This window comes from Xenopus tropicalis, chromosome 1 (genome assembly GCF_000004195.4).
Source record: "Xenopus tropicalis strain Nigerian chromosome 1, UCB_Xtro_10.0, whole genome shotgun sequence".
In the NCBI taxonomy this organism is placed as follows: Eukaryota; Metazoa; Chordata; class Amphibia; order Anura; family Pipidae; genus Xenopus; species Xenopus tropicalis.
Genome location: NC_030677.2, coordinates 87,398,565 through 87,686,922, shown reverse-complemented (window position 1 = coordinate 87,686,922; position 288,358 = coordinate 87,398,565). Strand labels below are relative to the sequence as shown.

At 40.1% G+C, this 288,358-nt stretch overlaps 3 protein-coding genes and 1 long non-coding RNA gene across 8 annotated transcripts; 3 read left to right on the top strand and 1 right to left on the bottom strand.

Moving 5' to 3' along the window:
• The first annotated feature begins 2,133 nt into the window (after positions 1 to 2,133).
• On the top strand, positions 2,134 to 3,573 carry LOC116408311. The gene is made up of 2 exons (XR_004220863.1): positions 2,134 to 2,677; positions 3,456 to 3,573. It is a non-coding gene; the product is annotated as an uncharacterized LOC116408311 (long non-coding RNA).
• A 61,914-nt stretch (positions 3,574 to 65,487) lies between these two features.
• Positions 65,488 to 204,545, top strand: aff1 (AF4/FMR2 family member 1). 3 transcript variants are annotated; one of them, XM_002941497.5, is made up of 21 exons: positions 65,491 to 65,890; positions 89,276 to 89,396; positions 91,532 to 92,326; positions 147,910 to 147,951; positions 149,594 to 149,689; positions 149,966 to 150,002; positions 154,352 to 154,403; positions 166,798 to 166,852; positions 166,944 to 166,981; positions 168,275 to 168,428; positions 170,305 to 171,198; positions 174,119 to 174,213; positions 174,807 to 175,032; positions 177,546 to 177,640; positions 177,756 to 177,819; positions 180,287 to 180,423; positions 181,631 to 181,702; positions 182,080 to 182,173; positions 182,883 to 182,926; positions 191,206 to 191,429; positions 201,986 to 204,545. In XM_002941497.5, the coding sequence occupies exons 1-21, from the start codon at positions 65,865 to 65,867 to the stop codon at positions 202,105 to 202,107; spliced, it is 3,483 nt and encodes a 1,160-aa protein (XP_002941543.3). In that variant the 5' UTR covers positions 65,491 to 65,864; the 3' UTR covers positions 202,108 to 204,545. The 3 variants fall into 3 exon arrangements, with proteins under 3 accessions (XP_017952966.2, XP_002941543.3, XP_031759382.1); XM_031903522.1 differs by lacking the exon at positions 65,491 to 65,890 and adding an exon at positions 69,275 to 69,376; XM_018097477.2 differs by lacking the exon at positions 191,206 to 191,429 and having other exon boundaries at positions 65,488 to 65,890; positions 201,986 to 202,105.
• Positions 204,546 to 229,787: 25,242 nt separating this feature from the next.
• Positions 229,788 to 274,978, bottom strand: klhl8 (kelch like family member 8). 3 transcript variants are annotated; one of them, XM_018093771.2, is made up of 10 exons: positions 273,362 to 273,503; positions 272,609 to 272,889; positions 265,631 to 266,179; positions 258,897 to 259,083; positions 256,424 to 256,567; positions 250,452 to 250,563; positions 237,219 to 237,387; positions 236,232 to 236,391; positions 234,517 to 234,718; positions 229,788 to 231,422 (listed from the first exon to the last, which is right to left on the bottom strand). In XM_018093771.2, exons 2-10 carry the CDS (start codon positions 272,810 to 272,812, stop codon positions 231,299 to 231,301), a joined length of 1,851 nt encoding a protein of 616 aa, XP_017949260.1. In that variant the 5' UTR covers positions 272,813 to 272,889; positions 273,362 to 273,503; the 3' UTR covers positions 229,788 to 231,298.
• On the top strand, positions 269,396 to 271,188 carry LOC116411465. Its single transcript, XM_031903515.1, has one exon. It carries the CDS (start codon positions 269,564 to 269,566, stop codon positions 270,893 to 270,895), a length of 1,332 nt encoding a protein of 443 aa, XP_031759375.1. The 5' UTR covers positions 269,396 to 269,563; the 3' UTR covers positions 270,896 to 271,188.
• Positions 274,979 to 288,358: the final 13,380 nt, after the last annotated feature.

Here is a 288,358-nt window from a genome sequence, read left to right as displayed (position 1 = left end):
GGATCAACTTGTACTAAGAGCTATCTCTCATAACCCTGTATTCCCTCACTTGCTAAGAATCCATCCAGCCCCTTCTTAAAGTTATATAATGTATCAGCCAGCACAACTGATTCAGGGAGGGAATTCCACAACTTCTCAGCTCTCACAGTAAAAAATCCTTTCCGAATATTTAAACGGAACCTCCATTCTTCTAAACGGAGTGGGTCCCCTCGTAGAAGGACCTACTGATAAATAAAACATTAGAGAGGTTATTATATGATCCCCTTATATATTTATACATAATTATCATGTCACCTCTTAATCACCTCTTCTCCAGTGTAAACAGACCAAACTTGGCCAGTCTTTCTTCATAACTGAGACTTTCCATATCCTTTTTTTTTTTTTCCAATTAACTTTTTATTAGTTTTCAGATTTTAGGGTACAGAAAGAAGAAGGGGAAGGAGGTTAGGATAAAGGTAAGTAATTACAAGTAACATGACAAGGCATTATTGTTTTACATTCTCTTGATAGTATTGTTGTTCTAACTTGGTTTATAGACAATTTTCAATAGTTGACAGTATATTACTCAGATTTAAACAAGATGTTCTTTATGTAATACATTGTAATTCTTTTATAATATTTACATCGTTGGATTTGCAACTTATATAGGGAGATACTTTATATTCTCTGGTTAGATTCTATGTATTCAGACCACAATCTCCAATTTTGAAAGTGTTTAAGTATATTTCCACGTTTGTATGCTATAGATTCTTCCATATTTTTGGAATCTTCTAATAGGTGAATCCATTCAGCTGTTGTCGGTGGTTCCGTATCTTTCAATTTTCTTGGAATGATTGCTTTGGCTATTGTGATAATGTACTTAATAATATTTTGAATATAAACCCAATATTGTTCTAATTTTTTACATTTGTACCATAGATGTTCGTAGGTCCCTATTTCAGAGTTGCATCTCCAACATATATCAGTTATATCAAGCATTTTTTTTAGTTTAACTGGGGTCATATACCACCTTGAGAGTAGTTTATAGTTGAATTCTTGTATCTTCGTTGATGTGAATATTCTGGAGTTGTTTTGACATATTTTTTCCCAGTTTTCTGGAGTTAAATTAATATTAAGATCTTTCTCCCATTTTTCAGCAAATGGTGGTTTAATGTTTTGCTATCAGTTTTTTATAGAAAAATGATAAAGATCTTGGGATATTTGTATTCTTACTAATCAGATTCTCAAACCAGGTGAGGTTTTCTTTCTAACTTTGTTATTTGAAGTGTATTAATAAATTATTTTATTTGTTCGTATAGATAATTTGAGAGGTTAGCTTTTCCTTCTGGTAAAAAACTTAATTTTTCTATTGCTAACATTTGTTTTTTTTCTAGAAAGTTATTTATTCTAATGACTTGTTTTTTATTTTCTGTCCATAATTTGAGTAACTCATTTTCTATGCCTATCTTAAACTCTAAGTTGTTTAATAGTGGAATTAGTAAAGAGGGATATGGGGCTAGTTTGTATTTTTTGTTTAGTTTAAACCATTGTTTGATAGTAGGATATACCGTTATATTGGCTTTATTAATTTTTGTGTTTTGTAATTTCTCTACCCAAATCAATGTAGAGAGTGATTTAATATTCTCTCCTTTTTCTGAATTGCAGCTTGGGCTGGGGTAGTTCTCATTTTGCCATAACATAATTCTTGATAAGTGAATTGCATTATAGTATGTAAATAAGCACGGGAGTCCCAATCCCCCTGTTTCTTTTGGTCTTGTAAGCGTTTCGTAGGCTATTCTAGGTTTAGAGTTCTTCCATATAAATTTTGAAAGTTTTGTTTTGATTTTAGTAAAAAATATACCTGGGATATCTATCGGTATACATTGTAGAATATAAAGGATTTTAGGGAGAATTAACATTTTTACTATGTTAATTCGACCTATCCATGATATACAGATGTTTGAACATTTTTGCGTATCTTTATCTATCATTTCAAATACTGGTAGATAATTCTTGGAGTATAGAAGTTTTTCATTTTGAGTTAAATATATAAATATATATAAGTATTTGATTACATCTTTGGCCCATTTAAAGGAAAACATTTTTTTGAGATTTTGAACTTTATATTGGCGTATGGTAATATTTAAAATTTCAGATTTATTATAGTTAATCTTAAAATTAGATAATTGGCTAAATGTATTTATAAGATCCATTAAATTGGGTAGAGTAATATACGGTAGTGTTATATAGAACAAAAGATCATCAGCGAACGCTGAAACTTTATGTTCCATGTTAGAGATATTAATTCCTTTAATATTCTTATTTTGTCTAATTGCTATCAACAATGTTTCAATCGTTAAGACAAACAAAAGGGGTGACAATGGACATCCTTGTCTGGTACCATTTTTGATTAAGAATTTGTCCGATAATGAGTCGTTAATTCTTATTTTGGCATTTGGATTTTGATATAGTGACATTATTTTCTCAATTAAAATATTACCAAACCCCATTGTATATAGTACATTCTCCATAAATAACCAATCAATCCTATCAAATGCTTTTTCAGCATCCATTGATATAATTAGGGCTTCCTTGTTTCTGTTTTTCATGACCTTTATTATATTAAGTGTTCTGACTGTATTATTTTTTCCTTCTCTTCCAGGTATGAATCCGGATTGATCAGGATGTATTAAGGTTGGTAAGTGTATTTTTATTCTATTTGCTATAAGTTTAGCAAAAATTTTTTGGTCTATATTGATAAGTGAAATTGGTCTATAACTAGAACATTCATGCGGATCTTTCCCTGGTTTAGGGATTAAAGTTATGTGGGCTTCCTGCGATTGTTCTGGTAATGGAGTACCTCTCTTTTGTGTATTGTACATTTCAAGTAAAATAGGGTTGAGAGTATTTTCAAATATTTTATAATAGCTGGCTGAGAACCCATCTGGGCCTGGACTTTTTCCTATCGGTAATTCCTTGATTACTTTAGAAAGTTCTTCTTTGGTAAAGGGTAAATCAAGGTTTTTAGATGTAACATTATCTAGTTTTGGTATTTTAAGTTGTGCTAAAAAGTTTTTATTTTAACTTCCGTTTTATCTTTTGTTCTTTCGCTTAATTGTTGTTTATTTAAATTGTATAGATTAGTATAGTATGTTTGGAAACATTTCGCTATGTCTGAGGTTTTATTTACCAATTGTTGTTTTTTATTTTTTATTTTTAATATATACGACTTAGCAAATTGTGTTTTTAACATATTTGCTAAATATTTACCACATTTGTTGCTATATTCGTATATATTACGTTTGAATCTCAGAAAGGCTTTGTTTGAGTCTAAGTCTAATATATTTTTCAATGCTTTCCTTTTCTCAATTAGTTTTTGGTATGTTTCTTCTACTTGTGTGATTTTATGTTGTGTTTCTAATACGTTCATTTCATCTAACAATTGGTTTATTTCTTTTCTCCTTTCTTTTTTGCAGCGTGCCCCCATTGAAATCAAATATCCTCTCATTGTGCATTTATGTGCTTCCCATCTTATATGCTGTGACGTGTCTTGTTCTGAGTTTTCAATAAAAAATAATTTTAATTTTTCCAATACTTTCTCTCTCTGTGTTTCTTTGTAGATAAGATTTTCGTTCAATCTCCAATTATAGTTTTTGTTTACAATTGTTGGTAACTTGAATATCATGGTTACTGGGGAGTGATCTGATTGAAACGAATTTTCAATGCTGGATTTATGTACTATTTCTAATCATTTATGTTCTATAAATATATAATCAATCCTTGCATAATTCTTATGTACACATGAATAGTGAGTGTAATCTTTTTCCTGAGGATGAAGGATTCTCCATATATCAGAAAGCAAATTTGTATGTAATATTTGATTTACTCCTCTAATTAAGGAAAATGGTAAGTATGATTTTTTTGACGAAGTGTCAATTATGGGGTTTAGTGGGATGTTAAAATCTCCTCCCACGATTACTATACCTTCTTTAAAAGAACTTAATTTGTTTAATATTTCTTTCAGAGTTTTTAATTGATTTTTGTTAGGTAAATAAATATTACACAAAGTTACTTTCTGATCATATAATACACCTTTAATCATTAAACATCTTCCGTCTTTTCTCGTGTATATATCAGATACTGAGAAGGGAGTATTTTTGTGGATAGCAGTTAATACACCATTTGTCTTTTTTTCTGTATTATTACCCAAAAATATTTTATCATAGTATCTATGATGGATTTTAAAAGTGGTATTGTCTAATTGGGTTTCTTGCATAAATATTATCTTTGCTCCTAAATTACTGCAATGATTGAACATCTGTGATCTTTTAATAGGCTCATTTAATCCATTAACATTAATGGATATAAGTTTTATTTTACCCATTATCTATATCTGAGTAACGTTTTGGTCTCTTTAAGTTATGTCTCTTCAGGTTATTTTCTGTTACATTTGTCATGTTTACCTTGCATGTTAGGGGAGAGTAGTAGGAAAAAACTATGTAAAAAAGATAATTAGCATTTGCTAAAACTGCAATTAACCATATATTTGTAGTTGGTAAAAGTATATATTTATAGGCAGTCAATTTTCTATAAGATAGATACATTGTACTATCTTAATAGTGGGGGGGTTGTGGAAGATACACCTGTAACTTGTTTGTATATATTTCAACAGCAAATGACCATTTTTCTACCCTGAGATATTTTATAAGAGCATTATAAAACAAGATGAAAATATATATCCATCTCTTTATTTTGCCCTGATGGATAATATTAAGAGATGTTAACAAAAACTTAGTATTAATGGTACTATTGTCGTCACTAACAAAAATAAAACTTTGTGATTATCAAACACTTGTTTAAGTAACTTGTTAGGTATTAATCTCATACCATAATTTACCTTATAATGGGTAAAGGTATAACCTTAGATAGCAATAAATGCAGGTATGTGTTAAATCAACATAAAGAGATAGAAAAAAGAAAAAGGAAAATATTCACATCAGTGAAATCAGTATTACTTATAAGCACATTTCTTCAGGTTTCACTTCTGTTAGGTAAAAAGGATATCTCTTTTTCTCTCATTCTTGGAGAGTGTGGAGATCTTCTCATATGTTTCATGGGAGTGCTCCAGAAGTCAGATGTTTTAGGCATATTGAGTTCAAAGTTAGTATTTATATCCCATCCAGGCAATGGAATTCTTTCTAAGTCCAATTTTTTACAAAAGTCATCTGTATCTTTAGGTGTTTTCAGCATAAAGAATTGACCATTGTGCCTCACTGATAAGCTGAAAGGGAATCCCCATCTGAATTGTATTCCTTTCTCTCTCAATAAGTCAGTGAGAGGTTTAAGTAATCTTCTTTTATTTAGTGTTCTCCATGATAAGTCCTGGAACAATATTATTTTGCTTTCTTCAAAGGTAATATTTTTGATTTCTCTTGATTTAAATAGAATTTCTTCTTTTAGTGTGTAGTCATGTAATGCACAGAGTACATCCCTTGGTGCGTCTGGTGGTGCATTTTTAGTTTTGGCCACTCTATGGAATCTGTCCATTTTTATCTCAGCCATTTGTTCTCTGCCAAGTATGCCATTAAAGATTTGTAGTAAAGCCCCTTTGAGCTCCCCTTGAGATGTCCCTTCAGGGATTCCCCTTATTCTTAAGTTTATTCTTCTACTTCTATTTTCAAAATCCTCCATCTGTCTTTCTAGCTCATTAATCTGATCTGCTTGACCAGTAATCGTTTTGTGGAGGTATGTGTTATGTTTGAGTAGTTTGTCATGGTTTTTTTCAATGGCATCTGTTCTGGCTGCAACGTTTATAATATCTTTTTTGAGATCTCTCATCTCATCTCTAAATGCTGTGGTAATCTCCTGCAACATGTTTTTAATCTCCGTTTTGGATGGCAGGCATTTGAGGTAAGTTCTAATGTCTTCCTCGCCTTCACTATCTGATTCAGACAGCTCGTGCTGGCTTTCAGTGTCTTTGTCTAGTACACGCTTCCTAGCCGGCGCCATCTTGGATTTGTTTTTTTTCTCTGCTGTGTAAGTGAGTATCTCACTATCAGCGTATTTTTCCTTAGCGATTCTATTTGCTTTAAGCTTGGGAGTCTGTGTAGGAGCCTTACCCTGTTTTCTCATTATGATTGCAGGGCTGCGCTTCTCTCCGGGTAGATCTGGCCACGGAGCTCTAACAGTCTGCGTCCATTCAGGCAGACGTCAAGCCACGCCCCCCGAGACTTTCCATATCCTTTACCAGCTTAGTTGCCCTTCTCTGGACCCTCTCTAACACAATTATGTCCTGTTTGAGCACTGGAGACCAGAACTGAACAGCATATTCTAGACGGGGCCTTACCAGCGCTCTGTAAAGGGGAAGAATAACCCCCTCCTCCTGTGAATCTATACCCCTTTTAATACAGCTCAAAACCTTGTTTGCCCTTGCAGCTGCTGCCTGGCATTGCTTGCTACAGCCAAAGTTTATTATCTACAAGGACTCCAAGGTCCTTCTCCATTATGGATTTGCCTAGTGCAGTCCCATTAAGGGTATAAGTGGCTTGCATATTTTTACATCCCAGGTGCATGACCTAACAATTATCCACATTAAATCTCATCTGCCACTTAGCCGCCCAGATTGCCAGTTGGTCAAGATCCTGTTGCAAGGATGCCACATCCTGGATAGAATTGACTGGTCTGCAGAATTTTGTGTCATCTGCAAACACTGATACATTACTTATAATACCCTCCCCCAAGTCATATATGAACAAATTAAACAAAAGTGGACCCAGTACAGAACCCTGAGGGACCCCACTGAGAACCTTATTCCAAGTAGAGAATGTACCATTAACAACCACCCTCTGTACCTGATCCTGTAGCTAGTTTTCTATCCATGTGCAAATGACTTCACTAAGACCAATAGACCTTAGTTTAGAAAGCAGTCGTTTGTGGGGAACGGTATCAAATGCTTTGGCAAAATCCAAATAGATTAAATCTACTGCATCCCCACTGTCCAGCTTCTTACTTACCTCATCATAAAAAGCAATTAATTGGTCTGACATGACCTGTCCTTCATAAAGCCATACTGATTACTGCTCATAATGGCATTCTCCAGTACATAATTTTGTATGTGATCCCTTAACAAGCTTTCAAATAACTTGCCCACCACGGATGTCAAACTTACAGGCCTATAATTGCCAGGCTGAGATCTTACTCCCTTTTTAAATATAGGAATGACATTCCCCTTCTTCCAATCCCTAGGTACCATACCTGATGAAAGTGAGTCTGAAAATATCAGAAACAAGGGCCACTGTAATTTTGATCCTAGCTCTCTCAGTACCCGAGGGTGTATTCCATCTGGCCCCAGTGCCTTGTTTACATTTATCTTGTGTAACCCTTTAAGCACCATATCCTGTGACAGGAAACAACCAATGTATTAGAAGAAGTTGCTATAAGCTAGTGTGCTTTAGGGGAGCTGAAAAGATAGATAAAAGGAAGAGCTGTATGGAAATGTGACTATTATAAGCAAATAAATGAGATTCATAAATACATAAAAAAAATACATAAAAAACACACAAAAAATCAACAAAGTCAATAAAATAAAATAATGTAGTTGTCAATGTTATTAAAAATCAAAGAATGCCTTGTCTAAAATTGTACAACACCATAATGAGGTAAAGCTACTGACGCATGGGTCACTCGGGAGGAAATTCAAAAGAGACTTGAGCATGTAAAGGTAAACAAAGGTCCAGGACCGGATGGGATTCATCCCAGGGTATTAAATGAGCTGAGCGCTGTGATTGCCAAGCCTCTTCACTTAATTTTTCAGGATTCGTTGAGGTCTGGCATGGTGCCGAGAGATTGGCGGATTGCTAATGTGGTGCCGTTATTTAAAAAGGGATCCCGTTCTCAGCCTGAAAACTATAGGCCTGTTAGTCTGACATCAGTAGTAGGAAAAATTTTGGATGGGGTAATGAGGGATAGGGTACTTGAATACATTGCAGTTCACAATACTATTAGTTTGTGCCAGCATGGTTTTATGCGTAACAGATCTTGCCAGACTAATTTAGTCGCCTTTTATGAGGAGGTGAGTAGGAACCTCAATGCTGGAATGGCAGTTGATGTCATCTACTTGGACTTTGCTAAAGCGTTTGATACAGTACCTCACAGAAGGTTAATGATCAAATTAAGGAATATTGGCCTAGAACATAATATTTGTAATTGGATAGAGAACTGGCTGAAGGATAGATTACAAAGAGTGGTGGTAAATGGAACATTTTCTAATTGGACCAGTGTGGTTAGTGGAGTACCGCAGGGGTCAGTCCTTGGTCCTTTGCTTTTTAACTTGTTTATTAATGACCTGGAGGTGGGCATAGACAGTACTGTTTCTATTTTTGCTGATGACACAAAATTATGCAAAACTATAAGTTCCATGCAGGATGTTGCCGCTTTGCAGAGCGATTTGACAAAATTGGAAAACTGGGCAGCAAACTGGAAAATGAGGTTCAATGTTGATAAGTGCAAAGTTATGCATTTTGGTAGAAATAATATAAACGCGAACTATCTACTGAATGGTAGTGTGTTGGGGGTTTCCTTAATGGAGAAGGATCTAGGGGTTTTTGTTGATAACAAGTTGTCTAATTCCAGGCAGTGTCATTCTGTGGCTACTAAAGCAAATAAAGTGCTGTCTTGTATAAAAAAGGGCATTGACTCAAGGGATGAAAACATAATTTTGCCTCTTTATAGGTCCCTGGTAAGGCCTCACCTTGAGTATGCAGTGCAGTTTGGGCTCCAGTCCTTAAGAAGGATATTAACTAAACTGATTAAGGGGATGGAAGATTTAAACTATGAGGTTAGACTGTCGAGGTTGGGGTTGTTTTCTCTGGAAAAGAGGCGCTTGCAAGGGGACATGATTACTCTGTACAAGTACATTAGAGGGGATTATAGGCAGATGGGGGATGTTCTTTTTTCCCATAAAAACAATCAACGCACCAGAGGTCACCCATTTAGATTAGAGGAACGGAGCTTCCATTTGAAGCAGCGTAGTTGGTTTTTCGCGGTGAGGGCAGTGAGGTTGTGGAATGCCCTTCCTAGAGATGTGGTAATGGCAGATTCTGTTAATGCCTTTAAGAGGGGCCTGGATGAGTTCTTGAACAATCAGAATATCTAAGGCTATTGTGATACTAATATCTACAGTTAGTGTTGGTGGTTGTATGTGTGGTTTGTGTATGTGGGTGTATGGATTGGTGGGTGTGGGTTGTGTGTGCTGGGTTTAAATGGATGGGTTGAACTTGATGGACTCTGGTCTTTTTTCAACCCTATGTAACTATGTAACTATGTAAAGCTGGTATTGAAAGGCAGCCAAATCTAAATCAACGTTGAGACCTCCGGGCTGAAGTGTGTTTAAATATCCAAAAGGTTTCACGTTGCCTCAATTTCACAAATCGGTCACCACCCCTAATTTTAGAAGAAATGTGCTCGAGGCCGATAAAAACCATACCTTTAGGATCACTATGATGTGCTGCCTTGAAGTGTTGTGGAACACCATGATTGGTTTTGCCCGCCTTAATGTTACGGATGTGTTCATTAATTCTAGTGCCCACAGACCTAATGGTTCTCCCCACATATAATTTATTACAAGGGCAAATTAACAGATAAACTACAAAGATAGTACGACAATTGATGAACTCTCTAGTGGTAGGGATACCATCCATGTTTCGTTTCTTGGGTGCAACAAAGGGACAAGAACCGCATCTTTTCTTACTGCATTTATATGTGCCCTTAAGGCCAAATGAATGCGAATTCTTATTGTGATCATCCCGACCCCATACTTTTGAAGGTGCTAAGATGTTATTGAGAGTTTTGGAGTTTTTAAAATTCACCTGTGGCTTAATTCTACAGGTTTCTCCTAATATGGGATCAGCTAATAATACATACATACATACAATGTCTCTGAATAATGTTACGGATACTGTAAGCTGCAGTATTATATTTTGTATAAATATTAAATTTTTGAACAGAGGAATGTCTGTGTGGAAGTTTCTTGCATAACAATTGTTCCCTATCCGTATTGCCTGCTATCCGTTCAGCCACTTTTAACCAAGTACTTTGATACCCCTTTTCTAAAAATCTACTCTTTAAAACAGCACATTCATGTAAAAAATCATCAGGTCTAGATCAATTCCTTCTAGCCCTCAAATATTGGCCCTTTGGAATGTTTTTAATACATTGGATATGATGATTACTCGATGCGTGTAGAAGGCCATTGCGATACGTAATTTTCCGAAACAATTTAGTTTCAATCTTATTCGCAACGAAAAGGGTTAGATCAAGTTAGTCAATGGTAATGTCACTGACTTCTGCAGTAAATTTCAAATTAAAAACGTTTGTGTTAATATGAATAATAAAAGCATCTATGAGTTCTATAGGGCCATCCCAAATAAAAAGCAAATCGTCGATATATCTAGTGTACATAATGATATGTTCTCTAAAAATAGGTGAGTTCCAAATAAAGGCATCCTCCCACACTGCCATATAAAGATTTGCATAAGCAGCAGCAAACTTGCTGCCCATGGCAGTGCCCTGTTTCTGTAAATAAAAAACCTTTTCAAAGATAAAATAGTTGTGAGTAAGAATAAAAGTGATACTATCCAGAAGGAAGGTTTGAAGGGCTGGTGTTAGGTCACTATCTGATTCTAGCTTCTGCATCAACTCCCTTTCTATGTGGAATATTGATATAAAGGGAAGAGATATCACATGTTATCCACCTGTAAGTGTCTTTCCATGCAATATTCTTGATCTTGTTCAACAAATCTAGTGTATCCCTTAAATAAGACTTCTGTTTGGCTACCACGTCTTGCAAAAAATGGTCAACAAATTCAGCACACAGAGTTGTAGTTGCAATACACCCTCCTTGATCTTTCCACATAGCGAAAGCCCATCTTGTGTGTTAGAGTCCTATGTACACCATGCTCTAAAGCCTATCTAGCTGGTCTGGTCTGTATTCACAGCCAAATAGGTGTTACATTTGGTGCCCAATGTAGGTCTCAAGATCTTAAAAGGGCTACACTGTTGTGCACTGTATCTTTACATTCTGCTGACAGGTTTGCCGGACTCAATAGGAAAAAGGCACCTGCTGCACTGATCTTGAAGTTTACCTCGGGTGTTCCTCATTGGCTACCTGCACTGAAACTCATCTTAACCGTTCTGTGTGCTGGATTTTGGTGCGAGAATCAGTTTGGCGCACTTTTACTAAACTCCCGCGTAAAGTTAAACGCTGATGCAAGATTTCCAAAAGTGGTGTCTGGACATACGTCACCGGTCACCATTTTGTGCCTAACGCAGGAAGGAGACGGATGCAAACTGCTGATGCTCCTGTACTGGTACACGATCCTAGTGCTAATTCCAACAACTACATTGGAGGATCAAAAGCCAAAAAGACCTGCTCACCCCAAATTCTATTGACTGGCTTCATGGCTGCGGAGGATAGCTACTAGCGCAAACTCAGCTTATTAGACCAGCAGCAAAACACCACTTACCATGGCGGATGGAAGGTGGGATTTCTGAAAATCACCTAAAAATGTTGCAATTTGTCGCATTTATCTCACACAATTTTTTATATACACACATCACCCTAAATATGAATGCCAAAGCTCTGCTGAACAGTTTGATAGCCAATATGCATAGATATGCCAAAGTATGTGGTTATGTATGGACCCCAAATAAAAGGAGTGCATATTAATTTTTTTCACCTGCCAACTCAGCTTCTGCAAACAGAGCCCCCGACTGCATTTTATATGCAGTAAGACCTCCTAACTGTACAGAGACCCCCAGAAAACCATATATTGTTGAAAAGTACTTATTCTGACAAATCTGAAACATGTAAAGATGTCTTTCTACACCAAACTACCAAACGGCAAAGCTACACTAGAAAAAATGCAACAAACAACAAGGCAAGTGTAAAACTGCAATAAAATTTTAAAGAATGAAATACAATTAGGAAAATCAATGAAATAATAAAATTATGGGCTAAGCTGTGGGCTAAGCTGTGAAAATTGGGACAGTTGGGAGGTATGTAGTTAGCCAATAAAGGTATCACCTTTATACCACTTTTGTTATTTTTTATTTCAAAAGTGTTGCCCTGTAAAATAATACTTGCTCAGGAGAGTGCAGAAAGTGATACTGTTGGTAAGGAATGGAGAAGAGTATTGCTTATAGGGTTGCCACCTGTCCAATTTTTCTTTGACTCCTTGCCCAGGTTTTCAAATTAGGGAAACCAGGCAGGACAATTTTAGATTGACAATGGCAATCAGGCAGTTGCCGATCACCACATCATAGCCCGCTCCCAACGTCATTGGCCATGCCCCTGATATCACCCATCACACCCCCATGATGTCACCGTCAATTCCCCCCACCCGGGTTTTCCTCCAGCGGAAGATGCCAGCCCTAATTGCTTATCGAAAACAAATGTTGTGGATTAAATTTTTTATTGTTTATGAGAGAATATGTCATGCAGACATTTATAGTGGATGAAATCTGCTTGTGCATGGGATTTTTTTTCATATACACTTAGCAGATCATGTACAGGAATTCAAAAATCGTATTTGTATTTGTATTAATTTAGCCAATGTGTACTGGAATGCAGGAAAATCTATGCTTCAAAGTTTTCCACACTGCCAACATAAGTAATACTTTAACCCTTTAAGTGCTACCCCATGTAGAATCTACATTCTGTGTATAGAAAATACCGAAGTGCCACAGAATGTAGATTCTACGTTGTGCTGCTATTCCGGGTTTTGGAACAGAGGAGCGGCTTTCAAATCCGCTCCTTCGCTCCCCACTCATTCCCTAGGCAATGAGCAGAGGAGGGGAACTAGTGACCCCTGGAGCGAGATCGCCCAGGGGCCCCATAGGAAACAACAGACACATTGTTACTACGTGCCTGCGTTTCCTGGTCTCCTGTCTCCCCCCCTGCACCGCCTACTCACCCGATCCAGACATGAAGAGGATCCTCCGGTTCCTGTGTCCCTCCTGCCTCCTCCAGGATGATCTGCCTTACACAATTTTGTTTTCATTGCATCGTTTTTTTTTTTGCCTGGAAAAGGGGTTTTATTGCCATTGCAGAGAGCGTATTCGCTAACCGTACTGCGCAATACCTTTTGTAGGTTATTTCGGTGCTTTTATTACATTGTCTGTGATTTTGGTGCATTTGTATTCATTTTATTGCATTTTTAGTCTTTTTTTTTTAATTTTCAGTTATGCATAGGTGTTGTTCACTTGATTTTAATTTGCCCAAGCCAAAATACTCAAACTGTGATTCTGACTGCAAAAAAACCCAAAAACATTGATTTTAGTGTTTTTTGGTTTTTTTTTTTAGCAATTTTATTGCATTTCGCATTGTTCTTTGTTACTTGTCTTGCCCATGGAAACTTTGTCTGCTATATATCGATTTGGGTGCCTCTGTACACCACATAGTTTGGTAAATCTATGTATATTGGGCATCAAACTGTTCAGTAGATCCCTGACATTCATATTTGTTATGTTGATACATTACAAAATGTGGGTTACTGTCAGAACTAGCCGGACGCGTCACTGGAAGAACTCGTAGAGGAAGGACCTCTCCTACACCTCCCACTAAGGAACACAGCCACTGAGGATGAAACAGGACTTGAACCAAGTGGAGGAGTGGCAGGAGTGCCGAACCGGAACGTCAGAACAAAATCAGCAGGCAAAAGCGAGGTCGGACAGGCGGGAAGTCGGTACAGGCAGCAGGTTTCAGGATCGAGAGTCAGGCCGGGTCAGAGAATCAAAATAGGCAATCACGAGAAACAAGCTTGGCGTCTTTCACAAGGAAACGATCACTTCACAATGCTAGTAGGCCTTTGGCGTCCTTTTGAGCGAAATGCGCATGCGCCGGCGTCGGGACGCACGCTGGCGTCAAGATGCACGCCGGTGTTAATGCGCGTGCGGGCGTCAAGACGCACGCCGGCGTTAATACGTGCGCGAGCGACGGAGCGTGCGCGGCCGTCAGAACGTGCGCCTACCTTAGGCGAACGAACAGGTACCTGACAGTTACATAATGCAAGCTTTGTGACAATTTTTTAGACATTTCAAAAAACCGTTATGTTTAGTATAGCTTTGTAGTTTGGTAGTTTGCAGTAGAGATGTATTTAGCAAAGATGTATTTACCCATTTTTGTTTCGTCAGAATGTGTACTTTCAGAAAATATGTTTTTCTAGGGTCTCCATACTTTTAGGGGGTCTTATTGCACATAATACACATACCCAGAGCTTATATTGCAACGTTCCGAGTGTCAAATGTGAAAATTCATATGCACTATTTTCATCTGGGTGCCTTTATACGCCACATATTTTGGTAAATCTATGCATATAGGACATCAAACTGCTCAGTAGGCCTGTGATGTTCATATTTAGAATGTTTTATGTTGGTACGTTACGAAATGTAGGATTCAGAATATGATAAAATCCAAGCTTTGAGACAATTTTCAGAAATTACTTAAAAGTTGCTACATTAAGCTTAACTTTGCTGTTTGGTGCTTTGCTATACAAAGACATATTTACCCATTTTACATTCGGCAGAATATTAATTTTCTGAAAATATGAGGTTTTCTGGGGCCACAAATATTTCTACTATCAAAAAAAACACTGCCTGATTTATTTGTCATGAAATATGTATGCACTAACTTCCTTTTGAGGTCTCTGATTGCCAGATACTTTGGTAATCCTATGCACAATAGGCATCAAACTGTTCAGTGGACCCTTGGCTTTCATATTTAGGATGTTTTTTCTTGGTAACTAATGTTATGTGGGAGAAAAGGTGCTTGAAAGTGGAAGGTTTGATAAGATTTTCAGGTATTTCATCAAAACCGCCATTTTTGGGAAAGCACTGCAACTCAGTAGTTGGGAGTAGAAAGACATGGGTACAATTTTTGATTTGTCCTAATGTGTACTTTCTAAAAATATATAGTTTTGGGGGCTCAATGTATTTTTTTTGTGTTTTGTGTAAAATTTTCAGAAGCTAAAGTACAATTTGTATGTACTAACTTATTTTTGGGGCCTCTAAATCCCAGATACTTTGGTAATCCTATGCACAATGGGCATCAAACTGTTCAGTGGGGCCTTGGCTTTCATATTTAGGATGTTTTATCTTGGTACCTAGTGTTATGTCGGAGATATGATGCTTGAAGGTGGAAGCTTTGAGGCAATTTTTTAAGAATTTTTATGGAAACTGCCAAATTCAGAAAAGCATTGCTGTTTGGTACTTAGAAGTTGAAAGACATGGTTACCCATTTTGGATTCAGTAGAATGTGTACTCTTCAAAAATATATGGTTTCCTGGTATAAACCTAATGTTCCAGGATTTTTGGCTTTGGAATCTAAAGTATGCCGTATTCTGCTGTAATGCTTTGAAAATTTGGTAATTTACTGTTTTTTCTAAAGAAATCAGAAATCTCCATAAAACTATACATATCAGGTATTGGCATGTTTGGGAGACATAAGGCTTTCTGAATCAGTTGAATTTGTGTCAATAAAATAAAATATGTTTCTGGTATGAATCCCTATATCAAGAAAAATATCAAATTTGTTTAGTATTTTGAGCTCTAAATCTTGTTCCACAAGTGGAAATACACAGATTTGGAAAGGTTCAGGTTCTCCTACCTAAACTTAACTCCACCCCTTCCCCCAGTAAATGCCCCTAAAATGAGTGAGCACAGAATGATTACAAAACATCTGGTACTGAGGGGAACCAAAATGTGAAATTCTGCTGGCACTTAAAGGACATGTCAACCTCCCAACCAAAAATGCTAACAGAGAAAAGCCTCATAGCACTGTTTAAATACCTGCCACTCCAGTCCCTCAAAAGCAAACACTGAAGCTGCAGCGACCCCTTGGAGTTTCTCTCACTGCAGAGCTGTGTAACTTCCTCTCCCCCCTCCCTTCAGAATCTCCTTGTCCGCCTGGCGTGGTGCGCATGCGCAGTTCCAAGCCGTTTTAATGAGCATGCTCACTTGAGATGAATCTCTTCTCTACACAGCAGACGATTGAACTCTTTAACCTTGCCCACAGTCAATCCTCCAATGAGCCAATCTCATAGGCATTTGCTATACTAACTCTGCCTTTGTAAACAAGAGCTCTCTGCTCCCTATCTTGGAACATGTTCTTCTGACTGCAGGCAGGAAAGTTTAACCTTTTCACCGCTGAATCTGATCTGCAGGTATTTTATAAGTGAGTCTTGCAAGCTTAAACAGTGTTTGCTGAAATACTTAAGCAATGTACACTTCATTCCTGTTTAATTTTATTGTTGTTTAATGCCCTAACAGTTTCATTTTAAGGAAAAAGCTGTCTCTACAGCTTTGTTTAAAAAAGCAGAAGCTTGAAAAAAAAAAATCCTTAAAGAGGTCAGGTGCGCGCTCTCAATGACGTCACCGGCAAAATGCCCAAAGAAAAGAATGCGGTGGTGCAGGCTGTAGGAGGAGATTGAGGAAGCAGCACTTATGCGGTTTAAGTGGGAGTAAGGTGCCTTATCCATTAGAAGTGAAATTAAAATTAGGGTTGACATCTCCTTTAAAGGGTTAAAGGATCTTTAGTATCAGTGAGCCCTCTAAACAGGTGTAGACATTTTCTAAAAGAAGTTTGGGTGTACAAACTTGGAATTGCAGTATTCTCTCTGTGAGTTCAGTATATATTTTCTGAGAATACACATTGTTCCAGGGTCTTATTAATTGGAAATATCTGTTTGTTCAAGTTCTTGGTAACAATTTCCGAGTTTCTGGAATATGACATCATAATTATATTAGCACTTGCTGCAAATGAATACTTTTCTGCTTTGGATGCTCACTGCACATTATCACATTTCCAAAACCTACAGTAGCTAGAAATGTCAGTGCTATTAACTTTGATCGACTTCAGGGCAATTAAGTCTGCAAAGTAGCTTTCACAGACAAAATTATATTCATGTTTGTTAGTGGCCTCTTTGGTGAAATGCTTGGGAATAATTATATTTTTTTATCCTGAGAACTGCTTCCATTTCTGTTCTCTCTAAGAGTTATGTCTTCTCTGTTCATTCAATTGCTGCTGACAATATCAGCCAAACACATAACAACATAAATGTGTGTGAAAAGTATGCTGAGGGAAAGAATTGTCCCAATTTTAAGATCTTTTCCATAGTAATTATTTGAAATGGCATATATGAATCAATGTTCTTTTTCAAAACTGTCTGGAGACTTGCATGCACACAGTAGCTTTTTTTTCTAGATAAAACTTTCCAAAAAGACAATTGAAGTCCAGAGATTCTACGGAAAAGTTGCAAAACTCTATTTAAAGAGTCTATAAGAAAACGGGACTGATGTCTATCAGGAGGAGGATAGGACAGAATATAAAGCAGCTGAGAACTTTTATCCTTACTAAATAATATAGAGATAAAACCACTGCGATTGGTAGGATATGAGGATGACCTCATAGCACAGAGCAGTGAACACTTGTCCAGTATTTATTTGCCCCATGTATGAGTTATTCTAGAATTTTAAAGCCTCACCAAACAACAGTCTAGTTAAAGTTTTGCCTTGAGAATTATTTTGTCTTCATAGTATATTTGTCTAATAATTAACTATACTACAATTACTTACATGGTATGTAGATATTGGATGGCATGGTTATATCAGGGCAACTTGGCCTAGTGAAAGGAAATAAGGACCAAAGAGGAAACGTGACACAGGAGGACAGGCCAAAAGTCCAAAGATGTGGTGTCCAGGGGGTTACCGGGCCTTTGGGATATTTTTATTTTGAATTTGGAGGCAGAGTACTGCGTTGCTGATTTCACATTGCAGCATCAGGACAATGATCTCATCATGATTGTGCTTATTTCAGAGAATGATGTGACCTCCTCTACAGGGGACTCCAGGACCCTATTGCCAGGAATTTTTTCATGAAACTCCAGCACCAGGTGGGGGGCGTGAACTCCAGTGCTAATGACCCAGGCTCTAGTTCCTCAGCCTTTCCAAGTTAGAAGTCAGAGTGAATCTTTGCTATTTCATATTCTTGCTGGTCATCCATGATGATGGGAGCAGAAGGTATTCTTACGGAGGAAACCTGATTTGTTGCCACCGGCTTCATAAGGGACACCTGAAAAGTATTTGGGATGTGCATCTAAAGAGACAGGCAGCAACAGGGCAGAGGATTTCAATGATGGAGAAAGGATGAAAAAATTTGGGGCCCAGCTTAGTAGGCAGGAGTTTCTTGTAGATAACCAAACTTGGCCTCCTACAGAGTATTGCAGAGACCTACACTTTCTATCCTCAAGTTTTTTGTGATATGGAAGATGATTATGTTGGGTTGAAAAACTCAACATACCGTTCTTCAACTTCAGCTTATTTTTCCGCTTTTTCTTATTATTATTCTTAGCGCCCCCCATTTTATAAATGCTACTCCTCCTACAGTTTTAGGGGTACAGCACCCAAACTCTCCACACTTCTTTGTCCTATAGCGGAGCAGGTTGCTTGTGCTTTTCTAATTGATCCCACCTCCTGTCTTTTTGTGGCGTGGCTCTGAACACCCCAATTTTCCCATTGACTTTGACATGGAAGCCAATCAGATTTCACCTATAGACTTCAAATATTAATACTAAGGTTCCTAAATTTTGCAAAGCTAGTCACCAGGTAACTGCAGTTCATAGTTAGAAAAAGTGGGTGGAGCCACCAACAGCCAATCAGATTTCACCTATTGAATTTTATTGGCTTAATGCTAGGTTTCCCAAACTTTGCACTGGGTGACTACGTACTCAAAGTAAGAAAAAGTGGGCGGGGCTGCCAAAAGCCAATCACATTTCTTTGATTATTTCATTGTTTTCAGTGGTGAAATTTTAACTGCTGCCATTCTCACATGGTTAATATCAGGGTCCCCAAACTTTGCACAGTATGTCACTTGTACTCCAAGTTTATGCCTGAGTCCCCAAAATTTGCAGAGTTGGGGGACTGCAATTAAAAAATAGGAAAAGTGGGTTGGGCCCCTAACAGCCAATCAGATTCCATCCATTGAATTTCATTGCCTTAAATATAAAATGCTGTCATTCTCACACTATTTATGCCAGGGTGCCCAAACTTTTGTCACTGATTGACCCAAGTTTGGAAAAAGTGGGCACACCCACCAACCACAATTCACCTATTGACTTTTATTGCTTATTTTATTACTTGCTGCCATTCTTTAACTATTAATCCTAGGGTCCCTAAACTTTGCATGTAGTCACTGGGTAATTGCAGTTGCAGGTTAGAAAAAGTAGGCAGAGCCAGCAACAGCCACTCAGATGTCACTCATTGACTTTCAAAGGTAAATTTAAATTGCTGCCATTCAGACACTATTAAAACCACGGACCCTAAACTTTGCACAGTGTGATAAAGGTTACATAAGTGTGATCCAAGGTTAGAAAAACTGGGTGGAGCCAACAACAGACTGATTTTATTCAGTGACTTCACATTTTTCAAACCAACATGAAGTTTGTTCTCAAACTTCCCTTTCTAGTTCTAAGTTACTCTTTGCTAAAGCCCAAATAGCAGTCACTAACTTTAATATGACTCTACAGGAAAGTCTCCCTTTCAATGTGTATACGGTCAGTGCCACTGGTCCTTTTCTTAGGATTTCCTCCTTTCCAATGTCTACCAGTGACACTCATGTGACTCAATATAACTCTTTCATGTGTCGATTTTTTGTAACTTTTACTTCTTTCTTTAGAGAAGCCTCAATCTAATCCATATTTAAGAGGCAGGATTAATTGATAATAAACAAGGAAATGGAAAGGGAACATGGTTTTATCCATTCTTGTAAATGGCTTTTTTTTGCCAATGCTGAGATAATAATCAATAGCTGTTTACTGTCTTTAGTTTGTCTGGAGGGTAGTCGCATGGTGAGTCCCAAGACAGCCCATTCAGAGGTGATGGGAGTGAAATTATAACACCAGGGTCCCCAAACTCTCCACAGTTGGTCACTAGAGGACTGTAGTTTTAGGTTTTAAAAAGTGGGTGGCGCCACCAACAGCCAATCAGATTTCACCTATTGAATTTTATTGGTTTGATGCTAGAGTTCCCAAACTTTGCACAGTCAGTCACTGGGTGACTACATATTCAAGGTTAGAAAAGGTGGGCCGAGTTGCCAAAAGCCAATGACATTTCTTTCATTGTTTTCAGTAGGGAAATTTTAACTGCTGCCATTCTCACATGTTTAATGTCAGGGTTCCCAAACTTTGCACAGTTTGTCACTGGGTGACTACATCCCAAGTTTATAAAAGTGGGTGGTACCAACAACAGCCAATTAGATTTCACCTATAGACTTTCTTTGGTTGAAATGTAAACTGCTACCATTCTTAAAATATTAATACTAAGATTTATTTAATTGATGTTAATGAGGAAATTTAACTTGCTGCCATTCTCCCAGTTTTAACACCAGGATCCCCAAACATAGTTGGTCACTATGGGATTGCATTTTTAGGTTAGAAAAAGTGGGCAGAGCCACCAACCGCCAATCAGATGTCACTCATTGACTTTCAGTGGGAAAATTTTAATTGCTGGCATTCAGACACTATTAAAACCAGGGTCCCCAACCTTTGCACAGTAGTTTTTACTATATAACTATGGTCCAAGGTTAGGAAAACTGGGTGGAGCCAACAACAGCCAATCAGATTTCATTCTGTGAAGTTTGTTCTCAAACTTCCCTATCTAGTTTATTTCCTGTTATTTATATAGTGCTGATATTTCTGCAGTGCTTTACACAGATTATACATCATTCACATCAGTCACTGCTGCCAGAGAAGCTTACAATCTAAGGTTCCTAAAAAACATGAAACTTAAATTGAAAATTTTGCTGATATTGAATATGAATATTCTTGTCATCCAACACAGTTTCTGCAAACAAGACCCCCTACTTGCATATTATGTGTTGTAATACCCCCTAACTGTACAGAAACCCCTGAGAACTATATATTTTTGGAAAGTACACATTCTAAAAAAACTTAACATGGGTAAACCAATCTGCAAAGCTTTCCTAAAGTTAGCATTTTTTTTGACATTTCTGAAAATCACCTAAAAATGTATTAATTTGACAATTTGAATACCAAAGGTCTACTGAACAGTTTGATGCCAAATATGCATAGATGTACCTAAGCATGTGTTTATGTGCTGACCCCAAATGAAAGTAGTGCATGTTAATTTTCTCACCTGCCAACTTACATTGCATAGTATGTGCCGTAAGACCTAACTGGACAGAGACCCCCAAAACACCATGGGCCTGATTCACTAAAGTGCGATAAAAATTATCGCATGTTTTTTTGCGTTAAAAAAAGACGCGAAAATTAGCGCGCGATTCACCATAGTATTATCGCGTGCGATAATTCGCCATTTTCCCATGCGGTATTTCTCGCGCTAGTTTTACCGCATGCATTAATTTCAGCGCTGAAAAGAATACGATCACATGATTCACTATAACTTAGGCGCGCTAAGTATCGCATTCGGCGAAAAATTATAGAAAAGTACAGTAAATTAGTTTTTGGCAATAAAATATGGACTTACCTGTATAGTGTTATTTATTCAAGTATGTGTCTTTTTACTCAATTTCACTAAAGTCTTGGCATGTATGGAATTTCGCTACTAATATACAATACTATAGTGGTAAAAATTTAGTCGCCAAAATATACAGTACAATAGTGGTAAATATTTAGTCGCGATATTATACATTACTATATAGTGGTAAATATTTAGTTGCGATATTATACAGTACTATATAGCGGTAAATATTTAGTTGCGATATTATACAGTACTATATAGCGGTAAATATTTAGTCGCACAAAATACATTACTAGGTATATATTGGCGATTTGTCGCGACTTGTGGCCATTTTGTGGCAATTTTTGAATCTCGTGACATGTGCGACTTGCGGCCATTTTGTGTCATTGAGCCTGCTGTCACCACACTGAGAGCATCATGCCTGGGGTTTCAGAGCTGCTAATGGAGGAGAGGCGTTATATTATTGAGTTTCTCCTGCGCTCAGGTTATGACAGGCTGCTGCTGGGGCCAATAGGGGTCCATGAGCGGAAGAGGGCTATCCTGCGCAACCTAATAGCTGGGTTGCGCAGGGGCTTTCGGCTCCAAATGGACCTCCGCCTGCTCCAGCGGATTTGGTCAGACCTGAAGCGCAGGAACTTTCAGGAGATCGCTGAAATTGCTGAAGGTAATTATTCTACTTTAATATGGTTTTACACAATACATTTCTTAAAAGATTTAGCAAGTAATTTCTCTCTCTCTCTATATATATATATATGTGTATATATGCATGTTTTTTATAAAATACACAATAAAGTTGACAATAAAGAGGGAATTTTAAATATGTTGTGGCATTTTGAAAAACAAATACATATACACATATATATATATATACAGCCAGAATGCTCGGGACCAAGGGTATTCCGGATAAGGGGTCTTTCCGTTATTTGGATCTCCATCCCTTAAGTCTAATAAAAAATCAATAAAACATGAATTAAACCCAATACGATGGTTTTGCCTCCAATAATGATTATTTACATCTTAGTTGGGATTAATTGCAAGGTGCTGTTTAATTACTACAGAGAAAAAGGAAATGTGTTTTTAAATTATGAATTACTTGATTTAAATGGAGTCTATGGGAGACGGGCTTTCCGTAGTTTGGGGTTTTATGGATAACGGGTTTCTGGATAAGGGATCCCATACCTGTGTATATATATATATATACACACACACACATTTTCAAATACATATGCATAATAATGAGTTTAAAGCAGGGTGGAAGCAGCAGGGAGCGGCCCATAGTATGAGTCATTTGGGGGAAGGGCCACAAATGTTTTAGGGGGCCCTGGCTAACAATGTCTGTGTGTCCTTTGGATTGATGTGGTTTCACAGGGGGAGGGGCCAGTGGGGGCGTGGGAGGAGGGGGGGCCAAAAAAATGTTGTTGTGAGGGGCCCCGTTATTTAGGATGGTGGCCCTCTGTGTATGAATGTATATATATATATGTATAATAAATTGAAATAACATCTTGCAATACTGTCTTACAGAACTCAATATTGACATCGCGCCTCTCCTCCCTCCGGAGGCACAACCCCAGGCAGACCAGGCTCCAGGACCTGCCCCAGGACCTGCCCAAGGACCTGCCCAAGGACCTGCCCCAGGACCTGCCCAAGGACCTGCCCAAGGACCTGCCCCAGGACCTGCCCAAGGACCTGCCCCAGGACCTTCACAGGGCCCCAAGGCCCCAGGACATTTACAGGCCCCGAGGGCGAGGAGGCCCCCGAGGCCGAAGAGGCCATGGAGGCCGTGAAGGCCCCGGACACCCCACCTTTACTCCTCCCCCAGTTTGCCCCCAGTTTCCCCGGCCCTTGAGTTCCCCCCCAGACCCCCGGATCACAGCCACCAGGTTCTCCTGCCGACGAAGGCCCATCACGTCGGTCCATGCAGGAGGACCTGGACAATATGAAGGCCGAGCTGGCCCAGCTCCGGGGGGAAGTGGCCGAACTGAGGAGGGACTTTGTGGAACTCAAGGGCAGCAAGCCCTAAGTTGTTTTTCCTTCCCCATTTTTTATTTTTATTTTAATCTTTTATTGTTATAGTAAAATTTAAGATTTTTCTACTTTTGAACTGAATAATGTCTCATTATTTATCCTTCCTTGATATGGTATTCAATACTTTCATGTAGTTTCCCCTACACTCTTACATTTATCAGTAACAGCATCAATATGCTATATGGGTTAAATGTTTGCAAATATTCTGCCAACAATTTTGTCTTTAGCCCATTTTGCTGAATAGTAAAACTTGCGTTAATTAGTACGTAGCGTATGTTCTGGCGAGTGTGATAACTGCCAATCAAATGTTTTGTTGCCAGAATAATTGCAATATTATATTTGTCCCCGTTTAATAAAGTGCCCATAACATATTTGCCGTTTATTCTGTGTCTAAAATCTCCCACTTAATTTAAGCCACTTTAGCAAACGGACCCCTAAGTATTTGGCTAAATATTCTTAAATGCCCCTCCACCCCATTTTATTATCTCTAGCACTTCTTTTTTTTTCTTACTTAGATTTTTATAGTTTTTTGGGGGGGTTTTTTGCAAATAAACTTTTATACAGCAACTCTCTAGCACTCTGTGCTCTCCCAGGGCAAAATGTCGCCATTTTTATGCTGCCGATTGTCGCGTGCGTAATGTCGCGACAATTAGCGCATGCGATAAATAGCGTGCATGCGGAAAATACCGCGCACGCTATTTATCGCGACAAGAATATCATGAATCGTGCGAAAAGTCGCGAAAATTAAGACGCGATAAAAATTTTACCGCACGTTTTATCGCACTTTAGTGAATCAGGCCCCATATATTTTATGAAAGTGCAAATTCTGACAAATCAAACATCTTTCTACTCCAAACTACCAAACAAAATTTTAATTACATTTCTGAAAATCACCTAAAAATGTTGCATTTTGCCACATTTATCTCACACAATTGTTTACATATGTAACCCCTATTTGGCTGTATTTACAGACCAGACCAGCTAGATAGGCTTCAGAGCATGGGGTACATAGGACTCTAACAATCAATCAAGATGGGCTTTCGCTATATGAAAATATCCCAAGGGTGAAGTGCAACTACAATTCACTTAGGCTGTGTGCAAAATAATTGAAAGCATGGATGCCAGAAGGTTCTTTTGCTGTAAAACAGAAATTAACTTTTTATTTGTCCAAGACAAATGATCCATAGGGTTATACAATACTCACTTACTTTATACTCACTTTATTTAGCAACCCCATTTATACCAGAGTGCATCACTGTGTTAGTGGTGTCTGATGTCACTCCACAAGTAGTGACATTAAACATTACTACCCTCTCCCAATCATCCTTGTGTAGTGTGTATGTTGGAATGCATGTTTTGTGATTCAAGAGCATAAAGAACATGCCCCCTCATTTTCCTATGCAAGGGCATAACTAGATGTTACTGGGCCCCTCATCAAATTCAATTTAGACCCCCAAAATATTGCTAAATTTACAAATCCTACAAAGATATACTGAAATTGCTCATTAATTAGGGCCTTATTGGGACCTCAACCCTCCTGCCCCCCTGCTACTGCAGGGTCTGCTTCCTCTGTAGTTACACCTGTGCTCCTATGTCAGGATGACTTGTAACTTCTTGTTGTTAGGGGACCCAGCGGCACGCTAAAAATTTAAGCTGATACACGGAAGTGATGTCATGTGCTGTCGTGCACTTCCAGTACTTACATCATACACATATGCCCCGCTGGAGTCGAGACCTATATGTAATTCTTTTCACTATTATGTTGAAAACAAAGTGTGAATAAGAAAGTGAGAATAGGGATGTGTTAGGGACACTGGGAATGAAGAATGAAAAAACGGCAAACAAACTCCCTAAATTATTACAGAGCCTGCTTCAGAAAAAGCTTAAAACTATATTTAGCTTACATATTTCCTCCCTACCAAACACGCTTTTAGAGATTACTGTCCCTTTTATTCAGCTACTGTTATTAACTGTTACAACAAAAATATACTCTAAAGGTGTTTGTTTTAAAACCTATAATCATATTTGTAACTATATTTAACTAGAACATGTAATTTTTGCAATAATTTAAGGCCTAGACAGTGGTCAGAACATCACTTTATAGATTTTTATGTCTATGAATGTAATTCTGTTTATAAACAAGTCAAATGTTGATATAAAGCCAGATTTATGGTAATTATATGTCTCCTGTAAATGTTACTCCTGCATGCACTAAATGAATAAAAATAACTTGGGTGGTATAATTAAAAAATGAGGCTGTTTTATAACTGTCTGGTTGCAACAAAAACAAAATGAATACCTAATGGATGTGATTATTTGTAGAAAGGGTTAAGTCAATGTTACTTGCTGTAAATATGTGTAAATTTGTATACCATAGATCACTGACAACTCTCTAATACATGCATAAGTACACATAAAATACTCAAAATACTTCTAACACAACAAAAAAGAAAAAGAATACATGCTTTTAACTAGTTTAACAAAAGCAAAAATAGTAGAAATAAATGTAAAGATTTGGGGAAATGGTTTGTTATCAGAAATCTGTTGTTTTCATAGAAATCTGAAACCTACACCTTTTATAACTTGTCTGAGTATTCAATTGAGTCTGGTGCTCTGATTTCATCATGCACCTGTTAAGTTGAAGCCACCTGCCCTCTGTTTTAAAGGCCCAAATCTGATTCAACAGGAGTTTTCCTACCCTGTAATAATACAGAGTATTTAGAATTAGAAAACAACAATCAACAAAAAGAGAAAAGTACCCATAGAATAATTTTTATGGCATTCTTTTTGACTGTCTCAAATAAGATTTTCTAATAAACAGGATGACTTGCAAACATTTTTGTAAGTGTGATATAGACCACTATATAACCGTGGTCCAAGGTTAGAAAAAGTGGGCAAAGCCAAAAACACTTCAGATTTCATTTAGTGACTTCACGTTTTTCAACCCAACATGAAGTTTGTTCTCAAACTTCCCTTTCTAGTTTATTGTTGCCACCTTCCTTGTTTCCTTTTTTTATCTTCATCTCTTCTTCCCTTCTTAAACTTAACCACACCCTCTTTTCAGTCTTTGTTACAGCTACAAAGCTTATTTTCCCTTCTCCACCTCTACCACAGGACACCAGGTGGTTTAAAAAAGAAATCTCTGCTCCACAGTGACACAGCCCAGGGATGCAAATTGTTTAAAAAGATGTAACATATACATTGCTTATTAAAACGATACATGTTTTTAAAGTGGACCTGTCACCCAGACATAAAAAGCTGTATAATAAAAGTCCTTTTCAAATTAAACAAGAAACCCCAAATCATTTTTTTATTAACACATCCATACCCATTATAAAGGCATTTAAAAATCCCAGCTGTCAATCATATATTGCCTGCCCCGCCTCTATGCCTTAGGCATAGAGGTGGGGCAGAGAGTTACTTTCACTTTCAATTAAGAACTTCTTAGATGTTGCTGCACTGCTCACATTCCCCCTCCCTCCTCACCATCTAATTGTGTAACCAGTGCATGGGTATGGGCATCAGGTCCCCCCATACTGGCACAGAAACAAGATTTTGGCAGGATGCAATGCCTGCTTTGATAACAGTGTTCACAAAATGGCTCCTGTCTGCTTACTGCAATTGTGAATTCCAAGGCTGAAGTTTATTTTGCTTGACAAACACAATTGAAAACAATTTGGAATTATTTCTTAAGGTGACAGGTCCCCTTTAAAACATAGAACATGGTCAGTGCTGTGAAGTTGTGGAATTCCCTCCCCGAATCAGTTGTACTGGCTGATACATTATATAACTTTAAGAAGGGGCTGGATGGATTCTTAGCAAGTGAGGGAATACAGGGTTATGGGAGATAGCTCTTAGTACAAGTTGATCCAGGGACCGGTCCGATTGCCATCTTGGAGTCAGGAAGGATTTTTTTCCCCTCTGCGGCAAATTAGAGAGGCTTCAGATGGGGTTTTTTGCCTTCCTCTGGATTAACTAGTAGTTAGGCAGGTTAGATATAGGCATTATGGTTGAACGTGATGGACGTATGTCTTAGGATAATGTTGAGCATATATTGCCCCATTAAAAACACAAATATTTGTGGTGTGTGTTGTTTTAAGAAACATTTTATAATACTCAGGGCCGGAACTAGGGGAAGGCAGAAGAGGCACCTGCCTAGGGCGCAACAGGCAGGTACTTTTTCAGTCTACCCCTAATTCGGGCTATCTTGCCTCCATCACTGTTTGTCGCAGCAAGCTCCCCCCACGTGACATCCGCATGCATGTGTGCCCTCATTATAGATGTGCGCATGTTGGGGGGGGGGGTGAGGCAGCAGGCCAGGTTGCCTAGGGCAGCCAGCTTGGCCTGCCTTGGATAATAATTCCTTCACAAACCATGGCTTCCCAAAACGTATAATTGGAAGCATGCCCAGTTTCCAAGTCTAAGGGGCACATTTACTAACCCACGAACGGACCGAACGCGTCCGAATCCGTATTTTTCGTAATGATCGTTAATTTTGCGACTTTATCGTAATTTTGCGAATTTTTCGTAATTTGCACGACTTTTCGTATTTTTTACGACTTTTTCGTATTTTTTTACGACTTTTTCGTATTTTTTTACGAATTTTCGTTACTATCACAAATTTTTCGGAAACATTTCACGATAAATTCGCAAAACATGCGAACAGTACGGAATTCCTAAACGTTTCGGTTACGATTTTTTGGCCTACAGTCGGATGTAAACCCATCAATAGCCGAAATTTTCGTGTTGAAGGCGAAAATAATCCAAAAAGTAAATAACCATTGTCAGCCTGTCCTTTTACTACTTTCAAGGCGAAATTAAACCAAATAGGGATTTTCAATCATACATAGCTTTCAAGGGGAAATTAAACCAAATAGGGATTTTCAATCATACATAGCTTTCAAGGGGAAATTAAACCAAATAGGGATTTTCAATCATACATGGCTTTCAAGGGGAAATTAAACCAAATAGGCATTTTCAATCATACATGGCTTTCAAATGGAAGTTGAGTAGTTTGTGTGTGATTTGTGTTTACAGAAAAATACAGACATTTACAGGCTGCCATTACCTTTTCAGATAAACAAACAGGAAAGAGTTAAAGACTGCACAGCTTGCTCGTTAAAGGCTGCCAAAGATATAAAACCCCTCTAACTCACTTCAGTTTGGCTAACCATGGAACATGATGCAGTCGTGCCAGCACTGCTGGCAGCTTTAGAATTTTTACAAGGGGCAGAGGCGCCAGAGGCGCATCAGCAGGAGCCCCCAGTTAATTTGCCACTTGCTAGGATCAGACAGCCTCGTCGGTTTTGGAGAGGTGTCCCTTCCCTTAACGAGCTGTCTGATGATGAGGTGGTGCGGATGTACCGCCTGAGCCGTGCCGCCATTTTGCAGGTATTTAATTTGGTTAGGCAGGACCTAGATCCTGTGACGGCACAGTCTCAGGCCCTGCCCGAGATAAGCAAACTGCTTGCAGTTTTGCATTTCCTGGGCAGTGGCAGTTCCCAGCAGGTCTCCGCACGCCTTGTCGGTATGAGCAAGCCCACCTTCAGCAGGATACTGAGGCAAGTGCTGAGGGCACTTCTACCACACTCGCAAAGGCTCATTTCCTTTCCCTCAACTGAGGCAGAGTGGACAAGGGTAAAGCAAGACTTTTACCTCTTTGGCCATTTTCCAAATTGCCTGGGAGCCATTGATTGCACTCATGTTCCGCTCACACCACCTCGGGCCCACCAGGAGCGCTACTTTAACAGAAAGCGCTCCCATTCCATCAATGTACAGGTGGTGTGTGATTCCCACCTGCGGATCATGAGTGTGAGATCTGGTTTTTCTGGAAGTGTCCACGATGCCCATATCCTGCGTCAGTCAGCCCTCTATGAGCACTTCACTCAAGGAGAAATGCCGCAGGGCTGGCTGGTGGGTAAGTACTTTTTTACAATTTTTTTACCTCAACTTCCACAACTCTTATTAATTAATTGGTCATGGCGACACACACCCATTAGTCCTCTGTGCATACAACTGGCCTAAGGTAATGTGCAGTAGAATTTCACTATCTAATCATGTCAGTTCTTGCTAGTACCAAAATGTATCTCCAAATTAACACCACTTTACTTGCCCTTGTTTTACTAAGCATCTTGGGAATGGTAGTTTTAGAAAGCATTTCTTTGAACCTGTGTGTTTCTGATGGACTAATTAACTCCTCACACCTGAGCAGGTGTAATAGGTGGGATTTGCTAAATGGGAGGCAGCCTTGGAATCTGTCACATGCATGTGTATGTAACTTTTCAATCAAGGGGTGGATGTGCTTCCACTCATATTTTTTCCTTTGTTCTAGGAGACGCCGGATATGGTGTTCTGCCTTGGCTGATGACCCCTGTTCGTTTTCCCTGCACACCTGCCCAACGTAGGTACAACCGTGCCCATCGGAAGACACGCAATGTGATTGAGCGCCTGTTTGGGGTTGCTCAAGTCGCGCTTCCGATGCATCTCAGTCACTGGGGGAGCTCTTCTTTACTCCCCCATTAAGGTTTCAGAGATCATTGTTGTCTGCGCCATGTTGCACAATGTTGCAATGGATCATGGCCTAGGCGCAGACATCAATGATGCTCTGGAACCTGAGATTGAGGGGTATGTTGGCAGGCGCATGGATAACCAACCACAGGGGAGAAGAGTGCGTGATCAGCTGATTGCCTCACACTTTAGTTGTAAGTTGAGCATATCATTCACTTGATAATATATCTCATTAAATGTGTTTAACTTGCCCTTGCAACTGTGTTAACCAGAAGAAAATGAAAGATGCCAACAAAAATGTGTATGTTTAGTTACTGGTTTGTTTTTGTAGGAAATGCTGGCACTGTCTGAACATAAGTGACTTTGGCCAGTGCAGAAACAACTGTGATTGATTGGTGTTAGGCCTTGATATAGAGCAGGGATCCCCAACCTTTTATACCTGTGAGCCACATTCAAATGGAAAAAGTATTGGGGAGCAACACAAGCATGGAAAAAGTTCATGGGGGTGCAAATAAGAGCTATAATTGGCTATTTGGTAGCCTCTATGTGGACTGGCAGCCTACAGAAGGCTCTGTTTGGCTTTACACTGGGTTTTATTCAACCAAAACTTGCCTTCAAGCCAGAAATTCAAAAATGGCAACCTACTTTGAGGCCCCTGGGAGCAACATCCAAGGGGTTGGGGAGCAACATGTTCACAAACCACTGGTTGGGGATCACTGATATAGAGGGATCTCATTACAGTGTTGGGGTAGAGCACAAGTTTATGGCACACACATTCTGAATGGCCATTATCATGCTTATGGTGAGTTTGTTCACATTATCAGTGCAATGTCTTTTTAAATGTAATCAAATCTTTTCCTTTCTTAATTATAAAGAGCCTGCTGATTGTGATGTGCTGGTGTGCCCCTAGCAGTATAGGCCTTCCCGGGACACCAACTGGTGTAAGTAAACACGCTTACAAACAAAAATCAGTCATGTTAAAATAGTCAACCATTTAAAGGACAAGTCAACCCCAGTCAATTAAAGTGTGTTTTCCATTAGGGCTAAATGAAGTTTGGGGTTCACTTGTCCTTTAAATTATTAGCATTACTAAGTAATTCTACTTTCAGGTTTGTGGGATCTACTGTGTTGTGTGGCTACCCCCACTGCACCAAAGTGCTTTTGAATGTTGCTGGTGAAAAGCTAAAACCTCATTTCTGTTGCTTGGACCTGTCACTGCTGTTACCAACCATCTGGGAGACGGACCTGCTATGGAGAAGTGCCAGGCATTCTGCCCTTTGCTGCTAAGTGCCACTTTCAGGTGACTACCACTTACTCTGCTTTAAGAAACAATAATATTACTGCTTGTTACCGAAAAATATGTTCACTTTCAGGCAAAAAAAAACCCAAAATGCATTCTGAATGATAAGACCAACTAGACATCCTGCCAGGATCCATGGGACTGCCCCAGATGCTGCCCTAATCCCTATCAAGTTGACCACCTCTTGTGCTTCCCTAATCCCTATCAAGTTGACCACCTCTTATGCTTGGATTAAGCGCTGTTGTAAAGGGACCCACAAATACTGGGTAAGGGACTGTTTCAACAGAAATTAAATGCTGTTGAAGTTTAAAACAAAGCAATTTTTTTTGGGTTAATTGAATCATTGTTATTTTAGGAAATTTACCTCGCTTATTCACAGTGGGAGAAGACTGCACGCTGCTGAGACTCAGAAGGATGCGACTCTTGGCTAGCTGTGTGAAATCCCATTGCCTGTGTTCCCTCCAATCAATGACCCCTTACTGAATAGAGCAATAACTTCACATTTACACCTTCCTGCCTTTTACAACTAAATTGATCTAGAAAATTATGCAAAATAAAGTAAAGGCCACTTTGAATGTCTTTTTAATGACAAAGTCATAATAAATATGAAATCAATACTTTAAACATCCAGCAAAGTGTATAAATGTTTTTTTTTTTAAACAAAACAAAAACATTTTAAACAAAACATGTGAACATTTCCACAAGAAATATAAATAGCTACTATAGGCCTAGGAGGCATTAGAAACCCAGCAATGCTTGACCCCTAAAGGACAAAGGCTAAGAAAAAGGAAAAGTGCAAAGCACTTATTGCATTACACTTGTTGCACCCCTACAGCCAGGCAATAAAAACATTAACAAAAATACAAGACATGATAAATAATATTTAACATGTATCACTTGTAAACATATCCGTTTCTTTGGAAAAGCAGTCAGATACATGAGGTAAGTGCTGGCCTCTTGTCTTAGGCCCTTGCATAGTAGTACATTCAATTACCCTTGTAGGCATTAGTGACTTGCATTTTGGAAAGCAAAGGGAAAGGAGGACCTGTAAAGCTGCCCTCCATAAACAATATATCACAAGGAGGAGGAGAAAATATACCCAGCTGGCTGAATGCCTAGGGCTGGTCTCTTGACTTTGGCTTTTGACAGCCACGCAGCATTAGTGCATAGTAGTACAACATTCAATTACCCTTGTAGGCATTAGTGACTTGCATTTTGGAAAGCAAAGGGAAAGGAGGACTTGTAAAGCTGCCCTCCATAAACAATATATCACAAGGAGGAGGAGAAAATATACCCAGCTGGCTGAATGCCTAGGGCTGGTCTCTTGACTTTGGCTTTTGACAGCCACGCAGCATTAGTGCATAGTAGTACAACATTCAATTACCCTTGCAGGCATTAGTGACTTGCATTTTGGAAAGCAAAGGGAAAGGAGGACTTGTAAAGCTGGCTTCTGGGAACACTATACCAGCAGGAGACAGCATATAAACCATACTATCAATAAACTGCATAATAATGACATACACAACCTGAAACCCATATAGTTGTTTCCACTGCACATTAGACTGCACAGCAGAGAATAAGGAGCTTAAAGAGATACCCCTTTTTAGTCAGTCATACAACATAGGAGAAGGAGGCACGTTTCTTTGGTATGTCGGTACAACACAATTTTTTTTTTTTTTTTAACGGATGTTAGAATTGCATCATGTGTGTTTAAGTAGCCCAATTCACAGGCATGACCACATTTGTATTTGGGGAAATGGCCCATATTTATGTTAGAGCAAATGCACTTTGATGTTATAAGTGCTTCCCAGATGGTATTGGGGAGGGCACCACAAGATATTATTATGGTGCCCCTCAGTGAGGAAAATTCGGCTTTGTTTGAGGAAGATTGAGAACAATAGGACTACTTGTTTGGTGCTTAGTCCTGTCAGCTCATGTAGCGGATAGTGTGAGTCCTGAAGAGATGCATAAAAAAGTTCATGGCCAGAGAGCAATTTGGTGTAGAGGTCTGGCTCCAAAAGGCTGCAAGGCGAAAGTAGGGACTCAGATCGGAGAACTACTTGCGCTTTTTGCTAGGCCCACAGGCAGGGTCAGACCCTCTTCTGCGGCCTCTCCCACGCCCCCTTGCCCTAGGCTCAGGACTTGGAGGTGGTGGTTGAGGTTCAAAAGAGGGCCCAGGCAGCGACCCTTCAGCAGACCCAGCAGAGGCAGGCGCATGCAGTACATGCCCCAAAAGTGCCAGCAGAGCATTCCGGGACAGCTGTTAGCTTCTTAGCCGCTCCTCGTGCTGTGCTGCCCGCTCTTGGCGGTGGGTCTGTAGCTCAACCCTCAACGCAGCCACTTCTCGCCTCAAGGCGGCCTGCTTGGCGGTCACGCGAGCCAACAGCCGCCTTTGGGAAAGAAAGTGGCTGCGTTGGTTGCCAAGAGCAGGCCCGAGGGCGGCTACCACAACCTGGGACACCCGTCGATTCCTCACTGAACCTTCCACAGATCGACGTTGCAGTCCTTGTCCTCGTTCCTGGCCACTCCCCCCGGCAGCAGCAACATTTGCAGCAGCATCTAGGATAAGAGTATAAACAAATAAGTAAATCATGTATTTGAATTGAAAGAACTGTTTATTCAGAGAAGAGCATTTTCAAGAACATGGTGCAGATTGATACAAATGTGAGTTTAGAACTTAATATGGAAAAAAAACACCCATATTCTGTTTATTCTAAACAAATTGTAAAAAAAAAAAAGTTAGTTAGCAATAACTCACCCTTATGCTTAGAAAATGACCATAGGAATGAATAGAACATTACTGAGTTTTTATGAATGAAGTTGTAGCCTCACATTTTGAAACATTTGCCCCTTAAAGGGGTCCAATTATGTCCAGTTATTATCTGATTAAAAAGTCACCTTTATTGGTGAAATTTATGTGGATCCAAAAAAACGGCTACTGCAATAACCGCAATAATTACAAACCATTATCCTACATGTACTCCAAAAAAGCATGGTTATCAAATATTATTTTTAAACTGCATTCAGGATTGAGAAGAATGGGCGTGCCTTACTATCTACTATGTCATCTGAAGACCCACAGCTGCCCCCCCATGCTGAGTTAGAGAAGTCAGACTGGCATGTCTGTAAAAGGGGTGGCTCACCTTTAAGTGAAATTTTACCATGTTACAGAATGGACAATTATCACCAATATTTCAATTGGTCATATTTATTTGTTCAACTTCATTTTCCTGCTTTTACAAACTCTTTGCAGTTTTTAAATGTGGGTCACTGACCCTACCAGTAAAAATTACCTTTTATTAATAATGACATTTAAAAGGTAATCATTTTCACAGTGACGATTTTCTATACATACTATAAACACAAACATAAGAAGTTATTTCTTATGACAGTTCCCTTTTAAAGGGCACCTGGCACCCCCCCACCCCCCACCACCGGGTCAGGTTAATAGAGCCACACTCCAGGTAGAGGAAAAGAAAGCACTAGGTCAGCTGCACAATCTGCCGTCACAAGCATGTGTAATGAGTGAGTTTTGCCTCACAACTGCCTGCTCATTATGCGCGTGTGTGTGCCACAATTGGCTGCTCATTATGAGCATGTGTGCGAGCTTTTGGAGGCTGATTTACATTCACCGCACTTACGTCAGCTGCATAGTAATTGAGTGAGGAGTTAGCTTACTATGCACATGTGTGGCCAGCAGCAAGGCCACCCGCACCAGGAGGGTAGGCCAGTGTTGGCGGGGGGATTTTTGGGTTCAAAATTTTTTGGGGACACAACCACAGTGTGGGCTCTATTAGCACTATTGACCAACACCTTCAGTGGTGGAACAATATAGGGGTGATAAACGCCTTTAATATAGAAGAATCACAAACTGGGGGCAACACAAGCCAAGGCCCTGGCCTTGTCAGAACCATAACACCCCATTACCACCTGTGCTAATGCAACTCTTCACTTAATCAGCTATGTCTATGAAGCCCTCACAGCTGCCACTGCTAGCCCTGGCACTAAGCACTCAGCTTTTCGTAATATTTTGCCAACACCAGAGGGTGCAAGTGCAAGAGAGGTTACTTACGCCTGGGGGGTGACAAAGGTGGCGGGGACAAGGACTGGTGGGAAGGTCCAGCTTGGTGTTCTACAAAATATAAATAGTGCATAGACATAAGAATACATTGCAGAAAATGCTAAATTGCCAGTTTTGTAAAACAACAAGGCAAAGAATATTTACCCGGCGTCCCAGGGTCCCGTTCATCTGTTCCACTGACATCCTGGGGCTGCTCCTCTGCCTCTGGCGGTGTCTGCTGCCGGGTCTCTTGCCTCTCCTGCCCTGTGGGCCTTTGGTGCTGCGCTTGACCTACAAGTTCACAGAAAGCAAAATAAAAAAAAGAATGCTCAACAAGTTTTGAACCCAAACTACAAAGCCACACAAACATTCTGGATTTAGCAGAGATTCAAAAACAAGACAAAAACCAAAAAAAACCTACAGATAAATCACTTGTCATCATTAAAATTAGGCCTAACAGCTGCAGTTCATGGAATCTATTTGAGGGGCATGTGGGGGAACTGGGGTACTATTAAGACTTTCATGTGGAACCCAAGCTGCAAATTAACAAATATTTGGCAGTTTTTTTTGCCAAAACCAGTCAGTTCTAAAACCATGCAAAAACTAGGCTAAAGCCACTTTGAAAGTAGCACAAAAATAGCCCAATATGCACAATGAAAAAAATACAAAAACGCATATTATATATATATATATATTAGATAGATCTATGGAAAGATAGATCGATCTATGGATAGATAGATAGATCTATGGATGCATAGATCGATCTATCTATCTATCCATAGATCGATCTATCTAGAATAGAATATATCTTTATTGTCATTGTCACATAGTAAACAACGAGATTTAAACTATCCATAAACTATCCATAGATCGATCTATCTATCCATAGATCTATCTATCTATCTATCTATCTATCTATCGATAGACAGATATAGATCTATCTATGGATAGACAGATAGATCTATCTATGGATAGATAGATAGATCTATCTATGGATAGATAGATCTATAGATAGATCGATCTATGGATAGATCTATATATGGGAAAGCATGTCTTTTTAAAGCGTATAATCAGTAGCAATATCCTGCGCCACCCCTCTCCAAGTAACTCGGATGGCTGATAATTCCCTGCCCTCTGTGCCCATTCCAGCTAGGAAGTCACTACACAAATATATTCACAATGTTGCATTAACCCCAGACATGATATACATATGGGTGCGTTGAACTACAACTCTCAGCAGCCCCAAGATATCCTGAGTTATAGCCTAAAGATCTACCCTCACATCCCAGTAGAAAGTAACAGTACAATCACATACCCTATAGAGCAGGGTGTAGAACAGACAAGTTGAGACTGAAAGATACAAACTACATTACCCAGCATGCAGCGTGACAGGCACACTATGGTGGAAAAAAATGTGAATAGTTTCCAAACTACAAACCCGGCAAAGCTCCAAAAACTAGACCAAAACTACCAGCTTTGTACTTTGGAAAACCCCAAGGACTTTAAATTAGTAGGCCAGTTTGGAGGACAAACTGCCAACCCTGAACATAATATTACAGCTCTGTATTACAGTTGCGCTCAAAGACTCTAGCAATGTTGAAGGGTCAGTGACCCCCCCATTTAAAAGCTGCATAGTTAGAAGGCGGCAAATTTTTTTTTGTTAGTTTGTGAATTATTTGGTTTATTCTAACTGCGCAGCTATGGTTTACCTGGAAGTTAATTGTTATTACCGTATATACTCGAGTATAAGCCGAGTTTTTCAGCACAAAAAATGTGCCCCAAAAGTAAGCCTCGACTTATACGCGAGTACATAGTAAGTCTGCAGCATGTGTCCCAAGTCGCTCTCCTTGCTCGCACCCCCCCCCCCCCCGGGACGGACGAGTGGTGTGTACTCGTCCGCGTGGACGCGCTTCTTTTAGGGTATATACGGTAACTCGTCACCGGCGCGGCATGCGACGTGTGTACGTTCGTCCAGGGGTGACGCGCTGGATCGGCGTGCTGTGGTGGTGCATGGGGTGGGGAATGGCGCACCAATGGGAATGCATGCAGTACAAGGATGCCCCTCTGCCCCAAACAAGGTAAGCGCTGTTTCAGCACGGCGTGCTGTGGTAGCACACAGGGGGGACTGGCATGCCAAAGGGATTGCAGGTAGGACAAGGATGCACCCTCTGCCCCAAACAAGGTAAGCGCTTTACCTCCCACCTATTTATGCTTTGCACCAGCTCTGGAAGCATGAAAGTATTTATTCTGTATTCATTTGGATGCTGCCAGTGATACACCTTCTCTCTATGCAGCCAGTTCCCAGGCTTCCCCCCCCAGCCTAAGCCTGCTGAAGCTTCTTACACTTACCCTGGAGCCCCTCACCATGTATAAGTGAAACCTAGGAACATTGTACAGTATACCCCACTGACTACTTTCCCAGCCTGTGCCTTACAGCAGTTTGCCCTAATTGAGTAGCCTACTGCCTCCACAATTTATTTATTGGGGGGGGGGGCGCCAAAGGGAATTTACACATCACAATTTCAATATGTATGTAAAATTAAATGAGATATTAACCTGTACAACCTTGCATATGGTTATCTTATGTTGGATGCGCCTCATTTTCCAGCCTTGTGTTTATTAATATGGTAGTCATGTAAGCACTTGTTAGTGTCCTTTTATTAAATAATTTGATTATTGAAACTTAGCAGTAGCTGCTGCATTTCGCACCCTAGGCTTATACTTGAGTCAATAAGTTTTTCCAGTTTTCTTAGGTAAAATTAGGTACCTCGGCTTATACTCGGATCGGCTTATACTCGAGTATATACGGTATGTTATAGAATGGCTAATTCTAAGCAACTTTTCAATTGGTCCTCATTATTTAATGTAGTTTTTGAATAATGATGACCAATTGAAAAGTTGCTTAGAATTAGCCATTCTATAACATAATAAAAGTTAGCTTCAAGGTAAACCACCCCTTTAAATAGGGGCCTTCAGCGTGAAATAAGTGCTTTAAAATTAAAAAAAAACAAACTTACGTCTCCTATCTGAGTCCATATATTCGCCACGCAGCCCTCCGAAGACCTCTACACCAGCTCTATCCAGAAGGCGGCGTTCGTAGGGCTTGAACAAGACGTTAGTAGCAGCCCCTAAACCCGCCTTCTGGGCCCGTGCTCTCTCGGCCACAAACCTCTTCTTTATGCACCTCTTTAGGTCGCTGAAGCGTTTATACACCGTGTTGTGATCACGGTGTATTCCGCTTACAGCGCTCACACAATCCGCTACCTGCTGCCATCGGTCTCTACTTCTGGCAGCAGTGAGCTGACAGGATTGCGCACCAAAAAGACTGTCCCATTGTCTCACGACTTCCTCCACCATCGCCGAATTTTCCTCACTGGAGAATCTGGGGGCTTTAGAGCTGGGCCCCGCCTCCTCCTCCTCCTCCACCACCAGCACTGGCTGGCTCCTCCTCCTTTCTACAGGGGGTTGCTGCTGCCCCTCCACAGCTACCCCCCTGCCCTGGCCAGCCCTAACTAACCCCCCCGCCCTCTACCTGCCCCCACCGCCCCCCCCTGCCCCCCTCTACCTGCCCCCACCACCCCCCCTGCCCCCCCCCTCTACCTGCCCCCACCACCCCCCCGCCCCCCCCTCTACCTGCCCCCACCCCCCCTGCCCCCACTCTACCTGCCCCCACCACCCCCCCTGCCCCCCTCTACCTGCCCCCCCTGCACAGCTACCCCCCTGCCCTGGCCAGCCCTAACTAACCCCCCCGCCCTCTACCTGCCGCCACCGCCCCCCTCTACCTGCCCCCACCGCCCACCTCACCTCCCCCACCAACTGGCTCCCCAACTGGCTCCCCACCAGAACCCATCCACTCCTCCCAGTCCCCTAAGTCCCACTCCCTCTCCCTACCCCTGCTGTGGGTCATGGCGGCAGCAGCAGCAACAAATGATCAGCAGCAAAAAAAATCAATCTGCAGAAGCAGCAGCACTATGCCTCCTCTCCCTTTGCTTTCCAATAATGCAGTGAAGCAAAAAAAAGGGCGCCAATGCCTTTAAAATGGCCACTGGAGCACTTCCTGTTAACCCAAAAGAGAAATTGGCACCAAATGCTTGTAAAATGGTAGCTGGAGAACTTCCTGTTTCATTTTAAACAAAACTGCCATTTAAATTTGCCAGAACGCGAATTTTTCATGCAGCAATTACTAAAATATCGTGACTTTCGTACCGTCAATACAAAATTAGCGTGACTTTCGGACGGCTGTTTCCGCCGTGTACGATCGTCCGATACGAATATTTCATGACTTTCGGACCATCAATACGAAATTAGCGTGACTTTCGGAGGGGTGTTTCCGCCGTGTACGATCGTCCGATACGAATATTTCGTGACTTTCGGACCGTCAATACGAAATTAGCGTGACTTTCGGAGGCTGTTTCCGCCGTGTACGATCGTCCGAATATTTCGTGATTTTCGGATCGTCTATACGATATTATCGTGACCAATACGATTTTTTCGTAAGCATTTTCGTGATATTTGCGATCTTCCGAAATTTTCGTTTCCAATCCGATTTTTTTCCATTCGTGATTCGGATTCGTGGGTTAGTAAATGTGCCCCTAAATATAGAATTACATGCTAGAGCAAGTATAAAGTATCTCTTTCTTTTTGTGCTGCATTTCCTAACCATTTGTACTGTAATACATCAGAGCAGCTAAGCTGTACTATACAGGCTTTGGCATGCAAGGACAGTCAAATTAAAGGGAAACAACATATTTATAATAATAATTATCAATTTAAACAAATAATAAATATAGTTTTCAAAGCATGTCAATATTAGTGCTTTACTTTATCAATAGTTATAATTATTAAACTTATTATTTATTTGTTTACTAATAAACATAACAAGCTACACCTAGGGGCACATTTACAAAAACACGAACGCTCGAGCATTCATGCGAATGCTCCGAGTGTATTTTCGCCGATTTTTCCGGCGTCCAAACGACTTTTCGTACGGCGCAGGACTTTTTCGTACACCGCACAACTTTTTCGGACGTTTTTCACTGTTTACAATTGTTCGGTACGAAAATTTCGTGACTTTCGGATCGCCAATACGATATTATCGTGACTAATACGATTTTTTCGTAAGCATTTTCGTTTCCCATACGATTTTTTCCCATTCGTGATTCGGATTCGTGGATTAGTAAATGTGCCCCCTAGGGTTTGTATATAAAAAAGTTTTCTCCGTTCACTGCTGTTTTGTTTTGATGTGTTTTTATGAATTAGGCTGTAGTTTATTACGATGCCCAGTTTAGTGCAAGAAATAACAAAACATATTTCATAACTGAAAAAGGGCATACAGTATTTTCAGCACTGAACGTATGTTTAAAAAGGGTCACAAAATCAATAAATAAGGAGAGCACTCATTAAGCAGTGTGACTGCTGTATAAAAAAAATTATTGTAGACTGCTAGACACTAACTTAGATTAGTGCCTCATAGGCTACAATAAAATTTTAACACAGCTGGTTTACATTGTTAGTATGTCTCTAAGGGGTAGATTTATCACAATGTGAGTTTAGAGCTTAATACACAAAACTCACCCATGTTCTAGTCATTCCTATAGGATTTTTAGAAGCATAATTATCAATGGGTGAAAGTTAGAACTCACCATTTGATAAGTATGCTTCTAAAAATCCCATAGAAATAAATAGAATGAGAATGAGTTTTTTTTCATATTATCGTTTATTGCAGTTTATATTTGATCATTACAATCATACATCATAATATGAAATCTTTTCAGATACAACAACTATTCTACATTGTTCATTTATCACAGTGTCTCAGTTTCTGGAGTGTTGTATAGATTACTCTTATTAAACTCTTATTAATTTTCAACATTAACTTGCTAGTAATTTTAACAAAAGTCAGGGATTTTACATCTACTTATAATATCAAGTTTATCTTTAACAGCCGTTCTGTCACCTCTATTGTAGTATTATGTGATATCTATTTTGTATCTTGTTTCGTTTCTATAAATTGCATCCAGAAAAACCATGTTGCTGTAAATTTTTCATAATTGTTGTTGATGGAGAATGTAATTTCCTCCATCAAGTACATATCATTTACTGCTTTATACCATTCTGTCCTATTTGGGATTTTAATATTTCTCCAGTGTATCAGTATTAAGGACTTGGCTGCCATTAGTAACTGAATTAGGATTTTGGTTTTAAGTTTATCAGATGTTTCAATTCGATGGTATAAAAGAATCGTTGAGGGAATTTTAGGCAATTGTATGCCTGTAATGCTGTTAACACTGCTGACCAAAACTCATTTAGAGCGGGATATAGGAGCCAGAGGTGAGAAAAGGTACCCTTGTCTATACCACACCGCCAGCATGTATCAGTTTGGACGAGACCCATTTGTTTTAGTTTAGCTGGAGTCCTATAACATCTGGAAAGTAGCTTATATGAGCATTTCTGGTATTTATTACTAATTGAACATTTAGCAGCAGTTTTAAAAATATTCTTCCAGTCTTGTTCGGGAATGGATATTTTTAATTATTTTTCTCAATATGAAGTGTAGGATGGATTTGCTATGTATGTTGTAATGCAGCATCATTTTATATAGGAAGGAGATCACATGGGGGAGTCTAGAATGAGCTGTCAATTTTTTAAGGTTTAAGGTAAGTAAATAGAGAACTGGCTGAGGGATAGATTACAAAGAGTTGTGGTAAATGCAATATTTTCTAATTGGGCCAGTGTTGTCAGTGGAGTACGGCAGGGGTCAGTCCTTGGTCTTTTGCTTTTTAACTTGTTTATTAATGACCTGGAGGTGGTCATAGAAAGTACTGGTTTTATTTTAGCTGATGATACTAAATTGTGCAAAACTATAAGTTCCATGCAGGATGCTGCCGCTTTGCAGAGCAATTTGATAAAATTGGAAAACTGGGCAGCAAACTGGAAAATGAGGTTCAATGTGGACAAGTGCAAAGTTATGCACTTTGGTAGAAATAATATAAATGCGCATTATCTACTAAATGGTAGTGTGTTGGGGTTATCCTTAATTGAGAAGGATCTGGGGATTTTTGTAGATAACAAGTTGCCCAATTCAGGCAGTGTCATTCTTTGGCTACTAAAGCTAATACAGTGCTGTATAAAAAAGGGCATTGACTCAAGGGATGAAAACATAATTTTGTCTCTTTATAGGTTTCTGGTAAGGCCTAACCAGAATGCAGTGCAATTTTGGGCTCCAGTCCTTAAAAAGGATATTAATAAGCTGGAGAGAGTGCAGAGACATGCAAATAAACAGGTAAAGAGGATGGAAAATTTAAACTATGAGGTTAGAATGCCGAGGTTGGGGTTGTTTTCTCTGGAAAAGATACGCTTGGGAGGGGACATGATTACTTTGTACAAGTACATTAAAGGGGGATTATATGAGGGATAGGGGGAGGGGTATGAGGCTAATTTTAATTTCTTGTTTAAGTTGAACCAGGTGAACCAGGTGGACAAGGTGTTACCTAAAAAAAGGATGGGGGTCTTGGTTTCTCATCTCTGTATTTCCTCTTACCCAAACTTTTGAGTGTGCCATCTACCCAGGCATCTTTAAGCTTTCTCTATTGGAGTGGGAAGTCCAATTTCAATTATATGTGCTAAGATACAGGTTTGGTAGTATGTCTCAAAATCTGGATATTCCGGACCCCCTGTTGCCTTATTTTATACATTTATACATGTGTGAGCTAGCATGTTTTGACTGGAGGGCTTGAGCTAGCATTTTTCCAGTTTTGTTTTCGTTTTTATAGTATTTGAGTCTGATTTTAGCAGCTGTAAATTTAATCTCTGAGCTAGTATAGGATTGTAACTGAAGGGTTAACATATGTATGCACAATTCTAAGAAGGTCTGTGTATGTGCTACTTCAGTTGTTATGATTACCTTGACCATCCTGTCTCTGTCCAAGTTAGTATCTCAGCAAATGTTCAAGGCTAATAAACCAAAATAAGCTTCAGCAGCTACTCTAAATGAATTCCTGTTTTCTGCTAATAACTGCAATGCATATGTGCCCACCCCATGTTACGTAAGCATAATGGAATATCTTTATCTACATGTATATAATCTGTGGCAAAACCATCAATAAACTGGATTTGTTAGGAGATTCACTACTTGTCTGTTTCTCTGTGCAAGTTCCCAGATCCGTATCACGTGACAGTGTACCAACAAGAGAGCCCGGGGTCCTAATAACAACCCTAACAGTAACTGCAATTTAAGCTCTGTGACTTGTTTTAGATGTTCTGGAGATGGGTCAGGTTTGTGTAAAGATTCTAAATCATGGATTTCATGTAGAAGTCTATTAATTTGCTCAATTTTTGTCTTTTCACTCTGGAGCCATGTTTAATCAATATACCTCTAGCTAGGCATTTTAATGCCTGCCATTTTGCTAATGGGGAAGATGGATCAGTCTTAATTGTTTCGTTGTAGGTTGACAGTGCTGAGCACAGTTCTGTTTTACATTGTATGTCATCTAATAATGTTTTGTTTAACTTCCATCTCCATTCTCATTAGGGATGCACCGAATCCCGGATTCAGTTTGGAATTCGGGCCGAATACCACGTTTTTTGCAAGGATTCGGTTTCGGGCGAATCTGTGCTCTAGGCCAAACCGAATCCAAATCCTATTGGAACATGTGACCGCCTTATCGAGTCTTGTATGTCATCTAACAATGTTTCGTTTTTATCGTCCATCTCCATTCTGATTAGGGATGCACCAAATCCCGGATTCGGTTCTGAATTCAGGCCGAATACCGCGTTTTTTGCAAGGATTCGGTTTCGAACGAATCCGTGCTCTGCGCCAAACCGAATCCGAATCCTATTGGAACACGTGACCACCTTATCGAGTCTTTGCGCGCTTTTAGACATTGCACAAAATGGCTGCTTCAGGTGAGCATGCGAGGGGGAACAGGGGTCAAAGATGCCGCTAAGCAGTTAAGAGGATGGCTGCGCTGAGGAGGGCTGACATAGGAGACACAGTTTTAAGACACACAGGCTGGGAGACACAGTTTTAAGACACGCAGGCTGGGAGACACAGTTTTAAGACACACAGGCTGGGAGACACAGTTTTAAGACACGCAGGCTGGGAGACACAGTTTTAAGGCGTGCTGGCCTGGGAGACACAGTTTTAAGACATGCAGGCTGGGAGACACAGTTTTAAGACATGCAGGCTGGGAGATACAGTTTTAAGGCTCGCTGGCCTGGGAGACACAGTTTTAAGACATGCAGGCTGGGAGACACAGTTTTAAGACATGCAGGCTGGGAGATACAGTTTTAAGGCTCGCTGGCCTGGGAGACACAGTTTTAAGACATGCAAGCTGGGAGACACAGTTTTAAGGCGCGCTGGCCTGGGAGACACAGTTTTAAGACATGCAGGCTGGGAGACACAGTTTTAAGGCGCGCTGGCCTGGGAGACACAGTTTTAAGACATGCAGGCTGGGAGACACAGTTTTAAGGCACGCTGGCCTGGGAGACACAGTTTTAAGACACGCAGGCTGGGAGACACAGTTTTAAGACACGCAGGCTGGGAGACACAGTTTTAAGACATGCAGGCTGGGAGACAAAGTTTTAAGGCACGCAGGCTGGGAGACACAGTTGGAAGGCCTGCAGGCTGGGAGGCACAGTTGGAAGGGCAGGCTCGGAGACACAGTTGAAAGGGCAGGCTGGTAGCATGTTCAATGGCAGAGAGAGGCACCTACCTTGGAGTACGGATGGGAGGGAGGACGGGAGGGCGGCACCCAAGCCAGCAATAAATGTGTAAGCCACAGTGAGGCTGCCAGGCTATTCAGGCAACGTGTTTTGCACCAGGAGCCCAAATTAAGGGAGAATATGGTGCTGCCTGTACTGGCTTTTTGCCCTTCTAAGTGATTTTGTAAAGGCAGATTCTATTAATGCCTATAAGAGGGGCCTGGATGAGTTCTTGAACAAGCATAGTATCCAAGGCTAGTGTGATACTAAAATCTACAGTTAGTACTGATGTTGGTATATATGATTTATGTATGTGAGTGTATAGGATAGGTCAGTACAGCTATTACTAATTAGCTAATTAGATGGCAATAATGGCAAAAAAGTGGCAGGTGGCATGTGGTGATTCAATGCGTGTCCAAATGATAGCTGCAATCACATTAGCATATATTTATCATTGTGTTTGCATGTATATATTACAGACAGAAACAAATACTACACAGTCGTGTCGCTGTTGTTCCTGTGCTGATTACCACTAGTGCTGTGCTGATAGTTACCAAGTTTGGCCCTGTGTAGATCCTTATTAGCAGTGGCACATCATCATCATCATTTTCAACATCCAGCCAAAACGCCTTACTCAAAGTTGGTAAGGGAAAAAAATGTTCTTCTAAGTCTAACTTTGTCATATCATCAGTCATACTACTACTAGTAATTGTAATATTTTATTTTACAGTCAGAAACAATACTCCTGAGTCCTGACGGATTTGTTCTTGTGCTGATTACCACTAGTGCTGTGCTGATAGTTACCAAGTTTGGCCCTGTGTAGATCCTCATTAGCAGTGGCACATCATCATCATCATTTCATTGCCATCAACATCCAGCCAAAACGCCTTACTCAAGGTAGTTAAGGGAAAAAAATGTTCTTCTAAGTCTTCTAAGTTCTTCTAAATCTTCTAATGCTCTTCTATGTCTAAAGTCTAACTTTGTCAAATCATCAATCATACTACTACTACTAGTAGTAGTAGACTAGTCAAGAATCATGAGAAGCCATTGCTGCTGACTCTGAGCAGGAAAAGTAGTATGAACTCACAGTACCATTCTTTATTTTCTGTGGCAGCCCTGTTAAGTAATATATTTTACTGTTTTTTTGGTGCAAAGTGTGATGGAGGAGGCAGTGTGGTGGTCTGGTCAGTGACACTGACAGTCTGAGACTGAGATTTTTTAATTTGTCACCTGCAGGTTATAACAGCAAGTGCAGATAATGGAAAAAATCTCAAAAATCAGTCCAGTCTGGAAACATTTCACAATTAAAGAGGGTGATTCAACGAAAGCAAAATGTAGTATTTGCTCTATAGAATCATCTCGAGGTGGCAAGGAGGCAAAACAGTATACCACATCACCACTGTTAAAACATCTACGTGTGAGGCATTCAGTAGAGTATAAAAAAATGTTTTGCTCCAGGTACTACTACTCCAGGTACTACTTCTACCATTATCACCTCTACAATGACCGGCAGCAGATCTGCAGAGGTTTCCAGTACGGTAACTTCAAGTCCACCAGAAAACAGTGAGAAGTCCACTTGTGTGAATTGTGGCTGAATTGGCAACTTAAAGCAAGCAAAAATTAATGAGTTTACATAAGCTAGACATCGGTGGGCCTCCAATAACCTTCATGCAGTTAAAATTCACAATGCTATTGGTAAGATGATGGCAGTAGATTTGCAGCCTTACTCAATTGTTGAGGATGCTGGATTAACTGAACTGGTGAATCTCCTAGAACCAAAGTACAAAATTCCATCCCGTCGTTTTTTTTTCTGACAGCACATTGGATTGATGTTGAATTCAGTCGCAGAAGTGCAGTTTTGCAGTGTAAAGCTATATACCAGTATACCAGGCACACTGGCAAGCACATTGCAGATTCTGTACTACAATGAATGATACAATGAAAACATGGGACATTCCCACAAAAAATGCCATATTATTGTTCGTGATAATGCAGCTAACATGGTTAAAGCCATGTCTGAAGCTTGGCTTCCTAGCATTGGCTGTTTTGCTCACACGCTCCAACTCTGTATCCATGACAGTCTTTTTTCACAGCGCAGTGTAAATGATATGATAGCAGTATGCAGAAAAACAGTTGGTCATTTTAAACACTCATCAAGTCCAGTTGCAGTCAGAGTTAGGCCTTCCAAATCATAACCTTATTCAAGATGTTTTTACTAGATGGAATTCTTCTTACCTGATGCTGCAGAAAATGATGGAACAGAAACGTGCAGTTAACTTGTATATTTCAGAGACAGACAACATGCAGCATATCCATGCACAACAATGGGCTCTCATGGAAAGAGTTATGGGCATTCTACAGCCATTTGAGGAACTGACAAGAGCAAATGTCAAGTTTATGACATAGACTACTCCTATATGACTGTGCAAAAGTGACTGCTGCATGTTGTCTGTCTCTTTCTCATGTGTGTCACTAACTTTAAGTTAGTTAGTTATCATTAGTTCAAGTTGCCAACTTGCCACTACCAGGAGGAATTCCTCATATTCAGTTTCAAGCTATGCAAAAATGCAGTTCAATTAACCCTTTGCCTTTTGACAGTTTTACTGCTTTTAATGTATAATTGATGTTGATGTGCACACAATGCCAAAGCTTTTGTTGTACTAAGTGACTACTACTAGTATAGTATTACTAGTATTTCATTATGCTTGATGACTTTATTAGAACAGTCTTCAACAGTCTAATCTTCAACAGTCTAGTCTTCAACAGTCTTCAACTGTCTTCAACTCAGTATGGCATGTACAGTCTGTGTGAATTCTGGACTTATTCAATTCAATATGTCTTCTACAACTCCTCAATCAATAAAAAGGCAGCAGTAACACATCAAACATCTCTCTTTTTAATTTTTTTTATAAAGTATAGCATAATAAAAAATTTTAAATCAATTTCAGTTACAGTTAGTCACATACATTCTTATTTTTTGGGCAACTAAAAAGTGTTTACCATATATTTCAATAATTAAACAAGCTGTAGGCAAAGGCTTGCTATCTGTAATACCCTAGCCCTGGATTCAGTTCGGGATTCGGCAGAATCCTTTAAGGTGTATTCGGGGGTTCAGCCGAACCCAAAAAAGTGGATTTGGTGCATCCCTAATTCTGATTTAGGTTTATTTGGTATTTTAAGAGTCATTAGTATGGACTCATGATCAGACCATATTATATCATTAATTTCAGTGGACATCAGCCATCCCAGGTGGTATTGTGAGATAAACAAGTAATCAATTTGTGTGTATGTATTTCTAGCATAGAAATAAAAAGTATAATTTTTTTCTATTGGGCGCATATAGCTCCATGAGTCCGTTAATTGAACTTGGCACAATATTTTATTAGACAAAAGATACATCTTCACCAATATTAAAGTTAAAAAATACTTGCTTTATTACAACACATTTAAAAATAGTTTAAAGCCCATACCTATTGCCTAACACATTTCATGCTTACCCAGCACTTAGTCATAGTCTCCAAAGAACTCAAAATCATTTGCACATATATATACATGATAAAAACACCCCCAACAGTTAAAACAAATCCGTGAAAGACACATCACTCACTCTCCAAATTCAAAAGGTTAACTCTAGCCAGCACAAATTGAATCATTGACTAGATAATGGAATATACATAGCACAGGGTTAATCATAAAAAGCACCAAACAGCAGTAAAAAGCATCTGCTTCACACAAAACAAGTTACATCAAAAGTAAAATTCATCCCCAAAGGTATACGTGTATGAAACACTTGTATGTATGTATGTATAACTTTATTTATAAAGTGCCACAAGGGTAAGCAGCGCTGTACAATCTTACAAAATACAAAATTACACACAAGCGTTATAATAAATAAATACAATAAATATACAGTATATAAATGCAAAGGAAAAAGTGCCATGTGGTATGTGGAGACACAGTAGGAAGAATCCCTGCCCCGTAAAGCTTACAATCTCCCTCATGTAGCAATGTAAGCATATCACCTCCCCTCTTTCCTATTTTTATTCGTTCTATTGCCTGTATAGAAAAAAACTTTATATCACTATTGCTGCATTCTGCAAAATGTCTAGTGACATTACTCTTATATGCATATTTAGTGTTACTAATTTGATTAATGTGTTCTCTAATCCTGTCTTTTAGATTTCTCATTGTACAGCTTACATATTGTTTCTTACATTTTTGACACGTTACTAAATATATAACAGCTGAACTATTGAAATTTATGAAGCTCTGTATCTTATAGCTTTTCTCCGTGATTGATGATCAGAATTCATTAGAGACCTCTAGATGTTCACAGATAACACAGCAATGGCTCCCGCACTTAAAACAACCTTTTAGATCTAGAAAGTATTTGTACTCAACAGTCTTATTTGACAGCAAACTAGGGGATAACAAATCCCTTTAAGTGTACACTCGCTGTGTTACCAATTTCCTGTCCCAAGGTCTCAAAGTAATACCGGTCAGCAAATAGTATTGGCAAAAATCTTTGAACTACCTGCACAATTTTTTTTTATTTTTTACTGTATCTTGTAATAAAAGATATTTTATTGTCCCATCGTTTCTCTTGTCCTTTAGTTTTTGAATAAAGCAATGATTCTCTCTGAGTATTTGCTGCTCTTACATTATTTATATCTGTTTCTCTATAGCCATGCTCTCTAAAGCGGTTCTTCATGTCTTCTGCTAAATGTATAAACTCCATATCAGTCGAGCAGTTTCTTCTAAGCCGAAGAAACTGTCCCACTGGTATGCTGCCTATAAGGTTCCTTGGATGACAAGAATGGGCATGTAGAAGTGTATTGCCACTGCATGGTTTCCGATATATTGTGGTAGTTATCCTCATATTAGTAGTCACCAATTTTTAATCTGTAAACTGTAGATTCCAATTATTATTATTCATTGTTCTGACAGAGTCTTGGAACAAATTTGTTCCAGCCTGCCAGATCCAAAGCAGATCATTAATGTATTGAATATATATAATAATATTAGTTTTTATATCTGCAGAGAGGTGGGACTCCTCCCACCAACCCATGTAAAGGTTGGTGAAGGAGGGAGCAAATGTTGCCCCCCATAGTGGTCCCACATGTCTGCAGATAGAACTCAGAATCAAAAACAAAATAAAAGATAACTAATGGCCGCTAGAATAAAGGAATATTGACTTTCTTTCTCTAGATCAGGGCTGTCGAACTGGCAGCCCGCAGGCCGCATGCAGCCCGCAACCCCCCTCTGTGTGGCCCCCCCACCTGTCTGGCTGCTTTGATGGCTTACCTTTGAGTAAGCTTTAAATTGTATCACTACTGAGATTAACTGGCCCCCTGCATGTTTCTCACTAGAGATGTAGCGAACCTCACAAAAAAAGTTTGCGAACCCGTTTGCAAACTTCCGCCAAAAAGTGCGAACGTTCGCGAACTTTGCGAACCCCATAGACTTCAATGGGAAGGCAAACTTTAAAACCTAGAAAAGCCATTTCTGGCCAGAAAACTGATTTTAAAGTTGTTTAAAGGGTGCCACGACCTGGACAGTGGCATGCCGGAGGGGGATCAAGGGCAAAAATTTATGTGAAAAATACGTTGTTGACACAGCGTTGCATTTTGTGCTGTAAAGGGCACAAATCACACTACATTTCTAAACTTGTGTAATAAACTGCTTTAAAACGTCCAGCGTCTACATGCCAATCAAGTCGTGTAAAGGTTACAGCCGGTTCACACGCAAAAACAAAACGCCGCATTTACTGCAACGAAAAAAAAAACACAAAAAGCTTTAATGATACCGTCAAGTGAGTGAATAATAGTTTTTACTAGTTGCTTGTCACCTCCAGGACGTTCGTCCTGTCAGTGGGAATATTTCTGTAGTGGTGTGTTTAGCAGTCACCGTGCTAGTGCGCACGTGCACGGTCAGGCAGAGGTAATTCAATGTACAGTGAAGTGAACCAAAAAACACTGATTCTGCAGTGTGGGCCCAGTTTTGGCCTACTTTATTGATCACCTGCGGTGACCATAAAAGATATGATTTTGCCGCTGTTGCGGAACCCTGAAAAATCAGGAATGTGTACATTCCTGAAAAATTATGTTTTTTTTGTTGCAGCCACTGAAGCACAGAGGCCAGAAAAAATATGTTAGATAAATGTTGAAAATCTTTGTTTTTTTGTTGTTGCAGCCACTGAAGCACATTTTGCTAGGCAAACCCTTTCCAAAAACTAATATACTGTACCAAGCACTGATCAACCATGTTTCAACAGCGACTCGAATTTCGATAGCTGCACATTGGAAAACTCCAACGCCAGCCTGACTGTCCCTTCTCAGCCTGTCAGTTATAGCTTCTAATGCTAATGGCCTAATGCTGCACAAATATGGCCGCCCCCTCATAGAAGGACATGGGGGATCAGATAGGGAATGTAAAAGCTTGGACAAATATATGTTAGATAAATGTTGAAAATCTTTGTTTTTTTTGTTGTCGCAGCCACTGAAGCACAGAGGACAGAAAAAAATATGTTAGATAAATGTTGAAAATCTTTGTTTTTTTGTTGTCGCAGCCACTGAAGCAAGGAGGACAGAAAAAATATGTTAGATAAATGTTGAAAATCTTTGTTTTTTTGTTGTCGCAGCCACTGAAGCACAGAGGACAGAAAAAATATGTTAGATAAATGTTGAAAATCTTTGTTTTTTTGTTGTCGCAGCCACTGAAGCACAGAGGACAGAAAAAAATATGTTAGATAAATGTTGAAAATCTTTGTTTTTTTGTTGTCGCAGCCACTGAAGCAAGGAGGACAGAAAAAATATGTTAGATAAATGTTGAAAATCTTTGTTTTTTTGTTGTCGCAGCCACTGAAGCACAGAGGACAGAAAAAATATGTTAGATAAATGTTGAAAATCTTTGTTTTTTTGTTGTCGCAGCCACTGAAGCACAGAGGACAGAAAAAAATATGTTAGATAAATGTTGAAAATCTTTGTTTTTTTGTTGTCGCAGCCACTGAAGCACAGAGGACAGAAAAAATATGTTAGATAAATGTTGAAAATCTTTGGGGGTTTTTTGTCGCAGCCACTGAAGCACAGAGGACAGAAAAAATATGTTAGATAAATGTTGAAAATCTTTGTTTTTTTGTTGTCGCAGCCACTGAAGCACAGAGGACAGAAAAAATATGTTAGATAAATGTTGAAAATCTTTGTTTTTTTGTTGTCGCAGCCACTGAAGCACAGAGGACAGAAAAAATATGTTAGATAAATGTTGAAAATCTTTGTTTTTTGTTGTCGCAGCCACTGAAGCACATTTTCCAAAAACTAATATAGTGTACCAAGCACTGATCAACCATGTTTTAACAGCAACTCGAATTTCGATAGCTGCACATTGGAAAACTCCAACCCCCCCTACCTTAGCTGAGGTCAAATGAAGACGAGTAGAATTTAACAAGGTTTTTGAAGTTGGCATTGCCAGACTAGCTAATAGAACCCCCACTTTCTCAAAATTTGGACGCCCTGGGAACTGTACGCTAATGAAGGCTGAAACCCTATTGTAGCGTTGAAATATAACTACCTAAAATGTGTCTTACCAACTACCTTTTTTCATCTTATCTTGAACTGAGACATCATGGAATGCACCACCGTGAAAACCTATATACACCTTTACCATGCTGCACTGTTATTACATACATGTTTGCATTTATTACTGTCATTGTACAATTACCATTGTCGAAATCTAATAAAAAATATAAGTTACAAAAAAAAGAAAATATTTGTTTTTTTGTTGTCGCAGCCACTGAAGCACAGAGGCCAGAAAACTCAGGATTTACCTGTCCAAAAAGTTTGGCTTAAAATGAAACCAGTAGGATTTGCACCCTAGTTTGTACAGTGGTGGAGGAGGACGCTAAAGGACAGCTATGTGTGGAGTCATGCGGCGTGCAGAGAAGGACAGCTGCATGGGGAGTCAGAACAAACTTCCGGCGTGCAGTAACCCTCCGAGATCCATGCCTCATTCATTTTAATAAAGGTCAGGTAATCCACACTTTTGTTCTCTTCTCAGTTACAATCCCTCCTGCTGCACTGAAGGTCCTTTCTGAGAGGACACTTGAGGCGGGGCAAGACAAGAGGTTTATGGCAAATTGTGACAGCTCTGGCCACAGATCAAGCCTGCGCACCCAGTAGTCCAGGGGTTCATCACTCCTCAGAGTGTCGATATCTGCAGTTAATGCCAGGTAGTCCGCTACCTGCCGGTCGAGGCGTTCTCTGAGGGTGGATCCAGAAGGGTTCTGGCGCTGCCTTGGACTGGCCAAAGTGCATTGTCCTTGCAGGTGTGCTCGTGGGAGGATTACCGGCACCTCTGCCCCTGGAATGTTGAGTGACATCACCCTTAAAAGCATTGTACAACATGTTTTGCAGGCTGGTTTGGAAATGCAGCATCCTTTCGGACTTGTGGTACGTTGGTAACATTTCTGGCACTTTATGCTTGTAACGAGGGTCTAGTAGCGTTGCGACCCAGTACAGGTCCTTCTCCTTAAGCCTCTTGATACGGGGGTCCTTCAACAGGCATGACAGCATAAAAGACCCCATTCTGACAAGGTTGGATGCAGAGGTATCCATCTCCCCTTCCTCGTTATCAAGGACTACGTCATCCACCACGGTCTCCTCCCCCCAGCCACGTACAAGACCAGGGGTCCCCAAATGGTGACCACAAGCCCCCTGGGAAGCCTGCTCCTGTTGGTCTTCCTCCTCCACAAAGCCACCTTCCTCCTCTGACTCCACTTCTGACACCTCTCCCTGCGTTGCAACAGGTGCCTGGGCTTGTTCTGGTGATTCCGCCCAGAAATCATGCTCTTCCTGCTCCTGGTCACGCTGGTCTACGGCCTCATCTGTCACTCGTCGCACGGCACGCTCCAGGAAGAAAACAAAGGGTATTAGGTCACTGATGGTGCCTTCGGTGCGACTAACCATATTCGTGACCTCGTCAAAAGGGCGCATGAGCCTGCAGGTGTCGCGCATAAGCACCCAGTAACGGGGGAAAAAAATCCCCAGCTCTGCAGATCCAGTCCTACCACCCAGTTCAAATAGGTATTCGTTGACAGCTCTTTGTTGTTGCAGCAGACGTTCAAACATCATTAGCGTGGAATTCCAGCGAGTCTGGCTGTCGGAAATTAAACGCCTGACTGGCAACTTGTGCCACTGCTGAATGTCAGCAAGGCGTGCCATGGCTGTGTAGGAACGTCTGAAATGGCCAGACACGGTCCTGGACTGCCTGAGAATGTCCTGCAATCCTGGGTACTTCGAGACAAACCGTTGGACTATCAAATTTAGAACATGTGCCATGCAGGGCACATGTGTTAAATTGCCCAGTGCTGCCAACGGATTGCTTCCGTTGTCACACACCACTTTTCCGATTTTCAGTTGGTGTGGGGTAAGCCACCGATCGGCCTGTGAGTGCAGAGATGACAGGAGTGCAGATCCGGTATGGTTTCTGCTTTCCAGGCACGTCATCCCCAAGACAGCATGACAACGGCATACCTGGCACGTCAAATAGCCTATGGGGAGCTAGGGGTGCACAGGTGTGGAGGAGGACACAGCAGCAGAGGAGGAAGAAGCCGAGGAAGAAGCCGAGTTAGCGAGCGAAGGAGGAGTAGAGGTGGTGGCAGACCCGCATGCAACCCGTGGCGGTGACACCAACTCCACTGTTGTTGAACCACGCATTCCCTGCTTCCCAGCCATCACCAGGTTCACCCAGTGGGCAGTGTAGGTGACATACCTGCCCTGACCATGCTTGGAGGACCATGTGTCAGTAGTCATATGGACCTTTGCCCCAACACTAAATGACAGAGATTCGGTGACTTGGCTCTGCACATGCTGGTACAGGTGTGGTATTCCCTTCTGGGGAAAAAAATTGCGGCTGGGTACCTTCCACTGCGGTGTCCCAATTGCTACAAATTTGTGGAAGGCCTCAGAGTCCACCAGCTGGTATGGTAAAAGCTGGCAGGCTAAGAGCGCAGACAAGCCAGCTGTCAGACGCCGGGCAAGGGTGTGACTCAGAGGCATTGGTTTCTTACGCTCAAACATGGCCCTCACAGAAACTTGGCTGGGGGCAGATGAGCAGGAACTGGTGGTCAAGGTGGAAGGCGGAGTGGAGGGTGGTTGAGACGGGTCAAGGACAGCAGAGGTAGAGCAGTAAGATGCTGGACCAGAAGGAGGGTGGCTTTGAGTTTGGCTGCTGCCTTTGAGGTGTTGCTCCCATAGTGCTTTGTGTTTGGCGTTCATGTGCCTTCGCATAGCAGTTGTACCTAAGTGGGTGTTGGGCTTCCCAAGACTCAGTTTCTCACTGCACTCATTGCAAATTACAGCGCTTTTGTCAGAGGCACACACATTAAAAAAATGCCACACAGCTGAGCCGTTTGATGCAGGCTTTCTAGCGGTAACAGTAGAAGTTGGCGGGTGTGTTGGCTGGCTGACCACAGGTGCCAATTCATGTTGTTGCCCTACTGTTCCCTGCGAGCTGTCCCTGCTTCTTCTAAGTCTTATTCTCCTCCTGCTTCTCTGACTCTCCGTCTCTCCATCTGAACTATCCTCCTCTTGCTCTCTTCTTCTGGGCACCCACAAAACATCAATCTCCTCATCATCATTCTCCTGAGATGCATCAATTTCTTCTGACAGCTCACAGAAGGCAGCAGCAGCGGGGACCTCATCACACCTTATGTCCATCTCTGTTGTGTTGCCTGCCTTAATTATGATATCTGGTGTAACGTTCTCATCTCCTTCATCTTCTTCTGGCAATAATGGTTGCGCATCACTCAGTTCAACAAACTCATGTGAAAACAACTCCTCTGACTCATCCAGTGAAGAAGGGGCGGCGGTGGTGGAGGAAGTGGTACGTGGAGTGCCCATAGCAGAGGAAGATGAGGATGTTGTGGCAAATTTAGAAACGGTAGAGGATGGGGTGTGCTGTGTAAGCCAGTCAACTACCTCTTCAGCATTTTTGGAGTTCAGGGTAAGTGCCTTCGGAACACTGGTCGATTTCCTAGGGCCACAGGATATCATAGCAGCACGGCCCCTAGTGCCTCTGCGTGGCAGCCTGCCTTTGTCTGGCATTTTTTTTATTTTTACAAAACAACAACTTGGGTGATGTTTCTGGACACGGAATTATTATTGTTATTTAGACAGAATGTGAAAAAGCTCACACAGCTAGGTGGCACTTGGTTGAAAAAGACACTGGCAACAAGGCCTGCAATGGCAACATATACAGTAGTGGATATAGTATTGCTGGTGGAAAAACGTCACTCAGGTGATGTTTCTGGACACGGAATTATTATTGTTATTTTTAGACAGAATGTGAAAAAGCTCACACAGCTAGGTGGCACTTGGTTGAAAAAGACACTGGCAACAAGGCCTGCAATGGCAACATATACAGTAGTGGATATAGTATTGCTGGTGGAAAAACGTCACTCAGGTGATGTTTCTGGACACGGAATTATTATTGTTATTTTTAGACAGAATGTCTAAATAAATATCTAAATATCTATATCTAATATATATATATATATAATATATATATGTCTAATATCTAATATCTTAATATCTAAATAATAAGATAAATAAAAAATAATAATAATAATAAAACAAAAATGATCTCTGGTTGGTGCTGGTGGTGAACTACTAGGAGCAGCACACCAGTCCCCAACACAGCTAGACTAATAGCACTGGGCACTATAAATTACAGTAGCAAAGTAAAAAAACACAAATAAAAAAAATGATGTTTATGTGTGGTTGGTGCTTAGTGCACTACTATGAGCAGCACGCCTGTCTCCAACACACACAGACAGAGCTGCAGTACACAATGAAAAGAAGACTAGAGTAACAGTAATCAGAAAATAAAAGCAGTCCTTACAAGGACTATTGGGTTACAGCAGATGATCAGCACAGGACAGCTGCCCACAGCAGCTACATACAGAGCAGTAGAAAGTAGATTACTAGTCAGCAAAGCTACCTAAACTGTCCCTCAAATCCCTGCACAGCTCTCTCCCTATGTGCTAATACAGAGCAGTAGAAAGTAGATTACTAGTCAGCAAAGCTACCTAAACTGTCCCTCAAATCCCTGCACAGCTCTCTCCCTATGTGCTAATACAGAGCAGTAGAAAGTAGATTACTAGTCAGCAAAGCTACCTAAACTGTCCCTCAAATCCCTGCACAGCTCTCTCCTATGCTAATACAGAGCAGTAGAAAGTAGATTACTAGTCAGCAAAGCTACCTAAACTGTCCCTCAAATCCCTGCACAGCTCTCTCCCTATGTGCTAATACAGAGCAGTAGAAAGTAGATTACTAGTCAGCAAAGCTACCTAAACTGTCTCTCAAATCCCTGCACAGCTCTTTCCTATGCTAATACAGAGCAGTAGAAAGTAGATTACTAGTCAGCAAAACTACCTAAACTGTCCCTCAAATCCCTGCACAGCTCTCTCCTATGCTAACTCTTCAAGCACACACAGGCAGAATGTAAAATGGATGCTGGGCTTCGGTTTATATATGGAAGGGAGTGGTCCAGGGGCTGAGGGTGGTCCAGGAGGGAGAGCTGCCTGATTGGCTGCCATGTATCTGCTGGCTCTGGGGTGAGAGGTCAAAATTTGGCGCCAGCTAAGGCAAACCCAAATTGCGAACATACGCGAAAAGTTCACGAACTTGCGAACACCCGATGTTCGCACAAATTAGTTTGCCGGCGAATAGTTCGCTACATCCCTACTTGTATTATCTTGATGTGTGTAAAGTCTTCAAGGTGGGGTGTTTAAAACCACTTCACTAGTTTGCATTATAGTTACCAGTCTGGTTTGTCATGTGCATTTCTAGTTACAGCAAATGTTTTACTTTGTTTATGTTTATGGTCTGTCTGTCCAAACAACCAACCAGCTAGGCCTAACTATGATGCACCTTACCTCTATGTTGCTCTATTTCAGGCATGAAACTGAGGTGGAAATACTGAGACAAAGATGACAAACATCTCACTAGTGATTTGGCTCAGATAGTGCCGCACACTTTGGTGTAGTATATCTGTTTAATTCCCTGAAGTCAGTATTGGTTATGTTCACACCTATCCATGAATTGAGGGGCTAATCCCAGCTATGCTGATTAATAAAATATGCCGCAGAGATTCTCACCCTACCCCACAATAATAAAGTATTTTCCCTGTGTGGTCTCTTTCATATGGTAACCGTGGTAAGCAAAATGTATTGGGTGTTGCAAACACCAAAGTGTAAAGGCCATGGGTTACTGCAGAGGCCTGAGATGGGATCCAGCCCAGACATGGGTGGAGTAGTGTCAAGTGGGTAAGTGGTGTGTACAGCGCACAGACAATTCAGCAAAGTAAGCTGGAAACAAAACCTCTAAAAGTGTGTGGGATTTTCTAACTGGCAGAAGGATTCAAATTATGAGTATGAACAACTGTGAGTGTTTTTATAATTAGGTTACATATTACCTCACAGTACCCTAAAACTTAAGCCTGTGTGAGTGTTATATAATTTGGGTCTCAGTAATCCTTTCACTTTCAGCACAAATACATATTATACATTAATGGGTATCCCTGAATGTTATACCTTTTTTTGTATTTAGAGGGCTCTTTCCTTGTAAAGTCCTTCGCCCTCTAGGTAGGGATTTGTAAGAAATCGTGTATCTTGGGTGCCATTATTTGTGATATATATATATATATATATATATATATATATATATATATATATATATATATATATATATATAGAAAATCATCATCTGTGGCCAGCACACCCTTCAATGTTTCATCAAAAAAATTTCATTTTAAATATATTGTTGGTCCTTATTAGGACCTTTCTCAAGGATCCTTGAAACGTTGGTTTTAACAATATATTTAAAATAAAAAAATTTTGATGAAACATTGAAGGGTGTGCTGGCCACAGATGATTATTTTCTATACAGACATAATTTTGGCTAGCACCCCGCAGAACATTGAGCCTTGGAGTGCGGACACCATTTGGATTGATATATATATATATATATGTGTGTGTTTGTGGCTATATAGTTTTATGAAGATTTCTCACTTGTATAGGTCAAAAACTCCCAGCAGTACACTACCAAATTTCCAAAGCACTGCTTCAGAAAGCTGCATACTTTAGATTTCAAGGCCAAAAAATCCACTAACAGAAGGTTTATCCCAGAAAATTACACATTTCTGGAAAGAACAGATTCTGGGGAATCAAAATTTGTGAAATTTTTAAAAAAAATAATTTCAAAGCTTCCAGTCTATAGTATCTGATCTCCTATAGGTCATAAAACACCCTAAATTTGAACGCCAGGGGTCCACTGAACAGTTTGATACCCAATATGTATAGGTTTACCTAAGTATGTGGCATGTAGGGGCCCCAATGTGAACATACCCCCATATAATCTGTCATTTCTGTCATTTCAGCTCCTGCAAAATCAACACATTTACATCATTATATGTGGAATAAAGCTAGTATAAAGTATGCTCACCCCAGAAATCCATATATTTTTGGAAAGTACACATTCTCCCTAATCTAAAATGTACCCATGCCTTAGTTCTGGTGCTTGTAAAAATCTCCCCCTTTCTACACAGCCTGCTTATTTTGATCCCTAATTAATTGATTAATTAGTCAATCAGGCTCTGGCTTTCCCCAATCAGCTGCATATAAATTCAGACGCAGCCATGGGGATGGCACAAGGTGTCAGGGGCAGGCACTGATGCTAACATTTGATGCTAATTTTTCACAAGTGCTAGGAAAATGCCAGATAAACAAGGCAGTTGGACAAGGCATTGACAAGGCTCCGAATTATCTCCAATCAAAACCAAACAACATGGAATCACAAGAAAACAACTTTGCTTGTTCCTGGTAGTTTGTTACTTCCTACCTCAAAAATGTTTTATCCTGAATTCCTCCTCTTTCTTTCATTTATCCTGAATTCCTCCTCGCTTTTGTGTTTCTTAAAACATCTCCAGCCACTTCCTTCATCAAGTCAGAAAGGTATAGAAATCACTGCCTCTTTACTCTCCTCTCCTTCCCTCTCAATACATGAAGTCGTTAAAGTGCTTTGCTCCATAGTTCCAGTTAACTCTTTCTCCTCACATAAATCAAGAACATACAACATGTACCCCTTTAAAGTACAGAAACCTTATCCCTATACCCAAAGTCACTGTTTCAATATCCTGTGCCCTCTGGAATTCCCGCTCCGTCTGCAACAAACGTACCTCCATCCATGACCTTTTCATCGCTAAATCCCTTAACTTACTTGCAATAACTGAGACCTGGCTTTCCTCTACTGACATGGCCTCACCTGCTGCTCTCTCTACACCTTACACACTGCCAGACCTGAAAACAATGGCAGGGGGTGGGGTAGGACTCCTTCTCTCCCCCCGCTGTCCATTTAAAGTTCTTCCACCTCCTCCTTCTCTTTAATTTTCCTCATTTGAGGTCACTCTTTTTGCCTTTTCTCCCCTGGTTCACTTCGCATTGCGGTCATATACCGAAATCCTGGACCAACCTCACAATTCTTTTCTGCTTGGCTTTATTATTTCCTTTCCTCTGATTCCAATCCATTGTACTAGGTGAGTTTACTGTTAACAATCATAATGCCCCTGCTGCCTCTAAACTCCTTTCACTCGCATACTCCTTTGGGTTATCTCTGTGCTCTGATTCCCCCTTTCACTCCAATGGAAAATTACAAAATTTTGTTCTATCTCCAACTTCACTAACTTCCCTTTCCCCCTCTTTGATCACAATATGCTCACATTTCAACTGTCGCTAACTCCCTCTGCAGTCCCCCAAACATGCATATAATGAGACCTGCAACCCCTAAGCACGTCACATCTCTCTTTTTCCTTTGACTCTCTTCACTCTAACATCCTAAATGTCTCTTGTCCCAAACAGGCTACCTCTGTACTACAGCACACTCACCACGGCCCTTAATGAGCTTGCTCCTGCCAAGACAAAACACATGAGGCCCAAACCACTGCAACCCTGGCACACTGCTCATACCAAATCCCTCCTAAGACGTACACTTGAGCGCCGCTGATGCAAATCCAGGTCAAAATCAGATTTCCTGCAGCTACAAATCTGCTCTGCTCTCCTATAATACCACCCCCCCCAAGCTAAACAAACTTACTTCACTGCACTCATTAACTCCCTCTCTAAGAAACCTGCACAACTCTTCTCTACCTTTAACTCTCTGCTGTCCCCTTCTCCTCCCCCTCTGTGTGCTTCAGTCACTGCTATATTTATTTCAGAGCACTTTAAAAATAAAATTGACACCATCAGAAGTGACATACCGCAACTTAATCCCCATAACCATTCACCTCCCTCCCTACATGCTACCCAGTCTCTTTTTGGCTCCTTCTCCTCAGTGACTGAAGAGGCTTCCTCTCACCTTACTACCTGCCCACCTGATCCCATTCCTTCCAAACCTCTATGTAATGCCAACCAGTCTTATCAAAGCCTTAACTCATCTATTCAATCTCTTGCTCTCTACTGGAATCTTTCCCTCCCAACTGAAACATTCACTTGTAACCCCTAGTCTGAAAAAACCCTCTCTAGATCCCTCCAATCTTAGCAGCCTTGTACCTATTTATCTGCTTCCATTCATCTCTAAACTACTTGAGCACCTAGTTTACAACCGACTGACGCTATTCCTCGATATTTTAGTGTCTCTTACAATGGAGCATCATCTTCTCCCTTTCCTCTTTCCGTTGGGGTTCCTCAAGGCTCTGTCCTGGGCCCCTTACTATTTTCTCTTTTCGCTTTCAGTACCATCTCTATGCTGAAGATACTCAGATCTATCTTTCCTCTCCTAATCTCAACCCAGAACTTCTAACTCATGTCTCTTCCTGCCTGTCTGCTATCGCTACTTGGATGTCCCAACGTAACCTTAAATTAAACCTCTCTAAGAATGAACTGGTTTTCTTTCACCCAACACCCTCATTGTTCCTGAGGTATCACAGTTAACAATTCTACCATCACCCCATCTTCCCAGGCCCGGTTGGGGTTATCCTCGATGCTGCCCTGTCCTTCACTCCTCATATTCAGTCACTTATCAAATCATTTCACTTTCACATAAGAAATATTTCCAAAATACGATCATTTATCACCCAAGATCCTGCGAAAATACCCTGTTTATCCTCCTCAATCCTGGGATCATCCCTCAAATCAAATAATATTTTGAGTGTCCTAAAGTCATGTCTATCAAAATTGGAAAAGCTTACACCCTGTTTATTGCTACAATGTTGAAATTTAAGTAGAAGCTTTCATGAAAAGAGATGAAGGTACTTCACAATATCAAGTTGTTTGACATGTTTAGTAGGTACAAAGGACAATCCTTTCCTGAATGGGATTCAAAATTAGAGTAGATAAATTAATAGTCTGCATCTCATCTTTTATACTTGGGGAGCCCTCCTTGTCTTGGGGTCTAAAAAAGTTGATTCTAAATTTGACAAAGTATTAGTGGCACATCCCGCAAAATTAAATAAAAAAGGTGCCTGTTCAAGTGCTCTTTGTGTAGCGTGACATTCACTGTGAGAAAAAGTGTTTAATTTCCGCTTTTTGCTGTCAAAATTTTTACCAAAAAATTGAGAGGAAGAGTGGGTGGAATCAGACCCACTAGTCTCCCCTTCCAAATAAGTAGTGTCACCAGTGATATGTGATGTCCCAGACCTATGTGTACCATCTTTCTTGTGTCCTTTGTGCACTAGTTTGGACCTAAATATTTTTTTCTTCCACAGATAAACACGTTTTAATTCATAATCAAAGCTATCTATTCCTGCCCGTCAGATGGCGTCTTGTTGGTGCCTAGTGCTACATGATGGCTTATATTGATGTGCCTAAGATTCTCACAGAATCGCATGTGGGACCCAATGGCGAAGGCTAAGGATGGATATGACCTGTATTGACTTCTAAAGCAGGAGCAATAAGAATAAATAATAATAATCTCTCCAATTTATGATTTAAAACACGCGTTCCATTTATTTCCGGTGAGATGTGTACTGAGATTTAAGCTATTTGACTTTACAATCTAACTTCATGTGATTGGACTGAAGTAACGCATGTGGCATAGGAGCAGCCACACAATATTTTTCCACACACACTGTTCCTCTGTTCTTTGGGACTTTTGGAATATTCATCATTATCTGCAAGCATTTTAGACGGACAGGCACATCATCAGTGTCCAATATACTAATTAAGAGAATTTATGACCGAATCTTAATACAATCTGGCCAGGATATTTGATGTTCTCATTTATGGCACGTTGGTGCTATTGTGCTAGACTAATTTAACACATACAACAGCTATATATATGTGTTATAATTCTGGGGCATATATAAATATATATATAGGTCATATTGCATCATTTATTAGAATGTGATTTACATATGGAGGAGCTCCTCCTATTCTTGCTGTCTTGATTTTATGAGGTTTGTGTATTTTAAATATTTCTAATGTTGGTAGTGGGATAATAAATCTTTTTTTTTGTTGCTTTTATTATTTTTGTTGTCTTAATGATCAAAGCAGGAGTTAAGTCATATTTACGTGTAGCCCACTTTTACAGATTCTGTGCTGCTACCTGCTGATTTCTTGTTACTTGGCGCTACAGGAGTCCTGAGCCCCCGCTTACTATGGGGGTTAACAGGGATTTCTCCCTTAAAGGCGTGCCTCCACCCAGGGATGATCTTGTGGAACTACAATCCACACCTTGGGAACCAAATAGGATACTGTACCCCTCAATGGGATCCACTTACTCCTGGCTGATTTGCCCCACCCTGGGGTAATGCCTTACCAGCTTGTAGGTGATCCTCTGGATATGAAGGATATTCAGACACAGTGGTATATGTAAAACAGATGCAGTGGTTTATTTGAGCAGAACCTCTCAAGGAGTGGCATACAATTCATTCACAGCAGGGCATATCTCCTTACTTCTCATTGAGAACCTTTTCCTGTTGGGTAACTTACTGTACTCCCGCCAAGTGCTCCCATCTAGGTGATCTCTCGCCAGGAAACACTCTCTCACTAGAGTTCTCCCCGGTACTCACGCTAGGCAGCCTCACCACAGGGACCCACCCACTCATGCCTAAGCACCCTCAGATCCGGACTCCTTGACTAGCGGTGACTTGATCCACCTACCTAGCCACTTTTTGCCCTGCACTCCAGCAGATGTAATGCTGGGGGGTCTTAACCCCACTACCACTCCTGGAGGGGCAATATCCTCCCATTCTACCTTGGTCTTCCTACATGGCACTCCTAGTGTGTCCTATCACATTTACTACTATCTATTAACTGTGCCAGGGGTGCACCTTCACTGGAGCAGTCCCTGGACTAAAATGTCTGACCTGCAGCACATGGCTGCATTCCTTTATATAGCCTGCACACCACCTTGTGGCTGCAACCCGAACTGCAGGTTCTCCCTGATAACTATTTAACACCCAGTCATCCCAGTGTCCGAGTAACTAGCACCACCCTGTGGCCTGTCCTAGGGGTGTCTGTCCTAAGGGCCCACTTTTGGTAAACCCCTACATACGATTTACAACATTTTCCCTTTTTGACATCAGTGGCCCTTTAACTCTACATTCCTAGGGCATAACTGCCACTCCCTTCACAATGGTGTGTGCCCAACAGGAATCCCTGTTTGGAAAAAGTACTGTTATACTGCATTCCTAGCACCTAATGAAATCTCAAGTTGATGTCAAATGTTCTGCACTTTGTGGGCAATGCAATAACAAGTGCAAAATTTGCCAGTGGAAGAACACATAGCGACCAGTATGTGGGTAATACTGAAGGAAGAATTGCAGAAGCATACAGTTGGAAGGCGTGATATTTTAAACTTTGAACAATTTTTTAACATTAGTTTGCCTTTGGAAAGAAAGGCTCAACTAACCATACGCCATTAAAAAACCTTGTGGAAGAGCACAAATAGCGTGACAGATGAGTCTGTTTAAACAACTAAGAACATAAATAATAAATGTCCCTTTACAGCATGCAAACATCTCAGCTCCTTGTTTTGATAGTTCGTCATCATTCCCATGGAAACTTAATTCTCTAACCAACTCTTTCAGTAGAGACAAGTCACAATTATGTACAGCTTATAATTACATGAAAAAATTGAAAGAACTATTGCGAAGCTCTTTAAGAGCTACCATCAAACTCGAGCTGACCCTTGCAAAGCTTAATGTAAGCTGCAATTGGCTAAGCAGACACACCAGACAGCAGCTGTAAACCAATCAACGGTCGCCTTTCCCGACACCTCTTTAGAAGGCTATGTATAGTACTAGGAGGGCGGCATAAGGGGAGACTGGTTGTATTATTGCGCTGGCTATAACTATTTATGTTCGGCTTGCGTGTGGTGGTAAACAGTGGGTTGGCGGCTAAAGCCGTATAATTGTAGTGGTTAATGAATTCTCCTTCGGTGCCAAAACCATTTTACCAGCACATGGGAGGTGACTTTGCCAGTTCAGCCCCACCTACAACACGGCTGTGTTCCTGCCCAGCTGACGTGGGGGCGTGTCGCAGAACGCTAGGTGGGCGGGAGTGGTGTTCGAGCGCTGCTGCAGGGAGCCTGGTGTAAGTGCAAAGGGCAGAGCTGCTGCGAGAGTACAGTGGGGAATAGGAAGGCAGCATAATGTGACTTCTAAACAGCTGAGAGGTCCGAAGGGGGCACGCGGGTATCGCAGACGGCTAACCTCATGGACTCTAGAAGCCTTGCATGACAAAACTTCGCTATGGCTGCCCAGTCTGCCCAGTCAAGGTAAGCCAGTGCCAGTGCGTTACTGTTGCGTCTAATAGCAAAAGTTATTTCCCAATGCATTAATTGATTGGGTTGTGCCTTTTACTACCCACAAATGTTTGCTTTATAGTGCAGATAATCCTTAACTGTAGTACCCCTCCTAAATCCGCCTGGCCGTAACTAGTGATAGTTGTAGTTCAATGTCTGGCGAGCCACGGGGTCCTGTTTTTCTAGGCTAATTATAAATGCTGTCAACACAATTCATGGGTGAAATTTGCATAGAAGAAGAATCATATAGTGGATTGTCACATACCCACTTGGCATTCATCAATACTGGACAAGTAGATGGGGTAACCCACAAAATGGTCATTACTAAATGCTGCTTTTCAGGGCCCCAGAAAAGAATGGAGCAAAATACTGTCCTATAGGTAACCTGGGGTGGTGGACGTTGAGGGGTAGAGAATTGGATGTTTGAGAAGGGACAGGGAGGGGGAGATATGACTTTGTTGAGTGTTTGGAGTGGGAGGGAGGTAGTGCGTTGGTATTTTGGGTCGGGGTTAATTTATAAAAGTGCCATTGACACATTTGGGGCTGGTGGGTGCACTGAGAATGATGAGTTTACCAAACAAAGTAACTGTAAATGCTGCGAACTTATAATTCATTTAACAGAACCTGCTGCACTTCCTAGCTGGTAATTACAGGACACAGTCAGTGGTGGCTGGCTCTGTGTGCAACAGGGGGAGGAGGAGGGGAAAGCTGGAGACAGCTACACGCTGCTTATTAACCCTCTCTGTATAACATTGCACTTGTTTCTATATTTAACTGAAGGATGGCCCAAAAATTTGATGGTATTTGTCTAAACCAGACTATTTGTATATATATATTTTAAGATCTTTTAGATTTTTTTTGTGTTAATATGGTGAACCTGAGTTGGGGGTTACAGAAATAACAAAGATCAGTTATTTCCAGAATGGTTATTGCTTTGGTCCAGTAATGCCAAACTTTTTCCATATACTGATTATTTAAAAAAACCACATGTTCACCAACTGGTTTCTATTAAAATGATGTCATATGTTCGCCCCTTTTGGAAGACAGAACTATAAAAATTGTATGGAGGACCACATCCAGCTCAGAGACCTCAATTTTCTTTTTGCTACTTTTGTAACTAATTTAGGATTGTCTCTAACCAATTCTTTGTGGTATCACAAAGATATCAAGTAGTACTTTAATATGTTTAGGAAACAAAGTATTTGATAAGAATTGATATGTATTTATGTATATACCTTTGTTTTATGGCTCTACTTGTATATACATGGCAAATAGAATTAATGAGTGAAGAAACAATGCAATAAATAAAATGTACTGTTACAATGACAGACACAGATGAAAGGAAATCCCAGCACTGTAGAGCTTACAATATAAATTAATGATGTACTGTTATGTATTTGTTAATGGACTGATATATGCATGGAAATTGAAGTTTTAATTTTTGTAACAAACAAAATATGTAAAATGCAGAATTGTTGCAGTTATTTTAGTGTAGAACTTTGGGGTCATTATAGATATACACAGTGGACTCAAAAAGGCTGTCCTTATGTACAATTTATATTTTAAACCTTCAAAACCAGTTTTTAACTGAAAAACATACATTAAAGTTATACTTTTTAATTAATAACATTTATTTCAATATAAGCAGCAGTGAATGTGTAATGCTGTGAAGTTGACCTGCTCACTTTTTTATATTTAAGGTACATAGAATTCCAGGAACAATGATGTAAATTCTCTTTGTGCATGCACACCGTTAAGGTGAAAGCTGCTGTGGCAGTTGGAGAGCTGAGAGCCATCACTGTGGTCCTGACTCATCTGTCAGGCTGTGGTGAGTGACCAGTTTGCTGACCCAGCGATCACCACTGTGCAGCCTTTTATAGAGCTAGAAATGTCCTGCTTTTTCTAATGATATCTTTGGTGACCTCCCAGCCCCCTTTCCAGTGCTTTAGAAACTTTTAATGAGCTGTTGAGTTTGCCAGAAAAGCCACTCATATTATATATCACTTCTGTATGTCATAGGATTCAGGCCCAACAGACACTCATTTGCAGGCAAAAGTCGTCTCAAATAAGAGCACAGCTAAACAGATAATTGCTAAAATGTACAAGGCACATTTTGAATTATTTGAATTTTCTGCACTTTACAGTTCTCATCAAAGGACAAAAGTGCGAAAGGAAAATTCCTGATTTTTTTAGTTTTATGTGTGTTCTATAGCTTCAACATTTAGCAACAAAATGGGCATTTTTTTATTCATTATCTTCTATGTTAATTGCCAGAGAGTGAATTTTTATGTTTATTAGCTAAATTTTGGCCAGAAACATTGAATGCTACAATTAAAGGTAAGTCAGTTTAGAGTAGGAAACTCACTTTCAGGTCAATATGGAGCAATTTTGGACATATTTTGCAAGCGGCAGAGAGCAACTTCTGCAGTACAGATATGGAATCCGTTATCCGGAAACCTGTTATCCAGAAAGCTCCGAATTATGGAAAGCCCGTTTCCCATAGACTCCATTTGAATCAAATAATTCAGATTTTTAAAATTGATATTGTTTTCTCTGTAAAAATAAAACAGTACCATGTACTTGATCCCAACCAAGATATAGTTAATCATTATTAGAGGCAAAGCAATTCTGTTGGGTTTAATTCATGTTTTATTGATTTTTTTATTAGACTTGAGGTATGGAGATCCAAATTACGGAAAGAACCCTTATCTGAAATACCTTTGGTCCCGAGCATTCTGGATAATGGGTCCTATACCTGTGTAGAAAAAATGGTGTTCAATAAAAAATTAATCTTTTAAGATTTTTGATGCCTAAAAATAAACTGATGCATTTTTCTCTTTTCTACTTGTGCGGTAACAACATGGGGAACAAATCTCCCAAAAATGTCCCGTGATTAAGCTAGATCGCCACGAGTTATATGTTTTACTTGCAGCAATCCTAATGTTATGCAGTGGCAAGGCATTATCTGGAAAGTTTAAAAAGTTTCTTTTTATAAAATCATAATTATTGAAGGTTTTGCTCAGTCCTTGGTTATAATGCATGTGAAGAATAGAGTACAAAGATCTTTTTAAGTGTAAACAAAAATGTAAGTAGTATAGGCACTTCAGAAAGGGTTTTGTGTACAGGAGGGTAACACATGACCCCAATGCCACTGGATCACACTAATCCCTGTGTAATGTGAAGATTTTATGAAGTTTGACTTGTAAATATCACATTAAAGACTGATCATTTTATACCATCTATATAATGGCACATGAAGCGAGCTATGTTGCATGCTAGCTCACGTCTATGTTGCAGACATTGGCCTGAGAGAGAATGTTTTTCAGTGCCTAATGTTATGTATGTTTTCCCAGTGTCTGCATGGATTTCTTCGGCTTCTTCAGTTTCCTTGCACAATCAAAAAACATAAAGGCAGGTTAATTGGCCACTGACCCTACTATGTGAGAACGTGACCTTAAGGTGATTATACATGCTGAAATTTTGTAGGACAATTTGGTTTATTGTCAGGCCGAACAAACAGAACATTACAAAGGTGGCCATACATTGTTAATTTTTGGATAAGTTAAGTATAAATGCTTAAAATCGAATGCAAATCTGGTCAGTGTCAGTAGAGGGGCCACCAGCCATAATGAACACATAATTATAAATGCTTCATGCCAAATTGTGGCACAAAATTAATTGTATATTATATATTTTACAGTGTATAAAAAAAAACTGTTAAGTTTTTCTTTCCACATAAATTCTGTGTTTAAAAGCTCTGGTGCACCTGTTGGTAAAAGTGTTCACAACCAGGACCTGAATTTGTGTGAAGGCCACAAAAGCCCATCCCAGGACGTTAAGTTGTTAGGGGCAAATTGTAAAAAAAGAAAAAAAAATCACAGTCAAAGAATTGTGTTCTGTATCAGCCCTCTGCACATTACACAACCTCACCATGTAGAATTTTATTCACCTCTAACAGTGATTGGCTGTGGAGTGGGTAACTTCTTGACCAGATGATTAGCTGGTTATCAATGGATAACATAGCGGGATTGGTGAGGGCATAGTGCAAAGCAGTTGGGATTAGGGGAGCAATAAAGGTAGATTAGCTTCTAATTGCCTCAATAAAGTTGTTTAATAAAGCCAAATGAATAAAAAGTGTACAGGTAAGGGATCCCTTATTTGGAAACCCATTATCCAGAAAGCTCCGAATTAAGGATAGCCCGTCTCCCATAGACTCCATTTTAATCAAATAATTCAGAATTTTAACCCTTTAAGTGCCAGCCGAATTCGTCATTTCGGTTCCCCCCAGTGCCAGACGTTTTTTAAGCATTTTGTACTCATTCGCTTTAACAATGTTTTTTGGTAGGAAAACCTCCATGAAACTAGGGAAATTATATATCGTTTTTTTCGTCACTAATTGGGCTTCGACATACATACCAAATTTTATAACTTTTCTGGAGATATGATGTGTATTTTGGGTGAATTATGTAAAAAAAAAAAAAAATTATGAAAAATTTCTGTATATTTTGAGTTTTTTTTCCATAGAAAAGTTAATTTTACACACTTTTTTTTGTTGTTTGTAAAAGCCCTGATACTCCCAAGTCCAACGATACCAAATATGTGGTGGTACCCCACAGTTCCTGTCCAGAAGTAACCCCCAAACTAAAGAAATACTTTGTACAATATCACACCAGAACAAAGCGGAAAAGCACTTGTAACAGTTGATGCAGCATAACTTATATGTAAATCTAAAATATCCCCTCATGTTTGGTATCTTTAGAAACTACAGACCTTCAGGTTTCTAGGTGCAATGTAGTTTTCACTCAAAAGCCAAATACCTTTTGTCAGTGCATTGTGAAATTTGGAAGTTTTTTTGACATTTTTTTTTTTCTAAAACGTAAACTTGGACGCATGATCAAATGTGGATTTGACAAAAAAAAATCTCATAAAAATTTTCTAACAAAGGCAAATTTGAAAGACAAACTTCTACTGAATAAAATGATGCCCCATATGTATGGGTGCACATAAAGACATGGGCACCAAACACTCCAAAGCAGGGGCAATGCACAAGGGCAATTACAGCTAAAAATGTGGGTGCTGTGCTCTATGTGCACTACCTGCAGTTTTTCAGTGTTAACCCCCCCTACCTGTAAAATAACCCCCGCAAACTATATATTTCCAAAAAGTGCACACCTTCAGCTATTCAGAGACACCACTCTTCTCTTTCTACATGGAAAATTGTGGCCGCAGTCCCTTGCAGAAGTCAGCGCTTTGGTCAGAAATCAAGGAAAAACCAGATACAAACCTAGATTTCTCCCCAAAATCTCCATGGCAACTACCAAAAACTTACTAACCATTAATCTGCAAGTTCCCCTGAATAAAACAATACCCCATATGTATGGGTGCACATAAAGACGTGGCCACCAAATGCCCCAAAACAGGGGCAATGCATAAGGGCAATTTCAGTTGAAATTTTGGGGGCTGCGCTCTATGTGCACTACCTGCAGTTTTTCAGTGTTAACCTCCCCTACCTGTGAAATAACCCCCACAATCTATATATTTACGAAAAGTGCACACCTTCAGCTATTCAGAGACACCACTCTTCTCTTTCTACATGGAAAATTGTGGCCGCAGTCCCTTGCAGAAGTCAGCGCTTTGGTCAGAAATCAAGGAAAAACCAGATACAAACCTAGATTTTGGTCAGAAATCAAGGAAAAACCAGATACAAACCTAGATTTCTCCCCAAAATCTCCATGGCAACTACCAAAAACTTACTAAACCTCAATTTGCAAGTTCCCCTGAATAAAACGATACCCCATATGTATGGGTGCACATAAAGACGTGGCCACCAAATGCCCCCAAACAGGGGCAATGCATAAGGGGGGTCTGTGCTCTATGTGCTCTACCTGCAGTTATTTAGTCTAAACACCCCCCTACCTGTGAAATAACCCCCGCAAACTATATATTTATGAAAAGTGCACAGCTTCAGCTATTCAAAGACACTACTCTTCTCTTTCTACATGGAAAATTGTGGCCGCAGTCCCTTGCAGAAGTCAGCGCTTTGGTCAGAAATCAAGGAAAAACCAGATACAAACCTAGATTTCTCCCCAAAATCTCCATGGCAACTACCAAAAACTTACTAACCATAAATCTGCAAGTTCCCCTGAATAAAACGATACCCCATATGTATGGGTGCACATAAGTACATGGCCGCCAAACCTGAAAATGCATAATATTGGGGCTGCACTCTATGCACCCCTTTTTTTTTGCCTGCACCCGAATGAATGGAATACGCTCGGGTGCAGGCACATGTAGCCGATATACGCATGAAAACGCGTGGGAATGCAAAGTCTCGCGTTTTCATGCGTATATCGGCTACATGTGCCTGCACCCGAGCGTATTCCATTCATTCGGGTGCAGGAACAAGTAGCAGGCGTAGGGCTGAATTTTCGGCAAGCGTTTTTCCACTTGCTGAAAAAATCAGCCCTACGCCATGTGTGGCATCAGCCTAACCCTTGGCAATAGAAACTACCAGAACAATCTTAGCACCTCTGGACCTTTCTAGAACAACTGAAATCAAATGAAGTTAAAATGGAATAAAACCACTAAAAGCAATCAAAGAACAATAATTGCAATGAAATCGGTGGTCAGAGCCCTGGATCCACCAATGTCACTGCAAAAGCAACCTTTTTGGGGCACTAAATACACAATAAAGAACAATGCAAAGATAAAACACCATAAAATCAGTAAATTCAAATAAAAACCACTCAAACCAACAGAAGAACAATTATTGCAATAAAATCGGTGGTCAGAGCCCTGGATCCACCGATGTCACTGCAAATTCAGCACCCAATAGCAATACAAAAGTTACAGTGCAATAGAATAATTCAGAAACAGAAATCAATTATGAAAATGCAAAAAAAACACTAAAATGCAACCAAATAAATCAGATAATTATAGAGCAAGATCAGAAATAAAGTTTTAGTAAAAAAAAAGACTGCCAAAGAAAGCAAAGAAAGAAAGAAAAGAAAAGAAAGAAAGAAAAAAAAAAAAAGTGTAAGTGTGTGTGTAAGTGTCTGTGTGTGCTTGGGAAAGTTGTAAATAAGTGTGTATGTGTGTAAAAGTGTAATAATGACAGATAGAAGAAGAAATGGAAAAAAAAAAAAATTTTAGACAGTTGAGATAGAAATAAGCAAAATAAACAGTGGTTAGAGAGTTGTAGTTCAGCTTACACAATGCAGGCAGGCGATCAGGGCGACCAATCCAGCAGGAAGGCAGCAGGGGGGCTCCAGCAGTCTCACGTGGCAGCAGGAGTGAAGAGGCGACGGCGGGGGCGGCGACAATTAAAGGGACAGCAGTGGACACATCATCAATGCGTGTCCACTGCTGTCATTGGCTGAGGGACCGGATCGGCGGTGCTGGGGGACCGGATCGGTGAGTATGTGTTCATTTGCTCGTTGCCTAGGGGGTTGTGCAGGCTTTACAAGCGCTGCGCTGCTTTAAAAGCGAGCGCAGCGCTTGTAAACCCGTTAGTGCTGTAGGACGTAGATTCTACGTTCTATGGCACTTTGGTCCCTTGGTACCTAGGACGTAGAATCTACGTCCTATGGCACTAAAAAGGTTAAAACTGTTTTTCTTTTTCTCTACAACAGTGCTGTCCAACTGGCGGCCCGCGGGCCGCATGCGGCCCGCGACCCCCCTCTGTGTGGCCCCCCACCTGTCTGGCTGCTTTGATGGCTTACTCTTGTGTAAGCTTTAAATGGTATCAGTACTGTGATTAACTGCCCCCCTGCATGGTTCTCACCTCAGATTCAGGCTGTAATCCCTCTGTATTGTTTAAATATGTAATCCCCTGTGTTGTTCACACCTTTTAATCCTTGCATTGTTTTCCCCCTGCAGTGTTCCCACCTCAGGCTCAGGCTGTAATCACCCCCATTGTTCAACTGTTCACACCTCAGGAGCAGTAGAAACCCACAAATAATCCCTGCACACTACAAAAAGAACATATACTGAGGTGGTACTGCAATTAAAAAGTTTTTTAATATATAGTTATTGTGCAGACTGTAGGAGCAGTGCCAGCATTGTGTCACTGTAGGCTGCCTGTGTGTGCCATACACACAGGCATCATAGGGCAAGCAGAGTATGGCACACACAGGCAGGGTAGGGAAGGCAGAGTATGGCACACACAGGAAGAGTAGGGCAGGCAGAGTATGGCACACACAGGCAGGGTAGGGAAGGCAGAGTATGGCACACACAGGCAGAGTAGGGCAGGCAGAGTATGGCACACACAGGCCAAGTTTGGCACAAACCAGCCAAGAATGGCACACACAGGCTGAGTAGGGCAGGCAGAGTATGGCACACACAGGCCAAGTATGGCACACACAGTGAAAGTAGGGCAGGCAGAGTATGGCACACACAGGCAGGGTAGGGCAGGCAGAGTATGGCACACACAGGCAGGGTAGGGCAGGCAGAGTATGGCAGGTTTTTGCTGTACTACAACCATTAAAATGGGTATGGTCATGTGATAACATGGGTTTGGTTTCAAGTGGGTGCGGTTTCAAAAAGGGGAGTGGTCAAAACTGGCTTCCATTATCGGCCCTCCACCACGTAGGTCGGAAATATTCCGGCCCTCGGTACAACAGAAGTTGGACAGCACTGCTCTACAATAATAAAACAGTACATTGTACTTGATCCCAACTAAGATATAATTAATCCTTATTGGATGCAAAACAACCCTATTGGGTTTAATTAATGTTTTATTGATTTTTTTTTTTAGTAGACATAAGGTATGGAGATCCAAATTACGGAAAGACCCCTTATCCGGAATACCCTTGGTCCCGAGCATTCTGGATGCTCCTATACCTGTACCAGATTAACTTTCACCAGATTAATGCTACACGGTTCCACTTTCACATAAAGTTACAAACTTCATCTATCACCATATTTAATCACATAAGTCATGATTGCTAGGAGTGGCTCAGATACTGTAATCTATATAACTTAAAGGAACAGTAACACCAAAAAATGAAAGAGATTTAAAGTAATAAAAATATAATGCACTGTTGCCCTGCACTGGTAAAACTGGTGTGTTTGCTACAGTAACACTACTATAATTTATATAATAAGCTGCTGTGTAGCCACGGGGGCAGCCATTCAAGCTGGAAAAAAGGAGAAAAGGCACAGGTTACATAGCAGATAACAGATAAGTTCTGTAGAATACAATAGTGTTTTATCTGTTATCTGCTATGTGCCTGTGCCTTTTCTCCTTTGAATTGCTGCCTCCATGGCTTCTTAGCAGCTTATTTATATAAATTAGGGCTCTGGTACACGGGGAGATTAGTCGCCCGCGGCAAAACTCCCTGCTCGCGGGCGACTAATCTCCCCGAGTTGCCTTCCCTCTGCCATCCCACCGGCGAACATGTAAGTCGCCGGCGGGATGGCAGACGCGGCAGCGCGATTTCGCGCAAATCGCCGAAAAAGACTCGCGAGTCTTTTTCGGCGATTTCCCGAAATCGCGCCGCCGCGTCTGCCATCCCGCCGGCGACTTACATGTTCGCCGGTGGGATGGCAGAGGGAAGGCAACTCGGGGAGATTAGTCGCCCGCGAGCAGGGAGTTTTGCCGCGGGCGACTAATCTCCCCGTGTACCAGAGCCCTTATAGTAGACTTTCTGAAGTAAACACACAACTTTTACCAGTGCAGGGCAGCAGCACATTATATTTTAGTTACTTTTATACACTTTCATTTTTTGGTGTTACTGTTCCTTTAAGCCCTAAATGGTTACCCACCATTTTAACCATTGAGCTTTACAGTGTACCTGACACTAGAAATATCAATGTTGCAGTTGTATGTAAGTTCAGTAACAATTATATTTATGACAGTGCTTTTTTATAACTTTCAAAAACAAAGTGGCCATCAGATTGTTTTTTACTAAATATAGTAGTTTAGGCCTGCAATTTATTTTTGCAGCAATTCCACAAAATTTTTGTGAGAGGGCTATTGGAAAAACTGAAACTATATTTGTAGCTAGTGAGTTTTTTTTTTTGCAATTTTAGATGCATGCAAAGTAAATAAGGCTAAATAAGTAAATAAGGCCTTAGCAGGCCAGCTCAAGTAATTCATTAAAAAGGCTCTTTCAATTGTAATAATTTATAAATAATACCAGGAAGAATAAATTCTTAGGCCCTATCTTTCATCCAAAGCCCCATGTTTTTTGTAATTTGCACCTCGTCCTGATAGAAGTTGCCACTTGTGCCCTGAGAAAGGAGCAAAAAGTTAAAGGAGAAGGAAAGCTGAAAACTAAGTAAGCTTGATGTAGCTTAGAAACTAGTATCTAGTAGAATTAAGTCTAAAACAACTGGACTTTTCAGAGTTGTCTTGCAAACAGTTCACCACTCATTGAGTGGCTTCTTCAGTTTAAATAAGTGGTAGGGAATTCCCTGGCATTTAAACCCTTGAGGATAGTACAGTCACAGACATCCAACAATCACAATGGTTCAGTTGAACATATTTAGTTAAATGTTGGCTGAAACTCACAGGTGTAAGAAAATATGATCTAGTCACAATAGTACTATGATTCTCATTGAGGCAGGTGTTTCAGAGTACATGACTGGAAGAGTGAATTGTTGTAAAACCGCCGGGCTAAGGTAAGCTGCTGACATGCAGTGTCGCAGGCAGCCTTCTCTGTTCATTACTATACTGGTGTATGCTGTGCAGTGTAGTGAAGAATGGCCCAAAATAGGAGGGCTAACTCCTCAGGACAAGACAGGGCAGTCAATATACATCTCAAAGAAAAGGGACACTCTTTTGAGGACAATAACATGCATATTTTGGACCGAGAAGACATATGGTTTGAAAGAGGCCAGACTAGAAAAAACATTCGTGAACAGAGGAGGGGACCTGTGACACCACTTGTCAGCAACTTACAATGCCGATTTGACGTCCTTACCCCGGCGGTTTCACAACCATTCACATTTCCTTTGAAAGATTGACACCAAGGAACCTGGGAATCCCTTACCCCTACCACTCATTTGAACTGAAGAAGCCACTCGGATTGGTGTGGTGAAATGTTTTCAAGAAAATCTTCATAGACATAATGTTTAGAAACTGTAGCACAATAAAACTGCAAGATGCAAGTGCTTCAACCCTTTATAACTTTTATTTAACTTTTACATGGAAAACGATGGTGTGAAAAAGTAAATTGTATTTCCAAGCTATGTTTCCCCTTACTTTATATAGGTATTGAATCTGCTTTCTGAAATGCTTGGGACCTGGGTTTTTCCAGGTATGGGGTCCTTAATTGTATCATAGTTGGGATCAAGTAATAAATGTTTTATTAACACAGACAATTTTAATTATTTTATTAAAATGGGAGATGGCCTTTCTGTAGTTCAGAGCTTACTGGATTACATGTTTCCGCATATTTGATCCAATACCCGTGTATCAATATATAATATATAAATATAGCTCCTATATTTTAAAATGGCCGTACCTTCTTGTGATCCTAGCAATAAGATTGGTGTATGATTTACTGGTCACCTGTTTAAAAGCAAACATCTTATTGGTGGCTATGAGTTACTGCTCCTGGGCAAACTTAGTGCGTTTTATTACATATGGGGGCAGGTCTCGCAAAATGAGACAAAGACCTGGCTAAAACTGAACTAATTACTCAAAGGTGTATTCCATTAGGCCCTGGAACATTCAAATACCATATCCTTTGTCAACCACTGATGTTAAGCTGAGAAGTGCTGCTGAAAGTCATGACTACTCTATTGTATTAAAGAATAAATGATTAAGCACACCATGGCAGTCTATCCTCATATTTAAATCACCCCCCCCCCCCGAAGTAGTTTAGCTGCACGTCTCTGCACTCTCTCCAGCTCATTTATATCCTTCTTAAGGACTGGAGCCTAAAACTGCACTGCATATTCAAGGTGAGGCCTAACCAGAGATTTTTAAGAAGGCAAATTTAAAGGAGAATGAAAGCCTAACTAAAAAAGTAGGGCAGAAATGTTGTACATTATCTTTTGGGCTTTTGTACCAGCCTAAGGCAACCACAGCCCTTTAGAAGGGAAGATCTGTGCCTCCACAGATTCCCAGTAACTACCCATCTTCTTTTCTGTTGATTCCCTGCACATGCTCTGTGCTGCTTTGACGTACTGAGCTTAATATATTGCATGGATAGAATATAAATGTAACAGCTGATTAGTAATTCATTCAGATTCCCATTAAATAACAGATCTGAAACCAGGGCAACTGCATCAGAACTGAATAATTAACCCTGAAGCTTATATGACAGACATATCTCATTTTCTGCTTGATAATTTGCAACAACCCCTAAGCTTAGCTTCTCAACAGTTGCTCAGAGCACACTAAGCATGTGCACTGTCCCAGACAGTTCTAACAGAATCCAAGATATGAAGCTACTGTGACAACTATGAAGACCTATCATTACTACTATAGAGATGCTGAAACTTTAAGCCACTCCAGTCTATTTATTATATAAAATGTAATTTCTAGCCATATTCATTTTTAGGATTTAGTTCTCCTTTAATTGCTGTAACAGTCATGGAATGATACTGCCTGGAATTAGACATATTGTTAGCTACAAAAATCTTAGAAAAATGTTTGGGATTAGTCTTTGCCTGTGAAGCAATAAGTTTCCAATTTTCTAATTTTGAGTTAACATCTGCAAATAGCACACGTGCACTATAAAGTTTGAATGCGAGCTTAAACAGGCAGCACTGATTTTAGTTTGTAGCTTGAAAATGAAAAATTTTAAATAATAAAGATGAATTACAAAAAGTTTTTTTGTGACGGGCTGTTCCAATTCGACTAAACACAATTATAAACTTGAATACCACTCTAAGTAAGCAAAAAATGTAAAATTTATTTCAGTCAATTAAAAAGCAACAATAATCCCTTGCCTAACGTGTTTCATGCTTACCCAGAACTTAATCAAAGGCTCCTATTGTCTGAAGGTGAACACCCCCTTTAAAGTAGATCCTCAACTTCAAAGTTGTCAGGACTGCTGACTTCTGGTTTAGAGAAGAAGTGCCCAATCACTTTTTTTTAGAAATCGTAGCAGAACTATGCAGTAGATTTTGTAAGTGTATTTGTGGGTGAAGCTATTGAAAAATGTAAGGTGGCGTAAGATGTACCTATTATAAAAGTAATTTAAATGCAAATTCTGTAATAAAAAATGTTGTTGTTACTGTTCCTTTAACCCCTGAGGACATGTAATATATCCATATATTCTGAATGGGAAAAACACAGAAATAACAGATTTTAGCCATATATTAGTGCATTTTAGAAAAAATAACCAGGAAAAACCTAGTATTGCTATACATTGCTCTTACAATTATCAAGGTTATTGATTATTTTTTATAACATTTTTCTTAATTTAATAGATGTTAAGACTTTTCTTAATTGATAGGATTTTGTATTAGGGCCATGACCCATGGGAAGATCAGTCGCGGTAGCTGCGGTTAAATCGCAGCTACTGCAGGTGACATATATTCCCGAAATGACTTCCCACTGCCAGTAAAAATGCCGGTGGGAAGGCATATATTGCACTTTGTTTTCTAAAGTGGCCCAAAGATTCCTCCTGCAGTAGATTTAACCACGGGCGACTAATCTCCCATGTGTCATGACCCTTATGCATAGCATAAGCAATAGCATATTAACATGTCCTTATCACTTGTTACTGCTGTGTCTTGCAGTAAAAGATTACAGACTTTTGGAAAGTGCAACATACAAAATAAAATATCTGTATTTATATACACTATTGAGATGAAAGCTTCTTTTTTCTAAACAGCTGAATAACTTATATTTCAAGTTTAGTTGCCTCAATATATCTTGCATTCCAACGTCTCGCTAAGCATTACCTCATGGGACCTTCTGTTGGTTTCATACTCATATTGAGGGTTTTATTGTATGTTTTTGGTATCTTCTTGGTATTGGTGCTTCAGACGCTGCCAGTTTTGAAATGGGATGCCAGGGGCCCACCAGAAAACCTTAGACCACAGACCCACTCTCCAGGCTATCTTTCCTTTCTTGCTCACTCACTTCCTTTAATCTATGGATCACTTATTTTTACATACTATCATCAATCCTTTTCTCGATTTCTATTTCTTCTCATATAGAAATGGGTAATGACCATGGTATAGGCCCACCTGGGCCCAACAGGAATTTTATTTTTTCCCTGGTGGGCCAGTCCGACACTGTACGCTGCATTTGATTACGGGTATGGGACCTGTTATCCAGAATGCTTGGGACCTGGGGTTTTTCAGATAAGGGATCTTTCCATAATTTGGATCACCATACTATAATTCTATCATTTTAACTTTAAATAGACTCCGTACAATTTTTTTTGCCCCCGATAAGGATTAATTATATCTTAGTTGGGATCAGGTACAAGGTTATGTTTTATTACAGAGAAAAAGGGAATCATATTTAAAAATTTGAATTATTTGATGATAATTGAGTCTATTGCCAACCCCCCCCCCTTAGGAATGTGTTATCTGAGCTACCAACAGCTAAGCTGCAGCAGGAGGCTATGAAGACCAAGCTAAAATAACAGCTGTTTACTATTTTAGCTTGATCTAACTTCTCTTCCAGGCAGCAGGGGACAGATCTGGGCTCAGATTACAGCAGAGATAGGAGGGAGAAGAGAGCAGAGAGGAGCGAACTGAGCCATGCCCTGAAGGAATTTTCTGAGAGCAGGAATTCTGATGCAGACGATATTCTTTTAAATTAAATCATCCTACCTGTTATAATTGAATTTAAAAATCTGAGCTGTCAATCACATATTGCCTGCCCTGCCTCTATGCCTTAGGCAGGGGAGGCAATATGTGATTGACAGGTCAGATTTTTAATTACAATTCCTTTAACTTTCTGTTCAGCACTTCCTAGATACCACCTAGATGGCAAATGCATAAACATTTGGGTGGAAAAAAAAATACAAGGTGTAAGTAAAGTTTATTTTGCTCAATTAACATGATAGAAAATAATTTGGAATTATATTTAGGGTGACTGGTCCCCTTTAAAGGGGATATATACCATGAATTTTTTCAAAAAAATAATGTAAAATAGAAGGAAGTGCTTTTATTTGGGTTCAAATATGTCCATAACTGCTTGTAAACTGTGTTCTACCCAGACCTTATGCCTGCTTCCGGTTTAGACTCTTCAGTATATGGCTCAGGGCCGGCCCTCATAGACTTCAATGACACAACCTCACCTACTTAAAGTGAAGTGAATATTCATAGAGTGGGCGGGGCTTAGCGATGTCACAGGCAGTTCCTGCTCTACTCACACCTCTCCTCCCCCCCCTGGCATCAGCACAAGCAGAGACACAAGCACAAGGAGGGAGGGGTTTTCCCTGCTACTGCTGAGTAAAGCCTGTCAGTCAGTGCTGTGACCACTTCCTGTGGGAGACTGAAGCGACACTCCCATGTTTCATTTGGCTCTGGCCTCAGACTGGAGAGCTTGTGTATGCAGCTCTCATATAATGGCAGTTTTAGGTGGTAAAATGCTTTCAAAACATCTTTCTTTCTGCATCATTTCACATTTTGAGGGAGGATGAATATTATAACTGAATATGAACTTTATATAAAATGTCTTCTTTAAGTTTGTTTAAGCCAGAGTTCCAATACCCACCCGATAGCTGCACTGTTGGCTCAGCTCATTCTAGTTAGAGGCTAATGCAGGACATGGTACATAAAGGTTTACTCAGAATTAATGTGAACAAGGCACCAGGGCTAGATGGAATACACCCTCAGGTACTGAGAGAGCTAATTTCAATTTTAGCCAGGTTTGGCCAGGTTTCTGATATTTTCTCATCTGGTATGATACCTATGGATTGGAGGAAAGCCGATGTCATTCTTATATTTAAAAGGGATTAACATCTCAGCCTGGAAATTATAGGTCAGTAAGTTGGACATCCGTGGTGGGCAAGTTATTTAAAGGATGGTTAAGGAATCATATTAAAATTATGTTCTGGAGAATGGCATTATGAGCAGTAATTAGCATGACTTTATAAAGGACAGGTCATGTCAGACAAATTTGATTGTTTTTTATGATGTAATAACAAACTGGACAGTGGGGTTGCAGTAAATTTGATCTATTTTGATTTTGTCAAAGTGTTTGATACAGTACCCCACAAACAGCTGTTTTTTAAAATAATGTCTGTTGGTCTTAGCTTAAGTCGTTTACACGTGGATAGAAATCTTGGTACAGGATTGGGTACAGAAAGTGTTGGTTAATGGTACATTTTCTACTTGGGAGTAAGGTTCTCAGTGGGGTCCCTGAGGGTTCTGTACTGGGTCCACTTTAACTTGTTCATTAATGGCTTAGAGGAGGGTATTATAAGTAATGTATCATTGTTTGCATATAAAGCAAAACTCTGCAGCCCAGTCAATTCTATCCAGGATTTGGCATTCTTGCACCAGGATCTTGACAAACTAGCAATCTGGGCACCTAAGTGGCAGATGAGATTTAATGTTAATGAATGTAAGGTCATGTACCTTGGGATGTAAAATTATTCAAGCCACTTATACCCTTAATGGGACTGCACTAGGCAAATCTATCATGGAGAAGACCTTGGAGTCCTTGTAGATAATTAACTTGGCTGTAGCAAGCAATGCCAGGCAGCAGCTTCAATGGTAAATAAGGTTTTGAGCTGTATTAAAAGATGCATAGATTTGCAGAAGGAGGGGATTATTCATCCACATTACAGAGCGCTGGTAAGGCCCCATCTAGAATATTCCATGCAGTTTTGGTCTCCAGTGCTCAAACGGATATTGTTGAGTTAGAGAGGGGCCAGAGAAGGGCAACCAAGCTATTAAAGTGAAAATCTCAGTTATGAAGAAAGACTGTCCAAGTTGGGGTTGTTTACACTGTAGAAGGGGCACTTAGGGAGTGATTTGATAACTATGTATAAATATATAAGGGGATCATATAATCTCTCGAATACTTTATTTACCAGTAGGTAGTTCCAGCAGATACAATGGCATCCATTCCAATTAGAAGGAGGTTCTGTTTAAATATTTGGAAAGGGCTTCTTACTGTGAGAGCTGTGCAGTTGTGAATTCACTATATATATATATATATATATATATATATATATATATATATATATATATATAATAAAGCAGAGAGGAACGGCACTCACAGGCAATTTTTCACACTGGAATCATCAAAAGGCATCATAATCAGTGAGGTTCTTTATTAGTCCAAAAGTTTATCCAGAGACTGGTCCAGTTGCCATCTTGGAGCCTGGAAGGCCTTCCTCTGGATCGACTAGCAGTTAGACAGGTTATATATAGGCAAGAAAAGTTTAGCTTGATGAACCTGTGTCTTTTTTTTTTTTAAACTTAAGTTACTTTTACTTTTTTGTTGTTGTTGTTGAATTTGTTGCCACATTGTTTACTGAGGTGCTTACATATGATAATTTTGAATGTAAGCTACCTTGGTAATGATATCTGGATTTTTTCACACTCTGGGGAAAATTTTCTTCAACATCTGTTGCTTACATTGGGGAATTGCTAAATTAAGACCTTTCCTCGAGGGAGGGCAATCATATTGTTGTAAATACTTTGGCTTGGTTCCCATTAAATTGTCTCAAGCTTCTTGTGTGAACTGAGGAATTGTAAGCACAAGAAAAAAATCTAAATAGTATGGAAATTCATGTCTGCACTCTCAAGGAAATACCATTTTCCTGACTAATATCACTGTAACAAGTACATGACTAATCACAACCCTTGATATAGGAGAAATCATTTCAACTTTATATAGTATATAAATGCTCTGAATACATTTGCAGCTATTTACAAATCATAGCAGATGCTATGATTCACCTGTTTATTGTCTGCTTAAAATGATCATACTTAGTTTTACTCATTTAGACTTGTCTGTGATGTTCATGTAGGTAGAACATTTGCAAATAAGATACATGCCATAAAATATCTTCTTGTTTGCTGTATAAGCTGTTTGGATGTGAACACTTGAACATTAAGTCTAAAGGTCCCCATACACGGGCCGATTCTAGCTGCCGATATTGGTCCCTTAGACCGATTCGGTAGTTAATCGGCCCGTGTATGGGCACTACCGACGGGCCTGCCCGACCGATATCTGGCCTAAAATTGGCAAGATATTGATCAGGCAGGTTAAAAAATCTAGTCGGATCGGGGACCGCATCGGCTCCTTGATGCGGTCCTCGGACCGACTTTGCCTATAACCGTCGTTATAATTTGATCGTTTGGCCACAGGGATTAGCCTGGATTCTCCCGATATCACCCATCCGTAGGTGGGGGATATCGGGAGAAGATCCGCTCGCTTGGCGACATTGCCAAGCGAGCGGATCTGAAGGTGTATGGGCACATTAATGGACTTAAGCATTAGATATAAGGATTCAAATAACATAAATGCAGTAATGGAAACAAAAGCTTGCAAATAGACTGCACAGGGCCCTTAGCAGCCCATACAAATTTTATTTTAAATTTAATAATCTTCTTTTTTTTTTTAAGTACAGGTATAGGACCCATTATCCAGAATGCTGGGGACCAAGGGTATTCCAGACAAGAGGTCTTTTGGATTCTCCATACCTTAAGTCTACTAAAAAATTAATACAACATTAATTAAATCCAATAGGATTGTTTTGAATCCAATAAGGATTATTTAAATCTTAGTTGGGATCAATTACAAGGCACTGTTTTATTTTTACAGGGAAAAAGGAAATAAGTTTTAAACTTCTGAATTATTTCATTAAAATTGAATATATGGGAGATGGGCTTTCTGGCTAACGGCTTTCTGGATAAGGTATCCCATACGTGTACTAGTAGAAAGGCTCTGATTATGGCAACCCCTTAAACTGATTTCTATCAAGAAATTAATCCAGGTGGCTAAAGAAGAAGAAACTATGGGCTTGGTTAATGGGATAATGTCATGGTTTTTATGGTGTACTTTTTATTTCTAAATTACACTGTCTACATAGAAAATAATTTACTCTACCATTTAAAATGTTATTCTTGAACCAACAAATTGGTGTGTAGGCAGCCATCTAAGTGCATTGTGAGTCTGAGCTTTCAGAAAGAGCCAGTTTCTACCACGCCCATGTAACTGGAGGAGACACAAGCCAGACTTGGATTTCTTACTGTTGAGTGCTATTTTGATATCTACTGGGAGTTGTTATCCTGCTACCTTCCCATTGTTCTGCTGATCATCTGCTTGTGGGGGTGGGAGGGAGGGGGGTGAGATCATTGCAACTTGCAGCTAAGCTGTTAAGTGTGAGTGAAGTTTATCAGAGAAAAGGTCACATGGCTGGGGTACCCTGGGAAATGAAGAATATGACTAGCCCCATGTAAAATGTCAAAATTAAATATAAAAAAATCTGTTTGCACTTTTGAAAAACGGATTTCAATGCAGGATTCTTCTGAGAAGCTCTATTGACTGATGCATTTTTTAAAAAAACTTGTCTTCCCATGCCAGTATTCCTTTAATCCTCTTAAGTTATCTGAGCTGGAGGTATCTGATTTAAAAATATTACATTGTACTCATAGTTGGCCAGTTATTGATAAAAGATAAGTTAGATGTACTTGCCTAGGCCCCCAACAGCAGTCTCAGCAGCTCATGAAAAGAAGTCTGGCATTTCACAGGCAAGTTGCGTATAGTGCATTCTTCATTGTTTTCACCCAATTTGTTCTTTGGTTACTTAGTGATCCGTAAAATAGTCTGTTTTTTTTTTGACAAGTTTTTTTTTGAAATACCAAATTTCTGATTGTGCTTAATTAGTTTTTTCATCTAGGCTTTTGTTTAAATAGTAGTTACATTTGAGCACCTTGTCAAGCAACATTGTGTCCTTGTTCTCTGATATCCCAACAGCTGAGAAAACATTAAGCAGTTGGGAAAAGAAAAATGCTAGCATACAGAACCATAGACTAGCTTGTGAGAAATAGAGCAGAAATTGCAAATAAAGAAAACTGTTTTTCAGTGATAAAGGTGAACTATTGATGAGTAAACATTCTAAAAAGAAATAATTTATGCTTATCAGGCCACACACTAGCCAAGTTCTGACCAAACGGAGTAATTATAGGGACTCCCCCTAACAAGCATTTTGGACAATCAAACTCTCATGTGTTTACATGATTCAAAATGATACAGCAGGTAGGCAGACAAATCCCCTAAGCATTTGTGTCATCATCCAGCCAATTTTATGTAGTAATTTAATTAATTATTTTAGGGCCAGTCAGTTTCATAAGTGCAGTTTTGTCATCCAGCTATGTCTGACAGTTTCTGTTAAAATGGTCAAAACGCTGGTCTTTCTGTGGCCATCTGTAAGATGCCACATGCAGAATATGTACACATTTATAGTGGATCTGTAGTCTGTAGACAAATGTTTGGGTACATAAAATTTCAAACACACTAGTAACCACATATACTGAATTAGGAAATTAATCTGGAAAGTACAGTAGATTTAACAGCTTGCTTTTTAGCATAAAACAATGTTGTATAAATAGTTGCAAACATCTAAATAAAATATATGTTTGTTTCTTGGCAAACCAGGTTGCACCTCTCCATTGTTTCTTTACATTTTAAACCTAAGCTTGACAGATCACCACTCCCTTTAACCCCCTTGGGTCTTTGTCATATGAAGCTTTATTCCCTGCACACAAAGATCTGCATCTCTGGTTCAGTCCTACAGTGAAAAGGGAATCTTTTAATATGACTTATTTAGGAAATCAAAGAAAATGCAGTATTCCTGTTTAAAATCTGACCCTTTCATAACTAAAAACTGTGCCTAGCACACAACAGACAAATTGTGAGGAGCTTAAATAAAAAAATGTTTCAGAAGCTGCACAGTTTGAGCTTGCCATTAAATACAAATCTAAAGCAAAAATGAACTTAAAAGAGCTTGTGTAGTACACAGTATCTGTCAGATATTTTAGTTAGGAAATATCTATCCAATGCTTTAAACAGGGGAAAATTTAAATTGTAAATAAAGTCAGTTTCCTTTCTGATTCTTACAAGCACAATTAAAACACATCAGCAGATTGTTGAAAAGCCTTTGTATAATGAAGTGCTTTTATCTAAACTGGCTATAGATTGGAAGAAGGGAGGGGCTTATTTATTTATTAATAGGGTTTATTAATGGCCTGCTGATATGTTTTGGGTGTGCTTATAGGAATGAGAAAGTAAAATGTGGCTTTAGTTATTTTTATTAACACATATTTATTAAGAACCAGCATATTTTGCAGCACTGTACAATGGATGTGTGCATGTAACATATAGATTACATAGAAAAACACAGTAACCGATACCAGAGATGAAGAGCGTCCTGGCCAAAAAAACTTGACATTTAAAATTTTGCCTTGTTTAGTACGATAAGTACTAAACAGAACAGTTGGCAGAAATTATGTTGCATATATATATATATATATATATATATATATATATATATATCCAGTCCATAGAAAGCACTCACAGCATGAACATCTCCAAAGCAAGTCCTTTATTCAGGCACAATATTCTGTTTCGATCCCCATGGGATGGTCATCAGGATAGTGAAAAGAAGTGAGGTGCATACTTAAATACAAGCATTACCCAATCAGTGCACACCATCAATTATATGTTAATCTAGTGTGTAACGTTTATAATCCCAATTATACAACAGTATCAGTGAATATTTTTTTTAAAAAAATCCCCAACCTCAACATAGGGAGTCCTAACTAAAATGATAAATATGGGTAAAAATAGCACAGATATAGTTATAATAAATAAATAAACCCATAAATAATAATAATTAATTTAGGTACTCATCTTTAGGAGAGCCAGACATAAAGTATAACTCTCAAGGTATATGGGGACACGAAGACCAACCCACCACATAAAGCAATACTCAAAGTGTATAATATACAATTAAAAAATGCCTATGCCAATAAATCAGAGAAAAACATGTTGATCTAAAAAAGTGGATCATATAAATAGTGATATTACACTGACAAAATGTTATAGGTGTGAATATTAAACATGATATAAACGTTAAAAACAAAATTAAAACATTTTAACAAAATGGTTGACATGGTTAATAACCGAATAGTGACAGTCCATCTTCCACTAGTAAGATCAATATCCACCTATATTGGCTCATAGAAAGCAAGAAAGCGAGGGGCGATGGTATCTAGTTGAGCCTCTCTCTGCTGCAATAGCTTGGATCTATCTATGAATTTGATCAATCAATATTGCTCTCAGTATGGACAATGAATGTTCATGTTTTACAAAATGTCTAGCCAATGGGGGGGGGGGGGGGGGTTAAAGGAAATGTAACACAAAATTTTTTTTAAGTAAAAAAGCTGTTCTACCCTGCACCAATAACTACCCTATCCAGCATCCACTATTCGACGATCGATTGATCAAGCCTAGCCTGACTCCTTCCTATACAGAAAGATCGTTGCATAGTGGTTGCTGTGCCTTCCTTCAATTGAAAGGAAGCCAAGTTTTAGCATGTATTTTCTATTAAAGCATTTAAAATACTAAGTGGGTTGTAGGATAGGGCAGTTATTGGTGCAGGGTAGAATAGCTTTTTTACTTAATTTTGTGTTACTTTTCCTTTAAATCAAAGAGGCAGACCTCCCAAAAAACCGACACAGTGATATTTAACTTGAGTCAACATGTACTAACACCGGGGGAAGTTTCTCTCCTTTCATGGGGACTGTCTTTTGTACCAGTGACCAGTAATGATCCCTTCAACCTAGAGGTTTATTTTGTACAACATAAACATTCATTGCCCATGCTGAGAGCAATATTGATTGATCATATTCCCCCCCACCCCTATCACGTGGGGGGGGGGGGGGATAGATCCAAGCTATTGCTGCAGAGAGAGGCTCAGTGGATCCGGAGACTAGATACCATTACCACTCATGGGTTGAATGAGATGTTTTCGCTTTCTTGCTTTCTATGAGCCAATATAGATGGATATTGATCTCACTAGTGAAAAATGGACTGTCACTATTCTGTTATTAACCATGTCAACCATTTTGTTACTCTTTGTGAGTTAACATAGATGGATACTGCATATACTAGTAGAATATGAACTATTATATTGTTTTAGTCAATTAAATTGTGCCTTATTATGAAGTAAGTTCTACTTCTTGTACAACAGAACATAGCCAAGTACTGGTCTTATGTAAGCATTTTACAAAATTTAGCGCATGTATATTGAAATTGCCTAATAGGGAGGACCATTGTACAATCTCTTATGCTATTGAAGTTTCATGTGTAAGTAAAAATAGAAGCAAATTTTAGGCTATATTGCTTATTTTGCTTGTTAAGGAGAAAACTAGCTTAATCAGCAATCAACACAATTTTTAAAATTTTTTGAATTGCAGCTTGTACAATGAAGAAAGGAATCTGCTTCGAATCAGAGAACGAGAAAGACGTAATCAAGAAGCTCATCAGGAGAGGGAAACTTTCAGTAACTGTGCTCCCCTGTTTCCCGAACCCTACAAGGTAAATGGACACCAGTAATGCTGATACAACAAAAATATAATGACTAAGGATGGTGTGGATTTAAAAGCCATCCTTAAAAAACTTAAAGTACTTCATGCATAAAATTAACCCTTTAAGTGCCAGCAGAATTTCAAATTTCGGTTCCCCTCAGTGCCAGATGTTTTGTGCTCTCTCGTTTTACTGAAGGGAATGTAAGTTTAGGTATGCAAACTATATATAGTTTTTTTTCAGGAGAACATGAACTTTCCATGGGTTTTTGTGTGATGAGTGTTTATGTATTTCCACTTCTGGAATAAGATTTAGAGCTCAAAATACAAAAAAAGAAAATTTTTTTCATGATATAGGGATTTCTACCAGAAACAAAAATTCGAATACGCTATCCGCAATGGCAATAAAACTTTTTTCAGGCAAAAAAAAAAAACTCAGACTGTAGGAGCAGCACCATCATTGTGTTACTATATGTACTGCCTGCCCTGTACTGACTGTGTGTAGGGCACACACAAGCAGCATAGGGCAGGCAGAATATGGCACACAGGCAGCATAGTATGGCACACACAGGCAGGGTAGGGCAGACATAGTATGGCTTACGTGGGCAGGGCGATTATGGCACACACAGGAAGGGTGGGACAGGCAGAGTATGGCACACACAGGTAGCATAGGGCAGGCAGAATATGGCACATGCAGGCAGTACTGCCCTATGCTGCCTGTGTGTGCCATACTCTGCCTGCCCCATGCTGCCTGTGTGCGCCATTTGGGTTTTTGCTGCACTACCACAATAAATGTGGGTATGGTCTTAAAAGCTGGTTTAAAGTGGGTGTGGTTTTAAAGGGGGCGTGGTCACAATTGGCTTCCATTATCTGCCCTCCACCACGAAGGCCAGAATACGGTCCCTTGCTACCACCGAGGTTGGACAGCACTACCCTACATGAAAATGGTAAGTGTGGGGCCCTTCCTAGGCTGCTGCTGATGGTTTTATGGGTTAGGGAGTGTTTTTAACAAATTATTTCTCTTTACTTTCTTGATTTATGTTAATAAAAATGTTTTTTCTTTTTAAATGTGGTATTTGATGATAAGATATGAGACAGGGATTTAGTTCATATAAACTGTGTTAAGTTGTTTGGGATGTATCACATAGCTCAAAATACATGGCTTTGGTTCAGTACCCACTATTTATATAGCAGCAACATATTTCACAGCGCTTTACAGAGAATATATATCATTCTCATTATTCTCTTCCTCAGTGGTACTTACAGTATAAGGGACATTCACACAAACTATGGGTAGTTTAATGAGGAATCAATTAATTTCCCTGTATGTTTTTGGCATGTGGGCTAAAACTGAAGTAACTGGAGGAAACTCATTCAGACATGGGGAGCATATACAAAGCAGGAGCCAGCAACTGCAAGACAGAAGTGCTACACACTTATCCACTGTACTGTCCCTATAAGTAAAGGGAAAGTCAAGTTAAAAAATAAATCCCTATTTCAGGTGCTCCACTGAAAAAGAAACCCATTTTCAATATAGATTTATGAAAAAAATCTGTACAATTTTTATAAAGAAAAACATTTTTTTTCCTAAGGTTTGCCTTAGTAAGAATCAAACACATAAAATAACTGGCATGCTGCTTTTCTGGGGTCCAGAACACATAACTTGGTCACGCCGGGCCCCCTGCAAAAAAAAAAGTTATGGGGGGGGTGTGGGACTGTGGTACAGCAGACCCCTTACTCTGGGCCCCCCTGTCACCCTGGTCCCCCTCATCCCCCCCTCTCCCCATATGCTGTATAGATAGTTATGCCACTAGTCCTTGGAGCAACACTTATGGATAGAAGCAGTGCAGCTGGCAGCCATCCAATAATTTGTGCACTTAGCAGAAAGAGAAAGGGCAGAGGAGGGGGGGGATTGCAGGCTAAGATTGAATTTTATTTTTTTTTTTACAAAAATCATTTGGAGTTTTTAATGTATAGGGAAGATATGTTTCTTTTTCATTGGAGGACCTGAAAATGGGCATTAATTTTTTGATAGTTATTATTTTTTGATAGTTTGGTAAAACTTCCTTTCTATGGTTCTTGGACCATTGTTTCAGTGGCTGTTTATTTACCTTATTATTTTATTGATTTGTGTCGTTTTCTCTTTAGACAAGCAAAGGAGATGAGTTGTCAAGTCGAATTCAAAGCATGCTGGGTAATTACGAGGAAATAGAGGAGCTGATTGTTGCAAAGACCAATACACAAATATTTGATAGTTCCAAAAGTGCTGTACTGGTTTCCTCACTGCGGAAGCCTGAGCGACAGAGAGTGGGGCCTTCTATTCCCTCAACTGATGTATCTTCTGGACATCATCAAAGGCCTCAAACAGACAATGATATCTCTTCTTGGCAGCTAACTAAAAGCCACAATCCAGTTCGAAGTCACTCACAGGACCTCATACCTTGTGAGCAGCAGAGCAGAACCAAGCCAATGGATAAGAATGGTAAGAGACTTGAAGAATGTGGTTGTGCTGAACAGTCACCCTCTCCTTCCTCGATTTCTGCCCTTTCTCCTCTTCTTTCCTCCCTGTCTTCTCCAGTCGAGCCCTTGTCCCCCTTACATTCCACCCAGAAAACTGATTCCAAGCTACGGACTGGCCAGGCTCATGATAAAACAAACCGTCATGCTTCTCCAGTCCAGAATGACACTGGCAACAGGGATGGTTCTGCATCTGTTACAAATCTTATGACTGCCACTCAAACCTTTCCACCATCCTTGTCTTCAAAAACTAGTGCAATGCCTCAAAAGCCTACAGCTTATGTGCGGCCAATGGATGGACAAGATCAGGTCCCTAGTGAGTCTCCATATATAAAACCTCTGCAAGAGGACTATCATGAAGAGTCTTATGAAAGCCTTACAGATGAGAAATTATCAAAGTTGGAAAATCCTCCTGAATCTTTTGATGTAAGTTCTGCCAAATAGGTATTTAAGTTAATTTAAGCTTGTTCTGAATTACATTTGATATTTCTATAAGTTTGAAACACTGCAATCTGAGAATAATGTTATTTTATAAACTGGCATGTAAGAGAAACTATGGCGACTATGGAAATAGTCTTCAGCTTTGTCAGGGAGAATGCTTGGCTGCAGGTGGTATAGGTATAAGCGGTTCAATTATAAGGGATAATTTAGTCTATTTGTGGGTAATGCAAAGCAGATAACAAATAAGCTGAGTAGGTTCCCATAGAATTCTGCAAAGCTTATCTGTTATCTGCTATGTAACTTGTGCCTTTTCTCCTTTTTTCCAGTTTGAATGGCTGCCCCCATAGCTACACAGCAGCTATGTTATATTATATATATATATATATATATATATATATATATATATAACTATATATATATATATATATATATAACTATAGTAGTGTTTCTAAAGCAAACACATAACTTTAAAAGTGGCCATTCATGTTACAATAACAATATTTCCTGTGACCATTGGTTAAGAGCTAAATCATCAGATATGCAGGTAAAAAAAATAGAATTCTACCCCTATTTGGTGATTCAGCATTAACCTACTGGCGATATTCAGACGCCTTCAAAGACGTCCGGTCAAAATTTTCCAACCTGGCTGATCGTCGAGACGACCAAGGCTTTTGCCAATATCAGTCACCTTGTCAACCTTCCATACACGCGCCAAATAGCGTATGAAACCTTACAATAATATTGGTGCGAGTATGGGCACCTTTACCAATGCAAGGCAACATTACATTTTATTTTAATTACTTTAAAACATTTAGATTTTTTTTGGTGTTACTGCTCCTTTAGGTGACCAATAAAGAATTTTGCCAAACTGAAAAAAAATATATCCGTAATATCAAAAACCATCAAAAACATTGCCCTTTTACATCTTTTCCCTTGGTCCACCATTTCGGATGAAGGGCAGTGAGCCCTCTCCGAGATCACATGACCAGAAAAAATGCAGCTCTAACTGTAGAAGAAGTGTGGAATCAAAAGAACTCGATGTGGAATCAAAAGAACTGTCAATTAGTTGGCAGATGTGGTCTGGCATGTATGTGTGCTTTGGTTTCTTTGCGTGCACCATGAATGGTATGATCCCAGGATTAATTATAATAATAATCCCTTAATTTTTAAAACTTTTCTATATAGGATTACCTAATGGCGCATACTACTAAAAAAGCATATTTTTATGAAAATGTATTTTGATGAAAACTGGCATTTACATATGAATTGCTTTATTCAGTAAATTTTTATAGAGACATTCATTGTTCGGGGGTATAGTTTTTCTTTAATGTTTAGGGCTTGTGCCTTTTCCCCCTACCAATGCTCCAGTTCTATGGAGAAAGAAGCACATAGGAAAATCATCTTACCTTTGCCTGCACCCAGTGGCATTGAATACGCTCGGGTGCAGGCACATGTAGACGATATCCGCCAAAAAACGTGAGACTTTGCATTTTTGGCCGGTATCAGCTACATGTGCCTGCACCTTAAGATCTGTTTCTACATGTGTAAATTGCAGGAGGGTGACTGGCAGCTGATTTAAGTCTGCTGGTGAGCAGCACAAAACCCAAAATGCAAAAGTGCTGTGTATTGGTGGATGTAAAGCAGTGCTGTCCAACTTCTGTGGTGCTGAGGGCCGGATTTTCTCTAGCATACATAGTGGAGGGCCGCGAATGGAAGCCAGATTTGACCACTCCCCTTTTTAAACCGCACCCACTTCAAACCACACCCATGTTATCACAATGGTGGTAGCACAGCAAAAACCCAAATGCTTGGTCCTCACTGCGGGGATATCAACCATCATTCATATGTGAAAGAATTAGATTATGACACACCCTTAAGACACACCCTTAAATCCATATGCCTCCTCCCCTGTGGATTTCCAACTGCTAACAAACTCCAAGAACAAACCCCTGCCAAGTTCACCTCCCACAGGCAGCATAGGGCAGGCAGAGTATGGCACACACAGGCAGGATAGGGCAGGCAGAGTATGGCACACAGGCAGTACTCTGCCTGCCCTATGCTGCCTGTGTGTGCCATACTTTGCCTGTCCTATGCTGTCTGTATGTGCCATACTCTGCCTGCCCACCCTTCCTGTGTGTGCCATACTCTACCTGCCTTACCATGCCTGTGTGCGTGCCATTCTCTGCCTGCCCTACCCTGCCTGTGTGTGCGCCATGCTCTGCCTGCCCTACCCTACCCTGCCTGTGTGTGCCATGCTCTATCTGCCCTATGTTCCTATGTGTACCATGCTCTGCCTGCCCTACCCTGCCTGTGTGTGCAATACTCTACCTGCCCTATGTTGCTTGTGTGTGCCATACTCTGCCTGCCCTACCCTGCCTGTGTGTGCCATACTCTACTTGCTCTATGCTGCCTGTGTGTGCCTACTCTCCCTGCCCAATGCTGCCTATGTGCCATACTCTGCATGCCCTTTGCTGCCTGCATGAGCCATGCTCTGTCTGCCATACACACAGGCAGCATAGGTCAGCAGTGCATACAGTGACACAATTCTGACACTGCTCCTACAGTCTGAGGTGTGAACAGGTGAACAATGTGGGTGATTATAGCCTGAGGTGTGAACAATGCAGAGATTAAAACATGTGAACAGTACAGGGGATTACATGTTTAAACAATACAGGGGGATTACAGACTGAATCTGAGGTGTGAACCATGCAAGGGGGCCAGTTAATCTCAGTACTGATACCATTTCAAGTTTACACAAAGGTAAGCCATCAAAGCAGCCAGACAGTTGGGGGGCCACACGAGCCGCCAGTTGTACAGCACTGATGTAAAGGATATAAACAATAAGATGCTTTACTGTTATATGTACAAATGCAGCTTGATTCCTTTACTTACCCTTTGCACATGTTTGCTGTTGCGGTGTGTGGCCTCATTACATGCCACAGCAAATTAGCTTTCACTCTGCTCTGTCACTCACATTTCTGTGTCAGTGACGCAGACCAGGGAGACAGAGATTCTGGAGGGTTGGGGATGGGAGGCTGCTTAAATAATTAGCCATAACTTTGTAATGGTTCAAAATTTTTAAAAGCTATAAATTGTCAATATTTTTTGTCTAGACTTTATATTTTGAATATTATAAAAACATTTTTAATGATAGTTCCCTTTTATCCAGACCACCCCCCCTCCCCCAAACAGAGAAATGCTTAAAATGTTTAACAGCTGGCACTGGGTTCAAATGAAATGTAACGTGATGTCACTTAAAGGGTTAATCATTAATGTAAACATGCTTAAAGAGCTCTTCTGAGCACTATATTTAATTTAATATTTAATAATGATTTAATAAATCATTGATGCAGATTTGTGCAGCAGGAGTCCATTAGCATTAGAAGCTTTAACTGACAGGTTGAGAAGGGACAGTCAGGTTTAGGGACTTCAAGTGAGAATTATTTACAAAAGCAGCCCTATCAGAGAAAAATGATCAACATGACCAATATGTAACTTTTAATGCATATGAATATTTTGAAGAGTAATTTTTTAGTGTCAGTATCACTTTAATGTAAGAAAAAATGAAATATGAGAGCAGCCTCTGGCTGTTTTTATGTGGATGTTAATAAACATAACTTAAATAGACACAAAAGTGGGGGGCGTGGCTATGTAAGGCTCAGAGCAAGACATGTCTGGCTAGAGCATCGCATAACCCAATCCTGAATCTCCTACTCAGGTCCGAACCAGGTGGCTAATTAGTTCTTCTACTTTAGGAACCACTGGCACAGTGCCTATATGACATATCAGAACCGGCGTAAGCACAGTCCCCTCAAACTTCCCTGAAGCAACAACGCAAGAGTGGACGAGACACAATTTTGAGTAAGTCAGCAGCCTTGGCTGACGCACTACCCCCACCTGTTATGACTGATGCTCAGAACCCCAAAACAGGGCAGAGTCCAACATGCTTCTCAATGCCATACGTGACTCGCAAACGGCACTATCCTCCCAAAAAGACAATCTTTGATGGAGATACAAACAAAATGGAGCTCTTTTGGGCAAATATGGGGGAAACATCAGGACCAGGTATCGGAGTCGGGATGCTGAAGACTCTCTACATCAACCAGTAATTGTGGAGTTACAATGGCAAGTCAAAGTGCTTACTCAAAGGGCAAAAGACTCAGAGAGTCGAATGCAAACAAATAATGTGCGCATCATGGAGCTCCCAGAAGGGGCTAAGGGAAAAGCTTTGGCAGATTTCATAGAAAACTTATTGAAGGAGCTACTCACTCTCACTCTCTGCAGCATATTCAATAGAAAGAGCTCACAGAATTCCCACTCGGGAGCTACACCTAGACCATTTATATTGCAACTCTTAAACTACAGAGACAGAGACACCTTCCTACTTGCAGTAGTTAAACATTGAAGAATTTTACAGCAGAAGTGCAAAGGCATTGATGCACTTTAAAATGCAGTATGCTCTACCCAAGCAGGCTCTGAGTGATAGATTGTCAAAGGACCCTCTTTTTAACAGACCCAGGGGAAGCAGGGCAGTGGCTTGACAACCATTAAATCTGTGACCATAATATCTGCAACTGAAATACTTGAATTGCACCAAAATAATGGTGACTTCTCTCAACTCGACCTGGGTAAGACACACTTGTGGACCCAGCCTTACTAACTGCTGAGGTTATATACTTAGATAGTTATGGGGTGCCTCCTTTAAATAGTTTAAGGTTCAGGGACTAGGGTGTGCTTTAGTCTTCCAGTTTATTAAAAACACAAACTGGACATTCTTCTAATGCAGGAAACTCATTTAGCTGGGCAAAAGATACTGGCACTCAAGCAGGCGTGGCTTGGGAAAACCTTTCAAGCCACACATTCTACATATTCTTGAGGGGTTGCAAGTTTGGTGCCTAAAAATCCCAGCTTTCAAGTTTCAAAGGTCAAACAAGACCCGAGCGGGAGATATATAATTGTTCAAGCCCTGGTTAATGGCCTTTCGTTAATAATAGCTTTTATTTACGTGCCTCCTGCTGCTGACACTTATTTACTACCCCAACTCACTACACAACTAGCTGATCTAACTCCCTCTCCGACTATATTGTTGGGAGACTTTAATGCGGTTCTAAATCCCGCCCTGGCCCAGTGGGCCTCCCCGCCTAAATTCTACAAACAGCATCTTACATTTATATCAGCACCCTTAACCAACTTGCTCAATGAAATAGCCCACTGGGGTAAAGTACCGGACACTATGTCCTAAGCCTATATCTCCATAATACTTAAGAAAGGGAAAGATGCACAATTATGTTTTTCCTATCGGCTGATTTATTAATTGTGATGCAAAAATACTGGCCAAGGTGTTGGCTAATAGGTTTAAACCATAGATTAAAAACTTGATACACCCAGATCAGACTGGGTTTATCTCGGGTAGGACAACCAATGTAAATATAAGGAGGCTCTATACCCATCTACAAATACAACATGATAATGCAGGTATCCGGGTTATAGCGGCATTAGATGCCAGGAAAGCCTTCAACACAGTAGAATGGCCTTTTCTTTTGCATACATTGAAGAGATTTGGGTTTGGACCCCAGTATCTCCGCTGGGTACAGGCTTTATATCACTCCCCCATAGCACAAATTTGGGCCAATAATATGCTTTTCCCTGCCTTTTGCTTTAACGGGGCACTAGGCAGGGATGCCTGCAATCCCTATTTCTATTCTGCCTAGCCATAGAGCCACTAGCGGAAATACTCTGTGGAACAACGAACATAGTGGGCTTCACAATAGATAACCTGCATAAAAAGATATGACGATATGCTAATATACCTTGAAAACCCCGGTATGGCTTTCAATAACTTACTAAATGTAAACAACCGCAATTGGCTACACTCTGGCCTTCAGGTAAACTGGCATAAATCAACCCTGTTCACATTAGGTTCTGATGCAAAGGACAATACCTATCCTGATTCACCCATAAAGTAGATTCCTTTCTATACCTTGGTATTTGGATCACACAGGATGTCATCCATTATAAGACCATCAATATAGATCCTATATTTGCTGATATGAAAATTAAATTCTCACAGTGGGCTATGCTTCCTTTATCATGATATGGCAGAATTAACCTTTTTAAAAATGAAGTACATTCCTAAATTTTTTTATGTATTCCGGAATACCCCTATATGGATCACTAGGTCCTTTTTTACAAAGGTAAACTCAGTAATAAATGTATTCATATAGTCCAATAAAGTACCTAGGATTATGCATTTCTCCATTGCACAAATAACAATTACCCCACTGCCCTAGAGGCTGTATTACAACTTCAGGAGGTCCCTAAACCGCTTTTGACCATTTATCAAATGCTTATGATCCCTGGGGAGAAGCAGGTGCTATATTGTTATCGGAAGGGGGTTTTAAGACACTTGTTACCTTATCCATATATATATATATACCATCTACCATATACCATCTACCATATCATCCAGAGATAAACTAATGCAGGTCAAATGTCTTCACTGCTCCTACCTGACCCCTGATCGACTCCACCAGCCAAATCCAACCAAAGAAAACAGCTGTACCCAAGGCTGTGGACATCCAGGTACATGGTTCCATGTTGTTTGCACATGCACCAAACTTAACTATTGGACACAAATTTTTACCTTTGTTTGTGCTTGTACTCCCAATACTGCCAGATCCAGTGGTGGCACTACTGGAACTTACTAGTGATGTTGTAACTTCTGTGGAAAGCAGATTCTTACTGCCATTATTAATGTACTATGCTAAAAAACAAATTATCATTAAATGGAACACACCCACCATACCTAAAATGAAAGAATGGATGGAACTAGTAAATAAGGCCTTGCCACACTACAAAGCCACCTATCTCACTCTGAAACTAATAGTCCCCATGTTTTCTAAAATGCACTTGGTATGTGTTTTTTTTATTGTAAAGATTACGCTTTGCTCCTCTCCCCTTCTACATCTTTCTATTTTCTCAGCTACATTCCTTCCCCTTAGTACTCTTCTACCTCCCTCTTTCTTTCTCTCTTCTTTCTTATATTTACACTAATTTTTATGTTTATTTTTTGTTTTATAAAATCAATAAAAAGATTATTAAAAATAGACTCAACAGTAAACAGTACAGTTTCACTGGCTGTTCTCCAAGAATTATAAAAGTTGGCATAGTTCTGGTCTGCGCTGGGAATATCTTTGCAAGAAAGGCCTGCTTCCTTTACAGAGCAGTAGAAAAAAATTACCTTTTATTTCAATTCTTTATGGGAATATTTCTTTCACTGACATCCTTTATTGGCTTTTTTGTTTTAGAAGTAAATTATAAGCCTAAGGGCAATGACAGATGAGGAGCTTAGTCACCTGCAATAAATCTTCTCTACCATGGGCTACTAATCAGCTGAAAATATTTTCCTGCTGGCAAAACACGTCGCTTCTGGTTTGTGCCCGAAGTTTTCTCACACACAACTTTACAAAGCTAAAGCAACATCTATGTTTTCCCACTGGCGATTTACATTATCACTTGTGGGACATTAACACTTGCAGTTCAGATTGATTCAGTCATTTGGACCAAGGACCAAATGATGGAATCATGTTGACGGGATATAGGCCATTGGGACAGGGTTTTTAAAATTGTCTGATCTGCATCTGCCCGTTTTTTGGCCCATCTAAGGCCCCCAGAGACAGGCTGATTAAATTGCTGACTTGCCAGCTTTTATTGGCAGTGTATGGCCACCTTAAGAGAAAGATTAGCCATCCACACCCAGTAACATAAAAAAATTGTATTAAAATTGTTTGTTTATATCGACCGTACTAATCCTTTCTAATGCAAACACAAAACTTTTACCTGTGTAATGCAACAGTACATAATTTAATTGCCTTGATACAATTTCATTTTTTTGGTGTTACTGTCATGATTTGTATGGTGTACTTTTTATTTCTATATTATACTGTTTACATAGCAAATAATTCACTCTACCATTTAAAATTTTATTCTTGAACCAACAAATGTATTTTTTTTAGTTGTAATATTGGTGTTTAGGAAGCCATCTCAGTGCATTCTTTCACAAAGAGTCAGTGCTACACATTATAACTGCTTTCAGATAAGTGTTTGTTTTTCCTACACCCATGTAATTTGGAGGAGTCCCAAGCTGGACTTGGATTTCTTACTGCTGAGGGCTATTTTGATATCTACTGGGAGCTGCTATTTTGCTACCTTCCATTGTTCTGCTGATCGCCTGCTGGGCGTGAGTGTGAGTGAAGTTAATCAGAGCACAAGTCATATGGCTGTGCACCCTGGGAAATAAAGAATATGGCTAGCCCAATGCGAAATGTCAAAATTAAATATAAAAAAAGCTTCTGCTAGAGCACAACAATTAACTTGTGCATTTTGAAAAAGAAAACATGAGAATCACAATGAGACTCTACATCTCTGAACGTAAATAGGTTAGGGATGCACACCATAAGCTTTTAGCATGTAACAGGTGCATTTTGGATTTTTTACTCTTTTTTATTTTGCTTTTGTTTTTTCTTTTGCAGCAGCTTTGTTTGAATTTTCAAAGACAAGAAGGGTACAGTCTGAAAAGAGGAATGGTTATTCAAAATTTAGAACAATAATAAAAATCTGGGTTGTGACCTCAACAACTGTTTTTAGTTTGTAAAGCTGAGAATAGAAATTCACAATTGTGAGTGCTACTTTGCAGGAAAATATAAGCTAAACTTATTTGTAGGCTAATGGCAATACAAAAAGTAACAAGTATTTTTCTAAGCAATACTAGCTGAGCAATAATGTCCCCTATGGCAATATTGGTGTGTAGGAAGCCATCTTAATGCATTGTGCCCGACTAAATACAGCTGCCTATTCAAATGTCTCCAACATAGGTACATGAGCTGCAACTTTTTTGTTTTGCACCTAATTCTAAAGTTGCTGTCTTTGTGCTAAAAATATACACATACCTCATGCTGTAAATTATATAAGGAAGAAAGTGTGACTTAACTTTTTAAATAAAAAAATAAATAAATAAAAAACTAAGCAAAATTTACGAATTGTAAGAAATGTATGTGCCTAAACATGTTTAAATATTTAATATGTTGCATTCGTTTATATATTCTAAACAGGCAGATTAATATTTTAGGGTAAAGTTCCAGCAACAAGTGAAATAATTCCTGGCAGACCTTTTACTTTTTTCGTTTTATTATAATGGCAGTTTGACATGCATATATGTGGATCTAATGCACCTCAAAAATATAACTATTATCATGATGCAGAGGCAGTACACAGCAACTGTCGGACCAGATTATATATTCTAGGTCATTTAGCCATATTATTCCGCTTAGTGGAAAGTGGCGAGACCATAACAGACACAGCCATCAGATTCACAAGTCTCCACTGACATCCCTGGGTGCTAAGTGTGCTGTTCTCATGGCTTCCTGGGCTGGGTTGCTGTTAAACCAATAAATTATTGTGACACAGGAGGAGGCTGTAAAGGGGCCATGGAAGGCACAGGCAACCGTGTAGAACAGATTGTACAAACTCAAAAGTACACAGTGCAAATCTATGACCTAAAACTTTCCGTCCTTTTGCCTGTGTGTGCTTCTGAACCTGCTATATACAGTGGCTTGCACTTTTCCACATTTTGTCACATTCCAGCCACAAACATGAATCAATTTTATTGGAATTCCACGTGAAAGACCAATACAAAGTGGTGTACACGTGAGAAGTGGAACGAAAATCATACATGATTCCAAACATTTTTTTACAAATAAATAACTGCAAATTGCGTAATTATTCAGCCCCCTGAGTCAATACTTTGTAGAACCACCTTTTGCTGCAATTACAGCTGCCAGTCTTTTAGAGTATGTCTCTACCAGCTTTGCACATCTAGAGACTGAAATCCTTGCCCATTCTTCTTTGCAAAACAGCTCCAGCTCCAGCTCCAAAACAGCTGGACAGCGTTTGTGAACAGCAGTTTTCAGATCTTGCCACAGATTCTCGATTGGATTTAGATATGGACTTTGACTGGGCCATTCTAACACATGGATATGTTTTGTTTTAAACCATTCCATTGTTGCCCTGGCTTTATGTTTAGGGTCGTTGTCCTGCTGGAAGGTGAACCTCCGCCCCAGTCTCAAGTCTTTTGCAGACTCCAAGAGGTTTTCTTCCAAGATTGCCCTGTATTTGGCTCCATCCATCTTCCCATCAACTCTGACCAGCTTTCCTGTCCCTGCTGAAGAGAAGCACCCCCAGAGCATGATGCTGCCACCACCATATTTGACAGTGGGGATGGTGTGTTCAGAGACATAGCGTTTTGCATTTTGGCCAAAAAGTTCCATTTTGGTCTCATCTGACCAGAGCACCTTCTTCCACATGTTTGCTGTGTCCCCCACATGGCTTGTGGCAAACTGCAAACGGGACTTCTTATGGTTTTCTGTTAACAATGGCTTGACACTTCCATAAAGGCCAACTTTGTGCAGTGCACGACTAATAGTTGTCCTATGGACAGATTCCCCCACCTGAGCTGTAGATCTCTGCAGCTCGTCCAAAGTCACCATGGGCCTCTTGGCTGCATTTCTGATCAGCGCTCTCTTTGTTCGGCCTGTTAGTTTAGGTGGACGGCCTTGTCTTGGTAGGTTTACAGTTGTGCCATACTCCCTCCATTTCTGAATGATCGCTTGAACAGTGCTCCGTGGGATGTTCAAGGCTTTGGAAAACTTTTTGTAGCCTAAGCCTGCTTTAAATTTCTCAATAACTTTATCCCTGACCTGTCTGGTGTGTTCTTTGGACTTCATGGTGTTGTTGCTCCCAATATTCTCTTAGACAACCTCTGAGGCCGTCACAGAGCAGCTGTATTTGTACTGACATTAGATTACACATAGGTGCACTCTATTTAGTCATTAGCACTCATCAGGCAATGTCTATGGGCAACTGACTGCACTTAGACCAAAGGGGGCTGAATAATTACGCACACCTCACTTTGCAGTTATTTATTTGTAAAAAATGTTTGGAATCATGTATGATTTTCATTCCACTTCTCACGTGTACACCACTTTGTATTGGAATTCCAATAAAATTGATTCATGTTTGTGGCTGTAATGTGACAAAATGTGGAAAAGTTCAAGGGGGCCGAATACTTTTGCAAGCCACTGTATATATGTATATGTAGCTGCAGAATCAGTTTAAAGGAGAAGGAAAGGCTAATAAAGAGTTAATCTCAAGCTGCAGGCACCTCATAGATACTTTCATTACACACATCAATTCAAATGTATTTAATCTCAGTTTTACTGTGGAGATTAATCCCACGTTTATAAATTTTTTAGATCTTACCCTCTTTAGAGACGGTACCACGATTCAAACGATATTATATCGTAAACCAACAGACCGTAATGGGCTTTTGCATGCATCTAGTAGTCACCATGTCCAAGTTATTAAAAATATCCCAAAAGGTCAGTTTTTAAGGGCCAAAAGAAACTGCTCTAGGTTAGTTGATTTTACACGAGAATGCACCACCTTAGAGAACAGGTTTATAGAGAGAGGCTACAAGAGGTCTTGGCTAGAAGAGGCCAGAGTTTCAGCAACCAATACTGATAGGAATCAACTTATGAACAATAATAAAAAATCTTCCAGCCACACCCCGTATGAATATAACTTTTATACCAAATATAATTCGGCAGCATATAGTATTAGGAACATCATTCAACGACATTGGAATATTATTTTAGCGGACCCCATCCTTAGGGGGTCTTGTGGTCCAAGGCCACAGGTCCACTTTAAAAAGTCTCAAACTCTGAATAATATACTAGCACCCTCAAGGGTCTGGGGCCGACATGAGCATAAAAAACATCTTAATCCATTCGGTCTCAGTGGTACATACAGATGCGGCAAAAAACGTTGTGGAACATGCTCATTTGTTGCACCAAAAAACTTAATATAGAGGGCATACCAAAAACTAAAGACTTTATTAATTGCCGCTCTATATATGTTGTATATTTATTAGTCTGTCCCTGTAACAAGTTTTATGTTGGTAGGACTATTAGATCGGTAGGGACCAGAATTTCTGAACATGTACGGAACATCAGGGCTGGAAAAACTAATCATGGGGTCCCTAGACATTTTAAGCATGTGCATAATAGTGACCCAAAAGGTCTGATATTCGTTGGCCTTGAACAAATAACATCTAGTATTAGAGGGGGCGACCGTTTTATTAAACTTAGACAAAGAGAAACCTTCTGGATCTTTAAACTTAACACGTTGCATCCATTGGGTCTTAATGTAGATATAGATTTGGCTGCTTTCTGATTTTAGGCTTCCCTTATTAGTCTAGTTAAGGACTTAGTTTCACTGTTGGTTTTTTAAGGTAGATAGATTATGATTAGTCTTATATTGACCCATTTTAATTGATATGAGGATAAATCGAGCAATGTATATGGCATGATATTTTCTCTTTTTGTATTTTTACAATAAGTGATATTTTTTTTTATATTGCTGAGATGGTCTCGGGTCGCCGACACCATAGGTTATTATTATAAATATTTGACTAACAAATCTTGATATACACGTATTCTGTAAAGAGAGGCATATTGACACTTATTGTCCTCTTATATCTATGTGTATGCTTTATTTTATTATATCTTGCTGTTGGCGGGTAAAGATAGGCATTTATTGTCCTCTTATATATGTATGTGTTATTTTATTTTATTATTTCGCTGATTTTAATCAATCCCCACTGTGTGAAATTACTATGTATGTTTCCGTAAAGTTTAAAAAAAAAAAAAAAATAGTGGGAAGGGTATAAATAGACAGGGGGATTGATGGTGGGCTCATTTACTCCTCAGGAAGCGTGCCGTGAGCACGCGAAACGCGTTGGGCTTTTTGTTGTGTCTGATATACTGCTTCACACTGTAAGTAGCCTGCATTGTGCAGGGGCTTTATTTTATTTATTAAACGTTTTTATACTATTTTCGATTCCTCTTCATTCCATATACTCTGAGGACTAAGGATGCACTGCAATCAATAGCCGAATTGACTTCTCTACATGCTCTTATTTTATTCAAATCTGGTGAGCATTTACTTTGGACACATTGTGTGGGTGTGATACACTGCATTGGGCTGATGTATAAGCACTATTGATTGTCCGATTCACTTAATATATTTGCACATTTTGCACCAAATTAGAACGCTAAAAATCTTTTAGCGTTTTAGTCACAAAGAAAGTTTTGTACGTATTGCACTAGTTTTGCTTTTGTTTTTCTCTAATTCCATGCGCTTCCATCAACACGATTACACATACCTTCAGTTGTCTCAATAGTGCCCTTTAGTCTCCCCATATTTCACCTGTTCAGAAGATCTGAAGCCAAACACGGAGAAAAAACGCTGAGCTGGGTAAAGAGGATTCCCATAATGCATCGCTCCTGCACTAAGACTACGACCAGATCCAATAGTCGCATATATGCAAACAGCAGGAGCATTGGAGGTTGCCATGGCGACGCAGCTGACCGCAGAGAGAGCAGCGAATAGCGGCGGAGGTGACATGCAGACCCGGCAGGCGGCAGATGTGTGGAGCGAGTAGCAATGAGCGGGGGGGTTGTGGCCTGAGGTGACATGCAGGCGGGGGTTGATAAACTCTGAGGGAATGAGTAGCGCCTGGGGGGGGGGTTGGCGGCGGTGGTGACATACAGACCGGAGTAGCGGGGGGGGGGGATAGGTGGCGGAGGTGACATGGAGAGTGGGGATTGCTAAACTCTGGGGGAGTGAGTAGCGGTGAGTGGGGGGGGGGCGGAGGTGGCTGGCTTGTGCTTTTCAGCAATTGCCCATACAGACATGCTGGACAAGATGGTGGCGCCATTCACTGAAACAAGTATGTAGGTTCTAGTATGTGTATCTCTGTAAATCTTTCATTAGGCAAGCCAGAAATATAGCGCTTTTACACAGCAATAGTAGTACTATTTAATAGTGTGCTTAATGATGATTTTGACTTTCCTTGTCCTTTAATAGGCATATACCTTTACAGTTCTCATCCTATTTTTTTTTTTTTTTGCTCATACTTCAGATTAAATGTATGTATTTCAATACTGACACATCTTTTCTAACTGGCAAGATTGTAAAACATTCAGAATAGATTAGTCACCACCGCTAGAGGAGATTAATCACAGGGTGACTAACCTCCTCATGTGTCATCAGTCTTAAAGAGATTAAGATTACTTACCTTTTACCCTTGTCCGGTGCTCCTATTCAGGAAAAACTGCACTGCACTGACTGACGATATTTCTGCAGAAGATTCTCATAGCCATCTTCTTCGGAGTCTTCCACCTTCTTTTTCATTCTGGTTTGGGCAGGCACATATGGATCTTTTATAACATGGCAATATGTAGTAAATTGTCATTGTAGTTGTACATGTAAAACTTGGTACACATGGTATCTGCTCTTTATTTTTTGATGAACATGGTATTTATTTTTTTTATTTTTATTTTTTAATGAACAGTATATCCACTTTTCAACATTAGTTCAATGAATAAGGCAGCATACTTTCTGCCTTTCTGTTTTATGTTATTTCTTGCACTAAACAGGGAAAAATTTGAAACTGAAAGTAAAGTTATATTCTACTTCCAGTGCAAGAATATTCAAAACAAATCAGCAGTAACCTGTGAAGCCTTTGTTCAAAGATAATGTAACTCAGGGCATGTTGTTACTCTCTCTTCCACGCCAGTGACAAATTGTCTGAAAAATACATTTGTGTTGGTGATGAAAGTCTTCACTGCATCAAACCAGTCGAATCATATTTGTGTGAAACTATTTTCATCTGCATTTTTCTGCCATTACACAATTTATATGGTTTGGACACAACAATTCTGATCATCTCCACTGAGAAAGGAATTTTTGGGGAATTTGTTACCTGCACAGGAAGGCGATTTTACATAGATGACAAAGTACCCCGTGTTGCTTTATCATTATGCTCCTCATCACATTGGAGTTGGGGGTAAAGTTTACAGAAACTTAGCAGTTGACTGGTATTTTTTTTTTATTGTGCTCTTAAAAACATGAAGTAGAATGTGACTATCCTCATTTTTAAATTTTGCCCTATTAAAGGCAAAAATATAATATAATCATACATGTGCCCTTATTCTGTTCCATGAGAAAATTTTATTTTATGGTTCAGCACGTGAAAACTTATATATGTGCAAGATTCAATTTGAGGAGCAAAAACTTTTTTCCTTATTCAGGTCCAGTTTTTTTTTTCATGTGATAAAAGTCAGATAAGGTTTTCTCATTTAATTGCAGCTGGCTCTGTGGAAATGTCTGGAATTGAATTAGGAGATAAGCTTTTCTCATACTATTGAATTTGACCCATATTTCCTTATTAAAACAATACACAAAAAGCATGTTCAGTACAGTGCCTATTTATTGAGCTGATGTTGAAAAATTAGGGTTTATTACCCCTCTATGCTGACCTTCAAAATGGGTTTCCAGCAGAATTAATGAGAGATAATAAGCCTTCTCCCCAAATCTCATTCTAATGTACATTTTTAGACAGCCATTAAAGGAGAACTAAACCCTAAAAATGAATATGGCTAGACATGCATATACTGAACTCATTGAACAAGCCCTTTCAGCATCTCTGTAGTTGTAATGATTCAGTACTCTAAAGTTGTCACAGGGGGTCAACATACTGAAATCTGTTAGAAATGTCCTGGACAGCGCACATGCTCAGTCTGCTCTGAGTAGTTTTTAAAATGCTGAGCTTTTTGCAAACTTTTTGCAAACTATCAAGCAGAAAATTGGCCTGTCATAGGGACTGCCTAGCTTTAGACAGTGCTACATATTAGAACTGTTACCTGAAAGCAGTTCTAATGTGTATCACTGGCTCTTTCTGAAAGCTCACTCATCCACAATGCACTGAGATGGCTTCCTACACACCAATATTACAACTAAAAAAAAAATACACTTGTTCGTTCATGTAAACAGTGTAATTTAGAAATAAAAAGTAAACCATAAAAATCCTGACAGAATCCCTTTGATATTTCTCCAAGATTCACCTCATTATACAGCTGCATGCTTATTTTTCCTGTTTCACTTATCCCCACACTTACAGAGGGCTATTCTACTTGTTATAACTAGAGGCTCACATTAAGGGCAATGGCATATGATCAGATTTGTCAATTGCCCAACATAAAACATATTACTTGTGGCGATCTGGCTTAATCATGGGAAAATGTGAAGGAAGGAAACTTCCTGTGATTAAAGGACATGGAAAAGCAAAGTCACTTGGGGGTGCCAAAATGTTAGGCACCCCCAAGTGACTTAAATCGCCTACCTCTTACCCCGGGCTGTTACCCCTGTTCGGAGAGAACAGCACCAGCGCGGGGTAGCTGCAGCGCTTCCTGCTTCCATGCGCGCTCATGCGCAGTAGAGCGAAAAAGCCAAACTTTAACAGAGAAGTTGGCTTTTCACTCTACTGCGCATGCGCCTATCGTATAGTCGCAGCTAAACGAAGGAGGTAGCGCATCGCTACAGGTACCCCGGCTGGTGCTGTTTTCTCCTAACAGGGGTACAAGGTAAGCAATTCAAATAACTTGGGGGTGCCTAACATTTTGGCACCCGCAAGTGACTTAGCCTTTCCTTGTCCTTTACGCCACATTTCTGCAAGTAATATAATTGTCTTGTGGCTATGGCAAGGCATTTTCGGGAGATTTGTTGACTGCAGTTGTGCAGATTTAACTGTGGACTACAAATCTTACCCTGTGCCCATTGCCCTAAAGAAGGGTCTGCTGATGTCTTAGTATAGGAAAATTATGCTGGAAAGTGTTGTACAGGTATGGGACCCGTTATCCAGGGTCCTTGGGACCTGGGGTTTTCCAGATAAGGGGTCTGTCTGTAATTTGGATTTCCTAACTTAAGTTGGCTAAAAAAATATTTAAACAGAAATTAAACCCACTAGGATTGTTTTGCCTCCAATAAGGATTAATTATATCTTAGTTGGGATTAAGTACAAGGTACTATTTTATTATTACAGAGAAAATAGGAAACCCAATTTAAAAATGGGAATTATTTAAATTAAAATGGAGTCTATGGGAGATGGTTTTTCTTTAATTCAGAACTTTCTGGATAATGGGTTTCCAGATAACCTGTACCGTACGATACCTGTACCGCACAAGTATTTCTACATTCATCTGCATAAAATACATTTTCTGTACATGCATAAAGCATAAATGCTTTTAGGGCTATTGTGCCCTTAAACACCTGTAACACTTTCCATAGCAATGTTTGGGAAACAAATGTGTTTATAAGGGGTTTGCATGCTTCCCTTTTTAAAAATGTTGCTGTAATTAGAGGGCTTTGGTTATTTGTAGCTTTTCCTCCTTTTTGACCTTTGCTGTATTTTGCCACCACCTGTTGGCACTGTTCCTGAAACTGTGTGTATGTGTTAACAACATTCATATAATACTCGCACATGGAATTTGAACAGTTTATTTATTACAGAATTTAGGAGAATGACATTTTATATTCAATTAATATATAATCAGACACACAAAATGTGTATCTGACTGGAAATTTTTAGCTGATAAAGTAACAGGTGTTTGCTTTTGTGCAAGTAAAGGGGGAAAAAAGCTCACAACAGTCCACAGTTACTAAGGCAGTCCCATGGGTGCTTAGGCTTTCATCACCTCAATCCCCACCTTCACAGAATGACAATACTTTTAATATAATCCAAAGGCTTCTAAGCTGACCTAGGGGCATTTTTGAAAACTAGGAGTATTTGTGCATATCAGTTTCTCACCATGTCTTCTTCGTGCTAGTCAACGAGCTACCAGAGGGACAGATGTTGCCAATTTCAAATATACAGAAGGGAAGGCAAATATTGCTAAGCAACCATTTACTTGAGAGAGCATTTTTAGGAGCGCAGCCAAGGGAGTTATGCCTGGGAGCTCAACGAGACTTCTCATGGCCCTGCCTGTGCAAGGGAACAGATTAAAAGTTCTTTCCTGCCGAAGCCACTGTGGAGCCGAAATCAAAAAGCAGTTCACACTGATTAGGACTGACAAGTGGGTTTATGTAGAGACGGAAAAAGCTTTCTGCCATGTAGGAGAGATGTAAGACATGTTGACAGAGGTAAGCACTGCTAGCTGGGAAATCGCAGTTAAGCCTGTCAGCATCTGCTAGAAGGTGCACGGTTAAGGTGTTTAATTGCTACAGGAAATTCTTTATTTAAAAAACAATTATGTTAAGAGTGCTCTTGGTCAAACATATGTTAATGATCTCTTGACAAGAGTGTGAGGCATGTTTATAAACAAGATAACTTGCGTTGGGAAATCTTAAGTGGGATTTTGCCCCTCCTACTTGTAGACGAAGATTAATGAATTAGGTGTGCCTTTCTTAATGGGTAGGGATTGAAAAATGTTGACTACACTTTCTCTAGAGGGCCTTTTGTTGGGTAGCAATGTGTATCAAGGGTATACATTCATATTTGTGTCAGAAAAAAAGCTTGTGTGTATATATATATATAAAATTTATTTATAATATGTTAATATATTATATAGAAGCTATGACTAACCTGACCAATATATCCTTATAATTCAAAAGAGCCATGAATATCCTGTAAATTATATTCTTATAAATGGTTATCAGTTATAATCTGTGCTCAGTGATGTAATTACTGTCACATGAGTCACTGAATGAGTAATAAAAAGTAATAAACACCTTGGAGTTACATGACCTGTTTAAAAGCACTTGGCCTTCTAGTCTTGTGCTTTTACATATTTACATAGCTTTGCAAAAAGACCACAGGCCATCAAGTTCAACTCTTCCAAGTGAACCCAGCATGCACAAACCTATACTGACCTATCTATACACTCACATCAATAAACCATATATACAAGCATCAATACTAACTGTAGATTTTAGTATCACAATAGCTTTCGATACTATGCTTATTCAAAAAATCATCCCAACAGAATCTGCCATCACAACATCATTAGGAAGGGCATTCCACAACCTCACTGCCCTCAGTGTAAAAAAACACCTACGCCGCTTCCGTTCCTCTAATCTAAAAGGGTGTTCTCTGGTGCGCTAATCATTTTTATGGGAAAAAGACCCCTTTCTGTCTATAATCCCCTCTAATGTAATTATGTCCCCTCTTAAGCACCCCAACCTTGACAATCTAACCTCATAGTTTAAATCTTCTATCCTCTTTACCAGTTTAATTGCATTTCTTTGCACTCTCTCCAGTTCATTAATATCCTTAAGGACTGGAGGCCAAAACTGCACTGCATACTCAAGGTGAGGCCTTACTAGAGATTTTTAAAGAGGCCAAATTTTGTTTTCATCCCTTGAGTCAATGCCCTTTTTATGCAAGTTGGCACAATATTTGCTTTAGTAGCCACTGAATGATATTGATTGAAATTAGACAACTTGTTATCTACAAAAATCCCCAGATCCTTCTCAGTTAATGATCTCCACCAAAACACTACCATTAAGTGTATAACTTGCATTTATATTATTTCTATCAAAATGCATAACTTTGCACTTTTCAACATTAAACCTCATTTTCCATTTTGCTGCTCGGATTTCCAATTTTGTGTCTCTGCAAAGTCTCCTGCATGGAATTTAAAGATCACCAAAAATAGAAACCAAAAATAGAAACAGTACTTTCTATGCCCACCTCCAGGTCATTAATAAACAAGTAAAAAAGCAAAGTACCAAGGACACTTAACAGTACTCCACTAACAACACTGGCACAATTAGGAAATGTTCAATTTACCACCACTCTTTGTAATCTATCCTTCAGCCAGTTCTTATCCAAGTACAAATATTATGTTCCAGGCTAATATTCCTCAATTTTATTATTAACTTTCTGTGATGTACTGTATCAAATGCTTTAGCAAAGTCCAAGTAGATGACATCCACTGCCATTTCAAGTATCCCTTAGTACCCCTTTCCAAAAGCTTTACTACCACTGATGTCTGACTAACAGGCCTATAGTTTTCAGGCTGAGAACAGGATACCTTTTTGAATAACAGAACCGCATTAGCAATTCATAAGTCCCTCTGCACCATGCCTGGCTTCAGTGAATCCTGAAAAATGAAGTGAAGCGGTTTGGCAGTCACAGATCTAAGCTCATTTAATACCCTGGGATGAATACCATCTGGTCCTAGACTTTTGTTTACCTTTACATGTTCAAGACTCTCTTGAATTTTTTCCCCGAGTGACCCATATATCAGTAGTTATAGTATTAAAACTGGGTCTATTAAAATGGAAGCCTTGATTAGATGGCTCCTCAGTTAAATAAAGAAAAATAAGAGTTCAGAATTTCTTCTTTTTCCCCGTTTCCCCGTACCCCTTTCCACCTCTGTTTTAGCTTGCCTGATTGCTTTTTTGGTTGCTTTATTCTTACCAACCTCAACACTTTCATCCAACCTTAAAGGTTTGACTTTACCATGTCTTTCCTGCTTACAAGGGGAAACTGACCTGTATACTTGGTAAGCAACATTCCATTTTCTTTCTGTGTTTAATCCTGTGAAATGCCAGGATACTCTTATAATGCCAAAGTCTGCATGTTCTAAAATTTAGTGTTTTAGTTAATCCTTTATAGAGCTGTCTCTGCAACATTATCTCAAAAATAGACCATGTTATGATCACTATTCCCTAAATGCTCACCCACACAAATGTTAGAGATGAGTTCAGTATTATTAGATATCACCAGGTCCAAAAAGAGAATCATTCCTAGTAAGTTCTTGAACTGCCTGAAATAAAAAGTTATTTAGCATATTTACAAACTTGCTAGCTTTTTCTGACTTGGCCACCCCACCTCAACATCTGGATAATAACAACTTGACCTAGTTGTGAGGCCTCTTCCATTTGCAATAGCAGCTGGACCTCATCCTCCTCACTTATACTGGGATGGTTTATAGCATATACCAATGATAATTGGAAAACCAACACACTGTTCTCCGACTTCATCTTATTCTTCTGATTCTTAATCTTTTTTTTATTCTTAGTGCCCCCCACTTTCTTTTTTTTTTTAATTGAAGTTTTTTTATTGATTTTTAAATAAACAAAATCAGCGATACAGAATGTTAGTATATTGTCATACAACATTGTATGTTCATAGTGCATGTTAAATCGACTGGATTTGTTGCATGTTTTTGCCAACGTCAGTTTTTTTGTATAAACAGTTATTATTTTTGCTTCAACCCTGTAAGTGCCAGCAAAATTTCACATTTCGGTTCCACCCAGTGCCAGATGTTTGTAAACATTCTGTGCTCTCTTATTTTAGGGGCATTTACTGGAGGGGGGGGGGGTTAGTTTAGGTAGGAGAACCTGAGCTTTCCAAATCTGGCTGAGTTTCTACTTCTGGAACAAGATTTAGAGCTTGAAATACAAAAAAAAGAAAAATTGATACTTTTCATGATATAGGGATTTATACCAGAAACATAATTTATTTTATGGACAAAAATTCAACTGATTTGAAAAACCTCATGTCCCCCGAATGTACCAGTGCCTGATATGTATAGTTTTATGGAGATTTCTGACTTCCATAGATCAAAAACTCCTAGCAGTAAATTACCAAATGCAGGATACTGCATACTTTAGATTCCAAAGCCAAAAATTCTGGAACATTAGGTTTACCCCAGGAAACAATATATTTTTGAAATGTACACATTCTGCCGAATCTGAAATGGGTAACAATGTCTTTCATTTCCTAAATAGCAAACAGCAATGCTTTCCTGAATGTAGCAGTTAATATCTCCCAGCCAAGGGTCCACTGAACAGTTTGATGCCCATTGTGCATAGGATCACCAAAGTATCTGGCATTTAGAGACCATAAAAGTTAGTGCATACAAATTACCCTGGAGATTTCTTTAGCTACTGAAAATTCAACACATTTACTGCATTTTTATGGGATAAAAATACAAAAAAAATAAATTGACGCCCCCAAAACCATAAATTTTTGGAAAGTACCCATTCGGGTAAATTCAAAATGGACAACCATGTCTTTCTACTCCAAACTACAGAGTTGCAATGCTTTCCCAAAATTTGCGGGTGTGAGGAAATACCTGAAAATGGCATCAAACCTTCCACTTTCAAGCACTTTATCTTCCACATAACATTAGGTACCAAGAAAACATATCCTAAATATGAAAGCCAAGGGTCCACTGAACAGTTTGATGCCCATTATGCATCGGATCACCAATGTTTCTGGCATTTAGAGAAAGGAAGTTAGCGCATACAAAGTGCATATGCTGCAATATAAACTACTGGCATGTCTATTATGTGCCCTAACCCCTTAACAGTACAGAGACCCTAGAAAACCATGCATTTTCGGAAAGTACACATTCTGACAAAACAAAAATAGGTAAATACATCTTAACACTCTACATAAAACACTCTAAATATGCATAGATTTACCAAACTATGTGGTGTACAGAGGCACCCAAATCGATATATAGCAGACAAAATGTCCATGGGCAAAGACAAGTTACAAAGAACAATGCGAAATAGCTAATATAAAAAAAAAATCACTAAAATCAATGTTTGGGGTTTTTTTTGCCTAATGAAATCTGTAGTCAGAATTACAGTTTGAGTACAAAAAGTATTGTGCAGTGCGGTTAGAGAATACGCTATCTGCAGTGACAATAAAAAAATTTTTAGGCAAAAAAAACCGATGCAAAAAAAACAAAAAAATCCACAAAAGTGTGTGTTGTACACTTTCCAAAATGCAAGCAGGCTGGAGATCCACAGGAGAGACCCAGGATCTGGAGGAACTGTCTTCTGTGAGTGGGCGGTGCAGGAGGGGAGGGGAGGGGAGAGAGCAGGAAACGTATTAACAACATGCCTGTTGTTTCCTATAGGGCCCCTGGGCGATCGCGCCCTAGGGGCCACTTGTTCCCTGCCACTGCTCATTGCCTAGGGGCTGGGGAGTGGAGAGCATAGGAGGGACTTAGAAGTACTGCAGAATGTAGAATTTAAGTTCTGTGGCACTTGGGTACTTTTATCCACTTTTATCCACAGAAATAGAAAAGAGAGGAATAGGTTGAGGTTCTCCGGTGCTTAGGTCAATAATATAGCTAATAATTACCGCCTCCTTTGGTGCTTTAGATTAGATATCTCAGGGTGTGCCATCGGTCCTGGTCTGCTGGCTCTCCAGATACTGGGCCCATGGATACCACTCCAGTTCCCCCTCGTAACTGCTGTCCTCAAGTCTATCTCTGATTGATTCCATGGCTCTGATCCAGTTTATTAGCCACCCCACAGAGCAATGACTTAAAGAGCAGCAACCACCAGAGCAAAATATAAAAAGAAAAAAAGTACCACATTTATGGGAACTATTTAAACAAAAAAGTGTTATCTACAAATAATTCCAACTTTTTGAGCACCAGCTGTTCTCTTCCTCAGGGACAAACCAACCCTGGAGTTCGATGACCTGTGAAAAAGTCCTCTAACTATGGATAAAGGGGGTACATAATTACGGATATTATATGTGTGTGCATGGGAAAAATAGTGGTGGTCATTTATAAACACTAGGAAAATTTGCACCTGGGCAGTAACCAATGACAACCAATTAGAAGTTTCCTTTCATTGTTCTACCTGCAGCTGGCTGGAAGTTAGAACATTTAAGGGACTGCATTACAAGCATTAATCAACATGAAGGACAGATCATATCAAACAGTGTTAATTGCTTTTTACAATAAAAAAGTACTAACTTGCACAGTGGGGTTGCAGAGCAGATCTATTTGGATTTTGTCAAAGTTTTTAGAACTAAGGCCTGTTGGTCTTGGAAATATTGTAACATAGTAAGTTAGGTTGAAAAAAGATGTATGTCCATCATGTTCAACCATAATGCCTATATATAACCTGCCTAACTTCTAGTTGATCCAGAGGAAGGCAAAAAACCCCATATGAAGCCTCTCTAATTTGCCACAGATGTTAAAAAAATTCCTTCCTGAATCCAAGATGGCAATCGGACCAGTCCCTGGATCAACTTGTACTAAGAGCTATCTCCCATAACCCTGTATTCCCTCCCTTGCTAAAAAGTCATCCAGCGCCTTCTTAAAGCTGTATACTGTATCGGCCAGTACAATTGATTTGAGGAGGGAATTCCACAACTTCACAGCTCTCACAGTAAAAAATCCTTTCTGAATATTTAGTGGGTGCCCTCCTGGACGTTGGAAGGACCTACATGAAAATAAAGCATTAGAGAGGTTATTATATGATCCCCTTATATATTTATACATAGTTATCATGTCACCTCTTAAGCGCCTCTTCTCCAGTGTAAACAGACCCAACTTGGCCAGTCTTTTTTCATAACTGAGACTTTCCATACCCTTTACCAGCTTAGTTGCCTTTCTCTGGACCCTCTATAATTTAATTATGTCCAGTTTGAGCACTGGAGACCAAAACTGAACAGCATATTCTAGATGGGGCCTTACCAGAGCTCTGTAAAGGGGAAGAATAACCCCCTCCTCCCTTGAATCCATACCCCTTTTAATACAGCTCAAATCCTTGTTTGCCCTTGCAGCTGCTGCCTGGCATTGCTTGCTACAGCCAAGTTTATTATCTACAAGGACTCCAAGGTCCTTCTCCATTATGGATTTGCCTAGTGCAGTCCCATTAAGGGTATAAGTGGCTTTCATATTTTTATGTCCCAGGTACTTGACCTTACATTTATCCACATTAAATCTCATTTGCCACGTAGCTACCCAGATTGCCAGTTGGTCAGGATCCTGCTGCAAGGATGCCACATCCTGGATAGAATTGACTGGTCTGCAGAGTTTTGTGTTATCTGCAAACACTGATACATTGCTTATAAAACCCTCCCCTAAGTCATTGTCTGCATGTAAATAGGAAACTGGCTAAGGGATCATGTACATAGGGTGCTTGTCAGTGGCACCCTACTTGGTGTACAGTTCTTAGGGGGGTAACACAGGGTTTCTGTGTCAGGTTTTGCATATTACACAAAGGAACAGGTGTGAATGATGGCAGTCATAGGCCTTTAAGTTTTTTATAGTTGCATAGTTACATATCTGTGGCATATCTGGGCAGCTAAGTGGCAGAAGAGATTAAAAGTTTATAAAATGTAAGGTTTTGCATCTAGAATGTAAAAATATGCAAGTCACTTTTAAACTTAATCTGACTACATTAGACATCCATGATGGAGAAGGACCTGGGTTACTTGTGGGTTATAAACTTTGCTGTAGCAAACAATGCCATCAGAAGCTGCAAGAACAAAACAAGGGTTCGAGTTGTATTAAAATGGGTATGGATTAGTGGGAGGAGAGGTTAATTCTTCCCATTTACAAAGCCCCCTGTCTTGATTATGTAGTGCAGTTTTGGCATCCAGTGCTCAGGATAATATTGAATTAGAAAGTCCAAAGAAGGGCAACTATGCTGTAGTATGGAAAGTATGATTTTTGGGGAAAGGCTTACATGTTTGGAATTGTTTTAAATAGAGAAGAGTTCTTTAAGGGGGTATGTGCTATGTATAAATATATAAAAGATGACAAGCAATTAACTCTCTGATACTTTATTTACCAGTAGGACCTTCCAGCAGACACAAGGTCATCCATCGAGAATGGATGAAAGAATGGCACATTATAAAAAAAGTGTTTTTTCTACCGTGAAAGCAATGATGTGGTATTTTTTCCGTGTATTGCTTGTACTGGCAGATACATTAGATAGCTCCAAGAATGGGTTGGATTAGTTGACTTATACATATATATAAAATACAGGGTTACTAAAAAATTGCTTTTGGTGCAACATTGCACTAGGAACCATTCAGATTGCCATCTTGGAGTCAGGAATAGTGATGAGTAAAATTTTTCGCCAGATATGGATTTGCTGCGAAATTCCGCATTTTGTCTTGGTGATTTGTTTGCAAAACTGCTGCAAAAATTTGAAGCAACAAAACTTCAGCAAGTAAGGAAAAAGTTGCGTAAAAAAAAATGCATGCACAGAAAAAAAAAAGTCGTGGTATCTGAATTTTGCAGAATTTTCACCATTTTGATAAATTTTCAGCTGCAGTTTCGTGAAATTTTCTACAAAGCAAAACGTGACAGATTTATTCATCAAACGTCTAGAAGGATTTTTACCCTTTTGAGACAAATTGGAAAGGATTCAATTGTAATTTTCAATAGCCTTTAGGTTAAGTAGCATTTAGGAGAGTTTTATTCAGATCAAAATATTAATTTCAATTATATATGACAGTCATCCAACATAACCGTTTTAATTTAGCTAGATCAGGTAAGGAGTTGCTTAAACCTTGTAGAGGGTCTTATCATCTATGATCATAGCATGTTATCTTGCTGGGAGGCCCTAATACATCAAAGCTAATATCTAAGAAAAGCTACCAGTTATGGGCACCACCTTCACCTTGTTTTGCAATTTTGTAATGTTGTTGCTTGCCCTGATTTTTGCCCTGCAGGAAATTTTGGCGACTATCTAGTAATTTTTTAAGTAAGAATTGTATATTTGGCCCTGATTTAAAGGATAATTCACCATTTTTCAGTTACACTGCTTTCAAAAAGTACATTAGAAACCTCTCTTTTATTTGCGTTCAATTTCATTTCACAAATTCCAGGAGAATTACTGTAATAGGATCATTGACACACGTTGATACAGTCCTTAACATCAGTCCTGGTTTGCATTCTTCCAAAGCTTTGTTAAAGTTAAATGTCACCTTTGCAGAATAGTTCTAGTTAAATATGATCTCATGAATGAATTATTTGTATAGCGTTTATGGCACAAAGTAGTGGGGTAGATGTACATCAGGTACATTATTTAATGCAGTGCATTGCCTAAAATGGTGGAGGAGGACTGTCAGAGAAATTCTGTCAGTAGAGGTTTTATAGGTATGCTATCTCATGTAGAATATAACTTCTAGTTGGGTGAAGTAGCATGATGGAAAAAACGTACATAGCATGGAACCTGCCAATGTTCTTTGTATTTGTGACTAAAGGAAAAAAAAAAAGATACTTTGCTGGTAATTGGGCCAAATACTGGAAAAAAACTTGTTTTTTTATGTAAATATGTATATTCTCATATACACATGTACATGAATATTCCTGGTTATAAGGATCCTTTAATAAAAATATAGTTCAATGAAAAATATACATTTGTTAACAAAAACTATTGACACATATCTACAGCCATAACAAATATGCAAAATACACTAACTTAAACTTAATCCGTGCTATTAACCTAGGGATTCATCATAGTTGATGTGTCAAGTTCTGATTGGTCAATAACCATAAAGTTGATTTTAGGGAGTTGCCCATGGATTCCAATGCAGTTGAGGACAAAAGGGATTGAATTTCCAACTACCCTTGGTCAAAGGGAAGGAGATTTAGTAACTGTGTGCTAAATAGAATGTTTGAAGCTTGCATCTGTCGTATCCTGATTTTATCTAATATGTAAACTACATGGCATCCTTAAAGGAGAAAGAAAGGTAAAAACTAAGTAAGCTTTATCAGAAAGGTCTATGTAAATACAGCCATAAGCACTCACAGAAATGCTGCACTGACTTCTCTGTCAAAAGATTTCTCTATGTCTGTAATTCCTGTGCCAGAGACATGCAGCTTTCAGCTTTCTCCTCTCTCCCGCTCCCCCCTCCCTCAAGAATGCTAAGAACTCACTCCCCCCCCCCTTAGGAATGTGGATCTGAGCCAATCAGCAGGAAGCAGGAGTGAGGCATTATGGGAACTTTCTTTACACAGCTCAGCGTTTTTTCTTCCTGTTTGGCTTTTGATCTTCTGAAGAGGTGGGGAGACTTAAGGGCACTATTGAGAGAACTGAAGGTATGCCTGCAGCTTGAGATTAACTCTTTACTAGCCTTTCCTTATCCTTTAAATACACAAGTCACAATGTATATAAAAAATACTAATCGCCCCGTGTGTCTTCGCCCTAAAGAGTGTTTAGAAAAGTGTTGTTTAGAATGGTAGAGATCTGATGAAGGAGAGTTTGTTTAGGACTTGAAATATTGTGTTGTTCCTTAGTAAACACTGATATTAGTCTGTAATATATTTGCAGCTTACAAAGGTGCTTGTGCACAGCATTCATGATACTGAAGAACCACAGAAGCAGGGCAGAAATGATTGGTTGGATTTGAGAAAATACTGTTTAAAGAGGAAAATAGTAGACACCACTTTATTTTATCGACTTTCCCTTTCTGTATCTGGAAGCGTTTTTTTCAATTGTTCATCTGTAACCTCTTTCATGTGTCTAGACAGGTAATGCCTTAAAGGACAAGGAAAGGCAAGTCACTTGGGACTGCCAAAATGTTAGGCACCCCCAAGTGACTTTAATCGCTTACTTTGTACCCCAGACTGGTGCCCCTGTTAGGAGAAAACAGCACCAGCCCAGGGTACCTGTAGCGGAGCACTTCCTCCTTCTGCCTTTGTTTTACAATGACTAAACGACTAGCGCATGCGCAGTAGAGTGAAAAGCCAACTTCTCTGTTAAATTTCGGCTTTTCACCCTACTGCGCGTGCGCTAGCAAAGCAGGAAGGAGGAAGTGCTGCAGGTACCCCGGGCTGGTGCTGTTCTCTCCGAACAGGGGCACCAGCCCGGGGTAAAAGGTAGGCGATTAAAGTCACTTGGTCACCAAGTGACTTTGCCTTTCCTTCTCCTTTAAGAAATCCAGTAGGTTAGTATTTTCTATGACCTCAAACTGAAGTAGTCAAAAGCATCGTGGTCTTTTTTTTTTTCTTAAAATAGTAACATGTCCCTAGTGTAAGAGAGGGTATGGGGATGTATGGTGGGATTGTTGGGGTTATTAGCCCAAAGTGTCTTTATTGTAAAACAGGTGATATGCATCTCTCTTGATTATTACTCATTGTTTTGTGGAATTAGGAAGACTGATTTGTTAGGGCTCCTACACACAGGCGTTTCACTCTGCATTCCACCACAAGGCATTCAGGCGCTTACATGCACCGGTGAGTACAGGCTCATTCAGAAGATTGGATTGTATTTTGTCCTGCGCTTCCATGTGGTATGCATTCCACCACGAGAAGGGAGAGGTGATGGGGGTCAATGCAGGACAGTTAAGGGCTGTGGCACACGGTCAAATCTCCCTTGTTGCGGGCGACTAATCTCCCTGAAATGCCATTCCACCTGTGAAAATGTAAATCGCCGGTGGGATGGCATACGCGGCGCTGTGATTTTCTGAAATCGCAGAAGTTACCTTGAGAGGAAACTTTGGTGATTTCGGCACCGCGTATGCCATCCCACCGGCGATTTAAATTCTAGCAGGTGGGGTGGCAATCTGGGGAGATTAGTTGCCCGCGACACAGCCCTAAGGGGGCATTTGTTCCTGGGTGGGGCTTATTTCTCCTTTATATAGTTAAGTTTGGGGCTGAAAGATGAACAGTGTCCAATCTTGCTACACTAGTGTTTAACAGCGTGGTAGTTAGTTTGAAAAGGGCCAAATCCTGCATTAAGTATGTAGCACAAATGTCATGACCCAAGCAGTTCACTATCCACACACATGCACACCCTGCTCCTGAACAAAGAAAGCAGTCCGAGATTTCATAACAGAGTTTTCCAGAATAAAGTAAATCTTAGGCTAATGCCAGACGAGGCGTAGGGCGGATATTTTCGTCAAGTGGAAAAAAGCTTGCCGAAAATTCCGCCCTACACCTACATGTGTCAGCACCTGAATGAATGGAATACAGGCACATGTAGCCGAAGCGCATAAAAACGAGAGAATTTCAAACTCTCGCTTTTTTATGTGTATTTCCGCTACATGTGCCTGCACCCGAGCGTATTCTATTCATTCGGGTGCAGGCACAAGTAGGAGGCGTAGGGTGGAATTTTCAGCTAGCGTTTCTCTGATTGCCGAAAATATCTGCCCTACGCCTCGTCTGGCATTAGCCTTAAATACTACATAAATAATAAGATTCATGTAATGGCTGCATCCAGTAAATTTGTTTAAAGTTGTTTTCTCCTCTTTGGATGTAATTGCATTAATTCTGAAATGTAGTTTCTTTTTAATGAGGAAAATAGGAGGGAGGTAAAGACATAATGTATCCTCCATTCTGCTTTGTTTGCTGTGAACTTAGCATCTAAATCTACTTCTTTAATTGTTTCCATGCTATTACAAAATGGTTTGTGTACTGAAGCATACTAAAGCATTCCCTTTTATTATATGTTGCTTGCCATCAGTGTTCCAAATACCAGTGATGGGATGGCTCCTAAAATAATGCAGTTTGCTATAGTTATCAATTGCACAACATTGATTGCACAAAATCGATTTGCTATATGTATCGATTGCACAACATGTTTGTGATTGATGTTCATCTTGTGAATTTAATCAATTGCCATAGTACATAGTACACAACAAAATGTGCTGAATGGTGCCTACCTACTGCTTTACTATTAACAGTGTTAACTTCTTGCACATTTATCAATATTTACAAATGATGCCAGGCTGTTGCAGAACACTGACAAGCAAGTGACTTGTGTCCTACAATTAGCAGGACTACACAGCAGCAGCAATTTTTTCTTGTGGCATATGTACCCAGACTTTACTGATGTGGTTTCTACTTTTAGCAAAGCTCATGCATTAGGATTATGGACAATCATTATATTTATATAAACAGTAATTTCTGAAGAAATTGTTTAAATGTACTCATCACTAACTTAAATGAATACTATAATGAATGATTTCTTAATCAATAAATAATTTACTTTATAGTAAGTACACTATTGAAACTTCTTAACAAATTGCATATACATATAAATACATACCATAAATACCTTTTCCATATTTTTTCCTTGAGCAACCAATTTGTGATGTTCTGTGTCTCTTACTGATCACCTGACAGGAGATAATGTATGTACTAACTTAAACAGGAAAAGTGTGTGAGTAGAAGCGCAATTGCAAAGCCATTTATTGGCTGATGTCCCCTAGCAAAAATGTGTCGGTTTGTGAGTAAGCACAGTGCCTCATACCAGATTGTCCAACTGAAGGCCCACAGGCCAAATGAGGCCCTCCAAAGAATTATTATGGCCCCCAGTCTGCTCAAGGGCTCCATAGACTTCTCTGTATAACGACATTGTTTAAATTCAATCTGGCCCTCCAGAGAGAGCCAGAGATATAGTTACATATAGTTACATAGGGTTGAAAAAAGACCAGTGTCCATCAAGTTCAACCCATCCAAGTAAACCCAGCACACCTAACCCACACCTACCAATCTATACACTCGCATACATAAACTATAAATACAACCACTAGTACTAACTGTAGATATTAGTATCACAATAGCCTTGGATATTCTGATTGATCAAGAACTCATCCAGGCCCCTCTTAAAGGCATTAACAGAATCTGCCATTACCACATCACTAGGAAGAGATATCTTAATCTGAAAGGGTTTTATATACTGTTAATGTTTAAAGGAACAGTAACACCAAAAAATGAAAGTGTATAAAAATAATATATTATGTACTATTGCCCTGCACTGGTAAAAGTTGTGTGTTTGCTTCATAAACACTACTACAGTTTATATAAATACCCTGCTGTGTAGCCATGGGGGCAGCCATTTAAATTGAAAAAAGGAGAAAAGGCACAGGTTACTAAGCAGATAACAGATAAGTAGCATAGATTCCCATTGTATTCTACACAGTTTATTTGTTATCTTCTTATGTAACCTGTGCCTTTTCTCCTTTTTTCAATTTAAATGGCTGCCCCCATGGCTACACAACAGCTATTTCTATTAACTACAGTAGTCTTTCTGAAGCAAACACACAACTTTTACCAGTGCAGGGCAACAGTACATTATATTTTAATTATTTTAAAACGTTTTTATTTTTTAGTGTTACTGTTCCTTTAATAAAGGGGACTCCCTAGCACACCCTTTGTTTAACATGAGTTCAGTTAAGGACTTGTAATACTCTTTGTCTATTGTCTTAATCATGGGATTTCTTTTTTTTAGTATTGAGCTAAATAGGGAAATTCAAATCACTCCATGTTTGGTCCTTTCAAGTTAGATAATTAAAAAGTGTACAACCCTCTCATCTTCTCCCCTTGTTGTGTCCCTTAGTACAGGTATAGGATCCCTTTTCCCTTTTCCAGAACCTTGTACTTGATCCCATCTAAGATATAATTAATCCTTAGATCCATTAGATACAAAACAATTCTGTTGGGTTTAAATTATGTTTAAATGGTACCTTAGTAGACTTAAGGTATGGAGATCCAAATTACGGAAAGATACCTTATCTGGAAAACCCCAGGCCCCGAGCATTCTGGATAACAGGTCTATAGCAGTATTTAAAATGGCAGTTTTCTGCCACTGAAAAGTATTTTTTATGAAAATGGTTTATTTAGATGAAGCAAGGTTCTACATATTTGTTGTTTTATGCAATATATTTATACAAACCTAAATTGGTGGTGATATAGTTTCCTTTAAGTAGAACCTATAGGGCCTGCATTTGTATAACGAATAACATATCAGTTGTGTGGAATACAAGGGTTCTAGTACTAAGTATGGGTTTTAATACTAAGCACAAGCTGTTATTCATAGCTCTGAAAGAGATTGAATACTTTCTTATATAAAACAAGACGGTTACTGAAAAATGTTTTGTATGCAGTTGCTGGGAAAACAGATATATTATCTTTGAATGTATAGACAATATTTTCACTTTATGGTGTTAATGGCCCTGTAACAGTTCAGTAAACAAGGCAAGTAACATATGAACAGTTTTAGCAATGTTTGATTATAGTGTGTTTGCTTTTAAAAATGGAGTATATTGAAATTAAAATGAAAAATTTAGTATAGATATGCTTGATTTATTGTCGCCATTTTTTTGTTAATATAATTTTCAGGTTTTTTTTTTTTTTTTTTAGTAATTATCACGTTTAAAGTAAAATTCAATTTGGAATTTAAAATTTGGAAGTTTAAAATTAAAAATCTTTTGTGGCCGATTTACTAATCCACGAACGGATCGAAAGCGTCTGAATGCGTTTTTTCGTAATGACCGGTATTTTGCGATTTTTTTTGTCGCCGTCGCGGCTTTTTCATAAATTGACGCGACTTTTTCATAGCCGTTACGACTTGCGCGAATTGTCGCGACTTTTTCGTAGCCGTCGCGAAAAAATCGGAAAGGTTTGCCCGCTGTTTACTAGCGCTCAATACGAAAAAGTTGCGACAATTCGCGCAAGCCGTAACGGCTACGACAAAGTCTCGACAATTTGCGCAAGTCGTAACGGCTACGGAAAAGTCGAGACAATTCACGATAAAGTCGCAACGGCGAGGAAAAAAACGCAAAAAATACGAAAAAGTCGCAAAATGTTTGTTTCCAATTCGATTTTTTCCCATTCGGGATTCGGATTCATGGATTAGTAAATCAGCCCCTATGTATTGAATTGAGCATTACCTGTGTTAGGCAGGGCTGTATTTATATATAGGCACCCAAGGGCCTGTGCTTTAGGGGCCCCAGCCCTCAGGTGCTTATATATTTAGTAAAATAGTTTTTTTAAAAATACAGCTGAAGTGGCATCACAACGTGCCATGTGTCATGTCACTTCTGAAACCAGGGGGCACGATTACACCTGGTGCCTAGAGTGGCACTGGTGAACAAAATACAAGTAAAATTGCAAGAACACTAAGAGGCGCTTTCATTCAGAAAGCACTTCTTCCCAGGGTCTGTCTGCACTTTACACTTAACTTAAAAATTTAAAAGTTTACACATACATGAAAAAATGTTGTGAGGTGTAGATCACAACATCAGCTAGCGCAGACCAGCCCTTTCTATACCGCCTGCTATAGGGAGGGGAGAACAGAGCAGCGTAATTAGTGTGTGCCAGACCCCCCTGCTAACAGGGATTTAAGAGATGTTGTCATCAGAACAAAATTGTTTACACTTGCCTAAAAGCAATGTGTAATATTGTGTTGAGTTATGTTGTTTTTCTTGAAATAATGTATATTTCTGCAAGGAACATTATTGTTACTTTTTTGTGCTTGTATGGGAGAATCTGTGTCCTAATATTCATGGGACTATGGAAGGGATTTTAAATATTGTAACTGAGGATCAAGGAAAAGTGGAATTGCCCCAGTGTGCTAGCCTAGGTTTAGCTAGGGCAAAATAAACCAATAACTTAGATTCTTTAAAAATATAAAATATTTGAAATCTTTGGCTTAGGCTGAACCTAAGTCTAACATGCCACACAGTGTTTTGAGCTAATAGTAAGCATATATTTTACTTACCCATGTTTCTTTGCAGTCACCCAGAGTGCTTACCATCAATTCACATTTCCAACATATTCACACAGCTAGCCCAGTACCGCATTGACAGGTTTATTTGTGTCAATGTGTTCTTGTGTATCTACCCTGCATGAAAAAAATACTTACTGGCACTTAAGTATTAATCCCATGATTCTTTTTAGAAATGTTTCTCTTGTGTCTTAATGCTGCTTTCTTTATTAGTACAACAACAGTGTAAAAACAACATATGTGTCATAGCTTAATGGTAAGAACCCACAGAGCGGTTAAGTTGCCCACGATAGATCTCTGCTGTCCTGGGCGAATAACCACTCTGAAATGGCTTTCCACCGGCAACAATAGGAGTGGGCGGTAGAAAACTCTTCACATCCTACAGAAATTTTGCATGACTTTGGAATACAGAAGCGATGCAAAGGGCTTTCCACCAGTGACTCCTATTGTTGCAGGTGGAAAGCCACCAGGATACCGGGAAAACTACTGGTGGGCCCAGGTGTCAGTGGGCCCTCCTGCTCTTAACCATTTGGCCTGCTTCATGGTCATTTGCTATTGCAAAGAGGAAAAATAGATGGAAGGATTGATGCCAGCATGTAACTAGAAAGGGAAGTTTGAGAACAAACTTCATGTTGGGTTGAAAAGCGTGAAGTCACTGAATGAAACCTGATCTGTTGTTGGCATCCGCCCACTTTTTCTAACCTTGGACCATAGTTATATAGTAAAACCACTGAGAAAAGCTTGGGGACCCTGGTTTTAATACAGGTATCGGACCCCTTATCCGGAAACCCGTTATCCAGAAAGCTCCGAATTACGGAAAGCCCGTCTCCCATAGACTCCATTTTAATCAAATAATTCAGAATTTTAAAACTGATTTCCTTTTTCTATGTAGAAATAAAACAGAACCTTTTAATTGATCCCAACTAAGATATAATTAATCCTTATTGGATGCAAAACAATCCTATTGGGTTTAATTAATGTTTTATTGATTTTTTAGTAGACTTAAGGTACTGAGATCCAAATTACGGAAAGACCCCTTATCCGGAATACCCTTGGTCCCGAGCATTCTGGATAATGGGTCCCATACCTGTAGTGTCTGAATGGCAGCAATTTAAATTTCCCCACTGAAAGTCAACCAAATGTTCAAAGTTTGAGGACTAAGACATAAAAATTGTGAGACTGACAGCATTTTACACTTCACCATTGAAAGTAAATAGGTGAAATGTGACTGGCTGTTGGTGCCTCCACCCACTTTTTTTTAACTTTGAACGGCAAATAACCAGTGAGTAACTCTGGAAAGTTTAACAACTCTGGAATTAATACTTAAATAATGGCATGAGTTAAATATAAACCAATGAAATTTAATGGGTGGAAATGGGTTGGCTGTTGGTGGCTCCGCCCACTTTTTCCAACTCTGAATCGCAGTTACCTGGTGACTAGCTCTGCAAAGTTGGGGTATCTTAGTATTAATATTTAAAGAATGGCAGCAGTTTAAATTTAAACATATGAAGTCTATAGGTGAAATCTGATTGGCTGTTGTTGGCCCTGCCCACTTTTCCAAACTTGGAACATAGTCACCCAGTGACTGACTGTGCAAAGTTTGGGGACCCTGACATTAAACATGTGAGCATGGCAACAGTTAAAATTTCCCCACTGGAAACAATGAAAGAAATGTGATTGGCTTTTGGTGGCCCTGCCCACTTTTTCTAACATTGAGTATATAGTCACCCAGTGACTGACTGTGCAAAGTTTGGGAACCCTGGCACCTAACCAATAAAATTCAATAGGTGAAATCTGATTGGCTGTTGGTGGCTCTGCCCACTTTTTTAAAACTAAAGCTGCAGTCCCCTAGTGACCAATTGTGAAAAGTTTGGGGCCCGGGTGTTAATTCTGTGAGAATGGCAGCATGTTGAATTTTCCCATTAAAAGTCAATAGGTAAAATCTGATTGGCTGTTGGTGGCTCCACCCACTTAAAAAAAATACAAAAAAACCTTAAATGCGCAGTCACCCAGTGACTGACTATGCAAAGTTTGGGAACCCTGGCAACAAACCAATAAAAATCAATAGGTGAAATCTGATTGGCTGTTGGTGGCCCTGCCCACTTTTCAAAAGTAAAACTGCAGTCCCCTAGTGACCAACTGTGAAAAGTTTGGGGACCCTGGTGTTAATACTGTGAGAATGGCAGCAGGTTGAATTTCCCCATTGAAAGTCAATAGGTAAACTCTGATTGGCTGTTGGTGGCTCCGCCCATCTTTTCTTACCTTGAACCACCTGGTGCCTAACTCTGCAAAGTTTGGGGTCCCGGTGTTATTACTGTGAGAATGGCAGCAGGTTGGATTTCTGCCAAGTCAATAGGTAAAATCTGATTGGCTGTTCACAGCTCCGCCCACTTTTGGGCATCTAACAATCATCATATTTTTATTCAGGCTGACCCCCTGACTATGTGATTCAAGTTTGGGGAGTGTAGCCTCAAAGCTGTAAGATTGGCAGCAGTTTCAATTTCCCCATAAAAGCCAATGGGTGAAATTTGATTGGTCGGCCCCTCCCACTTTGCATTTTTTAAAAAGAAAACCTTGAATGCGTAGTCACCCAGTGACCGACTGTGCAAAGTTTTGGAACTCTGGCATCAAACCAATAAAAACCAATAAGTGAAATTAGATTGGCTGTCGGTGGCTCCGCCCACTTTGCTTTTTTTTTTTAAAAACAAAACCTTGAATGCGTAGTCACCCAGTGACTGACTGACTGCAAAGTTTTGGAACTCTGGCATCAAACCAATAAAAACCAATTAGTGAAATTTGATTGGCGGCTCCGCCCATTTTTCAAAAGTAAAACTGCAGTCCCCTAGTGACTAAGTGTAAAAAGTTTGGGGACCCCGGTGTTATTACTGTGAGAATGGCAGCAGGTTGAATTTCCGCTAAATCAATAGGTAAAATCTGATTGGCTGTTCATAGCTCCGCCCACTTTTGGGCATCCAGCAATCATCATATTTTCATTCAGGCTGACCCCATGACTGTATGATTCAAGTTTGGGGAGTGTAGCCTCAAAGCTGTAAGATTGGCAGCAGTTTCAATTTCCCCATTAAAGTCAATGGGTGAAATTTGATTGGCTGTTGTTGTCCCCTCCCACTTTGGGGTGTCGCTGTTTCATTCAGGGTGACCCCATTATTATGGTATCCAAGTTTGGGGGCTGTAGCTTCAAAGCTGTAAGCATGGCAGCAGTTTGAAAATCTTCCCTGTCAAAGTCAATGGAAAAATTGGGGGGTTCAGAGGGGCGCCACAAAAAGACGGGGGGCCGGATCGCTTAGAAAAGCACAAGCAACCTGCTCCGCTATAGGGTGAAGAAGTGTATGGAGTTTGGGTGTTGTACCCCTAAAACTGTAGGAGGAGTAGTGTTTAGAAAATGGGGGGCGCTAAGAAGAAGAAGAAGCGGAAGAATAAGCCAAAGTCGAAGAACAGTATGTTGGGGTTTTCAGCCCAACATAATTAAAAATAATAGGAGAATAAAGATTTTGAGTGAGGAAAGGAGGAACAATATTTTGGAGAGTGGGCCCATGGTCTAAGGTTTTCTGGTAGGCCCTTGGGGTTACAGTCTGACACTGATCCTTATCCTTAGGGCAAGGGCAGACGAAGCGTATATGTGCTTCTTTCAGCCCTGCGCTTTTCTGCGTGGCTGAGAGAATCGGATCCGCTTCTGTACGCCACTCTGTGTGCGTGCACTAAAACCTATGGCAACAGCGTATGGAAGCGGATTGAGTCAGAAAAGCGCAGGGCTGAGAGAAGAGGATATATGCTTCATTTGCTCTCGCCCTTAACTTGTGAAAAAGTGCTGTAATAGAAAAGCGTACATTTGTGATTACCTTTTTCTTTTAACCAATGCAAAAGTTTGCTCTCTGTGTAACTTTGTAATGTTTAAGTGAACAACTTAAACTTAAAAAATACTGGAAAAATTCTTTACCCACATGAGAAGGTCTTGATTTTAATCTGAGTGGAAATGTAAACAAAACCTTGGTATGGTAGATGCAGCACTAGAAAGGTCTTTTTGCACTTTGCCCAGAATAAATATCAGCAGTTTGGAACACAGCAAACCAACTGCTTGTTTTTTCATGCTCTGTTTAACACCTTGAAGGAAGGCTAGTATATGCAGTTACTTTGGCGCATTTATCCAGTCCTCTTATGAGTTAAAATGTATAATTTTTCCTATTTTTGCAGTCCAGAGAAACAATTTATCTTACAACCTGTTTCCTTCTGCAGTTTCCTGGGTGCTCTAAAATACCAATATATCAGGCTGGGAAGGAGATAGGCTACACTTATTGAAGTGTATTAAATATAGAGCTGCTTTGTGTATTTATACATCACTGTGATATTAGCACTGATATATTTTCTCACTTCAGGTTAGGATATCATATGGTATATTGATTTAAGTTGTCTTCAGTTTATCCTTCTAAATAGCTAATTGTACGCAGTGCATTGAATTTTATAGATACCAAAAACCCATGTATTGTAAACCTTACAATGTAAAGCATTCTTCAAACAGGCTGTTAATATGCCTGCACCTGGAGCCACTACACTGGCCTAGGTGCAGGCACATGGAGTGGATTTCAGGGCAGAAATGCACACTCATGCATTTCAGTACCGAAATCCCCTCCTTTAGACCTGCACCCAGGCCAGGCTTAGGGTTGTTTGCATTTACACCTGTCAGTACTTATCTTCCCTAATGTGGCATATTTATCATATAAATGTAGAACCCACTACAATTCACCGGTGATAATCTCTGGATTTTTATTTAAAGCAGACCTGTCACCTTAAGAAATAATTCTAAATTGTTTTCTATTGTGTTTGTCAAGCAAAATAAACTTTACTTACACTATATAAATTATTTAAATCTTATTTTCTTTAGCCTTGGAATTTACAATTGCAGCAAGCAGGCAGGCACCATTTTCTGGTGTTTTGTTATCAAAGCAGGCATTGCATCCTGCTAAAATCTTGCTTCTGTGCCAGTATGGGGGGACCTGATGCCCATATCCATGCACTGGTTAAAAAATTACATGGTGAGGAGGGAGGGGCACAACATCTAAGAAGTTCTGAATACAAAGTGAAAGTATATGATTTTGACAGCTGGGATTTTTAAATGCTTTTATAATGGGTATGGATGTGGTAATAAAAAAATGATTTTGGGTTATATGTTTAATTTGAAAAGGGCTTTTATTATACAGCTTTTCATGTCTGGGTGACAGGTCCACTTTAATGGGATTTTTAGGGACATATTTATTGAAAGTGAAAGTTCGCACTTTGGTACATATGTCCCTAAAAAACTCATACAAATAAATGGAGAGCTGTGAAACTCCACACTGATAAATATGCTCCAACATGCCTAAATCTTGCTACACTTAATAAAAAAAAATTATCCAATTAACTTATCTCTCTGTTGTCTGCCCTTTGAGGCTGAAACAAAATATTTTTTTTGTTTACATGTATTGTAGTGGTTATGTGCTCAGTGTCCTGATCTGCTCAGCTCCTTTTTCTGCTCCTGACTGTTGTACAGTAGGAGGGGCTAAGATAGACTAGAACATAGCCTAGTAGTAGTTACAGGCAATTATCACTGATGTTTACAAGAATCCCACTGGGCACATTTCATGTTGAAAACACTGACTTGCAAAAATCCCTTTCCCTCTAATCCCTCTAGTTTGTTGTTTCATTGTACATTATATTTTATAGCTTTTATCATCATTGTACAGAGGTTTAAATAAGTGGACCAATTTTATCTTATATTATCTTTATTTTATTTATAAAATGTTAATTTCATAAAATGTCAAGATTATTAATGTGTGCATTATTGCCCGATATACCATCAGGCCAACCTTTAACATATTCCCAAGATGATTCATTATTGCTTACAACAGTGCTGTCCAATGGGGGACCATTGGGCCACATCTGGCCTGCGGCCCCCCTCTGTGTGGTGCCTATGAATAAGTGTGCAGACACACAAAACGCATTAGGCCTTGACCATCGATAAAATGTTTGTATTTTTTATCCACTTCATTGGAGTCCGACGAGTGCATGCTATTTTGTTTTTGGTTTGAAAACCTTTTAACATATTCCCAAGATGATTCATTATTGCTTACAACAGTGCTGTCCAACTGGTGACCATTGGGCCACATGCGGCCCTCGGCCCCCCTCTGTGTGCCCCCCCACCTGTCTGGCTGCTGTGACTGCTTACCTTTGTCTAAGATTTAAATGGTATCAGTACTGAGATTAACTGGCCCCCTGCATTGTTCACACCTCAGATTTAGGATATAAACCCCTGTATTGTTTAAACATGTAATCCCCTGTACTGTTAGTCGCTGCATTATTCATCCCCGCATTATTCTCACCTCAGGCTCAGACTGTAAGCCCCCACTTTGTTCACCTGTTCACACCTCAGACTGAAGGAGCAGTGCCAACTTTGTGTCACTGTATGTACTGTCTGCCCTATGCACACACAAGCAGCATAGGGCAGGCAGAGTATGGCACACACAGCCAAGGTAGGGCAGGCAGAGTATGGCGTACACAGGCAGCATAGGGCAGGTAAAGTATGTCACACACAGGCAGAGTATGGCACACAGGCACGGTAGGGAAGGCAGAGTATGGCACACACATGCAGGGTAGGAAAGGCATATTATGGCACACACAGGCAGGGTAGGGCAGACAGAGTATGGCACGCACAGACGGCAAAGGGCAGGCAGAGTATGGCACACACAGGCGGCATAGGGCAGACATAGTATGGCATAGAAATGTGTGTAATTTGTGCAGGGGTTGCTGTGCATATGAATTTAAGGGTATGTCTTAATATGACAAAATATAATTCTTCAACATATGAATGAAGGGTGAGCACCAACCATTTGGACTTTTGCTGTGCTACCACAATTAGTGTGGGTATGGTCTTAAAAGCTCTTGTGATAACATGGGTGTGGTTTGAAGTGGGTGTAGTTTAAAAAAGGGGAGCGGTTAAAACTGGCTTCCATTATCGGTCCTCCACCATGTAGGCCAGAAGAATTCCATCCCTCAGTACCACAGATGTTGAACAGCACTGGCTTGCAATATCAGCATGTAGATACTGTAGCTTAAGATAAAGAGCAAGTACATGAAATCTCTCTGTATTTTGGAGACAATTTGCCACAGATCGCCAGGCTTCGCAGTCTAAAAAACACTGATTTTTTTCCACTGGAACTTATGTAAAATAACTGTAATTTTACAATGTTTTTCCAGTGAATTCCATTTTACATAGCATAATAAATAGGCTTCTTCCTGTGTTGTTGGTATAACCCTGATTTCTTGGGTCAGTACAACACTTGTAGCATGGGGGTAATTGGCTTCTCTCATGTAAATCAGTATGTGATACTTAATCACTCCATGTGGTTTTCATGAAATCTGAGCAAGTAGATAAATAAGAAACTGCATTTGTTCAAATAAATTTAATTTAATGTCTGTAAGCAAACTGCTGGACTCCTAAGTGATCTATAGCAATTTTGCTTTGTGTGAAAAAGACCCCAAGCAGGAGCCATAACTTTTGGTGGCCAGCAAATGCAGTCCCTGATCCGACTGAAAAATCAAACCTGCCCTGCGAGATCATAGCAATGTCAGGCCAGATGTCAGTTGGTGACACCTGTCATTGGTGCCCATACATAGTTAGATAAGCTGCCAAAACGGTCCAAAGGACCGATATCGGCAGCTGAAGTCGGCCTGTGAATGGCCACCTTTTGTTAAAGTTTATGGAATATAGCACTTTGAAACATGGATTATCATGCCAGTAAAAATCTTTATTGCGGGAGACTGACGTTTCAGCCCCACCAGGGCCTTTCTCAAAGTGATTAAACAACCTCAAACACACGCCTAATAAACCCTAGGTGGTGGGAAAGGAACCGTGGGAGCACAGAGATGACGTCGTAAGTGAACAGCGAAACACTGTGCAGAAACATGACATATAAAATATGAAAGTAAAAATGAATGCAAAACATAGGTCACAAATAAAAGTAGATATTTAGACACATACTCCTTTTTGACCGTATTCAAATATGTAGGATTAAAGGGCATGTCAACCCCAAAAATAATGTTCTGCATAATGAAAGAAAACATAATTCTAAGCAACTTTCCAATATGAAATAATTAAAAATTTGTAGCGCTTTAAACGTTATTTGTAAATGTAATTGCTATTGAAAGCAGCATTTGCCGAACTCCTGGTTGTTACATTTTAAACAATGTTTCAAAGGTCTTGCTTCTCCAGCAATACAGGTCTGTCAGCCTGCTGCCTTGTGTTACAATGTTTCAACAGTCTGAGCCACCAGGGCAGAGAATAGAAAAGGACAGGCAAACACTGCTTCTAATAGCAATTATAAATACAAATAACTCAAAAACCATGACAAACTTGTAATAAATGTATATTGCAAAGCTGCTTAGAATTCTGGTTTCTTTTATTAGGCAAAAAATTATATTTTGAGTTGCCTTGTCCTTTAACCAGACAGGCTGAGCAATCTAATAATCAGTACAATATAACAAATGCACGGAAACAAATTTACCACGAAAGTGAAAAGAAACAGTGTGTCAAAGTATAGCACAAATGATACAGATGCTAAGATGAGTTTAAACACCCATAGATCAACAAGTATAGAAGGAGGAGAAGTAGTGTAAGCGGAAAGGAGCTCACCTAAAGCAAGATCTTCAAAGAATACACCCAATTTAGAAGTATATATATATAGTGTTCTAACACAGTTTAATTAGACAATTTATAAAAGAGATCAAAGTTAAAGACAAAAATCTTTACCTAAAACAAGTGTTGATCTGGGTTAATATACCCCAGGTCCCTCGCCAAATATTTCAAATGCTAGTACACATGCAGTGGAGATCACATAAATATACACACACTCACCGGTGCCGAAAATTGGTTTGGGTGCTTTGAGCCCCGAACCCGTAGCCCAAGGGAGCAAAGTCAAATCGCTGAAGAAAGCGGCTTGCAAAGCACCATGGTCAGCCAGAAAATGGATAAAACTCGAACTTTATTTACATTTAAAAACCCAGAACGCCTGACGCTTTTCGTGCGTACCCGCGCTTAATCATAGTCATGCATTCTGCGACGGTAACATGCTATATAAAGCCTATCAATTAATGACATCACTTTTTTTTCCCTCTCTTTATGTGTATAAAAATGAAACAGAAAGAAATATAGACTAACATGACATATACAATTCTCTGGCAGCATCACTTTGAGGGAACATAACAATTAATATCAAATATAGAATTTAAACCATGTGGTTGGCGCGTGCACAATGTAAATATCCATTTTACTTCCCTCTGCAAAAGTTTAGTCCACAGATTCCCACCTCGTTCATCTGGAAACACCCTGTCAATGACCTGAATCTGCAGCAAAGCAACATTACTATTGCAACAGTCAATAAAGTGCCTAGAAACTGGACTATTACTTTTTTTTGCAACAATATGTGCAATATGTTCCCGCATCCTATGTTTAAGTGGACGAATAGGACAGCCCACATACTGAAGGGAACAATTCATACAAGTCAACAAATATACCACATGGTGTGTTGCAATTAGCGTAAAAGCGCATATCAAAAGAACACGTGGTCACAGCCTTAATGTCAAGCCATGTAGCTTTAGCTTTCGCTGATTTCAAAACTGTTGGATATAAATAATTGCCCAAAGTGGGGGCTCTACGTGAAACAAATTTACAACCATCCGCTACCACGGGGGCTAACTGGGGGTCATTGAGGAGAACTGGTAACAAATTTTGATCTTTTTGATTTTATAAAATTGCCTACTATATGTAGTCACAAAGATGGGAACATCTTTTCACCCTCCATCACAAAGGGTCCCCCCCCCGAACTCCACCGGCCATTTCCCCGGATCTTTTATGCAACAGAAGCCGCCTATCCATATTAAGCGTTCTCTCAAAGGCTGGTAAAAGGTGTTTCATAGTTTAACCACGGCTTAGAAAACAATCCCTTAACTGACAGGATTGCTTAACGAAACTGGCCTCAGTACTGCAATTCCTCCTTAATCAACAAAACTGTCCTATGGGAATGCCTTTGAACAAATGTCCTGGATGACAAGAGTCAGCCCTCAAAAGGGAGTTCCCCGCACAAGGCTTCCTATAGACATCAGTTTTAATAGACCCGCCGTGACACCTTAATTCAAGGTCCAAAAACGTGATCCGAGTTTTACCATACTCGCTTGTAAATTTTAAGTTTAAATCATTCATATTCAAAAATTCCACAAATTGTGAAAAAGCATATTCAGTGCCCCTCCATACAAAAAGGAGGTCATCCACAAACCTCCTATATAACACCACATGCTGTAATAAAGGTGCCTCACCACCAAAGATGCGGGATTCCTCCCACCAACCCATGTACAGGTTGGCATAGGTGGGCGCAAATTTAGCACCCATCGAGGTCCCGCATCTCTGGAGGTAAAAGACACCCCCAAATTTGAAAAAATTGTGCGTCAATAAATATAAAACAGCATCCAAAATAAAATCCTTAAGAACGCTATCATATGAACTATATTTATCCAAGTGATGAGAGAGCCTGCAAACCTTTTTCATGGGGGATGCAGGATTAAAGAGATGTGCCCCAAGAAAAACCATCCTGCCACTCAAAATCCCCTAAAATCTGCAAAATATGTTTTGTGTCATGAACATAGGAAGTTAAACGCAACACTAGAGACTGCAACAAAATGTCTATAAATTAAGATAGACTTTCATTTAGGGACATAATCCCCAACACTATAGGCCACCTAAAGCAAGACACTCAGGCTGAATCATAGAGGATCACATACCAGGGATGTCAGGCATTATATCAAACACTATATCTCTTAGCCACCATAGTCTAAGACCATGAGTTCACACATATTGAGCAGAACAAACGACTGCCATAAAACGTGTCCAAAATCAGAGTTAGTAAGCACGATAAGACCGAGTGCTGGATACTAGGTAACATCAATCACAGCCCAATAGGGAGGACATAGACAGTGACCTGTCCTAGGGTGCGCTCATGCCACATACAGTTAATTGTTTATTTAAGTATGTTCGTGCATCATGCTTCTTATAGGCATATTAAAAGAGATAGACTTGTCCGATTACGCCCTAAAGAAAAGGTAAATAAAAAATAATAAACTGAAGGCTTTTTACAATAAAGTTAATGTAGCGCTGGGTACTGAGTCCCCTAAAATCCATACACGCATATTCAAAGAGATAGACTCGTCCGATCATGCGCTAAAGAAAGAAGAATAAAATAAATTGGAGACTTTTTACGCTAAAGTCCACTTAAATCCCCACAGGCATATTCAAAGAGATAGTTGCACACTCAAAAAAGAGGTAACATAAAATAAAAACTAAAGGCTTTGATGGGGTATGCAATGATATGTGTACGACCTGAGGTTTTAATATAGTTAGCCCTTCAAGGCATTAGGTGCTCATGCTCAGAGTATAAGTACCTTTATAAAGCATATAAAGGGAAAAGTGCACAGAGAACACAAGGAAATGTGTGTAAGATACAAGAAATATCAATTTTTCTCGGTTGTCCCTAGGCAGCACAGGCACCAGTGGGTTAATGCACCCTTCCCTTTAGGAGGCAGGATAGCAAAAGAAAAAACGGAGATAGACTAGGTACTGTCCCCCTGTTCCTCCTCCCTTATCCCTGCATTAACCCCGCCTCTAACAGTTTTTTGCTATCCTGCTTCCTGGAGGCAGGAAGCCTGGGAGCTCTGCTCCCTTAACTTTCACTTTATTCTATTTTATTTTATTTTATTTTACTTATCGTAGCTTACTTACTGGGTTTATTTGTACAGCTAATTTGCTTTTCGTTTATATTTTAGTCTTCTTGGAACCTTTTTTCCTCACAGGAACAGGACAGACCGCTGTCATTACAGCAAACTTCTACACTGCCGAAGTGGGGCACACAAAGGAGCACATACGACATGCTCTTGCGCTGTCAGGCTCAAAAAAGGGGACTGGAAGGGCATGCTGCAGCGCTGCTCCCAGCCCCTTACACGGGGGGAAAAAAGCCGGTCACATTGGTATGCAGTAGCGCTGCCTAAACCTCCCGCACCGATCGGCTCAAAAAGGCAAGCCTGAGCGCTGCCATAAGTCGCCCGTGCTATAAGCACACAAACCGCTTAGGACGGGGACAACGCTCCCCCAGCACCTATTCTTTTTTCAAAAGTTGGCGCCATTCATTGCGCGCGCAGCCGCCCCGGCCGGAAGCCGGTAGTCAGTGCGGCGCGCACTTCCGCTCTCCATTTTCTCTGCAAAGAAGCAGGCACGAAACGGGAGCCATTACAAGCCCCCTGGACAGTGCGGGAAACCATATTAAAGGCTCTACAAGCCCTCAGCCCTAGCAGGTACGGTGGGCACAGCTCCCCTCCTTCTTTTCCTGTACACTTTATTGAGTTTTTTATTACTGCTTACAAAAAGTTGGCTCTCTGAGCACTAAGTGGCATAACATGGCTTCTGAGGTGGGCAACTCCCCTAGGCCAGATACAGCAGACCTATCACGGCCTACCGACCTACCCCAGGGAACAGGCAAGCGGCAAAACAAGCGCGATAGGCCCAAGGAGCAAAACCAAGACAGTAAAAAGGTCAGACTTTCCCCACAACGGGCAGAAAGTCCAGCAGAGATACCGGATTGGTTTAAACCTTTCCAAAACACATTATTAGGTATCTCATCTTCTCTAGAGAAGATTTCCACAATGCAGCAACCACAGCAGGGTAACCCACCAGACAAGTCGGGTACTCGGGGCCCAACAACCAGTACCGTAGCCAATCCAGCCCATCCAGAGTCAGAGACATATACCTCGGATGAGGAGCACCTAGCCTTCAGTGACTCTGACGGCGCAGATCCAGTCACACATTCAGCCGACTCATCCCATAGATCACAGTCAGAGGCTGTCAATAGTTTACTTTCAGACATGTTCCAGACATTGGGCATACAGGAAGAAGTAAAAGAACAAAAGACATTAGACAAGCTTTTTGGGTCAACTCACAAACACCAAAAACATTTCCCTGTACATGAAACAGTGCAAGAACTCATTAAAAAAGAATGGAAAACTCCAGACCGCCGGCTGTCCAAGGATAAGAGATTTGACACCCTATATCCTTTTGACCAGTCACACAAAGACTTGTGGGACAATATACCAAAGGTGGATGCTCCAGTGGCTAGACTAGCTAAGCGCACCACCATCCCGCTGGAAGATGGAACTTCCTTCAGGGACCCCATGGACAGAAAAGCTGAAAATTTGCTCAAGAATATTTTTTCCTCAGTCAATACAACTTTTAAACCTACGGTAGCCGCAGCTTGTGTATCACGCACGGCAGTCTTGTGGCTTGAAGAAGCTCTCACCGCAGTCACAGATGACTCATTTGACATGCATAGTCAGCTTTCAAAAATCCTTAACGCAGTGCATTTTCTCTGCGATTCCTCCATGGACACATTACAACTCCTAGCCAAGACCTCAGCCATGTCAATTGCAGCCAGACGGGCCCTCTGGATGAAAACCTGGAGCGCCGACCCGGCCTCAAAGAAAAATCTAATCGCCCTTCCCTTTACGGGCACCTCACTATTCGGCCCCGAGCTGGACTCAATCATTAACAAAATCACAGGCGGAAAGAGCAATTTCCTTCCACAGGATAGGAAAACACGACCGGGGAGCTCACAACCCAAACGATCCTTTCGTCCCTCCAACTATAACAGACGCCCTCCCCAAACCTCAAGGCCACAGAACACATATTCAGGGCCCACAAAAACCTACCGACCAAACAGAAAGCCAACCTGGAATACACAGAGGCGTCCCTTCAAGGGTACCTCTGACAAACCTCAGGAGGCATGAACAACAGGCCGCCTCCAAGAGCCTGGAGGCGGTAGGGGGCCGTCTCCTTCTCTTCAAGGAGGTATGGCTATCAACAACAACAGACAGGTGGGTTCATCAAATCGTTTCTTCGGGCTACAAACTACAATTCCATCATCACCCACCCTGCAAATTCCTAAATTCAAACACTCCCCCTACGCCTCAAAAAAGGCTGGCTCTCAAGCAAGCCATAGACGCTATGTTGACTTCCAAAGCAATCATACCTGTCCCAACACCAGAAACAAAAACGGGCTTCTACTCGAACCTCTTCCTGGTCCCAAAAAAGGATGGGTCCTTCAGGCCAGTACTCGACCTGAAGGCTTTAAACAAGTTCCTCTTCGTGCCGTCATTCAAGATGGAGTCACTTCGATCCGTCATAGCCAATGTACAGCAAGGGGACTTCTTCACGTCAATCGACCTTCGGGACGCCTACCTTCACGTTCCCATACACCAGGACTATCAAAGGTTCCTTCGATTTGCATTCGCCGGAAGGCATTTTCAATTTCAAGCACTCCCCTTCGGGCTGGCAACGGCCCCCCGGGTCTTCACAAAAGTAATGGCGGCCCTGGTAGCCTACATGTGACAAGAAGGACTTTACATTCTTCCCTATTTGGACGACCTGCTACTACGGGCCCCATCTCGCTCCCAAGCACTTGCCGGGACCAACAAATGTGTGCACATATTAGAAGCACACGGGTGGAAAATACACCACGGAAAGAGCACTCTGCGCCCTACGCAGTCCATTACTTTTCTAGGGGTGCAGTTCGACGCCACCCTACACAAGGTTTTCCTCACACCAGAAAAGCAGAGAACACTAACGGCAGCCGTACAACAGGCGATATCATCCCCGACAATCACCGCAAGAACATGCATGCGCCTTTTGGGACTCATGACCGCTACCATAGAGGTAGTTCCATTCGCCCAATTTCATATGCGACCGCTACAACTGGACTTTCTCAGACAATGGTCAAGACTCAAACACGACCTCAGAAAAGCTATATTCCTCACCAGGTCCACAAAACTCTCCCTACAATGGTGGCTCCAGCCCGACAACCTCCTGGCCGGCAGGACCTGCTCCTTCACCAACTGGGCCGTAATCACAACAGACGCCAGTTTACTCGGTTGGGGCGGCGTATTCGGTCACAGAACCATACAAGGAAGATGGTCCCCACAGGAGGCGAAGCTTCACATCAATCTGCTAGAACTCAGAGCAGTGTACCTATCCGTCACCCACTGGGCGCACCTCCTCCAAGAACGCCCAGTCAAGATCCAATCAGACAATGCCACCACAGTGGCGTACATAAACCACCAAGGGGGCACAAGAAGCCGCAACTCCTGGAAGGAAGTGTATCGACTACTCCAGTGGGCAGAGGACAGCCACTGCCGTCTGATGGCAGTATACTATCCAGGCCATCTCAATTGGGAAGCAGACTTCCTCAGCCGAAACTTCATAGACCCAGGGGAATGGTCCCTGCACAAGACCGTATTCCATCAGATCACGCGGCGTTGGGGGACACCACAAGTAGACCTGATGGCCTCTCGTTTCAATCATCAAGTCCCTCATTACTGCACCAGATACCGAGACCCTCAGGCTTTCGCAATCGACGCAATGACCACCCCCTGGAATTTCAGCTTGGTGTACATGTTCCCACCCATCCCCATGATTCATCCGGTACTCCGCAGACTGCTACAGTTTCAGACGACAGCCATAGTACTTACCCCGTTCTGGCCACGAAGGCCATGGTTCTCAGACCTTCAAACATTAGCAATAGCACCACCATGGAAGCTACCTCTGAGACCGGACCTCCTACTCCAGGGCGAGTTTCGCCACCCTGGGCTGGAAAACCTAGCACTCACGGCATGGCTATTGAGAGCGCCATCTGGTCTCGAAAGGGCTTCTCCACCAGAGTAACGTCCACACTCATGAAGGCCCGTAAACCAATAACCGTAGCCTCCTACCACCGGATTTGGAATACATTCCTCACTAAATGCTCAACCGCCCAACGCAATTCTCCCAATTGCCACATTCCCACCTTGCTGGACTTCCTTCAAGAGGGCCTGGACAAGGGCCTGGGGGTAAACTCCTTAAAGGTTCAGGTATCTGCCCTCTCACTACTTTTCCAACGTCAACTAGCACTGCACCCAGATGTCAGGACGTTCCTCCAGGCTGCAACACGCATCAAGCCCCCATACAAGGATCCTCTCCCCCCTTGGGACCTGAACCTAGTCCTTTGGGCTCTGCAGAACCCTCCGTTTGAACCATTAGCCACAATCGACATGAAGCTCCTTACCTGGAAGGTAGCCTTCTTAGTGGCAATCTCTTCAGCCAGAAGAGTATCAGAATTGGGGGCCTTATCCCATAAACCACCATACTGCATCTTCCATGAAGACAAGGTGGTACTCCGGACTCTTCCTACATTCCTACCTAAAGTTACCTCGGCTTTCCACCTCAATCAAGAGATCGTCCTCCCGTCGCTCTGCCCCAAACCGGCTTCGCCACGAGAACGACTCCTTCACAACCTGGATGTGGTGAGAGCGCTAAAATTCTACATCCATAGAACAAAAGAGATTCGCAAGTCAGATGCACTTTTTATCTTGTATGGCCCCCAACGCAAGGGCGCTAAAGCCTCCAAAGCTTCCATCGCCCGATGGATCAAAAGTCTAATCACCACTATCTATCGCAACAAGGGGCTACCGATACCATTCAAAACATCTGCACACACCACCAGAGCCCTCAGCACCACATGGTCGTCAATACACACTTTCACAAAGTTCTACAAGTTTAACATTTTTTCTTCTGCGGAAGCCACTTTCGGCCGCAAAGTTCTTCAGTCAACAGTGATGTAATTACCTCTCACTCTCAGTTGCCATGTTAGGGCACCTACAGTTATTTTTTCTGTTATTCTTACTAAGTTACTAGGTATTTCTCTTCCTGACCTTACAATTCCCACCCTCTCTCTCTGCTTTGGGACAAACCCACTGGTGCCTGTGCTGCCTAGGGACAACCGAGAAAAGGGGATTTGTTATACTCACCGATAAAGCCTTTTCTCGGAGTCCCGTCACGGCAGCACAGGCACCAGTGGGTTAATGCACTCTTCCCTTTAGGAGGCAGGATAGCAAAAGAAAAAACGGAGATAGACTAGGTACTGTCCCCCTGTTCCTCCTCCCTTATCCCTGCATTAACCCCGCCTCTAACAGTTCCGGTTAGCACAGCTGATTCTAGAGATAGAGGGGTGGGACTCCCTGTGCTGCCATGACGGGACTCCGAGAAAAGGCTTTATCGGTGAGTATAACAAATCCCCTTATATTAAACAATTAATGATATTAAATATAATTGATAGAATGTGTTTATCATCATAGAGTCCATAGATGTATTTAATGAAGTAGCAAGTATCGTCCTGTCATGATCTGTATTGAGAAATTAGTATAGTCCAGGTTCGTATATTAATTATATTCACCACAAAAGGAGTCCAAGTCTATTCAGACATATGAGATAAGTTCATTCAAGCCTCTAGGGCTAATTGTGTTAAGTTTATTTATCCATCTTAATACCAACTGTAGTAGTAATTTCTCCCGATTGTCACCCTTGGGGGGAGGAGGAACATGGTCAATACCATATTTTTCAAACTGACCAGTGTGTGTTTTTGGGTAACAAAATGTACTGCTACTGGGGTGGTACCTTTTCTTGTGGCAAGAGAAATCCTGATGGCAGATCTATGGTTGGCCATTCTGTCTCTAAAGTGATGATGGTCTTTCCAACGTAGATCAATCCACATAGGCACTTAATGATTTAGATCACAAATTGTGATAAGCACAACAATCTATATGTAATGTTGATAGATAGTAATGTGTGATACTGGACCCTGTCATCATATATCGGCAGGTGGTACAATCCGTACATTTATAACATCCAAGTTTCTGGCTTGCAAGCCAACAGGAAGAGTTGGTTTGTTGATAGCATTATGTAGGATCGGATTTCACTAGAATGTCTGCCATGTCTTTATGCAATACATGGGGTATTCCAGAAGATAGGTGGGAGAGCCTTGTTCTTTTGCAGTATGGTCCAATGGTTCCATACCGCCCTTATATATATTTCCGGAGTCTGAAGAGAAGATGGTCAGGAAGGTAAGTTGTTTAGATGCCGATGAATTGAAAATATAATTTGGGTGTAGGGAATGCTTCTCAATAGGTGTGGTGGGTGGCAGGACGTTCTATGTAAAAGTGTGTTCCTATCTGTCATTTTACGATGTGTAGTGGTCTCAGTGGTGTAATTCAGCAAAGTCAGAGTAAGGTCCAAAAAGGCCAAGTGTGTTGTACTGATTTGTGCTGAAAATTTGATTGTAGTGGGTAAGGAGTTCAAGTTATCTACCATAGACTGGAACTGTTTGTTGGAACCCCTCCATAAGATGAGCAAATCGTCAGTAAAACACCAAAGATTGTAAATATTGTCCTTAAAAGGAATGAGTATATATGTTTATTCATACTTAGCCATAAATAGATAAATATATATACTTGTACTAAGAGCTTTCTCCCATAACCCTGTATTCCCTCACTTGCTAAAAAGCCATCCAACCCCTTCTTGAAGCTAATGTATGAGCCAGGGTGGGAATTCCACAACTTGCATATCTTTACATCCCCTGGTTTCATCGATGGGATAATATGACACACTCACAGCATACATACACAGCAGTTGGGTTTGCTTTTTGTTTTGGAAAGATGCTAGCTGCAATAGCTTGATTTTGTTTGAGAGTCCTGCATATTCCTGTCCCCCAAAATACCATCCTGTACTTGTTTTCTTAAAGCCAAATATATTCAGAGAGCACTGGCACTAAAGCTGTGTTTGTAGTTAAAAAATGCATACCATGTTATATAATCTTTTCTTAAATAAGCAGCTTATTTTGTAAAGTCAGCTACCTGAGCACACTTGTAAATATTGCACATATATTTGTATATTTTATTAGAAATTTTATATGATACATAAAAGAAAATATTAGAAATGGCTTAGTAGATTTGTATAAAATTGAATTGGGCTACATGCACACTATTTACTAAATTAGTGCTGAGTTGCTGGTAGATTTGAGAAAGTTGTAAAAGATAGTTTGGTGTAAGGGGCAGCTATGGTAAATATTCCATTGGAAGGAATGATTTGTAAATGTCTAGCTTAGTATAAGCCAATCTTTAGCTCTAACCTCAATAGAAATTGTTACAACAATAGAAACATTGCTAAAATTACAAAATTATTAATTTAGCATATCTTGTTAGAGGTGGTTAACATGTTTTGATCACTGTTAGTACATGCAAGCAAAAAGTTCTTTGACTGAAATCTAACCATGGAAATATGTTGGGCTATTAAATGTTGTGGCAGTTTAAATCTGTGATTCAACTTTTATTATGTTATAGAATGCCCTAGCAACTTTGCAATTTGTCTTTCTTTATAGTTTTTGAATTATTTGCCACTTCTTCTACCTCTTTCTAGCTTTCAGATGGCAGGGGGAGGGTCATTAACACCAACAGCCAAAAATCTAATGCTCTGTGAGCCTACAATTTTAATGTTATTGTTACTTTTTTATTTCTTGTATTCCTAATCTTTTACCTCATATATATTCCTTTGCCTGCTTGCTAGGGAAAATAAGACCCCAACAACCATTTTAACTGGAAAGGAGAATGTTATTAAATAGCTTATGCTATTGTCACAATTTATCTCAAGAACCCAGTATATTGAATCAGTTAATTACAGTTTACTGTACTGGTCAGTGCACCTTACATAAAATGACATAAAGTTACCTGTAAGTAGAACAAAATATGTAATGCTTACTTTGTAAAGTTTAAGCTATATTGAGCTATAATAAAAAAAAATCACACTATCCTTAGATGTTGATGTATTTTGTTTTTAAATCATTATTGTTTTCAAGCCCTGTCTGTAGATAGGTACTTGTCCCAGTTGATGTCTGTGTAAAAAAATATTTCAACAGCTGGTATTAGACTTATTTAACTATTTCCACTCAGTAAGACATAACATAATTCTTTCTGTCCCATGACAATATTGGTTATTACACACAGCAGTGTCTTAACACTGATGAATAGTAGTTTTTGTATGGGCCTTAGTACCAAATAATCTGCATAGCTTTTGCTTATTAACTTTTTCAGACTTTGGCTTTAAAGAAAGAGTATACACCTTTGCCTAAATGAACACAATAAATAAATTAATTAAATAAATCCACATGTTCCAATATTTTGCCATTTTAAAGTAATATTCTGAAAGTTATACTATATTCACTGAACCTAAATATCAGACATCCTAATCTACCTTTGTACAAATAAACAACTCACTTCTCTAAGCAGCAGTCTTTGAACAGCTCATTATCATGGACTTTTCAGTTTACTGGCAATTAGTTTTATGTGCTCCTTTGAAGTTCTTTGGGATCAGAAAGTACTAAAGTGATACTGGCTTCATATTCTTTTTTTAACCTAAGTCATAGATATTTCTTAATTAAAACAATAGACACAGGGAAATTTTTGGCCCCTGGGCCCCCCGAGGCTGCTCCTCCAATGCCACCCACTCTTGGCCCCCTTCGCTTAACTTTACAGTGCCGGGGTGGGGGGGAGCATGCATCGCTAGTGTAGAGAGCATAATTGTGCTTTCTGCAGTAGCAGAGCCGAATTTCCATTTTAAAAAACAGAAATTCGTCTCTTGAAGTTACCTGGAGCGGCTTTTTGCTGCTCATGTTATTATTGAGCTCATGTTGAACAAAGGTTTATATCACCCCTTTAATAAACAACACAGATCTGGCAGTGTTGGCATAGTAGTGATATTACTGGACAAACTGTTTGTAAATATCAGGGTTACCTATAACAAACAAAAAAAACAGCAAATGATTAGGTTCCAAACTTATTGTATTTGCTTTGCACCATGCTGTATGCAGCTTTTGTATATGAAGAAGCTATTAACCTGGATTTTTAAATTGCAATGCAACAGTGATCTCCTGTAACCACATTGTCATGAATAACAAAATGATGGATTACCGTATAAAAGTGTCCATGCATTGGTTAGTCCCCCAGAGTGTCTGACAGCTAAACAGATACTGTACAGGTGGCCATATATGTGCATGGCCACTTGTTCCAATTGTTTGGCCCAACAGCCTGAAAGTTTATTAATCCAGGAAGTGAATAGTAGTTGTGACTTCTCTTCACCTTCTCATCTGTTTAAGAACCATCTGTCAAACAGGACATGTGCAGCTGCATCTGTTGAAACTGACTCTTGGACCTGGCATATATGAAAAATTGACTAACTAGATCTGCCCATGTTTGACCAGCTTTAGTTTTATTGAGCAGCATGAGAAAAACTGTTGTACAATGTTAAAAACAATTTTAATAAGTTTAGAACTGAGTAGTATTTCAAGTTGTGAAATTTAGGAATATGCCATTAATCTATTCTGTATACAGTTTCCCAGAAATGGTTGTATTTATAATATTTTTGTATTTGTTTCTTTCAGACCCTCTCCAATGAAGCTCAGTGTGTTGAAGAGATACTTAAGGTAACTATAATTGAAGTCTTTCTCTTTTCAATCATCACATAGCAGTTTTCCACTATTTATGCTACATATTTGGGGACAAATAAAATGACCAACTTTACCGAAGACCCTCTAGTTGTTTATAAAATTCTCCATGATGTATTTATAAAGGTACTAAGTAATCTGATTATGACCACTGTTTATGTTCTCTAATGCTTTTTTAGACATTCTAAATTAAATTTATATTTCTACACGTCGCTCATGTTGTGTGAACATTCAAATTTATACGTGCCCGTACCATGACAAAAATTAAGAGATTCCGAATTTTAGAAGAAGAAACATTTGACTATGTATGACTTTTCTTTCTGTGCTAAAAACAGCAACCTATAAACCAGGAACTGAAAATTAGTGTGTTTTTATATGTTACAGTAGCTGTTTTTTGTGCCAGCTCTTTGTTTTATCAAAATTCAGATCTAGAAACATATGTTTGCCATACATCCCTTAATTTTACACAGTATACAGGTCTTTGCAAATCCAATAAAAGTAAGTGGAAAATATAAAATTATAATGCAATGCAAAAAATGTATGGTTTTATTATTTTGTCCTTTAATTGACTGTAGATATAATGGACACTTCATGTTCAGGTGCATGTGTGCTGCAACCGCACACATACACCAAAAATATAATTATTTGCAGCCTATTTTATTGTTTATACTGTTAAAAAGATCATCCTTATAAAATTGGACAAACATTTCACATGCTTAAAGTGGACCTGTCACCCAGACATGAAAATCTGTATAATAAAAATCCTGTTCAAATTAAACGTGAAACCCAAATTCATTTTTATATTAACACATCCAAACCCATTATAAAGGCATTTAAAAATCACAGCTGTCAATCATATATTGCTTGCCCCGCCTCTATGCCTTAGGCATAGAGGCGGGGCAGACAATAACTTTAGCTTTCCATTCAGCACTTCCTAGATGTCACTGCACATCTAATGTTTCCCCTCCCTCCTCCTCATCTGATTGTGTAGCCAGTGCATGGGCATGGGCATCAGGTCCCCCTTTCTGGCACAGAAACAAGATTTTGGCATGATACAAAGCTTGCCTTCATAACAGTGTCCACAAAATGGTGCCTGCCTGCTTGCTTTGATTGAGTAATTCCAAGACAGAAGGAAACAAGATTTATATTATTTATATAGAGTAAGTAAAGTTTATTTTGCTCAACTAACAATATAGAAAATAATTTGGACTTATTCCTTAGGGTGACAGATCCGCTTTAAGGCTAATGTATGCTAATAACTGATGCAATGTAAATCTGAATAGTTTCTAAGCCACACTGTGTGTTTGTTTTTGAGACCATATGATCTGACTATATTTTACAACCATAAGGGGGGGGGGGAGAGCAAAACTGAAAAGTACATGTAAAAAAATAATAGAAAAAAAATTTACAAAACTTTACAGTGGCATAGAAAAACAGCAGACTTTTTTTTTTACCAAACTTCTTACTTGATCACAGTCATTTTTAGTCTTTTGGTTTCAAAAATTAAAAACTATACAGAGAGACCTTTTTTTTTATGTGTATGACAATATATAAAAATAAATAATCCAGGTAATATTAGCAGTTAAGCATGAGCTGAAATTTTGTTTCTTGCTTATTTTAGGAAATGACCCATTCATGGCCTCCACCATTAACAGCTATTCATACACCCAGCACTTCTGAACCTTCAAAATTCTCAAAATTCTCATTTCCCTCAAAGGTTTGTCATATTTCTGAATTCTCATATGCCCTAAATTCATTATTTTATACAATACAGTATAAATTTTTCTAATTCTAATGAAATAATCCCCTTAAAAATACAGGGATGGGTTACTTGACTGACTGATAAAACCTAGTGTTTTCCAGCTATTCCCCAAGTTCTGGCTATGCATTTCTGAAATTCATGTTTGCTTTAAATTGAAAAAGCTCTATTCCATGCACTAACTAAAGCCATTTACTGTTTTCTCCCCTTCTCTCCCTCACTTTATCATCTCAGGGAAATCAACGCGTTCCATCTGTCAAAGGGAACCAGAGTGAGTGTTACAAATAGATTTGTAAGAAGCCCTGGGTTGTTGTAGGACACCAAACATTCCCCAGATAGTCTGTATGATTATATCAGAGGTGCATTTCTGTGTGCATGCAATGTTTGAAGTATGTATGTATGTTTGGTTTCATAAGGAGATAACAAGTGCACATGTTGGCCCATAAATAAGCTACTATCGTTCTGTGATATTGGATTTCATTTTGCTTCTGTTAAAAGCAGCACCATTAACATGCTTAGGTTGTTATAAAACAACAGCAAGATTATGATCTGTGATCTAAAATTGAACTAACAAGGCTACAGTGTGTATGTATGTGTGTGTGTGTGTGTGTGTGTGTGTGTGTGTGTGTATATATATATATATATATATACACACATACATACATACACACTGTAGCCTTGTTAGTTCATTTTTTTTTTCCGGTGAAGCCATTCCTTTGTTGATTTGGATGTATGCTTTGGGTCGTTGTCATGCTGAAAGATGAAGTTCCTCCTCATGTTCAGCTTTCTAGCAGAAGCCTGAAGGTTTTGTGCCAATATTGACTGGTATTTGGAACTGTTCATGATTCCCTCTATCTTAACTAAGGCCCCAGTTCCAGCTGAAGAAAAACAGCCCCAAAGCATGATGCTGCCACCACCATGCTTCACTGTAGGTATGGCAAGTAACTATATATATATATATATATATATATATATATATATATATATATATATATATATAGAGCAACGAAGTGATCCGCACTCACAGTACTTATAGAATTAATATGGTGTTTATTGAAAAGACTTCTCAACCAGTTCTCTTCCTCAGGGACAAACCAACAGACCATATCCCAACACCCAAGCCCCTGTGTGTGCGGCACCATTTCTAATATATATACATATACAGTCATGGCCCATATTGTTGGCATCCCAGACATTTTTCCAGAAAATTAAGTATTTCTCACAGAAAAGTATTGCAAGTATTGGAACAGAACAAAAAAGAGAGGAAAAAAGCAAATTGGACATAATGTCACACAAAATGTCACTCCAAAAATGGGCTGGACAAAATTATTGGCACCCTTAAAGGAGAAGGAAAGGCTAAGTCACTTGGGGGTGCCAAAATGTTAGGCACCCCCAAGTGACTTAGAGCGCCTACCTTGTACCCCGGGCTGGTGCCCCTGTACGGAGGGAACAGCACCAGCCCGGGGCACCTGTAGACACCGCTTCCTCCTTCCTTTGCGCGCTGCCGGCGAAATCCGCCGGCCGGCGCATGCGCAGTAGAGTGAAAAGCCGACTTTAATGTTTAAGTTCGGCTTTTCACTCTACTGCGCATGCGCGCGCAGCGAGGAGGAAGGAGGAAGCGCCGGCAGCTACCCCGGGCTGGTGCTGTTCTCTCCGTACAGGGGCACCAGCCCGGGGTACAAGGTAGGCGTTCTAAGTCACTTGGGGGTGCCTAACATTTTGGCACCCCCAAGTGACTTAGCCTTTCCTTCTCCTTTAATATTTGGTTGCACACCCTTTGGAAAAAAAAACCTGAAATCAGTCATTTCCTATAACCATCAATAAGCTTCTCCACCTCTCGCCGGGAATTTTGGGCCACTCTTCCTTTGCAAACTGCTCCAGGTCTCTCTTATTGGAAGGGCGCCTTTTCTCAACAGCAAATTTAAGATCTCTCTACAGATGTTCAATGGGATTTAGATCTGGACTCATTGCTGGCCACTTCAGAACTCTCCAGCGCTTTGTTGCCATCCATTTCTGGGTGATTTTTGACGTATGTTTGGGGTCCATTGTCCTGCTGGAAGACCCAAGATCTCGGACGCAATCCCAGCTTTCTGGCACTGGGCTCTACAGTGTGACCCAAAATCATTTGGTAATCCTTAGATTTCATGATGCCTTGCACACATTCAAGTCACCCAGTGCCAGAGGCAGCAAAACAACCCCAAAACATCATTGAACCTCCACCATATTTCACTGTAGGTACTGTGTTCTTTTTTTTGTAGGCCTCATTCCATTTTCGGTAAACCAGAGAATGATGTGCTTTACCAAAAAGCTCTATCTTGGTCTCATCTGTCCACAAGATGTTTTCCCAAAAGGATTGTGGCTTCCTTAAGTACATTTTGGCAAACTGTAGTCTTGCTTTTTTATGTCTCTGTGTCAGCAGTGCGGTCCTCCTAGGTCTCCTGCCATAGCATTTCATTTTATTTAAATATTGACGGATAGTTCGCGCTGACACTTATGCTCCCTGAGCCTGCAGGACAGCTTGAATTTCTTTGGAACTTGTTTGGGGCTGCTTATCCACCATCCGGACTATCCTGCATTGCAACCTTTCATCAATTTTTCTCTTCCGTCCACACCCAGGAAGATTAGCTACAGTGCCATGGGTTGCAAACTTCTTGATAATGTTGCGCACTGTGGACAAAGGCAAATCTAGATCTCTGGAGATGGACTTGTAACCTTGAGATTGTTGATATTTTTCCACAATTTTGGTTCTCAAGTCCTCAGACAGTTCTCTTCTCCTCTTTCTGTTGTCCATGCTTAGTGTGGCACACACAAACACACAATGCAAAGACTAAATGAACTTCTCTCCTTTTTATCTGCTTTCAGGTGTGATTTTTATATTGCCCACACCTGTTACTTGCCCCAGGTGAGTTTAAAGGAGCATCACATGTTTGAAACAATCTTATCCACAATTTTGAAAGGGTGCCAATAATTTTGTCCAGCCCATTTTTGGAGTTTTGTGTGACATTATGTCCAATTTGCTTTTTTTCCTTCCTTTTTTTTTGTTCTGTTCCAATACACACAAAGGGAATAAACATGTGTATAGCAAAACATGTGTTACTGCAATACTTTTCTGTGAGAAATACTTGATTTTCTGGAAAAATTTCTGGGGTGCCAACAATTTGGGCCATGACTGTATATACTTGATACAAAAAAAAGTGTTTTTATTGAAAAAAATTCTGTTTCGAGCACAACCAGTGCTCTTCCTCAGGGACAAACCTAGTTAGTGTGTGTGTGTGTATGTATGTATGTATGTATGTGTATATATATAATATATACACATACACACACACTGACTAGGTTTGTCCCTGAGGAAGAGCACTGTTTGTGCTCGAAACGTTGGAATTTTTTCAATAAAAACACTTTTTCTTTTGTATCAAGTCCCTGTGTGTGCGGCACTCTTTCTGTTATTTATATATATATATATATATATATATATATATATATATATATATATATAATATATACTGGGGGACTCATAGGTAAGGAGTAAACCCAATGGACATTTTTTTTGTACAGCTGCCTACACTACACTAAAACTAGAAGGAGTTTTATGAAAGCTTGCAGCAGTGACCCTGTGCATCTATTTTTTACTGTTCTTTGTACTTTTCGTAGGAGAAGTAACAGTGACAAAAACTCCAATTTTACTTTTAAAATAAAATTATTCTTGTATTCTCTGGAAAAGGCCCTGTATTTTATTTATTTTTATTTTTTTTACTGAATTTGTTTTTGATTTTCCAGAATATTTCTGAGAAATGATACCCACAATATCAGCAAGCACTTTGTGGTGTGTACTATGACTGTACTAAGACTGATGGCCCACAGGGCTTCAGTTCCCTATGTCAACAATATTGTGACACTGGACATAAATCCCTTTTACGTTTGCCTTTAGAGGAAACTTTGGGCGACTTCGGCAAATCGTAGCGACGCGTATGCCATCCCACTGCCGATTTACATTCTTGACGATGGGATGGCATTGCAGGGGATTAGTCACCCGCAGCAACAAAGATTTGTCCCAGGGCAACTAATCTCCCCATCAGCCACTGCCCTTAGGTGCAGAAATAATGGCTGCCTTGACTGTAAAGCACTTTGAGTCTCATGGGACAAAAACGCTATATAAATAATTCCACTTCTTCCTTCCTTTCTATTCTGTTCCATTAATAGGAAATGAGCAGAGCTAACTTTGCATATAGATGTGTGTATAAATTTATTTGTGTAAGTGTACACACATATACCTTTACCGTGAGAATTTTATTAAGTGGTAAAAGTCCATGAGTTGGTACAACACAGCAGTTGACTGTGCAATGGTATTGACTTTGCGGATTAAAGACTTTTGCTTCTAATGTGCACAATGATCTCAGAGAATTTTGTTGTTGATATGCATTGCTCTTTTCACCTAAATAGCAACTTTATGATCTTTAGCAACTATAGTAATGTTAACTAAAAAGCTCAGGCTACACATTTTCATTGTCAGTCCTTTATGTATAATATTTAGTACATCATGGCATTTTTATGCACACTCTCACATTCCTTGTAACATATTTTCCGTAAAGAAAAACATATTTTGTTCTGTTTACTTTGCAGAGCAGTACGATACCTCTTCAAAACAATTGCCATGTCCACAGCAGCGAACATCGTAAGTAAATCTGTCCACTTCTTCCAGATTAAAGGGGACATATACCATGAATTTTTACAATGCACTAAACCATGTAAAATGGAAGTAAGTGCTTTTATTTTAATACCTTTGGGTTCAAATATGTCCATAACTGCTTAAAAACTGTGCTCTACCCAGCCCTTTTGCAAGCTTCCGGTTTAGACTCTTCAGTATGTGGCTGGGAGAAGCTGGCCCTGATCAACTTCAGTAACAGAGCAACAGCTACTTACAGTGAATATGCATAGGGTGGGTGGGGCTTTCATTTCACTCTGGCTTATGACTTGAGAGGTTGTCTATGCTGCTCTCATATAATGACAGTTTTAGGAGGTTAAATGCTTTCAAAACATCTTTTTTTCTGCTTCATTTCACATTATGAGGGAGGATGAATATTATAATTGAATATGAACTACTTTATGTGTCAAATACTAATATTTTGGTTATTAGAATTTATCAAAAAGACTTTTAACTTATCAAATATGAAACATCCCAAAACCGGCTGCATTTGTAAGGTTCCCGTACAATACAGGGAAATATTGTGGTTGGTGTTTATAGTGTGGTGTTTTGCCATCTTCTGGGTTACAGCCAGTCATGCTGAACAATTTTTCACATTTGCATGCTCTTTCAATGACGACATACAGTGGTGTGAAAAACTATTTGCCCCCTTCCTGATTTCTTATTCTTTTGCATGTTTGTCACACTTAAATGTTTCTGCTCATCAAAAACCGTTGAACACAAAATGCAGTTTTTAAATGAAGGTTTACGTTATTAAGGGAGAAAAAAACCTCCAAATCTACATGGCCCTGTGTGAAAAAGTGATTGCCCCCCTTGTTAAAAAATAACTTAACTGTGGTTTATCACACCCCCAGTTCAATTTCTGTAGTCACCCCCAGGCCTGATTACTGCCACACCTGTTTCAATCAAGAAATCACTTAAATAGGAGCTACCTGACACAGAGAAGTAGACCAAAAGCACCTCAAAAGCTAGACATGCCAAGATCCAAAGAAATTGAGGAACAAATGAGAACAAAAGTAATTGAGATCTATCAGTCTGGTAAAGGTTATAAAGCCATTTCTAAAGCTTTGGGACTCCAGCGAACCACAGTGAGAGCCATTATCCACAAATGGCAAAAACATGGAACAGTGGTGAACCTTCCCAGGAGTGGCCGGCCGACCAAAATTACCCCAAGAGCGCAGTGACAACTCATCCGAGAGGCCACAAAAAACCCCAGGACAACATCTAAAGAACTGCAGGCCTCACTTGCCTCAATTAAGGTCAGTGTTCACGACTCCACCATAAGAAAGAGACTGGGCAAAAACGGCCTGCATGGCAGATTTCCAAGGCGCAAACCACTTTTAAGCAAAAAGAACATTAAGGCTCGTCTCAATTTTGCTAAAAAACATCTCAATGATTGCCAAGACTTTTGGGAAAATACCTTGTGGACCGACGAGACAAAAGTTGAACTTTTTGGAAGGTGCGTGTCCCGTTACATCTGGCGTAAAAGTAACACAGCATTTCAGAAAAAGAACATCATACCAACAGTAAAATATGGTGGTGGTAGTGTGATGATCTGGGGTTGTTTTGCTGCTTCAGGACCTGGAAGGCTTGCTGTGATAGATGGAACCATGAATTCTACTGTCTACCAAAAAATCCTGAAGGAGAATGTCCGGCCATCTGTTCGTCAACTCAAGCTGAATCGATCTTGGGTACTGCAGCAGGACAATGACCCAAAACACACCAGCAAATCCACCTCTGAATGGCTGAAGAAAAACAAAATGAAGACTTTGGAGTGGCCTAGTCAAAGTCCTGACCTGAATCCTATTGAGATGTTGTGGCATGACCTTAAAAAGACGGTTCATGCTAGAAAACCCTCCAATAAAGCTGAATTACAACAATTCTGCAAAGATGAGTGGGCCAAAATTCCTCCAGAGCGCTGTAAAAGACTCGTTGCAAGTTATCGCAAACGCTTGATTGCAGTTATTGCTGCTAAGGGTGGCCCAACCAGTTATTAGGTTCAGGGGGCAATTACTTTTTCACACATGGCCATGTAGGTTTGGATTTTTTTCTCCCTTAATAATAAAAACACTCATTTAAAAACTGCATTTTGTGTTTACTTGTGTTATCTTTGACTAATAGTTAAATGTGTTTGATGAGCAGAAACATTTAAGTGTGACAAACATGCAAAAGAATAAGAAATCAGGAAGGGGGCAAATAGTTTTTCACACCACTGTATTTGTATGGGATGCATATTGTGGGGCCTAGGCTGGCCAAATACATAGAGCCTGGGGCATTATGACCTGACTCATTATTTTTGCTTGTCCTACATTTATTGAAGGTTGAAAAGTAATTAGAACTAAACCTGTAATGCCTACCATTAGTACACATGAGCACACATCTTACAATAACATTCCTACCTGGCATACATTATGCATCATAAATAGTTCCGTTCCTCTAATCTAAAGGGGTGGTCCTGGTACGCTGATAATTTTTATGGGAAAAAAGAACATCCCCTATCTGTCTATATCCCCTCTAATGTACTTAGAGAAATCATGTCCCCTCACAAAGTACTATATTCCCAGAGAAAACAACCCTCATAATTTAAGTCTTCCCATCCCAGTTACCAGTTTAGTTGCACGTCTGCACTCCCTCCAGCTCATGGAGCCCAAAACTGCACTGCATACTCAAGGTGAGGCCTTACCAAAGACCTATAAAGAGGCAAAATTATGTTTTCATCCCTTGAATTAAATATCCTTTTTAATTAAAGACAACACTTTATTTGCTTTAGTAGCCACTGAATGACTCTTTCTGGAATTAGACAACTTGTTATTTGTAGGAATGCCCAGATCCTTTTCAATTAAGGATCCCCCAAAACACTGCCATATAGTGTATAACTTGCATTTATATTACTTCTACCAAAGTGCATAACTTTGCACTTTTCAACCTTGAACCTTATTTTCCATTTTGCTGCCATTATAAGCAAATAGTTCTAATTTTTTAAAAGCTATTTCCTTTTTCTCTGTCTAATAATAAAACAGTAACCTGTACTTGATCCCAACTAAGATATAATTAATCCTTATTGGAGGCAAAACAATCCTATTGGGTTTATTCAATATTTAAATGATTTTTAGTAGACTTAAGTTATGGGGATCCAAATTACAGAAAGATCCCTTATCCAGAAAACCCCAGGTCCCAAGCATTCTGGATAACAGGTCCCATACCTGTATTTCTACCAAAGTGCATAACTTTGCACTTTTCAACAATGAACCTCATTTTTCATTTGGCTGCCCAGTTTTCCATTTTTTTCAAATCGCTCTGCAAAGTGTAAAAATTAAGTGAAGAGGTTTTTTAATTACAGAACTAAACTCGTTTAATACCCTGAGATGAATACCATCCAGTCCTGGACCTTTGTTTACCTTTACATGTTCAAGTCACTTTTGAATTTCATCCTGAGTGACCCATGCCTCAGTAGTTATATTACTAGTACTGGTTCTATTAAAATGTACAGAACGATGAAAAATAACAGTTCAGTATTTCTGCTTTTTTACTGTTCTCATCAACAAAGTGACTCCTCTGTTATAATAAAGGTCCAACGTCTTCTTGCTTCATTTTATTTTTTACTATTTACATATTTAAAAAATAATTTTGGATTCCTTTTACTCCTTGCTGCAATACCCCTTTCCATCTCTATTTTAGCATGCCTGTTTTTTTTTACTTCCTTGATTCTCATAAAGGTTTTAGGTTATGTTTTACCTGGGCCAACGTAACTTCTTTTACCTTTATTTTGTAGCAACTGGCTATACTGGTATGTTAATTGATTAGTTTCTGTGAAGAGACAAATACAAAATAAATTCACTTCTTGCATTATTTAAACCAGTGCTGTCCAATTGGCAGCCCGCGACCCCCCTCTGTATGGCCCCCCACCTGTCTGGCTGCTTTGATGGCTTACTCTTGTGTAAGCTTTAAGTGGTATCAGTACTGTGATTAACTGCCCCCCCCCCCCCCCCGCATGGTTCACACCTCAGATTCAGGCTGTAAACCCTCTGTATTGTTTAAAAATGTAATACCCTGTGTTGTTCACAACTTTTAATCTCTGCATTGTTCACCCCCTGCGGTGTTCACACCCCTGGCTCAGACTGTAAGCACCCACATTGTTCCCCTGTTCACACCTCAGAAACCCACAAATAATCCCTGCACACTATAAAAAGAACATATACGGAGTACTGGTACTGCAATTGAAACGTTTTTTAATATATAGTTATATTTCAGACTGTAGGAGCAGTGCCAGCATTGTGTCACTGTATGCTGCCTGTGTGTGCCATAGGGCAGGCAGAGTATAGCACACACATGCAGCATAGGGCAGGCATAGTATGGCACACACAGGCAGGGTAGGGCAGGCAGAGTATGGTACACACAGGCCAAGAATGGCACACGCAGTCAAAGTATGGCACACGCAGACAGGGTAGGGAAGGCAGAGTATGGCACACACAGGCAGGGTAGGGAAGGCAGAGTATGGCCGGTTTTTGCTGTACTACAACCATTAATATGGGTGTGGTCAAGTGATAACATGGGTGTGGTTTCAAAAAGGGGAGAGGTCAAAACTGGCTTCCATTATCAGCCCTCCACCACGTAGGCCGGAAAAATTCCAGCCCTCGGTACCACAGAAGTTGGACAGCACTGATTTAAACTGTTTGGTATTATTGCATCTAATTTTTTGATTTGTATTCCCTCACATTGTAGGAGCAATTTTCTCCTGTCATTTTTTTTTTATTTCTTAATTACATAGCACACACCATATGTTTATGCTCCATATAGTGTCTAGACACTGATATATCACTCTGTGTTGGGTTTAAAACTGCAATTATGCCCCTTGTTCTTGTATTCTTGGAAAGAAAAAAAAATAACAATGGTCAGTACTACATTGGGTAACTGTATCTTAAAACATTTGGTAAAATGTTTAATTGCTTTAGTATTAGTAAATGCTTGATATAATTGCATGACATAAGCATCGCTGAGGTTGCAAAAAAGTTTGCATGAGGCAACTTCAGGTGACTTAGGAAAACTGAATTGCCGCGTATACCTTCCCACGGGCCATTTACATACTTGACGGTGGGAAGGCATTTTGTGGAGATTAGTTGCCTATGATAGCGAAGATTTATCGCAGGCGACTAACACCCTGTGTGTCATCAGCCTAAGCATTCTTATTGTTGTTAGCCACATCAGACAGGCATCAGTGTTCTTAAATTATTTTCCCCCCTACTATACAATAACCAGTCATTAAAGTACTTGTAACCCTCTAGCAGCCAGTGAAGAGATGGCATTGCTGGTTTCCATAGAAACTGTGCTCTAGCTGTGCACTTCTCTGGAGAAACATGTTTGTGTCAGAGGGAAAATAGCCGCCGGGTGATAGCTGCTATTTGTTTTACAAAAATGTGATGGTGTTGGCAACAGAGGGGATATAGACAGTTCAAATGATACAGTTTTGATGTGCCCAATCGTTATACATGGTAAGAAACTGTAGGGTTTCATCATTAAATAGATTACCACATTTTTATCTTTTTTATCACCTGCTTAGTGTGCTTGCTTTTATTACCTTATTTTATTATAAATGGTACTATAAACTTTTAGGGATCATCTTTGGGTATTTTTTGTATTAAAAGGCTTTGAATGTTCACTTACATTTGCCTTACCTCCCAACATTTGAAATGTGCAAAGATGGACAAAAAGAAATGGCGTAAGTAGCAGGGCGATTTTTTAAACACACCCCCTAAATGCCACTCACATTTTTTACAAAATTAGGCAGGTTATTTAACGTTTGAACATATTTCTGGTGGTTTTGGGGTCTTGTTTTATGTATTACATTATTCCCCTTTATGCTTCAAGTCTCAGTTCCCCCAAGAGACTTATTTAGCTTATTAGTTTTAATTGTATCTAAGTGTACTGTAGGTGTAGCTGGTTAAGTTTTCTGGGCTCTCTGCCAAAAGCTACTTTTTAAATTTGAGAAATATTTTTTTAGCATTCAGTGCAGGAGATCAAAGGGAAATGAGGGACTTTTCATTAAGAATCAGGGACTGCAGGCTGAGCTGTTAAAATTAGGACTGCCATGCAAAAACCAGGACAGTTGGGAGATATGCATTTGCTACTACTCTTTTTATCTTCTATACATATTGATGCTACTCTTTTAACAATGTAAACAATGCCAGCTTAGCTAATTTAGTATTGTAATTGCAGTCCTCTCTTCCTAGCTTTGTCACCCATCTCTGAACTCTCTCTGGTTCCATAATGTTACTTTCTGTAGTTCATATTATAGATGAGGAATTACCTGAGCTTTATAGACAACACATGTTTTACCCTTATGACTCTCTATCCCTTTTTATATAAGACTATAGGGATCATACATAGAAGCAGTACAAACAGCAAAATGTTGGCACAAGCAATTTCCAGTGCTTTTAGAGAACCAGTCCCCAATTTAGAAGCCTATAATGTAGCTGCAAGTCCACAGAATTCAGCACAGATGTCTACTTTTGGTCTAAATATAGATTTTCTGTTCTTCCCTGAAGGCAGGATCCCCATGCATGTAAGCAAAAATGTTTGTGAACGTTATAAGGATTGTGTTTCAAGTGGTGCTGTAATACACTTGCAGAATGCTGAGGGTACTGTCACAAAAGCCATTTACGATGCTATTAGTAGTATGCTGCAAAATACCACATCTGAATCACTTCCCATTAAAAGCATCAATGGAAGTGTTTTAAACAGTGCAGGATCTTCAGTGCCTTATCAGTTTGTTCTTAATTTGCTTATATTTGCTTACTTATCCGCCTTAGTTTGCTATCTAGATGTCCTTATTAATAGTCCAGCCAACAGAACAGCTTTGGTTAAGTGAGGACCATGTTTTTTTTCCAAAATGCATCAGTTAATAGTGCTGATTCAACAGAGCTCTGCACTAAAATTCATTTTTTAAAAGGGCAAACAGATTTTTTATATTTAATTTTGAAATTTCACATGGGGTTAGACATGTTGCTAGCTTCCAGGTGCCCTCAGCCATGTGACTTGTATGCGGATAAACTTCAGTCACTTTATCCTCCTGCACTGCAAGTTGCAGTGATGTCACCTGCCTCCCAGCAGCCAATCAGCAGAACAATGGGGACACCTGTATTGGTAAAAATGCTCCACTTATTGGTAGATATAATAACAGGACTTAATGTTAAAAATCCAAGTTTGGCTCACCCAATTCATGACTCATTCAGTATCACTGACTAGGAGAAACAATAGCAATTGTTTGTTCAAGAATAACATTTTAAATAGAAGAGTGAATTATTTGCAATGTAAATAGTGTAATTTAGAAATAAAGTACACCATAAAAATGATGACAGAATCCCTTTAGCTCATTTTGGGCTCCCAAATGGTGTACCAAAATGGGCTGACCCAAACATTCCAGAACCTTATAGATTAAATCCTTGAGTACTTAATGAGTTGGGCTCAGATTTAACTAGGCCTTTTGTCTGATTTTCTTAGACTTGCTTTGGCTGGTATGGTACGTATGGATTGGAGGAAAACTGGTGTGATTCAAATATTTAAAAATGCTATAAAACCTGCTAATTAAAGGCCGGTAAATTTGATGTCTATAGTGGGCAAGTTATTTGAAGGCTTATGAAGGGATTATATTCATAAATATTTTTTGAAGAATTGCATTTTAGCTAATAATTGGCACGAGCATCACGTGAGTAATGGCTGATGGCAAACACGTCAAATAAATGAAATTAACTTGGACAGTGGGGTTGCAGTAGATGTGATCTACTTGGATTTTGGCAAAATCTTTAAAGGACAAGGCAACTCAAAATATAATTTTTTGCCTAATAAAAGAAACCAGAATTCTACGCAGCTTTGCAATATACATTTATTACAATTTTGTAATGGTTTTTGAGTTATTTGTATTTATAATTGCCTGTCCTTTTCTATTCTCTGCACTGGTGGCTCAGACTGTTGAAACAATGTAACACAGGGCAGCAGACTGACAGACCTGCCTTGCTGGAGATGCAAGACCTTTGCAACATTGTTTAAAATGTAACAACCAGGAGTTCAGCAAATACTGCTTTCAATAGCAATAACATTTACAAATAACTTTTAAAACGCTACAAATTTTTAATTACTTCATATTGGAAAGTTGCTTAGAATTATGTTTTCTTTCATTATGCAAAAAATAATTTTTGGGGTTGACATGCCCTTTAATACAGTGTCCCATAAAGGACTGCTTTCAAAACTGAGGTCTGTTGGTTTTGGTAATGTTGTTTGCACATGGATAAAAAAATAGGCTAGGATTGTGTACAAAGTGTGGTTGTCAGTGGTACCGTATATACTCGAGTATAAGCCAATGTGAATATAAGCCGAGGTACCTAATTTTACCTAAGAAAACTGGAAAAACTTATTGACTCGAGTATAAGCCTAGGCATCCATTTCTTTTAACACACCTGCACACTAGCTTGTGTCCGAGTAGTAAGGGCAGAGAAGTAAGGGCAGCGCTGGATTACTTGTCCAACCGGCCATCCATCTAAATGTTATCATTTTAATTTTGCAAAACCTGATGGGGCTGAACCCTTATTATTCAGTTCAAAGAAACTGCCGGATTACTTATCCAACCAGCCCATCCATAGTAATCCAACCGGCCCATCCACTGCATGTAGTAAAGGCAGAACTGGATTACTTATCCAACCCGGCTAGGGGCATCTAAAAGAGTTTAAAAGCTTGGCAGATGGCATGCTTGAAATTAACGTCTTTGTTGGCAGAAGATTGTGGTCAACATTTACTGACTTGACAGGCTTTTACATGACAAAGGCGCCATCCTCTTGCTTAAGCAACTGATTTTCCTCTAACTTTCAGTTCTAAGTCACTATTTCCACATGCTCAAGAAGTTCATAAGATTGAAGCTAAAAGCAGAGTTAGTAACAGTCTTTTATATTGCCTGTGCTATGCCTTAAAAATAGAATCCTCCAAATAACAGAATGTAAAATAAAATGAAATACCCTACCTCCCTTGCTGGTATGTTTTCAATTGGCTGTGTAATTCATCCTCTCCAGCCATCGGCTCATTGGCTGACTCATTGGACTCATTGGCTGACTCATTGGCTGAATGGTAATTCATGACGCTCAGCGAGACCAAATGAATTAGACTTATCTCCAGTACATACTGTATACCCTATATGTGTATGTAGAGAGCATATTTCCCTATAAATGAGGTTCCGTGGCTGAAGTTCATATGTGTATGGAGCTTACATGGTATGAATAAGAAGAAGTTTACATTCCGTGAATCTCATTTACACTTTAGATCTTTGGTGCTGCCAGACCTGTAGCCTCTGGATCTCCCAGCATCCTCTGTAGCCACTGACTGGCAAATGCCTTCCCACCAGTAATAACGTAAATTGCCAGTGGGAAAACATACGAGTTTCCTCGCGAGGCATTTTTGGGCAACTTCAGAAAGCTGAAGCAACGCATATATTTTTCCACCAATGATTTAAATTATTGCTATTGAGAAGGCATTTGAAGGAGATTAATCATGTTATAGTTATCCAGTCTTTCAAATAACCACCATGGTATTTTTTTTTTTAACAATTTTGATGATCAGGTGAACAGTCTATTTAGGACAGTGCTGTCCAACTGGCGACCCCCCTCTGTGTGGCCCTCCACCTGTCTGGCTGCTTTGATGGTTTACCCTTGTGTAAACTTTAAATGGTTTCAGTACTGAGATTAACTGCCCCCCTGCATGGTTCTCACTTCAGATTCAAGATGTAATCCCTCTGTATTGTTTAAATATGTAATCAACTGTACTGTTCACACCTTTTAATCTATGCATTGTTCACCCCCTGCAGTGTTCACACCTCAGGCTCAGGCTGTAATCACCCACATTGTTTGTCTGTTCACACCTCAGACATTGTATGTAGTGCCTGGACTATGCTGTCTGTGTGTAGGCAGCATAGGGTAGGCAGAGTATGGCACATAGGCAGCATAGGGCAGGGAGGGTATGGCACAAACAGGCAGCATAGGACAGGGAGGGTATTGAACACACAGGCAGCATAGGGCAGGGAGAGTATGGCACATACAGGCAGCATAGGACAGGGAGGGTATTGAACACACAGGCAGCATAGGGCAGGGAGAGTATGGCACACACAGGCAGCATATGGCAGACACAGGCATCATAGGGCAGGCAGAGTATGGCACACACAGGCAGCATATGGCAGACACAAGCATCATAGGGCAGGCAGAGTATGGCACACACAAGTAGGTGCCTGTGAGAGGTGAACCTGGCAGGGGTTTGTTCTGGGAGTTTGTTAGCAGTTGGAAATAGCCATTAAATGGTCCCTAAGGTGTGTAATTATATGCTGGGGGTTGCTGTGCTATCCACAGGGGAGGAGGAGGCATATGGATTTTAGGGTATGTCTTAATATGACATAATATAATTCTTTCACATATGAATGATGGTTGATATCCCTGCAGTGAGGACCAAGCATTTGGGTTTTTGCTGCACTACCACCATTGTGATAAAATGGGTGTGGTTTGAAGTAGGTGGGGTTTAAAAGGGGGGAGTGGTCAAAACTGGCTTCCATTAGTGGCCCTCCACCATGTATGCGCGAGAAATTCCGGCCCTCGGCACCACAGAAGTTGGACAGCACTGATTTAGGAGATTATGACTAGTTAAAATCATATCTGAGTTGGAAGTTATTAAACCAAAATAAACACAAGTAGGTATGGGCCAGAAATCCAACATACAAGATGTTCTTAAGCAGGCCAGAGAAGCGTGTGGAGGTCTTTGACAGACCTAGACCTAGACAAAGCGCTACATATGTCTTACTAACCTCTGCATGTCCAGTTATTTGTTATATAAGAGCAAGTTTGTATCTAATCGTTAACTATGCTGATAACCCTTCAATCAATTAAATAGCAGAATTAGAGTGATAAGCACCAATGACAGTTGTGATGCTATTCTAATTGCCACCAGGGACTCCCCAGCTTGTCCTCTTGGAGTCAGAAAGAGTGGTTCTTTGAGGAAAATTGTAGTGGACTTTTCACGTTAGACAAAATTGTTGAACTTAATTGGGGCATATCTTTTTTTAACCTTACATACTATGTGTATGGTTGGCACAGCAACACACACCCAACTGCTGTGTCCATAAAGTTGAAATAAAATTTGAAAAAAAATGTAAAAAAGTTTTATAAACACCATCTGAGCCACAGAAAAAGCGGAATCCTCTTTTAAGATGGCCATACATGTTTACATTTCAGTCTTCTTCCGTCGAAAGTTCGGATATCGATCATGTTTAAATGCATCTAAAACTAACATTCTGATTGTAATTGTAGGATAAAGTACTAAAAATAACAAATTGGAGGACATAGATAGATTTTATCATTATCATACTTTTATCCCAATTTTTGAACTTGTCTAATCAACTAAATTACTGATCACCATGGTATTATCAGGACAATAATTTGGAGCCCACACACGGTCCGAAAATTGTATGAAACAAAATGAATCACAAATCACAAAAATATGAGATTAGAGCTTGAATACATAAAAACTTACCCATGTTCTATTCATTACTATGAGATTTTTAGAAGTGTACTTATCAGTGTGTGAAACTTGGAATTCACCAATTGATAAATACGCCTCTTAATAGCTTGCTAGTCACTCCAAAAGTGACTAACATATACAAGTGTATCCCAGAGGGAGGAAGAGGTAGAGAAAAAGACTGCACCACTTATGCAGCATCCCCTACTTCAATTGGATTAGCAAATATATTGTTACTTAAGTGATGTGTCTCTAACGAGCTCTGGCAATGATAAAACGAAGACTTAACGTTTATTTACAAACTGAAAGAAAAAAAGATAAACCCATTTTTGTGCATACCCAATATTATTAAAAACAGATAAAATCTATCTATATGGAGTGTATCATAGGTCGAGAACAAAATCATTCACATTAATTCATTGCAAATGCAAAGATTATAGTATCCACACAACAATCTATATGAGATTCTAACCCCTTCTCCTATACACAATGCTCCTTTTAGCAAACAATTGACAGTGTCCATAACTTCATAAATGCACTCTGGGATTAAGATGCTGGGGTTTATTAAAGTGTGTTACAATGTGTAATTTTTTTACAGAGAAAAAGGAAATACATTTTAAAAATTGTAATAATTTAAATGAAATGGAGTCTATGGGAGATGGCCTTTCTGTAATTCAGAGATTTCTGGATAATGGGTTTCCACATAACGAGTCCTAAGCTCTTTATCAGACTCTGCTTACTGCTGCTGCTTGTTATCTGTGACTACGACCAAAAAAATAGTAGTATGTCTACCTGACATTTTATGTCTTACCACTTTGTTTCTCAGCATGCTGGAAGATGACCTCGAACTCAGTGATAGTGATAACAGTGATGACAATGAGGTAATTTGATGAACTACTAGCAAACTGTTACCAATATTCATTCTATTTTTGAATTGATCTTTTTATTGTTTTTACTTTTTCAACTATCCAGATCTGTGACAAGCAAGCATCATCATCTGTTCCACCAAGGTATAGCTTCCTTTATAAATCATGGTATATTGCTCTGTATAACAATCTATTATCTGTGCTGTGTTTGAGAGATATTGATAGAGTTCACAACTGTAAAATAGGTTATTTTTTTTTATTTTACATTCAGAGAATCCAACTATATCTTGTACATGAATTTGTTGGACACCATGTCTAGTAAAACACAAAAAAAAATGATTTTCAACTCGGACTACATATATCAACACCCTCCCACAGCCAATCAGACATTTAACAGTCTGTACCTTTGAAAACATAAACCTCATATACTGTTATGTAAATTTTTTCTTTCATTTGTATCATTTTTTTCTTAATGCACAGTTGTTAATGTTGAAAAATTGAATAAAAAAAAACATACAAAATCTATCCAACTAATTGTTTACTGAAGAAACAACCCATGGTTATTAAATAAGAATTCAGTGCAAAACTGACTGCTACTCGGTACTGATTATCAGGAGATAGACATAATACACAACATACTAGAAGGTATAGGTTTTTTTTTAATAAACCTTTAACCTGATAAATTCTTATGCCTACTGTCTTTCTCTGTTGAAGTTTAGCCCTGTATTTCAAGTCTAAAGCTTCATTACATCAAGTGATTTGATAACACAAAATGTTTTATGTAATTTAACTCATTGGTGCAACTGACATTAGTGACCAGGGGTTTAAAACTAGGTGCATCCTGCATTTTTGCCCATCTGCATTAATAACTTGACATTTGGTGAATATCAGAGAAATCACATGGTTCTTTTTCTTTAGAGCAGTGATTCCCAACCATTGGTTCCTCAGCCACTGGTTGCTTACCTACCCCTTGAATATTGCTCCCATTTGGCTTATTTTTAAATTCCTGGCTTGGAGGCATGTTTTGGCTGCATGAAAACCAAGGATTACTGAGAAACAGAGCCTCCTGTAGGCATCTAGTCAGCATAGGGCCTGTCAAATATTTGGCATCCCCAAGTACTTTTTGAATGCGTGTGTTGCTCCCCAACTCTTTTTATATTTAAATGTGGCTCAAAAAGGTTGGGGACTCCTGCTTTAAAAGATTTTTTTAACCAGGTCTGTATTTGAACTAGTTTTTCAATATAATTCCTGTTTTTAAAGAAATTAAATGGATATATATTATGCTCTATATTAGACATTGTGTCATATACTAGGATGCTACATTATTAATGCCATAATCTGAGGTTAAATTGAGCCTTAAATGTAGTGGTGAAATATTAGAATTATTTAAAATGTTGTCTGTGGGTAAGTGTCTTTCCATTAATGCAATCTGTTTAGTGTCCTGCAGTCACAGAACAACAGTGTGGTTTCAGCACATTCCAGCAGCTTAGAATCAGAAAGCAGCGAGTCAGACAGCTCGTCAGATTCTGAGAGCGGAGACAACTCAAGTGAAAGTGAAGTGATTGAGCCTCCAAGTGTGCCAACTCCAGAGGTACAGGACCATAATGTCTGTTACATGGATCATATTTGCAGTTACTTTTTACACATACTCAATGAGCTTACATTTTTTAAGTATATAGGATATATTGTCCTTCAAAAAAGCATGAAGTCCCAGCAGAGAATAAAAGGGCAACAGACCCAGGTCCTGATAGCTCATACTTGAGGGTGTGGACTCAGGTTTTCAAACTCTTTGCCTCTGGAGGACACAAAGATAACTTGGAAACGTACATAGGGATTCTCTGTGTTTTATTCCCTTTTATTTTATTTACTGTTTTGTATGTGTATGTCTCTTTTTGTAATATCTTTTTAAATGCACTGTTTACTCTTGTAATATTAAATACAAAGTTTAATAAGTCATGTCATTTGACTCTATAAAGATCCCACTTACCTTGTATAAATGTTTGAATGTATTAACTGCTTGGCTGTATGAGTAGAGGGGGGGGGGGAGTTTTCTGTGCTAATGCTAATGAATTAGTTGACTGTTAGCAGGAGAGTGTGTTTGACTGTAATTTAACCCTTTGGCTGCTAGAGTGCTTGTGGAATTAGTGGAAGCTAACCCTAACAGTGAGAGAGCATGTGTTATACATTTGGGTTTTATGTTTCTATCGCCTGTCAATGATAGATGGTGGCAGCGAATAGTTATTGGGGCAGTGGTGTGTTTGGGGGTGTCTGATGTTAGTCTAACCTGTGTGAAAGGTGACTGAGTGTAACCCCTTGTTTCCCCGTCCCGGTGTCACGTGCGTCTGAGAGTGGCATGTTACTGACAGTATGAAATAAACTACATAACTCAGAGTTACTTTTACGCAGCATATTACAAAACATTCTTTTTTACATAACATACATTTTTGTAAATGTTTTTGCTCTGTAGATCTGTACAGAGACATAAATGTAATTTGACCCCTGTTTATCTTTTTGTGAAAGAACTAAAACTAATTTTTTTAAAGCAGATGTGTTGATTCATGTTGCTTTCCCACCTGCCAGTGGGGATATAAGGAGTGTGCACAATGGCTAATCAAGTGGTGAAGACTGGTTGTTTTAGAAACATACCGCTTAAAGCAAAAGTTTGGGCACTCCTTGTCAAATTACATAAGTGAAAAGTAGTAAATAACTACAGCAGAAATAAGTGTGTTAAAAGCCAACGTGTTTATGCACAAAAGTTAATGCACAGTTACAATTTATTTTATGAACTTTAAAACATAAAGCTGATGCGATTCTCACCTTGTTTGCCAAGTTTTTATAGCATTTGCCTGCAATATAGGCACAAATTAGCTTCATTTTCAGATTCTCACTAAGATGCTTAGAGCAGGCCACGGAGCTCCTAATGCCTAATAAGGCCTTTATTAGTGTAAGGGACCTTGCAAAAACACTGTTCATTACTGGATAAAAAGAAGGGTGTACAATCTCTTGCACATTCCACAGTCCAAGACAATTTTGGAATTTGAAGTTTTTTGCAGGGAATGAAAGAGTAGGCAAAAATCTTTATAAGAATTGAAAGACTCTGGAAGCAGGGTACACGCTGTGATCTGTGCCATAGAGGGTGTCCAAACTTCTGAAATGCTTAAGTTCATGAAATGAAATCTAACACTAATTCCTACAGTTGTTTGCTAATTTTCCTCTACAAAATTAACTAAACATGTAATTTGGTGACTGCTGTCAAAAGTTTCGCATTTAGCTGAACTAGCCAAATAATATATTCTTTTTTGTAAGTACTTGTAAAAATATTTTTGTAGAAAAGATTGAGTGGAAGTTGTAAAAAATAAACCAACACAAAACTTGATTTGTCTTAGCATACAGATCAGGCATCACTTCTCTAATGTACATTGTGTAATATATTATAATTTTTTTTCCCCCCAATAACTTTATTACAGCCAGATCCTGATATATGGCAGTTACGCCACTATATGAACAAAGTTGGACAGTCTACAGCACCAGTTGAAAACCATAGCATTGTGGACCATGAACAATCGAACCATTGGGAAAGTAAAAGTCAAGGAAGTATTTCCCCCACTCCTCATGAATCCCCCAAAAATTTAGAATCATCCCACAAAAAATCACCATGGACATCCCTAGAAGAAGTCCAGAATAAGGAAGACTGCCCAGATTCTCCTGTGATCAGTAAAACTGTTACTCCCAGGCAGACTGCCGGCATAAAACAGCCAAGCAAGTCTCTAAAACTTTTGGGTCCAGAAGAGCCAAATGTAGGACTTAAAGTAGAAAGTGAACCTTACAGACCTAGAGATCAGCCTTCCAAAGAGAAGCCATCTGTGAAAACGAAAGATAAAAATAAATTAAACAAGGACCCAAAAACAAGCATTGCACAAACCATTGAAAAAAAAAAGCACAAGAGTTCTCATCATGGTAGTAGCAACAAAAAGTGTTCAAATAGTCTTTTAGAAAAGAGCCATTCAACCCATTCACTACCACAATACCCCCCTTCTGTGCAGGTAAAAAATCAGAGCAAAGCCAATCATATGACTCATCTCTCGCACCCAGCAGTTGTTGTACGTGAGAACTTACACAGAGACAAAGTGTTATTACCCATTGGAGAAAACAGATTACCACCACTTAGTAACAACCACAAATCTTGTCCCCTTGTTGTTAAAATTGAGTTGTCACTACTTTCAAGAGTCCCAGGAGTAGCTGGAAAAGCAAACCAGCATAAAAATAAGAAGGAAAACAACAAAGAAATTTCTTCTTTAAGAAAAGAAGAGTCAGAGAGAAAACACTCACAAAATCACAGCAAAGAGCACACAAAGAGAAAGGTAATGATTGGGGCTTCTAATTATCACTACTGGAGGCTATACAGGCATCTGTGTTTAAAAGAAAAGTATTCCTTTTGACATAAGCTCACTCAGTCGGGCTCTTGTACAAAAAATGCAGAAACACTACTTCTTTAGTTAAGCTTTAGTTCTCCTTTAAGCTCACAGTGTAATGCAAGCTCTTCCTCAGCTTGTTCCATTGATGTGATGAACTTTTGGACTTGTTCTCTGGTCTGCAGAGAATCTGCACATATGAAACATTAAGTTCCAAAATCCATTACTTCACAATGGAACAGTGTGAGGGAGGAGTTGCGTTACACTGTGATCCTAAGGGATGTTTGGAAATGGTTCATCAGAGAAACATAGTTTCCTTTTAGTCTGTGGAATCAGGTATGGCTGTGTAAAAATATATATCTATATTTATTTTTCAAAGTTCCTGACTCCTAATTTAATTTGCCTTCTGTGTTCTTCTGCACATAGACCAGGGTTAAAATAGGGTTATGTAAAAAAGCTAGTTTGCCTAGGTGCAGTAAACTATAGCACCCAGTCACTAGGTTTCATTTATTGATCACTTCTGATTGGTTGCCAAGAGCTACTGCACTTGGGCAAATTAAGTTTCTCTTATCATATATGGGGGTATGATGCCTAATTTATGAATCTCCTTGTGCCACTTGCTTCTCTTTTAGTTGTGTGATTTTGTTTCTTTTTTTCTATTTTCTTGTTTGCAGGAGAGAGCTTGTGTTAGCTAGGGAAAACACACCTCTTTATGAAAAGGGCTTTATATGTTTAGTTTATTCAGAACTAGGAGAACTAGATTCCCAAGATTGTTAATTGCATGTCTGCTTCGTAAAAGTGTGTTTGCTTTATTTAAAGGCCACTAAAAGCATTCTCAGAAACGTTCTAACATGGGTCCAAAGCAGATCCCAGTTTATTCTTAAAAAAAAAACAATGATAATGGGACACTGGAAGCGATTTAATGCGTTTAAATTGGAGGAAGGTTGCTCTATTTGATAGGGTCTTATAATATTTGTATAGAACAAGGAATACATTTTGTGTTTCCTCTTACTAGTATTGCTTGGCTAGGCTAACAAATTCACATATAGTCTCAGAAACAGAAACGCTGCACAGATAACTTTCAGTACACTGTGCTGACATAGTGAACTACTTCTTTTACCAGAGATACCTTTTTGGTCTGTTGTCGAGACAGTAAGTTAACATATTTTTTGTGGACAGAGAGAAACAGTTATGCTAAAACAAGGATGATAATAATTGAAAAATGGTCCCCCAGGAATGTAAAGAGCTTTAACCAGGAATGAGTTATTTAATATATTGTATTTTAATACTCCTAAGTTTTTCTGTATAAGGAATATTCCAAGGCAATGATGGTCTCTTAGCATACCTCCCAACTGTCCCAATTTTCATGGGACAGTCACGATTTTAACAGCTTAGCCCCCAGTCCTGGATTCTTACTGAAAATCCCTCATTTGTCTTTGATCTCCTGCACTGAATGCTAAAAAAGATACAATGCTTCTCAAGCTTAAATAAATAAGTAGCTTTTGGCAGAGAGCCCAGAAAACTTAACAAGCTACACCTGCACTTTTTTACAATTGTAACTAATAAGCTAATAACTAATAAATTTTTAGCAAAACTGTAATAACACATAAGAGACCCCAAAACCCCCAGAAATGTGTTTGAACTTTAAACAACCTGCCAAATTTTGTAAAAATGGGAGTGGTGTTTGGAGTGTGGTCACAAAAATGGGCATGGTCAAAAATGTTCACTGCGCTACGCCCGCCATTTCTTTTTGTCCCTCTTAGTCTGCTATGCAGATCTGTGATAACCATTTGACTGGTAATAAATGTGGTTTTTAAATTGTAACTTGAAGAATGTTTTTTTTATTCCAATTTTTACAAATAGTAGAGCAAAGCTGTAGGGCAATCACCTCAATTAGATTTTACTAGCTGGCATAAACTAACAGTGGTTTTTTTTCCCTGTGGCTGAGAGCACAGGGAGTGTTGGCTCATCTGCTCTCCTGTTTGCAATTTCTTTCAGGCTGAGTGGCACTAAGTGGCACTGTTGATCTGTCCTTAAAACTACAGCTTCGCTTTGGTGCAGGTACACACAGCGAAGCGAAAGTCAGCCTGAAAAGGCATTTTCGAGCCAACCTCCACTTTGCTGTGTTTGCCCATGTCTACACAACATGGCTGTGGCTGCCTATTTTCCGTAATTCGTTAATTATAATCAGAGTCCATAATGATCCATAATTACATCTAAGAAGTTATATCATTTTTCATAACATTATACAGAGTAATGTGTGTGAAGGGAATTCTCAATGGTTACAGACTAAAGCAGAATCTAGGGCAATTAACTGACCTGATTGACCTGTGGCCAATAAATGGACAATGTGGTTTTCAAAAGTATATTTTGCATTCCTTCAAGCTATAATGTATGATCAGTGGACTGCATTTGAATACATATTTAACTTCTAAGTGGTGTAACTAAGACTGGCCAGGCCTCCCTGCAAAATAATATGAAGGGGTGCCTGGCGTGCACCAAATTTTACTTCACTTGTGAGGGACACTACTATATAGAGAGCCATATTGCTGAGAGGGGAATTGTGATTTCATATATCATTCATGTGATATTTCATATGTTATGGAAAAAAAAAGTTTCCATAAGCTATGAGATGAAGCTTATATTCAATTTTGCAGTAGTTCCCCTTTATATGTAAGTTCAAGTGCAATTTTTTGGCCTGTTAGCTTCAAGTTTGTAGACCCCTGCTGACTGTATTTTTTTGTTGCATGCTGCCAGTTTCTTATTGGAAATCGCTATGTATTTTGTATTGTAAAATTTTAGTCTGAATATAAATACAGATTGCTTTCCCCCTGTATATTATCCATTTATTTATTATGTTAAAATGAAGGTGGAAGAAGGAGAAAGAAATGGAACACATAAGAAAATAAAGCTGGAAACAGAAATTAAATCACATTCTAGTCAGAAACAACTGCCTACAAAAAAGTAAGTGATTTGATTAGCCCATTTAAATTTAATAGTACCAATATTTTCTCTAGTTTGCCAGAACAGAGCACACAGCCCTTTTTCACACTAACACTTTTCTCTTTAAAAATTACAATTGAGAAGAAGCCCTTAGCTAGTCCTTCTGTGCAGTAATAAGCCCTTGACCTATGCACTTGTTTCCCACCCCTTTTTGTTTCTATGTCTTCTCTTCCTAATAGAGTGTAAGCTCTTTGGGGCAGTGACCTCATCTAAACTCTAAACTGTATTGAAATCACCTAAGCATTTAAGCATTGATTTATTTTTTCCCGCTGTCTAATTTATTATGACTATGCCCATGCCTTGTAAAGCACTGTTTACATTGCGGTACTATATAAATAAATACAAACATACAATGACACAACAGAAGCAAAACAATTAGAGAATTGAGACATGAAATCAGAGGGCCCTGCCTGAAAGAGAATTTAAACTTGGGGGTTTGTAACTGCTAAAAGTAGGCTTATAAATGGCATCAGGTAGCCCTAGATGCTCTCTCACCCTAACACCAGATTTTTGGGGAAAATTGTTCTTGTTAAATCTACAACATTTCTTTGCAGAGTACCTAAAGAATCTTCTGAAAGTTTTCCTAAAAAACATTGGCAAGAGAAACCCTCAGAGCACACACAGACAAAACCAGAGAAGCTGCCACAAAAAAGGCATCCAAGTGAGAATACCATCTACAGCCACCTGTCCGCAACAAGCAAAAGCAGCCACAAAGAGCCTTCCTCTTCTAAGCAAAGGAAAGTGGAGGAAAATCTCTCTTATCATGTGAAAATTAACAAGGTATGAATGCAATTTTTCTTTTTTTTTTTTTTTTGCTATCATGTAACCATGTTGATGCAGTCTGGTTGTGGGCATCTGCTGTAGCAATTGTTTGATTTTGCCACTGTCAGCAGATGAGTAATGTACATCTGTCAACAAAAGGATAGAAGTTCATAGGTGCGTTGGTATCTTTGTAAGCGAGCAAATGTCTGCTGGAATTGTTCTGCAAAGCTTGGCTAGCAGTTTCAGTGTGCAGTTTTCTGAAGTTAGCAAGTTTATTATGGAAGGTGATCCTGGCATGACATAATACAGTAGTTAATGATGCTGTTTTGTTGTTTAAATCTAAATCTAAATTTAAAGTTGAGTGACAGCTGATAATATGTGCTGGATAATAATAAATTCCTCAAGTGGCCATACACATTAAGATGTACTCATTTGACAAGGTAGCCAAACGAGCTGATCTTTTCCTGATAAGTCCACCTGAGGGTGGCCGTATCGGGCTAATTCGATTTTTTTCGCCATAGGGCCAAACAATCGAATTACAACGGCAGGCATAGGAGCCATTGGACTACGAACTACATCACTGAGCCCATGCGGTCCTCGATGCAATGGGATAATCGAACCTGCCCCATACACAGGCAGATTAGCAGCCTAATTGGTCTAAAGCACTCTAATCAGCAGCTTAAGGGGCGTTCTTGACTCCGGGGGGTTAAAATGCAAGGGTACCAAAGGATGCAGGAGCTTTTCATTCCTGGAGCACTTGCATTCCCCTCCCATGATGTCCTCTGCATTGAGCACCAAGTAAAAAATATGGCACTAAGTATAGAGGGCAGCCACAGGATGCACAGCACAACCATGCCCTTACTGCCTGTCCTAAGGGCTGTGTGTCCTGCTACTCCATACCTTGGGATGTGGGAGGATGCCTTCTCTGCTTGCCCCTGTTAAATGGAGCTCTGCCTAATTGTGAATGACCCCTTTAGTGATATAAGGAACATGTCCTCTGTAATCTAGTCCCTAAGGTGCATGGGTATGGTCAGTTTGCCAACAGATTTTGTTTTGACTTTACTGCCTGAGTGTCTCCAGTGGTACCATTCATTTGGGAGGCAGTTTTTACAGATCTGCAATACTATCAGTCCAAATAAGTCTGAATGCGCGTTGATGAGATGTTAGCTAAACATTTATGTAACACTATCTGCAGCTCCTTTGGGTCATCAAATAAAAAGATCAGCAGTTGTTGACCGTACAAAAGTCAGTCCATTTAGGGTAATTTTTGTGCATGCTTTACTGTGCATATTTTGATACTGCCACACACTCATTCTAGTGTGCCTGATTGCTTTATATAGAACAAGTTTATTATGTGCAGTATGTGCTATGGCAATACTTAATTTTGCCATAATTAATTTATATTATATATGTCAGTGCTTTATCTTCCAGATGTTTTTTTTCCCTGATTAGGGTTATTTCCATTGTTTTGCTTAAATTGCATTGTCAAAATAATTAAATGTAATTGTACATTTGTCTGAAAACCCATTATCCACAAAGCTGTGAATTACAGGAAAGACATGTCCCAAACAGTTTATTTTAATCAAATAGTTACTAAACTTTTTTAAAAAAAATTTCTTTTCTCTGTAATAGTAAGACAGGACCTTGTACTTGATATTAACTAAAATCTAATTATTCCTTATTGGAGGCAGAGCAATCATGTTGGGTTTTATTAATGTTTAATTTTTGTTTTAGCAGACTTAAGGTATGGAGATCCAAATAATGGGAAGACCTCTTATCCAGAAAACCCCAAGTCCTGAGCATTCTGGATAACTGGTCCCAATACCTGTATTGCCAAAAATTGTCAGAATATAAACTCGTGGTTTAGTTTCATGGTACAATAACCTCTTCTAGTGTTGTGTGGGTCAGCACAAAACCTGCCGGTTGGTTGGGTTTGCCAAACTTTATTATTTTTGAGTGGGTTGCAAATGAGCCAGATGACCAGGACAACCTCTACCTATTCCATAAATGCCCTGCCTGTGTACTTCCATTGGCTCAACCTGTGTTACCGCTATTAATTTACATACTCGTGATGGCCTTGCCCTCTCCAGTGACATCAGTGGTGGATGGATCAAGAGTGGGTATATAAGATATTTTGGCACAATGGGCTGGGTTTGATTTAAGAGAGGGGAGTTAGGGTTGTTGGGGTCTACACGCTGCCAATACTCCCTTGTGTGTTTTTTTACTTTGCACTGTTAATCTAATTATCTAATTTGCAAAAAACGGGAATTACCATGGAGAACATGAAATTTTGCCCTGTTTTGCTCAAGAAATAACAAAAACAATTCAAATCAATTGGTGAAAAAAAAGCATAACATAACCATATTCATTAAACTCATGAGGAACAAGGTGGTATACTGACAAGGGTATATGACACATTACAATTTTTTTTTTTTATATATAATTATTTTTTTTAATATAAAATTATGAATTAAGAATGACAGTACATTTTAGTAACACTTATGGACTAAATTCTTTATAATAATTTCCAGGGGTCTGCAGAAAATAACACAAAAGCTTTCCCAGTGCCTTCTTTGCCAAATGGTAATGTCAAGCCAACAAGACCACAGCTCAAGTTTGAAGAAAAGTATGTTTGCTGGATTATTTTATAGTACTCCTGTTACATAACACTGATTGTTGCATGTTATGAATAGTTTCTGTGACATTTAATATATGCCCCTCTATTTTTGCACTGCCATTAGGTTAATGTCACCGGAACATTACATGAAGGAGGCCAAGAAACTAAAACACAAAGCTGATGCCATGGTATGTATTTTTTATCTTTGATATATATATGATTATATATGAATTAAGGCAATACAGTTTAATGTTATAATTATAAAAATGCAGCAGACACACATTAATTTCAACAGTCAGGTAAGAAAAACAATATAATTATTTTGTTAAGGCATAATATGTGCCAAAAGAAGCAAAAAGCAATATGTTCTTCAGTCCACAGAAGCTTTCTTTTACATATAAGTGTTTCTCCTTCTTTTTAAACATGTAAAGGTTGCTCTCGCCCTTGCACAATAACATTTTCTGCGGGAGACCTTTCTTTGGTTTATTTTTTTTCTTAAAGGAGAAGGAAAGGCTAATAAAGAGTTAATCTCAAGCTGCAGGCATACCTTCAGTTCTCTCAATAGTGCCCTTAAGTCTCCCCATATTTCTCCCGTTCAGATGATCAGAAGCCTCTTAGGAAAAGGGGGGGGGTAGGGAGTTGTTAGCATTCTTGAGGGAGGGGGGAGCAGGAGAGAGAGCTGTGCAGACTCTGGCACAGGAAAAAAAAGACAACTCGGTGCAGCTTTTCTGTAACTGCTTATGGCTGTATTTACATAGACATTTCTGATAAAGCTTACTTAGGTTTTACTTTTCCTTCTCCTTTAAGTGCTTCATACGGTGCTGGCTCTCTTTCGTGACAGCAGCCATGTGTGCTGTAGTGTAAGATACAGGGGCTACAAGCCAAAGCAGAATTTTAAAATACGCCATGGCATATTACAAGTTGCAACCAAAGATTTTATATGGGCCTTATTGCTGTAAAAAGAAAAATAAATAAAAATAAATAGCTAAAAAATAAAAGCCCAAAATAATAATTAGTTTGCAGTGGTCACTACAATTCCCATCTTTGGCTATATGCATACACAGATCAGCTGTCTTGCCGTCTGCTGGATGAACACAAACCATTAACCTTGACCCCATGTACGTTGGTAGAACTGCTATGAGTAATATTTTTTACAAAAGGGTGAGCAAAATAATGAACTAGGGTCAAATGTTTCCCTTTTCTACCTTCACTCTTATAAATGGAAGATGTTATTCAACTTGGATCTGAATAGAGCAAAAAAAAAAAAAAAAGCTTTTATAAATAGTGCTTGCCAAAATCTGTGAAGTTTTATCATGGTAGAATGATTCCCTAGCTGCTGTGTGCATTTATTCACATCTATTCTGAAGTCTTACATCAATAGACACTGGTTTTTCTCTGGGACATTTTTTGGCCAGTCATTGGCTTAACTTTTAATAATTTGTAGCAAAAGTTCTTCAAGATAAAATTAATGTAAAAATTTAAATTACAGACTGCTTTTATTTGGAAGCCGTTTGATTTATGTGCAGTCCAACTGCTTTCCATATGATTTCTGGCAGTTTGCGTTCCTTAAGTTTACTGGCTAGTACCATGAAAAAAAAATGCAAAAATGTATTTTCATTTAGGATAGTGCCACACAGATAAACACAGGCAGAGAATCTATATCTGTATCTATCATCTATCTCTGATCTCATGTTTCTCTGCAGATGGGAAGGGGTTTACTGTTAAGGTATGCCATTGCTTAATTGGGAGCAAGTTCAGATATCATATATTTTATGTATTTGAAAGCCTGTGCTTGTTCTACATTAGCCCGTGCTCTTATGCTTTCCAGTATCATAATTCGATAAACATCTCTGGCAATAGTGACTGACTCCAAGATGGCAATCAGACCAGATCAACTTATACTCAGAGCTATCTCCCATAGCCCTTTATTCCCTCACTTGCTAAAAAGCCATCCAACTCCTTCTCTAAGCTATCTAATGTATCAGTCAGTATGACTGATTCAGGGAGAGAATTACCCAACCTCACAGCTCTCACCATAAACAAACCCTTTCCAAATATTCAGATGGAACCACCTTTCTTCTAATCAGAATGGGTGCCCTTGTGTCTGCTGGAAGGACCTACTGGTAAAAAGGGGCATAGATCTTCCACTTTACAGAGCACTGGTAAAGCTCCATCTAGAATATGCAGTGCAGTTTTGGTCTCCAAATGGGCTCAAATGGGTCATTACTAAGTTAGAGAGGATACAGAGAAGGGCAACTAAGCTGGTAATGGGTATGAAAAAAGACTGGCCAAGTTGGGATTGTTTACATTGGAGAAGAAGCACTTAAGAAGTGACATGATAACTATGTATAAATATAAGGGGATCATATAATAACCTTTCTAATGCTTTATTTACCAGTAGGTCCTTCCAACGGACACAAGGGCACCCACTCCGTTTAGAAGAAGGGAGGTTCCGTTAAAATATTCGGAAAGAATTTTTTAATGTGAGAGATGTGAAGTTGTAGAATTCCCTCCCCGAATCAGTTGTGCTGGCTGATAAATTATATAGCTTTAAGAAGGGGCACACATTTAGCATCTTACATAGAATTAATGAAGCTTTGGCAGTCTTGAACAATTCTTTACTTCACTGACAGTTGTCTTCATTTTTTTCTTTAGTCAGACAAGATCGGAAAATCCTTCAACTATTTGGATGCTGCCATGTTTTTCATTGAATGTGGTATTGCAATGGAGGCTGATGTACAAGCCCCAAAGTCAGCCTACACCATGATTGCTGAAACTGTTGATCTCATTAAGTAAGTTATGTAAACATAGTTTCCCCCTAATGTTTTAATCACAAAATACATCTCTGATTTATGTTATTTTTAAAGTAAAACCAGGCAAACAGGGCAACTGAAGCTACTTAAGGTTTCATCCTTGTGAGTTAGATAATTATATTATTATTATTATTACCAATGCACCCCCCTCCCATAATGTACTCAGGACCGGATTTGTGGCAAGGCCACAAAGGCCCCGGGCCTAGGCCGGCACAATTTTAGGGGCGGCATGCCCCCTGCCGCAGCGAAATTTTGATATTAAGTGGCCATACAGAGCAATGGGGACTTCTCCCCACTGCTCCGTAAGGGAGTTTAAATGGCCGATCATGCGCGCTTGCGTTGGCCCTGGGGCGCATGGATTTGAAATCCGGCGCTGAATGTACTTTTGCTAACAAAATAGTCACAACAATGGGGGAAAGTTGAGGTTATAATTTATAGGATATTCATGGTTCTTTTGTATTATTTTAAAATTAAAGACAAGAGTCTCTAGATAATAAAAATATACAAATAACGTTCCCTTTTAAAACTTCAACAAACTGCAACATTTATAGAAAACAGGACAAGGAAAGGTTAATATAAATTAAAAAGTAAGTCTAAAGGCATTCTTTTTAAGTATCTACTGCATATCTAAATTCCCAGATCCCTGCTTGCTTCTCTGAGATATGGTTCTGGCAGCCTACAGCAGTGTGAAGACTACAGTGACATCACTGAAATCTCTCTCCCCTTCCTGTAGGCTGCTTGGGGGGGGGGGGGATGAAACACATGTGCAGTATGAAGCAAAGAGGGAAAGGAAGGGAGAATACCTTTTTAAAGATGGCTGCCTGTTCAAGAAAACATAGAAATAGAAAATATGAAGTAAGTGTGACTGAGTAAATATTTTATTAAGTGAGCCAAAAGTGTGGCGTTATTACTAAACAGTAGGAGGACTATTGGGCAGTATACTTTTGAAATTTTGACTTGCATTCTCCTTTAATTTAGAGTTGTTTAATACAACTGTGTAAGTATTTTAAGTGTCAGAAATGGTAAAGGGCAGGAAATGCAAAACTGTTCTTACCATGTGTTTAATTGCAGTATATCAATAAAGTATTCAGATGTGGAAATATTATTGCTTTCAATGAATTACTGTGTAATCCGTATATTATATTGGAGCGTATTCTTGCCCTAATGCATATTTGCTTCTCTTTAGATTTATATTGAAGTTGAAGAACTTCACTGATTTTTCGGCACCTTCATATGAAATGTCCTTTGCTGTTTTATGGTGAGTGTACCGCCAGTGCTTAATTCCATTACAATGGCACCTGCCATTCAGTGCATACACATGACAGACTTTGGAAAAAAACATAACAGGCAGACAATGCACCTGTTAAAGATTTTTTTTTTAAGTTGGACTTAACCTCATGTAGTTTATCAAGGAAATCTTATTTATTGGTTTGTTAATAAGAGTAGGAGCTTCTATGCTGTGCAGAGTATTCTGTTAAATTTAAGACTTTGGTGAAAAAGTGGCCTTCCATGACTTAACTGTAACAAAGTTTATAGAATGCTTCCTGAACAATAGACAAGATGTTAGCCTTGGTTTAATAAACAATATATTATCAAAATTCATAATCAATATTCTTCTTGAAACTTTCTTTACAGTATGCGTTGTCAGTCCATTCTCTACATGGCAATGTTTCGCTACAAAAAAGACACTGCAATAAAGTATTCTCGCACTCTTGGAGAACACTTCAAGGTAGGGTTTTCGCTACACCCTTTTCACTGAATATTAGAATACTGCTAAGCTGGCTATGCCTGCTAGCTACTCATATTTCTTCCCGTATAAAAGTGAAATTGGAGGCTTTTATTATTTTTTTTTGGTGGTTTATAGCTCTTTCATGTGGTCCCTTTCAATGAACATAGATAATATAATGCGTGACTGTTGCTACAAGTTAAAGGAATACTGTCATGGGAAAACATGCTTTTTTCAAAACGCATCAGTTAATAGAACTTCTCCAAAAGAATCCTGCAAGATGTTTTTATATTTTATTTTGAAATTTCACATGGGGCTAGCCTTATTCTTCATTTCCCAGGGTGCCACAGCCATGTGACTTGTGCTCTGATAATCTTCAGTTACACTTTACTGCTGAGCTGCAAGGTGGAGTGATATCACCCACCCTCCCAGCAGCCAATCAGCAAAACAAAATAGCAGCTCCATTGCACTCAATAGTAAGAAATCCAAGCCCAGCTTGCGACTCCGGCTGCCTACACAGCAATATTACAACTAAAAAAAATACATTTGAGAATTCAAGAATACCATTTTAAATGGTAGAGTGAATTATTTGCTATGTAAACCGTGTTATTTAGAAATATAAAGTACTCTATAAAGATCATGACAGTATCCCTTTAAATACCAGATTTTCACTGTTTCTAAAATATATTATATTTGTATTTATTTCTGATAGAGTTCTTCCAGAGCTGCACAAGCACCTTCTCCATGTGTCACAAGGTCAGTACACTCTTTTATTAATGCAGGGTGTGTTGTAAGAGGAATGATGCAGTATAAGTACCAAATTACTTCACGTTATACATTTTTCAAAGAGAAAACAATGTCTTCATGGTTTATTATTTTCTTTTTCTGTAAAATAGTGTTCTTCACAGAGAGTCTTACTTATCTTCACTTATTCTAAGCCTTTCAGCCACATAATGCATGGTCATATAAGTAACTATATTAAGGTAGGTTGAAAAAATATGTACGTCCATCACGTTCAACCATAATGCCTATATATAACCTGCCTAAGTGCTAGCTGATCCAGAGGAAGGCAAAAACCCCATCTGAAGCCTCTCTAATTTGCCGCAGAGGGGAAAAAAATCCTTCCTGACTCCAAGATAGCAATTGGACCAGTCCCTGGATCAACTTGTACTAAGAGCTATCTCCCATAACCCTGTATTCCCTCACTTGCTAAAAAGCCATCCAACCCCTTCTTAAAGCTATATAATTTATCAGCCAGTACGACTGTTTCGGGGAGGGAATTCCACAATACTTAGACGGGACCTCCCTCCTTCTAAACGGAGTGGGTGCCCTTGTGTCCGTTGAAAGGACCTACTGGTAAATAAAGCATTAGAGAGGTTATTATATGATCCCTTTATATATAGTTATCATGTCACCTCTTAAAGGAGAAGGAAAGGTAAAAACGACATAAGCTTTATCAGAAAGGTCTATGTAAATACAGCCATAAACACTCACAGAAACGCTGCACTGAGTTCTCTTTCAAAAGAAACAGTCTGTTTGTTTTCCTTTGCCAGAGACACACAGTTCTCTCCCCTCTCCTGCTCCCCCCTCCCTCAAGATTGCTAAGAACTTCCTCCCCCTTAGGAATGTGGATCTGAGCCAATCAGCAGGAAGCTTCCTCATAGTCTTACTAACTGAGCATGTACACTGGTCTTGGTGCAGGAGCGAGGCATTATGGGAACTTTCTTTACAAAGCTCAGCGTTTTTTTTTCCTATGAGGCTTCTGATCATCTGAATGGGGAGAAATATGGGGAGACTTAAGGGTACTATTGAGAGAACTGAAGATATGCCTGCAGTTTGAGATTAACTCTTTATTAGCCTTTCCTTCTCCTTTAAGCGCCTCTTCTCCAAGGTAAACAGACCCAACTTGGCCAGTCTTTCTTCATAACTGAAGTTTTCCATACCCTTTACCAGCTTAGTTGCCCTTCTCTGGACCCTCTCTAACTCAATCATGTCCCGTTTGAGCTCTGGAGACCAAAACTGGACAGCATATTCTAGATGGGGCCTTACCAGTGCTCTGTAAAGGGGAAGAATAACACCCTCCTCCCATGAATCTATACCCCTTTTAATACAGTTCAAAACCTTGTTTGCCCTTGCAGCTGCTGCCTGGCATTGCTTGCTACAGCCAAGTTTATTATCTACAAGGACTCCAAGGTCCTTCTCCATTATGGATTTGCTTAGTGAAGTCCTATTAAGGGTAAGGGCAAGTGGCTTTCATATTTTTATGTCCCAGGCACTTGACCTTACATTTATCCACATTAAATCTTATCTGCCACTTAGCCACCTAGATTGGCATTGGTCAAGATCCTGCTGCAAGGATGCCACATCCTGGATAGAATTGACTGGTCTGCAGAGTTTTGTGTCATCTTTAAACACTGATACATTACTTATAATACCCTCCCCTAAGTCATTTATGAACAAATTAAACAAAAGTGGACCCAGTACAGAACCCTGAGGGACCCCATTGAGAACCTTACTCCACGTAGAGAATGTACCATTAACAACCACCCGATCCTGTAGCCAGTTTTCTATCCATGTGCAAACAACTTCACTAAGACCAATAGACCTTAGTTTAGAAAGCAGTCATTTGTGAGGAACAGTATTAAATGGTTTGGCAAAATCCAAATAGATAACATCTACTGCATCCCCACTGGCTAGCTTTTTACTAACCTCATCATAAAAAGCAATTAAATTGGTCTGACAAAAGTAGGGATGTTATGCTATTTGACCAGGTTGTAAAGCCCTAATAGCGGCAAATTGCAGATTGAAAAAAAGTAGGTGGCTTTTTCAAGTTACTCATGTAAATATACCTCCTTTATTTTGCTCACATAATGGCAGTGCTGCCCTGCTTTATATATCTATCTATAGGCAGCATAGCCTGCTGGTTGAAGCAAGCTCAAGAGTTCATGTATCTAATTTATTGATGGGTCATGTCCTCTTCAAATCCTCACATATTTGGGACGGAGCAGCTTAACTTTTGGAATTATAACTCCTTTTTCTCTGGCAGGTGTCTGTGGGACACAGGGACCTTGGGGTATAGTATCTCCTAGCAGGAGCAGGACACTAGAATAGAAAGAATAGGAAGGAAGCCCCTCCTCCCTACTACTATACCCCCTTGCACTTCCTGTTAACCTCAGTTTTTTTCTAGTGTCCCTAAAGGAGACAGGACCTTCACTTTTCTCTGGATTCCTAAATGGAAATAGAGTTTCTCAGCGGTCAGACTAAGTCTGACACCAGGGGCTGACCTTTGGACCTCCACCAGGAGAGTTTCCTGACTAGGTTCCCCCCCTCCGTGGGACTACAGAGCTCTGAGGCCATTAAGACTCCAGGGGAGCGGGCCATAGCAGGTTACCTGCCTCTCCAATCCGGGTGCAGACGCTGCACAGAGCTTCACTGACCTTTTTCCAGGTTTAGTATTGTGCTTGCCTGCCTTCCCTTAGTTCCCCCTGCTGTTGCCTTATCGCCGCTCGGTTGCTTATCACTGCTCAGTTCTTGCGTTCCACCTATGCGTTCCACGCCATCTTGCAGTTCTCGCTCCTACGCTCGCGAGATTTCGCCTGCTCTTCTCTCTTGGCGCGTCTTTCTGAGAAGGCAGCGGACTCTTCGCGCCCTTTCCTCAGAGCTTCGGCGGTGCGGTTCCTCTGGTTCAGCAAAGAGACTTCGGACACAGGGACCATTCTCCTCTTCTTCCTTCTCTTGCTGGCTCACTTCACTGTCACAGTAAGGGGGAAGGCTAGGGAGAGGGTGCCACAGAGGTTATAAGGGGGTTAACCAAGGGGTTAACCAAGGGGCTACCGGTCTCCTCAAACTCAGGCACAGGCAATAGCACCTCAAATAATACTTTATTGCTTCATGTATATTACATATATGTCATGAATTAAAAAAAAAAAAGGTTTTTATTATTTCCTTTTGATATTCTGCTGTAAGGTATTAAGTTACACAGATCTCTATCAAGGGCAGCTCTACCTCACTAGCGCAGTCCCTGAGGCATATTATACAATTCTGTGCCTTAACTGTCTAGCTTCACAACAGTAGCTTAGACTTTTCATATCGGCTTTTTTCATTACCACATGGCAGAGGGTAATTCAGATGGCCCCTTTTCTCGGGGGGCTTCTACCTCCACTAAGGTCAAATACCTGGCGTGCGCCAAATGCTGCAAGCGTCTTCCCTCTGGTAGAAAGGAGCCATTATGCTCCGCATGTTCCAAGCCATCCACAGAGGTTATTTCTAAGGCTCAGGAGCTACCTTCTACTGCTACTCCAGAAACTCCGCTTATCCCAGTAGCATTGGAGACTCCGTTACCTACTGTCTCTTCACAGGCCGAACCCCCTCAATGGGCAATCCAGCTATCTACAGGGATTCCCAAACTAGCAGACTGCTTAGGCAAGTTACTAGACAGACTGGATCATGACGCTACCCATGCGCGTACGTCACATCAAAAGCGCCAAAACCCAAATTTGGCAGATGACTATAGTGACATAGAATCTCCGCAACCAACTGCGGACTGGGAACATTATTCTCTAAGCAAAGGGGAGATTTCATCCGAGGATGACGATGAAGCGGAGGAGCCCACCCAACACTCCTCAGAGGCCATAGACTCCTTGATTTCGGCAGTCATATCATGCTTGAATCTTAAATCTCCAGAGGCTGTTCAGGAATCTTCTCAGCCACTATTCAAGAGACAAAGAAAGTCCCTCGCCATTTTTCCTTCCCATCAACAACTGGACAGTATCATACAGTCCGAATGGGATCACCCTGAAAAGCGATTCCAAGCCAGCCGTCGTTTCCAACGATATTATCCTTTTCCACAGGAATTTCAGGAAAAGCTATCCAACCCACCATCTGTGGATGCTCCGGTATCCAGGCTTTCCAAGAACACGGCTCTACCCGTTCCTGATTCCTCATCATTTAAGGATCCCATGGACAAGAAGCTGGAAGGATTCCTCAGGTCCATCTTCACGGCGGCGGGAGAGAGCCTTAGACCAGTGCTGGCAGCGGCCTGGGTCTCTCGAGCCACCCAGTCTTGGACAGACTCTCTACTTGACTCCATTAATTCAGGGACTCCTCGACACGAGTTGGCAGCTCTAGCTACCCAGATTAAGAGTGCAAGCGAATTCCTTGGAGAGGCTTCCCTAGACGCAGTTCAGGCAATCAGCCGCACCTCAGCTCTATCAGTAGCAGCCCGCAGGTCTCTCTGGCTGAAGATGTGGTCGGCAGACCTCTCTTCTAAGAAGTCTCTTACTTTCTTGCCATTCAAGGGAAAGCTGCTATTTGGACCAGAGCTGGATAAAATTATCAGCCAAGCTACGGGAGGAAAAAGTACTCTGCTTCCTCAATCTAGAATCGCACCACATTCCGACGAGGTCGTTCCTTTCGTACCAAGTCGTCCAGGAATGCTCCTTCCAGAGACTATTCATCACAGAGCTCCTTCAACCGTAACAGGTTCCAGAACCGGCCTAAGCCTTCCTGGCAGAATAAGCGCTCCCAACCCAAGCCGGCAGATAAGTCCTCACAATGACTATTCTATGACAAACCACGATCCGGTAGGCGGTCGTCTCCAACTCTTTCAAGAGGCTTGGCTACAACTTACCACAGATCCATGGGTCCACAAACTCATCGCTTCGGGCTACCGTCTCGAATTTTCCTCAATGCCCCCTACCCGATTCTTCATGTCCCGCCTACCAGCAGATCCCATCAAGCAGGAGGCTCTCTTGTCCATTGTGCACGAACTCCTCAAGGAAAAGGTGATTGTACCAGTTCCATCAGGCGACCGATTTCGAGGTTTTTATTCCAATCTCTTCATCGTTCCCAAGAGAGACGGCTCCTTCAGACCAGTTCTAGATCTGAAGCACCTCAACACCTTTCTACGCGTCTCACGTTTCAAGATGGAGTCGCTAAGATCGGTCATTGCCGGCATGTCTCCAGACGAGTTCTTGGTGACCCTGGACATAAAAGACGCCTATCTCCATGTCCCCATTTTCCCTCCGCACTGGAGATTCTTACGCTTTGCTATCAAGAATCGACACTTCCAGTTTACCTCCCTTCCCTTCGGACTCACATCGGCACCCAGGATCTTCACCAAGATCATGGCGGCAGCAGCTGCGGCGCTAAGGTCTCAGGGGGTATCCATAACCCCTTACCTCGACGACCTCCTCCTCAAGGCTCCTACGTTCGCATTGGCGATGTCCCAGCTGTCCTTGGTTCTGAACACCCTGACCTCTCTGGGATGGAGGATCAATACCACCAAGTCATGCCTCATTCCCGCTCAGCGGATGTCCTTCCTCGGGTTAATATTCGACACAACGCTTCAGAAGGTCTTCCTCCCACCAGAGAAGATCTCAAGGACGCAGGACATGGTTCGCCTCCTCCTCTCCACGCCATGTCCGTCCATACGACTGGCCATGCAGGTCCTGGGCACGATGGTATCGGCCATCGAAGCTGTGCCATTTGCTCAATTCCACCTACGACCACTCCAGTGGAACATCCTGGACCAGTGGAAGCGCACGAGTCTGTATCAACAAATGCACCTTCTTCCCAAGACCAGAGTTGCGTTGGCATGGTGGCTAGACAGGTCACATCTATCCAAGGGGCGCACTCTAATAGAGCCAAAGTGGCTACTTCTGACTACAGATGCCAGTCTAAAGGGATGGGGAGCGGTACTACAACAATTCACAGCTCAGGGAACCTGGTCCGCGTCAGAGAGCCGTCTACCCATCAATATTCTGGAGATCAGAGCGGTTCGTTTAGCCCTCCTACACTGGCAGAACCTACTCAGGGGACAGGCGGTCAAGATTCAATCGGACAATGCCACCACAGTAGCTTACCTCAATCATCAGGGAGGCACAAGGAGCCGCCAGGCCCTAAAGGAGGTCAGCCTGATACTGACTTGGGCAGAGTCAAGAGAAGTCCACCTCTCAGCAGTTTACATCCCAGGACTCGAAAACTGGCAGGCCGACTACCTGAGCAGACAGAAGCTAGATCCAGGAGAATGGGCCCTAAATCCCAGGGTATTCCAGGACATTGTAAGCAGGTGGGGACTTCCGGAGGTCGACCTCATGGCCTCGCGAACAAACCGCCAGGTACCCTCATTCATGGCCAGGTGCCGAGACCCCATAGCATTAGCTGCAGACGCACTCACAGCAGAGTCGAATTTCTCACTGGCGTATGTCTTCCCTCCACTTCCTCTCATACCACGGGTTCTCAGGAAGATCAGGAGAGAACCTTGCCTACTAATTCTGATAGCTCCCCATTGGCCCAAGAGGGCATGGTTCACAGATCTAATGTCGCTCAGCAGGGACGATCCCTGGCGACTTCCTCTACATTCCGATCTACTGACCCAGGGTCCCATCAGTCATCCCAAGCCTGCATTTCTAAATTTGACGGCATGGCTCTTGAGTCGCTAGTACTCAGCAGAAAGGGATTCTCTAAAGAGGTGGTCAAGACCATGATGGCGGCCAGAAGACCGGTATCTGCCAAGGCTTATCACAGAGTCTGGAAGATCTATTGGGACTGGTGCCACACCTACGGCTATCCCTTCCAGGAATTGTCAGTTCCTCGAATACTATCCTTTCTGCAGTTAGGTCTCGACAAAGGTCTCTCGCTAGGTTCCCTGAAATCCCAAATCTCTGCTCTATCTGTACTATTTCAGCAGAAGATAGCTACCTTTCCAGATGTGGCCACATTCCTGCAGGGAGTTTCCCGATTGCATCCTCCCTTCCACGATCCCATTCCTCCATGGGACCTCAACTTAGTACTGAATGCCCTACAAGAGGCACCCTTTGAACCCATGGCTACCATTCCTATAGCCTGGCTAACATGGAAAACAGTTTTTCTCATAGCCATCGCCTCAGCTCGCAGGGTTTCTGAACTCAGTTCCCTCTCTTGCCAACTACCATACCTTATTTTCCATGAGGATCGCGCAGTTCTGAGAACTACTGCTTCATTTCTGCCCAAGGTGGTCTCTTCATTCCACATTAATCAGGACATCACTATTCCTTCATTTTGTCCGCGACCAGCGTCTTACAAGGAAGTGGCACTACACTCTCTCGACCCAGTCAGAGCGCTCAAGTTCTACTTACATCGTACCAAGGAAATACGTTCTACTAACTCCTTGTTCATTTTACACACTGGTGCTCAAAGTGGTTCTCAAGCCTCAAAATCCACGATCTCGAGATGGATCAAAGAGACAATTCGCAGAGCCTACATTGCAAAGGGAAAATCACCACCTTTGCAAATCAGGGCCCATTCCACGAGGGGCATAGGAACTTCCTGGGCCTTCAGAAATAAAGCATCTGCTGAACAGGTCTGCAAGGCTGCGACCTGGTCATCTCTACACTCCTTCACCAAATTCTATAGTTTCGAAGTGTTTGCAGCATCTGACGCACTTTTCGGGAGGAAAGTTCTTCAGGCTGCAGTCTGTTAATTTAGCAGTCTTCCGCTTCCGCCCTCCCATAGGGCATAAGGGACAGCTTTGGTATGTCCCCAAGGTCCCTGTGTCCCACAGACACCTGCCAGAGAAAAGGAGATTTTGTGATACTCACCGTTAAATCCTTTTCTCTCAGGAGGTCTGTGGGACACAGGGCTTCCCCCCCTGGAAGCGGTCATCTGAATTCTGTATACTGTATATAATTTCGTTCCTTAGTTATCTTGTTGACAAAACTGAGGTTAACAGGAAGTGCAAGGGGGTATAGTAGTAGGGAGGAGGGGCTTCCTTCCTATTCTTTCTATTCTAGTGTCCTGCTCCTGCTAGGAGATACTATACCCCAAGGTCCCTGTGTCCCACAGACCTCCTGAGAGAAAAGGATTTAACGGTGAGTATCACAAAATCTCCTTATTTTTAAAATATTTGATAATAATAAGTGTGTTATATATTATCTGACTTACAAATTTAGACAAGTGCCTAAAATTATACGATACTGTTTCTACAGACAGATTGTTGATTTACTATTAGTTATTCATGTTGCTATAAACATTTTTGAAATTATGTTTTTTGTTAGAAGTACTGGTACACCATCCCCTTTGTCTCCTACTCCCTCTCCTGCCAGCTCTGGAGGATCTCAGCCAGGGTCCATTGCTAGCAACAGTGGAACTCCAAGCTCTTCAGTTGCCATTCCGCAGATGATCCATCACATAGCATCGTCTTATGTCAACATAACCTCTTATTTCCTTTACGCTTATGACATCTGGGAACAGGCTGATCTGCTAGCTAAGAAACATAAAGGTATTGATTTCAAATAATGTGTTGCCTTTTTGTACCATTATGAAAGGTACACTACTTAAGTTAAAGCATAAGCAAATAAATAGTACTAAATTTGGCTTACTGAGCATCAAATAATTCAAATTTGCAGCGGTGGAGGCAGAGATTGACTGGTTCTTGAATTTGAATAGTCTGAAAGGAGAAAGCACAGAAACTAATTATAAGTGCAGGAAGTGTAAAAGGAGAATTTGACTTACCTTCTTGACGTAAATTCTATTTCTTCTAGTCCCGACATGTCAGTACACATGGGTAGCATCGCCCCTCCCCCACGGGAGGTAGGACCTATACCAAGCCAATTAAAATGAATCCTGCCCTATAAGACCACCTGACTTCCTCCTCACCACTGTTATACATTTGCCATAGCAGTACAGGAAGCAAAATTGGGATGGGAAACCTGTACTGACATGTCGGGACTAGAAGAAATAGAATTTACGTCAAGAAGGTAAGTGAAATTCTCCTTTTCTTCTGCGTCCATCCATGTCAGTACACATGGGATCTACCAAGCCATTGCCCCACAAAACAGTAATGGGTGGGAAACAAAAAGGTACAAAACCCAAAAGAGCTAGAAAGGCCAAAAACAAGGCCAAAATCCCCGAGGAAACAGGGACACTAATGAATCCCTGGAAATGAGACAAGAATGCTGAACAACCAAAAGAACAACAACAATCCCCCCAAGGTATTGGTAAGTGGCTGACAACCAAGGCTCAAATTTCCAACTACTGCAATTAACATAATGAGAGAAAAGCAAGCCAGAACAATAAATGTCCATTCCCTGCAACAGGGGTTCCCTCACAGACCAGAGGGCCTTTCACAAGACCCAGACGCTCACTGCAGACAACCATAATCCTGGCAAAACCAGCTCAATACTATCACTACCCTAGCACAGCCAGCAGGCCAGAAAACCACACCAGAAATTGGCAACAACTAGGATAATAAATCCACTAGTGCTGGGGCTAAGAAACTGACCCTAAGCCCCAAACAGTGGCACTAGAAAATAAAGCTTGTCACCTGCAAGCATCTACTCCACAGCTCAATGGGAGCAGCTCAAAAAAGAGTGGACAACTGTCTAACCTACCAAAAGAAGACATAATAAGCGCTGATGCAACATGAAGAAGTCCAACTGTATAGAGACACTGCAGCACTCAAAGCCCACTAAGCCCAACCAAACTGCGGAACATAAGAAGCTAATGAACCAGTAACACTGGTATACTGTGCAAGCAAATGCTGCTGCTAAAATAACTAACAGTCTACACACCCTTCTGAACCAAAAAGTCAAAATGCATATAGCCAATGGCACAGAGGCCAGGCAATGCACACCAAAACAATGTTGCATGAGCTAGCTGGCCTGAATGCATAACTGGTGTGCCAATGCAACAACCACACAGACAAAACCCTGAGCGGGAAGGCTGCTAGCACACACGCCATAGCACCCAAAACAACCAAACATTGCCAAACACCGAATGTGAATCCATGTATGAGCACTCCCACTGCAAGCATGCCAACTTTTGGAGCACTGACAAGCAAGGGCCACGACACACACCAGCGGACACGTGAGCCAAGGGGCCAAAACAGGAGCCAGCGGACACGTGAGCCAAGGGGCCAAAACAGGAGCCAGCGGACACGTGAGCCAAGGGCCAAAACAGTAGCCAGCGGACACACGAGCCAAGGGCAAAAACAGGGGCCAGCAGACACAGGAGGCAGAAAGGAGGCAGTAGTACCTGCCCATCCACCCAAACATGGGATTCCTAAGGAGGATGCGAACCAAGCAGCCACCAACTCTCAGTGGGAGAGGTTGAACTACAACTAGGCTCACACCTGAGCCACCAGATAGAAAAGAAATCTCTATAGAGAAACATATGAGTAATACTGTAAAAAAGCACAGTACACCTGCCTGCCCCGAGGATTCAGGCTCACAATAAAACTCAAAATGTCAAAGACGCAAAGGAAAACAAGCTCCTTCCCAGAGCACTGGCTTGGTGGAAAAAAGCAAATCCCTGTTAGAACCCAGAGAAGGTTGCTTATAGGGAACATGCACATAATATAACAGAGAGAAAGGGAGGAACAATACTGCTAGAGCAGCGCAACCCCCAACCAGTGCTGGAAGTGCCTGGTAAAATAAGGAGCACAAATACCTGCACGCAAGCAGCTAACCAGAAAGCATTGCTTGTCAGCAAAAGCCTGGGGAATGGCTGCTAATTGTGAGCACACAATATGAGAGAGGAAGGAGAAACTATACTGCTGCAGTAGTGCAACACCAAACAGCTATGGAAGCACCTGGTGTAATAAAGAGCACAATAGCCACTGTGTCTGCACAGAGGACTCAGGCATCATAATAACACATAAGAAATTATAAGCAAAAGAAGCACATGCACCTTACCTGCAGGATGGGACCTCCAGCAAGAACCCTGACAGCTTTCAGCTGAGGGATGTAATTGCTAATTAGTATGCAAGCTTCCCAGTGCATGTTACGACACATAGTGGAAACTGAGGAATCATACTCACCGGATTCAGGCTAGACTGACACTAGCCCATATCCATACCCATGGCCCTTAATTTAATCATTTCACAGGGCAGGAGTCCTTAAAGCCTCGCAAAAAAAACATAGGAAAAAATGGAGGCTAAGTTAGCTTACAGGTAAAAATGTGGAAAAAACCCACACCTGTAGCCTACCCAATAAGCATCAGTTTGAATACTGTGCGTAGTTGGGCGTAGTGCAGGGGGGCTATATTAGCACAAGGCTAGGACCATGGGTATGCCCACACCTGCATTTCTTCCCTATAGGCGTCAATTTGAACATTTTGCGTATTTGGGGCATCAGGTAAATTCTTCTCCATTACCCGGGAAACATCCCTCTGTGTCTACACAGAAGTAAAAAATAAAAAGGAAAAAAGAAAAAAAAAAAGTGGGAGATCCTACCTACCTGTCCAGTAGGACAAAAAATAACAGTGGTGAGGAGGAAGTCAGGTGGTCTTATAGGGCAGGATTCGTTTTAATTGGCTTGGTATAGGTCCTACCTCCTGTGGGGGAGGGGCGATGCTACCTATGTGTACTGACATGGAGGGACGCAGAAGAAAGCTTGTTTTTTTTTTTTCTTAGTGAGGGTGAGTTTCACAGCCTTTTAAACAAGGGAGTCTTATAAAATCAAAAACATTTTTTACTAAGGGTGTCATATCTAGGGCAACATGTATATGTCAGTATCAATATACTGGTAAGACCAACAGGCTTTTTAAAAAATGTAATTTAGAACATAATAACAAGATCATAAATGTTCCAAAAAAACAAATGTTAAACTCATTTGCAACGACACTTTTATGAGGAACACAATTGTGACCCAACTTTATTGTGCTTTCAGGGAATAAAATTGGGGCATAACACTATGTTAAAAAGAGATTTTCTGGATTTTGCCAAGGGAATGTAGAATTAGTGGTAGCAGGATATTGGTCTCCTGGGGCAGACCGGGCACACTCAGACACCCACAAAATAAGTCAATGAAGTCCCAAAATAGGGTAAAACTGTCCCACGGTCGATTTTATTGAAATAAAAAATACAAAATAACAAACCTATGCTAATTTGGCACTAACTAATTCAGAAAGATAACAATCATGTCTACTAGTGGTGAGGACCTAGGGCCCAGTCTTTACAAACAGAACACCGTTTAGGAAAACACATGAAAATCCAGCAGGCTCTCTCACTGCTTGCAGCTCCTGCTTCCCCAGGCACAGAGAGAGAGAGAGACTCTCAGTTAAAGTTCCATTTTCCAAGGATCAGGCCTCCCCTGCACGGCTGCAGGCTAATCAAGCAGCCATCTGTCCAATCAGCTGCAAGCTCTGGACAGGCCTTTGGAATGGAGAGACCACCTTACTCACCCTCCATTCACTTCAGAGACCCATGCAGTTTTTCCTAAGCTTGTAAAAGAATGTAGCATTTACCCACTTCAATACCACACATTTCCCGGGAGCTTAGTGCATATAATTTTCATCATTAGTGAAATATACACCGCATCAACTACCTGCCCAGGACTTCTCTTACAGGAGCAACACTGGATTTTCTAATGTGGCACAAAGTTTCCTTATGGGTTTATGTTTAGGTGGCTATATAATTGGCACCTTTTTTAATTCATTAATAAATAAATTATTATTATAATTGTATATTTATATCTATTTAAGATGTGTATTAAATATTTTCCAATAGGGAAAGAGTTAATTACTCATCTTTAAGTACAAATTGGATTGCTATTTTAAGTGTTGTATTGTTATAGTACCCCTTGAACCCCCTGAAGAAGCGCTGTTGACTGCAAAACATATTGAGTCTGAAGGGGATTATCAGATGTTAAGTTTTATTTGTTCGCTTTGATGTGAGTGTATCTTTAACTTTTAAACACATATATTTTTGGTTATTGGAGTGCTCTTCTCCTGCTGTTTTCTGGTCTTTGAACTTAGCTGGTTTCACCAGTGTGGAATTTAACAATTATATAAAAACACAAAATAACCTACTAAAAATCATAGATACAGAATAAAATGACATCTAATTTTCTGTACTACATCTTGTAAGTAAATTTTAGTTTGTAAACTATACTGCCATTATATAATTACCCCTTTCCGTAATAAAACCTTTATTGGACATTCAGATAATATGTATTTATATGATTTAGAAGTACAACAGATTATTCCCTTGCTTTAATTAAAGCTGGCCCAGTTCAGCTATACTCCCCATCAACCTGGGCATATTTGGCTAGTCATGGGCTGTAATGGCCAATAATCCTGCCATTTTGGCAGACTGAGGAAAAATTTGACCATAAAGAAGAAGGAGGAACTGCATTTCTGCAGACCCTCTTAACTTCATGCTCCTTCTATCATTGGCATGTATATGGCCCCACATAAAACATTAGTTTGGTCCCAGGCCAACCAGTCAAATACCCTCCTGGCCGGACCCATGTATGGCCACTTTAAGCCTCTTTGTCTTTTCTATGCTCATTGTTAACAAACCACAGGCATCCCAAGCATCGATGTAGTTAATGTTTGAACCATTTGATCCTGATTTGTCCTGTGGTTTTAATTATTGTAGTAATGTAGTAATGAAACGGGATGGTAGATGGTGTGTACTTGGCAGGTAGTGTGTTGCAGAGGGGCACATGGTTGCAAATTTTGCACCAGAACTGAGGGTTAAATTGGCCATATGGGCAGGTTTAAGTTGCCAATTCAGCCCCTTCAGACCAAGATGGGGGACTGCGTTGGCTTATTGATGCAGTCCTTGCCCTGATGGCCTGTATCCCCATTGTTGTGAACTGATCACTTGACCCTAGGGCCAAACACTTGGATCAGCCTTATATTACCCAGCTGAATGTTGGCACATAGGGGAATATCTGTTTTTTGTGGTGACCTCCCCTTGTAACAGTAGAAGCAGAGTGGACAAACTATGATGTTAAAGCTTGATATCAGAAAAACATTTGACTCTCTCTCATGGGATTATCTATATCAGTGCTGTCCAACTTCTGTGGTGCAGAGGGTCGGAATTTCTCTAGAATACATAGCGTGGCCATTAATGAAAGCAAGTTTTGACCACTCACCTTTTTTAAACTGCACCACTTCAAACCACACCCTTGTTATCACAAGAGCATTTAAGACCATGCCCACATTAATGGTGGTTGCGCAGCAAAAACCAAAATGGTTGGTGCTCACTGCGGGGATATATTTAAATTTTTATTGGGTTTTATTAACAATCCAACTTTGCATTAATATTATAGCAAAACGGAGATTCCATAATAGTGGAGAAGCATACAGTATTGTGCATAATACAAATTACACTCACGGTACTCCATATCGTTTATAACATTAGACGCATAAAAAAGGAGAAAGAAATAGTGGAAAAAGTAAAGAAAACTGTCTGTTGTCAGGATGCTTACAGTTATTGGAATGGATTTTTATAACCGGGGGGAGGGAGGGGGGAAGGGTTCCAGGCAGAGGAGTTGTCTAATAATGAGTAAAGAAATGATAGTCAAAGGCCCACAATTTATAGTAATTACGGGAACCAATCGTATGACAGGAAGGTGGGAAACACTTTAGAGTAGTCAGGACGGGCCGGGGTCAGCAACGATCGGGCAATGCAGTACAGAGTCAGGATCCAATAGAATAGTCGGTCAGGAAATGGTCGGTCCAGGCAGCAGGCAAGAATAGTCAGGAACAGGCAAGGTCAATACAGGCAGCAAACAAGAGAAGGGCAGGTACAGGCTAAGGTCAAACACGGCAGGAACAACAAGAGAAACACACCCCGGAACTCACAGGAAGCAGAACCTACGTTGGGCAGGGATTACAAGCAAGAAGCGCCTTAAATATTTGAATTTGGCGCCATAGTGACGTCATACGGGAAGACGCCAGTGTGTTTAAAGGGGCAGCATAGTTCATGCAGAGTACTGCCTGTGTGTGCCTTAATCTTAATCTTACAGTCCTGCCCTGCCTGTTTGTGCCATACTCTGCCTGCCCTTAAAGGAGAATGCAAGTCAAACTTTAAAAAGCATACTGCCCAATAGTCCTCCTATTGTTTAGTAAAAACGCCACACTTTTGGCTCACCTAATCAAATATTTACTCAGTCACACTTACTTCACATTTTCTATCTGTTTTCTTGAACAGGCAGCCAACTTTAAAAAGGTATTCTCCCTTCCTTTCCCTCCTTGCTTCATACTGCACATGTGTTTCATTCCCTCCCCCCCCCCCCCTCTGGCAGATCCACTTCTGATTGGCTGGTGGGCATGTGTAGCTCAGAACAGGAGACAGGATCAAGTTACACACATGCTCAGAGAATAGGAAGCCTACAGGAAGGGGAGAGAGATTTCAGTGATGTCATTGTAGTCTTCACACTGCTGTAGGCTGCCAGCACCATATCTCAGAGTAGCAAGCAGGGATCTGGGAATTTAGATATGCAGTAGATACTTAAAAAGAATGCCTTTAGCCTTACTTTTAATTGATATTAACCTTTCCTTGTCCTTTAACTGCCTGTGTGTGCCATACACACAGGCAGCATAGGGCAGGTAGTACATACAGTGATACAATGCTGACACTGATGTGTGAACAGGTGAACAATGTGGGTGTTTACAGTCTGAGTCTGAGGGGTGAACAATACAGAAACTAAAAGGTGTGAACAACACAGGGGATTACATGTTTAAACAATGCAGGGGTTTACAGCCTGAATCGGAGGTGTGAACAATGCAGAGGGACAATTAATCTCAGTACTTATACCATTTAAAGCTTACACAAAGGTAAGCCATCAAAGCAGCCAGACAGGTGGGTGGCCACAGGCTGCTAGTTGGACAGCACTGATCTGTATTATGTACTAAATAGATTGTGAATAATCTCCTGTCTTGGACCAAAGCTTTATATGTGTTCCTACAGCCTTAGTAAATGTATAAGGTTTAGGTTCCTCAACATTTTCTATAAACCATGGAACAAGACAGGGCTGCCCCCTCTCTCCTATCTTATTTGATTTAGCTATTGAAGCCTTTGCACAGGTATTTAGATCCAACCCTAATACTGCAGGATTAGAAGTAGGGGGTATTCAAAGTTAACCTTTTTGCTGATGATTTATCCTTATAGTGTCAAAACCTCAGTTTTTAATTAGTACAATGTTTTACAATCTTTATCTTTATTTATTAATCATGGTAAAACAGAAGCTCTTGACATTAATCTACCTGAACATGTAGTTAAGTTGCTTAAACTTCAATTTCTATTGGCATCCTCATATTATCTCATTATTAGGAGTAAGGTTAACTAGTTAATAAGATACTTTACAGAAATGTAACTATCCAGTAATGTTTAAATCTTTAGCCTCAGTTCTGGAGGGGTGTATTACACATAACTTCTCATGGATTGTACACACAACTTCGAGTGTCATATGATTCATTTTGTCTGGGGTGGTAAACTACCTAGGGTGAATAAATATACACTATACTGCCCCTGTATGAAAAGAGGCCTAGTCTTACCTAATTTACTGTATTACTTTAAGGCAGCTCAGTTGGCATATATTTTAACCCTTCATGTTCATGAAGATATACCACACTGGGTTTCCCTGGAATCTCACTTCCCATCCCTGCTCTCCCGTTGGACCAATATAGTGCCCAACACCCCTTAGGCCTATAGCCCTTGTCTACAGTTAACTTTGAAAACTTTGGATTCACTGACTAGCTCTTTGGAAATTGTCATATGTTTCAGCATGCAAACAAATATACAATTTTGTTTAAAACAAGACAATTGGGAATCTATGCGGTTAACTGTTAAAGGATCTTCACGTAACATTTCTCTTTTAGAAGCAAATTTTAAAGCCTTTTTAGATGGTTTCTAGTTTCTACTAGGATTGCAAAATTTATTCTCGCACCTGACCCATGATGCTTAAGAGGGTGTGATCTTAAAGGGACAATGTTTCACATCTCGTGATCCTGTCCCAAGGACCAGAGGTTCTGAATTATAGTATACAATATGGTCCATTCTATTTTTGGAATTGCCATTTCCAAACATCCTGCTACTGCTCTATTATGTAAGAAACCAGATGCTCTCACTTTAATACAATTCCAGTTATTTACTGTCATTATGACTGTGGCTAAATGTACTATTGTCAAAGCCTGGAAGAACAAACAAATTTCTATTGACTTTCTTAAAAACAAAATCGATGGGATTATGGTTATGGAAAAAATGTCCACTCACAAGAATTTTTTTCAAATTTGGGAACCATGACTTATTTACAGTATGCAGCAAGGAAAATAAGTACTGAACATGTTAACCTTATTCTAAGTAAATATATTTCTAATGGGTCTATGGACATAAAATATGTCTATAACAACCCAAGTAATCCACACATACAAAGAAATCAAAACAAATACAGTAAGTCCATAAATTAAGTTATGTGTAGTAAAGTGGAATGTCACAGGGAGTAAGTATTGAACATACTTACTAAAATGTATTTAGTACTTAGTAGAAAAGCCTTTGTTGGTAATGACAACTTCACGGAGCCTCCTGTATGGAGAAACTAGTTGCATGCATTTCTCGGGTGTGATTTTGGCCCATTCTTCCATACAAATTGTCTTCAAATCTAAAAGGTTCTGGGTGCCTCTTTTATGAACCATGATCTTTAGTTCTTTCCATAGATTTTCAATTGGATTCAAGTAAGGTGATTGACTGAGCCATTCTAGCAGCTTTATATTTTTTCTCTGAAACCAACTGAGAGTTTCCTTGGCTGTGTGTTTGGGGTCATTGTCTTGCTAAAATGTCCACCCTCATTTTAATCTTCAGTATCCTGGTAGATGGCAGCAGATTCTTATCAAGGTTGTCCTTGTACATTTCTCCATTCATCCTTCCTTCAATTATAAGTCTGCCAGTACCATATGCTGAAAAACAGCAAGCTTCATTGTTAGTATGGTGTTTTTGGGGTGATGTGTAGTGCCATTTCTCCTTAAAACATGGTATGTGCAATAACATCCAAAGAGTTACATTTTGGTTTCAGCTGATCATACTATATTCTCCCAGAATTTCATTGGCTTGTCCAAATGTGCAGCAAACTTTAAACAAGCTTCAACATTCTTTTTCTTCAGCAGTGGAGACTTGCGTGGCCATGTCAGTTGAGTGCATTACTTACGGTTTTCTTTGAAACAACTGTACCTGCTAATTCAAGGCCTTTCTGAAGCTATCCACAAGTGATCCTTGGCTCTTGGACAAGTCTTCTGATTATTCTTTTGACTCCTCTGTGAGAAATCTTGCAAGAAGCACCTGGGGCAGGGTCGGACTGGGGGATGCAGGGTGCGTAAATTTAACGCATCAGGGGAGCTATGGTCGGGCAGAGGGAGCGCCGGCAAGGGTCGGGGCCGCTGGGGCCCACCAGGATTTTTCCCGGTGTCCCGGCGGCCCAGTCCGAACCTGCCCATCGGTGCTCACTGGAACATTCAGAGCCTTAGAAATACATCTGTAAAACAAAAAGGTTACGAAGGTCTTGAGAGAGCTCTTTTCTTTTACCCCTCATGAGATTGTTAATGAGAAAACCTTTTTATAGGCCATCAATTAGGACTAAACCAGCTGAAATTGATTTGCACTGATAGGGGGCAGGATTGCTTTCTAAATACTGACAGATTTCAGCAGGTTTTCTGGTCCCGGCCCGCCTGGCTGTTTTATGTGGCCCTTGGTGAGTATGTCTGACCATCCAGCCTAATCAATTTCCATTTTCCTCACATAGTAACTAAAAAAATTCAGCCCGCGACATAGCCTGTGTTTTAGATTTCGGCCCCTTACGTGATTGAGTTTGACACCCCTGGTATAGGCAGTCACTATAGTATCTTTGCTTGCATCCATAAGAATCCAATTTTGCTGGAAGTGGCAGAGTTTGCTGACCCTTTCTATACAGCTGTTTGCCCAAAAATAATAAAGCCAGTCTAATTATTTTACTTTTGCAGTATTAAATATTTGTGTATGAATGTATTGATCACATATGCTTATACTGTTTTTTTTGTTGTTTGTAATCATTATTTCTTTTTTTTCATAATCAGAATTCTTTGCAGATCTCAGTGAAGTGGTTTGCCCTCTGGCTCTCAACAGCCCTATGGATAAGCTGGTACACTACACTAGACAGGGATTACAGTGGCTGAGACTGGAGACCAGCTTGACTTAAATGGTCCTGAAGGGCACCTGCTCTCAAACTCTCTGCACTTCAGAAAGTCTGTGAATGGGCCCATGAATTCTATTAATAAACACGTCATGAAAATTGGTTGTACTGGAAGCCAGCTGAACACCACGTATCACAGCAATGAGATGAAGGGGAGACCACAGAATGAAATATTATTTGCCTTTGAGGTTAATGACAGAGATTGTGCAATGTATTATTGGAGCAAACGGACATGGTCATTGAGCATTTCTAAGAAAAAACAGTATGAATGAAAGGTCTTTTGGGGGAAATCTGCAACCTCAAATCTGCATTGTAGATTATCCTAAGAGCAGCACAGCTTGGCAAGTCAACACCTGGAAAAAGTAAATGCACACAGGTAGAAATAATAAAGCGAAAAAAATTATGATAAGGGAGGAAAGTATACCCTTACAGCACTGCATTGTACAATTGAGAATAAGGCATGACAGTGTGAGGGATTAGCCATCATCCTTTGTATATGTTCAGCTCAGTGCTTTGTGCCTTAAACAGCCATTTTTGTATCTCATAACATTGGTTATGTCTTATTTAACAGCCAAAATCCTGAAATCTTGGGAATGTTCTATTTTGTGTCATAGTGATATATTTATTATTAAAGCAGAAAAGGGCCATATCTTCCATATCTAATAGCCTTGATCTCTGCTGATTATTTTTAAAAGATCATATACATCATTCATTTAAAATATTCCCTTTGCCTTAATAAATGAAGGTCTAAATGGCTGGACTATGCAGCAACCTTTAGGGTTCATAAACTGGTAATGTGCAGCAGGAAGCTCACTAGATGGAGCTGATTTACAGCTCCCCAGCAGCCCACAGAGGATGTTGGGAGCTGTAGTTCAGCAGTACCTGGAAGGCCATCGGTTTCCTATCCCTGAACTATACACTTGCTACCAAGTGTGAAAAAATTTTCATTGCTGTTGGGATATCAGACTGTCGCACTTGGTCCTTTTCTTCTTTTTTTTCTTGCCCAATTTTCTTAGCCAATATTTATTTTCTTATTTAATTTATGGATTGCTGGAAATTAAATAGTACATTTTTACAAATGCAAATCAATACCATTTATGTAATTTGATCTTAAAGATAAACAGAAACATTGTTTATCTGCTGCTAAAAACATTTGATAAACTTAACATTTTAAGCACTAACATTCCCAGGTCTAATTGCAGGCAATTATTAAACCTTATGCAGTTTCACTTTATAGGTTGTATCATTCTTTCTAAAAGTAGTATGCACTTCAGCACCTTCAGGTCTTCTTGTTTACAATGCTTTCAGAAAAAACATGCATTTTAGATTGGTAAACCTCTTCAAACTGGTGATGCTTCTCAACAACCATGTAATTTAAATAATGAATTGTGTTATTATATGAGATATTTAAAACTTATTATATTTTTTGTGTTTAATTGAGGAAATAACTGGCAGATTGAAGAGTCCATTCACCCACACAGCATGTGCCTGTTTATTCTGACTCCGCATGCAAATCTAACGTTGTGGTCAATAGTAATTGAGCTTTTGATAAATAAATCCCTGAGGCTTGATTGCCATCTATATAATGCCATGATTTGCAGATTTAATAGGCTGTTCTGCTAGGGCTTTAGCCTATCACAAATAAATGCAATGTATTAGCATTTATTTATACATAATTGTGGGTCTAGATGTAGGATTTGGGTCAGGTGTATTCAGGTATATCTACACTCAGTAGCTGCAAAGTGCATTTTAGTAGTTGCAGTTGTTCTTCTCTGGGAAATGGCTTAAGGTGGACATACACAGGCAGATTTAAGGTACTAGTGCAAGTCCGATTTGGCAGTTTATCTGCCCGTGTATGGGGCCTCCCTGATTGATAGCTAGTCGAAAATCGTGCAGGTGACATTGGGCAGGTTTGATTTTCCCATTGGGTTGAGAACCGTATTGGCTCATTGATGCTGTCCTCGGTCCGATGGCTCCTATGCTATCATTGTAATTCGATTGTTTGGCCTTGTGTGTTACCCACCCTAGGTGTGCATATCAGGAGAAAATATGCTTGTTTGGCAACCTCGCCAAATGAGCAGATCTTAACGTATATGCCCATCTTTAGTTGAAGCTGGAAGTATGACAGGTCCCACTCATATCTATGAAACCATTATTAAGAATTAAAGGTAAATAGCAAGGTTCTTGTGCTTTTTAACATTAACTACATGAATCTGAGAAATGCAATAACTAAAATTCACAAACCTGACCTGTTCTAGCATCATGTCTTTTAATTCTTCGATTTAACTTATTTTGGTTTATATTTACACATGAAGCAGAGATTCTGTATTTATTTTTATATTTATTTATTAATACACTTTTTTTCTGCAAAAAAACTGTCATGCCTTCTAAGCAAAGCTGTTGAAACACACAGTAAAACATGAATAAATTCAGACCTACTAATACAAGTGTCTAAATTAACTCCTTTCACAGCTCAAGGGGAGGGAGGGGAGATACCTGTTTCTTCAGCGATTGGTGCATGTGCAAGACAGATGAGTCATTGGTACATGCACCATTGCCAGGAATAGCCTAAAGGCTAAGGGGCCTAGGGCAGCATCAGAACTAATTATAGCCCTAGATATGGTGTAGCCTTTTGATGTCTTGCTGCCATACCCCATGACACAAACAGACATCATTTAAAGTGAGGTAAAGGTTTTGTCATTCAAAAAACCATACAATAACTGTATGTATCTAAGCTGCTGTTACAAAACTTTAACACATATTAAAACTAATTTTACACAATAGCATTAGAAGTCTTAAAGGAAATGTAACACTAAATTTTTTTTAAGTAAAAAAGCTATTCTACCCTGCACCAATAACTGCCCTATACTGCAAACCACTTAGTATTTTAAATGCTTTAATAGAAAATACCTGCTAAAACTTGGCTTCCTGTATAGTGGTTGCTGCTCCTTCCTTCGCCGTATCGCCGTACTTCAATTGACAGGAAGCCAAGTTTTAGCAGGTATTGTCTTTTAAAGCATTTAAAATACTAAGTGTTTTGCAGAATAGGGCAGTTATTGGTGCAGGGTAGAATAGCTTTTTTACTTAAAAAATTTTAGTGTTACTTTTCCTTTAACTGAATGTTAGGCTTCCCCTGATGCTGCCAACGAGGTAGTGGTTTAAATGTCAGACTAGAAGATGAATAGTATATGTAATTAGGAGACCTGAAAAATGTACCCTAGGTTGGAAACTATGTTCCCAGGTTCCAAATCAATTAGCAAATGTTTGGTTGAATAATACATCCAACCCTTAATTTGCATATTCAAATTTTCAAGTAAATTTGAATTACCTGCCCAGTCACAAGATTTTTTTATATATATATCACTAACTTCATTCAGACCACTGACTGTAATTTATTTTTTAAAGTTTATTATTGTATTACAAAAACATACATTTCAATTGTGGGATAATTTTTGCTTACAAATAGCATTTTTGATCCATTTAGTTACCACTAAAACTGTTTCAGAACAACAGCACCCAGAATGTCTGTGCCATGCCACTTTAGAACCTAGTCTATGGTTTCTACCTCTTTTTTGCTATATTATTGCTTTATGCCCATTAGTAACATTGATCATTTTTACCATTCAGGCTAGTGAAACAGCAGCCAGGTTACAACTCTAATAGCTAATCTCCTGTGTGGTGCATGGGTACTGTATCCTGAGCAACTCAGAACTCAAAATCTCCACTGTGTAGACAGGGAAATTGCCAAATATCTAAAAGCTTTACTTGTACATAACAGAATTTCACTCCTAGTGATTATAATAAATGGCACTAGTCTTAATTTAGGTAATCTGCAGAGCAGCTTCTCATTTCATGCTTATATGGCAATATGTAGAAATGTTCTGTGTGCACAAAATGTCCTTCGTTTAAAATGGTAAGGATTAAGAAAAGGAAGAAAAGAAGAAAAAAAAAAAAACTACTCATAAAAAAAAAATTACCATCCATATAAGAAATAGTTGTGCACATAGCATTGTTTCTAACAACAATCAATCCTTACATTACAAAGTGTATTTTTGGTGATAGGTATTTGCAACATCTTTATCTTGTGTTTAATGTTCTGCAGTCCACTGCCAATTGATAGCTGCATGAAAGATTTCTCACAGCTAATTGGCTATTAGAGACTGTATGCACAGATTACTTTTCGTCGTCTTTTTTGTTTCATTGGTATTCATCTTTTTCAATCTAGGCATTTTTGATAGGTTTTGTAATTCCAATGAATCATTCACTGGATCTCATTTGTAATCCTTATTTCAGATTTTGGGACCCAATCAAACTAGACCAACAGACTGCCAGATCTTTATGCAAATCTTCCTCTTTTAAATATGCCCTTTATAATGTTTTCATATTCTAGGCCTTAGTCATAAAAAAGGGCTGGGAGTAAGAACATGTCCTTCATCAGGTTGAGTCTAGGACCCCGTCATAGTTAATGTTTTATTTATTTAATTTTCCGGCATCCTGATGATTAAGAATCTGCCCCAAATGTATGTACTTTAATCTATCCATATATAAAATAGCATAAGCTGGACCTCTTAATATGTGAGCTCATAGTCTGGTTTCTTTTGTAACCAGGCCACAGGCTATACAATGACCTATTTTGCATATGGGCCTTACTAGCTTTAAGATATTTGCCTTGATTAAAGCCTATAATTATAACCCAGTATATTAATTTGTGTTTTTTTTAATGGACGTTATACCTGTTGCTTATTTAAAGCAGGAGCATCACTTTGTATGAATTGGTTTACTTGTCACTGGTCATTTTTGTACATCTGGTTTTTACTTTGAAATTTTTGCTTTTGAGAACTTTTAGCAAATAGAATGATTAACAGATGCTGTTTTCCTAATGGAGACTGACATGGCCACTAAGCAAGTAAATGATTCAGTATAAAGATAATAGCTGAATAATGGGTGCATTTAATTAGGATTAGTGAACTGGAAATAGTGATATAAGTCGACTATTGCAAAATAACTCCCTGCTCATTTTCACAAGGTGCACTTGTCATAGAATTCCAACTGCAGCAGTGTCTTACTTACTGGAACCTTCAGGCAGTAAAGCCGAACAAACGGCTTTTTTTTTTTGAATTCAGTAATAATTAGTATTATACTTGCCAGCATGTCATTGGAAATCAGACTGCGACTTTCCTTTTTTGCCTATTCATTTTTTTTCTTAAGTAATATTTTTGTGCAGTCTTTCTCAATTAATTTCCTTCATACTTAATTCCTTCAACCTAATATTTGAGCAAAGGCTCATTTTAAAGAAAGTATGTCGGCACAATGACTGTATTTGAGATGAAGGTAAAATGGAAAGTGTTAAATCATTACATTTGACAGGTAATGGGAAAAAGGTTTTTGTGCTCTTTTTCACACTTTAATATTCAAACCTAATATTTGTTTTCCAAAATAAAATTAACATGGCCCAATCGTAATTTCATGTAATATTTGTAATATTATGTGCAATGGGAAGATATGCAAATAAGCAACATTAATGGAGGTAACTGGTGTCTTTTTAACTACTTTCTGGAATAAATATGCATTTTGGGAGCTTATGTGAATATACTGTTGCTGCCTTGTACAGTTCCTTACGGCACGAGAGACTATACAAATCTGTGATTTTGTTTGTTTTATTTGAAGAAAGGAAAAGGTCTATGTGAAATCTCTGTGCCACTCATATTTTGTTCATTATACAAGGATAATTTGATAGTAAAGAACAGAAAAACTGATTTATTCTTTCTTTTTGGCTGAAGAGATGTCAGAAAATGAAATTGTAAATAAAATATCAAATATATTTATATGAATTTGTCAGTCCTTTTCATTGATTTATTTAGCGCTACCCAATAGTGATGAGCAAATTTTTTCACCAGGCATGGATTCGCAGCGAATTTCCGCATTTCGCCATTGGCGAATTGTTTCACGAAACTTCAGTGAGAATTCGGCGCACAGATTTTTTTTTTGTCGGGCGTAAAATTGGGCATGGTCGCGTCAAAAAAAGGTACAGTCGCGTCAATAAACAACGTGCGACAAAAAAATAGACACGGGCGACAAAAATAGACGGGGGCGAAGCGGAACGGGACAGATTCGCTCATCACTACTACTCAATGCTTACAATAGCCCAGATTAAATGAAATGAAAAAAATTATTTTTATTTCTCAGGCTTTCTTTTAGTCTGTGGGGAAATCAGTCACTATGGACTGTCTGAAGCACTGCTACCCATAGTGAGTCACTGAGTGAATTTTGCCTAATAAAAGAAAACATAATTCTAAGCAATTTAATTATTAGTGCATTAAAAGTTATTAGTAAATGTAATTGCTATAGAAAGCAGCATTTGCTGAACTTCTGGTTGTTACTTGTTAAACAATGTTGCCAGGCTCCTACAGCAAGACAGGTCTGTAAAATTGTTTCAAACGCCAGAGCCACCAGGGCAGAGAATAGAAAGGACAGGCAGACACTGCTTTTAATACATATAATAAATATATATATATATATATATATATATATATATATATATATATATACAAATAACTCAAAAACTATTACAAATATGTAATGAATGTATATTGCAAAGTTGCTTAGAATTAGGTTTTCTTTTATTAGGCAAAACATTTTTTGGGGGGGTTGACATCTTCCTTTAAGTATTGACAGCAGTTTATCAGTTGAATTGACTGGTAACATACATAACTATAGAAAATTATAACTGAGAGGACTCACATATTTCTTTATGGTATTAGAATATATATTCCAGGGAATGTTTTACAGGTATGGGACCTGTTATTCAGAATGCTTGGGACCTGTTATTCAGAATTCTTGGGACCTGATGTTTTCCAGATAATGGGTCGTTCCATAATTTGGATCACCATACTTTGTCAAAAAAAGTAATTTATAAATTCAATAAACCTAATGGTTTTGTCTCCAATAAATGGTTTTGTTTCTAATAAATGATTTTGTCTCCAATAAAGATAAAATATATCTTGGTTGGAATCAATATGAGGTACTGTTTTATTACAGAGAAAAAAGTCTGAATTAATTGATTAAAATATGAGTCTATAGGAGATGGCCTTCCCATAATTTGGAGCTTTCTTGATAACAGGTTTCCATATAATAGCATTAGGACTCTGCATATTAAATTCCAAGTACAATGTGCAGATACCTACCAATCAGGCCACTTGCTGTGACCTACAGAAGCACCAGCATTAAATAAAACACTGGGTTTGCACTACATGTATCAGTATTCATATATTGACAGCTACTGTAAATTTTTACATCAATGCAACTGTTATTTGCATTGATAGTTATAATTAACTATCAATGCATATAACAGTTGCATTGATGTAAAAATTTACAGTAGCTGTCAATATCAGGTACCTGGAACCCAGGTGGGTTGTCCAATGGCATTCTTACTTACCTCTTGTCCCCACTGGGCAGGGCCATCTTTACAATTTTTATCAGGCATGGTTTGTATTTTTTTAATGTAATTTGTATGTTCGGTGTATACACCCACTTACAGTACAGCAATGTAGAATATGCCAATACCACATTATAATAAAAATGCTTGAGGTTATGTAAACTGGCTAAATTAGTCACCCCTTTGTTCTGGGAAGTGTGCTGCTTCTCTGTGGACCTGCTGGATTCTTCCTCCTGCTTGCTTTTGTGATTACTCTGTGCATTCTAGCATTATTATTTTTAATTTTTTTACATATCTCTCTCTCTCCTTGGCTCCCCAGTCTAGTTATGTCTCTTAACTTAAAAAGCTAGAACAGATGGGCTATTTAAGTTTTGTCCAGGTCACTTTGTTATTGACTTTGGAATTAGTGGTAGGTAGGAATACCGGCTTTGAAACAGAAGAACCCAATGGAGGTTATTTCAGACCAGAGCTAAGCAAAACGTCCAAGTCTATGTAGCCCTCACAGCCGCTTGCCCATGCTCTGGCCTTAGTCTGGAGTTGCAGTAGTCATGTCGATACTGCTACAGCAGCTGCTAAATAATATAATAGCTGAGAGTATAGTAGATAACATATAACAACTACCCAAATGGTTGTATCTGGGGACCCAAAATGTTATGTCATCCTTGAATTCTTGACACAGCCGTTTGATCAACACATTTCATTACAAATATAGCCTTAACTTTGGCCCTTGCTAACAAGTAACCTTTGCTTAGGTTGGCTACTGCCTTTGTCCATTAAGTATATTAAACCCACAGAGCAGTTGTTCTAAAACTGTGTCCACTACAATCTCCAACTTTAAGGGGGAGTTTTGGAACCCTCTGTAAGCTGACAGTAGTATGTCTTGTGACCCAGGTGGAGTCCCACACCAATGGTCCAGAACTTAAAGACATAAAAAGCTATTCAGATTTGACAGTAACTCACTCAATTCTCACAATGGGCTGGGTACTAATGCCCTAAAACCTGTAGCCAGGGGAGTAAACATGATTTTAATCCGTAAATTGCCTGCACACCAGACTACTGTAGTTAAAAGATCCTTTATTCCAAATTAAGCATTAAAATCTGCCCACAAGGGACGTAATCATAGGCTATACAAAAGCATTTACAACCCCTCCATATAAAACACATAAAAGGAAATTACATCATGAACTCTATTATATTTAAACCATTTAATGCCTCAAAAGTGGATAAAGATCTACACCCATTACTATCTAATTAAAAAAGAGGATATCATTTTTTGTTTTTCATTCCTTCTTTTTTACTTTCATATTTGAATTAACTATTTTCTATTCTTAGTTAGAGTTATGCAAAACCTGTGACATTGAACACTCAAATGAGACCATTATGTCACCATGTGATACTTTATTACTATTTATTTTATCTGCTCAAACTGATGGTCTGTGAAAAAGGCACATTTTAAGATATTTCAGTTACAGCAGGAAAAATAAGTATTGAACGCGTCAACATTTTTCTCACTAAATATATTTCTAATGGGGCTATTGACATTAAATTTACACCAGATGTCATTAGTTACCCAAGTAATCCACATATACAAAGAAATCAAAACAAATAAGTCCATAATCAAGTCATGTGTAGTAAATGACACAGGGCATACTTATGCATTGAACATGCTTGAACATGCTTACTGAAATGTATTTAATACTTAATAGAAAAGCCTAAGGTATAGAAAAACTAGTCACATGCATTGCTCAGTTGTGATTTTGGTCCATTCAACTATCTTTAAATCTTTGGGTTCTGGGGACCTCTTCTACAAACTCTGATCTTCAATTCTTTCCATAGATTTTCAATTGGATTGAAGTCAGGTGACTGACTGAGCCATTCTAGCAGCGTTATTTTCTTTCTCTGAAACCAATTGACAGTTTCTTGGCTGTGTGTTTAAGATTATTGTCTTGTAAAATGTCCACCCTCGTTTCATCTTCAGCATCCTGGTAGATTAAGGATGCCCCTGTACATTTCTCCATTCATCCTTCCTTCAATTATATGAAGTCTGCCATTACAATATGCTGAAAAAAGCCTGTCACCATGATGTTCCCACCTCCAAACTTTTTTTTGGGGTGATGCCATTCCTCCTCCAAACATGGTGTGTGCAATGACATCCAAAGAGTTAAATTTTGGTCTCACTTGACCAGACTATATTCTCCCAGAATTTCATTGGCTTGTCCAAATGTTGTGCAGCAAACTTTAAACAACCTTCAACATGCTTTTATTATTAAGTTTTTTATTAAGTTTAACCTCTGGACCAGTATTTTGGCGAATATTTTGCATCCACATTAATCAATGAGATCAGGCGGTAGGAGGCCGGGTGCAATGGGTCTTTGCCCTCTTTATGTATAACAATTATTTGTGCTTCATTAAAGGTAGGGGAGAGTTGTTGGAGAGAAATTGACTCCATGATGGTTTTATGGAGATGAGAGGTAATCTCTTCTGCCGTTGCTTTGTACAAATCTGGGGGGAACCCATCCAGGCCTGTGGCTTTATTTGGACACAGGGAATTTACTGTATAGCTGTCATGACCTTTGTTGTTATTATGGGGCTGTTTAGTTTATTTCTCAGCTCCAAGGGGAGAGAAGGGAAGGGAATCTCATCTAAGAAGCTTGTTAATTGGTTATGGGTATGATTTGCTCTCAAAAATACTCTTTTAGGGCCTCTGAGTTAGCCTTAGAAACCATTTCGTTGGATAGCCAGAGGAGGGAGAGCCTCCATTGCTTGCTCTCATTTGTGGGAAGCATATTTAAGGTTAGCAGCATTGGGGCATGGTATGATATTTCCCTTGGAAGATATTCAACATCTAGGACCTTGGATAGGTGGCCTTGGGTAGCTAGGGTTAAATCTATACGCGTTAGCGTATTTTGGGTCTCCCATCATGCATATAGGGGCACAGGGGAGGCCCGCCATGGTTTTTAGTATCTTGTCTAATAGTGCTGATGAGAATGAAGGGAGGCATATATATTTACTAGGGTAAGGGGCTGGTTTGTGATTGTGCATGACAGTATCACATACCTGCCATAGTGATCAGTGTGTGCCTCTATTAGCGTCAATGGGAGATTCTTTTAAATCAGTATTGAGGAGCCCCTTGCATGGGAGGAGAAGGTGGAGTGATACGTGTGGGCTAGAAGTCTCTGCCCGATTAGGTGGATCTCTTGTATTAGCAAGATATGGGGGGAGTGTTTCTTTAGATATTTGAACACTAGGGCTCTCTTGAATTTAGAGTTAAGGCCCCTGACATTCCAGGAGACTATTTTTAAGGACTCCATTGTTAGTATATAGGGTATAGGTCCATGTCGATCTGCACCTGGCCTTGGGGGTAGTGGAGGAAGGGTGAAACTTGACAGGTCATTGATCCCTTAAACCTTAACATGTAAACCAGGTGTAGCAGCAGTATCAACTTGGGTTTATAGTAATATCAATATTGTAAATTGGGGGGTGGTTATTGGTAGTTATGTAGCATGGGAGCTCCTTGTTAGTTGTGCCAGGAGGTCATGCTCTTTAGGCTGTCGCAGTTTGCCACTATACTTTGCGTTGTAGTGGGTGATTTGTCCCTAGAAACCATTTTGTATGGCATATGGTTGTATGTGATGTTGCTGCTGCCCCAGTTGGTGCCATAAACATGTAAAACATACTTAATAATACTGTTAACATTGCATAATTAAACATTACTGAACATTGGTAAGAGGCTCTGCCTATTCATGCCAGGAGCTTGAGCACTGTTTATTGAGCAGGAACTCGCGTTGTAAGCAGCAAGTAGAGCTGTAGACATTCTTGGGGGTTATAACCCTTGGCAGATTTGGTATTTTTTCCTTCATCTGTGTGTCTTCTAGTGTCCCTTTGAAGGGCACATCCCTTATAAAAGTTGCATATAAGTCTGTACTTATCTCCTGGGTGGGATGTGGGCCTTTGGTGGTTGTATAAAGAGTTGTTGGTCTCTCTGCCCTTTGCATAGTCTCGATCAGGGGGTCTCAGTTAAGGAGGACAACCGTGATAAAAAATTTTCAATGGGCATCCCTGAGGGCAGCGTTTGCTTATCTGCTGGAGGCCCGGCCTATGTGGTCTGGGTTTGAGATAATGTCACGATCTCCCTGAGGAGACGCCGTGGAGTACCAGGAAGGTGGGAGCCTGAAGACTGGGTAACCCGGAGTGTAACCATAGATCACGGAACTGGTGTCAGCCATGATGAAAATGAAGAACTTTAATAAACTTAGTGATGTAACTGAACACACAATGAATATACAAACTGAATGTAGAACGGCAGGCAGAGGCAGAATCCAAAAACAGGCAAAAGGTCAGGGCAAGCGGCAGTCAAACGAAGTCAAGAACAGGCCAAGGTCAAAACCGGGAAATCAAGGTAGAACTAGGAAGGGCTCAGGAACAAGGCAGAAGGCAGGATCAGGACACGGAACTGGAGCTTGGAACCAGCGAGAACAAGGACACAGACACAGGAACAGGGAACACGAAGGCAGGGTCATGAGAGACAATTAATGACCAAGCAAGGGGCAATGGTCAGGGAAAAGCTTATAAAGGGAGAAGATGGGAAACACATGAGGTTAATGAGGTGGGCGGAGGAAAGGGAGCAGACAGAAAGTAGGAGACAAGAGAAGAAACAGACCGAAATGCCTCCAGTGGCTACAGAGGCAAATGCATGCCGCCAGGAACACCCCAAGTGGTGTTCGAATCCCGCTGATCCTGACATTACCCCCCCCTTGAGGATCGACCACTGGGCGATCCCAGGATCGGGTGGACAAATTTTAAACATTTTCCTACCAAAAATGTCCTTAAGGCTTGCAGTCCAAAAAATGTCCAAAAGTTTCAAGTCCAGAGAGACCAAAAACAAAAGAACTGCAAAAAATTGAAAATAACCAGGATCAGAAGCCAAAGCCAGAGGGTCGTCAGGAACAGAAGCCGGAATCAGAGGGTCATCAGAAGTCGAAGCCAGAGGGTTGCCAGGAACAGAAGCCGAAGCCAGAGGGTCGTCAGGAACAGAAGCCGAAGCCAGGGGGTCGTCAGGAACAGAAGCCGAAGCCAGGGGGTCGTCAGGAACAGAAGCCGAAGCCAGGGGGTCGTCAGGAACAGAAGCCGAAGCCAGGGGGTCGTCAGGAACAGAAGCCGAAGCCAGGGGGTCGTCAGGAACAGAAGCCGAAGCCAGGGGGTCGTCAGGAACAGAAGCCGAAGCCAGAGGGTCGTCAGGAACAGAAGCCGAAGCCAGAGGGTCGTCAGGAATGGAAGCCGGAATCAGAGGGTCATCAGAAGCCGAAGCCAAAGGGTCGCCAGGAACATAAGCCGAAGCCAGAGGGTCGTCAGGAAGAGAAGCTGAAGCCAGAGGGTCATCAGGAACAGAAGCCGAAGCCAGAGGGTCGTCAGGAACAGAAGCCGGAATCAGAGGGTCATCAGAAGCCGAAGCCAAAGCCAAAGGGTCGCCAGGAACAGAAGCCGAAGCCAGAGGGTCGTCAGGAACAGAAGCCGAAGCCAGAGGGTAGTCGGGAACAGAAGCCGAAGCCAAAGGGTCGCCAAAGCCAGGAGCCAGAACAGGAGTGTCGCCAGAGTCAGGAGCCGAAGCCAGAGGATCATTAACACAAGGTAGGCCACCAAGGTCAGGATTTAGAACAGAGAAGTTGCCAGAATCGAGAGCCACAGCGGATGAGACGCCAGGGTCAGGAGCCACAGCGGATGAGACGCCAGGGTCAGGACACCCATTACAGGTGAAGCACCATCAAACACACCCATTACAGGTGGAGGACCATCATAGACACCCATTACAGGTGAAGCACCATCATACACACCCACTACAGGTGGAAGAGAGATGCCCAGGGAAGCAACAAGACCACCACTCACTGCAATGGAACTGGCAGTGTCTGTGACAACAGAACCACCAGATCTAGTAGCAGGGAAGGTAGGCCCGGAAGCAATTTTGTCCTCAGAGGCTGCTGGCAGAAGCATTGGCACTGAAGCGAGAACAGGCACGACCGCTGGCACAGAGGCTGGAGCAGCCACAACTGCTGGCATGGGATCTGGCAGGACCACTGGCACAGGAGCTGTCACAGGCAGGACCACTGGCACAGGAGCTGTCACAGGCAGGACCACTGGCACAGGAGCTGGAACTGATGGCTGGAGAACCGGCTCAGGAGCGGATGGCTGGAGAACCGGCACGGAGGCTGGAGCTGATGGCTGGAGAACTGACACAAGGGAAGGAGCTGGTACAGACCTTACTGCTGGCACAGGGGCAGGCAGCCGTCGGGGTGCAGGCACAGGCTGAGTAGCAGACACCGGAGCGGGCACTGGCTGGATGGCAGACACCGGAGCGGGCACTGGCTGGATGGTAGACACCGGAGCGGGCACTGGCTGGATGGTAGACACCGGAGCGGGCACTGGCTGGATGGCAGACACCGGAGCGGGCACTGGCTGGATGGCAGACACCGGAGCGGGCACTGGCTGGATGGCAGACACCGGAGCGGGCACTGGCTGGATGGCAGACACCGGAGCGGGCACTGGCTGGATGGCAGACACCGGAGCGGGCACTGGCTGGATGGCAGACACCGGAGCGGGCACTGGCTGGATGGCAGACACCGGAGCGGGCACTGGCTGGATGGCAGACACCGGAGCGGGCACTGGCTGGATGGCAGGAACCGGAGACTGGACTGCGGGTGCAGGAACCGGCAGGTTAACAGCAGGTGCTAGAGCAGACAGCAGCAGCTTTCGGGGAGCCGGCACAGGAGCAGACAGCTTTCGGGGAGCTGGCACAGCAGTGGAGTAAAGTTCAGAGCTGGACCGCCAGAGGGATGGTAGAGGCCTAATCCGTGGGAAAGCTGGCAAGGGACCAAGCCGCCTGAGAGCAGGTACCAGAAAAAGACAAATACGCAGGTGCTAAAGGCTGGGCAGCCGGCCCTGGAGCAGGTAGCATGGAGATAGCCAGCATTGGAGCAGACACTGGAAGCTGGGCAGCCGGCACCGGAGCAGACAGGGGGATAGCTGGCACTGGAGCAGACAGGGAGATAGCCGGCACCAGAGCAGACAGGGAGATAGCTGGCACTGGAGCAGACACTGGAAGCTTGGCTGCAGGAACTTGAGCAAGAGACTGGTTTTTAATAGACAGACTCACGAACTGGGGTTCAGGTCTGAGAGACTTGAAAATGGTCACAGGTTTGATGTCAGACTGCGGAACAGCCAAAGCTGACAGGGGAGCAGTTACAGACTGAACTGAAGGTAAATGAACAGACATGGGTTTAATGGCAGTTTGAATCTCATCCTCAACAGTATCCACATCTTCCCAATCTTCATAATCAGAAAAATCAGTATAGTCATCTTCACAGTCTGGTTCCTCATCATAAAAATCATAATAGGAAGGAACAGTAGGCTGGTGGATATTCAATATATTTAACTCAACAAGCTGTGAATATCTTGGGACTGAAGGGGTAAACGGGAAAGGTTTTACAGAACCGGCAGTCCCAGTGGCACTTGAAGAGAATGAGTCAGAGGTAACTGGGAATAAATCCCCAGTAAAAGTAGCTTTCAGATAGGACAAAAAAGCACAGGGATCCTCCAAAAAACTGGCCTTTTCAGCAATGCACCATTCCGCCCATACACGAGCATCTCCCTCTAGGAGATAACGAGCTATAAGTCTACTCCTTAAAGGATTAGTGGCTTGTACAAAAAATGGAGCAGAACTTAAGGCTTTACATGAAAGCAGAAAGGCAGAAAAAGAATCTTCCTCACCTTTGTATTTCTTGAGGGTAGAGAGCCAAGGAGCAGTAGAGAGTTGTAGTTCAACATCACAGGACATGGAGGAGTTACCGGCAGGCTCCATTTTGTAAGGCTTGGTCATTCTGTCACGATCTCCCTGAGGAGACGCCGTGGAGTACCAGGAAGGTGGGAGCCTGAAGACTGGGTAACCCGGAGTGTAACCATAGATCACGGAACTGGTGTCAGCCATGATGAAAATGAAGAACTTTAATAAACTTAGTGATGTAACTGAACACACAATGAATATACAAACTGAATGTAGAACGGCAGGCAGAGGCAGAATCCAAAAACAGGCAAAAGGTCAGGGCAAGCAGCAGTCAAACGAAGTCAAGAACAGGCCAAGGTCAAAACCGGGAAATCAAGGTAGAACTAGGAAGGGCTCAGGAACAAGACCTGCGATCAGGACACGGAACTGGAGCTTGGAACCAGCGAGAACAAGGACACAGACACAGGAACAGGGAACACGAAGGCAGGGTCACGAGAGACAATTAATGACCAAGCAAGGGGCAATGGTCAGGGAAAAGCTTATAAAGGGAGAAGATTAGAAGATGGGAAACACATGAGGTTAATGAGGTGGGCGGAGGAAAGGGAGCAGACAGAAAGTAGGAGACAAGAGAAGAAACAGACAGACTGAAATGCCTCCAGTGGCTACAGAGGCAAATGCATGCTGCCAGGAACACCCCAAGTGGTGTTCGAATCCCGCTGATCCTGACAGATAATGAGTGTAGTTAACTACTCAGTCACAGTTTATGACGCGGGCCAATTCAGTTAGGGGTCTTACAAAACATTATACGCAGTCTGGAGGCTCTGTTTGCAAAACTGAGTTGGCAGGCTAGAAAATTCACCTGCATTACTTTCTTTTGGGTTCCATACATACCCCATACGTTGGTACATTTATGCATACTTGGCATCAAACTGTTCAGTAGACCTTTACATTTAGGATGATTTGCCATTGTATGTAAAACATTTTGTGAAATAAATGCTGCAAATTGCAACATTTCTAGGTGATTTTCAGAAATAACATAAAAAATGCTAAATTTAGGAAAGCTTTGTTGGATTTGTCTTAATGTCTGCTTTCCAAAAATATATGGTTTTCAGGGATTACCCTGTTAATGTTTGCCTCTTTTAACAAACACAAAATTGCCTGTGTGTTTTTCACTTAGGTAAATATAAGTGAAAGTGCACAAGGTATATTTTGGGGTTTGTAAGTGCCGTGTACTTTGATAAACCTAAGTATTTTGGACATCAAACTGTTCGGTAGACCCCTGGCATTCATATTTAGGGTGTAAAATATGAAGCTTTATGGCTTCATATTTTGGAGTAAAAAGACATGGGTACCCATTTTAGATACTGGGGATTGTGTAGTTTCCAAAAATATTCGGTTTTCTTGGCATTTATATTTTAGGGTGTTTTATCTTGGTACCAAATGATATGTGGGAGATCAGGGGATTTTAGACTTACTGAAAAAATCCCTTTCTAGTAGGCCCGACCTGTCAGTGCAGATGTTAGGGTTAAGTCATCCTTCACCTCTGGAGGCAAGACAGGCTCTTAACTCCTCCTTCCCTGTATATAGGCTGGCTCATCCTCCACTGCCCAGTTCATGTAAAGCTCAGATAGGTGGAGACAGCAGGATAGAAGGAGAGGTAAGAGACAAATTTGTAATGGATAGTGAGAGTGAAATCCAACCTCATACTGAAAACAGCCTGGGTGGGAATTTACGGCACTGACCGTTCGGGCCTACTAGAAAGGGATATTCCGGTAAGTCTAAAACCCCCTTTTCTCTAGTCGGCTTCTGTCAGTACAGATGTTAGGGGATGTCCAAAAGCTGTCCCTCTGTAAGGTGGGAACAGGAGTCATCCATAGTGGCCGTCTTGCACTATGCAATGGCCGCTTGCAAAACCTTCCGACCAAAAACTGCAGGTGCGGAAGCAAAAACATGTAAATTGTAAAATTTAGTAAACGTATGAACTGAGGACCAGGTAGCAGCTCTGCAAATTTGCTCAGGAGAGGCTAAGTTATGGAGAGCTCTGGGCTCGTGTGGAGTGTGCTCGTACAGAAAAAGGCCTCTGCTGGTGCTTCTGGTCATAGGCTTCGTTAATCGTAGAAACAAGCCATCTGGCTATAGTCCTTTTAGATACAGACATCCCCTTCCTGGCCATGGAAAAGGAAAGTAGCAGAGAATTGGACCACCTGAAGTTGGCAGACCTCTTTAGATAGATTCTGATGGCTCAAACAACGTCCAACGTGTGAAGAGATCTTTCCTTTTAGTTTGCTGGCTTTGGGCAAAAGTAAGGAAGGATAACCTCCTGGTTAATGTGGTAGTCTAAAACGACCTTTGGCAGAAATCCAGGTGGGGTTCGTAGAACCACCTTGACCTGATGCATAGTAAGCCATGGCTTCTTAGAGGAAAAGGAAGCAATTTCGGATACTGTCTTGTCTGAGGTGATGGCAATGAGAAACGTCACTGTGAAGGAGAGCCACTAGAGGGTGCATGTATGGAGTGGCTCGAGGGTACTCCTCAGGTACTGGATACGTGTTGAAAAATCTTTGATTAAGTGGTAAGCACCTTTCGGATTGGTTCCATTCTGTTTCCACTGTTTGAGCTAGGGACTTGGAAATTGGGAAGGTGCAAGCCTTCTTCTGCTGTACCCCTAGAACCCGGTCTGCTTTTGATACTGCCACCGATGAGTCCTTGATTTCCAAAGTATGTGTCATTTCTCTTAGCAGGTGTTAGAGATAAGAGCCTCTGTTTGAGGGTCTGTGGTATGATGCGGATGGGCAGGAAGGAGTGGCAGGCAGAGGTGCAGTGGGTGCAATGGAGCTAGGATGAGGTGATAGTAGAGGGTGACTGTGGTCTGCAATCAGAACAAATATCAACTTTTTGAGGCTGTGTTTACATTTTTTACATTCGGGCTGCTTGTCAGTTTTTCTTGGCCTTCTAGTGGTGGCTGGCACAGTGGGCTGCAGATCCTCCACTAACTGCTGTTGGGGCTGGGAGTCAGACATGTCTGTGGAGATTGGGGTGTCTGGCTGCTGGCACAGTAATTGTGTAGGAAGGGGTTTCTCCCTGTAAGATGATCCCTACCTTGTTGCTGAATATTCTCTGCTGGTGAGATTACATGCGCACAGTACGCAGGTCTCTGTAGCAGTTTAGGTAGGGTAAGGGCTGGGGAGCCTGTATGGTGTTGGGCAGTCAGGTGCTGCTATATACAAAGGCGCGCTGCTGCAAATGCGTGCTCTGCTCCTCGTGGGTCTGTAGTAGTAGCGCAAGATGGCGGTCGATGACGTCAACGAAGCTGCTTAAGTTAGCGATACGCTCGTTACACAGGGGCGGCAGCGCTCCCCGATCAGTGCGCACAGTGCAGGTGGGTAACATAGTAACATAGTAAGTTGGGTTGAAAAAAGACATACGTCCATCAAGTTCAACCATAATGCCTATATATAACCTGCCTAACTACTAGTTGATCCAGAGGAAGGCAAAAAACCCCATCTGAAGCCTCTCTAATTTGCCACAGAGGGGAAAAAATTCCTTCCTGACTCCAAGATGGCAATCGGACCAGTCCCTGGATCAACTAGTACTAAGAGCTATCTCCCATAACCCTGTATTCCCTCACTTGCTAAGAATCCATCCAGCCCCTTCTTAAAGTTATATAATGTATCAGCCAGCACGACTGATTCGGGGAGGGAATTCCAGAACTTCACAGCTCTCACTGTAAAAAATCCTTTCCGAATGTTTAAATGGAACCTCCCTTCTTCTAAACGGAGTGGGTGCCCTCGTGTCCGTTGGAAGGACCTACTGGTAAATAAAACATTAGAAAAGTTATTATATGATCCCTTTATATATTTATACATAGTTATCATGTCACCTCTTAAGCGCCTCTTCTCCAGTGTAAACAGACCCAACTTGGCCAGTCTTTCTTCATAACTGAAACTTTCCATACCCTTTACCAGCTTAGTTGCCCTTCTCTGGACCCTCTCTAACTCAGTAATGTCCCGTTTGAGCACTGGAGACCAAAACTGAACAGCATATTCTAGATGGGGCCTTACCAGCGCTCTGTAAAGGGGAAGAATAACCCCCTCCTCCCGTGAATCTATACCCCTTTTAATACAGCTCAAAACCTTGTTTGCCCTTGCAGCTGCTGCCTGGCATTGCTTGCTACAGCCAAGTTTATTATCTACAAGGACTCCAAGGTCCTTCTCCATTATGGATTTGCCTAGTGCAGTCCCATTAAGGGTATACGGGGCTTGCATATTTTTACATCCCAGGTGCATGACCTTACATTTATCCACATTAAATCTCATCTGCCACTTAGCTGCCCAGATTGCCAGTTGGTCAAGATCCTGCTGCAGGGATGTCACATCCTGGATAGAATTGACTGGTCTGCAGAGTTTTGTGTCATCTGCAAACACTGATACATTACTCATAATACCCTCCCCTAAGTCATTTATGAACAAATTAAACAAAAGTGGACCCAGTACAGAACCCTGAGGGACCCCACTGAGGACCTTATTCCAAGTAGAGAATGTACCATTAACAACCACCCTCTGTACCCGATCCTGTAGCCAGTTTTCTATCCATGTGCAAACGGCTTCACTAAGACCAATAGACCTTAGCTCAGAAAGCAGTCGTTTGTGGGGAACGGTATCAAATGCTTTGGCAAAATCCAAATAGATTATATCTACTGCATCCCCACTGTCCAGCTTCTTACTTACCTCATCATAAAAAGCAATTAAATTGGTCTGACATGACCTGTCCTTCATAAAGCCATGCTGATTACTGCTCATAATGGCATTCTCCACTACATAATTTTGAATGTGATCCCTTAACAAGCCTTCAAATAACTTGCCCACCACGGATGTCAAACTTACAGGCCTATAATTGCCAGGCTGAGATCTGAGGACAGCACTCCCAGAAAGTGCGCAGGTAGACCTGGCCAGGCAGCTGAAAAAGCCTGGTAATAGGCCTATTGCACCCTGCCCCAGTAGCCCACTCCCCCCGAGTGGGGGGGGGGTCTAAGGAGTAGCAGATGCCTATATGGAAGAGGCACACTCTGCCTGAGTGCCTTCTGAGGAGTGCCCTAATATCTGGATATTAGGGCACTCCTCAGAAGGCACACAGGCAGGGGGGGGGGCTCATCTCCAGCTAGAAAGGGGAGGTAGAGACCGGTTGGTTGCTGGTGTAGTGCTGGCTGGCACAGTTAGCTGGATATAGACTAAAGCCTACTATGTAGGAAGAAAAGCATTTCTCCACTTGCAGCGACCCGAGCAAGCAAGGAGGGAGAGTGAGCCTAGTCCTAGGAAGCAGATAGCATACTTCCAGAATTAACAAAGTAAAAAATAGGAATAGTATGAAAGGAACTGTCCTTCACCTCCAGCAGGACAAAAGAAACTGGGCAGTGAAGGAGGAGCCTTATATACAGGGAAGGAGGAGTTACATAGTAACATAGTAAGTTAGGTTGAAAAAAGACGTACGTCCATCATATTCAACCATAATGCCTATATATAACCTGCCTAACATCTAGTTGATCCAGAGGAAGGCAAAAAACCCCATCTGAAGCCTCTCTAATTTGCTGCAGAGGGGACAAAAATTCCTTCCTGAATCCAAGATGGCAATCGGACCAGTCCCTGGATCAACTTGTACTAAGAGCTATCTCCCATAACCCTGTATTCCCTCACTTGCTAAAAAGCCATCCAACCCCTTCTTAAAGCTATATAATGTATCAGCCAGTACGACTGATTCGGGGAGGGAATTCCACTACTTCACAGCTCTCACAGTAAAAAAACCTTTCTGAATATTTAAATGGAACCTCCCTTCTTCTAAACAGTGTGGGTGCCCTTTGGGTCATTGGTTATTATATGATCACCTTATATATTTACACATACCATATATACTCGAGTATAAGCCCAGTTTTTCAACACCAATAATGTGCTCAAAAAGGCACCCTCGGTTTATACACGAGTATATACGGTAGTTTACAGGCGTGCCCTGGAGCGTGCCATCTCTTGCACCCCCCCCCCCATGGACATATGTCCTGCCCTCGAGTGTGCCATCGCTCGCACCACCCCAACCCACCCCCCCCCACCCCCCCATGGACGTCTGTTCTGCCCTCGCTCGCATTCCACCCCCCTGCCCGTCCGTTCGCAAAATAAAAATAAAAGCAACATCACCATGCTTCACCCGAGGCATCCTTGTTCAACCGGAGCATCACTTTGTCGCGATATTAGCTAGATCAGTGCTGTCCAACTGGCGGCCCGCGACCCCCCTCTGTGTGGCCCCCCAACTGTCTGGCTGCTTTGATGGCTTACTCTTGTGTAAGCTTTAAATGGTATCAGTACTGAGATTAACTGCCCCCCCTGCATTGCTCACACCTCAGATTCAGGCTGTAATCAGGCCGTATTGTTTAAATATGTAATCCCCTGTACTGTTCACACCCTTTAATCTCTGCATTGTTTACCCCCTGCAGTGTTCACACCTCAGGCTCAGGCTGTAATCACCCCCATTGTTCCCCTGTTCACACCTCAGGAGCAGTAGAAACCCACAAATAATCCCTGCATACTACAAAAAGAACATATACTGAGGTGGTACTGCAATTAAAAAGTTTTTTAATATATAGTTATTGTGCAGAATGTAGGAGTAGTGCCAGCATTGTGTCACTGTAGGCTGCATGTGTGTGCCATACACACAGGCAGCATAGGGCAAGCAGAGTATGGCACACACAGGCAGGGTAGGGAAGGCAGAGTATGGCACACACAGGCCAAGTATGGCACAAACCAGCCAAGAATGGCACACACAGTGAAAGTATGGCACGCAGGCAGGGTAGGGCAGGCAGAGTATGGCACACACAGGCAGGGTAGGGAAGGCAGAGTATGGCACACACAGGCAGGGTAGGGAAGGCAGAGTATGGCACACACAAAGGCAGGGTAGGGCAGGCAGAGTATGGCACACAGGCAGGGTAGGGCAGGCAGAGTATGGCAGGTTTTTGCTGTACTACAACCATTAATATGGGTATGGTCATGTGATAACATGGGTGTGGTTTCAAGTGGGTGCGGTTTCAAAAAGGGGAGTGGTCAAAACTGGCTTCCATTATCGGCCCTCCACCACGTAGGTCGGAAAAATTCCGGCCCTCGGTACAACAGAAGTTGGACAGCACTGAGCTAGATAATGTGTAAATTGTGAACAAAGAAAAGGAAAAATAAAAAAAATATAAAAAATAGAGCTCATGCAATGCACAAAAAGAATATAGAAGTGCCGACCAAAAGGAAAAGAGGTAAGTCCAACATATGGCGCACTCAGTGAATCATCAAAGCACAATAGGAGGGTGCATGACCGACTATATCATCCGTCCATCCGTGCCAAAATACGTGTTCAAACTCAGTCGCACTCCATATGTAAAACGTCTTATCTTTCTTAAACTTGTGATTCTACATCACTCACCCCAAAAAGTATACAGAACTATACAAGAATTAAATAACAAATTTACACATCAAAATTTCAATATGTATGTAAAATTAAATGAGATATTAACCTGTACAACCTTGCATATGGTTATCTTATGTTGGATGCGCCTCATTTTCCAGCCCATACCTTGTGTTTATTAATATGGTAGTCATGTAAGCACTTGTAAGTGTCCATTTATTAAATAATTTGATTATTGAAACTTAGCAGTAGCGCTGCATTTCCCACCCTAGGCTTATACTTGAGTCAATAAGTTTTCTTAGGTAAAATTAGGTACCTTGGCTTAAACTCGGATCGGCTTATACTCGAGTATATACAGTAGTTATCATGTCACCTCTTAAGCGCCTCTTCTTCAGTGTAAACAGACCCAACTTGGCCAGTCTTTCTTCATAACTGAGTAATTCAATAATGTCCCGTTTGAGCACTGGAGACCAAAACTGAACAGCATATTCTAGATTGTTACTATAACCCAATGGGCCCACACCCTCAACCTGCATCTTTTTACTATTAATATACTTAAAAAACTTTTTGGGGTTAGTCTTGGCCTCTGCCGCGATGCGCTCCTCATTTTCTATCTTTGCCTTCCGGATTGCTGTTTTACAACACTTGCCCCCTTCCTGATTTCTTATTCTTTTGCATGTTTGTCACACTTAAATGTTTCTGCTCATCAAAAACCGTTAACTATTAGTCAAAGATAACATAATTGAACACAAAATGCAGTTTTTAAATGAAGGTTTACGTTATTAAAGGAACAGTAACACCAAAAAATAAAAATGTTTTTAAGTAATCATAATACAATGCAATGTTGCCCTGCACTGGTAAAATTTGCACATTTGCTTCAGAAACACTTCTATAGTTTATATAAAAAGCTGCTGTGTAGCCATGGGGGCAGCCATTCAAGCTGGAAAAAGGAGAAAAGGCACAGGTTACGTAGCAGATAACAGATAAAACACCATTGTATTGTACAGAACTTATCTGTTATCTGCTATGTAACCTGTGCCTTTTCTCTTTTAAATGGCTGCCCCCATGGCTACACAGCAGCTTATTTATATAAACTATAGTAATGTTTCTAAAGCAAATACACCTGTTGCACCAGTGCAGGGCAACAGTACATTATACTGTAGTTCCTTTTATACACTTTGATTTTTTGGTGTTACTGTTCCTTTAAGGGAGAAAAAAAACTCCAAATCTACATGGCCCTGTGTGAAAAAGTGATTGCCCCCCTTGTTAAAAAATAACTTAACTGTGGTTTATCACACCTGAGTTCAATTTCTGTAGTCACCCCCAGGCCTGATTACTGCCACACCTGTTTCAATCAAGAAATCACTTAAATAGGAGCTACCTGACACAGAGAAGTAGACCAAAAGCACCTCAAAAGCTAGACATCATGCCAAGATCCAAAGAAATTGAGGAACAAATGAGAACAAAAGTAATTGAGATCTATCAGTCTGGTAAAGGTTATAAAGCTATTTCTAAAGCTTTGGGACTCCAGCGAACCACAGTGAGAGCCATTATCCACAAATGGCAAAAACATGGAACAGTGGTGAACCTTCCCAGGAGTGGACGGCCGACCAAAATTACCCCAAGAGCGCAGAGACAACTCATCCGAGAGGCCACAAAAGACCCCAGGACAACATCTAAAGAACTGCAGGCCTCACTTGCCTCAATTAAGGTCAGTGTTCACGACTCCACCATAAGAAAGAGACTGGGCAAAAAACGGCCTGCATGGCAGATTTCCAAGGCGCAAACCACTTTTAAGCAAAAAGAACATTAAGGCTTGTCTCAATTTTGCTAAAAAACATCTCAATGATTGCCAAGACTTTTGGGAAAATACCTTGTGGACCGACGAGACAAAAGTTGTAACTTTTTGGAAGGTGCGTGTCCCGTTACATCTGGTGTAAAAGTAACACAGCATTTCAGAAAAAGAACATCATACCAACAGTAAAATATGGTGGTGGTAGTGTGATGGTCTGGGGTTGTTTTGCTGCTTCAGGACCTGGAAGGCTTGCTATGATAGATGGAACCATGAATTCTACGGTCTACCAAAAAATCCTGAAGGAGAATGTCCGCCATCTGTTCGTCAACTCAAGCTGAAGCGATCTTGGGTGCTGCAGCAGGACAATGACCCAAAACACACCAGCAAATCCACCTCTGAATGGCTGAAGAAAAACAAAATGAAGACTTTGGAGTGGCCTAGTCAAAGTCCTGACCTGAATCCTATTGAGATGTTGTGGCATGACCTTAAAAAGACAGTTCATGCTAGAAAACCCTCAAATAAAGCTGAATTACAACAATTCTGCAAAGATGAGTGGGCCAAAATTCCTCCAGAGCACTGTAAAAGACTCGTTGCAAGTTATCGCAAACGCTTGATTGCAGTTATTGCTGCTAAGGGTGGCCCAACCAGTTATTAGGTTCAGGGGGCAATTACTTTTTCACACAGGGACATGTAGGTGGGTGTAGGTTTCTCCCTAAATAATAAAAACCCTCATTTCAAAACTGCATTTTGTGTTTACTTGTGTTATCTTTGACTAATAGTTAAATGTGTTTGATGATCAGAAACATTTTGTGTGACAAACATGCAAAAGAATAAGAAATCAGGAAGGGGGCAAATAGTTTTTCACACCACTATATGTGTTAATATTATGAAAAATATTATTTTTCTTCATTTTTTAGACATTTAGAGGCCTATATCTTGTTACAGAAATGTAATTACACAAATATTCTTGCATATTTTGAAAGCTTAGGTTGTGCCGAAAAAAACCCAATTTATTATTTTCCCAGGTAAACTAAAAGTACCCGCTTGGAAAGGCCCCCAAAGTGAAAGAGTGCAAAATGTTCAAAAACAGTCTAGCAGTAGAAGTTCCACTTTGTCCAAATCGGCTGGCAGTTAAAGAGTTAAAGTAACTCTTTGAAGGCCCAAACACATCTCAAACTTCTTTAAATCAATACTATCCTCAGCCTGTAACAGCATCCTCAATAACAATTATTCATGAGAACCTGATGCAGTCTGGGATTAAATAACTGGCTGAATTGGGGGCCAGAGAATAATTGAATGAATGATTTAAAAAAAAAAAAAAAAAAATGAAGACAAACGTTTTTTATTGTTTTATTATCAGCATTCAAAATCAACAGCTTTGTAAATAGCACTCCACAAAACATGTTTAATAAATAGACATCTCTATATACAAACGTAACCCGTTACATCATATTTACAAGACACAAAAATATTATCTATCCACAAAACTGGGAAGAATCTACACAAAACACATTTGGCACATCAAGGATTAAATTAACATTTTTTAAGGTTTTATATTGCTCAAAACAATTTGCTGCTATATAAAAATGTGCACTTCCGTTATCAGAGACGATGTGCCGCCTCTGTATTCTAGCCGCGTCAGGCAGCCAAGTTGATTTGGCCCCTCGCCCCCCCCATGCTTAGCTCATTTGTGTCAGAGGGGGGGCCACATCTGCACTAGAAGAGCCAAAATTCTAATTTAAAAATCAGAATTTCTGCTCTTCAAGTTACCAGGAGTAGCTTTTTGCTGCCACTGGTAACCTGCTGGGCCCTGCCACCTATCTTAACTTGCCTCACAGCAGTACCGCCCTGGCAGAGGTGTGCCTGGAAAATTTCCTTTGGTTCACTGGAAACCATAAATGTTTTTTGTTCAATCTGTCTCTATTTCACCTTTCTGCATCATTAGAAGTAAACAAATCCCTACTCAAGGGGAGATTTTGGCAAATCTCTAGGCAATGATTGTTCACATATTATTCAAGTAACTGCTTTCACAGAAGCTTTAAAGGTGTAGTTCTCTTTAACAAAACTAATTAATATAGGTTACTGTTTTTTCTAACCAGTTTCTCCTAAGCATCAGAGAAATGCCAGCAAGTAATGTATCAGGTGTTAAAGATTTAGAGTGCTGGGAGAATGAACATTAGGAGCTGTAGCTGCTGAGAAAATGTAGTAATTCATGTATGCAGGAATGGACTGGCCCACCAAGCTACCGGGATAAAAACCCAGTCGGCCCCAACCCAACCACTCCCACTTCACTGCTTACTTGGTATCCAATTTGTGCATTGACAGGCTGATCTTGTGTCTGTCTTGTGTCTGCTTACTTATATGTACAGAAGAACAGGAACAGCACCTCTTGTCTTTGTAGATTAAAATGCCTTTATTGCAACATTTTTTTGGGGCAAACAACAATAGCAGCAACGTTTCAGGTCACAAGACCTTTTATCAAGCTGTGACCTGAAACGTTGCTGCTATTGTTGTTTGCTCCAAAAAAATGTTGCAATAAACGCATTTTAATCTACAAAGACAAGAGGTGCTGTTCCTGTTCTTCTGTACCAGGATATGCCGATGGAAAGTGGCCATTGGGGAACCTGCACTACTTCTAACTAATCACAAGGCTTGGTGCTGACTACTACTCTCCAAATTGCTTACTTATATGTGCCATAAGATGGCCATACAAGCACCGATAAACTGAATTTTGTATGATTTTCAGACCATGTGTGGTCTCTGAATTATCATCCCGATAATTTCTGTACCATGGCAATTGGTTGTTTCGTCGATCAGCCAGGTTAGAACATTTCAGTGGGATAACAATAAAATCTGTGAGTTGTTTATCCGACAATATCCTTGGGGGACCTAAAATGCATTTCAAGGAGGTCACTTTCGTACAGTTGGTGTCTGACAACTATTTCATGTCCAGAACATCCTCCAATTTGTTATTTTTGACTTTATCCTACAATTTCAGTTCATTGCATTTAAACGTACAATAGATATCTGAATGTTAATTGGAAGACTAATATCTAAACAAAACCTGTTTTCTAAAATTATGCCCAAAATAAATACTATTTGCTATGGTTTCTCAATTTTCCTAGTTTTCAAAAATGTTTTATAAATTGTTTCATTTGCCTTAGTCTTAATGGATTCTGAAGCAAGATGAGCAAACTTCTGAACTGTTATGAGTTGCTACATATCTTAGCAGCTATAAGTGAAATGCTAGCAACTAATGTACTATCTTGTAGCAGTTGCTCTGGGCCAAAGATCAGTAAGGGATAAAGTTGCTTGGGCAAAAATGTATCATGATAGACATTTAAAAAGCAAGCAATCTGAGCTGATACTGGCTAATTTGAGTATAGCAGGGGAAATAAACCCAGCTGCATTTCTGGGGCTCGCCACCCACTCCACGCTTAAATTTTTGGCGTTTGATTGTGTTAAAGCTATTGCACTCTCTGCACTGGAAGAGCCAAATCTCAGTTTAAAAAAAATGGAAATTCGGATCTTAAAGAATATGTAAACCCTACATTTAACTACCATATATATAAGTTGGGCACATCTACCCTACCCAAACCACACCATTTGTATTGCATATATCCCCTTCATTCACCAGCACCATGACATTTCCTCAAAACAAATAGCAGCTTTTACATGGGGGTCATTTTCACTCTGACATCAGCGACAAACAGCACATGTGCACTGAAAAGTTTAAGCAATGAAGAATGCAGGCTTACACAGGCAGGGCTGCTTGGATTCAGTCCTGTAATGGTTAAACTGAGCTCAGGAGAGGAGGAAAGGGGGAAAAAAAATTCTCCAGTAGAGTGGACAGCTCTAGCAGAATTTCTGTGGAAACCAGCAGGGCCATCTCTTCATTGACTGTTAGACTGGAAGGCATGTTTGGTAACCTGAGAACTGAGCATGCTCAGTAGCCAAGAGCCAAAGTCAATTCCTAAGGGAAGGGGTTAAGTGGTTTAGAGGAGCAGAAGGAATCCCAAGTGATTAAGGATGCTGCAGCCTTACTATTAACCTTTGAACAACCAGAGTGGCAGCTATTGTAAGATTTCAAAGAGGCTTTTACCTGATTAAATTTTTTTTGTGGTGGGTTTACATGTCCTTTAAAGTTACCAGAGGCACCCCTGGTAATTGGTTCTCTATAATGGTTCTCACCTTGCCTCATGACAAGAGCAGCCCTGAATAAACTAAATATAAAAAGTAACTGAAAAATTCTATTATTGGTGTACAATTTGAAAAATAGTTATTTCTCCATTATTCCACAAAAACATATCAGACTTGTCAAGACAATCAAAAATCTGTGTTTCTTGCCTATTGCTAAGATTCAATCCTTGCTGGGCACTGTACAGTGTGAAAATCCTTAATCTATAATTTTTATTAAAAATGTATATATACAGGTATCTGAAGGGGAAAGCACTTGGCTAAATATAACAGCAAATCACATAATAATTGGGAGAGGTGACACCTTCATTTAACATTAATAAATGTAACGCATTACTACACAAAGCCATTGCCACATTACACAACAAAAAGACAACATACAGGCCCATCTGATGATATTGAACTACAACTCCTATGCACCCCAGCAGCCTATGGCTATCAGTGGGAATAATTTAGGTATAGTTCAGCAGCACCTGGAGGTCAGCAGGTTGCCCAATTGTGCATAAGACAGTTAAGTAGCCTCACAAAAGTAATGACTGTGCTTCAACTCTGACACAGATGTGGTTTACATGCAGTCTACAACATTGCTGGATCCTTGACCAACATCTCGGATTTGGCTGCACAGGCAGGCGCAAACAGCAACTCCAGCTCCAGCTCTGCAATGGGCTACAGATCCAACGAGCTCCCATCTGTCATTAAGAAATGGGTGGGGGAAAAGAATACACCTTGTCACTATTTTAGCACAAATACATCAGTGCATTCCATTTTATCACCTATTAAATATATAAAATACACATGCGCGTGTGTGTAAATTATGCTAGATTATGACTAACAAGACATAACTGTGCAAGGAAAAACATGAACAGTGGGTCTCATTTTTCTGCACTAGGCAACTTTGTACCTGACAGTAACCCAAAGTAATCAATTCATGATCAGCTTTTTTTTCTCAGCAAGATGCAGGTTCAACAGGAAAAGCTAATATTTGATTGGATGCCATGGGTTGCCATTCAATTGCAAAAATGTAAGTACTACTGATAAATTATTCCCTGTGTGTACACCTCTAACCGTTACATTAATAACACAATAAGATATAATTGATATAATATAAAATATAATATCCTCTAAAACATCTAAAATAAGAGATACACAGTTTTATAATACACAAGAGTTAAAATGTTTATATAAATAAATATAGATATAATATAAATAAATAGATATAAAAAGATATAATATAAAATATAATATCCTCTAAAACATCTAAAATAAGAGATACACATGTTTACTGCATAAACGTGTACCAGTTATATACCAGTTATATATAAAATTTCCCACACCATGGGAAACGTTTCCAGATACGATACAGATTAACCTGTTTATCTGAGTACGTTGTTTATTGTATTTCTTGTCCATGTGGACTGTACTATATTGGGAAATGCATTACTCCATTTCGGCTGCGGATGAATAATCACAGATCAACTATACGGTCGGCACTCACCACGGGTAAAGCGGATACCCCTTTAGCGAGACATTTCATGTTAATGAAACATCCATTGCCCACGCTTCGGACGATTTTGATTGACCATGTACCAGTGATGCCTCGGGGTGGTGATCGAGCTAAAAGATTGTTACAGAAAGAGGCGAGGTGGATACATATATTGGACACTATAGCCCCTCGGGGGCTAAATGAAATGCAATCTTTATCATGTTTTTTGTGAGGTGCATCGGGTTCCTTAATATTTCTCATGAATAGAAGCACGTTATTGAAAGTTATTTGGGTTTGATCATGAGATGTTTTTAATTTTTAAAAATTTTTTTAGAGGTTGTCGTAATAATCAGGGGTTCCTTTTAGGATGAGACAGTTATTGGCAATAAGGGGTTTCTTTTGACTAAGGGTAATCTGGTGGTGACCTAGATTCTGTGGTATAAAATTACTTCTAGCTCATTTTGATTGGAAATTTCCTTCTCCTTTGGGTAGCCCCTTATGAATTAACTATAATATGTAGGTCACTGTGAAACTCCAGAATATTTATGTATGACCTCTTCTTATTTCTATTTTAATCACATATTATTCACGTTTTTTAATCATGTTTCTATTAATATGCGGGTAACACTATGATATATAGACACATAATTTAACACTGTTATTTCCCCTTTAAATGGGAGGGTATGAATTTAGACATATTATCATGTTTAATTAGGTATGTATAATGATTGGTTGTATGCACTATTTAAACACCGTGGTCACTTCTGGACACTATCCTGACGACGGTCCCTGGTGGATCGAAACGCGTTGATGTGAGCGTGGAGCAATAAAACTTTTGATACTTTTGCACAAATTGGAGCCGTGAGTGCTTTCTGCTGCAGCTATGTGAATACGTTTGGTGAGCACCCGGCGCGTGGTTTGCGATTGGTGAGTGCCGTCACTGGAACAGATATATATATATATATATATATCTGATAAGTTTAATCAAAATCATTAAAAACATATAAATATATACACAGTTTTTTGTGTAAAACATTTTACAAACCTTTAGAAATATGCCCCACAGTGTCTAGTATTTAGACCTTTGGCCAATTCTCTCATTTCACTGAACAAAAATGTCAGTTCTTCATAATTTATGGAGACACATTCTGCAGCAATAGCAGGAATTATGGTAGCCATACATGTAAAGATCCACTCATTACATAGGTTACATATAAGTATAAAAATGCCTACTGGAAACTGTTCCTGCAAAAGGTGGGCATAACTAGGTATTAGAGCCAAGGTGCACACATTTTCCACAGAATAAAATGGCAAATCTGTTTAAATAGACTTTGCAGTCATTTATTCAACAACAAAACTTTAACATGTTTTTGCAAAGCACTGACTAAATTTCTGTGTGACCTGCAAACCTGCCCAAAGCCTCCCTGTCGCTGTAAATTGCCACTCCAATCATCTTTATGATCACAACCCTCAGAGAAAGGTTTCTGCAATACAATACTACTGCACTGTGTAAATTGATGCTTCTTATATAAATGCTGCATTAGAGGACTAATCCCCAAAATCCAGGCATCCTCTTTATTTTAAATGTTGAAAAGAAAGGCTCTCTCAGTAGTTAGGTGTTACAAAAATAGTAGCTTCTATTAATATAACATATAAAACATTATTAATTTTGTCAGTGTGAATAATTAACTCAATTATTCTGGGTCTCTGGCCATCCTGCAGATTTAAAATGAAACTACCCATACATGCTTCATGCTGGTCTTGAGACAATAGTCTTTCAATATTATTTCTGTTTTCCCATCTATAAGAGCCAGTGCTCTCCTTAAGTCTAGAATTTTACCCAGCGAAGCCTGGCGATGTGTGCCAAATTTTCTTGCTGCTTTTTACACAGTATAATAAATATGCACCTTAGTGTTAGTGTTAAACAAAGGCACGTCTGTAACAGATCCTGCTCGCTGCTTTTTCATGCACGCAACTATCAAACTGCTATCAGATGTGTCTCTGTAAGACAAAGACGCCATGTAAACAGGAACGCCTACTGAATATGTATTGGCAGCAGGGACAACACCATGAAGAGACGGCCGTGAAGCTTTGGAGCACTACTGAGCTGAGCAGATGTGTAGGGCTTTGAGAGAAACGCAGGATAACAGCACTTGTATTACAAAAATTGTTTATAATAAATAATGCATTCCTATGAGAGATTTACTTCTTTTCATTCCCCAAACACAATAAAGAAGTTTCCCTTTTAAGTTCAGGACAATAATAACCTGACTTGATGCACACAGAGAATACAAAATTACCTGTTAATACGTGGATCATATGATTCCACTGTGTTTAGATATGCATTGCCATTGTGACCACCAACTGCATATATTTTTCCCATTAATGTTGCTATGCCAACACCACCCCTAGGGGTAGTAAGCTCTGAAACATAATCCCACTTGTTCATGCGAGGATCATATCGTTCTACAGAACTCAGTGGAGAATTGTCATCAAAGCCCCCTGCGGAGAAACACAAAACACGAGGTAAACAAACTAACAGCACAGAAAGGCAACAGTGAACGAATGAAAAATATAGTAATGTCAAGTCTATAAAAAAAAAAAAAGGCAAATGAGTTAGCATGACAAGAGCATTCAGTATTTTGTATTTTAATAATTTGTAACATGTAACTGTGAAATATACATTTAACATTTCCCTTAACTTTCCATACCTGCAGGTGAAACAAGAGGGTGCTGACCCTCTTGCAAAGACAGCTGTGGGCACTGTGTATTGTAGAGGGATTTATGTTCAGTGAATCACCCACCCATTGGCTAATGCTCTACACAGTAGGCAGTAGTGCTGCCAGGCATCCTTGCAAGAGGATCAGTGAGCCTTTTTGACCAACATGCTGGTTTCAGCAATGTTCCTCCTTTGGTTAAGCGACCGCTCAAGACAGACATGGCCAATGAAAATTACAAATCTAAGATATTAATATTAGGACAGTGATCCCCAAACCTGTGGGTTGTAAACAACATGTGGCTCTCCATGCCCTTTGATGTTGCTCCCAGTGGCCTTAAAGTAGATACCTATTTTTAAATTTCTGGCTTGGAGGCAAGCTTTAAAAGCACAGAGACACAGTTTTACTCTAAAACAGAGTCTCCTGCAGGCCAGCAGTCCCCTTAAGGTTCTAAATCAATCAGTCCGTATTTCACATCCCCAAAGAACTTCTTTCATGCTTGTGTAGCTCACCAACACTATTTACATCTGTGTGTGGCACACAAGTAAAAAAGGTTGGGGATCCCTGGTCTAGGACCTGGAATATGTGCAATTCTTCTTACATGGTGCAGTTAGGTGTTTTTCTTATACATGCCTATTTCAGGATTTCCTGTTTAAACAAGTTGGATCTAATATGTGAATGGGTACCTAAGTCAAATAATACACTTTGCAGTCTACAATTGATTATACAAAACACAGCAGTCCCTCGTCCCCTATTGTATTTGCAAGTATTTTATCTCTTGTAATGTGTATATTCAGATTGATATTACATAGCTGTTCTATTGCATTTTTTTTTTTTACATTTTGGATAGAATGCATTTTTACCTGTAACTGTAAATATAACTCAAAGAGAAAAGAGAACCTTACTGTAAAAAAATTTATAAAAGAGTTCATTAACTAAGTTTATGGCCATAAAAAAGTTCATGGAACTCCCTATATTTTTAACAGACTTTACATATTGTTTTACATAAAAAATGTCAACAAGTAATGAAACTGAAGTGACATCAGTACACAATGGCGGTCATTTATAAATACCTGGGCACCCATGGCAACCAATCAGAAGTCTGCTTTTATTATTATACTTGCAGCTGACCGGAAAAACTTAATTACTGATTGGTTGCTATAGCTTACTGCCAGGTAGAAATTTGCTCAGAAATTATAAACCACCCCCACTGTCTGCAACTGAAGACATTACAAGGTACTTTTTAGAAGCATACACATTTTACAAGATATTCATGGTTCTAATATGTAGATACTAACCTACAACATACAAGCAGCCATGGAGTTCACTAACACCATTTCCAGCTCTGCGTTGGCCCATCTCCTTGACCTCTACCCATTTGTCCAGATGTGGATCATACCTCTCTACACTTGAAAGTGAAGCTACTCCATCATTCCCTCCCACAGCATAGACGTGGCTCTAAAAATATACAGATAAAGAATAAAAGCACTAATGCAGTTCAGAAAAAAATGCAAACATGGGACTTGCAGAACAGACACACAGATAGAACAGCAACACTTCACAAGTACTTATGGATGGAAGTAGACATAGGCAACAGAGGGGGACCTACCTCTGTTCAGTGGCACAAATTTGAGCCTCCTGCAAAGATAATATCTCTTGGGCCTACACAGGCAAAACCGCTGCTTACACCATTTCATAAACACCACAGATCAGAAGGGACTGCAGGGTTTGCTTGGGCCATCCTTGGCTTTTGGCCTGGCTTTGCAAGTGCCATATAAACTGGAGCAGATCAACCTTTTTTTCTGGCATAGATATACCAGAGGTGAAAATTCTCTGTGTGCCACTATAGCCTAAGGAAGTTGGCCAAGAGACAATGTATGAGAGCATCCTATCCGAAAATATACACTATTTACATGCTATGTGTGCCAGTAGCCTTATATTATCTACTTCCGGTTAATGTGTCTCTGTAGCAATAGACAATTAGTTATAAAATATCAAACAAACTGCTATGATTTTGGGGCACATCTGAATGATTGTTAATCCATGCAATTCATTTATTGCAACTGTAATCTTAGGAAAAAAACAAACATTCTAATGAATGATATAAAAAATATAATAAAAAAAATATATTGCTGATGGTCAAAAGTGTAGTGCACCTGGGCTATGTACTTTGTTTTTAGGTTTCTCACCACAACAATACAGTTCTATGTGATGCATACAGTTGATTTTGAGTTTTTCAAATATAAAAATACATTTACAGTTAATACATTGTTTGCGTAACTTACCATTAGGGCAACAGAACCAACTCCACCTCGAGGAGAGATCATTGGAGCAACAGAAGTCCAGTGGTCACTTTCTATATCATATCTTTCTACATCATTGAAGCATGTATTGTCATCAAGCCCACCAATTGCATATATCGGGCCACCCAGTGAAGAAAGTGCAATACCCCTCCTATATGTGTCAAAAAATCATAATGCCATAAAACAGAATAGATAAAGCCTTAAAGCTTTTCCAATGTTCTTAAAGATTTTTTTTGTCTAGTGAAAATAACAGCTCATGGAGAAATATTGTTATCTGCAGGTTCAGAGTCCATGAAACAATCATTCCAACCGTACACTATGTCTGCATTTGTCTACAATATGTTTGTATTCGTAGTGTAAAGCAGTTAAAAAAAATGTCATATGTCAGATTTATGAAGGCCCTTTGATTTCTGTTAGCTGGTCAAAAATTATTGTACAGTCAGGACTACAGAGCTACAAAAGCTTTATCGTTTGTAGTACCACTTCTCAACTGTTATTATCACATATTACACATCAACCATACAAATGACATACAAAAATTGGCCTATTTCGGAGGTAACGCAGGATAGTCCGGATGGAGGATAAGCAGCCCCAAAGAAATTCAAGCTGTCCTGCAGGCTCAGGGAGCATCAGTGTCAGCGCAAACTATCGACATTTAAATCAAATGAAACGCTATGGCAGGAGACCCAAGAGGACCCCACTGCTGACATACAAAAACACATAAAAAAGCAAGACTACAGTTTACAAAAAATGTACTTGAGTAAGCCACAATCCTTCTGGGAAAACATCTTGTGGACAGATGAGACCAAGATAGAGCTTTTTGGTAAAGCACATCATGCTACTGTTTACCGAAAACGGAATGAGGCCTACAAAGAAAAGAACACAGTACCTACAGTGAAATATAGTGGAGGTTCAATGATGTTTTGCTGCCTCTGGCACTGGGTGCCTTGAATGTGTGCAAGGCATCACACATACATTGTATATGTATATATATATATATATATATAATATATATATATATATATATACACACACACACACACACACACACACACACACAGTGGCTTGCAAAAGTATTCGGCCCCCTTGAACTTTTCCACATTACAGCCACAAACATGAATCAATTTTATTGGAATTCCACGTGAAAGACCAATACAAAGTGGGGTACATGTGAGAAGTGGAACGAAAATCATACATGATTCCAAACATTTTTTACAAATAAATAACTGCAAAGTGGGGTGTGCGTAATTATTCAGCCCCCTTTGGTCTGAGTGCAGTCAGTTGCCCATAGACATTGCCTGATGAGTGCTAATGACTAAATAGAGTGCGCCTGTGTGTAATCTAATGTCAGTACAAATACAGCTGCTCTGTGACGGCCTCAGAGGTTGTCTAAGAGAATATTGGGAGCAACAACACCATGAAGTCCAAAGAACACACCAGACAGGTCAGGGATAAAGTTATTGAGAAATTTAAAGCAGGTTTAGGCTACAAAAAGATTTCCAAAGCCTTGAACATCCCACGGAGCACTGTTCCACCGATCATTCAGAAATGGAAGGAGTATGGCACAACTGTAAACCTACCAAGACAAGGCCGTCCACCTAAACTCACAGGCCGAACAAGGAGAGCGCTGATCAGAAATGCAGCCAAGAGGCCCATGGTGACTCTGGGGGAGCTGCAGAGATCTACAGCTCAGGTGGGGGAATCTGTCCATAGGACAACTATTAGTCGTGCACTGCACAAAGTTGGCCCTTATGGAAGAGTGGCAAGAAGAAAGCCATTGTTAACAGAAAACCATAAGAAGTCCCGTTTGCAGTTTGCCACAAGCCATGTGGGGGACACAGCAAACATGTGGAAGAAGGTGCTCTGGTCAGATGAGACCAAAATGGAACTTTTTGGCCAAAATTCAAAACGCTATGTGTGGCGGAAAACTAACACTGCACATCACTCTGAACACACCATCCCCACTGTCAAATATGGGGGGGCAGCATCATGCTCTGGGGGTGCTTCTCTTCAGCAGGGACAGGGAAGCTGGTCAGAGTTGATGGGAAGATGGATGGAGCCAAATACAGGGCAATCTTGGAAGAAAACCTCTTGGAGTCTGCAAAAGACTTGAGACTGGGGCGGAGGTTCACCTTCCAGCAGGACAACGACCCTAAACATAAAGCCAGGGCAACAATGGAATGGTTTAAACCAAAACATATCCATGTGTTAGAATGGCCCAGTCACAGTCCAGATCTAAATCCAATGGAGAATCTGTAGCAAGACCTGAGAACTGCTGTTCCCAAACGCTGTCCATCTAATCTGACTGAGCTGGAGCTGTTTTGCAAAGAAGAATGGGCAAGGATTTCAGTCTGTAGATGGGCAAAGCTGGTACAGACATACCCTAAAAGCCTGGCAGCTGTAATTGCAGCAAAAGGTGGTTCTACAAAGTATTGACTCAGGGGGCTGAATAATTACGCACACCCCACTTTGCAGTTATTTATTTGTAAAAAAATGTTTGGAATCATGTACAAACCGAATTCCAAAAAAGTTGGGACACTAAACAAATTGTGAATAAAAACTGAACGCAATGATGTGGAGGTGCCAACTTCTAATATTTTATTCAGAATAGAACATAAATCATGGAACAAAAGTTTAAACTGAGAAAATGTACCATTTTAAGGGAAAAATATGTTGATTCAGAATTTCATGGTGTCAACAAATCCCAAAAAAGTTGGGACAAGTAGCAATAAGAGGCTGGAAAAAGTAAATTTGAGCATAACGAAGAGCTGGAAGACCAAATAACACTAATTAGGTCAATTGGCAACATGATTGGGTATAAAAAGAGCTTCTCAGAGTGGCAGTGTCTCTCAGAAGCCAAGATGGGTAGAGGATCACCAATTCCCACAATGTTGCGCAGAAAGATAGTGGAGCAATATCAGATTGGTTTAGTGTCCCAACTTTTTTGGAATCCGGGTTGTATGATTTTCGTTCCACTTCTCACGTGTACACCACTTTGTATTGGTCTTTCACGTGGAATTTCAATAAAATTGATTCATGTTTGTGGCTGTAATGTGACAAAATGTGGAAAATTTCAAGGGGGCAGAATACTTTTGCAAGCCACTGTATATATAACTTTGATAAAGGCTGCAGGAGTAGCCGAAATCTTCCAATAAATTATTGAATTTTGTGATAAGTCCTGTGTGGAGCGGCCCATTCCTTGTTTGATTATATATATATATATATCTACAGGGTTGGAAATGACAGCACACGCGGGTTTTTCACAAAGGAGTCTTGTAGTTTTAAAGATGTAAGGCTTTATTCAGTCCGACGTTTCAGCTCCTAGTTGGAGCTTTCATAAAGGCTGCAGGAGTAGCCGAAACGTCAGTTCTTCACTATCTTCCAATAAATGATTGAATTTTGTGATAAGTCCTGTGTGGAGCGGCCCATTCCTTGTTCGAACACCCTGGGTGCTGGCTAAAGTGAGGGAATACATGGACAGAGAGCCGCACACACAAGGACTTAGCGATAAAGTGAAAAAAATTTCCTTGTGTGTGCGGCTCTGTCTAATATAAATATATATAAATATATATATATATATATATATATATATATATATATATATATATATATATATATATATGTATGTATAATGGATGCACCGAATTGACAATTTTGGGGTGTGGCTGAACCCTGAATCCTTTTATAAAAGATTTGGCCAAATACCGAACACTAATTTGCATATAAGGCTGTGGAAGGTTAAAAGAGAACTGCACACAAAGCACACAGTGAAGAAAGTTCAACTTCTGTGTCATTTTAAGGATTTGATTCAGCCAAGCATATGGATTCGTCTGAATCCGAATCCTGCTGAAAAAGGCAGAATCTTGGCCAAATACCTAAATGAATCCTGGATGCGGTGCATCCTTAAAAAAAAAATATGCTGTAAAAACAGGTATAGGATGCATTATTCAGAATGCTTGGGACCTGGGGTTTTCCGGATAGATATGTAATTTGGAGCTCCATACTTTAACCCTGCTAAAAATCGTCTGAACATTAAATAAACTTAATAGGATTCTTTTGCCACCAATATAGATTTATGCCACTAAGATACTGTTTTATTATTACACTGAAAAAGGATTTTATTTTTAACTAGAAAGAGAAGTTTGAGAACAAACTTCATATTGGCTTGAAAAACGAAGTCGCTGAATGATATCCGATTGGCTATTGTTGGCTCTACCCAGTTTTTCTTGGACCGCACTTATATCGTAAAAACCACTGTGCAAAGTTTGGGGACCCTGGTTTTAAAAGTGCCTGAATGGTAGCAATTTAAATTTCCCCACTGAAAGTCAATGAGTCACATCTGATTGGAGGTTGGCGGCTCCACTTTTTCTAACCTGGACCTGCAGTTACCCAGTGACGAACTCTACAAAGTTTAGAGACCCTAGGATTAATAGTTAAAGAATGGCAGCAGTTTAAATTTAAACCAATAAAAATCAATAGGTGAATTGTGAGTAGTGGGTGTGCCCCCTTTTTCTAAGCCTTAGTTGAGGCACCCTGGCATAAATAGTGTGAGAACTACAGCATTTTAAAATTAAACCAATAAAATTCAATGGAGAAAATCTGATTGGCTGTTAGTGGCCCAACCCATTCTTCCTGTATCTGAACTGCAGTGCCCCAGTGACCGTAAAAATTATGGGACTGACAGCACTTTTTCTAACTTTGAACCGCAAATACCCAGTGACTAACTTTTCAAAGTTTAACAACCCTGGAATTAAAACTTAAAAAATGGCATCAGTTTAAATTTAAATCAATTAAATTTAATGGGTGGAAACGGATTGGCTGTTGGTGGCTCCAACCACATTTCCTAACCTGTAAAACGTTTGGGGACACTGGCATTAAATGTGTGAGAATGGCAGCAGTTAAAATTTCCCCACTGAAATCAAATTAAAGAAATGTGATTGGGTGTTGGTGGCTCCGCCCACTTTTTCTAACCTTGAATACATATTCACCCAGTGACTGTGCAAAGTTTGGGAACCCTGGCATAAATAGTGCGAGAAAAGCAGCAGTATAAATATAAACCAATAAAATGTAATTAGTGAAATCTGATTGGCTGTTGGTGGCTCTACCAGCTTTTCTAACCTTTAACAGTGCAACAGTGAAAAGTTTGGGGACACTGGCATTAAATGTGTGAGAAATGCGGCACTTTAAATTTCCCCATTAAAATCAATAAAATAAATATGATTGGCTGTCTGTGGCTCCACCCACTTTTTTCAAACCACAAATTGTTGTCACCCAGTGACTAACTCTGCAAAGTTTGGGAACCCTGGTGTAAATAGTATAAGAATGGCAGCATTTTAAATTTAAACCACAAAAATTCAATAGATTAAATCTGATTGAAAAAGTAGATGGAGCCACCAGCAGCCAAACCTAAAAATGCAGTCCCCTAGTGACCAACTGTGAAGAGTTGGGGGACCCTGGTGTTAATACTGTGACAAAGGAAGCAGGTTGACTTTCCCCATTGAAAATCAACAGGTAAAATCTGATTGGCTGTTGGTGGTTTGGCCCACTTTGTCTAACCTTGAACCACAGTAACCTGGTGACTAACCCTACAAAGTTTGGGGACCTTAGTATTAATAATTAAAGAATGGCAGCAGTTTAAATTTAAACTAATAGAACGTCTATAGGTGAAATCTGGCTGCTGGTGGCTCAGCCCACTTTTTTAAACGTGGGACATAGTCACCCAGTGCAAAGTTTGGGAACCCTGGCATTAAACCTATAAAATTCAATAGGTAAAATCTGATTGGCTGTTAGTGGCTCCGTCCGCTTTTTCAAACCTGCAGTCCCCTAGTGACCAACTGTGAAGAGTTGGCATTATTACTAAGAGAATGGAAGCAGGTTAAATTTCCTCCACTGAAAGTCAAAAGGTAAAATGTGATTAGCTGTTGGTAGCTCCACCCACTTTTGAGCATTCAACAAATATTATATGTCTGACTCAAAGCTGTGAGAGTGGCAGCAATTTAAATTTCCCCATTAAAGTCAGTTGGTGAAATTGATTGGCTGTCATCCATCAAAATTGTTGTTTCATTCAGAGTGACCCCATGATTATGTTATTCAAGTTTGGGGAGTGTAGCTTCAAGCTGTAGTCAATGGAAAAATTGGGGTGTTCAGAGCAGCGCTATAAAAAGATGGGGGGCAGGATCGCTTAGAAAAGCACAAGCCACCTGCTTCACTATACGACGAAGACGTGTGAAGAGTCTGGGTGTCGTACCCCTAAAACTGTAGGAAAAGTGGCATTTGAAAAATGGGGGGCACTTAAGCATAAGAAAAAGAAGAAGCAGAAGAATAAGCTGAAGAACAGTATAGTTACATAGGGTTGAGGAAAAACCAGAGTCCATCGAGTTCAACCCTTCCAAGTAAACCCAGCACACACAACCTATACTTATCTAAACACTCGCATTAATAAACCTATATACAAACATTAATACTAACTGTAGATTTTAATATCACATTAGCCTTGGATACTATGCTTGTTCAAGAACTCACCCAGTATGTTGGTTTTTCAAACCAACATAAAAATTTGAATTATTTGCTTAAAGAGATGGCCTTCTTGTTATTTGGAGCTTTCTGGATAATGAGCTTCTGGATAAGATTATCTCAAAATAAATAAATATATTCTGTCTGCAGACACAAGCAGTAAAAGATGGACAGGTGACTTTGTGCATTTAGGGTGAAGACACACTAAGCTACTTGTAGCGGCTACTTTTTCATGGATACTAAACGCCAAAAAATACCCTGCCATAGACAATACTGAGAATTGCCTTTGCTAAAACACACGTAGAGACAATAATCAGTAAATGATCAGCATTGTCTATCTTAGCAGCCACAACAAGTAGCTGCTAGTAGTAGTTCTGTGTGTCTTCACCCTAAACCACAGAAAAAGCTGCCTTGCAGGATAAATAGGATAATTAAAAATATGAGAGATAAAAGGTAACAGATTATAGATATCCTCTCTGTCCGTTTCCAAACATTTGATATTCTACATTCTTGGGAGCCAGATTACCTTGAAATGATGATGCTGTTTATTAGGGATGCACCGAACCCACCCTGATGGATTCTGCTGAATCCCGAACAGAATCCCAATCCTAATTAGCATATGCTAATTAGGACCGTGAAGGGTTAAATATCCCCCCCAACTTTTAACCCTTTCCGAATGCTAATTTATGCTAATTAGGAGTCGGATTCGGCCGAAAACGAATCCATCAAAAAAAGGCTGGATTTGGCCCGAATCCCAAACCGAATTCGGGATTCAGTGCATCCCTACTGTTTATAGAGCCCATAGGAAAGCAAGGGGCCATAATAAAAGACTGTGAGCTTCCTGTGTTGGGAAAACAGGTTTTTTTGCTTGGCTATGCTAGTACTTCTCTAGCATAATTCTAGCTCTACTAGATTCTTTTATATTTAATTTTTAAACGTGGCAAGGGGCTAGATATTTGTTAGTTTCCCAAGTTGCAGCTAGATATTTATTAGTTTCCCCACCTACCTTTTCCACCAGCAGCTGATCGGCAGAACAATGGGAAGGTAGAAAGAAAAATGCTCCCATGTCCCATCTAATGGTTGGCATGAGAATAACACTCAATAGTAAAAATCCAAATCCAGCTGACTTAAATCATGACTCCTCCACTTACATTAAGTAGGAGAAACAATAACTTATCTGAAAGCAGTTCTATTGTGTAGTGCTGATTTTTTCAGAAAGCTCAGAATCAGGCACAATGCACAAAGATGGCTGCCTGCACACCAATATTACAACTAAAAAGAAATACATTTGTAGGTTTTAAGAATAAATGGTAGAGTGAATTTTTTGCAATGTAAACAATGTAATGCAGAAATAAAACTACACCATAAAAATAATGACAGAATCCATTTAAGCTTTGTGAAAAATATACATAATTTCAAGCATTATTGCAATATACATCAGTTAAAAGGGAACTCTGCCTGCCGAACCAAAATTTGTTAAAACAAGAGCCTCACACAAAACAGTAACCAACAATTTACCTATCACTGTAACCCGTTTTTTTTAAAAAAGTATGAATAAATACCATTTTTATATGCTAAAATCCAGCTGCAAAACAGTTCTATTTTGGCATCATTTGAAATCCTGGCAGGGGTGGAAGGACTAAAACACTGATGTTACAAATTGTAACAACTTCAGCGCTGAGGAATATTTATAAATAAATGTTAATAAAAAATAATAACAGCATACAGACAGCATGCAGATACAACACAAAATGCATTGCACTCTGAAGTTACTTAAAGGAGATGTCAACCCTAATTTTAATTTCACTTCTAATGGATAGGGCGCCTTACCCCCACTTAAACCGCATAAGTGCTGCTCCCTCAATCTCCTCTTACAGCCTGCACCACCGCATTCTTTTCTGCTCTGTTTTGCGTTTCACCCGGCGGCCATTTTGCCAGGTGAGCGCGCGTCTGATCTCTTCAAGGATTTTTTTTTTCAAGCTTCTGCTTTTTTTAAACAAAGCTGTACAGACAGCTTTTTTTTTTTTTTTTTTTTTGAAACTGTTAGGGCATTAAACAACAATAAAATGAAACAGGAATGAAGTGTACATTGCTTAAGTATTTCAGCAAACACTGCAAGACTCACTTATAAAATGCCTGCAGATCAGATTCAGCGGTGAAAAGGTTAAACTTTCCCGCCTGCAGTCAGAACAACATGTTCCAAGAGAGGGAGCAGAGAGCTCTTGTTTACAAAGGCAGAGTTAGTATAGCAACTGCCTATGCGATCGGCTCATTGGAGTATTGACTGTGGGCGTGGTTAAAGAGTTCAATCGTCTGCTGTGTAGAGAAGAGATTCATCACAAGTGAGCATGCTCATTAAAACGGCTTGGAACTGGGCATGTGCACCACGCCAGGCAGACAAGGAGATTCTGAAGGAAGGGGGGAGAAGGAGTTACACAGCTCTGCAGTGAGATAAACTCCAAGGGATCGCTGCAGCTTCAGTGTTTGCTTCTGAGGGACAGGAGTGGCAGGTATTTAAACAGTGCTGTGAGGCTTTTCTATGCTAAAATTATTGGTTGGGGGGTTGACATGTCCTTTTAATGAGTGGCTGAAGGCAGTCTGAGGACAGTCAACTACAGTTAAAATTTGAATCTCAAAGTTGTCAGCCATAACAGCTGGATAACAGGGGGCCAGGCTTAGACAACTGTCCCAAACCATATTTTTACATTTCAAAATCATGAAAAGGCTGCATATTTTTTAACGGATGTATATTGCAAAGTTGCTTGAAATTATGTTGTAATTGAAAAATATGCAGTCTTTTCATGATTTTTCATTATTAAATATTGATGTTACAATTTGTAACATCAATATTTGAGTACCTCCTCCCCTTACAGGATTTCAGGTTGCATTTCTTGCCTAGCAGATATAGGAGAGCTCACTCTTTAAAATTACCAGGTGATTTCCATCTGGATGGAAAGGGCGCCCCCCACCTAAAAGATTTATTAGACCTGTTAGTCAAAATCTGACCCAGACTTCTACATGATGAGAGAATGAAGAAATACAGGTTGCTGAGAGGGAGATAGTGAGAGTAAATTGATTACTTCAGAAATGGCACAGAACTGTTTCACTGTATTCAGAAAGTAACAGATTTCCATAAAATAAAGCTTATATTACTTTTTCAGTTTAACAACTGATTTTTTTTTTTCATTTATGGCGATAGAAGATATCCCAAAGCAAGCTATAACCATTGTGGATATGGTCCTAAAAGTTTTTGTGATAACATAGCTGTGGGTTTAAAAATGGAGTGGTCAAAACTGGTTTCCATTATTGGCTCTCCGCCACATAGGCCAGAAATATTATAACAGTGCTTCTGAAACTTACATTTTTTTTTTAACCAGTGTAGTGTATTATTCTTGAATGGATACTTTCATTTCTTATCACTACTCCAGCATCTCTAGAGGATTGATAAGATAAGAATTATAAGGAAATAACTTCATATTTTTAAAGCCTTTTCAACAATGCAATTGTTAATGTATTTTATTTTTTTAGGTTACTCTGTTGAAAAAGTTACCAAAAATGTTACCATTTGGCAGAATGCAGGACCTATTTAATACATTTAAAAAAAGTTGCTTGCTGGGTCAAAATATACAGTGGTGTGAAAAACTATTTGCCCCCTTCCTGATTTCTTATTCTTTTCTGATTATCAAACACATTTAACTATTAGTCAAAGATAACACAAGTAAACACAAAATGCAGTTTTTAAATGAGGGTTTTTACTATTTAGGGAGAAAAAAAAATCCAAACCTACATGGCCCTGTGTGAAAAAGTAATTGCCCCCTGAACCTAATAACTCAGTGCTGTCCAACTGGCGGCCCGCGGGCCGCATGCGGCCCGCGACCCCCCTCTGTGTGGCCCCCCACCTGCCTGGCTGCTTTGATGGCTTACTCTTATGTAAGCTTTAAATGGTATCAGTACTGAGATTAACTGGCCCCCTGCATGGCTCACACCTCAGATTCAGGCTGTAATCCCTCTGTATTGTTTAAAAATTTAATCCACTGTGTTGTTCACACCTTTTAATACCTGCATTGTTTAACCCCTGCAGTGTTCACACCTCAGGCTCAGGCTGTAATCACCCACATTGTTTACCTGTTCACACCTCAGACAGCAGTAGAAACCCACAAATAAACCCTGCACACTACAAAAAGAACTGAGGTGGTACTGCAATTAAAAAGTTTTTTTTTTTTTAATATATAGTTATTGTGCAGACTGTAGGAGCAGTGCCAACATTGTGTCACTGTATGCTGCCTGTGTGTGCCATACAGGGCAGAGAGAGTATGGCACACACATGCAGGGTAGGGAAGGCAGAGTATGGCACACACAGGCAGGGTAGGGAAGGCAGAGTATGGCACACACAGGCAGGGTAGGGAAGACAGAGTATGGCACACACAGGCAGGGTAGGGAAGGCAGAGTATGGCACACACAGGCAGGGTAGGGCAGGCAGAGTATGGCACACACAGGCAGGGTAGGGAAGGCAGAGTATGGCACACACAGGCAGGGTAGGGAAGGCAGAGTATGGCACACACAGGCAGGGTAGGGAAGGCAGAGTATGGCACACACAGGCAGGGTAGGGAAGGCAGAGTATGGCACACAGAGGCAGGGTAGGGAAGGCAGAGTATGGCACACACAGGCAGGGTAGGGAAGGCAGAGTATGGCACACACAGGCAGGGTAGGGAAGGCAGAGTATGGCACATGCAGGCAGGGTAGGGAAGGCAGAGTATGGCGCAGGCAGGGTAGGGCAGGCAGAGTATGGCACACACAGGCAGGGTAGGGAAGGCAAAGTATGGCACACACAGGCAGGGTAGGGAAGGCAGAGTATGGCACACACAGGCAGGGTAGGGCAGGCAGAGTATGGCAGGTATTTGCTGTACTACAACCATTAATATGGGTATGGTCATGTGATAACATGGGTGTGGTTTCAAGTGGGTGCGGTTTCAAAAAGGGGAGTGGTCAAAACTGGCTTCCATTATCGGCCCTCTACCACGTAGGTCGGAAAAATTCCGGCCCTCGGTACCACAGAAGTTGGACAGCACTGTAATAACTGGTTGGGCCACCCTTAGCAGCAATAACTGCAATCAAGCGTTTGCGATAACTTGCAACGAGTCTTTTACAGCGCTCTGGAGGAATTTTGGCCCACTCATCTTTGCAGAATTGTTGTAATTCAGCTTTATTTGAGGGTTTTCTAGCATGAACCGTCTTTTTAAGGTCATGCCACAACATCTCAATAGGATTCAGGTCAGGACTTTGACTAGGCCACTCCAAAGTCTTTATTTTGTTTTTCTTCAGCCATTCAGAGGTGGATTTGCTGGTGTGTTTTGGGTCATTGTCCTGCTGCAGCACCCAAGATCGCTTCAGCTTGAACATTCTCCTTCAGGATTTTTTGGTAGACAGTAGAATTCATGGTTCCATCTATCACAGCAAGCCTTCCAGGTCCTGAAGCAGCAAAACAACCCCAGACCATCACACTACCACCACCATATTTTACTGTTGGTATGATGTTCTTTTTCTGAAATGCTGTGTTACTTTTACGCCAGAAGTAACGGGACACGCACCTTCCAAAAAGTTAAACTTTTGTCTCGTCGGTCCACAAGGTATTTTCCCAAAAGTCTTGGCAATCATTGAGATGTTTTTTAGCAAAATTGAGACGAGCCTTAATGTTCTTTTTGCTTAAAAGTGGTTTGCGCCTTGGAAATCTGCCATGCAGGCCGTTTTTGCCCAGTCTCTTTCTTATGGTGGAGTCGTGAACACTGACCTTAATTGAGGCAAGTGAGGCCTGCAGTTCTTTAGATGTTGTCCTGGGGTCTTTTGTGGCCTCTCGGATGAGTTGTCTCTGCGCTCTTGGGGTAATTTTGGTTGGCCAGCCACTCCTGGGAAGGTTCACCACTGTTCCATGTTTTTGCCATTTGTGGATAATGGCTCTCACTGTGGTTCGCTGGAGTCCCAAAGCTTTAGAAATGGCTTTATAACCTTTACCAGACTGATAGATCTCAATTACTTTTGTTCTCATTTGTTCCTCAATTTCTTTGGATCTTGGCATGATGTCTAGCTTTTGAGGTGCTTTTGGTCTACTTCTCTGTGTCAGGTAGCTCCTATTTAAGTGATTTCTTGATTGAAACAGGTGTGGCAGTAATCAGGCCTGGGGGTGACTACAGAAATTGAACTCAGGTGTGATAAACCACAGTTAAGTTATTTTTTAACAAAGGGGGCAATCACTTTTTCACACAGGGCCATGTAGATTTGGAGTTTTTTTTCTCCCTTAATAACGTAAACCTTCATTTAAAAACTGCATTTTGTGTTCAATTATATTATCTTTGACTAATAGACTAACGGTTTTTGATGAGCAGAAACATTTAAGTGTGACAAACATGCAAAAGAATAAGAAATCAGGAAGGGGGCAAATAGTTTTTCACACCACTGTATATTAATATAGAAATAAACAAATGTAATGGTATTATCTATTTCTTTATAAGAACTGATTGGCCATTTAATTAGAATATTTCCTTTTACTGAGTGAAACAAAACTTGAAAACAAGAACTTATAGTATGTGGATGCATAATATGAAAACCAAGACATGGTACACACAAATGTATACGCCATTTATTATATTAAAGCAGCTTGACTCAACAAAACTCAGGCCTTAAAAGTATTTTATGAGTAGATGTTACCTCTTTGTGTTCATTGATGCTTTCATCATCCATTTATTAGTGAGTGGATCAAACAATTCCATACTTCCCAAATGTTCATTTCCATCATGTCCGCCAACTGCATACACCTTGCCTGAAATGATAAAAAAAATATGATGGTCTGCACTGGGAAAAAAATCACACTGATCATTTATTTTATAACATGTAAATATATGTTATTAATATTTTTCAGCATTTTTTCAGCCAGAGGAGAAACATTGTGTATGCCGCAGGCAATATGTGAGTTTTAGCACATTATATTTGGGTATTGCTAATAATCAACTCCCATTAGAGACAACAATGTAAGGCGCATGAACAATCACCACCCGGAAATGTGTAATTGTCGTTATTCAATGTGAATGTCTACAATTATCCCCACAATGTAGTGATTCTGTATGGCATAGCAGGGGTTTATTTGTGAAAATTCCCAGGGTACTGTCATTACTATTGCTGTTTCAGCAGGAAGGGGTCTGTGTATGGAAACTAAAAACAGATGACTTCTGCTCACTCCAATATCAATGGGTCAGCTAAAAAAATCATGGTGGATGTGAAATACATGGGGTTTTGGATGCAAGTTCATTCCCAACTAGTCTCCCAACAGGTTCTTTTGCAATTTAAACTTGTTCCTACCTGAAACTTTCATTTGTGGAGTCTGAAAGGCAGCGCTTAAGGAAGGGTTATGTGTTTGGACCTCTCTGGCAGGACAGAAGAATAGAACCACCAATAAAAAAAAAACAACTTACAGATATCCCCTTATCTAGTATAAATAAATCTAAAGCTAAAAATATAAATCTAAAATCACTTTACATTTATTTATATTAGATATACCATGACCTGGATGAAGAAAAATCTTCATAGTCAAATATTCCATTGTTCCCCCTGCCCCTCAGTGTTTTTAAGAAGCATCAGAAAAAAAGACCACACCATCTGACGCAACTGGGGGGGGGGGGGGGCTGCATCATGCTTGCTAAGTCAAGTCTGTAATGTCTGGCAAACATGTGGATGTTAGAACCATGTGGCTGCCTTACACATTTTTTCTACATCAATAGATGATCTTTTGGCCAAGAAAGCAGAAATTGATTTTGTAGAATGAGCTTTTAATTGAGAAGGAGGATCTTTCCTAGCTGAATCATAAGAGCAGGAAATAGCATTTTTACCCAGGATGCTATAGGCTTTAAAGCAAAATAAATAAATACTCTGATTTCCTGAAATCCTTAGAATTATCATTGTACAACAACAGACATCTGCACACATCCAAACTCTGCAGCTTTAACCGAGAATCCAGTGAAAAGGAAGGTAACACAATCAGAGAATTAAAGGAGAATGCAAGTCAAAATAGTCCAATAGTCCTCCTTTTGTTTAGTAAAAACGCCACACTTTTGGCTCACCTAATCAAATATTTACTCAGTCACACTTACTTCATATTTTCTAGAACATGCAGCCATCTCTGAAAAGGTATTCTCCCTTCCTTTCCCTCCATGCTTCATACTGCACATGTGTTTCATTCCTCACCCCCCCCTCCCCTCTGCCAGATCCGCTTCTGATTGGCTGGTGGGCATGTGTAGCTCAGAACAGGAGACAGGATCAAGTTACACACATGCTCAGAGAATAGGAAGGCTGACGCTGGCAGCCTACAGGAAGGGGAGAGAGATTTCAGTGATGTCACTGTAGTCTTCACACTGCTGTAAGCTGCCAGCACCATATCTCAGAGAAGCAAGCAGGGATCTGGGAATTTAGATATGCAGTAAGTATTTAAGGATAACTTTGTCAGGAAAAAATTGAGTATATGGAGGCCAAACTGCCAAGGCTTGCAGCTCAGTCACTCTTCTAGCTGAGGAAATAGCAATAAAAAAAGCCTTTTTCCAAGTCAAATATTTTATAAAGGTTTAAAGGGTTTCTCGCTCAGTGCTTACAACACAAGGTATAAATCCCACGGAGCTAAAACTGCCTTGATCCTGGGCCTCTTGAGACAGCTTTTAAATATCTTTTAATCAGCAGGTTATTAGCAAAGTTAACAGAAATCATAGAAATCACAGAAATCAAAGAGCTGACACATGAACCTTTAGAATATTTGGTTTAAGGCCTTTAGAAAACCATCCTGTAGAAACTGTAGAATGTTGTAGAATTGAACATTTCTTGGGAAAAAGTTTTTTTCTCCAAAGCCCATCTTTGGAAAACATTCCATACTCTACTATAAATTCTCCAAGACTTCCTGGAGTTTAGCAGGGTGCCAACTACTTCATCCAAAAGGCCTTGGACACTTCAAATGCCCCTATCAAATTCCAAGTTGTCAGGCATAACTTGTCTAAATTTGGGTGAAGGAGGTCGTCTGGTCTTTTCAGTAGTTTCTAAAAACTCCCCTTGTTCAAGTGAATTAGGCCTGCAAACCAAGCTCTCCTCGGCCAGTAAGGGGCAATTAAGACTACTGCTGTTCTGTCCAATCTGACTAAATCACCCTTGGGAATCAGAGGCAGAGGAGAAAATATGTAACAAAGATGGAATCTCCAAGGAATTGTCATCACATACAGATAATTTGGATTGTCCAACTTCACTAGGGAGCAAAATTGAGGAACTTTCCTGTTAGACCTGAAAGTCATAAGATCTATCAATAGATAATCCCACTTATGAACAATCTTGTGGAAAACCGTGGAGAATTGAGCTCCCACTTGCTCCAATTTAGAATTTGTCTGCTGAGCCTGTCTGCTAGCAAATTCTCTTTCCCCTTTATGTAAACTGCTCTGATCAGTTTTAGATGATTATCGGTCCAGAACATCAGTTTCCTGCATTCTTTCATCAACAGGGGGGCTCTTGTTGCCCCTTGATGTTTATGTAAGAGACTGCTGTAGAATTCTCCAACTGAATGAGGACTTGACTCCTGAACTTGCGCCCTTGAATTTCTGAAGTGCCAGACAAACTGCTCTCAATTCTCTGAAATTTGAAGACAACCTTATGCTGATGCAATCTGTAATCTGAAAAGATTTCCCTTGAGTTAGATTGTGACTGGGCAGCCACCATCTCGGATCTTTCTTCACTTCGAGGTTCACATGAAATTCCAGGGATTGAAGATTTCTGTCCCAATTCCTTAGGATTGCTTCCTGAATAGATCTCCTGTGAACTATGATCCAAGGAACCACTTCTAGTGAAGATGTCATGAGCCCCAGAACGCTCATGGCTTGATTGAGAGTCACTGACAGTAAACGAAACAGGGATTTTACAGCTGCTTTGAGGGATCGAACCTTCTCGCATGGAAGCAGAACTTTCATTTGGCATGTGTCTAATTGGAGACCAAGAAAAATGACTGAGGTTGAAGGCAGAATTTTTGATTTTGCCTTGATTATTATCCAGCAGTGGTTCCTTAATACTTTCATAGTCAGATTCATATGATCAATTTGAGCTGTTGATGAGGCTTTGATTAGCCAATCATCCAGATAAGGAATCACAAAACTCCCTTTTGCCTCAATAATGCTGCCAGGACCACAATCGGTTTTGTAAAAACTCTTTAAGTGGAAGTAATCCCGAATGGAAGGGCTCTGAACCTGCAGTCTGGTTTGGGAGCAAGAAAAATTTGAGAATAAATTCCCATCTTCTCCTCTAACAGAGGAACTGGTTCCAGGACTCCCATCTCTCAATCTGTTACCGCTTTCTCTATAGCCTGCTGTTTTAGACTGTCTGCCTTTCTTAAATTTAAACAGAACTTGGGAACTGGCTTTTTTTTTTTAAAAAAATTTATGAAGTAACCTGATCTTATGATACATAGAACCCAAGGACCTGAAGTTGTTCTTTCCCATTATGGAAGAAAATGGGTTAATCTTGCTCCCACTACTCCCAGACTTCTGGCATCAGAATTCTGTCTTCTTTAACCAAGAGTCTTTCCTTTGATTCGTATCTTTGGACACCTGAGATCTAAAAGATCTTGACCTAAAATTTCTGTTAGGATATCTGTTTCCGTCTCCAAAGTTTTTTCCTCTTAAAGAACTGGACCTAGGGGAAGCTCTTCTAGATGATGGACGAAAGGAAGGCCTATTAGGAGTTTTTTGTTTATCCTGAGGCAAAACTTTATCCTTTCCAGTTGACAGATTCTCAATTAATTTATCCAGGGCTGAGCCAAAAAGTTTTCCAGGTTTGAAAAGCATGTAAATCAGACTGTTTTTGCTAGCTGAATCTGCTGCCCAAGCTTTAAGCCATAAAGCTCTTCTGCCAGCTGCTTCTTCCACCTGAATAGTTGTCCTTTTAGATAATCTTGCTACAGAAATATCTACTTTGGGAGGATCTTCCCACTCCTCAATATTCTTAGCATCAAAGGGTAACATAAGCTTGAAACATTTGGAAGATATTTCCACTCCTGATAAAGATTTTTTACAGAAGGGTGTACTGAAAAATAAAGCCTTTTTCTGAGCAAAAAAAGGAAAATCTCGAGTGTAAGCTGAACTTCTCAGCTGAGTAGTACCCTTAGGTGAGATGACGTTACATACCTCTTCTAGGCATTTTTTCCACAGGGAAAAGAAAAAAAAACATGTATTTTTGAGAAGTACAAGGTTCAGAAAAAGAGGAAGAACTGGATAAAATATCCCATAATGACTCCCCATCAGAAACTGATTCTTTATTTAATGAGCCACAATGCGAAGAGGGAACTGGAGAAGCTTTAAACATGAAAGACTTAAACCAGTCAATAAACTGTCACGAGACCCAGAAATGTCTGTGAACATGAAGTACACTTAAGAAACTGATCATTCTCACAACACATTAAGTGCCTTGCCTTCATCTTTTTCTTGCCAGACTTGCCCATCTGCAAAGAGAAAAATCAGTATAAAAGCTACAGGCACATTACCTTAGAAGCCAAACTAATGAGAACACAGGCTAGTAGCGCACAAGCAAGTAGAGAAACAGAGGCAAACAGAATCCCTCAGAAAGGGTTTAAATACATTAGAGCTGCCATACAATCAGTTTCTCAGCAGATAAAATACCGAATCTGTGACGTCTCCTTTCCTGGACTCGCGTGTACACTGCTAGTCGCCAAACTAATGAGAACACAGGCTAGTAGCGCACAAGCAAGTAGACAAACAGAGGCAAACAGAATCCCTCAGAAAGGGTTTAAATACATTAGAGCTGCCATAGAATCAGTTTCTCAGCAGATAAAATACCGAATCTGTGACGTCTCCTTTCCTGGACTCGCGTGTGCACTGCTAGTCGCATCCCGGATGACGTCATCAGCATTGTCCATCGCTGCCTCCGCTCATCCCTGCCTCCGCTCATCCCTGCCTCCGCTCATCCCTGCCTCCGCTCATCCCAGTAGGAGCACAAAAAGAAAGGTAGATGCAGCTCCAACACATGGCAACGCCTCTCTTCTGCCAAGCAGCGCTCAGTATAAGGTAACTTTCTTAGCCTAGGGTACATTTTTCCCCCTGACCAACCCACTCCCAAGCGGTTAGCCAACAGCCCTCAGAGTCTAGATCTTTAGCCTTTCAAGGCCACAGCTATTCCTGGCTTGATAAGTTGTTTGGTAACTGGTTATTCTATTCTCCTATCCTACCAGAAACATCCAAACACTTAACCCTTCATATGGTGCTGCCTGTAGGACAAAGAAAATATATGTTTTACCTGATTTGTAGATAACCTGGCATGTGCTCTGTGACAATCACCAAGACCTCATTTTATTTGGGGTGCATTTGGTCTATTACTATAATAGAAGCATTGATTAGCAAGACTCGCCATCTGAATAAGCATTTGCATTTTACTTCTTAATTGTAGCTTGCATGTCATTTGTTTTTGGGTTTTATTTCCTACAACTTGGGTGATTAAGATGGCAAAGATCTGCTTATCTTAGAAGCCTGAGCAGATAAACAATTTTATGACCTGATTTACAAATTTGGTATGCTACTTCAAATTATTGTAATTTGTGGTGTCCTCTGCATCATTATGAATTTGAAAAGCAATACTGTGAATATGCCACTGACCTCCAACAGATATCACTCCTACGTGTCTTCTCCGGCTATTCATTTCTGGTCCAAAAAACCAGCTGTTTTTGGTAACAGAGTAGCATTCAATACTGCGAAAAGGGTCTCCTGAGCCCCCACGTCCTCCCACACAAAAGAGAACTCCTGAAAATGATAAAGTTATGTATGCTCTTATGTACCTAATAACTACTAATTTTAGTTTAGGTAGTTACGGATTGCAGTTTATATACACTTTATAATACACATATATCATTGACTAAACCTGTATCAACCTGGTTTTTAAGCCTCATTCACACACAGAATATATTCATCCTTAAAGGACATGTAAAGTCTACATTTGCCTACAATGTATATCAGTTGGGCGTGTCTCTCCCACCCAAATGGCATTATTTGCACTGCATATAACCCCTCTGTTTGATAGCACCATCATATTTTCCTAAAGCAACTTTCACCCGGTGGCCATTTTTCCTCTGATACATAATCATATACAGTTAAATCTGCAAACAGCATACAAACACACACACACACACACAATACCATTATTCATCATACATTTAATCAAGAATACAGGCTCACACAGGCAGAACTGCCTCTGTTAAAAATTCTGCTTTGTTTGAGCTGAGCTCCGGAGAGAAGGTTAGGACAACTAGAGCTTTCTATGGGAACCAGCAATGCCATCTCTTTGCCATCTCTTTACTGGCTGCTAAACTGGAGGGTGTGTTTAATAATCTGAATTTAGAACAATTGAGCATGTCTGACAAGCCAGAAATCAAAGCAAATTCCCAAGGGGGGTGGGGGCAAGTGGGTTACAGGAGAAGAAGGAAATCTAAGTCTTTAAGGATACGTTGCAGCCTTACTATTAACCTCTGGACAACCATTGTGGTAGGTACTGAAAGATTTCAAAGAGACTGTTCACTGATTACATTTTTGTGTGAGGAGTTTGAATATCATTTAAAATTAGGAATTGCATGCTCCATTAAAACCATAAAAACATATGAGCGAAAAAATTAGCAGATTTGCAATATGTATATATGCAATCTGTATATTTTTAAAGTTAGTAGTTCTTGTTACATAGCATTTCCTCAGATGTCCGCTCTGCCCACTCTTTTGAAATGTTATGACCATTCTTCTTCATGGCCAGTTTGTATGTCCTTGATCCAATTAGCTGCCAACATTAGACTAGTCCATGATATGACTGATATGCAAATGACCATAAAGGAAGGGCATGCACACCACTGTTTAAGCACACCATAATGTTCCAACTCTGGAGAGTGTGTTTGAACCTGTAGTGTTGCAATTCATTGCTTATCTAGCTATCTAACTATAAACTATTTTCATTTCATTTTTTTCAATGACAATAACTACACAGGAGATTTTGTAGGGTGGGGACAGATAGACAGATCACATCCTCCAAGTTAGATATAGTTACATGGGTTAAAAAATAATGGGGGCGATAAAAAAACCTTATGTGTAAACTACATGAAAGACTTGCCTTCCGACACAACACAGGGAATGCTGTGTCTGCAGTTGACAAGATAAAATTTGATAGTGGACTGAAAGCTCAGCTGACACAAATTAAATGGGTACGAATGGGTAACTCTTGTCAGAGCTAAATCATACCTATAGGGAGAACTCAAGAGAAAGCAACAACACTTTGTGCTAAACTACATTTTATCTGACTCACAAAACCTTGTCACACAACAGAATGAGACTACAAAATCTGACCCACACAGCTGTAATGTAAGTTGGACTTGATCAGTGATCCCCCAACATGTTGCTCTCCAACCCCTTGGATGTTGCTCTCAGTGCCCCCAAACCAGGTAGTTATTTTCAAATTCCTGACTTGGTGGCAAGTTTTGGTTGAATAAAAACAAGATTTACTACCAAATAAAGCCCCCTGTAAGCTGATAGTGTGCATAGAGGCTGCCTAATAGCCTAAGCCCTTATTTGGCACCTTCATGAACTTTTATGGTGCTCTCCAAGTCTTTTTACATTTGAGTGAGGCTCACGAGTAAGAAATGTTGGGGACCCCTGGATTAGATAAAGTAAGATGGTGGGTTTTGTTCATGCATCTACATTTGACAATGTATTTCAAAAGAGAAAAAAGTCTTTGAGACACTATCAGATTTTATCTTGTTGGATCCAGACTCTGCATGCAGTGTTCGCTTCTAACAGGCATGTCACGTGGGATGGCAAAGCTTCCTTGTAATTTACACATCAGTCCCACTGCTTTTTGATTCATGCAACTACATCTGACTTGTAGGATACATTCGGTTGATCCGACACCATCCCACAAAGCTCCTGTGTAGTTTCGCTCTTACACAACCGGACAAGGAGAGCAAATTTTTCTTGGCATAAACAATCTTAGCTTATATATGGGATCGCTTTATATATGATAGACTGTGCATAAGTAAGAGAACTAAAAAGAACTGAAAGAATCTCACCCAGTAACTATAACTATAATAATATTTACCTGCTGTCTGTTTTCTTGGAATAGTACGAGCGGTGTACTCAAAGTCTGGTAAAGAGCGATTACTCAAATAGAGGTGATAATTTCTTGCCTCATCCAGAAGATCTCTGCATTTTAGGTTCTGTTTGATTATGTCTTCTTTGGCAACAACTGACATTAGGAACTCAACTGGTAACAAAGGCAGGCGCACCTGAAGGAAAGGTTATAATTAATGTGTAGGACTAAAGGATAAAACCACAGGAAAATTTGGGATGCACCAAATTTTGGATTCAGTTCTAAATTTGTCTGAATCCTAGTCTATATTAGCAGTACTTGGTCGAATCCAAGTGCCCGTCTGACCAAATCAGAACCCTTAAAATCATGTGCAAGGAACAAGGAAATCTGTAAATTTGTTATGTGCACGTGTGGTTCTTTTGAACACTTTACTTGTCCTAATTTTCATATGTAAATTCCTTAATAAAAGATTAGGGATTCAACTGAATCCCAAAATAGTGGATTCAATGCATCCCTAATAAAAACAACACTGGGCTAAGAGGATTCAACTTGGTCCCAATTTGTCACAACAATTAATTGGTTGCTATGGATTACACAGCTCCATTTTGAAATCTAGTAAATCGATACAATTTGCAGAATACGGGGAATTATCACAAGGGTCACACAATTCACAGTCCTCCCCTTCTTTTTTAAATGTCGGACCCAGATGTATCGGTGAGCGATCGCGACGAGGGTTGTGTCCGGTTGAAGAGAACGATGAGCAGGAGAAGTATGTCGACCCTGAGATGAGATCCTATCAGAACACGCAGCTTTCGAATCAACAAAGGAGAGGAGGAAGGTGTCTTAGGTCCAGGATTATATACAAGCCATTCAACAAGAGGCAGGAACCCACAGAGATTGTAAGATGTGGTAATGGTGGGCTGGTAGAAAAGCCATGAGTGGATACCTGTACGAGTCTAACAAACAGTATTGGTTGAATTAATTTGTCATCTCGGATATTATCCTCGGATGAGACCAAGTTACTGTCCAGAGGCTTGAATTTTATACCGAATAACAATCGTGATACCTTTTCTATTATTCTAGACTTGAATAAATTTGTGAGATTACCAACTTTGAAAAGTCATTTTGCTAATATGGGGGGCGTAGGAAATCATCACCTGGAGGTTAATGTCCCAGATTGTAATACATCACTGAATAGTTAATGTAATCTGGGGTCAGATGGTATCTTTGTTTCGAATAATAGAACAGATTTGGATACTTTTCAAGACTATTATGCTTTACAGGATTTACAGGAACTTCAAGAGGAAAATAGTAGTGGGCAACCTGGATCCCCCCAGAGAATGGTGACGGTTAGGGGAATTAATAAATCTTCTACTTTATATCCTGTTAGCTCTAAGAGCCAACAGATAATTATGTTTCACAAATTGGTACAAAGGGACATAAGAGTCTTTAAAAGATAAACATAGATGGAATAGATACGATAATATTACCCCGGCTGAACGTAAAGCTCTACAAGATTTAATTTTTGATAGGAATAGTTATTAGGAAAGCATATAAGGGAGGGTCAGTAGTTGTCCTAGATGCCCCCCAATATGAGGCAGAAGTTATGAGACAACTAAAATACACGGACACTTATGAAGTTTTAGAAAGTGATCCTACGAACCATTTTAAACAGAGTCTAAATGACCTATTAATGGTAGGCTATTTGAATGGTGTTTTGACCTCGGGGGAAGTAGAGATTTTGAAATGTGAATATCCAGTAATTCTTATAATTTCAGTAATTCTTATATTTCACGTGTTACCCAAGGTACACAAATCACTAGTAAATATGAGGGTGCGTCAGATAGTAGCAAGCAGGATCATTAGGACAGAATCTATATTAATAAATTGCTATGCCCTATAGTGGAATCTCTGCCTACTTGCTTGGGCATGGGTGCGTCCTTCGCCCCGACGTATGCCAATCTCTTTATGGTATGGTTTGCCCGGCTCCACGTCTTTGGAGACTCTAACTCTTATTGGACTCACATTGTGTGTTTTTTTCGCTATATAGATGATTGTCTAGGGATTTGGGATGGGTTTGTTAGTTATTGTAATGAGAGAACAAGAGATATTACTTTCACATTTGAGACACATATTGACACTATTTTGTTTTTGGATATTAAACTTATTGCAGTAGGCAATAAGATACAAATGGATTTATAAAGAAAACCTACTGTGTTTCCCCGAAAATAAAGACACTTTCTTATATATTTTTAAGCTCCAAAATATGCACTAGGTCTTATTTTTAGGGGATGTCTTATTTTTCCATGAAGAAGAATACAGTACACATTTATTCCATCATTTGGGCGAGATTTATTGCCCAGCCCTAGGTGGGTGTCTTATTTTCGGGGGGTGCCTTATTTTCTGCGGGGGGTGAAAAATCGGGGGGGTGCCTTACTTTCGGAGGATGTCCTATATTCGGGGAAACAGGGTATAACTTGTCACACCTTGCTACAATACGAGTGTTCTCATCCAGGTTGTAGGAGGGGCACATCCCAGTTGGGCAGTTTCTCCGCCTGCTTCGGATTTGCTCAACATGGGATGCCTTTCAAGAACAGGCTATGCAATTGTGGGACCGCTTTTTATAGTACAGACATAATTAAAGTAGCATTCGAAAGAACAGTGGCCAGCAATAGGAGTGACCTACTTGGTAAAATTGGTACATCTAATGCTCATTGGCATGATAAGCAGGATGGTTTATCGAAAGTACGCTTTTCTATGACGTATGACAGGAGATTCTAACAATATTAAACAAAGTATGTGTAGATACTGGGGGCTTCTTCTGCAGGACCCAGTTTGGCTGGGGTCCTGGAGAAGAGTCCCTTGTTTAGATATAAAAAAAGGTAGAGATAAAGCATATCAACTGTGGTAGGACTAGATGTAAAGCATGTCAATATTTGAATGTCTCAGAAGTATTTAATAGCACTTACACAAGAAAGGTCTATGCTATCAAACAGTATTTTAATTGTACCTCATAGAGCGTTATATATTTGATTACATGCGATTGTGGGGCCCAATATGCTGGGAAAACGATTCGTAAAGTATCTGAACGTATTGTGGAGCACCTTGCTGCGATAGAGAGGAAAGATACTAGATCAGCTGTGGCCAAACATACTCTTGAGAAACATGAGGGCAATAGGAGTCTCTTCTTTCAGATCATTGATAAACCAATCTTTAATATACAAAAGGGTGATTCTGAAAAAAAGACTTGATTTTAAAAACAGTGATTTTAATTCAGAGATGTTTGGTGCTCCGTACATTTTCATTTTTGGATTGAGGGACCGATATGTTGTCTGAGTGTCAGCATTATATGTAGCACATACAGAGCTGTAACCGGTAAGTGCTCTGTGAATAACTATTATTCCTGCTATGGGTTACTACACTGGTTCATTTTACTAACTAAAAAAAAACAAAATGAACTCAATATCTATAGGTACACTTTAAAATAAATCGCTTACATAAAAAAAAAAAATCAATGACCATTTAAGGACATAAGGCTGAAGACAAAAAAAACACAAAAAGGACTTTAGTGAACAACATTTTAGAGGCAGGCGACTACAGAACAGAGACTTATGGAAATAAGCTGGCATAGTTTACCACAATGAAAGAGTATTTAATTTAGTGGGTTATAAGCAGTGGGGAAAAGGTATAAAATGATACATTGTAACCCATTTTTTTTTAGGTTTTCAAGCTTTATATTCCCTCAATAATGTTGACATATGATCCTACCATCAACGTAAATATTATTTTAAGGCAACCAAATCTTCATGGCTATCTATAGAACAATGTTCTATTTAAAAAATGTATTAAGTAATTTATGGCTTTATAATAGCAAGCTCAAAATGGTCTTCCTCCCTAAATACAATGGTTCTACCAGAAAGCTTAATAAATAGTGGAATTTGGAGAGACATTTTAGTTTTATTCCTTTTGCTCAGGGGTCGGCAAACTACAGCCGTGGGCCAGATATGGCTCCCCAAGGTCATTTACCCATCTCCCCCCTCCCAGCTGCATCCTCACCCCTGGCTACTACCTGTCTGCCTCAGCATGGTCCTTGGCCCCAGCACGTCACATAACCGCCGAAGCTTATGGTGCGTTGTCATTAGCGCCAGCTAATTTTGAGAACTAACTATAGTCCAGCCCCCCCAACAGCCTGAGGGACCGTGACCTAGCCCCCTGTTTAAAAAGTTTGAGGACCTCTGCTTTAGGATATGCACTACTTATATACAAGTTGTATTTTCAGTACAATAACATATTCCTGCACACTGCCAAAATGATTCAGCTGTAGTGCATCAATCCTCTCACAGATGTCTGAGAAGTAATCACAAAAGTCTGAGGAGTAAATCACAAAAATCGTAGAGTGAGCAGAGCACTCTTGGTGCAGTGTGACTACATGATTACATGTATGATTACATTTTATTATTGATTACATTTTATTATTGACTACCAGACACAAATTTTATTTTTATTTATGTATGTACAGTTTTTGGTTGCCTAGCATTCAGTAAGTACCGAGGGGGCAGATTTATCAAGATATGTTTAGAGCTTAAATATGTAAAAATGTACCCACATTCTGTTCATTCCTATGGGATCTTTAGATGCATATTTATCAGAGGGTGAAAGTTAGAGTTCCCTATTTGATAACTACGCTTCTAAATATCCCATAGGAATGAATAGAATGTGAGCGAGTTGTTTTGTAAACTCACATTTCGATAAATCTGCCACTTAGCTGTTACTGCGCCTTTTTCAGCTGCGCTGATTCTTGCTTCAGGGAGAAAATCTGCAGCTAGATACAATTAGGGGGGGTTCACCTTTACATTAACTTTTAGTATGGTATAGAATGTCCTATTTCTAGCAACTTTGCAATTTGTCTTCATTATTAATTTCTTATAATTTTCAAACTATTTGCCTTCCACTTCTACATGTTTCCAGCTTTCAAATGGGGGTCAATGAGCATACAGCTAAAAACTATTGCTCTGTGCACTTACAATTTTTTTTTATATGGTTTCTTTTTATTACTTATCTTACTATTCAGCCGCTCTCCTATTCAAGTCTTTCATTTAACCTACTACCTGGTTGCTAAGGAAACCAAGACCCTAGCAACCAGGTAGCTTCTCAAATTCCAAACTGGAGAGCTGCTGAACAAAATTTAAAAAAAAACGGGAAAACCACAAAAAAGAAAAAACAATTTCAAACTGCATTAGAATATCATATCAATGTCTATATCATCTTATGCTGTAAAATTGGTAACACTGAAGAGGGAGTACCTCAGCTTAACAGAGGAGATAACAATTTTGGCAGCACCAATATTAACTGCTGATGTAAGGAGGGACATACTGTAACAGAGAGGTAGACCACATCCACTTGTTTGAACTGAGCTGCAGTGGGACACCCGTAGTAAAAAATACAAAACGGTTTTAATTTTAAAAGAAAGAAAATTGATATGGGTTGTTTAATAATAATAATAAAAAAAAAATCTATTTATTGCACAATGAATCATTAGGGATTTCTGAATTTGTGATATTGCTCTATTTAAGGAACAGCAGAGCAAGCATAAAAGAGTAATGTGTAAGCAGTAGTTATTGGATCCCTTATGTGGAAACACATTATTCACAAAGCTCCAAATCTGCGTAAGGCACCGTTAAGAAAATAATTAAAAGAATGCAAATAATTTTTTTTTTTTTTTTAAAGTTACTTTTTTTATGTTATATTTAATCCTATCTAAGCTGCATGAATCCATATTGGTGGAAAACAAAAGTGAATTTTTTGCAGAATTAAAAGTATACAAATTATGGAAAGATTCCTTATCCAGAAACCCCAGGTCCCAAGCGGATAATAAAAAAAAAAAAAAAAAAGTATGCTCCCTTATCTGGAAAAAACATTATAACTTATCAAAATTATCAATTAAATAAAACAGTAAGTGTGAACACTATTAAAAAAAGCTTAAGATCATTATTAGGCTGATTTGAAGTTTATATAACATTGGTGTAGAACAGGGATCCCCAACCTTTTTTTCTTGTGAGCAAGAGCAACACAAGCATGAAAAAGTTCTAAGGATGATGCAAAATAAGGGCTGTGATTGGCTATTTGGTAGCCCAAGTGGACTGCTGGCCTGAGATTGCATCTCTGTGCTTCCAACAGTTGTCTCCAAGACAGAGATTTAAAAATGGGCACCTACTTTAAGGCCACTGGAAGCAACATCAACATCAAAGCAACATCATATTGCTCACAAGCTACTGGTTGGGGATCACTGGTGTAGACTGTATAACCAGCAATAAAAAGCATACTCCCCAATTGTATACCTTGTGCCCAGGCTGTTCAAAAGATACTCCCTTCCACAACTCTATGGCTTCTGTTGGTTTAAGTAGAACCTCACCCAATATTGTCACTGTTTTATTGATTCAAATCACCTCTTGTATCGGTTATTGATTGCTTTATATGTTACTCTGTATGTCCAATGTATGAAACCCACTTATTGTACAGCGCTGCGGAATATGTTGGCGCTTTATAAATAAATGTTAATAATAATAATAATAATGCTACTAGAGAATTAGTACAGGCATATAAGCAATGTAGATACCCTTACAACTGGACAGCAACCTAAGCATTGAGAAGTAAATGCATGCGAGATTAGTTCAAAGCCATCTTAATCTTTCACACCAGAAAATAAAACAAATACAAGTACACAAATTATCTGACTTACTCACCTGTGAAAGTATTTCATCTAGCCATGCTGTGTGATACTGTGGATTGGCATGAAGCCATTTCATAGCTGCATTGTAAACCTGCTTTTCATTTTCAATATTAAGGTCTCCAGAAGACAGCAGTTTGTAAAGGTGCTGGGGAGTCATAGTCACAAAGTCATCACAATCAACCACCTCTGTAAAATGGTCACAAGCATATCGGTCAGCCATGTCCATCAGGTCAACACGATTGTGGCTTTCTGCAAAAGCTCTAACAGCCAGGCAGTTGGAAGGGTGAAAATGCAGCTTCATGTACTCACAACAAGCCTTAGCAACCAGTTCTACTTGAAGGATGCATGCAGCATAAAGAAGAGGTTGTACATTGTCTACTGTCAAGGTCACACAGGAGGAGTATGAAAATTTAACCAGGTCTTCTATAGCATCACCATCAAAATCTTGTATCTCAATGAGAGTCTGCTTGGTTTCTGCCATATCCGAAAGAAACATGGCACGAAAATAAGGTATCACACAGGCCAGTACTAGTTTGTGGCATGGTATCAGCTTGGAACCAACCTGTTTTGAATACAAATACAAAATATTACACTATAACCAAACAAGTTCAAATTAAACATTTTTATATTTTTTTTACTGGATCATAAACAAAAAACAACTTCCGTTAGTTGTACAGGTATGGGATTCATTTTCTGGAAACCTGTAATCCAGAAAGCTGTGAATTACTGGAAAGCCATCTCTCATAAAGTCCATTTTAAAAAATTATATTTTTGAAAATGCTGTCCTTTTTACTGTACTTGATAGCAGCTAAGATATAATAAAGCCTTACGGGAGGCAAGACCATCCTATTGGGTTTAATATTTAAAGGGGAAATCCACCTAAACACTGGCTTTTTGAAAAGTAAATATGCTTTTAAGCAACTTTGCAACATTCAGTGGTGCTTGAAAGTTTGTGAACCCTTTAAAATTTTCTATATTTTTTATGAATGTGACCTAAAACAACACATGATTTTCAAAAAAGTATAAAGTAGATGAAGAAAACCTAGATAAACAAATGAAACCACAATTATATTTGGTCACGTATGTATTTTAAAAAATGATCCAATAACATATTTGCACGTGGCAAAAGTAAGTGAATCGTGCTCTCAGTCTTAGGTGTGACCCCCTTGTGCAGCAATTACTGCAGCTACTAAACGTTTGCAGTAGCTGTTGATCAGTCCTGCACATCGACTCGGGAGGAATTTTAGACCATTCTTCCTTACAGAACAAGCTTTTGTATGTTGGTGGGTTTCCTCACATGAACCCTTTGCTTTAGGTCTTTCCACAACATTATAATTGGGTTAAAGTCAGGACCATTCCAAAACATTCACTTTATTCTTCTTTAACCATTCTTTGGTAAAATGACTTGTGTGTCATTGTTGTCTTGCTGCATGAACCACTGTCTCTTGAGATTCAGTTCACAGACAGATGTCTTGACATTTTTCTTTAGAGTTCTCTGGTATTCAATGTTCCATCAATGATGGCAAGCTGTCCAGGTGCAGCTGCAGCAAAACACAGATAGGATAAGGTTTTTATGCTGGAATGCAGTGTTTCTTTCTCCAAATGTAATGCTCCTCCTTTAAGCCGAAAAGTTCTATTTTGGCTTCATCCACAAAACATTCTTCCAGTATCCTTCTGGTTTGTCCACATGATGAGCAAACTGTAGACAGTCAGCAGTGGCTTTTTCCTTGGTACCTTGCCATACACACCATTGCTAATCAGTGTTCGCCTGATAGACACATGAACATCAACATTTGCCACTGTGAGACAGGCATTTAGTTGCTAAGAAGCTAGCCTGTGTTTCTTTGTAACCTTTCTGACTATTAGACGCCTTGCAGTCGGAGTTATCTTTGATGGTTGATCACTTCTGGGTAGAGTAACAATGGTCTTGAATTTCCTCCATTTGTATGCAGTCTGTCTGACTGTTGATTTTTGTTTCATTTGTTTAACGTTTAGGACTTGTTTGAAAATCAGATGTTGTCTTAGGTCGCATTCATTAAAATATAGAAAATTTTAAGGGTTCAAAAACTTTAACCACTGTACATTAAAAGTATGCAGTCTTTTCTTGATTTTTAATTTAATAATATGATTTGGAACAGTTACTTAAGCCAACCCCGTTCTCCTGCTGATCTGGTCAACTATTTTGAGACTAAAAAAAAAAAAAAATATATATATATATATATATATATATATATATCTGAACTCAACTGTTGTCTTCAGCCTGCATCGGCTAAATCCCACAATACCCTGCTCGTCGCGTCACCAGAAGGCAGGCACAATACTGTCCAGATTCACACAATACTGTGCTTATGCATGCATTGCTGTTAAAGAAATTAACTAAAGAAATGGAAGAGAAACAGAAGAGCACATAAAAAGAGGAAGTGTGGGAAATGCTTGGAAAAAGGAGATGAATGCGACAGCAGAAGTAAAAGGGGATAAAATAAAAGAATTACATATTGAGAAGCTGAAAGAACGAAGGGCCAGTAAAATGGCAAATGTAACAAATGCGCAGAGCAGAAAAGAAGTAAATAAAAGGAAAGGTGAGAAACACAATGGGAGAACAAATGAAAATAGGTAAAGAGAAATCTCAAGTACGGGCATTGGAAGGAGAGGAAAGAAGAGGGGAAAGAAAAAGAGCAAAAGTGTTTATGTATCTGTATGTATATGTATCTGTTGTGTAAATGGCTGTGGGCCTATGATCTACAAATTCTGTGTACCTAGCAGCACCATTTTATCCCATGACCCATTCCCAACAGAAAACATTACTCTCAAGAACTCCTAAAAATTGGATTTTATTGCAAAGTTTCTTTGTGTTTTTTTTGTTTTTTTTTAAATTATGCATAATTTTGCACTTGTAAAATAAAAGAGAGGCCTTTTAAAACATATATAAATCTGTTTTGATGCACATAGTATGCATTAATTTATTCAAATAACCTGTGGTTTTGTTTTAGGGTTAAACTTCTGACACGTCAGGGCTTTAGCCAATAGATTAGGACAATAAGGAATGGAACATTACAATGCAATGCATTGTGGGTTATGTAGTTCCTGGATGCTGTCTGTAAACTGTGGAGAAATTGTTACAATTTGTAAAATCGATTTTTTTGGTCCAATCTCCCCTGCCAGGATTTCAAATGATGCAGAAAAAGAACTGGTTCACATCTGGATTACAGCATATAAAATCATATTTATGCTAATGAGCACTGCTAATATCACTTTACGGTGTATGCACACCACCCAGAGCAGCTACATGGGATCCCTATCAAGAGACAAGATAAGAGAGATTCTGCTTGTCTGAAATTAGCAATTATAAAGCCCTACATTAATACACATAAAGTACAACTTTAAATATTTATTAAGGGTAAGTTTGCCAAAAAATTTTTTAGAATTTTTTTGAACTAAAGCTCTGAATTGTCTCGGAGTGACGTTTTCGTGACAATTGGTGGCAGCAGTGGGATCTTTTTTTTTTAAATTTTTTAATAGAGCATTAGTGCTTGGATTAAGTGTTTAACCCTTGCACTAAGGGACTGTAAATCCTTGAGAGGACTATACAGTCCTGAAGGACAAAACGCAGTGCATATATTTTTTTTTTTAAAAAAGACATACCTGCAAACAGTTCCCTTCTTCTTGTTTTTCTTTCCTATCTTCTATTTGGCAATTGTCCCCTGGAATGGCACCCTACGAGAGGCAGAGCAAACAGCTGGCCAGGCTCTGTGAGCAGAGAGGGATGGCCGTGGCAGATTAGGAGTCCAGTACTGGCCAGGATGGCCAAAGAAGGGACATTGCCATTGGGCAACACCACTCTGAGGACAGCAGCAGCGCCAGTTCCCAGAGGGGTACAGGAGCATCTCTGCAGCTTATTCTGCAACAACAGCAGGCAGAGGCAACAACAGCAGAACACCAAGCAGAGATGGAGGTACAACAGCTTGTTCTGGACCGTGTGCCCACAACGGTGGATCAAACAGCGCAGAATGCAGACACACATAGTCCTAACAGATTGCCGTACAGGAAGGGACCTTCTCTACAGGGATCAGCAAGCAGGAAGGAGCAACACACTAGGGGTACAGCACAGCATGCCAAGTCCAGTGAAAGTCCTTTGTTTGGGGGAGCTAGTGCCAACAAAGATCCTGGAGCTTCCTGCAGATGTTTTCCCTGCACCCAGGTGGGCCATGTGAGGGTCGCCTGCCCAGAACAGAAGGAGCCAAGCCCACCTGTACAGCCTGTGGTAATGTTTGTGTCTGTTAAAACAGAAAGTCTATCTCACCATATGCAATTGGTGATTGTGGGTGGCAAAGTAACTCGGGAACTAAAGAACTCAGGGGCTTATTTTTCTCTGGTGCATCCAGAGATCATCAACACTGGGGACATTATTCCTGAGAAGACTTTGTCCGTAAAGGGGGTGGGAAGGAACCACCCAAAGATGCATGTGACCAAAGGTTACTGGGATTGGGGTGTGGGGAGAGGTCTAAGGGAAGTGGGAGTGTCCAATGAGATTCCTGTCAATGTGTTGTTGGGGAATGATTTGGGTTGCATGGTAACTACTTTTGTTCCTTATGACCAGGTCTCACTAGGTCCAGCCGCGCTGGAGTGTGACCACTCACCTCAATCAGTAACTGCCACCGGTAAGGTACAAAGAGATAGCTGGGAGGGAGGGCTGGAAGACAGGAGAGAGTGTCCAACAGTGCCTGAACCAGCAGTGTCCCAAAGTGGGGGTAAGGAGGGAGAGGGGGAGGAGAGGTTTCCCCTAGGAGTCCCCCTGGTGCAGAGAGGTAGGTTACCTGCAGTAAGGGATAAACAACGTGGGATCCCTGATCTTGTACCCCAACTGCCTGAGGTCTTGAGTGGGGGTCAGCAGATAGGCCAATCTCAGGAGTCAGTGCAGGAGTGTGGGGGACAGGTGGTTAGGACTCAGAGTAGAGTCCCAGTAGGTAGTGCCACTCAGACTGGGGTCAAGGATGGTAGCTGGGAGCCAGGTAGAGCTCCAGTGCCAGAACCAGTGCTGGGAGAGGGGCTGGTAGTCAGAGTCCAGGAAGGATTGCTGATGGTACTGGTTGCCCCTAAGGCAGCTACTAACCAGAGGGTGTGCCCAGAGGTGCAGGGTATGTGGGTAGAACCCAGTAGTTTATGTCGGTCTGGGACTGAGCAAGTCAGTACAGACCAAGTAGTGGGCATAGACTGGGTGGAAGGCTGCCAAACAGTGTCCGAGTTCAGGCCCAGGAAATGGGGGACTAGGGACCGGTAGGAGGGCCCCACATGCACTAAGGTAACTACAAGGACAGAAGAGAACCCGTTTGGAGCAAGAGACCAAGTGCCTATGGTAGGCAGTTACGATTTGTGGCCTAGTACCCACACTGGCACCCCTTGCCGTGAGGGTAAAATAATTGTTACAAATTGTTCAATAACGATAATTTTTGGTTATGACCTGAATCTGTACAAAGGATTAATGCGTACTGGTAGTGGCAAGGTTAAAATCGGCCTGTGGGGCCTTACCAACCTTGCGCACTTTTGAAGGGGGAGGTGTCATGTTGGAGCAGTAAGGCTCCCCATAGAAAAGTCTGGCTGAAATCCACATTTGAGGGAAAAACTTCCCAGTAGGGGGTAATTCACAAATATCCCCTAACGACACAACCAGGACTGTGGAAAGGTGACAACATAAACAACTTCATCAGACAATGTGGGACCAGCCCGTTGGGGCAGGAAGCTGGGGTCTTTGATCTGTTGATCAAAGAGAGGCAAAGTGTGGGCCTAGGAACAGCAGGGGGGGTGCAGCTATCAGAAAATATGGATTATAGAAATGGATCCATATCTCCGCTGCTTTAGGGTCCACATCCTCATAAATCACATAGGATTTATGAGGAGGCCCAAGGCTTCCCAATGATACCAAACAGGGGCGGCCTATACCCCCTCTGAGCAGGAATGGGTTCTGGGGGACTTGGACATGAGACCCCCCTCATGTTTGGTATCATTTTGATCGCCCATATATAGGTTAAAACAATTCCCTACTTTTATAATAATATTGAATACTGGCAAGTACCAATATTATATGAAAAGAAACTGGCATGAGAAGTACAGCTCTCTAAAGAGGGTGGGTGGGGACCACCCAAAGGGGTCATGTGACCAGTTCCTGGGCACTCCCTCCTCATGCATACGGTAATGAGGGAGGGGCTCAGCGGGGGATAAAAGCACGCATGCCCAGGTATTCTTTAGCTCATTCTAGAGGCCGCAACTTATGTTGGGATGGGCTCAGAACTTCAAACTCTTGCCTCAGAGGACACAACAGATCACTCGGTAATGTACTAGGGTTTTCTCTGTGTTTTTATCCCCGTTTATTTTATTGACTGTTTTGCATATATGTTTCTCTTTTGTAACATCTTTTGAAAACTGCACTGTTTACCCTGGTGCTGTTAAATTAGTGAGAACTAACCCTAACTGCAGTAAGAAAGTTTGTGTGCGATATATTTCAGTAACTAGGTTTCTATCGCCTGTTAATGATAGATGGTGGCAGCGAATAGGTGTATTTGGGGCAGTGGTTTGTTTGGGGGTGCTTGATGTTAGTCTAGCCTGTGTGAAAGGTGACTGAGTGTAACCCCCTTGTACCCTGTCCCGGTGTCAGGCGCGTCTGTGAGCGTCTCGGAGTGGCGTTTTCATGACAGTTACCAAATATAAGACACCCCCAGTGATTATAACAGCTTACTTGATAACCAGACTGGTGTTTCTGTTAGCAGGAAGGTGCACTGGTCTGGGGTACTTCTGTATGAGCACCACAGAGCGATCTTTGATGGCACCAAGCCGACAAATGCACAGTTTTGTGAGAAAGCCAGCCTTTTTGTTTGATTTTTATTTAAAGTTTGATCTTTTGCTCTACTGTGCATATGTACCCAGTGCCAACAAGAAAGAAGTAGAAAATAGAAATTCAAAATTAATGAAAGTACATGCGACAAAATAAACCTCTTACCTTAAGAGTAACATCACATAGCTCCCCCACTTCATAAAAATGGAGAAGTGACCTATGAAATTCCTTCCATGCTTCGTCTGCCTCAAAGACAAAAGTGCCATCACCATCCACCTCACTGGTTAAGGATTTCTCCCGCTGGATCTGTCTTCGTCCTTTAGCTTGTCTTGGCTTGACCTGCTCAGGGAGCACAGATTCTGATGCCATGGGCAGCGGAGACAAATCCCCTCAGAGTGAAAATTGTTCATTTCAATTTGTAAAACTTAGACAAAAAGCCATTTTACCTGAAACACAACAAAAATATGTTCAGAGATAATTCCATAAACAAAAGATGACAAATTGTCAATCTAGTTACTGCTATCAGAGTAAAAAGACAATAGAGTACAAGAGTAAAAGATCTAGGTTTCCTAATAAAGTTTTACCCTTAGAGATATAATAATATTCAAACTTTCACTAGTGTGGGTTTGAAAAGTCTCAACAGATGTCTGCCTGGTGGTACAGTTGCACTGGGGTGCATACCAGAGGTCTATAGTAGTATATGAAGAAATTGGTCCAATTCAACAACCTGACTTAATGCAAGAGGGTTGATAGAAATGCTGAACAAAGAAAAAAAAGAAAAAAAATAAATGACCTAATGTGCCTTCTCTGTGAAAAGTTTTAAAAGGCATTTAAAAATCCAGCTGTCAATCATATATTGCCTGCCCTGCCTCTATATTTAGGCACTTTGCACTTCGTAGATCTCACTGCATTCCTCACCATCTAATTGTGCAGCCAGTGCATGGACATATGCATCAGGTCCTCCATTCTATGACATAAACAAGATTTTGGCATGACACACACAAAAGGTGGGGAAAAGTATTTTCTTAGTACAAGCATGGAATCCATTATCTGCAAACCTGTAATGCAAAAGGCTCATAAATATGGAAATTCCATTTTGAATAGCATACTTCACAGAATGTAATTTAAAAAAATAAGGGTACTAATAAGAAGTCTCTACTCCCTAGTCTTTTGGGAAGGCTTTCCACTAGGTGTTGGAACACTTATCACATTATTGTTGGGTTGGGCAGGTTCAGGGTGACACCGCACACTACACATGGGCCACAGACAGGTCTAATTGTTATTACCAGCCAGCCCCTTATGGTGACATCTCTCATGTGTACCCCCAATAATGTCACCACACTTATGCAAGAAAAATATTGCAAATAACCCACCAACATGTGATTTCATACAATGGTAGACACAGGCTCAGGAATAAATATTGCGGATAAATATCAGGCCAGGCTGGCTGTAAGTTGAGTCTTTGTGGGTTAAAGAAGTTGAGCAATGATGTTGGACAATTTAACTAGCTTGCATTTGGTGTTCCAATGCATCCCACAGGTGTTCAGCGGGATTGAGGTCTGGATTCTATGCAGGTCACTAAAGTTCTTCCACTCTCTCCTTAGGAAAAGCCATTCTATATGGATGTTATAGGGTTATACTATTAAAACAGAAAAGGGCTATGTCCAACCTAATGCCACAAAGTAGGAACCATGGAAAGGTTAAAACGGTCATTGAATGATAGAATAAAGTGGCACCTGTGGGTGAAGTTTAAATAAATAATTCTAATTACTAAAAGGGGATCCACATACCTTTGGCAATAGAATGTTTTTCAGCAAACAATTCTTGTTTTATTGTTTTTAAGGCTCACTTTACAAGAAATGCACTTTACATATTGCAAACTCTATCACAAGATGAAAATGTTAATCTGCACGTAGGATGTTGTTAGCAAAAACCCAAAGGATCTCTCTACCACCTCAGGCATATGCAGTTAACACTTGAATATTTGGGTTTATGTCTGGCACAAAATATAAAATGAACCAACCAATCACATGACCACAGTTCCTTGTTTTAGACAAGATCGAAGCAGCACAGCAGGGAGAATTAAGGGCAAACCATTGCAAACTAGACTGCATAAAATTATAAGAATGTTAACACGTAAAGTTAAATTAAGCTTCCATTTTATTCAAAGAAAGTGCATTTGAGAATAAGTCATTACATAAAAGTCAACGAACTGAACAGAATATAGAGAAAAGCTGTATATTAATTTTAAAACCGCATATCTGCATAGAACACATTCTCTGACACTTTAGGAAAAGGCCATAACAAAATATGGACGAACCAAACTTATGCCATAGACCAAATACTAGCCCTATTTCATACGGCCCAACAGTCCTGCTTTTTACTAACAGTCCGCAGTCCCGGATCACTACTTACGTGTTCTGCTAAATCTGTTGCTCTCTAGCTTCTAGACTCCTGTGTTACACAAAATCCCGACACCAAAAGTCTCATCACGCGAGACTGTGGCGTCACGAGTACACGTAGCCGCAGTGACGCGCCACGTAGCTGCCCTGTTAACTTGACAAACAGAGAAGTGTAACAACGTTTTATTTACCAAAAGCAGGATTTGCAAGCACAGGAAAACAGATTGCGAGCGGACCTTTACCACTTACAACCAAATACCGATTATGTAACGTTGCTACACTTTAACGTTGTTAAAGGTCCGCTCGCAATCTGTTTTCCTGTGCTTGCAAATCCTGCTTTTGGTAAATAAAAAATAAGCTTTCTTCGTGTTGGTTTCTTTCATGTTTTGTCCAAACTAGGCTCAAGTGACCAAAAGTTGTTTTTTTTTTGTACTTTTAGAGTCCCAGCGGTTTTTTTTGGGTTTTTTTTTTGTTTTTTTTTAAAGGGGTCAGATCAAGTAATGAGTTTTACGGCAGCATTAGAGGGTCCCCATATTTTTGTGTGCTAACGAGGGCCAGAGTTCTTTTTTGTAATTCGTTGATAAAACAATGTCTAATTCTAGAGAAGACTATGGGGGGAATTCACAAAAGTGGAGGTAGCCCTTTTTTGGAAAAGCTGGTGGAAAACACTTTCTCCAGATTCACAAACAGAAATCCGCCTAAATTCCGACTCAACCGCCATTTTTCTGTTTTTGGTGAAAGACAGTTTACAGACACTTTTGTGAATTTGTCGTTTAAACAACATTTATACGACGTTTTAACGACATTTTGGACATTTTTCCCCGACATTTTCAAAATGGAGTAAAGCTCAGTGTAACTCTGTCAGACCAATTCTAAGCTCTTCTGTTTTGTTTTGTTTCCCCCAGTCTCCATTTCACAGCTCTGGTAGGGGCCCCATTGGGGGGTCAGTAACATATTAATGGGGATTAGCAGTCTATTGTTAGGGGACAAGTCTCTGTCTCACCCTAGAACAATAGGTGCAAAAAGCCTCATTAACATTTTATAAACAAGTAAAACACTGATTAAAAAAAGTTTAATTTATATCTTATATATAAAAAAATTTTACCTCACATTTGCATTGTTATGCTAGTTTTAGCTTAATCAGTGAGGCAATAACAACATTTTGAGTGAATATATTGTAAACATTTTTATTAAAAGGAAAAGTAAAGCATCCCAGGCAAATTTTTAGTTTTAGCAGCAGTGCCCCCTCTTTAATCACTTCACTGACATTTTCCCCAACTTATCTGTGCCCTCATAGCATGTCCAGAACTACAGAGCTGCTTGACAGCGTTGGCCCCCACCTGTTCCCAGAAGCCATCTTGGTGATCAGCAAACAGCACATACACACTGGCACCCAAACTGGGATATTGGGGTACAAGGTTGGACTGACCCCAGCAGGGCACTGAATAAAAACCCAGTGGGCCCCAGTCCTGTTGGACCTCTATTCACCGGGCATGTTGGTGTGGGGGCCGGATTGCTGCTGCCCAGTAATGAGTAGGGGCTAGAGAAGAAGGTATTTAGACCCTTAAATCTTGTTACAGAAGTGGAATTACACAGAAATATAGAAAACGTTATAAAGCCCAGCTTGTCCTGAAAAAATGCTGTATAGTTTCCCTGGGCAAACTAAAATTACCCCTCAGGAAATGCCCCAAAGTGAAATGGCAAATAGCATATAAAATGCAAAATCCTGCTGGTAAAATCCTTATTATATCAAGGTTCATGTAGATGTGGGACTGGGTTTGATGGCACCGACAGATTTACTAAGAGCTAAAGGCAAATTCATAAAAAAATGTTGGGAAAACGACAAAATCTGAAAACTGTCTGTTTAAAAGACAAATTCACAAAAGTGGAGATAGATGTTTTTGAATTAGGTGGAAAATCCGACAAATCTATCTCCACTTTTATTGTGTCGGAATATCACCATTTTTGTGAATTCCCCCCCAAGAGTGAAATTGACCAAAGGTAATCTTTTTACTTAAGTCCAGTGTTACTGGCTGAGTACACTGGCTGTAACCTACTATTACCCATGAACAAAGTTATTTTGAGTTCTGCTCTGGTGATTTGTGTGAAGACTAGGAAAAATGTTTTACAGTTTAAGTACACTATATTTAGGAAAATGTATTGGGTACAAACAGTAATTTTCAGGTTTTTTTTAATGATAGTGTCAGAGGCTTCCAGACATTTTTGTCTGGTTGACAACAGTACCTACTGCCATTAGAACATCTTCTTGCCATCTGACCAAAGAGGAAAACTTTTTTGTATAAATTAGTGCCAGGTAAAACTAAGGGTTTTTTTTAGTGTTTTTGTTTTTTTTTTTTTTAAAACAAGGGCCAGGTTTTTCACACAGGATTTAGGAGAAGGCAGTGGGTCAAATTAACCAAAATTAATCTTGAGTTTTTTTCACCCCTTCTTTATAGTGACATCAAAGGGTCCAAGAGCACAGTTTTTAAAGTCTGCAGTAGTAAAATTTAATTGAATTTCTAGAGAAAGGGGAATGCAATAAAAAATAGCAACGATTGCTATTGGTCTAATTACCTAGCATTCAATCAAGAGGAAGTTTACTGGCCAGATGTTTAAAAGCAATCATAGTAGCAGATAAGGTTTAGAGATGTAGCGAACCTCACAAAAAAAGTTCGCGAACCCGTTTGCGAACTTTTGCCAAAAAGTGCGAACGTTCGCGAACTTTGCGAACCCCATAGACTTCAATGGTAAGGCGAACTTTAAAACCTAGAAAAGCCATTTCTGGCCAGAAAACTTATTTTAAAGTTGATTAAAGGGTGCCACGACCTGGACAGTGGCATGCCGGAGGGGGATCAAGGGCAAAAATGTCTCTCAAAAATACATTGTTGACACAGCGTTGCGTTTTGTGCTGTAAAGGGCACAAATCACACTACATTCCTAAACTTGTGTAATAAACTGCTTTAAAACGTCCGGCGTCTACATGCCAATCAAGTTGTGTAAAGGTTACAGCCGGTTCACACGCAAAGACAAAACGCTGCGTTTACTGCAACGAAAAAAAACGCAAAAAGCTTTAATGATACCGTCAAGTGAGCGAATAATAATTTTTACTAGTTGCTTGTCACCTCCAGGACGTTCGTCCTGTCGGTGGGAATATTTCTGTAGTGGTGTGTTTAGCAGTCACCGTGCTTGTGCGCACGTGCACGGTCAGGCAGAGGTAATTGAATGTACAGTGACGTGAACCAAAAAACACTGATTCTGCAGTGTGGGCCCAGTTTTGTCCTACTTTATTGATCACCTGTGGTGACCATAAAAGATACGATTTTGCCACTGTTGCAGAACCCTGAAAAATCAGGAATGTGTACATTCCTGAAAAATTATGTTTTTTTTTGTTGCAGCCACTGAAGCACAGAGGAGAGGACAGAAAAAATATGTTAGATAAATGTTGAAAAAGTTAGTTTTTTTGTTGTCGCAGCCACTGAAACCCAGAGGACAGAAAAAATATGTTAAATAAATGGTATCACAACAATTCCCATGGCAGAACCTTTAAAAAAACTAAGATAGCGTACCAAGCACAGAAGACAGAAAAAATATGTTAGATAAATGGTATCACAACCATGCCCCAGGCAGAACCTTTAAAAAAACTAAGATAGCGTACCAAGCACAGAAGACAGAAAAAATATGTTAGAGAAATGGTATCACAACCATGCCCCAGGCGGAACCTTTAAAAAAACTAAGATAGCGTACCGAGCACAGAAGACAGAAAAAATATGTTAGAGAAATGGTATCACAACAATTCCCATGGCAGAACCTTTAAAAAAACTAAGATAGCGTACCAAGCACAGAAGACAGAAAAAATATGTTAGATAAATGGTATCACAACCATGCCCCAGGCGGAACCTTTAAAAAAACTAAGATAGCGTACCGAGCACAGAAGACAGAAAAAATATGTTAGATAAATGGTATCACAACAATTCCCATGACAGAACCTTTAAAAAAACTAAGATAGCGTACCAAGCACAGAAGACAGAAAAAATATGTTAGATAAATGGTATCACAACCATGCCCCAGGCGGAACCTTTAAAAAAACTAAGATAGCGTACCGAGCACAGAAGACAGAAAAAATATGTTAGATAAATGGTATCACAACAATTCCCATGGCAGAACCTTTAAAAAACTAAGATAGCGTACCAAGCACAGAAGACAGAAAAAATATGTTAGATAAATGGTATCACAATTCCCATGGCAGAACCTTTAAAAAAAACTAAGATAGCGTACCAAGCACAGAAGACAGAAAAACTCAGGATTTACCTGTCCAAAAAGTTTGGCTTAAAATGAAACCAGTAGGATTTGCACCCTAGTTTGTACGGTGGTGGAGGAGGACGCTAAAGGACAGCTGTGTGTGGAGTCATGCGGCGTGCAGAGAAGGACAGCTGCATGGGGAGTCAGAACAAGTCTTCCGGCGTGCAGTAACCCTCTGAGATCCATGCCTCAAACCAGTAGGATTTGCACCCTAGTTTGTACGGTGGCGGAGGAGGACGCTAAAGGACAGCTGTGAGTGGTGTCAAGCGGCGTGCAGAGAAGGACAGCTGCATGGGCAGTCAGAACAAGTCTTCCGGCGTGCAGTAACCCTCCGAGATCCATGCCTCATTCATTTTAATAAAGGTCAGGTAATCCACACTTTTGTGACCTAGGCGAGTTCTCTTCTCAGTTACAATCCCTCCTGCTGCAGTCGGCACTTGTATTAATAGTTTTATACTGCTAATTTGGTAAGCAGTACCATTGACCACTTCCGACATATTGGGGGCTCGTCTGTCTGATGTTCCTGGGATAGCCTATCCTGGCCTGCATTTTTGCTGTGGACAGTGACGGTATCCAGAACTCCAACTACTATTTGGACCTGTGTTGTACTGAAATCTGCACCTGGGAAGTACCAGTACTGTGTATCTTCAGAGAAGGACTTCTACTAGGAGATCCCTGTTAAGTGTACTCTGGAGTGGAAAGAATTAAGAAGTGAAGGATCTTTGGCTAAAATCCAAAAATTTGGTAAATATGCCTTTGTTTAAAAAAAATTGTGGGGAGGTTCAGTTATGCTCAGAGTGTGTATAGTTAGATAAAATATATAAATGGTGCCCAAAGACTTTTGCTAATATGGCCCAAGAATTGATTGAGAGTTATTGGGGTCCATTTGCTTGCAAAGATATTGATTTTAATACAGATGAGGGACTTAAGAGTATTTTGACTATGATCCCAGAAGTGAGGGACAAAAGATTTAGGAAAGCCAGAACAAAACAAGCATTACTACAAGCAGGGCAAGTATTCTTTAACTTAGCTCAGGAACTTTCTAAAGTAAATGATGAGCTAAAAGATCAATTGAAGAAGAAAGAGGTAATGCTTGAAAATACCAAACTGCTATGTCAATCTGCCACTCACACAGTTTCTTTTTTTACAAGAAAGGTTAGATGAGAGTGAGCAGAAGATTCAACAGTTGGAAAAGGCAGTAGAGTACCTTCAAACAAAAATTAAGAATAGTAAATCACGCATTAAATTAGGGGGTACTAAACAAGGGAATGGTGTATATACTGTATAATGCCTCATAAATCTTCAAAAAAGTGGATTCAGATAGGGACAATACAGGGATCAGACTTAAACTTTCTAGATGTGGAAGAACGTGAGGATGAATTTGATAAAGTACCAGTGGATCCAAGTTTTGGAAAATTGTACTGCTCCCTCTCCATATGCCAATTCCCTTATAAAACCATTACCCTCTGCATAACAACCAATCATTACAAAAACAGTGTGAATTAAATGCAGTCTCCATGTGCCCGTTAAAAGATTCTCCATTAAAACCTTCTCAAGTTGCAGGAATATCTCCAAATTTAAAACAATATATAGTAGAAATGGAGAAATGGATTCACCATGCAAAGGGAATATGGGGAAATGTGTAATTAAAGGGACAGATATCACATGGAATATCAAAAGATGAAGCACAATCATTGTGGTACTGACCAAGATAAGTTGCACAATCAATCCCCACCTCTTAGGATCACAGACATAAAGTTGCTATTGGCTGATGTTGGACCTGTACCCATGTCAGATATTAACAGATTTATGCTCTGGGTAGACACTGTATTGCAGTGGGACACACTGCCACATATAAATGATAACCCTTTTGGGAGTTATTCTTCCCCTTTACAGAGCGCTGGTAAGGCCCCATCTGGAATATGCTGTTCAGTTTTGGTCTCCAGTGCTCAAACGGGACATTATTGAGTTAGAGAGGGTCCAGAGAAGGGCAACTAAGCTGGTAAAGGGTATGGAAAGTCCCAGTTATGAAGAAAGACTGGCCATGTTGGGTCTGTTTACACTGGAGAAGAGGCGTTTAAGAGGTGACATGATAACTATGTATAAATATATAAGGGGATCATATAATAACCTAATGTTTTATTTACCAGTAGGTCCTCCTTACAACGGACACGAGGGCACCCACTCCGTTTAGAAGAAGGGAGGTTCCATTTAAATATTCGGAAAGGATTTTTTACTGTGAGAGCTGTGAAGTTGTGGAATTCCCTCCCTGAATCAGTCGTGCTGGCTGATACATTGTATTTTGTGCGTTCTCTGTTACAATTAAAACATAACTTTTATTTTACATATAAAATCATTAGTGAAAACGTGCAATATTAATTAAAAACAATTATTAGTATAAGCGCACCTGTTCTGAGTCCGCAGTTTAAGCAGTATATACGCAATTGAGTTCAGAACATGGTTCAAAAAACTAGGGGCCGGTAGCTAGAGGTCAGTTATATTCGTTCACATAGTCAATAACGAGATGGGAGGGGATGGATTACCCAAATAAAAATCAAGCTATAGTTTGTCCATTGACACTTAAGTAGAACTATATCTAGATGCACACACAAACACATAGGGGGGAATGAGGGACAGCGGACAAAGGGAGCCTCATGGGCACATACAGGGGAATAAACGCGACAGTCAAATAGTAATTAAGTTTCAATCACACATATATGAGTAGAGACTTAGGGAGGGTATCAGCCAAGCATTCAAACTGTTATACTCACTTCAGACTATTATTTAGATCTGAGGCTAAGAAAGCTCTTTGAGCAGACCCAAACTCCTAACAACATCCACCACCCCTATGCTGAAAACGGCCTAAACTCGCCGCTCAATCTAAACACCTAAAATACACAAACAAGTGAAACCAATTAGAGGTCGCCCTATAGTATCAGGGAATGACTCCCTTACTGAAAATATCAGTAAGTACTTAGATTCATATTTGGCCCCTTTAGTACAAGCTCTACCATCATATCTTAGGGATACTAAGGATATTCTTGTGAAGATACAGGGTTTAGGGATTGACTCTGGTTGTTCCTTGGCAAGCATAGATGTAGAGGCTCTCTACACAAGTATACCACACTCCAAGGGTATACCAGCCTTGAGGCATGCCCTTGCTAACCGCTATAGTGACTAACGGGTTTCCTTTTTTATCAGGCTGCTTTCTTTTGTTTTGACTCACAATTACTTTCTATTTGACAATAAATTTTACCACCAAATCAGGGGTACAGCAATGGGAAGTGCATGCGCTCCTAGCTATGCCAATTTGTTTTTAGGGTGGTGGGAAACACAGATAGCTCTGAACCCTCAATACAACACTCACCTCTCTCGGATAGTGTTATGGAAGTGCTATATTGACGATGTTCTAGTGGTTTGGCGGGGTGACCAACACAACTTTGCAGAAATAATGTCTCATTTGAATTGCAACGAGCTGGGTTTGCACTTTACATATGAGTTTGGTGGTGACACTTTATCTTTCTTAGATCTATCTCTGAATATCAGTAATATGGGCAAAATCGAAACCACCATCTTCCGAAAACCGACGGCCACTAATAGCCTTCTTCATTTTACTAGTTTTCATCCGGAACCCCTCAAGAAGGGTATTCCCATGGGCCAGTATTTAAGACTTAGAAGGAATTGCTCGAATTTAGAGACCTTCAAAGAGCAAGCATTAGTACTGAGAGAGAGATTCATACAAAGAGGGTATCCTAAACGATGCTTGAAAAGAGCATATCAGAGAGCCCTGTCGATGGATTGAGATACACTCCTTGGTGGTACTGATAGCGAATCCACACGGCGATCTCAAGAGATTAGGTGTGTGGGCACGTATAACAATCAATGGAGTGAAATTAAAACCATCATGAGTAAATTCTGGGGTATCCTGAGAGGGGATCGTGATCTGGAGTCGGTGCTACCAATTAGACCCACATTAGTGGCAAGACGGTCCGAAAGTTTATCGGATATACTGGTACATAGCCACTATTCAGAGCACTTCAATCCACCTAAGCACTTTCTAAGTCCCACTGTAGGGTTCTACAAGTGTCATAATTGTGAAGCCTGCCAGTATGTGAAACCGACTAAGAAGTTTGGCAGCCCACATTCTAACAGAATTTATCTGTAAAACTTCAGGCGTAATCTACGTTGGTGTATGTGGTTGTCCGAAACTTTATGTAGGTAAAACCTTTAGGGAACTAAGAAAGAGAGTTCTGGAACATATTGGCACTATCCGTCTCAAAAAGGATACACCATTAGCCAGACACGTGAGGGACTTCCATCAATCTGACACACGGGCCATATTGTTCTATGGCATTGAGAAAGTACAGTTAGGGACTAGGAAAGGAGATATTAATAAGATCTTATTGAAAAAAGAATGCCAATGGATCTATCGAAAAGTTTATCGGATATACTGGTACATAGCCACTATTCAGAGCACTTCAATCCACCTAAGCACTTTCTAAGTCCCACTGTAGGGTTCTACAAGTGTCATAATTGTGAAGCCTGCCAGTATGTGAAACCGACTAAGAAGTTTGGCAGCCCACATTCTAACAGAATCTTTTTTCGTTTTTTCGCTTTCACTTTTGTCTTTGTTTTGGAGAACTCTCCATTTTTAGCCTTGTTATCTGGGTAGATGGGGGGATATACCTGTGGGTATGCTCATGGCATGTGATTTGATTTTGGGCTCTAAATATACCCACGGGCTCTGAATATATCTATTAGGTTTTGTTCTATACTGGTTCAAATGAATGACATGAAAGCTTCAATAATCTACTATGTATACTTAGCATTACACATATTCGGCCACTAGATGTCGCTAGTGGACCCATTTTTTCAAAACTCAGTTCACGTCACTAGACTTGCCTTTATAAGGATTGGAGGATAAGAGACACGCCCCTTATATGCCCCTGACGAAGTCATGCTGTGACGAAACGCGTAGGGCGGGCGGGGTGGGCGAGACTCTGCTAGACAGTCAGTTAGCTAATTGACCGGCACGTTTGTGCCGAGTATAGGCGGCTCTTGATAGCCGCAGGCAGAAGCGAGGGGAGGTTGATTTTATGCACATGTCCGGAACTGGAAGCGGCTCTTGATAGCCGGCGGCAGAACTGGGAGGGGAAGTCTTGGGGGGGGGGCGGCTGCTAGCCTTATGGGAGCGTGCGCTGGGAGAGCGATGATTTCTATATGGGGATGGTTATGATTTTGATTGAGCGGCAAGTTTAGGCCATTTTCAGCATAGGGGTGGTGGATGTTGTTAGGAGTTTGGGTCTGATCAAAGAGCCTTCTTAGCCTCAGATCTAAATAATAGTCTGAAGTGAGTATAACAGTTTAAATGCTTGGCTGATACCCTCCCTAAGTCTCTACTCATATATGTGTGAGTGAAACTTAATTACTATTTGACTGTCGCGTTTATTCCCCTGTATGTGCCCATGAGGCTCCCTTTGCCGCTGTCCCTCATTCCCCCCTATGTGTTTGTGTGTGCATCTAGATATAGTTCTACTTAAGTGTCAATGGACAAACTAAAGCTTGATTTTTATTTGGGTAATCCATCCCCTCCCATCTCGTTATTGACTATGTGAACGAATATAACTGACCTCTAGCTACCGGCCCCTAGTTTTTTGAACCATGTTCTGAACTCAATTGCGTATATACTGCACTAGTTGACACGGTACACGTTTTCACTAATGATTTTATATGTAAAATAAAAGTTATGTTTTAATTGTAACAGAGAACGCACAAAATACAATTCTTGCATTGTTTTGATTTCATGGGTGGGAGACACCTTGTGCTGGTCTGTGCTGATCTAGGATAGGTACAGTGAGTATCCTTTGTGATACATTATATAGCTTTAATTAGGGGCTGGATGGATTCTTAGCAAGTGAGGGAATACAGGGTTATGGGAGATAGCTCTTAGTACAAGTTGATCCAGGGACTGGTCCGATTGCCATCTTGGAGTCAGAAAGGAATTTTTTCTCCTCTGCGGCAAATTAGAGAGGCTTCAGATGGGGTTGTTTGCCTTCCTCTGGATCAACTAGAAGTTAGGCAGGTTATATATAGTCATTAAGGTTGAACGTGATGGACGTATGTCTTTTTTCAACCCAACTTACTATCTTACTATGTTACTTACTATGTTACTATAAGGAAATAATTAACATTATGTTAAAGGCCATGGGAGATAAAAGACAGGACATGGAGGCATTTACAGAGAATATTCCCATGTTTCTGAAAAGCTGTATAGAAAAGATTTTTAAGGTTCACGGTTCAGTGCAGTTACACAAATCAGTTAATGTAATGCCCAATGAAACCATTTCCAGTGGGGCCCAAAGAATACTCAGTTTTTTGGCCACAACTGATCACAGGGCCTTAGATGAAAAGAAAAGAAATCAGGAAGCTTGAAAATGAAGCATCAACTAGAGAATTAATATTGGCTCTAGTCCCTAAGGAAGTAGCCATATATATCGGACTCTTTGCAGGGACCCCAATGGAGTTTGAGAAATTGATCCAGTTGCTCCAGTTAGAGTGTGACAAAGTTCAGATAAAAGCTCCTGTATATGCGTTAAGGGAACAAAGTCATAGATTTCAGCAAAACTGCCACAATCAAAAAGAACACATAGAAGACATGCAGTACCAGGAAGGGTCTGCATATAGATACAGAGAAAACAATGGCAGAAAGAGAAGTGCCCCAAAGAATAAAACATGGATCCCATTCCACCAGATAAAATTAGAAAAAGATACACTAGAGACAAAGGCAAAAGAATTAGAGGAAAAAGTAAAAATATTAGATGAGTTAAGGAAACATGGCTTACCTCTTCCTTACTCAAAGCAATAGTTAAAAAAACAAACAGTTAAAATCTGTGGAACTTGTGCTGTGGTAAGAATTACATAGTAACATAGTAACATAGTAAGTTGGGTTGAAAAAAGACATACGTCCATCAAGTTCAACCATAATGCCTATATATTGTCACGAAGCGCTCCCTACCTGCGGTGTGTGCGGCGGCGTCTTCCTTCTCGGCGCGGCGAATCCAAGATGGCGGCGCCCTGGACTCCACGTGGGCGGAAGGACGCCGGCGCGATGATGTCACGCGCTATGGCGCCAAATTCAAAATTAAAAGGACGCCAGAGACCCAGGTTCAATGCCCGAGTATAGCTCAATTTACCTATTGTGTTCCTGGGTCTCTAATTGTCTCATCTGCTTTCCTGTTGCTGTTTTATTGCCTGTTCCTGACCTTGAACCTTGCTGCCTGCCTCAAGTGACCTTTGCCTGAACCTGACCTCTCTATTGGATTACCCCGCATCTGTACTTCGCTCGGACTCGCTGGAAGCGGCCTTCCTCCTTGATCCTGATTTCACCCTTCCCGTGGGTGCCGGAGGCCCCCGCTGACATATATAACCTGCCTAACTACTAGTTGATCCAGAGGAAGGCAAAAAATGCATTTGTCTCATATTAAATCGATACATCTGATGCTGCCTTTTCTATTACAGGTTGTGTTGGACCTGGAGCACAAATGTACATTTATTTGGACTAAAGGACATCAAAGCAAATTTGTTATTTGTACAGCAGTGAAACTCCTATTGTTTGGTTGATTCAAAGGATGTCTTATCATAAGGAATTACCAATGGAGACTGGGAGCGCTATATGAAGTCCAAATGACAACACTGTTGAAATAAAACTAATTAACATAGAATGGGGGCTATTGGGAAATGTATATTGGTGTATTTATTTGGTTGTTTAGGTTGTATTTATCTTTTGATATGTTTTTATATATATATATATATATATACCATACACACACAAACATACACACATGGGAATAGACAGAATGTATAGGCAACCAGGGAGGGAAATAGAGGAGGAAGTAAATAAGAATAGTTACATATTTTTACACTATAGACTGTTAATAATAGTAAATGCCAATCAATTACAATATCATTAAATATGTGTTGTGCACAACTCTTCATTGTGCTATTTGTAGCAAAATGTTACAAATATATTTTAATTATGTGGATAGAAAATTAATTAACATATATTATTTAGAATGTAAATAAGTGTATGGTGGGAATGTAAAATAACTCATAAATACAAAATATAAGTCTTTCCACAATATGAAGAGGTACCATTAAGGTACTTCATTACACTGCACAAGGCTAGCATGTCTCCTGGAAAGTAAGCTGTGTTACAGGTTTTATTATATATATCTTTGTGTGTAATAGCAGAAGCAATTATTTCTCACACTTCTTTATAAAAAAACAAACAAAAAAAAAACATAAGGGCCATGAGTGTTGTGACGTATGAATGGTACTTAATATTTTAATTCATGCCGATCACTGAAGATGTGAGTGAGGTAACTGAAGACATCATTTCAGCATTGGAAGGACTATGACTCAGAAATGGATTGCAAAGCATAAAGTCTAGAAAGGATATCACTACTGCATTTTGCACCAACTGGAAGGTGAACTGCTCTGTTAAAAATGAATCCTGTCTCCTAACAAGGTCTTGTGGAAATCAAAGTCAAGCTGCAGAACAGGACAGATTTGGGAGACTTTGGAAGTAGAGTCATCTGTGTCAGAGTCTTGTTGTGGGCAGGAAACAGCCCATTGTAAAGCCGGTGTTACCTAATGCACAGAAAAGCACTAAACTTGGACTGAGATTGGTGACTGTTATGAATTAAAATTTAAGTATGTGTGACGTGTGAATGAAAAAAAAAACACAGAAAAAAAATGTCCATATGTAGGTAGTGTGTGGGGGGTCATAATATTATATCTCATATATATATACTGTAGGTAATGTTTTACACAAGGAGAACACTATACAACTGTGCAAACAGTTGTGTCATTGTATTGAAAATAGCTTACAACTTACATTGTCATTTGTTTCTGTGTCAACAACAGTTTAAAACATCAAAGCCACCTTTTGTGGAGGTGTGATTTTCCCAGGAGGAAAGGTGGATAAGACAACTTGGATGTTTGGACTTAGAAGAGAGTCAGGATTGAGGGAGAGCCTTATAACATCTTATGCTGGTTCCCTATGCTTCTATTTTTATGTAACTGTACTTATGTTGTATATTGTTCATTTAACAAGGAATAAATATACCTATTTTTCTATAAATACTACAAACCTAAAAATTATTATCGTACCTCTAGACACACAAGTGAGTCGGCACTTGTATTAATAGTTTTA

What these genes read in the sequence shown, in the direction of transcription:
- aff1 (XM_002941497.5), top strand. Translation starts at nt 65,865, where the DNA reads ATGGCTGCCCAGTCTGCCCAGTCAAG. An exon ending in GCCCAGTCTGCCCAGTCAAG is followed by an intron (nt 65,891 to 89,275) that starts GTAAGCCAGTGC and finishes TTTGAATTGCAG; the next exon opens with CTTGTACAATGAAGAAAGGA. An exon ending in ATCATGTGAAAATTAACAAG is followed by an intron (nt 175,033 to 177,545) that starts GTATGAATGCAA and finishes AATAATTTCCAG; the next exon opens with GGGTCTGCAGAAAATAACAC.
- LOC116411465 (XM_031903515.1), top strand. Translation starts at nt 269,564, where the DNA reads ATGGAGGTACAACAGCTTGTTCTGGACCGTGTGCCCACAACGGTGGAT.
- klhl8 (XM_018093771.2), bottom strand. Translation starts at nt 272,812, where the DNA reads ATGGCATCAGAATCTGTGCTCCCTGAGCAGGTCAAGCCAAGACAAGCT. An exon ending in GCATCAATGAACACAAAGAG is followed by an intron (nt 237,388 to 250,451) that starts GTAACATCTACT and finishes TGACACATATAG; the next exon opens with GAGGGGTATTGCACTTTCTT. An exon ending in TATGATCCACGTATTAACAG is followed by an intron (nt 231,423 to 234,516) that starts GTAATTTTGTAT and finishes TCTTAATGACAG; the next exon opens with ATGGGAGCTCGTTGGATCTG.